This window comes from Alligator mississippiensis, chromosome 3, assembly GCF_030867095.1.
Source record: "Alligator mississippiensis isolate rAllMis1 chromosome 3, rAllMis1, whole genome shotgun sequence".
NCBI lineage: Eukaryota > Metazoa > Chordata > Crocodylia > Alligatoridae > Alligator > Alligator mississippiensis.
The window spans coordinates 271889408-272177765 of NC_081826.1; the positions used below are offsets into that span (position 1 = coordinate 271889408).

At 43.4% G+C, this 288358-nt stretch overlaps 1 protein-coding gene across 3 annotated transcripts; it reads right to left on the minus strand.

Annotated features, from left to right (window-relative positions):
• Positions 1 to 19666: 19666 nt before the first annotated feature.
• On the minus strand, positions 19667 to 218987 carry PARP8 (poly(ADP-ribose) polymerase family member 8). 3 transcript variants are annotated; one of them, XM_059725191.1, is made up of 27 exons: positions 218469 to 218987; positions 217914 to 217968; positions 135073 to 135246; positions 111228 to 111265; positions 103024 to 103113; positions 101785 to 101855; positions 99090 to 99167; positions 93042 to 93136; positions 85106 to 85166; positions 82599 to 82689; positions 76774 to 76840; positions 73609 to 73734; positions 72600 to 73164; positions 68840 to 68893; positions 68642 to 68737; positions 45770 to 45862; positions 40491 to 40616; positions 38400 to 38465; positions 36185 to 36252; positions 35335 to 35383; positions 34346 to 34458; positions 34132 to 34204; positions 32658 to 32727; positions 31706 to 31782; positions 30430 to 30499; positions 28728 to 28812; positions 19667 to 27065 (listed from the first exon to the last, which is right to left on the minus strand). In XM_059725191.1, the coding sequence occupies exons 1-27, from the start codon at positions 218557 to 218559 to the stop codon at positions 26963 to 26965; spliced, it is 2745 nt and encodes a 914-aa protein (XP_059581174.1). In that variant the 5' UTR covers positions 218560 to 218987; the 3' UTR covers positions 19667 to 26962. The 3 variants fall into 3 exon arrangements, with proteins under 3 accessions (XP_059581174.1, XP_006264493.1, XP_019351662.1); XM_006264431.4 differs by lacking the exon at positions 135073 to 135246 and having other exon boundaries at positions 218469 to 218985; XM_019496117.2 differs by lacking the exons at positions 111228 to 111265; positions 135073 to 135246; positions 218469 to 218987 and having other exon boundaries at positions 217914 to 218406.
• Between the last annotated feature and the right edge of the window lie 69371 nt (positions 218988 to 288358).

Consider the following 288358-nt stretch of genomic DNA (forward strand, 5'->3'; position numbering starts at 1 on the left):
CCAGAAGCTGGGAGACAGGTGGTGGGTTGGTGACCCCTGCCATTTCCTCCTCCACCACTGAATCATATCATTCTGAATATATCAAGCTGTAAGATCCACAACAGCAGAAGGGTAGCATGTTGCCACTGGTGCAGAACAAAAAGGTCATCTCTGCCCTAAAAAAGCTTCTTTCTTTCCTTTGTTAACAGCACCCTGCTGTTTCTTCCTAGTCACACCTGAAGTACTCTAACAAAGACTATTAGTATCACAATAGGTTCTGCAGGAACTTACCAAAACTTCCTTTAATTCATTTAAAAAATGACCATATAAAATATTTCTATTCCTTCTGAGACAATGCTGAATCTTTCTTAATAGATTAATAAAGGCTGTTCCACATCTACTCTGAAAGGACTTTCTTTTATTTTACATTGATGTTGCTGGTACATCACTTTTTTTCTCTTTTTCATAGATCATGTCTTATGTAAATCAAGGATCACAGATTTAAAAATTCCCAGTGAATCTTTGCAGGTTTAGAATCATGGACACGGACAATTAACAATGACTTGTATCTTTATTCTTAAGCAGAGCTGTTTCTGATATATTAATTTCTTTTAATAAGGTTTAAAATTCTAATTTACTTCCCTGATAGTATTTCTCGGTTTTCAAACTTCTTTTCCTGAAAATACACAGCTGGAATATAAACTCAACCTCTGTCAGTATAACTGTGACAGACTCTGGATAATTCATGTTTGATTAGAGTCTTTGCATTTCCCTGACACCTCTCATGATCTCTATGACCTTTTTGTTACAGCTTTTAAATGTGTATTACCACTGCATCCCTACCTGATTGAGTCATACTTCATTTGAGTTTAAGAGAATGAATATTTCATTTTGAGCTTGAGAGAAGAGAGGGATATAGGAAAAGGGAAAGGAGGATGCATGAAGACATCGAAGTGTCCTAGGAATGAACTGGAATTTGCTTTCCATTGTCAAAATTAGAGCCAGAAGGTGAATGAACAGGCGAGAACTGGAAATTAATTGTTTATTTGTCAAATGATTATCAAAAGACTGTATCAAGGAGTCAGGGTCCAAAGGATGTCACATGACTGCTATGTGACACCACATTTTGAGGGTTACTCTCTCTAGAAATAAAACAAGCTTAATACAATCCATTCATTTGAAAGTGGAGGCACAGATCATTTTTTAAAAGAAAATAGCGTAAGCCAGCATGCCCATTATAGCCAGATCAGCTGTTACACGGCTGCTTGTAGCATTGTTAGATTCCTGTTTTTGCACTCCACCCAAAAGCTTCTTAATGGTTAAAGCATGTATGTATGTACTAGCTACAGCACTGCAACAATTACTGAAATTTATTTTCCTTTTTACATTCAACAAAAATGGTTCAGGAAAGGGTGTTTATGATATCTTTTGAAGAGCATTTAGGTCCAAAAGCTTCTCTAACATCTCTCCCAACTATGCAGTTGGTCCAATAAAACGACTGCAAACCCCCTCCCCACTAAACCCCCACAAAAACGAACAACAACACTTTTTTCTTTTACAGTTTATGGATCATCACAGCCACAACACTGATCCAATTCTTATAAAAATCATTGAATAATTTCTACTGCCACTTCTCAATTTAGAAAGTAAAATATTTTTGAAGGCTTGTGACATCTGAAAGTGGTTAGGTAAATATGACACTTCAGAGCCAATTTATCACAGAGAGAAAGGAATGTATTGTCAAAAATCTAAAATTTCAAATGAAAAAAACCAATTATATACAACCAAAGCCCTAAAGAGATGCTGAGCACTAAGCATGATGGGAGTTTCACTGATTTCAATAATTTCATTCTCAAACTTGTTCTTAACCTCAGACTGACCTGGGATCTAAATTAAGTTCCAAGGACCTGACTTGCAGATCCTTGTGCATGGCAGAAGTCTTCATCTAGCTTATGTACTGAATCCACCTGGAATGCTTGTGTGAATGGAGTTCTGAACTCTGAACCTTACCATGCATGTAATTAGCTTAAAATTACAATTACAGAACACCACATTGATTCAGCAATTTCAAAGCCAGAATAAACCAGTATTATAATCTAACCTGGCTTCATGTATAACATACACCAGGCACCCTTTCACAGTAAATTCTACATCAAGCCCCTAATTTCTGTTTCCGTTTTGGTGTTTCATTAAGAAGATGCCCAGACTTCACTGAAAGATTGTAACTGTGAGAGAATTCACTGCATCTCTAATAGTACTCACTGTTCAGACACTCAAATTTATCTCTGGCCTGAGTTTGCATACCTTCAGCCAAAGGTCATGTTATGCCTTTTCCTGCTAGATGTAAAAAGCTGCCAAGTATCAGAAATCTCTGTCCTAAAAACTATCCACAATACAGAAGAGAGTCTGTGAAATAAGCACTGTTAAGTCTATTACAACCAAGCTTGATTTGTTTTCCCCTGGAAGGATTACTTGTCCAATTACTACATGTAAACCCTTGCAGCTGACATTGTGGTTCCTTAAGGAGCTAACAACAATATAAATTACAACAACTTTCAGAAATTAGCATTGATTTAGAAATGAAGCTATACAGGAAATCCTGGTAAGTATATTAGCCCAGAGTAGAGAGAGAGCAGGAGACAAGAGCCCAGATTCCCAAAGATATTTAACTGCCTGAATATATATTAGTTCCTGATGGGGTTTACAAAAGCATCTAAATAAGCTAATTGCACACATCCTATTGAAAGTCAGTAAATTAGGTTCATAACTCACTCACAAGCTTCTGTAATCTTACTGGCATCTATCTGCATTTTCAGACACCCAAAAACTTACACAATTTTTTCCCAAGAATGATAGGGAATAATTTTGAAATAAAAGGAAGTTATTTATGCTACCATCTGAATTTTATCTGGTTGATGCTAAACACAGAACAAGAATGCTAAGTGAGGTGGAATGGTTACAAAACAGAAAGCAGGAAGCAGAAGGGGAAGTCACAGAGACTGGTAGAAATTTCTATATCCCAAAGCAGTCAGTGCTCAGAGACCTTTGCTTTTTTGAATATGTAGAAATAACCTAGATAGAGAAAACAGCTGTAAACTCAATTTTTGTAAATGGAGAGACAAATAAAAGGAGTAATAAACAAGACTTTCAGTGGTAGGAAGGGAAGTGTATTCCATGCAACCTGAAAAAAATGAACCACAAAATGAATAGGAAGTATAGTAGAATGATCAGTATTGTATTATTTCATTATTTATATCATTGTACTTTTCAGGTATGAAAAGAAAGGAGACAGAATGTTCTGTAAAAATGTGGCAAAATGGATCCCCAATGTGTTGCCTGAAGTAGAGGAAAATAAGTAACACTTTGTATAAATAATCTGGAAAAATTGAATCTGGGAGCCCAGGTTCCATGTCTGTCAGCCCCATTGTGACTCCCAGGCTGCATTTACATGAGCAGTGGACTGTGCAGTTGTTATTGCATAGTCATTCAGTACTTGCATAACCACATACTAAATAACTGTGCAGTAATTGGTGCTACTGTGCAGTAGCGTCCCCACATGTGTTTTTTCTGATGCTACTGCGCAGTAGCAACAAGCTACTGTGTAGTACCTCATTACTTCTGCTCAGTGGTGTCACGTCACAGTTAGTGCCTCCCAATGCTACTGCACAGTGGCATCTTGTGTAGGACACAGCCCCAAAGGAATAGCTGGGCACTGAGTGCCCTGGTTAGCAGCCACACAGAGCAGCATTAGTGACAATGCTGCAGCAGCATAGTTGTGACTTGTTTGGCAATGCAGGTGTTACCATTTGTGTCCCCCCCCTCAGGATCAGCAACTGGGAATGGTGTCCTAGTCACCACTGTCCCACCTTTGTTATGCTACTGGTGACTCCAATGGAGTCATGGTAGAGTTGGGAGTCTCGGGGCTTGAAAGCCAGGACTCTTATTCTCATTTCTCTACAAAGAAACCCTGAGAGCCTTGATTAGAACTGGGGTTTCCAGGGTACAGGCTCTCAGCTCCATGGTTGAGCGGCCTAAAATCTGGTTGGACTGCCAACATGGCTTTTGAAAATGGAACTGACCATTCTGACTCAGTTACTTTCAAAATGTTACCTTTCATCTATAAAATCCTTATTTCTGAGAAAGTCAGAGGTGGAATAAAACCAGAAATTATCAAACACCTTCCTGAGTTTTCTGGGCTTGTAGCAGGAGAATAATTTTGTGATTTATAAACTGAACTCACTTGATATGCAAGCTGCACAGAATAGAATATATCTGGCTTGAAAATAAAAGGACTCCAAAATGTTCTCTTGTTGAATTTGCAGAGCTTCCATTAAAATGTCCTGTTTCATTTTACCATATTTTCTAAACTAACAAAATCTTTGTTTGAAGCATTTCCCACCATCTGGACATATATAAAAATCATTTTTTGCTCCAGTGAGTTCTAGAATAATTCTGGAGTTAATGTTCCCAGGGATGAAGTCATATGGCATTCTTTTATTTTCTTGGTTGGCAGAACCCAACTTCGTGTTGCTCAGAAGGATCAGCAGAAGTCAAATTGACTCCGTTTCTTAGACACACAAGCAGGAGAGGCCATGCGGTATGCGATGCCACAAACACATCTGTGGCACCACATACCACACATTTAGATGTTCTCTGTGCTGCATGGGGTGTGTTGCCTGTGCCTGTGTAGAGTAATAGCCAGCACTGGTGTTATTTGTTTCTCTTCTTCATCAGAACCATAAAAAAAGGCAGCAATGGGCACATCTACATGAAACGCTAACCGCACAGCAGTACGGACACTGAGGACAGTACTAATACACTACTGCGCCGTATTATTAGGCTACTATGCAGTAGCATCATTTGCCAGTGCTACTGTGCAGTAACTCCAGTTACTGTGCATTTATTTAGTACTTGCAAATACAAAGTAAATGTGCAGTGACAGCTGTACAGAAGTGTCTTGTGTAGGAACTTCAGGTACTAACTAACCTGGGACCTGAAAACTTAAATTATTCAAACTTTTATGCTATAGGTTTTCTGTGTGATATAGACATGGATCTGCCAAGATACCAATGTCCCAAGCTCTCCAGTTTAGAGCCTCAAAATCCTCCTCAGCTGCTACTTAGTGTTATGCCTCTGAATTCCACTGGGACTAAATTCACAAAAGGATTTAACCCCTAAGAGTCACCTTTGGCATTATCATTAGATAAATGCTATCATTGTTTGGCTCTCTACCAAGTAGACTGGTTTTTGCAATTCCCACTCTTAGACACCTAACTTTCCTCATAAATTGTATAGGAAGCCTAGGAGTATCAAGGCCACACACTACCATAATTATCTTGTCTAGATTAACATAGGTGTGCTCAGCACACATTTGGAAGTAGAAAGAGGAAACAAATGTAATTGTATCGAGCGTTGCAGCTCCCTTAGCCTATGGTTGTCAGACACTGGCTTCAGTTCCTGGCACAAGCTGGAACAGCACAGGGGCTCTTCTATATTAAGCTAGTTGCCAATAGTCACATGAGCTGTCCCACACCTGAGATCACTGGAGGGTGGTGTAGACACTATTATGCCTGCTCTGCTGTACTTGGAGATACCTCAGTCCTGGGAGAATTCTCTGTTGACTTTTTAAGATAGATTTAGGATGTTTTATATATTGGAATAAGAGTTGTAGTTCCTTTTGTTTTTGTGGTCTACTCATGTCACAGCAACAGCACAAAATCACAAAACCAGTGTGAAGTTACATGTTACATTTAGGGTGCTTGTACACATGATGGGAATTTAGTCCCCTAAATTTAAATGGTGGGTTTTTAATTGTGCTGATTAAAAACCCTCCATTTCAGTTTAGGGGCTTCCATCACCGTTACGCGAGAGGCCCAATTCTTTTTATTTTTTTTCTCATGGAGCCCGCCCATGTCTCCCATAGCAGGGGGGTGAGCTGCCAGTGGGCCAAGTGGCCCGAGCTGCAGGGGGTCGGTCCCCTGTGGTAGTGGCACCCCCAGAGTTGCCTGAGTGGCTGGATGCTGCCCCAGATTGGGCTTGGGGAAGAGTTGGATCAAGCTGGTTGCTGCCTCTTAACTAGGGGAGCACCCGCCCAGCTAGCCACCCACCCAGGTGGCCCTGGGGGTGCCACCACCATGGAGGGAAGGACCATAAATTTACAAAGAAACTATTATGATTTATATAGAATAACACTGCACATAAGTCATTCTGTTTGCATTTCTTCAGTGCCTAGAAGCTAACTACAACAGAATCTGGCTGTTCACTCATCCAGCAGTGCTTCCTGCAGATAGTGCATTACACATGCGTCTGAGGCTGAATAAACCTATTCTGGTTCCCTGCTGCCTCAGGGTTTTACTGCAGCTTTCGTTCTATAAATCCTTATGTGGTTTGGGTCTTGCATAACTAACTTGCCTCTCTCCTGGAAGAACTCTCTTCTTCCACATGCTGACAAGAATGAAATGCAGAAAACTTACTTAATAAATTAGAATAACTTTTTGTGTATGCTGAGTGCCTCCTTTTCCTTCTTCTGTTTGTTTTTATTTCCTTCTTTGTATATGTTACAGTTAAATAGAGTTGTCTTAATTTTCTTCTTTTAGTGTTGTCCATTCATGTGCTGTGGCTTTGCACGTTACAGGTTGAGAACAACTGCCATAGAGCACGTGGAGGTTAATGAAAACAGAGCTCTTGGAATAGAAGGAACACAAATCATGTAACTTGATTTTCAATAGAAGCAAAATTACTACTGTTAGCTCCTTAATCTTTGACACATGCTTGCATGTTATTTAGCAAGAAGTTCCTATCCTTTGCTATCCATAGAGTCTTTCTAATACTCCCTCCATTGTCTGTGTGCGTGCAGGTGTGTAAAAAGCCTGATTTGTTGATGCAGACTATCATTCTTTCTGAAAATTACCACATATGCACACCGATAGGATACTCTATATTTAGTTTAATGTTTGTAATATATTATTTCCTGAGGCTGCAGGGAACAGGAATAGGTTTATTTCACATACCTTTGATGAAGAGCATGTACAAACCTGGTTATGTTGAGATGATTGGTAGAAAAATTTTATTTGAAGGCTTAGGTTTTGACTTTCATTTTTGCCAGCATGATATCAATACTGTATCATAGAAATATGACATGCTACTCTGATAAGTACAGGACATGGCTTATACATTCCTCATTTTTTTTTATATTTATGCCAGCATTTTAGCTGTGAAGGTCATATCTGTAGCCCAGACAAAAGATTCGTCCTCCACACGCAAGGCTGGTTTATATATAACAACTGGCCAGATTCATGGGTAGACTAACAGTTGCCTTGACATTTTCTGATAATATAGCAAAACCAAGCAGCTAAATTACATACCTGCCATAACACTGGGCTAGAACATGACATTACAATTCACACACGGTGTCACCTTTGCACATAAATGTCTCCAGGATACAACAATGTCTAGGGATCCATGCAGAAGAACATATGGGGAGCTACCACCAGGCCGGAAAAAGCCCCACTGAGATTACATGGAAAAAACAATGCAGCAGTGTTTGACCATTGTTCATTAAAAGTGCCCCCCTATAAGGCAGAATATTCCCTAAGGAACACTGAAGTCAATGAAACTTAGGCAAATGCTTAAAATCTAAGCATATGCTTAAGTACTTTCCTGAACATAGCTGGACGTTATGTATGTATTTACATTTTTAGTTGACATACCTGTGGGAAAAGTGCGGGAGCTATAGCAGGGGAAAGCCCCTGTTGGTTCGCTTTCATTGAGGCTGTGCTGCCAGGAGCAGAAGGTGAGTGTGGAGAAGGAGGTGGAAGATACTAAAGCTCCAAGGTTGAAGGGAGAGACAGGGCATCCATGCGGATACCCATGGCCTTATACATATCCTCTGGAGCCTGCTTGGTTTGCAGGCTGGCAGTGCACTGCTTTTGGCTGGAGACAAATTCTCCCTGCTAAAAAAATGAACAAGAAGGCACCTTGTGAGGGGATCATCTTATAGATTTCCTCAGCCTTTAACTCCCAGCAGCCAGAGATACTGCCACGTAGCTACTCGCATGATTAAATATGTCTTGAATTGATAACCCATTTTTCCAACATGGACAAACAAACCTTGTGGTGAGCTGAATCCATCAGAGACAGGAACAAATATAGCTCACTACAGAAGGGGGTCAATGAAACAGAAAAACAAAAACTCCTTCAAAATGTCTATGTAGTGCAGCATGACTTTCATCAAGTGATCACATTAGTTTGATTAATAACTGCAGGAAATGACTACCTCAATTCAGGTTTTATGTGGACCAGCAAGAGGGTTCAAGGAAGTCTGTGTTGCATATTGCTACTATACCTTTCAAGTTTTTATAGACCTCAGGAGAAATGAGGCATTCATAATGTGGGGGGAAAATAAAAATCATAGAAGGTATCATAAATCTAGGGGACTAAGTTGTGGAAATCACATCTTTAAACTGACACAGCTGTGATTAACCAGCAATGGCTTTTACAGTTAGAAAAGTTTTTGGTCAAAGTTATTTGCCAAGTGAAAGTTTCTGGTAAGTGGAGTATTTAATCAAATCCGTGTTTGGGGGATAGTGGGATGCAGCATGTAAAACCACAAGCTCTACACCTCTGGAAGCTTGGATTTGAATCACACATGCAGAAGTCTCAAGTGGATGATGGCTTAGATCTTAAACCACCCACAGGATTTGGTCTCTGTGAGAGGACTGAAATAAATCGAAGTATCCTGGTCCAGCTATGTTTGAAAACTTAGTGTGTGCTCCAGTAATATGAGTATTTCTGTTTTATGTTATAATATGCAATATAAGTGAGGAAATACAGCTGGGTCAAGTGAGCATAGCCTTTGGCATGGGCCAGAGGTCATCTTGGCAATCCTCTGTTTCAAGGATGATATCTACCTCAGCTCATTGATAGGTTTTGGGGAGTTCTAGCACAAAAGTGTTCTTCTACCATGTCCCTATTTATCTCTTACATGGAATGGATTTGGTACGAGTACCTGGCCACTTGGGTTGGAGAATCAAGTGATCAGATGTGATACTGGCCACGTTACTCCCTTGTGTGTTACTGTCTATAGAAACCAACACACTGTATATTCTCACATAAATATGCCCCTGAATAAGATACTCACATTTTTTTGAAGGGCAGAATAACAAAAAAAGAATCATTCCTTGCTTTTCCAGCAGAAACCTCTGAATGAGAGGCACTATAGTTTTACTTTCTGATCTCATATGCCATGAAATCAGAATATAGTTTTACTGGCTGATCTAGTGTGGTGTGCTTTAAACTAGCTTTGACAGTGGATGGGGCCACAGGAGGACACAAGGACACCTCCCAGCCAAGACAGGTGATGAGCACAGAAGTACCCAGGTAAGTGATAAGGGTCCGGACAGTCCTAGGAATCGGGGGGGGGGGGGGGTGCATGCACTGATAAGAGGCCTTAAATGCCATTAATGCTCAAAGTATGGGGAATAAGCAGGAGGAACTCACCCTCTGGATAGCTAGTACAAACCCAGACATAGTAGGGCTCACTGAAACCTGGTGGGATTCAACCCATGATTGGGCAGTAAACATTATGGGGCTACAGACTATACAGGCAGGACAGAACGTTGAGGAAACATGGGGGTGTGGAGCTTTACGTCAAAGGGCAATACACATCCTCAGCTAACAGGATGGGGTCAGAAGAGGGGCAGGCTGAAGAGCTCTGGGTCAGAATACAAGGGGTCACGGGGAAAGGGACTTAATGGTGGGGTTCTACTACAGACCACCCAACCAGAGGGAAGAGCTGGACTTCCCAGAGGGAATTCTTGGGTCAGCTCACGGAGACAGTTAAGTCCAGGGATGTGGTCGTCATGGGTGATCTAAACTACCCAGACATTTGCCAGGTCTGACCACTCATGTAGGTTCCTTGCTGAGATACAAGACCTCCACCTAACCCAGGAGGTGCACAGTCCCATCAGGGGGAATGCCCTGCTGGACCTGGTCCTGGCCACAGGCAATGACCTGGTGAGGGGACTCCAGGTTCTTGACCACTTGGGCGATAGTGATCATCGCCTACTGGAATTCACCGTCCAGCGCAGGGTGTCAAGGGCCTGCAGCAAGGCAGTAGCCCTTGACTTCAGGAGGGACAACTTCAATGAGTTGAGATTGGTAGGAGAGGCATTGTGGCCCTGGAGAGTAGGGGAACTAGGTGTTAAAGATGAGTGGTTGTTCCTTAAGGAGACGATTCTCCGATTCCAAGGGGTGACAGTCCCAATGCGAGTCAAAGCGGGCCAGAGTGCTCAAAATCCCCCTTGGCTCACCAAAGGCACTCAGGAACATCTGAAAGCCAAAAAGGAGGTGTACATCCAGTGGAAGGTGGGGGCGGGGCTATCACCAAAGAGGATTATATCTCCATAGCGCGAGTCTGTAGGGAAGCTGTTAGGAAGGCAGAGACAGAACTAGGGCTAGCAACAAGGACAACAAGGATCAAGGACAACAAAAAGACCTTTTTTAAATACATTGGGAGTAAAAAGAAGGCACCAGGCAACATGGGGCCCCTGCAGGATATGCTTGGCAATCTGGTGGTTGCACCAGATGAAAAAACAGACCCTTTTAACAAATTCTTTGCCTCCATTTATCTGAGCTGGGACCAGGACATCTCCCCCACTGGGATTCAGGACGGACTCAGGAGTGACTCCGCCAGGCCTAAGGTCAGGAAGGACTGAGTTAGGGAACTTCTGGAGGGGCTGGACATGTTCAAATTAGCAGGTCCAGATGCTTTCCACCCTAGGGTGCTGAGGGATTTGGCAGGGGTCATCATGGGGCCCCGGCACAGCTTTACGAGCGCTCATGGTGCTCTGGTCAGGCGCCAAAAGACTGGAAGAAGGCCAATGTGGTCCCCATTTTCAAAAAATGGAGGACCCAGGCAACTATAGGCCCATTAGTCTTACTTCGGTCCTGGGGAAGCTCTTTGAGAAAATTATCCAGGTGCACATTTGTGAGAGACCAGCAAGGGGGAAGATGCTCAAGGGCAATCAGCATGGGTTCATTAAGGGCAGGCCCCGTCAGACCAACCTGATAGCCTTCTATGATCAGGTCACAAAATCATTGGATGCCGGTGTCACAGTGGATTTAGTCTTTCTGGACTTCAGGAAGGCCTTTGACACTGTCTCCCACCCCATTCTCATTAAAAAGCTAAGTGACTGTGGCATTGACACCTACACAGTCAGATGGGTTGCAAATTGGCTAGGGGGCCACACCCAGAGAGTGGTGGAGGATGGGTCATATTCGACCTGGAGGGAGGTAGGCAGTGGAGTCCTCCAGGGCTTGGTCCTAGGGCCCATACGATTCAATTTCTTTATTATCGACTTGGATGAGGGGGTGAAAAGCACCCTGTTCAAATTCGCTGATGACACCAAGATTTGGGGTGAGGTGGGCACGCTAGAAGGGAAGGGAAGGATACAACTGAACCTGGACAGGTTACAGGGGTGGGCGAATGTGAATAGGATGCGATTCAATACTGACAAGTGACGGGTGCTGCAGTTGGGCAGAAAGAACCAGCAGCATACCTATAAGCTGGGGAACTCCCTTCTCAAAAGCACAGTGGCAGAAAGAGATCTTGGAGTCATCATCGATTCTAAAATGAACATGGGTTGCCAATGTGAGGATGTGGTCAGCAAGGCTAACTGCACCTTGTCATGCATGCATTCACAGATGCATCTCAAGCAGGTCCAAGGAGGTGATCCTCCCCCTCTATGTGACACTGGTCAGGCCACAGTTGGAGTACTGTGTCCAGTTCTGGGCGCCACACTTCAGGAGGGATGTGGCCAGCATCAAGAGGATCCAGAGGAGGGCCACTCGCATGGTCAGGGGGCAGCAGGGTAGCCCTATGAAGAGAGACTACAGGACCTGAAACTGTTCACCCTTCACAAGAGAAGGCTGAGAGGGGATCTACTGGCCGTCTATAAACTTATTAGTGGGTACCAGAGAGGAATGGGTGAGACCCTGTTCCCCCGAGCACCTCCCCGAGTAACTAGAAATAACGGCCACAAGTTGATTGAGAGTAGCTTCAGCCTAGACATCAGGAGGCACTACGTCAGAGTCAGGGCGGCCAGGATCTGGAATCAGCTTCCAAGCGAAGTGGTGCTGGCTCTTACCTTGGGGGTCTGTAAAAGGAGGCTTGCTAACTACCTAGCTGGGGTCATATGAGCTTCAACTTACCAGGGGTCATATGAGCCCAGTATTTATTCCTGCCCAGGGCAGGGGGTCAGACTTGATGATCTGCTCAGGTCCCCTTCAGCCCTACATTTATGAACTTATGAACTTTCACTTTCCTCTTGCTCCCCTCTCACCTGAAGGGATAGAAACTGCTATTACCATATTTCTTCATTTACAATGCATACACCAATTTCCAGTAGCTGAATTTTAAGCCAGGGGGGAAGCAACAACATGTGTATTGTATGTGAGAAAATACAGTACTTTAACAAGGTTTGCCCTATGGGCAGCTAGCCTTGGCAGAAACTTTGACCTTGATATATGGAACCAAAATCTTTAATCCATTATTAAAGCAGACTTAAAAAGAGATTCCAGATTTTATTAATGTATTTGCTGTAGGACATTTTTTCAATTAATTTGCTGTAGGAAAACAAGTGGCATGTACAAGCTCATTAATTAAAAAACAAATTCTGACCAACAATTTATGGAAATTATTAAAAAATGTTTTATTACATTAAAGTACAACCCTGACAATACTCCTAAGGGAAGCTCATGGAAATTGGTAAGTAAATGCCAGTAATACAAGATAAAACTTCTTTAAAGACATGGCTGCTATTAAATGTAGAGAGAATTCTAAGTATTTACCTCCAATTTTGTCTAGATTAAAGGAAACTACTATACAAGGCAGTATATAAACAATCATTTGGCATTACCCTTTTCTTCCTGCTGTTTTTGGACACACATCCTTGTTTATCAAGCACAACACATGACAATTTTGCTAAGTTATGCACCAAATATAATTGGCACATGCAATCTGAGATACAAAAATGCCATTGTTAAAGAAAAAATACTTAGAGAGATGCATTATAATTAGGTAGTTGTGAATGTCTCTAATGGATAACAATGTATATGTACTGAATATATAATCATGTAGGATCATGATCAATTTTATAATTTATTTGCCACAGAATACTCTTGGGGTGACAATTTGTATATTTTATGTACAAGTAAATTAAAAGGAGTTGTCATGGTAAAATGCTGTGACTTAATGCCCCTTTCTTTCCAGCATGCTAAAATAATTTCCTGTTGTGTTGTGCAGTAGTCTTCTTTGAGTAGAGGTGTCTGGATGTTGTTCAAGACACGAACACAAATATAAGAAGACTGCATAGAAAGATCTTTTAAACTCAGCAACCTTTTATATTTAAATGAAAAAATAGTAACTTTCCAAATACACAGCTTTTGTGTACATGCTCTATTTGTTACAGGAATAGCATTTATAGTGCTATTTTTATTCATAACTGTATGCTCTCTCCAATGCAAAGATCATCAGTGTTTGTATTTCAGTGACAATGTGAAGGATAGCTGTGGGAGTGAGTGAGGCTTGGAAACATCTATCATATCAGTTTGGGTTACCTCCATGAAATCTGATGGAATCCCACTGAAAAAAAAAAAGTTTTCCAAAATCTGCCCTTAATAATTCTTCATTTTCAGAGCAGTGAAAAGAACACTCAGAGAAACGGATGATGAAAGTGAAAATAGGGAAAGTGAACCAAAGCTATTGCCCACAGAAGGTTCAAATATGTTTCCTTACAAGCAATACACATAAATTGGAATGTTTCAAATTGAAGGAGACAGGAGCTGCTCAAAAATGGTGGGGACGTCAGCTTTCTAATACTAATGATTTGTAAGTCAGCATGCCATGCATAGCATCTGAGTGTTCAGAGGATAATGAAGAGGAAAAATACTGGAACAATACTATTTCATGCAGATGGAATATTGCAGAATGACATGTCAGCTAAGTGGTCACACATACAGAACAGTGTACTGCCAGCATCTCGGTATTACCATAACCAATTTTTTAAAGCCTTACACACAATATGTAGCTGCACAAAAGATAGAAAACTAAGTCTTAGGCTATCAGAACAAGAAATGAAAGGAAATTGCCTTTGTTAGAGGTGTGTTAGAAATACTCAAAACAAGATCCTTAACTAGTATATATTGTAATGGCTCAAACAGAGCCATTGATTGAAGTCAAACAGAGCTATGATGATCTACAGTAGCTGAGGATTTGCCCTCCTGCTATTTTCTTCTCCTTACAGATATTATTGAATTAATTTTGGTGGACAGTCTGACTCAAAAAAAGGAAGGGGCCAAGAGAGGAGAATCATCAAAATGACTTATTCAACAGCTATAATGATAAAATATCCAAAAGCAATAAGGCGGTGAAGTCTTCCTCTCCTATGGCTTTCTACACAAATGTTTTCCTAATTGTGAGCCACTGAGAAAATATGTAAGACAAAAAGGTACGACATGCAATAATTTTATTTGTGAATTTAAAAAAAAATTCTGATTTTACTCTATATGTATTGGAAGGAAGACATTAATCTTCTTTATGTAGTTGCAGAAATAGTGCTTGAATCAAAACTGAATTGCCTGAAGTGAGTTATCATTGTATAGTGATCCAGGGCAGCTGTTTTAATACAATTAACCACATTTTTGTTCTCATTTCTCCAAAACAATGAAAAACTTTCACTTTAATAGTTACACATTGGAAGTGCTTTGCTGATGATAAGCCCTGGCTTTTGTTGGAACAGAGCTTAAGCCAGGAGTTCCTGTATGTTTTCCAGACATGATCTCTTGAGACTCCTGCTTCTCTTGCTTCTGCAGCAGTTACTATTCCTGCTGCTAGTGCTATTCCCATTGCTTCGCTTTTACAAAATGCCAATTTTCTCATATGGGCTTGTATCCAATACCCAATATGTTTGCTCTAGTGCACATACAGTCTTGCTACTAAAAGTGTTTTATACTGTGATTGGGGGATTCAATTTTCTTTTGCTGAATCACAGTTCATGTCCTCTTATGGTAATGAAAATGTTTGCAATGTTTAAGATATGATAAGAACATCAAATTTTCAAAGCTGTGTACTTGGGACCAGTACAAGTGAGTGCTGATTTAGAAATTCAGATGAATATTTCTTTGCACATGGAACTGCTTTTATTCCTATTTGATGCAAGGCTTTTGCAAGCCTGAGTCCTAACACATTTTACCATTTTTCTGAGTATATTTTTTGCAGTAAGAGTAGGAAGTGCAGTAAATACTCCCTTTGCCCACTTTTGATCTAGGCAATTATGCAGCATCCGTATCATGAGACTTAAGCATTAATACCTTCCCATAGCATCTGATGAAATGTGCTTCTGCTCACAAAAGCTTATGGGCTAAGTACAGACAGTCAAAAAGCCCAAAGCTGAACCAATTCAATCTTTGCAGGTTAGTTTAAACTGTGTAGATTGAAGAGATAAGCAAGTAAACAGACATTCACTTTTGATTCTGGAAATGCAGCCACATTCCTGCAGTGGCCCAGGCCACAAGCCCGGGGGGTGGGGCATGCTAGAGCACACCTCCCTGCTGCGCTGCAGCAGACAGTTTGGGCCCAGGCTAGCCCGCCCACCCTGCTGAGGTGGGGTTTGAGGGGGAGGTGCAAAGCATCCTGGGAGGCTGTAAGTTAACTGGAATCTGGAGGGGATCTGGGATGGAAGTTCAATAAACCGATTTAACTTAAGTCAGTTAAGTCTGAGGGTGCAGACAGAAGTGACAATTTTTGCTGGATCTGGCCACAGAAAATGGTCTATAGCTGTGAACAAACACAAGTGCATGGATGCAGACACTACCCTCACTGCATGAGGGTTCAGATGAAGACATTTCAAAGCAATAGCACCTTCTGTAACTTGTGCTTGCCTGTCTCAGCCTCTAACCTGTTTTCAGGATAGGAAGGGGAAAGGGAGTGGAGGGAGTTCAGTCTCGGGTTTATTTTGTCCCTGATGGGGGTGGAGATGGTTGCGGGGGGTGAGCTCCAATTCACCCACCTCACCCTCCAATGCTGGCTGGGGAATCCCTAGAATGAGCTCCCTTTCCCCCCGCCCACTCTGAAAACAGTTCAGGCTGGCAGGGAGGAGGAGCCGTTGCTAGGGGAAACTGGCTGCAGCCTTGCAGCTAGATTCCAGCCCCCTGGAACCAACAGTGAACTTCTGTTTGGCCTGGGGGATCGTTTCAACTCAGAATGTTTCCTGTAAAGTATTCTCAGTTACAGTGGGGAGCTGTACTTCTATGTGAGCCCTGATACTGCATCCATCCAGTTTTATCTCAAACCTGTTTCGGTCATTTTGAAAAAAGATTTATTTACACCATTATTATTACCACCCGAGGGTACTGAAGGCACTGGCTGACATCATTGCACAGCCACTGACAGGAATATTTGAACGCTCGTGGCACACGGGCCAGGTCCCGGAGGACTGGAAAAGGGCCAATGTGGTCCCCATTTTCAAGAAGGGGAGGAAGGAGGACCCAGGCAACTATAGGCCAGTCAGTCTCATCTCCATCAAAGTCTTTGAAAAAATTATCAAGGCTCACTTTTGCGAGAGGCCGGCAGGAAAAATTATGCTGAGGGGAAACCAGCACGGGTTCGTAGCAGGTAGATCATGCCTGACTAATCTAGTCTCTTTCTATGACCAGGTTACAAAACACCTGGACGGAGGAGTAGGGGTTGATGTCGTTTACTTAGACTTCAGGAAGGCCTTCGATACGGTATGGGGTGATACGGTATCTCACCCCATACTGGTGAACAAGTTAAGAGGCTGTGACTTAGATGACTACACAGTCCGGTAGGTGGCAAATTGGCTAAAGGGTCGTACCCAGAGAGTCGTAGTGGATGGGTCGGTATCGACCTGGAAGGGTGTGGGCAGTGGGGTCCCGCAGGACTCGGTCCTTGGACCAATACTCTTCAATGTCTTCATCAGTGACTTGGACGAGGGAGTGAAGTGTACTCTGTCCAAGTCTGCAGATGACACAAAACTGTGCGGAGAAGTGGACACACCAGAAGGCAGGGAACAACTACAAGCAGACCTGGACAGGTTGGACATATGGGCGGAAAACAACAGAATGCAATTCAACAAGGAGAAATGCAAAGTGCTGCACCTAGGGAGGAAAAATGTCCAGCATACCTACTGCCTAGGAAATGACCTGCTTGGAGGAACGGAAGCGGAAAGGGATCTTAGAGTCCTAGCGGACTCCAAGTTGAACATGAGTCGTGAGTGTGATGAAGCTATCAGAAAAGCTAATGGCACTTTATCATGCATCAGCAGATGCATGACAAACAGAACCAAGGAGGTGATAATTCCCCTCTATCGGGCACTGGTCAGACCGCAGTTGGAATACTGCATGTAATTTTGGGCCCCGCATTTCAAGAGGGATGTGGATAACCTGGAGAGGGTCCAGAGAAGGGCCACTCGTATGGTTAAGGGCTTGCAGGTCAAGCCCTATGAGAAGAGACTAGGGCACCTGGACCTCTTCAAGCTCTGCAAGAGAAGGCTGAGAGGCGACCTTGTGGCTGCCTATAAGTTCATCATGGGGGCACAGAAGGGAATTGCTGAGGCTTTACTCACCAAGGTGCCCCTGGGGGTTACAAGAAATAATGGCCACATGCTAGCAGAGAGCAGATTTAGACTGGACATTAGGAAGAACTTCTTCACAGTTCGAGTGGCCAAGGTCTGGAATGGGCTCCCAAGGGAGGTGGTGCTCTCCTCTACCCTGGGGGTCTTCAAGAGGAGGTTAGATAGGCATTTAGCTGGGGTCATCTAAACCCAGCACTCTTTCCTGCCTATGCAGGGGGTCTGACTCGATGATCTATTGATGTCCCTTCCAACCCTAACGTCTATGAATCTATGAATCTATACATGAACTTCTGTTGTGTTACAGATTTGAACTGATTTCTGATCACTTATACCAGTTTATGTGTAATTTCTGTGGCTAGCCATGAAGTTCTGATTCATTTGGTCTGCAAAGTACATCTCTACCCTGCCTTCTTCTAATACTTATTTGCACTATTTCTACTTCAAGGGTGCATTCCTGCTGGGGGCTGACTTCTCAGAGCACTTAGAGATCAAGATGTTAGGCACTTTAACAATATCATTGATAGATAAACATCTTAAGAGGCGTTGAGTACCTTACCTTGCAGATTAGGCCCTAAATTGGCTCATTTGTATAAAAGAAATCTGCTGCAATTTGTATCACATAGTAAAAGTCAAGAAAAGAAAGCCAGTCAGGTGTAGAAATATATTTTAACAAACAAGACACTTCTTTTCTTCAAAAATGATCGCCTTCCCTCTTCTGTTAAGTGGCAATATATGTATTTAAAGATGCTTCACCGTGGTTTAATACTTTTGTTTTTTTTACTTTAATACTGTTGTCAATCAATGCCTAAATTAAATCTTTTTGTGTCTTTCTTATGGCCCAAAATAAAACTGTTGAATATGCAAATGTAGCAAGTAATAACCTTCAGTAATGAGAATCAACTTATTTACCACCCTGCTAAACAAATGTGAGGATTTCACAAATGGGAGACTGCTGTAAAAATCTTTGTGCACATTGACAGGCAGTGATATTCAGTGACGTTGGTACTGGAATTGGTAAAATCTCGTCTCTGTTTAAAGTCGATAGCAAACCTAATTGATTTCATGGGGTCAGGGACCCTGCTGTAAATGACATGTTCTGTAATTTGTGGTAAGTCAGAGCCCTCCATACATCTATTTCACCCTCCTACTTTTATCTGCCCTGTCTATGAAGACTTTAAACTCCTACAATAGGGGCTGTTTCTGAAAACATGTTTGCACATTGCAAAGTAAGATCCAGTTTCACCAGGGACTTCTAGATAGGACCATAATTCAAATAACTTAACTTTTTAACATAGTCTTGCCCAAGTAGAATATTTATGGCTTCTGGAATTAAAAATAACTGTACTATTTGCATACTGTGCATCCCAAATCTGTAACATGATGTAATAATATAACTATTTTAGCAAAACAGATTCTGAACTGTTTAAAAGATCCAAGTTCATACCAATCCCTGTAAATCAATATAGCTGAATAAGTTCAGCTTTGTAGGTATTGAAAAAAAATAGTACATTAACGGAATTAATAACCATTCCCACAAATGTCTGTGAATTTTATGAGTTTCAGATGTCCATTTATACTTAAAAAATATCCCACATTATATATGACATAGTTCCTATATACTTTCTTGGTATGTTTAGGACAAAAACTCTTCCAGAAAATGCAGGGGTTTGGATCTTAAAAATACCATAAAATGCACCTTGTGAACTTCTTATACATTAAACATGATACTTTACATTCTAAATATGCAAATTCTTTCCTTGTATCCAATATATATATATTAACCACTAGTATAATAGAGCACAGATCAGCATTTAGTTATAGGTAATATTAAAATATTTTTTTTATAGTTTATTTCTGGTGTTTTTTAAAAAGGCTGCAGTGGAGAAATTTTCTTCCTCATCAATATAAAAAACATGGCCTAACTTCAGGTGTTGCTGAGAACATTAAAAATCCAGAAACAGCACTAGACTTCAATAAGTAGGAGAATGTTCAACCGATAATAAGAGTTCTCAAAATAGTGCCCAGATGCACAGTACTTGTTGAACAAATTCAGATTTATTGAAAGTAAACATTTACATTGGCTACAATGTTATAACTGTTACAAAGCTGGATAAAAGAGGCTTAAATAGCAATAGAAAGCAAGTGCAGTAAAAAGTGAATAGAGAAAATATTTGGCCTTAGTGATCTTTTGGCAGTATTTACATTATGTACATATTGTTAAATATTTGTAATAACTCTAAGGCACCATAGGCTAAATAGCAGGCTGCAATACTATTTTGTGCACAAAATTCAAGAAATTTATTGGAGAAAATGCTGTATATTTAACAAGAAGAAATATAGGCATATTTTAATGTTTACATAAAGGAGTGGCTGCATTTTTTAAACTCAAAGGTACAGTAAGTGTTGGGTAAATTTAAAAAATCCTTTTAGAACAGTAAATTAAGCTGAATGTGTATAAGGACTCTATTTTTTACTGACTTGCTGGTATATGTTTAATGTAATCTATTCTTCAACATTTTTCACACGCTAGATGTTTTGTCTAAAAACTACTTGACATTTTTTTTGTCCTACAAAAAATTTATACTTAATATATCATACTGTATACAAAATCCCAATGCAAAGTTTAACGGGTAGTAATATACATCAGTGCTGCCCACAGGCAGACTAAAATTTTGCAGGAACAAGGTGTCAAAAGATTTCTGTATTACCTTTGCCTCACTAAAACATCAGCTCTACACATTATATTGTTTGGTCTTCTCAGTGGCTGTTACTCCAGATAATGAACATTGAGTTAAAGAACAGGTATCCAGCATAGGACAAAATGAGCCAAACAACTTCAAATCTAAAGTCTGCAAAGTCAAACTGCAAAATTCAACCAGTCAAACAAAACCTTCATATGTAAAACTCTACATTATTTTTATCATCACTATCTGAAGCACAAGTTTCCACTATGATCAATGACACTACAAAGGACAAAGTGAATTCTAGTTATAGACATGGCAGACAAAACTGGAGATTTTCTTTAGTCCTACATGTTATATTTAACTGCTCTTGAAATAGGAGAGCTTATTTCGTTTAATCAACAGGTTTGCCTTTCATCTTGAGGTAGTGTTTGTGACAAAGAAATTCAGCAGGGCATCAAATCAACACCTCAATTCTGCAAATAAAGTGCCCGTAGGATTCTAAATGCCCAAAGAGACAACCTGAAACCTAGTTTGTTCCAGTCAGTGCTCCCATCACTGATGTATGCCATACCCATAGCTATGGTAGCTGATTGAAGCATATGTATTCTTCAGTCAGGAGAAGGCAGTTCTAATGGGTCAACACTTCAGGGCATGACAAAGTCTTAAATAACAGAAAGATGCCCAGGTATTTTAACAGTGATCTTGACTGTATACCTCACTCATTTATCTTCTTAACAACCAAAACCGCTGCTTGCTTCACAGTATCACTGAATAATAAAACAAAAATTCAGTCCTGCTAAAATCCACCCAAATATTTTGATTAAAATATACATAGAATTCTACAAGATGGTCTCATTTGCAATGGGCCTTTGCTTCAGAATCTCTCTTAAAACTTACCATGACAGCAAAGAATAACTAGTACATAAAACAACACACATTTTTTTTCAAGGGCCTACTCCTAAGAGGCACTGAATGGGGTATTCAGCACATCATAGGACTGGATCCAAAATCCACTTGTTTGAAAATGCTAAGATTATCAAAGAACTTTTACTTGTGTATATTTATTTTCTTGTCAAACCTGCATTACAAATGTTCTTTTCTGAATTGGAATTACTTTTTTTAGAGCTAAGAAAACTTCCATTCAAATGTATATACTACTTAACTAATAACATATTTGTTGTTGTTTTGAATAGAGAACCATATTTAAATATCTATCTTCCCATTATTTTGTACTCAGTTATGGCCCTGAAAACTAGCTAATTATTTCAGCAGCTAAAAAGTGTGTTTTTACAAATATATTACATTTCATCCAAGCATAAGACCTTCTTTAGGAAACTGCCACATCTTTGTAACAATTAAAGAAAGCATAATCTTAGCATTGTTCATTGGATTCACTTTTAGTACCCACAGCTCTAACATTAAAATTATACAGCATCAGTAAACAGTTCTTTTTAAGAAAAAAAGTACAAATATAAAAATTCTGGCATCATTGACTATGTTCCCATAAAACATTCAGAAGCAGAGTATTATACAAACTGGCCAGTAGGATAAGAGATGCTGAGCCAGAATCCTGTATGATGTAAAATAGCATAGGTTTATTGAAGAAAGTGGAACTATATTAGTTTAAACTTGAAGGAATGGCTCACATTGCTTAATCTCTTGAAGGCTAAATATCTGACTGAATTTAGGAAAGGCTTCAAAAGATTTTTTTTTCCTTTTTGAGTGTTAACACTTGATACAGACAACTGGAGCCAGTGGTGGACAGATTACTATTGTTGTGCAACATGTTTCTTTTCTTTCCTTTGGTTTTTTTTTTCATTGAAAACAGTTATATTTTTGGGTTTCTAACCTGGGGATGCATCACATAGAAGGTGGATAGCAGTTTCCTATCCCAATTCTGACACTTCTCCATAGGACTGAAATCTACCCAAGCATGGGTGCACTGGATGGGTAGGTCCGTGTGGTGTGGCATCACCTGGTATTATGGAGATTTGCGAGGAAAGGTGATAGAGCTTGGAGCTATATTCCCCTTCCTCTGGAATGCAACCTATGCCAGGCATACTTCTTTAAGGGGAGTTCAAAGGGAGAGGTGTGACCAATAAGTGTGCTAGTAGCAGAGCTGTGATGCCATGGAGCAAGAAGTATTGGGAATTCAGGGACAACATAGGAGATTTTCACACAAAGCCTTTGGTTTTTTTTTAGTGACCACAGGTATCTGCAGGGTTTGAGGCTGGGAAACCTCTTCCCTCTAATATAAAACAATCAGGGAGAAATCTCACAGAAAGGCCCCAGAGACGTGGCCTTTCCACTGGCTTCTCTCCCTCAGGCGTTACCCTGATAAGAGACATTCTGCTCTATGCCATCTCTGTGCCAGTCTGGAAACTGGCTTTACAATATCTCAGCTATTTACTTCTGGTACATGGCCTCCAAAAGAAATCTCCTTGCCATTTTAAAACTAAAAGCACCAGCGTTCTCTTTACAGAAAGTAACAGCAGTTTCTTGTTCATGTGTAGATACCGTAACACTCAAAAATATTTTTCTGGCAGTAATTTGGTGGAGAAAAATAAATGCATTGTATTTCAAAATGAGCTGCAGCGTAATTCTCCCACTGTTAATAACACAGAGGATTTCCCTCATGGTGTCTGCAAGATTTTGAATGCCCTGAACTCCCACTAATTTCAGGAGGAATTCAGCTGAGCTCTTTGCAGGCTTTGGTCATATGACCTTCAGAAGTCACCGACTTTCCCAGAGGTAATTAACTACATTTTCTTCAGAAATCGGTGTATTGAAGACAGAAGGGAAGGAAGGAAGAGAAATAGCATGCCGCCAGGGCTTGATTCTGAGGTGTGCTCACAGCACTCAACCTCATTCACAACTTTGCAGGATCAGGCCCTCTGGTTTTTCCCAGTTTGTTTGGATGCCCAAGTGGCTTTTAAAACCCTAATACTGGTATAAACAGGTTCAACCACAGCAAACTACTTCACATTGAAGTAATTTTGAAAAAGAGAACATTAAAAGGCAAAAACCACAAGGGTTAGGACTGATAATCCATGACCACATACTGTCTGTGAGGCTTTTATACTTCCTTGCTGAGCAACAGCACTGAAGTGGGAAAAAAAGAAACAGAAAAGCTCCACGGTTCCTTTAGACCGGCAGTGGGCACACTCTCGCCCACATCTTCTGGGTCTCTGGGATGGACAGAGGGCAGAAGAGGGAGAGAAAGTGGAAAGCTGCCATTCTATGTGAACCCTGGTCTCCACCTCTCTTAGGAGTGCACCGTGTTTCTGGGAGAGACTCCTAGAGGCACAGCGAAGAACAGGGGGAAGAGGGAAACAGGAGAGTTGCTTGGAACCAAAAATTGGGGGATATAAGGAGCTGGGTCCAGATTTGATCTTGGATCTTTTCAGCACCATGTTCTAAATCGGTATTCTAAAACTTTCTCTGTGTTGGTATGTACGGCACTGTCTGTATACAGTCTAAGAATTATTTTTATTGGACCAGCTACATAATTGGGATACAGTTAGACAAGCAGTTGAATTCAAGACATTCTTCTTCAGATTCTCCAAATGACTTAAAGAAGAATGTCTTGCATTCAAAAGCTTGTCTAACTCTATCCCAACTATGCAGTTGGTCCACTAAAAGATATCACCCTAAAGAATCCTTGCCTCTCGTATATGTAGGGCTCAGCACTCCTTCTCTACACTGTTCCCAGCTCTCTGTCCCCTATGCACTGTGCTGCTTGGTACCAAAACACTCTGTCTTCCCCCACATTATAAGTCTTGTGCCTGCAGGTTTCTGTCTCCTCTGTACACCATGTCTTCTTATGTCAATGAGTGAACACAAGTTAAACATCCTATGCTTTATTTCATGCCCTTTGTGTATTTTGCCCCCCTTCCCTGTGGTTTTTTACGTTCTGTTCACCAGTGTGCTCCATCTCCCCTCAACTCCCTGACTAAATTTCCATAGCATAAATTCCCCCACTGTTTTGATGAGCAGGCCAGCAGTGTTCTCTAGCGTCTGGTGTGTGTACACCCAACATACTCTGTCCTTGCACATCACAATGGTTTTCCCCAGTGTCTGTGTCCCACCCAGTATCCTTTGTCCCTTTATCACTTGGGGTTCAGTCTTCCCCCTACTAAGTGGCTGTTTCCTTCTCTGTCATCATGACAGATTGGCCATGGGAACTGTGCCTCTTCCCATGTGCTTCTGACTTGTGGGAAGGGCACACTTTCTCCCCTTTTCTATGAATGGAGGCTGCAGTTGAGAAACAGGAGCTTTCTTTTGGCTACCTGCTTTGGCTAAATCTGGCATTGCCTCTGCCATTCACTTGGAATCCACTCATGAGGTTAACCTTTGTTAAGCGGTCTCAAAAGGGAAAAGGAGTGAAGCTGTAAGCTTCCTGCAGCTGGTATGTACAGCAGCCCTTTTGAGAAGGAAACATCTTCATCTTTCCTCTGTCCCAGAGTTAAACTTGGATGGGAGAGTCCAAGAATCAGGAATAAAAATTCTTGTTCCACCCTTCCAGAAACATGGGGAAGAACTGTTCCTTCTCTCAACAGAGTGGTTGCACCTATGGAGATGCTCTTAGATATCCAGCAGAGCAGCAACAGTATGAAAAAAAACTTTGGCTCAATGCCATAGTTACTCTGGGCATCCATAAAGCAGGCATCTCTAGGATTTAGGCTTTTCCCCAGCTACAGCTGGGGAAGGAAGAATGCCACATCCTGTTTTTGGCCCATTATTCCACCTAGCCTCTGAAGCCACTATGGACTTGATACCTGCCCTAGGAATCAATTCCCCTCAGGATTTAAGTATTTCATTACATCTACTATGATAACATCACACAATTGTTCAGCCAAACGTACATATGTAAATGTATAAACCATTTTGTGTGTATGTATACACATGGGCAAACTAAGTAGGGATGGTCAGGCAAGATTTCCAGCTCTCAGTTCTAAGTTTGCTTGATTTTATTTAGTCACACAACCCACACTACCTAACTGCTTCATGTAGATTAATTGCAGAAATCATCTTTGATGCAAGACGTGGAACCATACTGCAATTCTACAACATCACCACAGATGGCCCTATGCCACAGAAACCACTTTTATTCTAGAGAACTTCAACTTTATTCTGGGTGAGGTTTCTTTTGTGTTGAATGAAACAGGACTAGGTTTAGCTTGGAATACAGAAAGTGTAAATGTTCTTCAGGAAGGAATTTCTCAATCCTAAAATCTCTGTACAGTATAATGCAAGGCTTAGGCCTCTTTAAAGAAATACAAAACCAAACACAAACAAAACACTATGTTGTTGTTACTAGGGTCTTTCAGATCATGATCATACCAGTGGCAATATTGGCCACTGTTGGTCTCAGACTACCATCTTCCATAGTGAGTTTTTGTTTCTATAACTTTCCCTTTCCCTTTCTAATTTTGGCAGAAAGTGGAGGTGTACAGTTAGAAAATGCTGGCAACAAGTAAGGGCATGATTCTGAGAGATGACTTCAGTAAGAACTGAGGGCAATCAGCACCTCCCAAGAAATGCTTGGCACCTTGCAGGATTGGTCCCTAGGCTTGCTACCATCATGCTCACAATGTGGTAGCCATGTTATTTTAAATAGCTATAATATCTAATTTTAAACAATGGTGATTTATTTGATGAATTAACAATACTTCCATCAAAAAACTCATCAGTAATTCTGACAGTTTGTAATATTTGTTATTTCTTACTAATCTGGCAAACATATAACCCCACTTCAGTAAGGGACTTTAGAGTCACTCACTTTAACCACAAGAACAGTCCAGTTAAAATCAAGAATAAAACACAAGTGCATTGCTGAATAGGGCTCATAGGTAATTGTAAAATCTGGGATGCCAACATCCTAACAACAAATTATCAACCCCTGAAATTCTGCTCAGTTTGCTTGGCTTGTATCTTTAAAAAAAAAAAAAAATGTAACCCAACTGTTTACTAGATGGTGTAGTTTGTATCGAGAGAATAAAGCCAACAAGTTATATGCCATCAAATAATTATTTTTCTCTTGGTAATAACTTGAATACAGCATAAATGTTTTCTTCTTTTAACTTTTTTACTCTAAATCCTAGTTGCATTTGTATACAGTAAAATGAATCAAAGATATTTTAGGTAACCACCTTTCTTGACATGTTCCAGACAACCATTTTTATTGTGTGTTAAAATATGTGACTATTTTACTTATTGCAAAGTATCCTGTATAATGCAGGTTCTCCACTATAAAATCTTCTTCCTTTCTTTTAATTCAGTCATTTTAAATGTAAATTACCAGTATACAGTACTAAAATGGTCCAATTCAAGAGTTTAATATAAAAATATCAGCACAAAACTCCTTTTTAAATTCTGTTTATTGTGAGCAACCCAAATGTCTGTTTAATTGCTATTAGTTGTAGTATATTAATAGACTTTGCACCCCTACAGTTGCTAACTTGTACCATTTTAGGTATTTCATTGAGATAAGAAATACTAAGTAAGAAAACAGCAAGTATTCAAAGGGTTAATTTGTTTAGAATATGAATAATAAATTAGTTTTCATGTCTTCTTCTTCAGTTCAAAATCCAGCTTTGAGACTGAGGAAGGCTTCCAAATCACATCAATTTAATAAAAGTGATCCTTTTAACCAGTTGCAGTTTGATTACCAATGACTCGAAGGATCTCTTTATGAATGCTTGGCTCTTGCGTATTTATACTTGTATCACCCACTTGACCATCTTCATAACTAAAAAGCACAAAAACAAAACGAGCATTTACTAATCCACCTGAAAGTGTTCATAGTTTTATTCAATAAAAGATAATAATGATTATATGATTTTATAACATGCCTCTTACTGAAACACTCAGCAAAGGTTTATGTGAACAGGGTGAACTTTGATGTGTGGATTTTGCTTGGTGACAGGATTTGCCCTGTAAAGAAAAGTCCTATAGTTCCCATCAATACTACAGTACACAAAGACGTGACAAGGGCTCTGATACTACTGCTTGTCCCCTGGGCTCTGTGTAGCCTGCTGACAGCTCATCCCCGCAGTACGAGGACAGTATCCTTTGGTACTGCCAGCTGTACCTGAAATCCCTCTGGAATGCAGTGTTATCAAAACATATACAAGGTCCTGGAGTTTTCATCTTCACTAACTGAACACTAACTGTCTAAACTGAAGATTTGTCCTCTTCCAGGCATCAGTAGTCAGCCATTTAATGTAGTTGTACTTGTGCAAAACCTTCTGTGTTGATGAGATAAACTGGTGCAGCTTTCTCCTGCTTAGAATCAGAGTGAAAGATCCTGGTTCAAAATATGATTGACCTTGTCTGCTCCAGTAGCTAACAGTGGTGAAGTTGGCTGAGTTTAAAACCCTGAATGCTCTATGCAGAGAATGGCAAGAGACAGGCAGCTCCAAAAGCTGATTCAGAAAGTGTGGCGTCACCTACATGAAAACACAAGGGGGTGTCTGAATTCCTGCCCACTTTCCAGAGCATATGTTAAACACTCTGCAACTCTGTTCAGTCCACTTGATGTCTGACTGGTGGTAGGAAATTCATCTTTTTTCCCAACTGCCTAGTGGATAGGGTATTTGCTTAAAAATGGGAAGCCTAAGCTCTAGGCCCTCCTTATCTTGATGGATATGAACTCATGTCTTTCATTTCCCAGGAGTGTGTGCTAATTATTAGGTTTTTGCCTGGACTTGGGTGGAAAGAGTTTTGGATCCCAGTCCTTGCCACTAGTGACTGGATTGCGTTTTGTTTTAGACAGCTGGTCTAGCCGGTTGTGTTTTTCTGAGGAATTATGCACCTTCCCAAGACCAAACTGGATTGCAAAGGGGTTTAACTTGGCCTAGAAAACAAAAAAAAAGTGCCTGGGGATCACTAAGATCTAAACAGTAAGCACTGTGTAAGGCAGGTGTGTTTAGGATGATTTCTGATTAGTGGGACCAGGTCAAAGTGGATTGCTTTTGCTGCCTTTGGTGCTTAAAATCCATTTAGGTGACTAGAGTCCTATTCAGCCACCTCGAAGATCAAACTGGATTGTACCTTATGTCAATATAGAGTGCACTGTTATAGAATAAGAAATGATAAAGGGAAACATCTGTGTGATAGAATGGATTTGTTTTGCATGGAAACTTTTACTTCCCTTGGCTTTTCTAAAATATGTTCTGGTAGCACTGCATTTTCATTTTTCTAAGTTATCAGTACAGGCCTATAATAGTGTGACCTATTGCCATGGAGTGGGAACAGTGAATAGCTCTTCATTCACTGTATTTTTTGTAACAAATGGTTCATTTAGCATACACACAAGCCAATCTTTTAAAGGTAGTTAGGAGAACACCTGCAAAAATTCTAGTCAACATACAAGTAGAATTTTAAAGCTAAAGAGATGCTTTATACTTACACAAAGAAAAACCTTGTACACACATGATCAGTATTGGGAACTACCCATATCTCCCCATGTTTGTGCAGATCAGGTGAGGTTATCACTGTAAGGAGAAAATTTGTGGAGTGAAGAAAATATGCATAGGAACTAGCACTAAATTTATTTGCTTTTTGACATATTTTGAATAGCATTGTGGGAATGTCCAGTTTTTCACTACATATCTGCTGCACCGTGTAGACACTGATTAGTTAGCTAATCATAGGATTTTTTCAATTTTCCGTATTGCCAGCAAAATAGAACTATTTTCATTTTAGATCTGACATTTTTTTTTAATATTATTTTTCAGTTTATCCAATGAACCTAAAAATCAATTATTTGTACAACTCAAATTTGTCATGAGCATTTATTTGCCTTCCAAAAACATGTATTTTGTGAGGTATTTCAGAATGACTAAATATTTTTTTAAATACAGTAAGTATACAGACCAGGCAAACGGAGTGGGTTTTAATGCATGAAGAAAACAAACAGGAGCTAGTGGGTACTGTTTACTAGGGCTGTGTGAAGCTTCAGTCCCTGATTTGATTTGGCGGAGATTTGGCCCGACTCGGTGGCCAAATCTCTGAATCCGAATTGAATCACAGGACCCTTTATTGGGCTCTTAATCTCTCCAAATTAAACTGGAACCCTCCAAATCAATTTGGAGAGATTCGGAAAGATTCAGAGACTGCCACAGCTTTAAATGTTTTTTCTACATACCGCTAGGTACCAGGCAGCTGGTGAATGCTGTGATGCCGGGGCGCATGGAACATCCCACAGGAGCATGGGGCAGGTCCCCAGTGCCCCCGGCAGCAGACCGGGAAGCGGCCCAGAAGCACTTCCGATCCACTTCCAGGTCCGCTGGGGAGCATGCAGGGGGGCCCCGGCTTGGCAACTTGTGCCTCCTGGATCCGAGGTCCCCCCATGCCTGATTGCTGGGAAGTACTTCCGGTCCCCTTCCGGGTTTGCCACCGAGCACATGGAGGCCCCCACACTCCCTGCACTCCTGTGGGACACTCCATCTGCCCCAGCATTGCAGCATTCACTAGGCATGTTGGTACCTTGAGGTATGTAGAAAAAACATTTAAAGCTGTGTCTATGTCCGAATCGCTGATTCTCTGAATCAGCATCGAATCTTCAGATTCGGATTCGGCTGAATTGAATCACGGACAGTGATCCAAATCAATGAGTCAAATCACTGTCCCTGATTCAGGCCAAATCCAAATCCGAATCGAATAGGGCCCGCTTCACACACCTCTACTATTTACCAGAAAAAGTGTTCATTTATCCAAGTAGTGAGAGGTAGGTTGGGAATTCCAACTAGATAGTTCTCAGTTCTGATTGTTTGATGTTTAACGCTTTTTCACAGATTTGTAGGCTGCCTCTGTGGTAAAGGAAAGCACGCTACCAAGACAGCTAATTTGTTAGAAATTAGGAGACTGACAGGAGGATAACCAATCATAGCGTTCACAGTGCCTGCTCTGGGAACCAATATTTTTGGGTGAGTGGTCACCAAATGCACTGAGACTTAAAGGCTAGAAATTAAGTAGGTATTTGCATGCCTGATAACATACTCTTATTAAAAAAACACTTCAATTTAAGCTTGTATTAATTTGCATTTTAACTCATTCAAATAGATACAGTGCCCAGAAAAAAAATGTATTTGAAAAGATTTTCACCTTACCTTCACATAAGGCTATGCATTTTAAGTTACGGCTTTGCAAAAATTGAGATTGCTGTCCTTTCTTCTGTGACTGAGATGTAAAAACATTTAAAAAATTAGTAAGAGCAGTTAGGCAAAACAAACAAACGTAACAAAAAGCAATGTTCCCTTCAACAGTTAATTTAGTCACTGACACAGCCTCACTAAAAACATTTATTTTAGGAACTTAAAATGTTAAGTAGTGATTTAAGCATCTTGTCCAATGAGAATGGTTCCAATTCATTAGCAATTTAAAGATTGCATAGTGTTTTTAGGAGGATCACTTTATTACTGATAAAAAGACTAATAAATAGAGTAAAATGGGCAAATGCTCCACTGCTCAAATTCCTAACATATGGAATGTTCACCTGTGGCTGACAGAAGAATACAGGGGCACGGGCCCTATTATTTAATTCATGGGCTTTAAGAGTATCTGAGCCTTCTGTATAACTGCTCTCCTCAAGTGGTATGGGTAGGGATAGATTTTTTTTGCTACCATACAGGATATAGTACAAAAGTACTGTAGCATGTGAGATAACAGAATGCTCTACAAAGAGGGCTTTACTAGTAGATGAATGCAGTTATGGACTTTTTGGTGCACACCTGCTACTGCTACTTTACTGCCCATCTCATTCTCTCTGCTTGTGACAGAAGAGAGAGGAATACAGAAGATGTGTAACCTACAGGGGATACAAAATCCTTTTGAATCAGCTGCACAAAGTACTGTGGAAAGGCTCTGTACACATTTGCATATGGGCAGCTATAGAATTTCCTCCTATAGATTTCATTATCTCTCAGTCCAGTGTAGCTGTATAATTACTTGAAATGATCTTGCCTTCGATTTAGCAAGTTTACTGGCTGAATATTTAGAAACTATTTAACATAAAGAAAATCAGTGATGGAATACTATAGATATCAATTCATTTTACAGCATCATCCATTCTAAAGCCCTGATGGCCATTAGTTTAGTAAGGAGTTCACAGGTTTGGTAGAGGTGATGTTAAATTTAACAGTCAATCTTCCTTTCTTTCCCATTTTAATTCCACATAGTTCTGTCTGGAATGTACTGGCACAGAGTGTAATCAGTAAAGTTGTCCCTGAAAGCAGTTGAGTTATATTTGATTGTAACAGGATCTCTAGTACTGCTGATATAGAAGAGGACTATGGGCTTCCAACAAGGAATATTAATTCCTTCACAGATGTTGAGCACTTGATCATAAAACCGTATGTCTTCAAGATATATGATATGCTACTGTACCTGTGATGCATTACTGCCTTTACTGCTTGAAGCAGGTTCATCTTTAGCTGACACTTTCTGCTGCTTCTTGTTCATCCCTAAGGACATCAAAATTACTTCAGATACAATGGGGTGTGTAAAGCTTCATCAGTGTACATTATATATGGAGAGTACAAACAGGTTTTGGTGTGGAATACTTGTCTGCCTATACACATGCGGTTCATGCTCCAGTTAGAAAGTGTCAGAGCAGACTCGTTTAATCGAGTCTGCTCCACGTTCTAATTACAACACTCCAGCATGGCCTCACCATCATGTGTATAAGTCCCCACATACTTTATAATGGCTTGACATGGGGCCTGGTAAAAAGGCTTTGGACTGAACTGCTTAATTCATTTGTGGATTTGCCACTTGGAAGTCATGCCATTTTTGCAACCTTATGGAATTCATATTTTCTACAATGTAGTGTCTTATATTCCCTATATGACCCTGATGCAGCAGGGAACTTTACAATATACTTAAAAGTAAGTATTCTATTGAGCTCATAGATGAAATGGAAACACACACTTAAAGTACTCTGCGAGATCAGGTTCTGTATGCCTACACATAGCAGTGCACAAATGCAAGCAGTGTACTTTTATCATAAAGTTTTATTTACACACTTTTAAAAAACAAGAATGTCAAATTGGGCTTCCAAGTCTATGTACTTTCAAAATATTGAACACCCAGCAACTACCATTGATTTCAGTGAAATTTTCTGACCATTTGACATGTTTGAAAATCAGGATATAATTTTTAAGATCACAAAGGGCAATTTAGGAGTCTATTTTTAAGCACCATTTTTTAAAAATCTTGACCTATGGAGCTTAGGGGACAAAGTTATTATAATGATTAAAAAACGAAGCAGGTAGAAGAAGCAGCAAATTAAAATATCCCCCTCAATCTCTCCAGCTCTAGAGTGATTTATAAATATCACCTGAGTAACCAAATGATATGCTTGACAATGGACTAAGGTAGATCCCGATTCCAAACATTGCACCATGGAGCTGAAAAAGAAGGCAAGAATTGTTTAATGTTATTTTCTAAAGTTTTATAAAAGAAAACTGCAAGGACAATTTTCCAATACCATCCGATCCCACTATATGAGCCTGACTCTGCCCAGATACTGTGTAAAAAGCCTACAAATCTAACTTAGAGTTTTGGATTCATTCAATAACGTAAAAAAATATTCATAAAATTAGATCACCTGTTAGATTTAGCACTCTCAGGCATCTAACTCAGGGACATGGATTCTGCTACAGAGACCTTCTGTAGGGATATCTATGTTCTGCATTGTGGCACTTAAGTCCAGTGTGGATCTGGGCCTTCAGTAAGGCTCACTGAACATTACTGAACAATAGGGGTGTGCGAAACAGGCTGTATTCAATTCAGATTCAACCGGAATTGGGGACAGTGATTCAATTAATTGATTCAGATCACTGTCCCGATTTGATTCAGCCAAATCTGAATCTGAAGATTTAATGTTGATTCAGAGAACCAGGGATTCGGCATAGACAAGCTTTAAATGTTTTTTCTACATATCTTGAAGTACCAGGTGCGGCTCATGAAAGCTGTAACGGTGGGGCAGATGGAGTGTTCCACAGGAGCACAGGGGGACCCCCCATGTGCTCAGCAGCAAACCGGGAAGTGGTCCAGAAGTACTTCTGGTCCACTTCTGGGTCCGCTGCTGAGCGTGTGGGGGCCCCCCATGCCCTCCTGGCTCGGGAATCAGCCATGGGGGGACTCTGGGTGCCCCCTGGGTGGACTGGAAGGACTTCTGGTCCACTGTCAAGCATGCTGGAGACTCCCCACGCTCCTGCGGGACACTCCATCTGCCCCAGCATCTCAGCATTCACGAGCCGCCTGGTACCTTGAGGTATGTAGAAAAAACATATAAAGCTGTATCTATCTCTGAATCATCAAATCTTTCCAAATCTCTCAGAATTGATTCAGAGGGTTCCAATTTGATTTGGAGAGATTAAAGGGTTTCCTGGTTCCATTTGGATTTGGAGATTTGGCTGCCAAATTGGGCCAAATTGAATCAGCAACTGAGGCTTTGCAGAGCCTTACTGAACAACACCTCTTGAGGGAAAGGGCAGCCCTGTGTCTGGCTCTTCTTCATCACTATGGGTTCTTCTGTGTACAACATAAGGGTGAAATCATGGCTATGTTGAAGTCAATGGCAGGTTAGATGCAAAGTTTCATGTTGCCATGTTTTCACATTAATGGTCTCTAAAGGACCAGCAGAACCTTTGTATCAGGGATGGAGGAAGGAAGGAGCTAATTGCTCCACGTAGGTCTCCATCACAACTCCACTGCTGTCTGAAATGCTCACTTGCACATTTGCCCTGCATTCAATATGCAACATGACATATTCAAGTTAAATAAGAATGCTTCCATCTGCTATTTACCTGCAGTCTTGTATTGGAAGCAACAACTAAGCCGTTCCTCAGGATGGAGTGCCAGTTTTCAATGTGTGAACCACTTAAAAATAAAATGGAAAGCATGAGAAGTAATAGTTTTAAGTATCCTGAATTAAATAAACAATTTTTGTAGTACAATGTATTTAATTGGCAGATGACAGCTAAATATTATCATTATTTTGTTTGGTTTTTTCATACTCACTGAAATGCAAAAGTACTTCCATACAGATTTTTAGCAGCTCTGAAATTGGATTCTTTGGCTGGTGGACTGCTGAGAAGGAGGAACTGATGGGGAGTGTGCATAAATTTCAGTTGCTGTAAAATACAACAGCACACAGAGGATGTGAAGAGATACAACAGGTATTGTACTTCCAGAAAGAAACCTTCCTAAGATACTGTGCTAGTTCACATAATATATATTGTTGCACTTCAGTTCAGTAACTCAAGGGCAGTCTTACTATCACAGCTTTTATTTCAAATCAAGCTCTAAAAATTCTTAGTTTAAGAAGCATATGTAAGTTTGTGATATAATCTACAACCCAATATGACGCTACTAGAATAATTACACTGAGCAGAAGTGGCTTTCAATTAAGACTGAGGCTTGACAGCTACTGATTTACTTGGAATAAAAACCCAGACACAGATATACTTTTTCAAGAAAGAACAAACATATGGCTGGCAGAACCATTCCATATGGCCTGCTGGTAGTCCAGCAGGCTACTGGAAGCTGGGAGGTATGGCCTGCTCCAGAATTTGGGGTCTCTGGATCCTGATGGACACAGAATCAATTACACTCATTTCATCTACGCACAGCCATAGAGAAGTAAAACTAAAAGGGACCTCCAGAGGTCATCTAGTCTAGCCCCCTGCCCAAGGCAGGATCATCCCTATCCAAACCATTATAAGCAATCCATAATGTAAACTCTTCGTAACACTCCTGTCAACTCTGACACAACAGACATAACCTGCCACAGGTAAAGAAATTATACCAGGTATAGAAAAGGTTGTGGTGCTTGTCTAAACAAGACACACACAAATACCATGGACCATTCAGCACTGCCCTAAATTTGCTCTCCCTAAAGTCTCTAGTAAAAGTCCCATTGGCTTAAATGGGAACAGAATTATACAAAGTTGAACACTTTTAGAAACCTCCCATAATGGTACAGAAACACATAAAAACCTCAAACTTACCCTGTTCACAGGAAGTTTCACAATATGTGACCTATTACTAGAAATAACCCTGAAATTAAAAAAGTACATGTATAAGATATGATAAACCAGGGCTGTCCAACTTCTGGGTGGTTGGGGGCCACATGCTACACGGACCACGGACCAGGGGGTCAATGGCTGGCTCAAGGGCCTCTGATGTACAGTTGGCCCTCCCTCCCACCCCATCCCTGACTGCTTGTGTAGCACAGACAGCCATCTTCCTTCCCCCTCAAGATGCATGCGGCCTCACCATGCTGCCAGCTGGGCGTGCCATGCTAGCAGCTCCTCCCTCTGCTGCCAACTCCTTCCTTGCTGTGCAAACAGCACAGACACACCACCTTTTCTGCTGCACATGGTGTGCAGGCTGCTCCTTTCTCTGTTGCTGTACATAGCATGGGTACCCTGACCCCATCCCACTGATATGCCCCCTCCCCCAGCAAAGAGTGGGGTTGGGACAAGAAGCCCGGGGGAGGGGGAAAGAGCTTCGAGAACCTGGATGCTGCTGCATTAGAAGCACTGAGGGGACTGGGGGCTAGGCAGGAGCCTGTGGGCCACATGTTAGCTCCTAGCAGGTCTCATGTGGTCCATAGGCTTCCAGTTGGACAACCCTATGATAAATAAGGATTTTTTTTCTTAGGTGTATTGACTAATGATCGCTGGGGAAGGCCAGCTTCAGGGCTTATGAACCACATAAATTCTCCTTGATTAAGAGCCCACAGAGACTTGATTAAAAGGCTTGCTTTGAAATAAGCTCAAGTTAGTGGGAATAATATGATTATTCTTTTAACTTGATTTTCAAGTGATTATCAACCAACAGCAGCCAGGTCTATACCACTGCAGAAGAGGATGAGCAAGTGGGTCCTGTTTATCCATCTGCTTCTTTATTTCCAAGTAAGGTGCCTAGAAAACAGTAATTGTGCTATTTATTATTGGTTAAAATCCAAAGTTTATATTTTAGATATTGCATTACACTACCTCATATGAAAAAAAATGTATACATTGGATTCATCATTAAACCTACGCCCCAGCTTTGCTGACACCTAGCCTTGTACAGTTTTAAATGTGTTTTGACAACAACAAGAATTAATATAGCAATTATTTTCCCTGTAGCAAAATTATAGGCATATAATTAGCATCAAAATGAGTATATTATAGCTAACATTGCTGATTACAGCAAGAACAGTAAAGAACATTTAGTGATGTTTGGCACCTACACTAGGAAATTGATTGGAACTCCAGAAAACAGTCTTCTAGGGTAATTTACCCAAAGTTATTTTAATTGCTTCATGGTATTAGATAGGTAAAATTCCTGCTGGACCAGATCATGTTCCCACTAAAAACTCTCACTGATTTTCTTAGATAATACAGCGGCCCTTAAAGTGGACTTAAAAACTACTTAGGCCAGCACTAATTACACTTCATCCTAATGTTAAACTGTCCACTGTTTCAGAGTATTTTTTAAAACATTCAGTCTAGATTACTACATGTGTACCTGGGACTGCAGCACATTGAGCCAGGGCAATGCAGCCCAAGCTGGCAGAGTGCCCGGGGTCAGCCTGCCAGCATGGAGCTGCTCTGCCCCAGCTCAACATACTGTGGAAGAGCTGGCTGGGGCATGAGGGTGCGATTGCAGGGGGGGGAGGAGGCGGGCACGGGCAGCTATCTGGCAGGCATCCCCACACACTGTAGCACCCGTGTGCCCCAGCCAGCACCAGTCACCATCTACACATGCATTGCGGTAGAGTTAATAACTCTGCTGTAGGATAGTACAGTAAAAGCTGCCTTAACCGACACCTTACAAGCCGGCATACTCCATTAACCAGCATGCTGGCTTCTAAGGTAAAAGCGAAACCGGACGTGCCCACTGTGGCATTTCTGGTTTTTGCCAAGCACCCACAGCCTGGGGCAAAGCAGCCTGTGCTGCTGAGTCCCCACAGTCCGGGGCATAGCAGGCTGCACAGCGCCTGCCTCCCTGTCCCTCAGGAACCGTGGGAGGGGCAGTGATGTCCCGGATGCGGTGGGAGAAGTGGCGGCCTGAAAAGGTAAAGATTCTTGTTTGGGCCTCTCAATTAACTGGCATATTTTGTTATCTGGCACACCCCAATCCCCATGGGTGCCGGATAACAAAGCTTTTGCTGTACTTGTGTCAGGCAGTACTAACTTACAGAGGAGGTAATAATTAGCTTACTCCAGCCCAATAATAGCTCTCCACACATAGATGGTGATGCTTTACTGCGGAGCTAATTAGGCAACTACAGTAAGTGTCTCATGTAGATGCCCCATATGTAACATATATACACACACACACACATATACATATATATACTTGTGTGCGTATGTATGTATGTATATATATTTATTTATTTATTTAATACTAATATGATAATAATGATTTGTACTTCTAGAAGCTAAAAGCACTTTACAAACATGGATTAACTTTACAAAACTCTGGTGAAGTTTCACTTATTTAACAGCCTGGCAAAGTAAAGCAGTAAGATGCCTATTCTTATAGCACTGAATAGCATTTTGCTCCATGAGTAGTTATCAGTTAACGTTAGTGGGACTACGTGTGAAGTATAGTGCTATTCAACAATAGTAAGGATATCATAATCTGTCCTACAGTGAGTATTCAGACATCCCATGGCATAAATCCCAAGAGCCCTAACTCTCAATACCTGCCAACTGTTCTTAAATGAACAAGTTTCTAGTTATAATAGAAATAAAGCCATTGTCCTAGCACATTGTCACAAAATCAATTTCTTTTTCTTTGAAAATAAGAGACTTGGCTTGGCTTTGATATTTCCAGAAATGCAGCAGTTGGCTATTATTCTGTTACAATGTTCTTTTCCACTGATATTATTTCTTATTTAAGCCTCAAAAACCTGAACTGTATTTCATCAGTTCTGTTTTTTGGCTACTGCGTGTTCTTGCTGTTGCATAGCAAAAATAAAGGAGCAGTACCTTCTTTCCACCCCCAAGCACCAACAAATAAAATATCTACGTTTTGCTATAAATTATAGTCAAGATATTGAAAGACTTATATTTACCTGTGTCATCTCTCTAATAGAAGTAATACTATCCAGTGCTTTCATGACTCGGTCATAATTCTTCTTCTGATGTAATATAAAGTAAACAAATGTATTTAAAATATTTTACCTCTTTTTTCTGTGCAAAAAACTGGTTCTGAGCTCCTGTACATTCTGCATCAAACAGTAACTAAGCCCACAGCACAACAACTCAAACTTTCTCAAATATCTATATGCAATTATATCCTTCCATCTCACTCATCAACTCATCCATAGCCCAGGAAAAGTCTGGGACTAAAATTAGGTTTGTGGCTTTTCTTTTAGTTTCATTAGAATTCACCACAAGCAATTAGTATATTAGATCTCTCTCTCTCTCTCTTTTTTTTTTTTTTTTTTTTTACAAACAATTGTAACCATATATGGATCTGGCAACTATTTAACTAAATCACACACATTTAGTCTCATAATTGCTTTCAAATATTCAACATACTACTAACTATGCTAGGCCCATCAGTACATCTAATTAATCAACAGCACATGGTACCCATTCAGCAGACTAAAGGGCTATCAGTGAATCAGTGAAATTCTAGAACATTCTAGTATTCCATTATCTGGCCTCTGCTCAGAAAAAGGTGAAATTTATCTTGATGCAGAGAGTCAAGAAAGCTCACGTGACCCTTTAACACAGGGCTAACACGGGATTCAAAGAGTTTTCTGATTATATTAGTCTTATTCAAACTAATTATAAATAGGATGGAGGTAGATTCTTCTGTGGCAATAGGTGACAGGACTAGGAGCAATGGTCAAATTAGAGCAATGGAAATTTAGGATGAAGATTACAAAGAACTTTCTCAGTTTGAGGGTGATTAAGCAATGAAACAGGCTACCCAGAGAAATTGCGAAATCTCTATCCTTGAACATTTTCAAGAGTAGGTTAGACAGGCACTTTACTGGGATGGTTTAGTCAGGGATGCCATAAGCAGGGGGATGAACTAAATGACAGCCTGAAATCCCTTCTGTTATTACTTTACTATGAAAAATTCTATGAAAAATTCAGGGTTCCTGGAGCAAATTTCAATCAGATAGAATAGTAAGTAATTCCATAATCATGTTATAGCCAATACACTTTATTAATTACTGCTTATGGCAGTATTATGTATTAAGCACTATAGGACACTAAACTGACATTTTGGAGGCAATTATTTTATTAATAGCAACGTGACTATAGTGATAGACAATTCTTTTAAATGTAAACTAACATATATTGTTTTTTAGTGCCACATGATTTAAATGGACCACAAGTTGCCTCCCCTTTTGAGAGGATAATATATACCCAGAAAAGACAACACACATTTTGCATTTACAATATGTACCCACAAACAACAACGTTCAGCCTTAGCCCTGGATGAAAATTTATTTCTAATTACCTTCAAAACAACAATGATTGTTTGCAATACTTTAGGACTAAGTATAGACCATCAAAAAGCCCAAGGCTGAATCGATTCAATCGTCACAGGTTAGTTTAAGCTGCACAGATTTAACTGATAAGCAAATGAACAGACATTCACTTTTGATTCCAGAAATGCAGCCACATGCCTGAAGTGGTGCAGGGGAGTACCGTGGGCACTAGAGCACGCCTCCCTGGTAAGCTGAAACAGACAGCTCAGGCCAAGGCTAGCCAGCCCACCTGTAAAGGTTGGACTTGGGGAGGTGCAAAGCATCCTGGGATGCTGGGGAACTGTGAGTTAACTTGAATATAGAGGGGATCTGGGACAGAACTTCAATAAAATCTATTTAACCTAATCAGTTAAGTCTGATACTGCTTCCATCCAGGTTCATCTTACCAGTTTTGGCAATTTTGGAAACGGTTTATGTGCACTGAACTTCCGTTGTGTTACAGATGTGAACCGGTTTCCAGTCACTTATAGTGGTTTATGTATAATTTCTGTCCCTAGCCATACGGTTCAGTGGCACAATTTTTGAGCATATACCATATTTTAAATAGACATTTGTGATAGTAAAGGCACATGGTCTGTGAAGCAAGATCTGGGTTTTGCATTTAAAATATGACCAAAAAAATTCCTGCTATATTTTGAAGAGATAACTACTTACCCTTGGATTAAAGGCCAGCATCTGAGGATCATTAGGATCAACTACAGAAGGATATGGCTCAAAAATGACAACTTTTCTAGGCGATTCTAATGCAGATCGACACATGGATACTAATAAATCTACCACCTAGAAATAAAGAAAAACCAAGATAAAGAATGGCTCTTACTCAGTAAACTATTTCTTTTGAGCTTTCAATAATTTATTCTTCTATCTAGAATTATCTTTTTTCATCTTGTAGTATAGAATTTGTTTCTTTAGGAGCATTAAGCCTTTTATTATTACACCAACAACTGCTTTGTCCACAATGTATGTATGAGAACTAAATTCTAATCTGTCATTTGTATATTCTGTTAATAATTGTAAATTACACCAGTTGTAAACCTGAATGTTGTGATAACTGTGTCCTGTGAGTGAGCTGATATTCTTTTCTGACGGCATCTTTTGAAATTCCACATAACCCAGTTTTGAAAATCTTTGCATAGCAGGGTGCCTCAGATTAACTGGTGTTATTTACTAACTGATTTGTAAACCTATCCATTGGGACTGGGCATATACAATAACATCTAATTTTTATAAGGCATGTAGTAGTTACAATTGCAAACTAAGGTAAGAATTTCAATTTCAAATAATAAGATTTATTTTCTTCAGAAGTAAAATGTTTTTAGCCATGCTAAATAAACTGTATGGAACTTCCTGTCCACATCTCTTGAGACTTAATTTATTAAGAAAAAAATACACATTTTACTAAGTGTATGAGGATCTTCTAAAGAGCAAAATTTATCCTACACTGTTTCTGAGGAAGTAAAATTGAAAGATCAAGTAAGCACTGTACATTGCAGCACTTTTGCCTGAGATGACACTTGGGTTTACTTGATAAATGATGCAATGCTATGAGGGAATAAGTGGTTTGTCTAGAATATCGACCAACCACTTTGTCTGTTCACAGAAACCCATCTGTTGTATACCATGGACTTATATCATACACAAGCAGGACACAGTGTTTTATTTAAAAAACGTCATGTTACTGAAGTAGAGAACACAGCCATAAGTAAAACTGTAACAGCCTGGTTCATATCCGACTGAAGTCTATCCATCAGCTTTAACAGGTTCTGTATCAGGCCACAACAGACAACTCCTGTAAAAGACTTCCAATGAATAAAGTGGGACCAAGATTTGCCCCAAAATTTATTGCAAGGTAGAGTATATTAATTTATAATATAAGGCAAATCTGGCTGTCTTAGACGTGTGAGGTGATCTCTGGGCGTAACAGAATTGGGAGCAGGTATGCAATCTCTGGCTTGTGTTGAAGATTCTAATAAATAATGGGAGTAGAGTAAGACTGGGATTAGTTCATATGAAGAACACAACTGCCCATTGTCCTGAAGAATGGAGTTGCAGATATCCTAGTGAATACTGAATCCTCTAGAGCTGCAATAGTGGATTTAACAGCCACTTCAAGCCCAGATTGAGGATTTCTTCCTTGTTTTGCAGAGAATTAGCATAGCCTGGCATGTCTGTACTGTGTGATGATATTGTATGTGTTTGGGGGAGGGGTTAAATAAAGCTTAAAGTTAAATCAGCACATGCATAAGTAAAAATGAGCCTGGAAAAAAAGGAATTACCAAATAGGAAGACAACAATTTGTTAGGAGGCAGGAATTGGTATTACTAGTAGAGTAATCCAAAACTGTGAAACCATATATATTTAACAACATGTGCATAATGGTTAATGCTTTTGATAGGGGCTCTTCTGGCCTTCCTGACAATGTTTCTTCTATAAAAATGGTCTATTCAGTGCAAGATTTCAAGGGCTAAGGTAAGTTTTGTTTTATAGGTATCTCTGATTCCTCTCACTGTTCCAGATAAACTAGATTCTGATTCATAGTGCAAACTGTTCTAAAAGTTACCAGATTTGATCACTTGAAGGAAATAAAAATGAGGGTCCTTTAGGGAATCAGCATGAAAATGAGAATCATAAGGAAAGGGAGAGGGAATTATTCTGCAGTGAGTCATACTGTTTTCCATTCTCCTCCTGTGCTCCCTTAGCATGAATGGAACTCTTTTTTTCTGATTAAAAGTAAAAGTATTCTGGTACTTGAAATTACTAGATATCTCATACATATTGAACAATAAAATTGCTTAAGTAATTCCCTCCCTTAAGTATCTTAATGGAAAGTTGAAAATCACATTACATTTCAGGATATTCTATTTTCTTTTTAGTGTACAACCCTTACAGACAAAGAGAATGTTTCAAAATTAAGCATCTGGGATGGGATATGCAAAGGAGCCCAGGAGAATAATGTGTTTAACTCCCCATTCCCCCCGCATCATGCCCCCTTCCCCCAGAGTGCCAAGGAAAAGGTTGAGTACTTGGAGTACTGGAGTACTTGGACTACTGTCCTAGTACTTGGAAGCCCTGCTTCTCTCTACTTTCTTCATTAAGTTGAAGTTCATAAGAGATTATTCAACATAACATTTAAAAAAGGGGATATTTGGAAAATCCAAACTCTGAAACACAGTAGCTTAAATTCTTCTGTGTTGTACTGTTTTAATTCACACTACTGGTGAGGGAATTTAATTCTTCCTCTCTTCACACTGTTGCTGGTCTATTAGCATCACATGGAGAGAAGGGCATAGACTGATCTTACATATACTCCATTAATGCCCTGTGGGACTGATGGCAACTGATGTAACTTACTGAACCTTGAAGTCTACTTTAAATTCAGCTGAGCTGGCCCCTCCTCTCCCAGTCTATCTCTATTTCAGAATGGGAGCAGAGGGAGCTCATTCTAGGGGTTCCCCAGGCAGCTTTGGAGGGTGGCAGGGGCCTCAAATATACCTGCCACACCCTCCAGCAGGGGCTGAAACCCCCCCAGACCAAGCTCCTTTCACTCCCTTTCCCCACTCTCATTCTGAAAACAGTGACAAGCTGGAAAGCAGTGCCAACAGAAGATACCGACGATGCTGTTTTGAATCGTCTTCATCTAGCCCCTCATGCAAGGAGGGTTCAGATTTTTGCCCAACCAGACATTTTTGAAACAGTCTGCAACCATGTACTTGTGTTTGGTCATGGCTATATAGACCACTTTCTGTGGCCAGATTGGGCAAAAAATGTCACTTCTGTCTGCACCCTTTCAGGGGGTGCAGTGGTGCAGCTACGCTCACCTTTGATTCTTGGACCACCTAAGCGTTAAAACCAACTGCCTCAGAGGGGCAGTGGTATCACTATTTAGGTTGTGCTGAGATTCCTGCTAATCTCTCTGCACTCCAAAGACATTAACAACTCTCTCTCCACTTTTCAAACTATATTTTCTTCTACAATTTTGCTGTCTGTTAGCCATTCCTGGTAAAGTCTCTCTTTGGTTACACAGCCCTGAAACTCACATGTGGTGATATTAACTCAGGTGTAGAAATGACTGGCAGCGAAGTATTGGGGGCACTGTCGAGATGCTCAAGAAGGCTAGATTTTGATTTCTGAATCTGAATAAGAGATATACATTGAACTATAATGACTACAAGACTAATGGCATAATTGACTATTTTTGCCTAGTTCGTTGTTTAAAAAAAAAAAAAACTTTATATCATCATGGCATCCATTCATCAGTGACTCATGGTTGGTATTGCAGCTATATAAAAGCTTTAGCTACACACACACACACACACATGCTAGTACATTAGTGTATATTCCAATTGTTGTACTTGTTTTTTCTGTGATTTTAAATTGAATAATATAGTGCTAGCCCCCTAGCATGTAGACAAAGTTTCTAGTTTTCTTTAACTGGAGGAAAACATGAGTTGTGTTACATATGGTGATCTGCCACACCATCTGCAGCACCCTTTTCATGGGGACATCTAAATTTGAGATACCTCGGTCCAGATCTACAAAGGGAGCTCACTGGCTGAAGTGAGACTTAAGAGAAATTTAGGCCCCTGACTCCAAGAGTGAGATCCACAAACCCCAAAGCCTCTGGGCCACACATCCTCTTGCTTGTTCTTTTCCTCCTGTACTTACACATCTCCCTCTTGGGTGGCCAGAGTATCACCTTGAAAAAGAGGGCTAGAGAGAACTGTACTAGGATGACAAAGAGATACAGGTTCAAATCCCCTTTCAGCAAAGGAAGCTTAGAAGCTGAGTCTTTTGTTTCTTCAGTACATGCCCCTATTATACAGCTAATGGAGTTAAAACAAAAAAGAAGTTTGACTGTGAGTCATTTTCATTTTGACTGAGTCATTTTCAAATGCACATTCACTTTTTCTTTCAGCATGGTTGTGAATATGTAGCTATGTTTCTGCCTACCCAGTGAGTAGCCTACTAAACATGCTCAGTCTATGTACTCATGCTTACATGTCCACAGTGCCAAGACCACCACTTATATGGCCAGAAAACTGCTATTTAGGTGCACAAAAAACTCAGCATTCTGCCATAGGTGTGGGTGTGAGGGGGCCTGTTTTGACAGGAAGAACACCTAACACATATGATATTGCTCTTCACAAATTACACCAACATTAAAAACCATGGCTGGAAGAGGGGATGGTGGTCATGCAAATTCTTATATAATACCATACACGTTATAGTCAATCACCAAATAATTTTGGAGATTGAACGTATTTAGTTTCCTCAACCTGAATGGGTAGGGATTACTCTAACTGCCTCCCCACAAGCTACAGGCAAAGCTAGTTTGGGGAGGTATTCCCCCAAATAGATCTTCCTGTTGAAGCTATGCTACTGTATAGAAAGAAATGCATATTTCAATAGGTGAGGGGGAGTAAGTGCGCACAAAAAGATAATGACTGTAAGCTTATAATGAGAGTGCTCATCTGGGAGGGGAATACCTAGGTTTTGATCCCAGTGCCCAGGTCTGTTTATGCATTGTATATTTAATAGTTATTAGATAAAAGAAATAAATAACATTTATAAAATGAACACTATCATCTAAAAATTGTCTCCAAAAAGACAAATGGAAGAGACTGTCTGATTCATTTCAGCAATCCAGGTTTCCAAATTGTACTTATCAGGAGTTCAGCCTAACTGCACTGGCAGAGGTTGTTAAAAATATCTAGCATTGGCCTAGTACTGCTTCATTTCCTATAATAGAAGCAGAATAAGGAGACCACCTTTTGAAATACCATCTATAAAGTATGTGCATCTCTATGACTCACTGCATACAATGCTTAAACATTAAAGACCAGATATCAGTGGAAAGTTACAAAAAATGAATTAACAAGAGTGACTGAACACTGTATATAATGAAAGGCAGTTTTAACATTAAATAGCTGTACCTGAGCCCCAGTTGCAATTTCATCTGCAGCTTCATTCATCACACCTAGAGTTTGAAAAGCAAATACACAGAGTTCCCGTTCACACACAGTGGGCTAGGAAAGAGAAAAAAAGTGTGTTTTTATTCCATTTTTTACTATTATTTTTGTCATGAAGCACCTCAAATATCAACTATATATATTAATGCCTTTTGAAACAATTTTTATTCTCATACACAAATTAAAGTGAAGACAAGGTTGTGAACACACATCAATAGTTTACAGTATGACATATTATATGCAGAGCTATTGTAATTAATTAAAAGCCAAGAATTTTAAACTTGGGAAACTCAAAGTTCAAGTTTAATCCAGAAATCCGAACATGTTATGGTATAGAAATTTATATCTGTAATATCAAGTAACCTTAAATCTACCTTAACAGTTCTCATGTAGCTTAAGTTCACAGCAGTCTTCTGTACAGATTACACTATTTTTTTTCAATATTTTTTTCCTGGACAAACAACAGCACCTCTTTAAAACTGAAAGTGTCTCCACTGCAATTTATTATGTTGTTACTGAAATTACATGCAAAAAATAGGATTGAAATTTCATTCCAAATTTCTTAAAGCCTTCATTTTTTAGGGAATTTAAATGTAATTTCATTGTAAATTCACAAAAAAAAATCATTCTATGGTATTTTCATAGAATACAGTCTATATTCATGTTTTCATGACGTCTATATTCATTTTTGGGGAAAATATACAGTATCTTCTTGTACGTAAGAGATTGTTTTTAACTGCAGAACTCACATAAGCCTGCACTATAGATCATGGGACTGTTGTTTCCTTTTTATTAATGATTAATTCATTATGCTGTCACAGACATTTACCAAACAGAAACAAACTTATCAACAATAAGTTAGCACAAAATAAGAATAGTAACAAAAAAAAGAAGATAATTAAGTTTTCAGTAAAATGAATAGGTAAGCCTTCTGCAGAATTTTTAATAGAATACAATTTATTAGAAAACCATGGCTCAATGCTGAAAGACAGTTAGTAGAATTACATATTTAAGGCCTACTTTATGAACCATACATTTTAAATGTTCAAGATTAGTGAACAGTCATTTAGGACAAATAAACATGTGGAAATAGGATAAAACCCTTCTTGGAATTTATTATAATAAATGAGAAAATTCAACTTTAGTAACTTCTCATTTATCACTTGGTCAGCCTATGAAATTAAACAACTACTTATGAAACAAAATTATGTTAAGTACCATTGAAGTTTTACCACTGAACCAGTGTGAATTTCAATGCCATGATAACCACAGAGGTATCAAGTCCATGACTATGTATGCAGAAAGCACTCAGAAAAAATGAAAAATATATCAAATGCTATAAGAAAAACAAAATCTGCCTAAATTCTGTTTCAGGAAATTGCTGCACTAGTAATAAGCATTTGCTATAGTTCTGCTCACTTGTTTCTTAGCCCTTAAATTATGTGTTGCTTGGGTTTCAAAGATTTTAGACTTCAATAACCACCTAAAGCCTATAGCACTGAAATATTCTCATAGCAATTGCTTTAGAAGACCTATCATCTTTCAAGTCTAATAGTGTGTCACGCATTTGATTTATTTTATCTGCTATGTTACATTGCATTAGGTAGCAGACGAAGCCTAGCATGATCCAATTCGCTGTACCACTGCACACTAGACAAAAAAGTATGCATTATTGCCATTATTCCTATGCTTAAACATTCAGAGGATAACTTAGCCGTTCACTTAAGTAGCTGAGCAACTGTGCAGGCATTCCCACATTGATTGTTTTTGTTTAATCAAAAGTGCATTCAGATACAGTGTGTTTAGACTGACCGACATACAAAGCAAAGGCATTAAAGTTACTGAAGACACTTGTCTGCAGCAACAACAAAGCAAAACATTATTACTGGTAACATTTCCCAGGGAATGTTTTCCAGATAATATATTCAGATGATACCCCCCATAACAGCAACTACTCTTAGGAGCAACGTAGCAGTAAGCCATGTGTTGCTGCTAACATGTGTTGACAATACTTTCATGTGTGTATTTGGGGAAGGACAATATTATGCATTAAATGCATTAAAAATGTATTTTCAGTCCATGTTTGAAGGCTGTATATTTTGTTTGTTTTTGTTCATACCTTTTTAACTTCAATGACAAATAAACTTTCTTTGAATGAAGTTTGTATCAAAGGACATACGCTTCAATAATAAGCCTTTAATATGTAAGATCCTATCTTTTTACTTTTCCAAGTGCCTCCAACACAGAAAAGAGGACCAGACTTAGCCCTAAACTGAAAATAAAGAAGAGCTAGGAAAAAGTCTTTCTTGTAACCCATAAATAAAATCTGCCATGTCTTTATAGATAAGGAGGTAAAAAGAAACAACACATCCACTTTTTCAAAATCCTTTGCTTGCCACTGTTTAATCATGCAGTGGTCCTGAGAAAAATACAGGAAACTGATCATTAAATGTACTGCATAGTCAAGTAATGTAACAGACTGTTTAGAGACCACATCTCTTTTGTGAGTAAAAAGTGATTAATTTTTATGCTTATCAATATGCCATTATACATACTTAATCTCTGACAAACTGCTAATGATCTGGCCTTGAGACTATGTCACAAAAATAAAGAAAAGGAAGACAACTAACACACTTTTACATTACCAGTTTTTCAGGGACCTGAGCCTGGTGGAACAGGATTGCACTTAGATATCCAGATACAACTTGTATCAACAGCAAATCTTGTTTTAAAGACTTCAAGAGATAGAGGATTCACTGCATCCCTAGATATATTGCTCCAAAAGTTAGCTGCCCCTATTATTAAAAGTTCTGCCTTATTTCTGGTTTGAACTTGTCTAGCTTTAGCTTTCAATCATTAGTTCATGTTAGATTTTTTAAATCACAAATTAAACAGCTAATTTAAGCAATCTCTTCTCCAGGAAGATACTTTCAGACTAAACGTCTGCATAGGTATCTCACTGTCCTCCTGAAAGTCTCTTTTTAAAATTCTCTTCTGCTCCAACTGTTAGTCAGCTCCAAGCATTCAGAAGTTGTAAATTAGTATTGTAAAAATCATTAAGTTAGTTTGAAACATCCATGAAATTTTAAAAAGTAATGCATTTGGGGTTCTTTTGATTTGCCTCCTGCTCCTGAACTGTAGGCCTTTGCTGCTGTTTTAGTTAGAAGCTTACTTAAAAATTAAATTTTGGGCATTTTTGTGTAATAAATCATGTCCAGGAGCTAGGACTTTTAGAAAGCCACAAGGCGTGTGAAAAAATGGTAAGAGTTGGCAACACTGTATGAAGTATACAAAAATCTTTTGAAAATGGTTAGGTAGCTGTTGTGACGTGACTACTGCTTTTCGTGCTGACTTGTGTTCAACATGCCTTTTTGTGGTATCTTCTTCTTTCCTTTCAGACACTCTTTCCTTGAATTATTAACTTCTTATGGTAGAACTGTCTTTTGTTCCATGTTTGTACAGAATTACAAGGATTGGCGTGCTTAGCCACCATACAAATAAATAAATATGATGATTAACATCATTACTTCTACTAGTAGATCTGTTAATATAAAATCAATACTAATTCTATCTATCTATCTATCTATCTATCTATCTATCTATCTATCTATCTATCTATCTTGTAAATTGGTTTCTAACAACTTTGTTGTGTGACAAGACCTGAGAGATGTGGTATCTTAGTTAAGATTTGTGATATACAGGCTATTACAGATTTAGATCATCAGCTTGAATTGTACCCTGAAATGAATTGGAAGGAATCCAGAGCAGTTTATGGAGTACGTATGCTAAAATTCACCACTAAGTATATGTGCAACTGCATTCTGTATTCTGAAGAGCAATACTGTCATTCTCCTGAGATAAAGCAAGCCAATGACAAATAATCAGCCATCTGAAATATATTTTATTTTTAACCAGGATGCAGAAAATAAATGTAAAGCCACTTACATTACTTCCCTAAACCTGTTATCTGAGTGAGAACCATCAGTGCTGAAAGGCCATTCAGAGGGATAATTATTCCAGTGAGGAAAAGCTAGGGGAGAGTAAGAGCTTAGGCTGCTAACAGGCTGAGATTGCAGGGGCTAAGAAATAGAAGGCACAAATGGTATCATTTTAGAGTCCTGTAGGGATATCTGAGGGGTTTTTTTTCAGACATTCCCATTCTACATTCTAAATCACCCTCCTGGGAGTGCCACAGCTGTTCTGAACAAAAAAGACCAATTGCAGAGTTTTCTGTGTGATACAAGGTAAGTGGCTCTATTGCAAATGGTGGCCATAAAAGGCTGATGGGCAAATGTTACACCTACAAACAGATATTTCTACGTGTGGGATCAAGTGAGTGTCTAATATAGTTTCTAGATAATTTTTCAATTAAAAAAAGAAACTCTTATAGTTCATGTTGATTTATCTTGTTATGTACAAAAGCTTTATGCAGCTGTGATTAGAAGAGAAATGTGTCATCCTCTCAAGTAATCTAAGGGATGCCGGAGAGACACTAATGAGCCAGGAACATGACTGGCACACCTAACTACTATTGATCTAAAAAAAAAAGTACAGGGAAGGCTTCTTTACAGCAGATGTCATAAATGGTAAAGGTGAAACCTTTAACAAGCTTCTCACTTTTTCCAGTGAAGGAGTTGGTACTGAAGATGAGGCTTATTTTCAGATACAAGTTCACTCTACCTCTCTCTTTTAACCATGTAATTGTTAGGCTTTTCCTTAGGAAGAAATTGTCTCTGGTTTTATTTTGATTCCATGTTATGAATGTCAATATGATGGTGCAAACCCTAGTATTCAGAATATACTGAAAGAAACATGAAGAAAATGTATGTGTTTGTAGAATTTGCTGCAAGTGAGCCTGGAGCTTTGAATGTATACTTCATGATTGGTTTGATGTACAGATGAATTCTTAGACTGACTAGTGAGAATGGTTCAGTAGTCTCCAGTTATGAATCCAGCCCACCTAAAGACCAATTATATTCTAAACAACTGACATGCTAGGTGCCTGTCCACAAGCATGGAGGGTGCTCCGACGTGATGTAATGGCAGAGCATGGCAATTCATTAATTGAAACGGAATCTAGAATATTGATTCCCCACCTGTGTTGCCTATGGAAGTACGAGGATACAGTGCAGTACAGATCCATTTACAATGACATTCCTCATAGCCACAACAAACTGAAAAGTCATAAATGACATTGACAGTGGGAACAAAGTATACTGCTTTCCACAGTGCATTGCTGATCAGTACTGTTGTCCATGGGCCTATTATAGTACACTGATCAAGGCTTAACAGGGTTTTCCTTTGGCTCTCAGGCCAGACCACTATGAAAAATAGTATCCAAGTTGAAACTTAAGTGCCAACTTTTCAAATGTCTGTATTGAGACTTCTTATATATATGTGCATCCAAGGTGTTTCCATAAATCCTACAATCTTGGCTGCATCTACACATGAGCATTACTGCAGAGTAGACTAATTAGCTATGAAGTAAACCCTCACCGTCTATACGTGTATTGGTATTAGGGTGCAGTAAACTAATGAACTCCACCATAAGATAGTACTCTCAGGGATAGTATTGTCTTACAGTGAAGTAATTTACTAAGCTGAAACATACATGTAGCCGCTGACAGCAGGAACAATTTACAGCCAGTCAGCCCAGGCAGCATGGGGCCAGAATCCTGCCTGCTGCCTAGCCACATGGCTCTGCGATTGCAGCAACCTCATGATCCAGCCAGCCCTGATGCTACCCGACACAGCCACCTAGAGCCTGGGACTGACCTTCCATGCTCGTTGCTGGCCCAGGGTTGCTCCAGCCGAGCTCAAATTGCTGCTATCTTGGGTGCACATGTAGATGCTGTACCCAGGAGCAGTTTACTCTGGCTTGAACTGCTCCAGAGTTTACTGCTTCATATTAATTGCATGTGTAGATGCACCTTCTGACTGCATAACTACCAGTTGGGAAACAGGTATTAATTGCTCTTTGTACACATTTTGTATGGACAATTTGCACGTCCTGCTTAAATATTTAGGAACATATTCTGCTCCAAAAAATCAATCCTCATTAATTACAATAGGAGTAGGAAGAAGCATCATTTGTGGTTATAGGTCTGAACAGTGTCTTCTCCTCCCTCTGTCAGAACACATGGAGACATTCAATTAAATTAATGAGGGAAAATTAAAACTCCCCTGTCTTTACACATAGCATAATGAGATTGTGGAACTCATTGCCACAGAAATCTCAAAGGTAAAGAACTTTACATGTATATGGTTACTGAGAGTATGAAGGGCTACAATTGACAACAACAACTTCTGTAGAAGGATAGTAAATTTTGCACTTCTGGATTCAAGCCACTTTATCAGAGCTCAAAAGGAAACCTACTGTGGGAGGCAGACTACCTCCCACCTGCTTGTTAAAGGGTTCTTATACTTATGGAATACTTATTACTAGCCTGGAATGGATAAAAACCCACTTTATTTTAATTTGAGAAAATCAGATTTTTTAATGTCAGATTTTAAAATATAAATTAAGCACACATTTCTAAAAATAATTCTATGTAAAATTAAAGTTTAAATTATGACAACTTGTATTAAGGCCTGAACTTATTTTGTTAAAATCATTTATATTAAATAACCTGGAAACAAAGTATTTCTTAAATCACTAAATAAGCTCTTGAAAGTAAGAGCCCCTTCTGCAGGGATTGAGAGAATATGTTTTTGATTTCAGTTTATTTAAATAATTCAGTTCAAAGTTAAGACATTTTGGAGTTTAAAAAGTAGGAAAGTTTGACTTCCTACTCCAATCTATGAATAAAAAGCATGTTGTGAGAGGTTGAGCACTACTGATTTGAAAATCTTGAAGGACATGGTGAACATGAATAATTAGTTCAAGTTCTCAACTACAGATTGTTGTTTATTGAGTCAGTTGGTTTTAAACATAACATGTTTAATGACTTTTTGAGCCTATCCAGCACATATATGGTAGTTTTATTTAATAATAAACAATTTAAAATGCTGTTTTGTGCAGTTTACTTGAATGCCATTTTTCATCCAAATGCACCTTGAGACAATGAAACAAAAAATAAATATGATTTTGTAAATGATGCAAGATCCTTTTATTATTTCTACAATAAAAAGAGTAAATAGATATAGATATCTAATTGCTTAAATCAATGGTGTTCAAACTTTTTCACCAGCAGGCTGGATGGGCAGTGCCCAGGCCATCTGCAGGCCAGATCCTGCTGATGGTCCCAATCTGGCATGATGTGGTCATGGCAGAGCCCCATATAGCCATGTGGAGGGGGTGTGGTTCAGCCCCAACTTGGCCCTGTGGAGGGCAGGGGGGCGTGGCCCAACCCCGCGGGGCGGGAGAAGAGGAGTGGCTCAGGGGCATGGCCCAGCCCTGTGGGGGAAAGGGGACATGGCTCAGCCCTAACCCAACCTTACAGAAGGAATGGGGTTTGACACAAACCCACTGGGGTGGGAAGGAAGGGACCATGAGCCAGCCCCAACTGGGTCCCCCAGGGGAAGGGGGCATGGCCCATGCAGCCTCGGGGAAGGGATGTGGCCCCACCTCATCCAGCCATGGGGGTAGGGGGAGGCGGCGTGACTCAGCCCCAACCTGCTGTGGGTGCTTGGGGTTTGGGAATTTGGCAGCCAGGGAGGGTGGACATATTTAGTGCCACCAGTCCCCTTCTGCAAAATTTCCCAGTATGTGGGGAGCCCTGCAGGCCAGGTACCTATGGCTTTGTGGGCTGAATTTGGCCCATGAGCTGGAAGTTGAACACCCCTGGCTTGAATAAATGGCTCTGTAGTACATCCTCTCCATTGGAAAATAATCCAAATTTAATGGAAAGATTGCATCTATTTGTGAAGCCACATGTATTAATGAACACCAACCAATAAGAATCTACCTACCTTTACACTAGGGTCAGACATTCAAAAAGCCTAAGCCTGAATTGATTCAATGTCTGCAGGTTAATTTAACCTGGCTAGGTTAAACCGATTTGTAACTGCACAGATATATCAGACATGCAGACAAATGCCTGCAGTGGCTCAGGCTAGAACCTGGGGGTCACTAGAGCACCCCTCCCTTCACTTGCACAGTGCTGAGCTGAGGGGGGTGTAGCCAGGCCCTAGCAGGACACTCTGATTATTCCCCAACCCACCAGGCAGCCCAGCAGGGAATGTTTATCACTCCAACTCAGTGCTTATCAACCCACTGAGAAAACAAAGCCTCTCTCCATTAACTAATGGAGCTCTTCTTAAACAGCTCTTCCAAAGAAGGACATGAAGCTACCCGTTGATTAGCTCCAAAAAGCCTTTCTGCCTGTCATCTCCCACAGCATGGACCATAGCCAGCATGTGGTCTACTAGCTAATGCTGAGGTGTCTGATTAAGGCAGAGGGGAGTGGGGAATAATCCCTGCTTAGCAGGGAGAAGCCAGGCAGACACTCTGTGCCTGCAAGTCTCTGCCAGAGCTCTGGCCAGGGAGCAGAGGGGAGAGGCCAGCTCTGCTGTGGAGCAGAGAGCCCCACCCAGCCCAGAGAGCATACCAGGATGCTGTGGGTATCTGGTTTATCTTAAACCAGGAAGGGGTCTGGGACAGATATTGCATAAACCAGTTTGACCCAAATCAGTTAAGCCTGGTACTACACTCAATCAGGTTTATCTCAAAACAGTTTCAGCTATTTTCATACAGTTTTATGTGCACTGAACATCTGTTCTGTTACAGGTTTAAACCAGTTTCTGATCACTTAAACCAGTTTATGTATAACATCTGCCCCTAGCCTTAAGGAAATAACTAATAGCTTGAATCTATTTCACCTTCACAAGCATAAGTGGCATTTATATAGCCACATAACTTCAGTTTTCAGCATTTACTGTATGTACTCAAATCTAAGAGGACCCTGAATTTAAGATACCACCCCCATCATTAGATTCAATACATAGAAAACTTATACATTTGTTATACTTTTCCATGTATAGAATATAATTATTGAGAGTTCAAGCAGTTTGCCCCATGGTTTGGCCTGTTCTCTTGCCAGACTAAGGTCCCCCTTCCTTCCCGAGCCTCTGTTCCCCACTACCCTCGAGGTCTCTGCTTCTCAGCTCCCTGCCAGCCTCTGCTCCATGTTTAAAAACCCTTCCTTGGGTTTAAAAAGATTGAAAGCCACTAGTTTAATCCTTTATGAATTCAATGGAACTCCTGTATAAAAAGATTCCTGAAAAACTGGAAGTTAAGTGATTCGAGAGTGCAAATTTCATGTGTATACTACTTTGTACTTCTATTGACCTTTCCGTCACAGGACCCATGCAAGTGTGCATTTGCAAACAAATTCAAATGGGAGCCTCACTAGTGCAAAATCTGGCTGCCAGAGACACAAATGAAAGCAATCAGGGAGAAGTCAATACCAAGGTGATGACAATAACAAAAAAGTTCAAGTGTCATTATCCTCAACTTTGATCTCTCCAACTCTGCTATGAGAACAAGGTATTACTTCTGAAAAAGTATTTATTTGGAGATCACGGTGTGCTAAAGAGGCTAGTGAGAAAATACCCATAGCAGCAGCAGCAGAATGATCAGTCCAGCAGCACTAGAAGTTGCTACTTTGGTTAGGAATATGAGTAACTTTTTTTCTTACTTCATGAAAAAGAAAGAAAAGACTTCATGTGCACATTCAACTGGTCTAAGCAGCAGGGCATGAGACAACTCTATGATGTCAGGGAGGCCTGTTCTTTTTTACGGAGGAGCAAGTTATCTGGGCCTGGTTATACAGAAACTGACACACTTTACCTGATTTGATCTCTATTATTTTTCCTCTATCTGTATCTGCCATGTCGCTGGAGCACATTCAGCAAGTAGTGCTACTGACAGGAACAACTGGCTTTGTGCAGTGATGAACAACATTGCCTCTTTTTTTTTAAGACTTAGTCTTCTGAAATATGAAAATTAATATTTAACACACTAGATTAAACTTCAGTAGACAATATTGGCCAAAGAGAAAGAGTGAGGAGGGGGTAATAATAGACCCTCTTCCCAAAGGTGTGAGCAACCTTTCTGGAAAATTTCACTGGACTATTGTAAATACATGAGGGACACTGCTGTACCACAGTGGCTAGCAAGGTATAAGAATCTAGACTAATGTATGGCCAGGAAAATAACCTTGCCTTGTTTTCCCTTTGTTTCACAATCTCCATTTCTTCTTTCTCTGTGCTTTCAGAGTTTTATTTTGGGCATATGAATTTATTCATTTCAACTTACAAGGGTTTTAAAGTAAATATTTAATAAATAAACAGATGACAAAGGTTCAGGCAATGATCTCAAACTGAGAAGGGTTGGACCCAGTCAGTACTTGGCTCTCGCATAAACCTGCTATAGTGATGCTGAGGGGCATCTTCCCTCTGAGTAAACAAGTTTGCGCTCAAGTACCAGGGGATAGGATACTGCTAGAGGTGCCTTTTTTAAAGAAAAGAAGTAAAAACAAAGTGTTGAGTACCTGTAGTCATGAAGGCTCCTGGGGCCTTTTGGCAAGAAATTCAGTGCCAGTTCTAAGATCCTTGCTGAACTCCCCATTTAGCATATCTACACTACCCTTTGTAGTTAAATGATCTACTATTACACCTTCCTCCCCTCCCTCACTGTATACTGTTTCTGGCACACTGGTAGCTGCCTCTCAATGGCCTGTTAAAATACACGTATACCAGGGGAATGCAATACTGCCACCATGGAAGTCAACAGGAGTTCTGCCATTTACTTCAACGGGATTTCAGCACAGTGAAAAAACATCATGGATACTAAGCATTCAAAAACTGTAAGGATACCTCTATTATTACAAAATAATCAGCAAATTCTTCAAATACTATATTGCAACATATTTTACGATTTGCATCCTGTTGCTGAACAGTTAAGAAGTTCAAAGGTGCTATATGTCAAAAGAAAGGACATTTGTTTTGCTCCGCTTTTGCTGTATTTCACTGCTGATTTCAATGCCTGCTTTTTTTTAGAGAGAATTTAATCTGAGATTTCAACACAAGATGGCACTCTAAAGGAGAGTTCTAAATTCAGAATTGGTAACCCACATGTTTATATCATTATGCTGAATATTAGGCCTGTGCAAATAGGGAAGTATTTGATTCTGATTCGGCCGATTCAGAGGACAGCGATGAACTTTGGAGATTCGGATCACTGTCCCAAATCAATTTGGCCAAATCGGCTTTGCAAGATTCGGTACTGATTCAGAGAGATTTGGATAGGCTGGGGAAAGCCATGAGAGAAGCCCCCAAGGCTGCCCTGCCTGGCCCCACTCCCTGCCTGGCCCCAGCCTAGTCCCAGTATTTAAAAAAAAAAAAAGCCCCATACTCATTGGTTGCAGCAGCAGCAATTGGGGCCTCTGGACACTCATGGCAGAACCCCCCCCCCCCATCCAGCGTGGGGCACCGAGGGGCAGTGGGGATCGTCCCCTTCCCCACTTAGCACCCATGTGGCAACTGCCTCATGGCGTGGGTGCAGCATGGCTTGGCAGGGCGCCACACGCTGTCCAGGAGCGGGGGCCGCTGGGGCTTAGCAGTGCTGGGCTCCAGCTGACAGATGGAGCTGCCCCAGCTCCCCAGACAGAACACAGAGCCCTGCTGAGCAGTGCTGCACCCATGCCATGGGGCAGCTACCGCATGGGTGCCTAGTGGGGGGGGCAATCCCTGCTGCCCCCCACTACCCTGCACTGCACAGGGGGGCTCTGCCATGACCCCTCAGAGGTCCCAATCCCTGCTGCCAGAGCCAGTGAGTAAGGGGCTTTTTTTTTTAAGTGCTTGGAGGCTGGGCCAGGCAGGGGATGGGGCTGGGCAGGGCAGCCATGGGGGCTTCTCCCATGGCTCCTCTACCTGGGATGTGGGCGTAGCAGTGCTGGGAGCAGGGGCTAACCCCTGCTGCTGCTTTCCCCAATCTGCCTGGAGCGAGCCACACCTGAATCCCTCCCCCACCGCCCCAGCTGGGCAAGCAGCAGTAGGGCAGACCCCCCCCCCCCCCCGCGCTCTCAGTGCTGCTGCGCCCACATCCTGCATGCCCCCCTCCCCTCCCCGAGTAATGCATTCCCACACCCTGGCTGGGCAGCTTGTCCTAGCCCCAGCCACAATCCCTCCCTCCCCCACAGCCCTTCCTTCCCCCCCTCCCCTAGCGCCAACAGATTTACCAGCTGGAGGCAGCTGTGTCAGGTGCCTGTTTAGTCTATGGCCAAATCGCTGAAGCAGCCAAATCTTTTCTGAAGCTTTTCCAAATTGATTCAGATGCTTCGAATTGTTTTAGAGCTTTTAACTGGTCTCCTGATTCAATTCAGATTCAGAGATTTGGTCCCCGAATTGGACCAAATCTCCTCCGAATCTAATCAGCTACCAAAGCTTCATACAGCCATACTGAATATCATCTGGTAGGTTCTTGCTCTGTGTAACTGCCATTTGAAGTGAAATCTATTTACATGAAGCTGTTTTTTTTCCAATGGCATTGGCTATTGATGAAGAAGGTCTTTAGCAGAGTTTGTGGACAGTATAAAAGATAATATATTCTATTTTAATTTGGTGTTATATAAAGGCAGAGTATAATAATATATCTTTATTCTACTCGGTTATTATATTTCTGTGTTCTTATTTATTTTATTTCTGTGTTTTGGTTTGTAAAATGCATCTTTTCTAAGGTGTAGATATAAAATAATTTTATCTGCCCCTGTGGCTGAAGAAGATGAAAATCCTCAACACCTGAAGTGTGTGGGTGGCCCAGAAGACAGGAATGTTGCTCCTGGAGGCATTATTCTGACTTCTTCCAATTAGGCTGAATAGTCATTCTGGCTATGGCCTCGCTCTCCATCAATCATTCTGGTATTGTAAACATTAACTTATTCAGGTTCTCCCCCTCCAGTTTCCAGTTCTCACAAGGAACTCTCATATATAAAATCCAGAGACATAACCAGGTAGTTCTGCTCTATGGATACTGGCAGCACATGTGGCAGCATCTGAAATGGGGCTCATGGTGACAGCAGCCTCGTAGCTCAGTGGCTGCTGTTTTTCTGGTGCCTGGTCACTCCCTCACCCCTAGTTATGTAATTGATAAGTTCATGAAGGGAAGTGTTTCTTCTACTTCTTAATTTTTTTTAAATCATTTTGATTACAAATGCCACGCACAGCATCAGGTATCTGTCCACTGATTAGATGCAGAAAATGAATTACCAGGTGATTTTTCTTATTTTTCACAAAGACCCAGCCCTGTACCTTTTCCTTTTAAATCCACACCCTTTTTGTCTCATTTTACTTATGTCCTGGGGTTAGTTTGAAAATCTGTCAACAGTTTTATGCATTGTGTCTTTGAGTCATGTCTTTTTTGTGGTATAAGAATGATGTTCTTTGCCTCAGTGTTCCTAAGCGAGGGGCAAGAAAAGTCTCTCACTGGGATTGTAGAGAGGCAGCAGCAGGGCGCCAGACTACCAAGTGTAGACCCTGAGATGGTGTAGAGGCACTTGGAGGAACTGGATGCCTTGAAGTCGGCAGGCCCAGATGAGCTCCTTCCGAGGGTACTGAAGGCACTGGCTGACGTCACTGCACAGCCACTGGCGGGAATATTTGAACACTCGTGGCGCATGGCCCAGGTCCCGGAGGACTGGAAAAGGGCCAGCATGGTCTCCATTTTCAATAAGGAGATGAAGGAGGACCCAGGCAACTATAGGCCAGTCAGTCTCATCTCCATCCTAGGCAAAGTCTTTGAAAAAATTATCAAGGCTCACATTTGCGAGAGCCCGGCAGGACAAATTATGCTGAGGGGAAACCAGCACGGGTTCGTAGCAGGTAGATCATGCCTGACTAATCTAGTCTCTTTTTATGACCAGGTTACAAAACACCTGGATGCAGGAGTAGAGGTTGATGTTGTTTACTTAGACTCCAGGAAGGCCTTCAATACGGTATCCCACACCATACTGGTGAACAAGTTGAGAGGCTGTGACTTGGATGACTACACAGTCCAGTGGGTGGCAAACTGGCTAGAGGGTCATACCCAGAGAGTCGTAGTGGATGGGTCGGTATTGACCTGGAAGAGTGTGGGCAGTGGGGTCCTGCACGGCTCGGTTCTAGGACCGATACTCTTCAATGTCTTCATCAGCAACTTGGACGAGGGAGTGAAGTGTACTCTGTCCAAGTCTGCGGATGACACAAAACTGTGGGGAGAAGTGGACACACTGGAGGGCAGGGAACAACTACAAGCAGACCTGGACAGGTTGGACATACGGGCGGAAAACAACAGAATACAATTCAACAAAGAGAAATGCGAAGTGCTGCACCTAGGGAGGAAAAATGTCCAGCATACCTACTGCCTAGGAAATGACCTGCATGGAGGCATGGAAGCAGAAAGGGATCTTGGAGTCCTAGCGGACTCCAAGATGAACATGAGTCGTCAGTGTGACGAACTAATCAGAAAAGCTAATGGCACATTATTGTGCATCAGCAGATGCATGACGAACAGAACCAAGGAGGTGATACTTCCCCTCTATCGGGCGCTGGTCAGACCACAGTTGGAATACTGCGTGCAGTTTTGGGCGCCACACTTCAAGAAGGATGCGGGTAACCTGGAGAGGGTCCAGAGAAGGGCTACTCGTATGGTTAAGGGCTTGCAGGCCAAGCCTTATGAGGAGAGACTGGGGCACCTGGACCTCTTCAGCCTCTGCAAGAGAAGGTTGAGAGGCAACCTTGTGGCTGCCTATAAGTTCATCATGGGGGCACAGAAGGGAATTGGTGAGGCTTTACTCACCAAGATGCCCCTGGGGGTTACAAGAAATAATGGCCATAAGCTAGCAGAGAGCAGATTTAGACTAGACATTAGGAAGAACTCCTTCACAGTTAGAGTGGCCAAGGTCTGGAACGGGCTCCCAAGGGAGGTGGTGCTCTCCCCTACCCTGGGGGTCTTCAAGAGGAGGTTAGATAGGCATCTAGCTGGGGTCATCTAGACCCAGCACTCTTTCCTGCCTATGCAGGGGGTCGGACTCGATGATCTATTGAGGTCCCTTCTGACCCTAACATCTATGAATCTATGAATCTATGTTGTAGCCGTATTGGTCTAGAAATTATGTAAAAGGCAAAGATTTCTTAGGGTGATCATCTTTTATTGGCTGAAGTATATATTTGGGATAGAGTTAGAAAAATTTGTATTTCCAGCTTGTTTAACTCTATTCTAACTATATATATTCGGGGGGGGGGGGAAATATGGCCCGCGGGGTGGATCCGGCCCATGAGGCCATTCTATCTGGCCTGCAGGGCCCCTACATTTAGAAAATTAATATTTCTCTGTCCTTTGTTCCTGTCAAAACTCCCCCCACCGCCCACTCCAGCCGGAAGCCCCAGCCAGGTTCCCCAGGTAAGGGGGGAAGGGCAGGGAAGGAGCCCAGGAAAAAGCTGAGCACAGGGTGGGGGGGAAGCAGCCCTTGCCCTGCCTTGTGACTGGCGCCCTGCACTGCAGCCACTTGCAGCCTGCCTGGGGCTGCCTGTGTCTGCTCCGGACAGCCCCATGTGGGCTGCGAGCAGCTGCAGCAGGGAGTACCGGCCATGGGGCAGGGGAGGGGCCGCTTCCCCCTCCCCCCCGTGCTCAGCTTTTCCCTGGGCTCCTTCCCTGTGCGGAGGAGAGCAGCCCTTTCCTGCCCCGTGGCCAGTGCTCCCTGCTGCAGCTGCTCACACCCCATGCAGGGCCATCTGAAATAGGCACAGGTAGCCCCAGGGGGGCTATGAGTGGCTGCAGCGCGGGGTGTCAGCCACACAGCCGGACAGGGGCTGCTCCCCACCCCACCCTGCACTCAGCATCACCTTATAACCCAACCCCACTACCAGCCTGGGCCCCACGCAGCTCCAGGCTCGCCTGTTGGGGCTGTGCATGGTGACAGCAGCTGCGGCCCGCTTGCTTGCCGTGCCGGGCAGTGTTTACCACTGTCGCCTCTGTGCTGCCCAGTGCATGAGCTCTGGGCAGGCAGCAGCAGCCAATATTGCCCAGTGCGGCATGCGGGGGGGCCACAGCTGCTGCCACCTTGCGCAGCCCCGACAGGTGAGCCTGGAGCTGGCATGGTGCTCAGACTGGCTGCAGGGACGGGTTACAAGCTGGTGCTGAGCGCAGGGGAAGTGGCACCTCACTCACCCCGTGGCCGGCACCCTGCACTGTATCTGCTTGCAGCTCATGTGGGGCTGCCTGTGCCTGCTCAGGAAAGCCCCACATGGGCTGCACATGGCTGCAGTAGGGAGTGCTGGCCATGGGTTGGGTGAGGGGCTGCTTTTCCCCACGCTCAGCACCAGCTTCTTCCCTGCTGGTGAGCAGGGGTCAGGGCTGTGCACTACCTCCCACCTGTACTACGGGGCTGGGAGGTACTGGGAGTGAGTGGGCAGGGAGCCAGCAGGAGCATGGGACCCGCACCGGTGTTCCAGGGCCAGTGCCGGCAGGGCCCAGAGCAGGGTGGCAGGAGCACGGGTTTCTGGCCAGCAGGGGCTCTATGGAACCGGGTCAGCTGCCCCTCTACCTACTGGTGCAGCCCAGCCCAGCTTCACAGACCTCTGTCAGCCTGTGCCTCGCTTTGGGCCCCACCAGTGCTGGCCCTGGGACATGGGACCAATGTCTTGGGACCAAAGACATTGGGACATTAGTCCCAAGATGGTGACCTGGGGGCCGGTCACCTGTCAAAGGGCGGGGCTACCCATGCAGCCCTTGACAGCCTGCCAAAACTGGGTAAGTGGCCCTCCGCCCGAAATAATTGCCCACCCCTGATATATTTGTGTGTCAGGTCAAATTAGTTTAGAATTTCATCCACTGAGCAGAGCCCAGTCATTAAATCCATGTGGTGTTACCATCTTTCCTTCCAGACTCATCAGCCTAGGATTTCAGATACTCCCAAATCCATGGCAAGTATCCTATGTGCAAGCCCCAAGCCCAGAGGTTTTGGGGTTCAGGTGCCCCCAACTCTTGCTTGCCCTTAGCCAACAGGCCAAAGAAGCAAGCCAGGGACAAATTCCGCATCTCCATAAAATAGGCATGTAGCCAAGATCTCTCTAGTCAGGTGAGAGGGTAAGGAACTTTACTTGCTTTTTTATTCCATCTTCAAAATTAAGGCCAGTTTTTCTTGTACAATTCTTTTCTCCTATATAATAACTCTTTTTGTTGGTTTTGTCTCCTTACTGATTGCCTGTGCTAAAGAGTAATCTCAGGATTAGTGATATTCTAGGCCAACTCATTCTACAGAAAAAGGGATCTAAAATTATTTCACAAAGCAAGGAGAATCTACCTGAAACTGGCAGAGATTATCCTGCTGCAGCTCTGAGGTCTAGTATAAGAGCAGTAGACCTGAGACTTACAAGGATAAGGAGTTACCCCGGGGCAAATCTTGTTCTGTTCTTTGGGGCAGGCAGTGGGATATCAGAGAGTAACCTGGGGCTCAGTGGTTACCCTGTGGATGGATCTATAACAGTCTCCAGCTTATTATTAACAGGGCTGTCTCCTAGTTTTTAAACTTTTTATGATGGATTTCATTTCTAGGGCTTATACCAAGTTATTGGGCCACTAAGATAGATCAACTGCACCCAGGGTTTTTGTAGATAAAAAGAGCTTTCAGTCATTAATGAACTATAGGACATGTTTGCACAGCTGGAGTGGTAAAAAGCAGCCTTGCTGTTCTGGAAAATCACACCCTGCCACTGTAATATAAAAGTACAGGAGCCTAATTAAAGCAGCAACTCTGAAACAGGTATCTTCCATATTCCAGGAAGTCTGACATGCAGATAAATTGATTAAACTACACAAAAATAAGTTACTTGATGCTGGTATCTTAGGAAAGGAGCTAAGATTTTAGGGAAAACAAAGGAAAATGACCAGGCCAAAAACATTTAGGAAAGAAAACCATGCTGAACTAAGGAAAAAGTTTGTATTGGGAGAGAGAGGTTGACTGAAAGGCACTGTGCAACTAAAATGAAAATGCTGTCTAAAGAGTAAAAGCATATGAAGTCAAAGCTTTATTTAACCAGGCTTGCTCGATGTCTTCAACTGCCCTAAGAATGAGACAACGGACTTATGTAAGTCATTAACAGCCAGCACAAGAAATTATGAAGTATGGGAGTTTCAACTGTCACAAAATTATTAAAAGAATGTAATTATTGCATGATGGCAAATGTTACATTTTTTTTACGTAACATTGCAAGTGAATTAATTCAGTGCTTGTGAAAGTTGTCAGTCTGACAGTATGACAGTACTGAAGCCAACAAAGCCAAATTCTTTGCTGATGTAACTGGTCTAGCTCTACTGATTTCAGTAGAATTTCACCCATTTTACTGCTGCACACTGTTAGGCTGACAATATTTGGATCTTGGGGACCACTGGATTTGCTGCTGAATAAAGGCTTTAATCTGTGGCTTCAGCAAAGCTGCTGATCACACGGCAGAGTGAGATATTAAAAATAACATTGAAAGATGCTTAGGCAAGCATTTTCCTAACGATATCGTAGAGTTGTAAGACATACATAATTCATTGTGTAAGGAGAACAGGATGCGGCTCACCAGCTATTGTTAGGAGATAAAACAGAAGCAAGACCTTGGAGATGAAGGAGTCAGCAAGAAACGGAAAGTGACCAGAGGAAGCGGGTTCACAGTCTTATGCATGCATGCGCTCATAGCAAAAAGACATGTAAATGAATGAAATGCATAGGTAATTCCATGCTAATGAAGTAAAGAGTAAACAGAGGCACAGCTTGAGATAGGAGGGAATATGGGTGGAACAAAGGAGGGGCAAAGTTGGAGTAAATGTTAAGTATGAACCAAGGTATATAAATGTGGAAAGAACTAATGTTCACTGCGGCTCCCTGGTTTTTTGGGAGCTAGTCTGAAGCTGTCTCCATTTTGAATAAAGCTGCTGCAAGCAATGTGTTCTGGTGTTTGCTCCCTGCTTGCTTCCTGAGCAACTGGATCCATGGGCAATTGGATTGTCATCTCCCTAGTCATTGGGCGCCGCATGGAGTCAGGATCTAACACACACAATTTCACTTAAGTTTTTATCTCCCAGACAAAATATGTTATGCTTGTATTAAGCTTACTTAAATGTAAAAAGCATTTAAAAAATGTTCTTGTTGCCATATACATGTATCCATTTCATATAATAAAATCATAGAGAAGTAGGGCTAGAAGGGACCTCCAGAGGTAATTTAATCCAACCCCCTGCCTCAGGCAGGATCATCCTTATCCAAACCATCCTATACAATCCATAATTTAAACTCATTACATGAGACTTCTATTAATGCTGACAAAACACAGACCCAACACCCTAACTTACCACAAGTAAAGCAGAGGAACCACAGCAGCCAATGTCCTGTTTCTATGAAATACTCTCAACATATGCTCAAGAGATCTCAGGTAGAGGGCTTTACCCCCCACTACAATCAGTCTGACCCTGAGCAGAGGGGCAAGACCTTGTAGCCAGGAACCTCCAGTTTTGGTCCCATTAATATATTCAATAATTAATATATTCCATTAATATATTCAATAGGAGGCCAGCAGCTTAATTAGGGGACCTGGAAATGAGTATGTTCCATGTTTTAAAGCATGGAAGCCCGCTGTGAAGGCACCCCAACATCCTGAATTCCAAGCAGATATTCCAAATTTGGAATGTAAAGTTCCATCGTGAACCAAAACCTACCAAGAAGTGGATGCTAGCTCTTCTTTAAAGTCAGCATTCTTAATACACAAGTGATATGACACAATCAGAAACACCTCTGAAGGGTTTTGTCACACCCTACTGTAGAATGTGTTGCCAGCAGATAGGGGGAAATGATTATTCCCCTCTATTTAGCACTGGTGAGGTCACATCTGGTGTCTAATTTTGGGCCCCCCACTATAGAAAGGATCTAGACAAACTGAAGAGTCTGGCAGAGAGCAACACAAATGGTTAGGCGCCTGGAGCATTTTACTTCTGAGGAGAGGCTGAGGGAACTTGGCTTGTTTAGTCTGGAGAAGAGAAGATTGTTGGGGGGGACAGCACAGCACAGCCCAGGGCTGGAAAGCATGCTGGGGGATTGTAATTTAACTTGAACCAGGAAGTGGTCTGGCTTTTTTTGGCCAGTGTATCCAATAATGTATCAATAAATATAATGTGCCTTTTGGCTGGGGCCCCTAGACACTGCATGCATGTGCACAGCTGCAGCATGCACTCACCCAGGGGTGCAGCTGAGCACTGTGGAGAACAGCACCCTGCAGGTAAGACTGCAGAGGGGAAAGGGTATGGGGGAGGGAAGGGGTATGGCTTGCATGGTGGCCACAGATCGAGGCCCTCACGGTGAGGGAAGGAGTGGGACAGGGGTGGGGGCTGGGGCAGGGCAGTGAATGGGACCCCAGGACCGGGGTAGGGACTGCGAATGAAGATGTGGGTGGCCTGTCCCGGGGATCTGCATCCCAGCACGAGTTGTGCTTTCCACTGCCGGGTGAGCAGGGGACATGGCGCAGTCAGTGCATGGCTCCTGGGACAAAGGTAGCAGGGCAGAGAGAGCCAGGCGGGCAGCCTGCATCTGTCCTTGCCCCACTCAGCCCCGCTCCTAAAAGCATCTTGGCACTTAAAATGGCGGTGGCAGCACTTGAACTAAAGCTCATTCTTTGAGCTTTAGTTCAAAAGCCCCTCCTGCCATTTTTAAGTGCTGGGACTGATCTCTTAGACAAGCCACCTTGAGCTTTGTCCCACTCCCCATCCCAGTCCCAAGGTCCTATTCATTGCCCTGCCCCCACCCCATTCCTTCCCTGACTGTGGGAGCCCCAATCTGCGCCTCCCGCACCATATCCCTTCCCCTCCACAGACTTACCTGCAGGGCACTGCTCTCCATGCTGCCTGGCTGCATCCCTGTAAATCAGTTATTGAATCGGTGTCGGCTGATATGGCTGGTGAATAATCAGCTATCGGTATCGGCCAAGAAAATCATGATCAGTGCACCCCTACTGTTCTTGGTAGTGGCAGATGACAGAACAAGAAGCAATGATCTCAAGTTGTAGGAAGAGAAGTTTAGATTAGATATAAGGACCACCTTTCTCACTAGGAGGGTAGTAAACCACTGGAATAGGTTACCCAGAGAGGTTGTGGAATCTCTGTTCTTGGAGGTTTTAAGACCTGGCTAGAAAAAGCTTTGGCTGGGATGATTTAGTTTGGGATGTTCCTACTTTGAGCAGGGGGTTGGACTAGATGACCTCCTGAGGTCCCATCCACCCCTAACTGTCTATGATGATTCTATGATTTTGCTGGTGTGTATCTATTCTATTTTGGAGAGTCCATTTTTTGAAAAAAAGAAGGATTACGCCATTTCAGTGTCCAGTCAATGCATCACTTCACTGGTAAGAACCTGACCAAGGGTGCCAAATTCAGGTGGAGGCTCTGTGATATGAACATTCATCCAGAAAGAATTGGAATATGACTATGTAATCAAAGACACAAAAAAATTAGCAAGCTCTGATCACCACCAAAAACCTAAGTCAAACTAGGTTATCACATTATTAACCCACAGAGCCAACCTGAATAGTAGGATATATAAATGGAAGATGGATGGATTCCTTTGAATCTTACTTTAAGTGAAAACCTTCTTTTACTCTGCCTAACAAGCTACTATATTTCCCAAGTGCTGCAACAACTTCAAACACAAAGTGCTCTTTCAGTTAGGCCACTCCTTTTATTCTCCAGTATGTAAATAAATGTAAAGATCTGAATGAAAAAAGTTTGAAGTTTTTACATAGTAACAAACTTCAACTTACACAGCCTTCACCAAAGGTCTCATATTTTTCTTTAAAATGTTGTAAATTAATACTCAGTACAAGTTGAGATTCTTCCCTTCTAACTTTCTGCAGAACTGTGAAGTCATTAATGTCTCTGTATTGCTTATTGAGCCACTCAAGCATAGCTAGAACATGATAGATTTCTTCATGGCCATTTCCTTCCATCTGGGGTGATATAAGGACAACTGTTTTATTTTTGCAACACTTGCTAGGCTATACCAGTTGTAAAGTGATTACAGAGGATGTGTACTGTGGCCAGCATGCTTTTCCCTCACTCTTACTTCCTATAAATTCACTGAGATGCTGACCATCTCTCAAACTAAGGAATGAATAATTGTGGTATGTGTTAAGGATGGCCCACCAAAAAGAGGATCTGGGGAATTTTGGAGTTAATTTCTCTTCTTGACTCTATTCTTCAGGGAAAAACAAATGGATATTACTAAACTTTGCACCAAAGCATATAAAGATAAGCTTAAACAATTAGTAAATGGAACTTCAGACCTACAACATGTCTGAATACCAATAGGCTTGCAATGAAAATCCAGCTAGTTATATGGGCAAACCCTATTGCTTTATCACTGCATGTCTAAACTACTGAAAACACTGTGGTGACACCTTACACATGATTTGCCATGGCTGTCTGTCTTGGAATTCGAAAGGAATAAAATAAGAGTGCTAGGAAATCATCAGGTACTTATCCACAGGATCTGTATACTGTAGACATTATTAAGACATTTTTAGGAAGGCAGGTTATTATTTTTAGAAATAGGGGTAGAAAGCAAAGCTCAAAAACTTCCATGAATTCACTAAAATCAAATATCTAGGTGCATCTTAAATTTAAGGGCACCTTCTTTTAGAAGAAATACAAAACTGATTGAAACATATACCAAATAAATTAATATTGCAAGTAAATGTGCATTACAAATTATTCAAATAGAATATTGTGATGTAGTTTATCCAAAATAACTTGAGTATAACAGGTTTCTATGGTCCATGGCTATTTAAGACAATCAAATGCATCCCTTAATCTATCAACATTCAACTTACCCTCAGCATGGGGCCATTCTGAAACACATGTGGTTCATCACAAACTACACAGTATTCGTTCAATACGGGTATCCGCTGCTCAGCAAATTCAATAGTCTGAGAACAATGAAAATGAGAACGACATCATCTGCTTAAAAATAATTAACAGACAGCTCATGCTCCAAAGTATTTCTAAAATGGATAGATATCATATCTTACCTGCACAAGAAAGCCATGGTCTCGTACTGGAATGCATTTTGCACCATAATTTGGCTGTAAGGAAAAAAGTGAGGCACTTCAGTGCATGGAGGCTAATTCGATTTTTAGATTTTTTTTTTTGTGGAGATGCTAAAATTGTATTTTTTTTCTTTGTAAATCTGTCAAATAATATTTGCATCTGGAGAGATCTGCAGCTTACACAAATCATCCAAAATAAATTCATCTGTCTTTCTGATATTGCCTATGCAGCTTTTGCTTTATCTGTCCACTGGCAGCTTGTGTATCTGGACCGAACCATTCCAAAAACTAATCTCAACAAAAAGCACAACTGCTGAACTCCATGCTGGTGTACAAACATTAAGCAATTGTTTTCAAGTAGAGCTGAATGCTAGTTTTTAAATTTAATTTTGTGCATTCTCTCTCCCCGCATATACATACATATCAACTATATATTTAGACTCACATTTCTAAATTTCCTTTAAAACAAAAACAGAATTGAACTTCCCTTTCTCTCATGCTTTACTGATACCCCTTCCTTGAGTATCATCCTAGTTCAGGGGTGGCTGACCCATGGCACACAAGCCTTAAGTGGCCTAGGCAGTTGCTGTGTGTGGCACTCAAGCCCTGGGAAGTCAGAAAAAAGCAGCCAGAATGGAAGCAAGAGAGCACAGAGCCTCCAGCCAGGTACAGCAGAATAGAGGCAGTATGCTGCTGCAAGAGAAGATGTCAAGTTTACTGTCAAAAGCTGGATGAACCCTCCCCTTGCCCTGCAGCTGCTGCCAATTTTAAGGCTCACTATATAAAACTGAAGCAGTTGCAGTGCCAGGGAAGCATTAATCCAAAGGCATTGAGCCCTCCTACCCCCATTCTGGCAGTCCAGGACACAAACTCTATCAGGCATGGCTTTCAGGGGCACAGATCAGGGCAGCATTTGAGAAGGGTCACAGCTTAACATGTGGCATGCCTAAAAACTAAGGTTGGCTACCACTGTACCTAGCATCGTTGTTGCTTTTTTTCAATTTACAGTGACATATTAGGTTATAAGGTGGCCAAAGAGTATGGAACACTCCCACCTACCATCTGTCTCAGTCCATCATTTTACCTTCAATGAGACTTACATCAGGCTATTATGCAGCTTTTGTTTACAGGCCTGCTTTCCATCTCATGACTTTATTTGCAGAACTTTCCCGACTCCATGTAGGAAATGGCTCTACAACTTATTTTTCTATATGTCATGCCAAAAAATTTTGGCAAGATAGCAGAAAGGTTTTAATACATGTATTGCCCATGTTAGTCTTGATGGCACTCACTCAAGCCAACAGAATTGCATCTCATTGTATATAAGCTTGGTTTCTTTCAAAAGTAATATATCATAATAATAAAAAATATTATGAAGAATAGTTTTTATTATTATAGTCTGTATCTCTTCTTGCAGTATCACTGATGCCAATATCACTAATGACAGCACCCAGAACCTGAACAAATCCTCATTATCTCGCCAAAGTTAATGTTAGAGTTTTTACTGATATCAAGTAGAAGCCTGTTCAGGCCTCCAAAGCAGGGGCATCATCAAAGTTCAAAAGGAAAAATGAATTCCAAACATGCGGTATGGTTGAAAATTTTTTTTCCATTTTATCTTTAGTTAATGTTGGGTGTATAAGCTAAAGAACAATCAAGTAGCATACACATAAACAATTCTCTTGAATCATACCGTATCAGTGCCTTTAGATACAGTGAATACTGCCCATAAACAACTTACTAAACTAATTTACCATGAAATGAAACACACTCAGTATAATTTAATTAGAAGAATACAATATTTTGCTCTTATACACAACCTTTCAACCAAGGATCTCAGAGACTTCTCAAGATAGGAAGCTCAAAGCAGTGTGAAGCTGTGGACTAGACCTAAAATACTTAAGTACCTGAAGTAAAACTTAAGCAGAATTTAGGCACCTGAACCCCTGCTTGACATCCAGCAAACCTCTTACTTGCCTGATAGTCTATAGGTATCTGAGATTTCTGTCAAAAACGTACTTAGGCATCTGAACTCCTGCTATTGCAAATGCCCAGGGGTACCTCCATCTGGTTGAGCTGAACATCTCAGCACATATCTGCTGCCTGAAGCCATTTGGAATTCACAAAAAATGCATTTCCAAGCCCTGAGGGGCTCAAATCAGTAAATATATCCAGCACATCTCTAATGCATCCTGAGTTCAGCACAGAGCATCACAACCACAGTGATTTTTCATTTGAAAACACAGCTGGTAGTAGTGCCTCTGCCTGCCTTTTTGTATAACAGGGTAGTATACTTGCTCAGGAAGTAGGAGACCTGGGAAGCAAGTTGATTCAAATCCTCATCAGCCATTTCCCAAGCGAGGACCTGGACCACCATATTATGAATTAGTTTGGGATGGCGGCATTATCCCTCCTATGCATATTCTTCAGTGGTTGCTTTGTGCCAAAACATGTAAGTAGCTCCTAGGGGAGGAACTAGGATGCAGGACTCCCTATATCCCAAGGTGAGTGTCCTCATCACAAAGATAGAGTCATGCTCTCTCTCCTTTTGGGCCCATGAATCTGAAATTCCCGGCAGCTTGCTGCACAGCTTCCCAGGAGGGGTAGAGTGGGCCACCATTCCAGCCCATCCTGTAGCCTGCCAATTATGGCATTTCAAACTGTTTGAAACTCCTCAAGGTGAAGAAAACCTTTGAACCCAGGTCTCCCATTTCCTAGGCAGCACCACAACCACTCATGCTTTTAAAGAAAACAGTAAACTAGTCTTCCATACCTAATGGGACCAGTTAGGTGCCTAAGTGCAGGAAGGGGTTAGGTCTCTGAATCCCAGTTTCACATACCTAAACCCAGGGGAGCGGTAGAGAAAGCAAGCACCAGTTCTGCATTTCTTAATGGGTAGCTTAGGCTCCTTCTGGTCCAGGTTGTGCCTGTTTGGGTGAATTCCACTTTGAGAAACCTCACTTTCCCTTTTCACTGCCTAGAAATCTTGGGCATCTAATTCAGGTTGGTACACTCCAGTCCCAGAGCTCAAATACTGTACATCATCACATCTAACTGCTTCTGTGGATTGAGCCTAGGTGCTCATTAAGGGTTATGGATAGAACCCAAGTCTCTTAATGCCTTTTCCCACATCTGACACTTGAGACAGTTCAATACCTTGAAACAGGAAAAAAAGGTCAGATCTTACTCTAATATTACAGAATCTCTCCCAGGTTTTGATATTCAGTTATAGAAAGGACTACGTTTAAAAATCATTTATGTGCACTGAACTTCTGTTGTGTTACAGATTTGAACTGGTTTCCAGTCATTTATATTGGTTTATGTGTAATGTCTGTCCCTAGCCCTTGTGAATACGTGTATGCAGATTGCTGTAGATTTGGCACCAGTCACACTACTCCTTGCAACTTGTTGACCTGAGCACTTGAGCCAGTGTTATGGCTTAACTAACCTGTTACTGAAATAGGCCAGTAGCAAATTACTTTGTCTACAGAACAACAGGGGAACCAAGAAAAGAACTGCATGCCATCCCTTATTCAGACAGATGTAAAATCTCTCTCTTAAACTAAGTGATTTTTGTTAGTACAGTGTTGTAGCTGTTTACCTATATAGACCTGTATTAGAGTTAGTTTAACACCAAAGCTTCCTTCCTACACCAATGATTTCATTTAGGTATATTCTGCATACAAGTGAATTTTAAAAACAAATGGAAGGGATAACAAACAGGATAATGATTATTACGCACAGCAGCTTGCAAAGGTGATGATGACGATGGTGTTAAGATACCAATAAGCCCTGAGGTAAGAGAGAGCCGCCTGCCCTCTGCAATGGTCGGTTCCTTGAAAAGCTCCATTTTGGATGACTTTGGGGCACTGGAGTAAGACTTGCTGAGTAACTTATGATTCTTCAGTCCATCCAATTCTTCCATTCTAAGATTACTGGAATAAGACCTGCTTAAAAGTTTGTGGGGCTTCAAGGTGCTGTTGTGCTCACATCGAGGATCCCCAGAACATGATCTACTTAGTAGTTTATGGGGCTTTAGAGTGATGCACTCTTCTTGTTTTACAGCTGTAGAGCAGGAACGGTTCAACAGTTTGTGCGATTTAATAGCCATTGTCTGCTCAGCCCTAGGATCACTAGACAGCGAGCGGCCAAACGTTCTGTGAGATTTTGTGGTGCAAACATCGTCAGCCTTAACTGTGCTAGAACAAGTCCTTCTCAGCAACTTGTGAGTTTTGGAGATGCCATCTTGTTCTGATTTCAGTTTTGATTTGTTTTTACCACAGCCAGGTGGAGGATAACTTGGCGACCTTCAAAATAAAGAAGAGAAGAAATTAGCTGAGCAACAATCAAAGTCTCTACAAGATGAACAAGTAACTACATGCAACAAAGGGCCAAATCTATTCCACCTATTAGGCACATAACTAGACTTAGGCATCTAAGTGTGATTTTATTCTACCTGGTTGAGCCCCAGAAAAACACTGCAAAAGGTGGGTAGGTCCTCCTTTTCCTTGCTGAATATGTGTGACTTAGCCTTAAGGGTAAGAGGACAGCGTATTACAAAATTTAAATGGATTAATGCAGTTTTCAGGATGTGAACAGGCTGGAATAGAATCAGTTTAGGATCAGAAGACCCAAGAGGTAACATATAAATAGAAAGCTTCTTTTTGGAGGAAAGCCGACACCTCCCCTTGTTAAGTATGGTGCTGAATGAAGAGGATGTGACAATAACAGTTCATTTTTCTTGTTATTACCTGCGCAAGGTAGAAAAGATGTGCAGAGGGGATTTCACTTTTTTCTCCGACAATTTCTTGTTGTGCGTACAATTTGATTTTTCTTTACTATTTTTCCACTGTTGTGTAACAAATGTCTGCATGATTCTGTGAATTAAAAAAATATTTTTTTCTCACATTTTTCAGAGTCAATATTAAGGGCTGTTCATTCATCTCCTATAAGTTCATCACAGGGGCACAGAAGGGAATTGGTGAGGTTTTATTCACCAAGGCGCTCCCAGGGGTTACAAGAAATAATGGCCACAAGCTAGCAGAGAGCAGATTTAGACTAGACATTAGGAAGAACTTCTTCACAGTTCGAGTGGCCAAGGTCTGGAATGGGCTCCCAAGGGAGGTGGTGCTCTCCCCTACCCTGGGGGTCTTCAAGAGGAGGTTAGATAAGCATCTAGCTGGGGTCATCTGAACCCAGCACTCTTTCCTGCCTATGCAGGGAGTCGGACTCGATGATCTATTGAGGTCCTTTCTGACCCTAGCATCTATGAATCTATGAATCTCCTTATGCCACATAGGACCCTCATTTTATTAACCACATTTGACAGCTACATAGGAGGACATAGGACAATATTTGTGTTTAACAGTAACTATTTTATTGTGGGAAACTAATGCACACAGGGTGGAATTTTACTTTCCCTCTTGTGTCAAAACAACATCTTTCTAGCTGGGTAGGTGGCATTTTTAGCACTTACACACAGGCTGTATGAATGAGTAATAATACACACATAGACTAAGCATATACAGTAGGAAGTAGTGGCCATGCCTGGCCATGTATGCATGCCCGTTCTGGACACATACCTGTATCTAAGTCAAAAGAATGCAGCTGACCCGAAACTCATAACTAGCAGGTGTTAGACTTGAGAGAAGGAGGAGCTCCCCTGACAGCCAGAAGATGATGTGAGACCAAAAAGAAGAGAGCAAGCTAGAGGATGTTCAGGTCACTGAGATAATTGTTGCCCCAGAAGGGAGCTGACCTTCAGGTCTTGCCCAAATTCTTATTCCCATTTGAGCAGAAATTTCTCCAGTACACTGCTTTCTGTCCACCTCACCCAATGACTATTAAGTGCAAGGGGCAGTGGCTCAGCCTCAAAAGGAACATGAGGGAAGGGCTTGGATCATGCCTGAGTTGTAGTGTGGTAGTTATAGAACTGTGCTAGGAAGCTAGAAAGATACCAGTTCAAGCCTCCTCTTGGCAAGGGGGGCTGGGAGCCCATGTCTCTGGTTTTCTAGGCAAGTATCATAACCGCTTAGCTACTAGAGATTAAACAGAGGGGCACGGAAAGAAGCACTTTAGTGGGGGAGAAAAAAAGTTAAGTTATTCCAGGACTTACACTCAGGTTACAGTGCACATACCACATAGCTGGCTGGTGTGCAGTCCTATTGTATATGTTCAGTCTACACTCACGTGCTTACACATCTACAGCATAAAGCCAAGGCAAAAACGGTCAGGGAGTTGGCTAGAAAACTGCCATTTAGACACACAAAGGAAAATAGAATTCCACCCATAATGTCCAAATCATGGATACATCCTGCATAAGAGAAAGTTGGAAGATATTTGAAAGTGTATTTTTACAGGACTGACAGAATGCAAGGGTGTTTACAAACAGGGATACATGTCTGGTAAGGTTACAGTGGATGATAGTATAGGCCTAACTGGAAATTTAATTGTTTTTCAAAAATTCTTGTCCACAGGAATGAAGGCCTATGAGACATGACTATTCAAAATGTTCTGCTAAATTAGTATGCACACACAAAATTACATTTGCTTGACAAAATACACTACAAAAGAATGAATTGTGTATACCTCTTGTAAAAGCACCTAATATGTGATTCAAGATTACTGGAATTAGTGAAATCCAGTGTTAGGTGCTTTCAATGATTTTTGTGTGCGTCATATTATCCTAGTAATGTTGATGTGACTGATTTACTTGTAAGGTTATTAAAACATTAAACAGTTAGCTCTAAGGTGCCACCCTGACCTGCTTTCTGCCTGATTTCAGACTAACATGGTTATACCACATCTCCCAATTTTGTATTGATAATTTCTTTAAACACCAAGCAGCAAAGATCTTTTTTCAGGGAACAAACTGACACTTTTAAAAGATTGAGACATTTAAACATATCTTCCTGTAACTTAGCATTATTGACTCAACAGCATTGTAATTAACTGAATTATATCATGAAAGGTGCTATATAACATGGCTAAATCTTCTCAGCTATCCAATGTGGTTGTTAGTATTACTGAAGCAGAACCTAGAGGTCTCTCAACAGTCATCACAGCCCTGTTGTGCTAGGCACTGTACACAAGATTCCCTGTGTTAGAACGCTTGTAGTTTAAGTCAGGGATGTATGTCCAACTTGTGAGCAACTATAGGCTGCATGAATACTCCAACTGCATCACCCTGCCCAGGTTCTCTGGTTGTAGGCTGCCTTAGGCCCACACACTGCCCCACCCCATCCCATCCTGTCCACAGAGGCAAGGGCAGGGAACAGAAGCTGGAAGGTGGAGCGGGAGCCAGGACTCTGGCTGCTCTACAGTAGGGAGTAGTGGCTGGGTGAGAGTCTGCAGGTCACAAAACCTCTCATGAACCTGATGCAGTTCAGAGGCTATGAGATGGACAGCCCTGCTCTAAGTAGGAATAAAACATTGATGAGAAATGCATATTGGCTTCTATTTCACTTTGTAGAGCACACACACACCAGCAGACTTCTCCCTATGCCTGAAGAAGGATGTTTTTGTCCAAAAACTTTCAAAGAACAATTTTTCCAACTATTTATTTGGTCTAATAAAAGGAAGCACATTTACCCAAAGAACTTTGTCTGTCAATAAGAAATAGAACATTTTTAGATGCGAACTCTTTGAGTAACTCTCACTTTATATATACTACTTGAAGTGCAACACAAATGGTAGCAGACATATTTATATGGATCAAGATTGAAGATATTTTTCAGTATTATTACAACAGCATCTGAAAATGGGAGACATGTTTTTTATACGTAACGTTGGGAGCTATTTATCTGAATCAGATCTACAACCCATCTGTTAACTGTGGTTTACTTGATACAATGCAAGAGCTAACACAGCATAACCACAATGTTGCTACAAGGCTTTAGATTCTTCCCAGAACTTACTTTTTCAGTTGATGTCCCAACCCAAATCTTTCCTTAGTAGAGATCTGAAATACATCCACAGTGGGTACTAGAGGAAAAAAAAAGATGTCGGTGATGCATGTGTATCTATAGAAATTTGTGTATTAGTACAGGTTAACACAGAGAACTGATTATTGCATTATTAGTCATTTGGTATTTACGGGCCACAATTCATGCTGACATCTAACTATAGCAATGTCAATGAAGCAGTGATGAAAACAGTAGTATTACCCAAGTCTCTGTAGAATATGTTCTTTTTTGTAGTATCAGGTGGCAATGCATTTTATGTTACATTTAAAATGCATTCACTCCCTCTATTAATTGTAATTTGTTTTCGTTTTGTTTATAAAATCTTTACTTATGTTAGGGAAAGGTTAGACAGAAGCAACAGCTTAACTTTCTCTTTGTTAATTATATCTCTGACACATCTTAAGCTTCTCTTGTCCAAGAAAATAGCTCCAATTCAAGATTCCCCAAGAGAATCTTTTGAATCTCTTCTTGTACTAGAGGTTGGTCTTTGCTACCTTGAAAAAACTTACCTTTTTACTTAATCATTTTATCTCTACTTTGTGGGAATGCAAAGTTTTGTCCTTTGTTCCGTACCCTTTTGTTCGTTATTTACTAGTTTTTAACAGGTCTCAGAAAATATGGACGAAATGCTACTCAAAGGCCACATTTACGTGAGACACCAGCTGCACGGTAGCCCTATACTACTCCGCAGTAGGGGTATACAAAACAGGCCATATTCAATTTGGATTCAGACCCGAAAAGGAGACATTTCGAAAAGGATTCGATTCATTGATGTGGAGCACTGTCCCGATTCAACTTGGCCAAATCCGAATCTGAAGATTCAATACTGATTTGGAGAATCAGCAATTCGGCCATAGACACAGCTTTAAATGTTTTTTCTACATACCTCAAAGTACCAGGCATGGCTCATGAATGCTGCGAAGGTGAGGCGGATAAAGCATCTCACAGGAGTGTGGTGGGGGGGGGTGCGCATGCTCGGTGGCAGTACTTCTGGTCCACTTCTGGGTCCGCCGCCAAGTGCACGGGGGACGCCCCATGTCCCTGTGGCTCGTAGATCGGCCACAGGGGGACCCTGGGTGCCCCCCAGACCCAGGAGGCACAAATCATTGAGCTGGGGGAGGGTCCTCTGTGTGCTTCGTGGCAGACCCGGAAGTAGACCAGAAATGCTTCTGGTCCACTTCTGGGTCTGCTGCCAAGTGCTCTGGGGACCCAGAGAGCTGCCATGGGATGCTCCATCTGCCCCAGCATCACAGCATTCACAAGCCATCTGGTACCTTGAGGTATGTAGAAAAAACATTTAAAGCTGTGTCCATATCTGAATCATTAAATCTCTCTGATTTGATTCGGAGAGATTAAAGGGTCTCTTGATTCTACTCAGATTCGGAGATTTGGCCACCGAATTGGGCTGACTCTCCACCAAATCAAATCAGCAACTGAAGCTGTCCACAGCCCTACTAAGCAGTAGCATCGTGTGGCAAAAACTGTGATGCTATGCTACTGCATGGTAGTATTAGGCTACTGCACAGTAGCATCACAAAAAAACATTCGTTGGCGCTACTGCACAGTTACTCGAGTTACTGAACATTCATTTAGCACTTGTTTATACAAGTAATAAATAAATGTGCGGTAACAACTGCACAGTAGCATCTTATGTAGATGCGGCCAGAGTTACATCAATACAGATGTAACTTCAAATCAACAAAGTTTCTCTGCTTTTACTCCAGCATAATCAAGCTCCTCCAGCAGCTAAAGAAGGCTTAACATAGAATCAAGCTCCTCCAGCAGCTAAAGAAGGCTTAAGGTAACTCCCTAGGGACCATACCATATCTGCTGTAGCAAGGTATTGGAGTCTCAGGACATGGATGAAAAATCAAAATACAGCAAGTTAACAGAGGACAGGATCTTACCACTGAATGGATGATGCTTGGTAAACATGTGTGTGCCCACAACTATCCCGTACTAAGTAAAAGCTAACTCGGGGCACCTTAACCTTGGTTTAATTTAGGGATAAGCTGTACCTGTTACTGCAAAGGATTTGTGGGTTACCCTGCATGAAATTGCAGCAAATTAACAGAAGACTGGGGTGCATCAGTGTTTCTGTTAATTTTATGTAATTTGATTGGTTCCCTGTTACCTCATAGTATGAGAGGTATTCTTATCCCCCTCTTATCTTATCATTTCAGAACTTTCTAAAGGTGTAGGAGGTCTTAAGAATTATTGTTTGGAAAGGTAATTCCAGATGGAAACAAACAGTGTGCTATGTGAAAATAGCATATTCATCCAAGTTTTCCTGAAACATTATAGACAATAAAATCGTGGTTTTCTTTCAGCCTATGGATCCAAACTGCAGTCAACCATCTTGTCTTCTTCCTACTCTCTGAATGTGAAGAAAACCAACAGTTTCAACTGCATTCATTTATTTGCAAGGTTTGTTTTCTAACAACATTTCAATACAAGCTCCACAATGCTTGTCATTAGTGTGCATCCTGTATGAAGCTCAATAGCCAATGATTGTTCTGAACCCCCAAAGAAGCTTAAATGTTGCCATAAGATATAGACTCCTTCATACCTTCCCACTCTCAGAACGTCCATGTTTAACTACTCAGAAGACTGCAAACATAAGGATGAATACAAACTTCTAGCTCTGAGATTACCAAAATCCTTTAAAAATATTTATTAGAGAGAAGTGAGAAGATGGCATCCAGCACTGGCTGAGAAAAACTCAGTTCAGGTAGGAAAATAGATATCATAAATAACAAAACTTTGATGAACATCAAAGTAGCATACTTTTTATTATACTAGAATTTCATTCAGTTTGGCACTGTAGTTAACTTTCACCAGAATAAAATTATTTTAAGCATCTATTATTCTGAAACTTTAAAACTAACTAACTAACTAAAGCTACCAGGTCCTATTAGATATACTTAGCAAGTACTCTTTTGAAAGATGGGCTCATCTGAGGAAAGAAGAAAGGAAGGAAACAAACATGCCTTCAGTACCCCCACATTTCCTGTTTCAATAAATCCATCCATACATTATTTTTTTAGCACTGATAAAACTAGTACTACTATTCAAATGATGCATGTGCTTGGATTTTCAGAAAGAATGGATAGTCTGATTAGTAGTAGTTTTAGATTTACAAGTTCACATATTTCAGTACATAAGATGATTGCCTGCAGGGTTTAAGAACCTTTTTCTCACACTGCAATCTGATATGCTATAGTTCTCAATAGACGAGGAACACTATCACCTATTTTTTTAATTTCCTCAAAAAAACATTAAGCAATGGCTACTTCCAGAATCAGGATATCAGACCAGATGTACTATATAATCTATTATAGTAAATGCTAAGTTCTTAGTATTGTATCTAGTATTCAGCATGGTATAGATAACTGAAAAATACCTAATTCTTTGCACAGCCTATACCTTACTGAACCAATTTTGATTTGCATTTTAGATATCATATATCTAAATGTATATATCTGTGTACATATGTATATGTAAATACATATACGTAAAAATCTACAATACATACATAATTTGTGAGACTATCGTGTATGTTTACAAACAACTGAAAATACGAAGTGTTGAGGACTTCCTCATAATGGAAAGTGTTTGGCAGCTTTCACAATAGGTGATGCTAACAAACATTTTTAAACAGGAAACCAGAGATATGTATCAGCATACAAAAATCCTTCCTACTCTTATGCATGGGAAAGGGCATGCTGATAGTAGTCTGGTTAAGTAATAAACTACAACAGAACTTTCAAAACTCCTGTACTGAAATAATATCTGAAAAAGCAGCCAAACACATTTTATTTCCCCTTACGCACATGGCAGATCTGTTTCTCCCAGCAGCAAATGGAGGACAAAAGGGGGATGTCTACACTGCACATCTGGCACTCCCAGAAGTATTACTGTCCATCCTGGTCCATTTACCTGCTCCCACCTGCACATTCCAAACCTGGAAATAACAGAGTGAAGCCACTTCAGACACACCTGCTGCCGCTTCCAAGGATGCTGGAGACAAGAGAGCACAAGAGCAGCAGCAGGAGATAACCTACCACATTTCTGATTTGGGTTGAGTGTAGACAGGACTACTGGGTACAGCATGCTCGAGAGCAGCCCTCACCAGGAGCACCAGGGACACAGTGTAGACAGACTCAAAAAAGAAAGGTAAATATACCATAAGATCATAAGAACTTCTTACTCAACAAAATGTTTCCAGAGAAGAGAGTGGGGGGTAGGGTTCCTTTGTAAATTAATAAAGAAATGATAGCTCTCTTGGCCCTTTTTTGGGAAAAATTATTTAACTGAAACTGCAACACCGCTAAGCTCGTAAGACCAGTAACTGAAAATCACCTGTCTCTGCCCTTGATCCTGCTTTGACTACGCACAACCTACTGGTTTAGCTTCATGAGGTATTTACACATGTACTCTGGGAGTGTATGTGTAGGGGGGTGCTTTAATTAGAGTGGCTCTGAGAGCTGCTTTAATTAAAGTGCCTGGAGCCTCTCACGTATCAGCGTCCTTGCGCTTAAAAATAGTGGCAGCATTGCTTTAACTAAAGCTTGTTCAACAAGCTTTAGTTAAAGCACCCCACCACCATTTTAAAGCGCGGGGACACTGATACACGAGACACTGGAGTCTGCTGGATGGAGTGCAGTAATTATCACACTCCATCAAACTCGAGTAATTAACGCTGCTTTGACACACTGTAATTATAGAGCATTGGAGCTGTCCCGCTGCTCATGTACAGAGACTGCAGGAACCTTACTGGCATTTAGGATCTGGCTGAGGCATATCCAGTCAAACAAGGATCTGCATTATTCATCCCCCATTATTGTGCATATTGGAGTAACAATTTAATAGTGCAGCTTGCTATCGTAATTATGAAAGTTATTCATTTATTATAAATAGCTATTTTAAATGAATATATGTTCACAAGTACTTTAAAATAGTAAGATACCGTGAAACAAGACACAACTCCATGCCAGAAATACAATGGTAATATAAATAATGCTTATCTATAGGAGCAGAACACAAGCTTACCGTTAGCAGCTGCAGACACAGCACTCTCTAAAAAATGGCATGTCGTAATATTTTTCTCCAGGCACATTATGACTGGAAACATATCTTTATTGTTCAGGGACAGAATTCTCCCTCAGATGTAAGCCTGAACTCACAACCTGGATTTGGCAATATTTGTATTCAGTTTACAAGTTCTCAGTTCTGACTCCTCTCTCTATATATATGCCTGAATTTGAATCCTATACATGAACACATCTGAACCTAGAATCTGGATTAGTTCTTTATGATTCAGTCCCATCTCTGCTTTTCAAGAATATTTACTAACTATAACACACTGCAGAATGAGTTAACAGTGTACTATTTAAAATCTCAAACTCAAATTAAAGCTAGATCAGATACTAACACAGAAATCACATATCAACATCAGCTTTTAGGTAACGCGGTGAAGCTTCAAAAGTACATGCACATACCGTGCACACATTTGATACCAGTGCAATCAAAGATGCTTGCATATGTAGGTTGGAAGGCTGGGTCTGGCATGAGGAACATGATTTCTAAAACCCACAAGAATTTATCACAAGTCACAGATCCTTATTTCTTAAGCCATAGGCCCTTCTCAGTACCAAAGATGTAAATCTATATAATAATTTGCAAAACCGAGGCCTTAGTAAGGAGCATATGTATATGTCACCCAGTACATTGTTTACAACTGAGGATACCACAGGAAAATTACAAATGTGACTAACCTGGACCATTTAAGTACTGTGTAAGTGAACAGTGCAATCGCACTATTATAGGCTCTGTGCGAATTACATCCCAAGCCACAGCAATCTCTTCCTAATTCAAGATAAAAAGAAAAGAAAAGAAAACAACAAAATAAAACCCATTAGCTATCATTAGGAACTGTCCATACTTTGTCAATCAATCCTAGTACTGCTGAAAGTGTTGTGTGTGTAAATTCAGATGAGCTATTGTTTTAACCTCTGCCCACTGATAGGATGGATTTTCCTTAGCATTTAACAAGATAGCTTTAAACAAGATAAGCAGAGTAAATTAGGCCGTGCTGATCTCCATGACACAGCAGCTAGACTGCTTCTGATATCCAAACTAATTCTTTTTAAAGCTACCTCTACAAAGGAATGCTGATTGCCATGTAGGCATACACATTGACTATGATCCAATACAGTGGTTCAACAGGGAGCAAAGGGAGTAAACACAATTAGAAAAAAAACAGATATCAAGAAAAAAACATGTGGTACATCTCCTTGTGTTGGTACCTTGTTACATAGTAAGCTTAGGTGGCTTCTGGAGCTCTTAACCTCCAGATCTGCTGCACATTAACACCTTTTAGCTGGCATAGAACACTTGTTAGTCGTTATGCCACTCCAGGACAGGATTGTCTCCAATCTGCCTAATTTTGTTCCAGTTCCCTTACTATGTGGCCACTTCCCACAGCTGTTCTGCCCAAGCTGAAGTCCTCCAGTATCCCAGAATACTGTGAGTTCTGAGGGGCCTGATCCTTTCTTCTTTGGAATTCAGGCATCGCCTGCTGCCCCACACTCAACCAGCTGAGCTGCCAGCTAGCCAGATGTCGCCTAGGATCCCAGGTGCCTGATCTTTTTTTCCCCAGAACACCCAGTGGCCACGGTGCCTCCTGCTTCCACTTGGACTGGCTCAGCTCCCACTAGCGAGTGAAGGTGCTGCCTGAGCCTTGGAGAAAAACAGATCATGATCCTCAGAGCTCAAAGTGAGTGAGCTCCAGGGCTGCAGAAGCTCTCTGGTCTCATTGAAACTGACAGAGCAGCTTTGTGCTGAGAGCAGAGCTGTCAGGGCTTAAGCCTGGTGGCCTCGCCCTCAGTATGGAACTGCTGTGTCAGTTTTAATGAGACCTGAGAACCCCAGGTAAGTTGTTTTCCTGGGTTTCTCTGGTCTTGCTGGAACTGACACAGCAGCTCCACAGTGAGAGCCGGACTGCCAGGCTTAAGCCACGCACTCGGCGTAGAACCACTGTGTCAGTTTCAGCAAGACGGGAGAACCCCTGGAAAGCTGCTTCCCTGGGTCTCGCTGAAACCGACACGGTGGTGGGCCCACTCTGCCCACTGGGAGCAGCAAGCAGGTCCTGCTCCTTGTCCTTCACCTGCTCACCAAGCTTCTAGCGGCAAGTCAGAGCTGTGCAGGTGAAGAACAGTCAAAGTAGGTTTTTCACCTTACCGTGCGACTGCTCCACTAAGCTGAATAACACTAAGCCAATTAACATTTGATCAGCTTACAGTGTAAGATCTAACAAGGTCCTTTAGTAATTCATTCACAGCGGAGGCTGTGGACAGATTGTTAATCCTTCTAAAGGGGAGAAGGAAACTTGCCATTTGGAAGAATAGATGCATTCTTCCAGCTAAACTGTTACCTGTGGCTACTCCCATTCCTGAATGAAACAGGTTTAAAGTTAAAACATTTTAGTTTCTCTTTTTCTGGCAGACAATAATTTCAGAACATCTTAAGATGATGTGATTTAACAGCTGTAAAATATAATTATGTCATTAACAGTAATTTCAGAACATCTTATGTTGATATAATTTAACACCAGTATAACTGTTATGTCTGTTCACACTACATGTTAAGTCTTCATGAGGCTCCAGGGCAAAGCCAAAGAGTAATCATCCTATATGCAATGTTTACATTGGAAAATGATATATCTGTGCAGAAAATAATGCTGTACCACCCTAAAGGAGCTTATTACAGAAGTATGGTGTGGAAGCAAGAAGCTAAAGAAATGATGCCTCCAGGGAGAAAGGGAAGCTAAGCAGTACTGTTCTCTGATTCCTTTGTCATTCAAATCTCTCCTTGGAAGACAGCATTTGTTGAAAGTTAAACTAGGTGATCCTCATTCATGGCCCTTTTCCTTCCAGGAACATACAGTATGGCTCAGTATAGGGAAGACTCTGTTGCAGCAAAAAGCAATGCACTGCATTTGCGTCAGTTAAAACTTTTGCCATTTGCAAGGCACATTAAAAAGTAAATATAAAAATAAAAATGTAGCAAAGAAACAGCTACAAAATATCTTAGTAATGAGTTTCCTTTTAGAAAATAAAATGTCTCTACTGGGAACTGAAGAACAATCAATAACGTGACAAGAATTTGTGAAGATCAAGCATCCAAAAAGGGGAATCTCAGTGGGTGACTACAGAATCTGATATGTGACAGAATTAAATGGGTATTAATGTTCATTATATAATTGTAGGATTAGATTACTTACATCAAGAAAGCTAACATCAATATGCAGATCAATATCTACATCATCAATGGCTCCATATTCCCTGAAAGGAAAAAAAATGTATTACAGTAGAACTATCTAAGATACTGTCAGTATAAGAGCATATATAATAGGAGAGATCTTATTAAGGAAGAAAGTTATAAAATGCTATACAACCAGTACAAAATGGATATTTTATACTGAGTTAGGACATTTCCACAGTGGGTAACCTTTTGCTGGACAGCAAGGTAGGTCAGTTGCTCCAACATATTCTGCCTGAGCAGACCAATGCTTTCATACTGATGTCTCTCAATTTTCTGCTACCATTACTATTCCACATATCATGTACACTTCACCATGGACCAGAAAAAAATGAAAACCCAGGACAATATAGGTTGTGTGTTGCACTGTTAGTGGCAACATCAAACTCCTTTTGACTTAAGGAGCTTGAATAAATTCAGGTGCTTACCTTAACTTTCACAGGTCTAAATAGAGCATTGAGAGAGGGGTAGTTATAGACAATTTTTACAGTATTTTCCCATTTTTATTTTTCCATGGTTTGTTAACATTTTGTCATGACCCACAGGGTAATTTCTTACCTACCTCAAATGAAGTGTCTAATATATTCAAACATACCTAAAATTTTGTCTGACTGTCAAACTTCAGCTGTAACAGTTTTGGACAGAATAGGTGAGATGCAAATTATTAATTTAATCCCCAAAAAAGATTATGGATTATAGTTGGGGTTTTTATTTGCTATAATAAAAAAAACCCCCAATCTCTAAAGAATCAAAACAATGCTAAGAGTTTGTATACCTTTCTAATGGATAAAGGTACCTAATATCCTTTGAAAATATCAGAAGTCAGAGTTCCTATGTGCTCTTAATGTCAAGAACAGAGATTTGGTGTTAGTCAAAGAAAAGCTTTATGAATATCTGTTATTTTGGAGAAACTGCTGCAGAATAAGTGAACCTCCAAGACTCCTTTTCTTCTTCATTTTGGCTTCTTCCCTTAGTATTGCTAAAGACTCATGAAAAACGTTAGCTGGAATGCTCCTTTTCACATACACTAGACCAGCAGTTCTGAACTGGGGGTACATGTACCCCCGGGGGTACGTGAAACCTCATCAGGGGGTACGTGAGATATATTTCATACATTGTCTGACACAGGTCGAAGGGCCTAAAATATTAATTTCCCATTGAAAGCGGGGTACGTGAAGTCTCACTCTGAGACCAAGGGGTACGTCGACTGAAAAAGGTTCCGAACTGCTGCAGTAGACAGTATACTTTTCTTATGTTCCCTTTACATCTAAATTACTTAAGCATGTAAATATCAAGAGCAGAAATATCTGTGATATCAGAAATTCTCTCTTCAGTCTATAACTATCCACAGCTCCTTGTCACACATTAATGAGGCAGAATTCTTTGAGTCCCTACTTCTTCCCTTTTCATTGCTTATTTATCCCTAACTGGACATAAGAAAAACCTCCTAGCCTTTATGTTTCCCCTGACACACACATTCTGACAACCAGGTTTGAACTAACTGTGATACATTCATTTTAAAATATGAAAATATTTTGTTGCTATTCTGTCTAACTACATCAGCCAATTTGCCTGGCAAGCCAATGAAAAGGACCAGTCTTAGCGCAAATATCCACTTCATAGCACTTTAGTTCAAGTCTGTATTGACAAAAGCCCTGACCTTTCAATGAGTCTTTTAAAGGTAGGATCAGAATCCACATGAGGCCCTACTGACTTCCTAGACTTCAGTGTTGAATAGGGGTTTAAATTCAAGATATAGCAATATTCTATGCGTCACGTGGCTAAACTCACTAACATGCATTGAACTGCAATCCATACAAAGGTCTCTATTTTTTTTGGCTGAATTCTTAGAACCAATGCCCAAACTCTACAATCCTGAGTAAGGTTTACTCGTGCAAGCAATGGGCATGCCAGTTTTACTTAAATTAGTGAGTGTTGAAGGATCATGCCTTAAAGTAAAGCAGAACCAAAGAACATGAAAAAGATTAGCAAACAAAAAGGAAAATGTACAACTGAAGGAAATTAAAGCTTACTAAAGCTGCAACCAATTCAGAAAGGATTTTAGGAATGTAAAAACTACCCATGCTCTAACTTCTCAGAGCAGCGGTAGCTAGGAATCACCCCTCCCTGCCATAGCCTATTGTGGCTACCATAACACCAATGTGGCAGGAAACCGTCTGTGAATTTTACTAACCTGAAGAGCTGTGAAAATCATTCAATGAGCATGCTGAGACTGAGGTAGAGTCACAGAATCATTTGGCTGGAAGAGACATAAAGGGTCACCTATTCCAACCCAATGCAGAAAGGCAAGATGCACTATTCCTAACATATCCTTGTTAAAAGTTTATCCAGGTTCATCCTGAAACCGTCCAGTGAAGGAGTCTGGTTCATAAGGACGTTAATAAGATACAAGGGTTTGCCTATCTTTAATGCCAATTCAATGAAGAATGGCGTAGTGTTTATAAATAGTACTGACAGAACCCTTTTTTCATCCTTAAATTTCTATGACCGATGGACAGTTACAGACAGAAAGGGAAGAGGAAGAGTCCATCTTCTTAGAACTATGCTCATTCAGTGGGTGCAGCAATGTCGTCATTAATTAGACTTGGTGGTGCCAGGGAAGTAGTGCTCCAGAAGAGGATAAAACCAAATGCTGAATGCTGTATTTTGTGGTAACTAAGGCTTTATAAGTATTCCCAACACAGGAGGCATGAAAGTTTTCCACATGCCAGAAGCAGCCACTGATGCCAATTCCTAATGAATTGAGCCTTAGGAGATCATACAGTCTACAATGAAGCAAATTACTCAATAAATTAAAGCAAATTAAAGTTTTTAAAAGGTTACATTTATTGTTGTAATTTTAAGAGCCTGTGGGAATATATTATCAAGGTGTACATAGCTTCACAAGAGAGTAGCAGTCATCATGCTGGCACCTAACTGATTATATCATTCATTTCCCATGTCATGTAAACCTGCTCGACTTTTAATTCCCAGTGTCCTCTAGACCTAATGAATTTCCACTTAAGAAGGATTATAATGAAGATATTTTTTCATTTAGAAATACTGTCCAAGGAATTAAATTTATGCCATTAAAATGTACTCTCATTAAATTCTCACATAGCTTAGCAGATTAGTACAATTTAGTTTTAAACAATATCTCTTTTCCTAGCCTAAAATAGTAAAAGTTATCCTAGAAAGGTTAATTGAAATAGTTACAAGGAACACACAAGATTTTTATGTTGTGTATTTTTTTTTATTTTTAGCGCTATTATATGGCAATTGCAACCTTTTCTTTATCATTCTGTAGCCTAAGTCCTGTCTACTAGTCATAAAGTCATGTTATTCTTACTTAATTATTTTCTTATGGAAAAACAGAATCACTGAGTCAGAGGGATGTAGGGAGAAGTCATTTGGTCCAACCTTGGTCCAACCATAATTGACTCCAAGATGAACATGAGCCACCAGTGTAATGAGGCCATCAACAAGGCCAATCGCACCTTGTCGTGCATTAGCAGGTGCATGACTAATAGAACAAAGGAGTTGATGCTCCCCCTCTATGCGGCACTGGTCAGGCCACAGTTGGAGTACTGTGTCCAGTTTTGGGTGCCGTACTTCAAGAGGGACGCAGGGAATCTCGAGAGGGTCCAGAGGAGGGCCACTCGCATGATTAGTGGCCTTCGTGACAGACCCTATGGGGGGAGGTTGAGAGACCTGAATCTCTTCAGCCTTCACAAGAGATGGCTGAGGGGAGATCTTGTGGCCGCCTATAAATTTATTAGGGGAGGCCAACGGGGAATAGGGGAAGTGCTGTTTACTAAGGAGCCCCAGGGAGTGACTAGAATAACGGGTGTAAACTAGTTGAGAGTGGATTTAGGTTAGATATCAGGAAGACATTTTTCACAGTAAGGCTGGACAGGATCTGGAATGGGCTTCCAAGAGAGGTGGTGCTATCGCCTAGCTTGGAGGTCTTCAAAAGGAGGCTAGATAGTCACCTGGCTGGGGTCATTTGACCTCAGTCCTCTTTCCTGCCAGGGGCAGGGGGTCGGACACGATGATCCATTGCGGTCCCTTCCAACTCTACCATCTAGGAATCTAGGAATCTATGAAACCTGTCTACTAAAGAAAGTTCAAGGATACCTAAGGCCATCCCCAAGAGAGATTTGTCTATTTTGTTCTTACAAACATCCCATGCAGGAGACTGCGCAACATCTTGAGGTAGACTGCATTACTGTTTCACTCCCTTAACGTTAGACAGGTTTTTTTTCATAATATCCAACCTAAGTCTTCTTTGTCACAAATTAAACTTATTTCTTCTTGTCTTTCCACCACTGTTGGCCATGGAGACCAATTAATTAATGTCCTCCTTCTGACAGCCATTTCCATTATCATGTCCACCTAAGCATTTTATTTTCAAAACTAAACAAACCCAGTTCCTACAACCATTCCTAATAGGTCATGTTTTCTAACATGCTTCATGTACTCTAGAACAGACTATGACAGAATAAACACATATTTTGAATTACCATATTTATTCAATTCTAAGACAAGTTTTCCTTCCTCATTTAAAACCCCTCATCTTAGAATCGCATATGAGGGTGCTGGGTGGGAGCGGGGCATGCAGTTTCTGTGGCTTGGACTCCATCTCAGGGATGTAGCGGCAGCCACAGCTCCTGCCTGCCCTTATGCTGCCTCTACACCCCCGCCATTTCCCTCCCCCCCAGGCATCCCCTGGTCCACCACCTGCTCCTCTCCCTCCCTCCGTGCCCTCCCCCCCTTACACTTGTTCCACACTGACAGGCCCCATCCATGCTGCAGCCTGGTGCACTAAGCAGAGACCCAACTTGGCCTCTAGCAGTGGCACACAGCCTGCATGGCTGCTATGGGGAGCTGGGCTAGGGCCATGTCTAGGGCCTAGGCTGCAGCATGGATGGAGCCTGCTGGCATGGAGCAAAGGGAAGGAGAAGGGGGAGCACAGGCTATGGGGGAGGGGGTGAGCAGAGGCTGGGGGCAGGGGAAAGCAGAGGCTGAGGGGGAAGGGAGGGCCCGAGGCTGCGGGTGGGGGAAATTAAAACAAATTTATATTTTCTATGTATAGAATCTAATTATTGGGGGATTGTCTTAAATTCAGGGTCACATTAAATACAGTAAGTTGCTACTGAACAATAACTGTAAACAAAATACAACAGTCCAACCCTCCAATGAAGTCCACTGGTCCTGACTTTACTGTTGGGAAGGCTGGGGTTGCTCCGTGGAGACCACTGCTGCTGCTGCTGCTGCCTTCCACCACCCTTCCAGATGAAGACACAGCTAGAGCCATGCTTTGCAGCCTGGCTCATCCCTTCTACTCCCCCTATGCTCCTCGGACTGGCAGGAGGGCCTATGGGGGTGATCACTGACATGTGATACGCTGCAGGAACAGCCTGAGCAGCAGTTCTTGCCCCCTGAGGTAAAGACCAGGGATCACGAGGGGGGACAAAGAGTAGAAAGAACAGACCACAGTAGGGTAAGGTCCTGCCCCGGCAGCCCTTAAGTGGCACCAGCTAGAACAGGGGCAGGCAATTATTTTGGCTGGAGGGTCACCTAATGAATTCTGGTGAGCTGTTGAGGGCCACATGGGTAGCCCCACTCCCTGATTGCCATATTGGGATAGAAGTCCCACCCCCTAGCCCCTGACCTTTGCCACCTTAAGTCCCTCCCCTTGCCACACACCCCTCCCCCAGGAACTACTAAAGAAAGTTCAAGGATACCTAAGGCCATCCCCAAGAGAGATTTGTCTATTTTGTTCTTATAAACATCCCATGCAGGAGATTACGCAACACCTTGAGGTAGACGGTATTACTGTTTCATCCCCTTAACGTTAGACAGGGTTTTTTTTCATAATATCCAACCTAAGTCTTCTTTGTCACAAATTAAACTTATTTTTTCTTGTCTTTCCACTGTTGGCCATGGAGACCAATTAATCAACGTTCTCCTTCTGACAGCCATTTCCATTATCATGTCCACCTAAGCCAGGGGAGGGTTGCCATCTTGGAACCAGAAAAAAACCAAATCATACACTAAAAGTCAAACGTGTACTATAACATATTTTAATTTTATTAAAAAATATATTTGTCATGATCTGTGTTTGCATACTGTATATAGAGGAGATTGCATAATAACGCAAAAATTAAGTCTTACTCTTGTATATAGTGTGTAGGGAGTGTGGGGTGTGGTTCGGATGGGGGTGTGTATATGATAGGGTGTGGGGCGGTGTGTTTGTGGTGGGGTGTGGGGGGTTTATGAGGGGATGGGACACTGCTGTCAGCCCCAGCCCCACGCTTCCTGCCTCCACCCAGCTGAAGCTCCCCTCCGCCCTGCCTTGCCCCCATCCCCGCCGCCTCCCTACCTGCCTGGAGCAAGCAGGATGCCAGGGAAGTCAAGCAGGTCCCCCCGGGGCAGCTGCAGCAGTGGCGGCAGGGGCCCCACCCGGAAGGTGCTGCTGGCTGGGCTAGGCCCTTCCACCCATGAGGGTGGGAGTGAGATGCAATAGGGTATGTTGGGGGGTGTATCAGGGGGCCTGCTTGGGGCCGATCTCCGTGGCCCGCCTTCTCGCCCGCCATGCCTTGATGTGAACTGATTAATTGATATCAATTAAGTGGGAGGCTACCCATTTTGCTGCCCCGATGCCAGGGGGTGCTCTCTGCGGCTCCTTTCCTCCCCTATACCGCAGCCCAAGCCTCGCAGATGGCATCTAGAGGTTCTCGTTATCACTGGACCCCACATTGAGCCCTCAGAATCCTCCTAACAGAACCCCTTCACAATCCCTCCATTCAGGCGGCCTACCCTGCTTTCATTCAGGCTACCTAGCTCCCTGAAACTCTGTTCCCCTCTCAGGTGTGGTCCCCCTGGAACCTTTGGCTACCAGCCCTGGCCCACCTCCAGGCCAGTGGGGACCCCACTTGGGCATCCCTGGCCGTGGGCCCCTGGCCCTTTTAACCATTCTGGTCCTGGCCCCAGCATGGGCCAGTTGAGGGTACTCTCTCGATCAGGTTGAGTCTTTAGCCCTTCTCTCTCTCCTGGGGTCTGCCCTCTGGGCCCTTCACACAAACGGGGTTACCCACCCAGTGGTGGGGGCTAGGGGTTAAGGCGCCCCGATCCGCCTTTCACCAGGGTGGTAACTGGCGTGGCATTTCCTGGGGGCTCCCACGCCACTGAGAGCCCCACCAGGCCACCCACTCCTGGCAGGGTGCAGTTTTAGGTCAGGACCAGGACCAGGAGCCTCCTTACCATCCCCTATAGCTCCTCTCTTACCTCCAGATGATTTCAGCAGCCTTCTGGCCAGGCAATGTTGTTGCCTGGCCTCCAGCAGCCAAACTGCCCTGTTTATATAGACAGCCCCTGACTCCAAAATGGCTGCCCCCACCAGGCACCTGGTGGCTGCCAGCAGCAGGCCCTTAAAGTGGTAGACACGCACAGTGCCCTGCCACAGGGGGTATATACTCGGGCACCCACAGGCCAGATGAAAGTGCCTGGTGAGCCGGATCTGGCCACAGGGCCATATTTTGCCTGCCCCTGAGCAAATCAATGATTTTTCACTTCTTTAGCCACATGGCTTCCCTCCATATCTCTTTTTGAATTTAGATCCATCTCAGTGATTCTCCACTGGGGTGCTGTGAAATTCAGAAAATGTGCCACCAATTTTAATCAGAAGAAAAGTGTTCCTCAGATATAAAAAGTTTGGGAATCACTGGTATAAAAGGTGATGTAAAGTGTGCAGAAAAACCTATCTGCAACATATTAAAGATGCTGGAAAATGGCAAACTAGTTTCTACTCTCCAAGTTCATGCTGCTAGTTACCGATTTTTACTTTTCTCCAAGACACAGAATTGGTCAGAATTTGACCCAGTAAAATGATGTACCTGAGAGATACTGCACTAGGTCCATAGATCTCTCTCACAGCTGTCAAATCAGCTTCCAGTTGTGGATGCTTGTGAAGCTCTCCATCATAGCTAACCTGTAGAAAGAAAATATGGCTGAATAATTTTACATTCACCGATAGCAAAATAGCTGTAATATGGCCAAATGCAAGCACTGTTTTACTCAAGTTGGAGCAGAGGCCAGAATCTAAGATTCCCTGCTTTCAACAAGGACAATGCTCACTTTTGTGGACTACAGTTAGGCTCCTCCTGCTTGCCCTCCTTCAGATCCTATGACTCACATTCTTTTCCATACAGTGGCCTAGAGCATGGGTTTTCAACCTTTTTGGGATAGTGTACCCCTGGCAGCCAGTCGACAAGCAGGGGGGGAGTTCCAGTGGTAGCGAAAGTGTCAGTGGCGGAAGTGCTGGTGATGGAAGTGCCAGCAGTGCAGTGGTGGTGGAAATGGCTGCAGCACACATTGCCAAGTACCCCCTAAGGCCTTCCCAAGTACTCCCAGGGGTATGCATACCCCCAGCTGAAAACCCCTGGCCTAGAGAGATGGAAGATGTTCCCAGCTTTGCCTACCCCATAGCCTAGTAGTTACACTGCTCTGTTGAGAATTAGATGTAGATTGAAATGCTCTCACAGTGAGGAAGGTCCTTGAACCAGATCTCCCATTTTCTGAACAAGCATCTTAATCATGAGGCTACTGGGCAAAAGGTTTGGTACTCCCATACTCGACACAATGTTGTTGTTAAACAGTAGTTATCTTTGTTTAAGATTCATGGGCATATGAAGAGGTGATGTATTTTCTAGAATGGGAACTGAGCACTGGTATAATTAGAGCACTGTTATAGCAACTGAGCACTGTTATATTTAGATGTCTATTAGCTGTTCTGGATCACATATGAACATGTGTAATAGCTCATGTCTATCTGCCTAGGGACCTTTACAGGCCAAAATAGATGTATATAGGGAGTATAGACATCTCAGAGGCTTTATGGCTGTTCACAGGATGGATCTAGATGTAGGCATAGAGTCATTTAGATGCCTAAACATTATAAAGTATCACATTAACATTTAGAAGTATAATAGGGTTGGGTATCTATGACATCTACATAGGGAAGGGGAACAATGAAGCAATTTTGTGGATGTTTACATTGCCGTTGGTATGTTAGGTGTAGTTTGTGACCATCTAATATATCTAGTTTCTCTAAGGCAATGAGGCACTTAAGTCCCTAGTATGAATTGCAACAGGAGCATAAAAACAAAACTTGAACACATTACATATAAAAATGAGACAAAGGAGGCATAAGATGCATGAACTAGAAAAGTGGGCAAGAACTAGAAAATATCTGATACCAGATTCACCATGTTTAAACATACCTAAAGGCTGGATACAAGTCAGTAAATAGGGCCTTAAATGGGACCTTGCCAAAACGTAGAAAAAAATTAGAAAAAAAAATTAACCTTGCTCCAGTAGCTGTAAAAATGCATCCAAAGCCTCCATTCTGGCTAACACACCTACACTTAGGTTTATGAGCATGCTCCGAAATGATCCATAATGAGCAGCTAGAGGACTGGTTTTACAGGGGATGATGACCAAAACTGTTCAGCAATGGAGCATGCAGTCTAGAGGGGAAAAGACTCAAAGAAGCAACTTAACTCTAGGAAAAGGCCATAGAGCTACAGGCCCACTAGTGGCAGAAAAAGGAAATGAGGAGGTGAAAATGCAAAATACATTCCATGGAGAAATACAAATGCAGTAAGTATGGCTAATAAACAAGATAAACTGGAAACTGAAGCCTGTGAAAAGAACTACAATCTAATTAGCATCACTGAGACCTGGTGCGACAGCTATAGGATTGGAATGTGAACATCCAAGGTTGCACTCTGTTTTGCAAGTACAGAGTTCTATATGCACTAGGACCCTACTTCTGAGAAACAGCAGTCTCTATCAAGTTTGACATTTTCAATTTAATTAAATAGTAGTTATCTGATTCCCCTTTACAAATGAAAATTAGCCAAGGATAAATTTGATTACATTTAGAATTCATAAAAAAAAATATGGAGCACCAATTCAGCTGTGTAACAGTAGCACAGGGTTCCCAGAGGTACTACCACATTTATGAAAGTGAGGGACATAAACTAAGGAATCAGAGTTATTTTAAAAAAATGGATGATGATGCTCTTGAAGGAGTTCTGATCTTGCCCCCGTACTGAAGAAACTAGGTCCCACTCCAGGGAAGTGAGAAAAATTGCTTTTCCTGGGTGGTGGGCATTTTGCTGTGTCATACAGAAGCAGTTGTCACGGAGAAAATGAGTAAGCTACGGGTTTCAGGACTCTTACCCACAAATCCTTCTTCTTCAAGAAGAAGAAATGAGGATCTCTTCCAAACTCACCCTGAGGGCTTATCTACATGGGAATGGTAATTCAGATTATGAATGGATGTGAATTTAAAAGATAACGGCTATGGACAGGAATTAATTTCTGAAACTCTTACCAGTAGAAAAACAGCTTGGGAGCTGGAGTGTGCATAGTTTCCAGTCTCTGGGCTGGTAAGCTACACAGAGCTGTTCCCTGTGCCATTGTCACTTTTAGGAGAACCTATTAATTGACTGCCTGCTCTCTCTCCTGCAAGGGTGTCAACTGGCAGTTGGTAGGGGCTGAAAAGCAACAGTTGCCAGACATCCCAGAGAGGGCCCCAGCCCCAGGAGAACATTCTCCTCCTTGCATTGGGATGGGGGCTGCATTATTCCATGGTGGGAACCCTCCTGATTTCACTCTTTGCATGCCTCTGGTCCAACCAGGAGGAGTGCAGGGGTGGTAGTGTGGGGGGTGAGGGAGCATTCTGTTGCATGGCATGACAACATGACTCAAACTGCTGCAGGCTGACCCAGAGTAGCCTTGGAGAGAGGGAGGGAGGAAGAGCAAAGGATTATGGGATATCAAGTGTCCTCCACAGCCAAGAAGAGAGTACTTTGGAGTTAGATGGGTAGGAGGGAGATCTTCCTGTTAAGTATCCAATGTAACGTCTTGCAGAAGAGCCCATTCTTATTCTGAAAGAGCTTAATCTACTTTGTGAGTTGACTCATTCAGAGACAGTTAATCAGAAATAGTTACCCCAGAGTGTCGCTCTGGAATAACTCAAAAACCCTTACTTTAGATTTAATTTCCATTTCACATGAGAAGACTAACTTTTTTTAAAGAAAAAAATGTGACACCACACTTTCACTCCAGGGTCGTTTAACCAACATAAATCCTGAAGCGATGTACTGATAATTATGGACTCCAGTTTTATGCAGAAGGAAAACTGAATCAGAACTTTCTTTTGCTGCAAACTCCCCTATCCACCCCCAAGATGGTAATTCAGGGTCAAGCTATTGTATCAATAATAAGTAAAATCCAACTAGAATAATCAGGATGTTTGGCCGCTCAATATAATTGCATTTTCTAACAGTGGGTAGGTAAGGACTGGAGAGGGTAGATCATGTTATGTTCCCTGCATGTTGGCAAAGAAGAACACTGTACTAGACACACATCTACAGGGTGTTTCCATCCTTGTAATAGAACCCCAGCCACATTTACGAATATGCAGAAGTGACTAGAAGTTTTGTACATGAGCATCTGCAGGTGTACTCTGTATTAGGACAAGTAAGAACACAATTCCTGATCTGCAATTAGCAAAAATACAGAAATTCAAAGGAAGACCTAACAAAGACTCTCCAAGAGAGGGAGTAGTAAAGCTAAAAGATATGAAAACTCTGCCATATCTACAAAGCTTCTAGAAAGTCTCAAACTTAAATCTGAAGCACAATACATATTTTTTTGTCTACATAAAGATACTAGGTAGCATTTTAACAAGAGATTAAGTGGTTTACATGCCTAAACCCCACTGAAAATCCATAGAATTTAGGTTACAAAATTACTACACTTCTATAAAATATTTACCCAATACATCCTTTGAAGGAATTATGTACATAGGACTGGGAAGGAGATAAAATATTTTCACTTAGTAACAAAATATTGTGTCTCTCCTTCACCATCCCTCCCAAACCCTTTCTTATTTTCCACTGTCACCCTTTCACTTCTCATTATTCCCACATAAAAATGTCAGGGCTACCGCTGAATGGTGATTTTATTTCCATCTGTATTTCCCATCTTGCTAAAATGGCATTTATCATCGCCTAAATGTATCTACATTTTCCTTGCTTTTGATAATGAAAAAGTTCTGGTTCAAATACTCAGAATGTCATACCTTTACTTCTAAAATGCTATATAGGCTTATCTTCCAAAACCCCACTTAAGGCACTTAAATCACTGATTTCAAACCATGCAGCCTGTTATCTATACCCTGCATATCTATTCAACTATTTAATCTGCCTTCATTCCATTGTCTTCCTCTCCATCTCTGCAGTTACTTCAAAATTAACCCACTTTCATTTAAAAGACTTAAAACTCTTAAGGGGCTTCTTGTATTACCAGCCATCCTATATGCTCCCTTTATTCCTCTCACAGTTTTTCCATTGCTTTACTTCTTCATGCCTTTTCTTATTGTAGGCACGGAGACAGAACTCTTTAAAATTCACTTTGTCTTTCTGGTCACGCTGTTTTAAACCTTATCTCAAAATCTATTTCTCTTCTTCCTATTAATGATATTTCTAACAATCTCTTACAGTCTTTCCTCTTTTCACTCATGATGTTTGGTTGCTCATTGTTTTATTTTTGCGAGTGATTGTTGAGTTTTATTGCTGACTTTCTCTTATATTCTTTGCTTGACGGTTTTTACAGCCAGTGGCACACAGGGGAACAATATGACTAGCACAATGTCTGCCTGCCTTTGACTCTAAAGCCTCAGTGAGCAGGTCTCAGTTACAGCTAGCCTGAATTCATGCCTCTGGACTGGTAGAAAGGCATATTAACCATGTTGCCACCACTTCTTGGTACATTAAAAATATACAGTGTAACATAATGTAAGGTTACTTGCTCAAAAAATAATCCAAGAAAAAACATTAGCGTTTAACAGCTATTCTGTACCTTATAGAATGATCTGGTGTCCTCATCCTCTAAATCCCATGCATATCGCTAACATTTATTGGCACCCTAACCGACCATTTTCTGACATCAAAACTAAACCATAACTTTGCTCACAGAACAGTTCTGTGTAACCCTATGCTTACACATGTGCGTAAAACACATAGTACATTGTTGGTTCTCTAAATAAGTGTGCCAGCTACTTTGCAAAACTAGAGTGCTAGAGAGTGTCCTGTTCATCTGCAAGCAGTGTACTACAGACTGGACATTGCAGGGGAAGGTACCACCGGTGCTGCTTGACCTCTGCATATTCAGTGTCAGAGCTGTTGAGGTAACTACTTTCATGAGCACCTACAGGGATTTACTTCCATTTTCTTATAAACAAGTTATTTTACCAACACAAAAGACAAGCTATTCCTTTTAGACAATACTTGCAAGGCAAAGTTCCAAAAGCTGAGTAAATAAAGTAGTCTGCTTAAATGCTCATACTGATGTCTCAAAAAGAATAGGTATGAAGAGAACAATTTCATTTTGATTACATAACGGGATGCGATAATAATGAATTCTGCTGAGGGAACATGATGAAAAGACACTAAGCATTACAATTAATTTTTAAAAAAATAATCAGCATTTTTCAAGGTGAATTATGCTGTAGAGCCCTAGATCATAATAACTGTGCAACAACTATTTTTACCATTGAAATGCAATGTTGTTGATTTTACTTTACAGCAACAGAAAACAAATTAGGGCTCATTCTTGCTTCCATTTATATCAATAGGAGATCTGTTTTAGAGAGCAAATACTTTATTTTCTGGGAATGGTAAGACAGATTCTGTTTTTGAGCACCTCCAAGTTACAGCTAGTTGCCCTGTTCTTTACATTGTCCAGTTCTGAACATCAATACAAAATGCAAATTACATGGTCTTAGATCACATCCTACATCCCAAATGTCATGAAGCACAGAAGTCTGCAAGATATTTAGCTTTAAACTTGTTGGAAATGTTCATCCTTACCTGTCCACCATAATAGAACTCTTCAGAGTCATTATCTCCTTCAGAATCTTCTTCAACTGCACTATTGTGTCTTGACTCCTTATTTAAAAAAACAAACAGAAAATAATAGCAGAATGACTTTCTTTTTTTTCTTTCTTTCTCAAACACCTCACACAGTTCTTTGAAAGAGATTTCCAACAACATTTTTAGAGATGGTATTATAGGTTTGATTTGACAGCCACCAAATCAATAGCAAAATTCCCACTAATTGAGCATGGAAAATAGTTGTGTATCTTTGCTAGATGCTATCCTGTGGAGTTCTGGGTGGATATTACATTAAGACTGCTTAGGTTAAATAAAATAGATTGATCTTCACAAACCAAGCTGTAACACTCAGGGAAACAGGAATCTGGCTGCTGAATAAAGCTATCGGAATCAAGTTCTGTATGATCAGACTGATTTTAAATTGTTTTGTTCATTCACAACAAAGGTTCTGCAATTAATTAATTTTAAATCTCGGCTAATGGTCTTACAGGACACAAACTTACTGTATTCTGGAAAATCAATTATAAGAGCCTCTATTTATGCATCGGTAGCAACAAACAACATTAAAAGCCTTATATGGTAGTCTCAAGACCAGGGAAGTCTTGAGTTCCTAGCTCAGATCATTTTTCATACAGGACTCCCTGTCACATCTGCTAATAACCTCCATTCTGATAAAAGTGGTTAGACTTCACCAGAAAAGACCAAACATAATTTTCTCAGTAGGTCTAGGCATCTTCTAGTTAGGTATAGATACTAGATTCTGACCCTAAGTAATTCACTTAGTAGCTTATTTTATTATTAGAAACTATATTTAAGTCAATAGGACTAATCATGGAGGAACACGCTAATTAGGGCTATGAGAAGCTTCGGTCCCTGATTCAATTCAGTGGCAATTTGGCCCAATTCGGTGGCCAAATCTCTGAATCCAAACTGAATCAGAGGACCCTCTAATCTCTCTGAATCGAATCAGAACCCTCCAAATCGATTCAGAAAGATTCAGCAATTTGAATATAGACACAACTTTAAATGTTTTTTTCTATATACCTCAAGGTGCCAGGATGCTTGTGAATGCTGAGATGGTGGGGCAGATGGAGTGTCCCACAGGAGCACGTGGGGGTCCCCAGCATGCTTGGTAGCAGACCCAGAAGTGGACCACAAGCATTTCCGGTCCACTTCCGGGTCCACCAGGGAGCGTGCCGGCCCCCCCACCTCCGTTGCCCAAATCTGAATTGAGTATGGCCCATTTCACATACCCCTAATGCTAATCAGTTGAAACAAGATATCGCAATCTAGTCCTAAAAATTGAGTGTTTTCTTAATATCATACAATTGTTTAAAGAAAGACTTCATACTTGTTTTCCCATAATCCACTTGTGATTCATTGCCTCAATGTTACCAAGAAACTACCATAAATTAGTATATGATAAAGCCATAAAAACACATTTGTCTTGTTTAATAGATAATTTTGTTTTATATTATGTACTATATATACATATCATGTACAGAATTTTCTTACTGGAACAGAAATCATCTGTATGAATCAATAAGGAGAATATTCCTCTCAACCTCACAGATTCATAAAAAATCAGATATTCTTTCAGTTCCTTATGGCATGAGATTTTAATCCTGTTTCTTGCCTTACTTTGGCTTCTGTATTCATGCAGTATATTGTGCATGTGTAAACAGAATGAAAATCATATTTTCAGTCATTTTCACAACATTTTTTATGATGACATAAAAATCATTTTTTGCTGTTACTTTATTGAAAAAAATACTTCAGTGTACTTTATTTAATAACAACCCAGCTCAAGGAAAAACATGCTGCAAAACAGAAACCAAATGAAGATGGAAACATCCCAGTGCAAAAAAACCCCTAAATCTTTAAAAGAGTGCAAACCATCCTATAAGATATAATCACATGATAAAATAAAATGTATGATTTTCTGACAAACAGAAATGGTCCATCTTAAAGATTTTTATTAAAAGAAGTCTTTTCCCTGGGGCCCACTTTATCTAGAAGAGTTTAGAGTCTGCACCATGAAAATTCAAACATACTGGGTGCACCTACATGAGATGCTTTACTGTAGTTGACTAATTAGCTCCACAGTAAAGTGTCACCATCTACATGTGCACCCCTGTTAGTCTGGGGTAAACTAATGAATTCTTCCATAGGATAGTACTGCCTGACACAAGTACTATCCTATGGTGGAGTTATTTACTCTGTCACAATGCACATATAGATGGTGAGCAAGGCTGGCAGTAGCTCTGCTGGGAAGCTGTGCACTGGCTGAGGCCGAGACCGTCTAGTGGGCATGGGTGGGAGCGGGGTGAGGGCTGCCACAGGTGGGAGCAAGTGGGGCTCACCTCTGCCCCCATGCGGAGTGCTGCAGGGGCAGCCACAGGTCAGACCAAATCAATTGGCGAATATCTGCCCACAGGCTGAATCTAATCAGTTAGTGGGCCTGATCCAGCCCACAGGCCGTATTTTTCGCACCCCTGATATAAGTTCTGGAGGTAGTCCAATGGTGTTTACTAGCTGGATAAAAACACTTCCCCAGGTTTAATAGCCTCTATGCAAAACTACAGGAATGATTTTGATGTCCACAGCAAACTGCAAATTTAGTTATGCTCTGTAGTCTGTTAATCTCCCCATTGAGGAAGATATTGCTCACCTCTCCATTCTCCCTCTGTAATTTTGATTTTATAGATAAGCAGCAATTGACATCACTGGTTTTCTTTAATTCTAAAAAAAGAAATTAAATGAAAGAGAAAAATAGTTAATAACTGTGAAAAATCTAAAAGCATGTTGTAAATGTAATTTAAAAAGCAGAACTGAATTATCTACACTGAGGAGTAGGAGGAGACTAGAAATGCAGCATCACCTACAAGTCCTGACTAAGGATTAGGACTCCATTATTCTAGGCACTTCAGAAACACAAGACAAAAAGAGAGGCTAAGCAGCTTTTGAAAAGTGACAAAAGGTTTGCAATCTAGTATTACAAAAATAAGAAATGAACACACCTCAGGTTCTAGAATACAAAATAAGTTCAATTTGTCCAACAGCTAGTTTGTCAGAGCCTTGTTTTTCTTACATTTTCTTAATCTGTAAACTAGAGTTAGGGTAACACATCAAATTTCTAAATCAGAATGTTTCAAGGCATCTCTCTGAAATAGGCAAGAATAAAGCTTGCCCGGCAGACTATTTCTGGTATCTTTAGGAAGCCTAGTTACTAAAAAATCTAAGACATCTCTACCAAGCAGTTACAAACTGATTTTTCAAAAGCTTGTAAACCTGGGAAAATCTGTCCACATTTTTATGGGGATAGCAAGACACATTGTTGAAACATAAACCACCCTCTCCCCCACTGCCTAAAATGTAAAATATTGTTCTAAAGCAAGAAAAAAAAGCTTATAAATGAAAAGGGAACCAGAATTTTTGCCACTGTCATAACTTTTTTCCCTCTATTCTGACCCTCAGAAACCACTGAATCATTTTGGTTCATATTTTCCATTAAAAAAACTTCTGAGGTAGAGATCTTGCACGAAGAATGTCAACTTTAATGATTAAATTTTAGCAAAGTTGTAAGCAACTGAATATGAATTCTTACAATTCTGAACACCTTAATAATAAACAAGTGCGTAGCACAGTATTCAAAAAGAATAGCTTCAGCACATATTGCAAACCATTCAGAGAATGAGAACACATTCTAAAGACATGATTGCATTGATCACCAAAAGAAATATTTTAATTGCTTCTATTCTGAAATGCATAAGAATACCCAACAATACATTTGTGAGAAAATAACTATGCAGCTATGTGTATTGACCTATCACATTTTATGTATGGGTCACATCTTGCATTCCTGCACAAAACATTAACTTGACAAAGCACTCATGACTCTTAACGTTACCTGTTGCAATTCTCTGGAAAATTACTGGGATTGGCTCTGTGGTAACTAACACATCTTCATCGTTGTCTGAACTGGACACATATGTGTTATCTACAAAAGGAAAATATAGTTCTGAAGACCAACCTCATTAACACCATCCAAGTATGCTTCCAAACCACACACCTAGCATGCTTTCATCGTAACAGAGGAACCACTCCATAGGCAAGAAAAAAAATCACAGTCCATAACTTTTCAATACATAATTCCTCTGCTAAGACCGTTTACCAGGAAGCCAATTATAGAAGGCCTGAAGAGCCACTGTTCACACCCAGTTTCACAAAATCATGATCTAAATATCGTATGTCCTGAACGAGTTAAACAAAAAACACTGAAGCAGAACACTCCTATCAATCTCAGGTGGATCTGATTCTGACCTTTTCTATGCTGTCGACCTGGCCACGGATTGTGTTTTAGGCCCGACTAGCAGTCAGACCTGGCTTTGTGTTCAGATTGAAGGCTGATTCAGAACTGGCCTTGAACTTATAAAAATCATATAAGAAGTTCTCATGTGACACTGGCTGATCATATATACACAAAAACAACAATTCTAGAAAAATGTTTGTCTGATTCAGATTACAGAAAGCCTTTCTCATCTTAAAACCTGTAGGTTTGAGTTTTAATCAGAGATTCTAAATCCACTCTCTCCAAAAACAAGAAGTACGAGGAAGTGGTTGAACTGTAGGTCCCTTGAGCCCATCTGTAGCGATGAGTAACAAGGTGCAGAGTATTCTTTGTGAGAAGGATCTCTGCTGGAAATAATTTCCACTGAAACATTAAACAGCCACTGATTGGTAACACGTTTTGTTTTCTATTGAATGAGTTGGTTGTATGGGTTGAAAATAATACATTTGGTTAAAAAAAACAGTCAAAACAAGGACTCAGTAATGCTGACCATCCTGGTCCCAATCCAGAAAAGCACTTAAACCAGTACTTGTGCTCATTGAACCCCTTTGACTTTAGTGTGACCATCGAAGTGCTTCTAGTTGAAGGATAAGACTATATACATTTTATTATTACTACTATTAATATGATTTAAAATCTATATTGCAGCAGGACCCAGAGCCCCGAACAAAGATCAAGACCCAATGGTGCTTAAGCTCTTTACAGATATACTGTGACATGGACCCCACCCTAATGAGCTTACTGTCAAAGATCAAACCATGAACTCATATGGCAGTTACCATATATCCCTCTCCTGCAGCTACATCAGCTGATCTTTAGCTACAATGCCCCCCACCTCCTTTGTGGATAAGAAGCGACATTGCCATGTGTGTATGAAAATGATGCGACTTCCTAGTTCACGAAAGGAAGTCACGTAGATGTTCATTCTCATTCATATAGTGACCAACAGAGCCATATACTACCCTACACCATCACCTCCTACTTCTGTTACATTGTCCTCACCAAGGCCTTGCTTGGATAACATGCACATAGGTCAATAAAGGTCGGCATCAAATTAATGTCTGCAAACTAATGTACCTCACTCTTGAATAGCATACCCCAGACAATACACAGCATGCACAGGAATTGTTTCAGCTGTTCAGCCAGTTCAGTTTGTGGTGGGTACAGCTTCCCATGTATTGGCACCCTGTGTTGTATGCTCTGCCTAAGAAAACAGATTTGAATCACTGTGCCCCTTTGACAGGGAGCTGTGCATCTATTTGCGTGTTGCACCTGCCTTTCTCATTGATATGACATGAAACATTCACAGTGTTGGGTGTACATCTGCATGATTATTTCTGGGTATGTAACACATGCAAGCTTCCTTCCGATATGTGAGTACACAGCTTCTCCACTATGTACTCTAACAAGTTTGCATAAGTCACAATTTGGGTCTAAATATGCCAAGTATGTAAGGATGGGAGAAAGCAAATCTATGTACTCGTACTTAAAATAGTAGTGTAGGAGACGGCAGGAAATATAAGCATCTGTACTGCATAGCATGCTAAACTACCTACAGCATATAAAATGACTAACATCTACATATACCAAAGTAAAAGGATACTCCATTACATCTTTTATAGATTTTTAATTATAATCTCTTTCACTGCACACTGTCGTTCTCTTTTGGAAACCTGAAAATACAGTTTGCACTGCCAATTTTTTCCCCTAATGGCAGCTCGTGATTTTTTTTCTACTAGTAAACCTAATGGAACTTGAAACTTAAATCTCTCTCTCTCTCTCTCTGGTTTACTTTCTTGGCCCTGATCCTGCAATGAGACCTGTGCAGGATATTCAATATGATGCCTGGACACAGAGACCCGTTCACTGCAACATCAGGATCCTCAAGCCTCAGGACATTATTATAGCTGGTAATGATACCAACTGATTTTTTAGAACAGAAAGATGTTTTCATTAACACAATATGTGAGAAATCCACACATCATTGGCACAACAGACAACAATGGCTCTTCAGAAAACATCAACCAGCGTGCATCACTACAGACATTTATTCATGAGAAAAATACTCACTAAATGGTAATGTCTCTCACAAGGCTCAGGAAGCTAGACTATATTGATTCCTATTAATGGAAGTTTTGCTTACTCATTGATGTTATACACCATAACAGCTCCTTTGGAACATAATTCTTTTTATAATGTGTCGATATGATGAAGAAATCATTTCAAAGAGATTTATTGGAGTCATTATTGCATTTTCTAAAAATATCAGTGACACTTTCATAATTTCAGCAATGTGTAAACAACACTGAGGCATTATTCTCTCAACACCATTGCTATTTATGTTCCTCAGGGTGGTATAAGAACAGTTTTTGCTTTCGCTTTGTATCTGAAATTTTCCAATAGTTTCCATTATTAAAAATTCTTGCATCTCATTCTGTTTTTAGTATAAATGATTAACAATCAAATTTTTAAAAATCTCTCAGAAGTTTGTGAAACAGTTCATTCATATTAAGGTGATATCAACACTAATACCAATGGCATATTGGTGATGAGATACACATAAAGTAATGCATAAAGCTAATATCTCCATGATACCTCAAATGTTTTTGTGTGCACGTAATATAGGCAGAGAGAGACAGTTGCATATTTTAGTCTGAAGTCAGGAAAAAGGCAAGAGAGATTTTCACTTTTACAGACTAACTAAATCAGAGTTGTATAGCATAAGCTTTCACAGGCAAAGGGCTTACTTCATCAGATGCTGAGAAGGGGCTCCAGGAATCAGAGCTGCTAAATACAAAGGGTAGGGAAGGGAAGAGGAAAAATGAGATGAAATGCTAAAACAGGCAAGGCGGGTAGGGGAGAGGAAAACAAAGAAGTTAACCCAGTGAGGGACACAGGGTTTATGAAAAGTAATCCAGGTAACAGGGTAAGAATCTGAAGCAGACTTCAAGGTCTGTCATAAATATAATGGCATATTGAGAAATTCTGTGCCAGCAGCTCTCAATTCACCTACATCTCTACCAACATCATATATACTATCACTTGCTTACAATGCCTCTTTGATGACTACTCTGGACAAACAGGGCAACTCCCATGTGTAAGAATGAATGAACACTGATCTGACCTCAGTTCCACACAAGCCCGTGGTAGTGTTTTAACCTCTGTGGACAGTCCACTGCTGACCTCACAGTACCTGATTTTGGACAACAAAACTTAAAAATGAACTTGACCAGGAAAACGGGTAACAAGAAATCATCCATGGACTGGATTGCATTAATTCAGTCTAAACCAGGGGTGTCAAGCTTATCTAGCTTAGGGGGCAGTCTGTGGGCTGTATCGAGCCCACAGACCAGCCTGCATACTGAACCAAGTGTGTAGGGTTGATCCAGCACTGATGATGCACATAGTGCATGCCCTCAACCAGCCCCATGGGCTGCATGCAATGTGAATACCAGCTCCTGTCCCATGCACCCCATGCTGCACACGTCATCCCCAGTCCTGGCCCCATATACAGAGCATGGCACACTTTGCCAGTCCAGGGTACATGCTGCATAAGGCACCTGGACTAGTTAGGGCATACACTGCATGTGACACCTGCACTAGACCAGCCAAAGAGAACTTGGTCCAGTGTGCAGGCCTGACTGTGTACTTGACCCAGACCAGCCCCACATCCAGTGTGCAGAGCTGGTCTGGCATGGACACAAAGTGAAGCACACACCCTGGACCAGCCCCTCACACTGCATACAGTATGCTTTGGCTCCAGGTTCATGAAACTTGAGTCATGTGGGGTCAGTCCGGGGCACATGCTATAAGTGGCACATGTGCCAGTCCAGTCCTGCATGCTGGATCCAGCACATGGGGACTGTCTATGGGTCTGATCCAGAGTAGCCCTAGATCCAATGTGCAGGGCTGATCTGGCATGCCAATCCAGCCCCTGTGCCATGTGCACCCCACATCAGATCAGCTTCACAGGTTGCATGCAGCATGTGGGGCTGGGGCTGCCGCATGCACTGTGCAGGGCCAATCTGAGACCTACAGACTGAATAATAGGCCTCTGTAGGCCAGATCTTTAACACCCCTGGTCTAAACCAGGATGGTGGATTCTTACTCTATTACTAGATTACCTTTCATAAACTCTTTGTCCTTCAGTAAATTAACTGCTTTGTTTTTTTTCTCTTCTATTCACCTTGCCTTTCCAGCAGTGTCTCTCCTTCCCTTCCCTACCTGACCCTTTGTATTAGCAGGTCTGCTTCTGCAATCCCTTCACAGCATCTGATGAAGTAAGCCCTTTGCCTATGAAAGCTTGTTACACATTTCAGATTTAGTTAGTCTATAAAGGTGCCTTCTGCATAACATGTGTCATATACGTGACACATGACATGAGTGCTTTAGAGAAATTTACCCTGGATTTTACTCTGTAGTAAATTTATGCTGTAGGAAGGAGCAGACGCACAAAAATAGCTGTCTCAAACTGACTGCTTGAAGCAGTTGCTAATACAGTGCCTCATCACTAGGTGGCAGAGAGCCAGTTTGTATTGAGCAAAAATCTACCCACAGGATTAACTGACAAGGGGATGATCATCTGATCTGTATACTGGCTTAATTTAAAATGTCACATTCTTAAGGATGTGGAGTGTTTTTTTACCAGTTTATGGCCATTTGTCACTGCTTTTCCTATAAAGCAAAGTCAATTTACTCTGTAGCAAATGTGTCTTGTTTGTGTCCTATATTTACAAATTTACCTGAAGTTTTCTCTTCAGTCAAGTTAACAACCAAAATCCTAGAGTAACTTGAACTGTTCAGCATTCATGGCCTATTAAATATAAGAGCAGTTTGCACGATGACTATATTTTTCTGATATTCCTCTTACGTATTTCCAAAAAAAATATGCATAACCACTTTTTAGTCTCTATTCACCTCCTCCATGCCTGGACCATAGAATATGGAAGTGTGATACACCTGCCAGCTAATTAATGTAAACCCTGATTTTCAAGGACTTATTCACCTGAGTAATTGTATGCTGTCCTTAAGGGATCACTTGGTCTGGTAGCAGTACCCAAAAGATCATTTTCCAGCTAGAGATAGCCAGAGCACTCTATTATTGCGTTCAATGTCCAACACAACTCAATATGACCATGACCCTCACCCCCTCTCCAACATACACCACCCCCTTTCTGATAGGTAGTGCAGGGGCTGAACAAAGAAAGCAATACAATCTAGTCAGGTAATCTACAACTAGGGAGTAGCAAACACTCCTCTCTTCCCAATTAGACCAGAAAACGAGGTCCAATAAATGCACATGCCATCCCCAGCCCTGGCCTCAAATACAGCGCATGGCACACCATGCCAGTCCAGGGTATATGCTGCATAAGGCACCTGGACCAGTTAGGGCATACACTGCATGTGAAACCTGCACTAGACCAGCCAAAGAGAACTTGGTCCAGTGTGCAGGCCTGACTGTGTACTTGACTTGGCTGGTCCAATAAATTTTTTTTTTTTTTTTTTTTTTAGGGATAAGAGCTATAGAGTAGTAGCAAGAATATAATGAGATTTCCGTGAACTGTGAGAGAAGTCATTACCAATGGGGAAAAAAAAAATCTTGACTGATGCAATTCATAACATACTAAGTATACCTATTGCAAAAGATTGGATCAGGACTGAAACCAGCTTGTTTCCAAGATGTATGGTATGGACAGGCATGAACAATTAGATTTGAATCAGTAAATAGTCACAGATTTTATTCCTCAATTCCAAATTAGTAATATTATACAATGTTAATAACCTAACTGGATTTAAAATTGGGAGGGAAAGGAAAGGGTTTATGATAAAGAATAAATATTGAGTTTTATATCTTAGTTTGTTAATCTATAAAAGTGCATATCTACCCTGATTCTGACTGATTCCAGACTAGCACAACTAACTAACTCTCTCTGCTAAAGAATATTTAATCAGCTTTAGAACCAACCTGGTTCGAAATCACCCAGAGCTATAGTCCTTCAAGACATGCTGCAAACTGCATCTATTACTTGGGTTTCTGCTAAAGAAGGAACAGGGACTGACACTAAGGGGGAGGAAGGGAGATGAGGAATTTATCAGGAAGTGAAATTTATCATTTAAAGTAGGATTAACTGCTAGTCTTTAGCTTGTAATTTAGTTTTAGGAGGAACTTCAACATTTAAATACTTGCCTTTATGAAACTGTAACAATGAAATACACTATCACTATTTACTGCAAGGAAAAGTTATCAATAACTTACATATATAATTTAGTCTACTAGTACAACAATTCACAGTTGGTTCTATTTAGCAATCAATCAATATTATGAAATATAACTGTGGCGGAGCACAGGGTGCTCCTGACACTTTAAGGGCCTGGAGCTGGCAGCCTCCAGGTGCCTGATTGTGGCAGCCATTTTGAGGCTTATATAAACCAGGCAGTTTGGCTGTAGGAGGTTAGGCAGTAACATTGCCTGGCTGTAGGGCTGCTGTGGTTGATCTGGAGGTAAGGGGGAGTTGCAAGGGGTTGGCAGGAGGTTCCTGGTCCTGGGTATGACCTGAAACTGCACCGTGCTGGGAGTGGGTGGTCTGGTGGGGCTCTCAGTGGCGTGGGAGCCCCCAGGAAATGCCAGGCCAGTTATCACCCCGGTGAAAGGTGGGTCAGGGTGCCTTAACCCCTAGCTCCCACCACCACTGGGTGGGTGACCACTGAGTGTGATGAGGGCCAGTGTTATGGGGGCCTAGAGGGCCAGTGTTTGTGAGGGGCCCAGAGAGGGCAGATCCCAAGAGAGGCAGTGATGTGGGCGAGGTGCTGTGGTGGCTCCTAGGAGGAAGGGAGTAGTGGCATGGTGAGGCCCAGTGTTAGTGAGTGGCCGCCTGAGTAGAGAAGATCATAGGGGGGTCTTGCATAGAAAATTCTGGGGCCCAGTGTGGGGGCCGGTGAGGAAGAACACCATGATGCCATCTGCAAGGCTTGGGCTGCGGTATTAGGGGAGGTCGGAGCTGCAGAGCGCCCCTTGGCATTGAGGCAGTACGAAGAGCAGCTTCCCACTTAATTAACAACTTAATTGAACTAGTTATCATCAAAGGCGTGGCGGGTGAGATAGGCGGGCAGTTGCCCAGAGACAGGGGGTGGGCCGTGGAGATCGGCCCGAGAAGGCCCCCCGTCACAATAACTACTAAGCATTGTGCTTTTCATTTCTGAATATCTTATGAATCTCAATTTCTGCAGTCATTACATATGAAATAAGTTTCCCTTTAATTTCTTGCTGATTCAAAAAACTAGGGTGTTACAGATATTGAGCACTCTGTCAAATAACCCTTGTAATACTGAAAAGTGAAGCTCTGATAAAGTAAAAGCATCTAAGCACATGCTTCATTTCAAGACTACAGAGTAGTTTCCCTGCATTCTAGCACATAGTTGCTGGATTAGAGCCAGGATGTTCAGCATCTTGTAGGATCAAGCCCTATGTTCATACCAAACGAGAGTGAAGTTCTTAGATTCCCTTCACTGACAGCTCACAGCATGCTAAGTGTCACAACCCCCTTCTCAGAAAACTCATGAGCCAGGTTTCTCTCACCCTGACCCTGCTGACAAATGAAGGCTGAAAAGGAGAAATAGCTGTGAAAACAATCTAACTAATGGAAAGTGATTAGCATAAAGAAGCTCCTAGAACACACAAATGCATTTTCAAATATCTTCATTTCAACCTTTGAAAAATGCTGTAACACTGATTTTGCTTCAAGAATAAGACTGTTTCACTATACCTGGATAATCCTCAGAGACATGTACTGAATAGGACACACTGTAAAAAGACAAAAAGGAAAATAAACAAGGGAGTTAATAACAATAGCACTAACAGTTAGTAGAAGGTTTTTTTTTTTTTTCTATTTCTGCATTTTCTATATTTATTTATAGATTTCTGACAGCTTCTGAGACAGGAGGTAACAGCTACTTTGACAGCTTTTGAAGTACATAGCTCAGAAAATGTAATGCCCCACTTCCAAGGCTCACTTCTGCTAGACTGGCATAGCTCTACATCACACCATTTAAAAAAAAAAAAAAATTAGGATTGCATTATACAGTGAATATAGCTCAATCAACTACACCAAGGGTGGCCAACCTGCAGCATATGTGCCACAAGTGGCACAGGCAGCCTCTGTGTGTGGCATGCAGGAGACTGGGGAGGGGACAGATATCACAGCAGGAGATATACCAGGATGCAGAAAACAGCAACAGGTTGGGCAGGGAGCAGAAAGCAGAGTAGCGGATTGGGCAGAGGAAGGGGACTGGAGTGGCACTTGTGGAGAGTATGGGGCTCATTTGTGGCATGCCTGCCAAAAAGCTTCCCCCCGCCCCTATGGACTAGATTTAATTTTTAAAGCAAAATTACAACAAGGTCAGAACTGTACAGTTCGTTTTATGTGGGCATAACTTCCCCTTTAGTAGAGTATTAACATTCATTACCCATGTCAGTGGGGCTGCATACGTGAGGGGGTCTTTCCTAAGACAATGTATAGGTTCAAACCTATGGATTTGTTTTATAAGATCAATGTGCATAAAGCTAGCTAATTTTTCCAGCTAGCTGAAAATGTCTATTGTATAACTTTCTTTTTAGTTCAAAATTCATGTAACACATTTAAATAATATATGGTCCTATGCATAGGTCTACAGTGCATTAAGACAGGTAGACAAGCTTGATAGTGTGGCACAAAGGTTTTATTATTATTCATCTTTGCTACAATCTCTGTAGTTCAATCATGAATAAGGTAGCCATTCTTAACTATGCTGGTAAAATGTCTACATATGCCAATATATAAATGTAGTCTTTCTCTCTCATGGGTAGATGAGTAAAATTACTTTTACCTTAATTTAATTATGAATTAATTATGAATTCATGGGGTAGAGATAGATGACAAAATGCTGAGAAGATGATTTGTTCAAACAAAATAACCATTATATTGTATCAGGTTTTGGTTTTGTTTTGATTATTCTAGAATATTCTAATTTATACACATTTCTTTCTTCATCATCTGCATGTGTTCACATAAACAAATGCAAACTGGTTAAGACTGTCAAAACCCTCCAAGAGGCACTCAATTCGCAATAGCTCCTATGGGAATTATGTGACTAAATTCCTTACTCAGCTCTGAAAGTATCAAACAATTTTTATTTTTCCTCATCATTGACAGTTTTTTTTAAATGTTTTGGAACATACTATAAAAATGCTTCAGAATTTATCTTTCTGATACTGTTTCTAGAAAAGCAGCATGTTAAAGTAGGTTTCAATCTAACTAATCTACCAGATTGTAAAAAGGATCTCTTTCAAAGTTTGGAATTTACTCATGAAGGGAAATGTCTACAAAATCATTCTGTATGTTGTTTGCTGCACTTTGCACTGTTGTACTTTTGAGTGGTACAAAAACAGCAAGAAACTACCTAGAGGTCAGGTCATGCCAAAACTTCCGCTGAAGTTGAGTTGACAACTGTAAATGCACTTCCATCTACTATGTTTGATAAATGTAGGTACTGACTCTACATTTTCAGAATGTGTGTCTGCATCAACATCTTGGTTGCTGTGGGTTTGGCTGCACATGAAGATATTCTGAAATAGCAATTACAGAATAAGAGTCCAGAGTAAGAGTATTCATGTATGGAGTTATCAAGGAGTTTGCAATTAAACTTTAAATTAACACTGTCTTAATCCAAATTAACTTTCAAATACTGTACTGACAAGTCTCACATACTGTTTATCTACTTCTTTCTTCCTTCATCATGTGTGCAAATATACCTTCCTCTTCCCTGCTCCCCAACAGATTCTATAATTGTTATTTTTCCTCTACCTTCTTGTGTTTTGCACACTAGTGCCTCTCATTTTAATGTCACTCCCTGTTCCTTCTCCTTTTATTCCGTCTCTCTCGATCACTTTGATCATTGTTATGCTATTTGCATAGTACAGCAGTAGCAGTGACAGCTACTCTAACCACATGGAGGTGGAATTAATGAGAAATACTATATGATGGAGCCTCCATAGATGTAACTCCCAATCTTGAAGCATGAAGACACAACTCCTTATAGGTAGATAGAGAGGACTTTTAGGATCAACCAATTCAATTAAAATTATCTATACATTTGGTTTGTGAAATATAATCAAAGCACACTGAAGTACATGGGCACTCTAATCCTGGTAGCAAGACTATTAGAGAAAGGGAAAGAGGAAGGAAGACAAATGAACCAGGAGAAAGAAGGAAAATGTAGACATTTGGAAACCATGCATCTAATAAAAAAGAATTAAAGACAGAAAGTTAAAATAGTTTTTTGCTGTCACTAATAGCTGGCAGAGGGAGAGAGGTGTTGAGAATAGGGGAATCAAACCTATAGATAAAATCTTCACCGTGAAAATCTGACAACTCTTCCATCCAAGAGAACAGAAGAAGAAAATCTAATTGCCAAACAAAAATAAAGTAGTATCTCCTTGGGTGGGAGATGGAAGAATCTGATAGGTCTGGGCTGTCACTCTAGAAGAAGCTGAGACTGAGGCAGTGTAAATTAAATGTTTGAAAAAGGTATCTTTATTTTAAGTTTAAAAAACAAAACAAAACACTACCTCTTATTAGAAATACTAGCAACTGTGTTTTAAATCCAAAATACTGTAGGGTTTTTTATGTTTTCCTTTTTTGGTTATATTTAGGGGTGCACTGAGAGAGATTTTGGGGGCTGACACTGATAGCCAATTTTTAAGGAGGCATATAAGGATACCGATCTGATTTCTGATACGCAGCTCTTTGGTTTGAAGAGTCACCCCCAGGTGGAAGGGGAAAAAAGGGGTGTGTGTGGGTGGGGGCAGATGAAGGCCCCTGAGGTGAGGGAGGGAATGGGACTGGAGCAGGGGCAGGTTCTGACCAGCCAGGGCAGGGAGGGGTGTGGGACACAGCTGCAGGCAACTCATCCAGGGGGCGGGAGGGGGCGTGTGCCCCCTGGATCCCCATGGCCTGGGGCAGGCTGCAGCTACAGTCTGGGACCAGGGCTGGGGTGGGACAGAGGCACAGCTCATCAGGGAAGGGGGGCACAGGAAGGGTGGGGGAGGCAGCTCTCGTCACTGCACATGATTTGTTTGGTGCTCATCTGGCAGCTCCCACTGCTGTTCAGGCCACTTGTCTGGGAGGATATGGGGAGGGCATGTGACCCCAGATCTTCCCAGCCAGGAAGAACCCAGCTCCAGCCTGCCCAGATCCGGGGGCACATGCCTCCCCATGTCCTCCTAGACAAGCAGCGAAAGCAGCAGTGGGAGCTGCCAGACGAGCACTGGACAAGCCACACGCAACTGCAGGAGCCCCCCCAGCCGGATGAGCCACACCTCCATCCCGTGCCTGCCCTGGCCCCAAGTGGGCAGCCCCTGCCCCAACCCCATACCCTCCCTCACTACGAGAGCCTTCAGCTACAGCCCCCTTCCTCCACCCCTTCCCCTTTCACCACACCAGACTTACCAGCTGCATGCAGCACTCCATGCTGCCAGCTCTGCTCCTCACTGCCTACGAGCTGTGCTGTGCTGCGGCTGTGTGTCTGCACAGGCATTTATAGGACAAATTATCGGACACATTGGGCTGATTTCTGATACATCCATCTGATATTAGATCAGCACCAATATAAAGAAGATTTTCTGTATCAGTACACCTCTAGTTATAATATTGCAAAATTCTTCATGAGTTTTGAAAACTAAATCCACTAATAGCAATGTAGTCCCTTCCTCATTAAACACTGTTGAACCTTGTAGGATATTTATACTGTCTCCATTGAAAAGATAACAGGAGTGCAAATACACTTTTAGACACACTGGACCACAAATAGCTCCCCCTATGGCATATCCCTTTCTCATCTCCCTTTACTGAGATGTTCTATCATGCTAAACTGAGCCAACAGTTGTATAGAACAAGCTGTTTATCTTGACCCCCCCATGTAGTTATGGACCCCCATTTGGTTATGCCTCATAATAATGCATTAGTTACATTCAACTTCAGGAACAAAACATTTTTTAAAAATTGAACAGAATTTTCTTTTTCTGTATAAAAATATTTTAGGAACCTGTGATGAGTTACTATTGATTATAAACCTGCTATATCATACCTGAAGAGCACTTAAGTTCCAAAGGGCACATCACAAAACTAGCAAAGAATTGGGGGCTCAAGGTCTGAGTGTCATCTCTTACCAGTAAATTCAAGGCATTTTTACACATGCTCTGTGGGTGGGAAGAGGGCCTCTGAGAGCCACTCTAGTTAAAGTACCTGGAGCATGTCATGTATCATCATCCCTGCACTTCAAAATGGTGAGGGGGGTGCTTTATCTGAATGTCATTGAAGGAACTTTAGCTAAAGTGCCCCTGCCACCATTTTGAAGTGTAGGGACACTGATACAAGAGATGCGGAGGCTGCTTGGAGCACGGCAATGGTCTGCTCCAATGTGCTGCAATTACATCATGTCCCAGCTTGTGTACAGGCACCCTCAATTTGTGTTATAGCTGTTCATGGTCCTGGGTATGACCGTAAATTGCATCCAACTGGAGGTACTGGTAGCACCATAGTGGGGCTACTCATGATGGGGTAGCTTCTATAAAATAGCACAATGCTGTAACCTCCAGACTAAGGCAAGTATAAGGTCCCTCAAAACCCTAGCCCTCACTGACTTGTGGGTACTACTTGGTTGGAGAAAGGCTAAGGGATATCACCCTGACGGAAATGCACCCTCACTGAGATATTAGGCAGTCAGCAGCAGTTCTTACCTGTTATTCTCTGGCAGAAGCTACAACTATTGAGGCTTGGTCTGGCCTTTGAATTCTGTCTCAATGGTCTAAAGTGGGGTTTAAAGGTCTCAGACAGGCTTCACTCCTCCATACTCTTGGCTAGGCATTCATGTCAAAGGTCTTGATGTGATGGGTACAAGCAGATTCATCAGGCCTCTGACTAGACCTCTTACGTGTACACCATGATCCAGAGGATCAACAGCTGCATGCTACTAATAGCTGTTCAGCACCTCCGGCTCCTGTACTGAAATAGCTTTGTTTTGTTAGTGTTCAGGCAACCAGTTTTAACTTAGCCCTGATGTATATGAAGCAATGCATCTAATTCAGTCAGAGGTGTGCTCTTTCTTTTGAACAGCATAAAAATATCAGTCTAACCCAGTGAATCTCAATTTAAGGCACCCCTTAGAATATCCAGCTCTTAGCTTTAATTCACTTCCTGAGTATGTAAAAATAACAGAGCAATTATTTTGTTGTAAAGAACTCAGAAAGACCACAACAAGTCAGAATGGTTTGGATACTATGCATTCTTTTTTGAAATCTCTGGGTTTATCTTGTGAATCATCTGTAGGCATTTACATGCCTAACCGTGCTAGTATTACACATCACCTTTAAAAAGATCGCACAGAACCCCAGCGTGCTGAGTAACCTAGGTTGAGAATCACTCTAACCCCTAATACAAAATTATGCTGGAATCAAGATGCCTTATACCAAGGGGTTTCAACTTTTTAAAGCTGGTTACTCCTTCTGGGGGGTACCCCTTCCAGATGGCCAGATGTGGAGCTCGCAGTATGGGGAGCTCTCACGTGGCAGCCGCCCCCACCACCATCTATGTACTCAGTGTTGCCTCACACCGGGGGGGGGAGGGGGGAAGGGACTGCTGATGGCTGGCCGGACACAAAGCTGGTGGTGCGGAGAAGAGGGAATACTTGGGCTAGTGGGAAAGTGGCACCCGGTGGCAACACGGAATGACAGATTCCGTGCTACCACTTCCCAGGTACCCCTGCTTCTCTGCACTGCTGGCTTTGTGTCTGGCCGGCTGCAATCACCCCCATACGCCCGGCCTGACACGAAGCCAGCAACGTGGAGAAGTGAGGGTAGTTGGGCACAGGGAAACAGTGCCTGGCAGCAATGTGGAGCGATGGATGGCAGTGACAGTCCTGTTCCCCATGCCACTGCTTCCCAAGTACCCCTGCTTTTCTGCACCACTGCTGTGTACCCCCTAGGGCCTTCCCAAGTACCCCCAGGGGTATACATACCCCTGGCTGACAACCCCTGACTTATACTAATGTAACTTATTCCCTTCCCCAGACAGGAGTAAGCACATTTACACTGGTACAATGTCATCCACACTAGCTGGGTTGCGGAGCTTTAATTATGGTTATGGATCTACAAACAATTTACCACACACAGTACAACAGGGTGCAGGCTCTGTGGTATCTGCATATATGCATGATCATGCCCTACAATATGTGGAAGATAAACTAAGGAATGTTAGCCCTTGATGGAAAAGGAGAAACGAAACCATGCAAGTCATTTAAAAACATACTCACAAAGTATTGTGGAATAGCAGATATGTGATAAAGGCCCACTCCATTTTTTCCCAAAATAAGTTGCCCCATACCCTATAGTGGCATATTTTAGTGGTACAACTTTGTGCATAGACGAGCATTAGTGGCAATGCAGCTTTCAGTCTATTTAATTGATGGAAAGGCAGCTACTCTGTAAAAGGTACCCAAAAGTAAAGAATTTACCTTGATCTTCAAACTCAGAACAACCTTTGTAATAGAAATGCCGTTACAAAACATTTGTTATTTTAAAGACAACATTAAGAGAGTATCTGAGAAGCCAGAGAAATGTCATGTTTCACTACTTATGATATTTTAATGTAAACTTCTTATTGATTAAAATAATATTCACATATACAGCTGCAGCCTTAGCTTAATGATAATTTTATTCATGGTGTTTCTTATAAATGATTTTTCTGAAGTGGGTAAGATACTAGGTTCTTTCTCTACAGAGACTATCCTGCAAATCCCTATCTGTACTTGAACAAGAATTCATACCTTTGGATACAGTTATTTTACTGAGGATTGTTAATAACTTCTATTTTTGTGATGAATCTTACATTTAGATATTGAGTAAGCAGTCTCAAATGTGAATTTACATTACTGTGGGTTTTAAGATGTTTAGAAGATTGACTAAGTCTTCTGGGCTAAGTATTGAATTTGTTTATTATATAATATATATGTAGAACTGAATTTCAGAGAGAAACTATATTCACATTATTTAAAAGGTAAGGAAGAAAAATGCTCCCATATTGTGTTAGCCCCCCGAAAGTCCATCTCTCAGGAGTTAAGGCCCAACTCAGTGTTCACTTAAGTCAATCAGTGGGTACCACTGATCTCAATGGATGATGGATAAGGCTGCTAGCATATGTTCAAACTATTTTAATGGCAATTTATAAAAAGAAAAAGAAGATATATTTATACTAAACTGTGCAAGTACTCAGTACTAGAACACCAGTCCCTAGTAGGAACCTGATCCACCAAGAGCTATGCCTAGTTGTAATACTACTCTTATGAGGTATCCAGTTTACTTCATAGTGTCAGGGTTTACAACAGTAAACAATTTTAAATTATACTGTCTCTAAAAAGACACTGTTAATGAAGATAATGCTTAAGTAACAAAACAAAAGTTACTGAGGTAAAACAGCTCAATAATATGAAAAATCATCATTTTGTTCTGTCAATTTAGGATAACAGGGTTTTTCATTGATTAAAAACAAATGCAAAGGAAATTAAAACATGGGAATGTACTTAAAGAATGTTAAGTGCCTCACTCACAACTCTAAAAGCCAATTAAAACAATATATCAATCCTGAATGTTCCATTCTATGCCTACAGTTGCAGACTCTGTGCCACGGTATATAAAACTGCATGATTGTAGGCTCATCTTGGAGTCACCAAACTAGTAGTACCACATTACTCACCATTGTGGCATGGGTTTGACTGCCTGATATAAGTCTCTGCTCTATCCATACACTGTTCAATAATTCTCTCAATTGTGTCAAGAAAAGTGCCTCAATAATAAATATGCTGAAGAAAGAAAACCAAAGTTTCTTGTAACAGCTCAAAATGGACCCCTAACAAAGAGTAGTGGAAAGCAAGAATATAAAGAACAAAGTGAAAATTTCTCTTTTAACTTAAATTGAGCACTTCTAGACATGCTAATATCTAGTAATATGAAGTCTCAAGAGTCTGATGGATAAATATTATAGATTATAAAACCTATTAGGTCATCTAACCAAAACCTGAAACTATGTAGTTTCCAGGTTTCAGGAGTAGTTTTTTCTCTCATCTGGCATAAAATGCAGAAACAAAAATGAGAGTGGTAGTTAGCTATGTAAGCCAGAAGCCAGGCAAAAGACAACATGGAAAAGGGTGCTGTACAACTAGTCTAAATTTCTCCCAACCTTGCAGTTGGTCCAATAAAAAATTATCACCCACGATGTTCTTCTTTATGTGATATGGTTTAAGCTTAAGACCTTCACTGAGAGGAACTAAAAACAAGTTAAAAAAAAAGTTGCTAAAATATTCTATAGATAGAAGTCTTCAATTTCATGTCGTCGTCTTAATTTGTATGGAAAGTGATACTGGTGGACACGTATGTCACGCAAATGAGAGCAGGTTAGACTTTACAACCGTCTAAGAGTCCCTTAAATGATCAATCTCTTCTACTGCCAACAGAACTTTCCTATCAAGCAAACCCTATCAAAATGCCAACTTGTTAGCAAATGTTTTGTCTAATTACGAGAACAGTATAGATGATAGAACAAAGACAGTACATAAAATTGAACTTCTTGAATCCCTAAACAGCTTGAACCTTTCTCTACTTCATGCAAGTGTTTTAGTGTTGAAAACTCTCATGACTGTACCCCAAAATGAATGCTAAATATTCTTATTCATGAATATGTTGAAGAACAAGCTAGCAATACATAAAATAGCTTATACCTTACTATCTAGAGCCATATTTTTTTTCTATTAGCCCTGTACTAACTTCTTACATTATTGTATGAAAGGGACTCTACCCTCAGATCCAGGAGGGCTGTTATTCCTGCTGTGGATCTCTTTGACTAAAGTACCTCATTTTTTGGAGATTTGCTAAAGACTGTACTACAACCCATTTTTTAGGCCTTTATAAATACAGAATGAGAACAGCACACTAGAATTTTTATGAAGTAAATGCTTTATCAAATATTACCAGTGTTTGTTTTACAGAATTTCTAGCCAAACCATACTGGAGAGTTAGTAAATCTTTAATGTACTGAAAATCATATTAATATGGAAGCAAACAGTACTTCAGTGCACCAAATAAAAAGATCAGCAAATACTGGTAGTCAGTCATTCAAAGCATCTTTACAGTAAAGCCACAAAAGAATATTATGTGGTAAAAGTATTTATAGAATTAAGATCAGTTTCAGTTATGTAAAATGTATACCAGAAAAGTAAAAATACATACAAAAGATACCATTCAGAAAATCTCAAGAAGAGCAGATCATAAGACATGACTTATTCCTTAAAATAAAAGTTTGCATTAAGTCTTTTTCAAAGAATAGCAAAATATATTGATTTTTTTTTTTAATGGTCAATCTTGCACACATTAAAAATAATTGCTAAAGCAGCAGGTTTTACTCCTTTGCAGAAGAATGAAAAGCAAATATGATTTTAAAGTAACTTTTTTTTGTCAAAAAGATTAACTTTTATTTGTAGTGAAAATTGAAAGACTTGAAACAAAATAAATGTTAACAAAATATAAATTTCCAAATATATATAAAAAATCTTTACAGCATTTCTCATTATTGAGAATCTTAGTGAAGATGCACATGAAGAGTATTTTAGCTGACCACAGAAAGAATTATATGTTTTTAAGACATTTTATTTTTATTCTACTGAATTCAGGATTCTCAGCCTAGTGAAATCACCACGTATGTTTAGTGCTTGACCAAAGATTACAGAATAATGAGAGAGAGGCAGCTAAGCATATTGGACCTTTTCTGCTCCAACTATTTCTGTATTTGTTCTGTGAATGAATGACTGCATGAATGAATAAATGAATACTCTCTCTGCTAAAACTTATAAGAATTATTTGATGCAGAGCAAATTTTAAACAGTGGTCTTCTTGACAAACACAGCTACTCCACAGAATTTGACTGAGACCATCCAATTATTTTATATGGCTGCCAAACATCCATATTATCTTCCAGATCCATCATCAAAACAAAGATCATCATGACTTAGCAGATTTTTTCAGCATTGAATTACTTTTTAATGTCTCTGCAACATTTGTTTTTAGACATATAATCTTATATCATGTTTTGAAATGTGCTTGTTCAGAAAAAATTAATAGTTTTTGTGATCCAGTATTTGATGATCCAGCTTCAATCATGGTTATCTTTGCACACTAAATTAGCTAGTTATCCCAAGAGCAACTTGAAAAAATCTGTATGCAACCTAAGTCTCCCTAAGGCTCATCTGCCAATGAAACCTAAAGAATCACAAGAGGCTGTAAATAATCTTTTCCTCTAATACGACAGATGTTGGTAAATGTACATGGGGTGATATTTAACATGTCCCAAACCAATATCTCATTTGTTTCTTATGATAAATTAAAATAATTAAAAAAGATAGAAGCAATATCACTCATGAAAAAATGGTATTCCTTTCACTTTCTGTAGTAAGTCAAAGGGAACAGAGGTGCTGAGTCAAACCTATTGTATGTTTGCATTTGTCACTAAGAATAATTATACTACTGCTCCCTTCACACAGCCCAACTACAACTGTATTCATACAGCAATGCTTGATTTAGCTTGTTATTCAGATAAAGGGGATACAAACTATTGCAGATCAACCTCAGTACTTTTTCCTGCCATGGCAGGGAGTCGGACTTGATGATCTGCTCAGGTCCCTTCCGACCCTACCAGCTATGAACTATGAAACCATTTCCCTTAAGCAAAGTTTCCACTGAAAAAAACATGACAAGTCAACTTCTAGTAAATGTACACTACTCAAGAGGACTCATTGTTCCTAATCATCTGTTCAACGAGTGTTGGGTAAGGGTACTTCTAAACATCAAAATAATAAAATTAATGAAATAAAACTACATCTGAGGGAACTGAAAGAAAACTGAGCATAGCTTTGATGTGAATTACATAATTGTACATTATTAAGGTTGCAAAGTCAAGTACTCAATTGCAGTGCCAGAATTAAGTAACCATATTTAAATCTCCTTCTGCATATTTATTATGATACAGTGTTTAATTACATGACAGCTTTTTTCCTCAGGACCCCAGTCCCAGCTAGTGATTGGAATGGATAGTATTAACCCCTCAGTAGGATAAATTAGCCCAGCAGGACCACTAGCTTAGCTAGAGTGGTTTTAGTACGCAAGCTAGTAGGGTTAGCATGCCCTTGATGAGCACCAATTCATATTGTTTTATCTCATTATTCAACATGTAGTTCAAGGCCCTATTTTCTCTACATTATTCAAACCCAGTGACATAGATGGAATTATTAATTTGCTTGTGGCTTTTTCCACTTCTCCAGTATGCAAGTGCTTCATAAGTATGGATTAATAGATACAGTAACCACACATCTGCAAGATATCAGGATATTATTAACCCTATTACACTCCAAACTTCAGCTTTAACTGGTTCAGTGAGTCCATACTCTTTTGGTCTTCTACAAGCTCAACCCTTTCCACTTTGCTCCCTCCAACCTGTTTTTCTCCAACTCCTTTCTATCTCTTTCCCACTCCTTGATCTTTATCACAAGTCCCAGGTCTCCCTATTTCAGCTCTTCATCCAGTCTCTCTCTCCCCCACCTTAGCTTCACTGAACCCTTCCAGAGCTGCAAGTGCAAGGCAAGCTCTCCTCTTCTCAGTCCCAGGATGGATCATGGCTCAGTAGATTCAATTAAGAGAATTTAGCTACGAATATATAAAGGTCCTTATAGAATATGTGTAAACTGTAAGCAATGTTCCCTCTAAGGTGTAGCGATCTGTGAGCATGCCGCTTCAGTCCGTTCCCATTAATAGCGTAACAAACATATGACCACTTGAATAGTTAATTGAGTTCTGCTTTTCTATTCTTATGTATTGTTTGGATAAGCCTGGTGGGGCTCTGCAATGTGTTTCAAAGACAGCAGCAAGGTATTGTGTTTATGGGGTATTATACATTCATGAACAGATTAAAGACTTAAAATTGTCAGTTGTCACAAACAGCTGGAGGGTTAGGGTCTGATTCCCCTCACACAAAATCAGATACCAGCATAATCTCAGTACTTGAGTGTGTATTGATGAAGAAACTCCTATAAGGTACTCACATATTAAATTAAATAGATTTACCCAAACATTGTGCCAAAGAAAAGTAAAATAAAGAAAGCAGTAAGAGAGTTCTGTGTACCACTAGAAGTCATGTGAACTGCTTACATGCAATGGTTTCATTCTAGGGTGTTTATAGGCCCATATTTTCTTTTCATCTATGCCTTTGCAAATCAGCAGTGACTTAATTGAAAAATAGAAACTTACAGTGGTGTAAAACTTGTATGAGAGGGAAATCACATGCAGGGCTGGCCAACAATCTTTGGGGACCCCCTGCAGGATGTTCTGGGGCCACCTGATCCCTCCCCGGAGCTGGGAACTCCTCCCCGGCTCGGCTGGTAACTGAATGTCCCAGCACACTGGGTGCAGCGGACGAGGTGGCGGATTCCGGCCACAACAAGGTATAAAAAACAAACAAACAGCCAGAGCAGGTCCCCGGCACCACGAGGAGGCACTCTCCCCCAGCCCCTGTCCCTGTCCTCACCCCCGCCTCTGCCTTGCCTCACCTCGCCTCAGGGAGGAGCCGCTGCCTGAGAAGTGAGGAGCTTACCTTTGGTAAATGTCGCGTGCCAGCCCCAATGCCTCCACCCGCGCTCCACCCCAGCTCCTCTCCGGGCAGGTGCATGCCATTAAAAAGTTGGTGCGTGGCAAGATTTTAAATCGTGCGTGGCCATGCACACTGGCACTTTGGAGGGAACCTTGACTGTAAGTTTTGAAAAGCTTATAACTTGACCTACTTGAGTCAAATTTTCATAGGGATAACAAAAAGCACCCACCTGACACAAAAGTCACCAGCTGCAAAATACCAGTAGTAAGTCCCTTCCCCAAAGCTGAAGGTCACAAGAGGATTTTAAAGGGAGACTTACTAGTTAAAGAAGAATATTTTCCACAATACTTTTATGCAGAAATAGCCTTTTTCAGTTTTTACAAGCAGTTTTGATATTTTCCAATAACAAAAATAGAAAACACAGATGACACCTGGCATGGAAAATCTCAAGTCAAATGGTTAAAGTTTGGTACTTATGCAGTTCTATATAAAAATGCCTTGTAATGGGACATGCTGGGCAATCCCAGTAAGATAGTGCTACCAGACCTCCCTTTATTATTGTTTTAAAGCAAATAAATAGAGCTCTAAGAAACTAGGAAGAATATGTACTGTACTATCCTGTTGTGCCATAAATCAAGGAAAATGCACCTTTCCCTTACATAGCAGATCACTTAGGTAAAGAGACAGATTCTAGATGTCCTTTTAAGATCACTCTAGACATTCATTAATTAGTCGTCATTTTGCTTACTTGTCAAATGAGGTATGTGACAGATTCTGCTGGTGTGTGTGTAGAAAAAAAATAACAAACTGAAATGCTGCTACATACTTCCCATCCTCTGGGATATTTAACAGTGTCAATATAATGGGAGCAGTAATTTTTATGTTTCCCATAAATCTGGTCCGTAATGCTTCCAGATATGACAGACCTTTGGTCCAGAGGCTAATATTTTCCACTGCTTCTATGTGGATGACTCCCATTAATTTCAATAGGAACTGAATTCACACATTCAATTTCATAGACTTCATAGACATTAGGGCTGGAAGGGACCTCGGAAGATCATCGAGGCTAGCCCCCTGCCCCAGGGACAGGAAGTCAGTTGGGGTCATATGATCCCAGCAAGAAAAACATCCAGGTTTCTCTTGAAGGCATTCAATGTATGTGCTTGAACCACCTCTGATGGCAGGCTACTCCAGACCTTGGGGGCTTGGACAGTAAAGAAGTTCTTCCTTATCTCCAGCCTGAAACGGTCTTGCAGGAGTTTATAACCATTTGACCTTGTCATCCCTTGGGGTGCTCAGGTGAACAAACGTTCCCCCAGATCCTGGTGAAGAGCAGGGATATAGGTCATAGCTGTGCTGGTCTAAGGACATAGGTAGACAAGGTTCTTTGGGTAAATCTGATATCGTGTATTAGACCAACTTAAATAGTTGGAAGAATTTTTCCAACTATTTGAGTTGGATCTAATACAAAATATCAGATTTACACAAAGAACCTTGTCTACCACAATCAAGAGCAGAATTTGGCCTTCAAACTGCAAATGTTAATGTAAATTCCAAACCGAGAAAGGAATATTATTTTGCCCCTGCTTTTGCTCAGTGTGTATCAGACAGAAAACATGTACAGTAAAAGCTCCATTATCCAGCACCTTATAAACCGGCATGTTCTATTAACCAGCATGCCGGCTTGTAAGGTAAAGTGAAATCGGAAGTGCCCACTGTGGCACTTCTGGTTTCTCCAAGCCCCCACTGCCTGGGGAAAAGCAGCCTGCGCTGCGAAGCACCCTTGGCCCGGGCATAGCACGCTGTGCGGGGCCTGCCTCCCTGTCCCACGGGACCCGCAGGGCCAGTGGGAGGGGCATGATGCTGCAGGAGGGGCAGCAATGCCACAGGAAAGGCAGTGATGCCCTGGACGCAGTGGGAGAAACAGCAGCCCAAACACACAAGGATGCCTGTTTGGGCCACTCAATTAACCAGCATATTTTGTTATCAGGCATTCCCCATTCCTGGGGGATGCTGGATAACAGAGCTTTTGCTGTATCTCCAACTGTACAGCTGCATACATATTTTTACTCATACCCATTTTATTTCATAGTTTCATAGTTGGTAGGGTCGGAAGGGACCTGAGCAGATCATCAAGTCCAACTCCCTGCCATGGCAGGAAAAAGTACTGGGGTCAAACGATCCCAGCGAGGTGTTCGTCTAACCTCCTCTTAAAGACCCCCAGGGTAGGAGCCAGCACCACTTCTCTTGGAAGTTGGTTCCAGGTCCTAGCCACTCTGACTGTGAAGTAGCGCCTCCTGATGTCTAGTCTGAATCTACCCTCTGCCAGCTTGTGACCGTTATTTCTAGTCACTCCTGGTAGTGCTCAGGGACACCCCCAATGCCTGCTGGTCCCTCTGACTAGTTTGTAACAGGCCACTAGATCCCCCCTCAGCCTTCTCTTGTGGAGGCTGAACAGGTTCAGGTCCCTCAGCCTCTCCTCGTAGGGCCTGCCCTGCTGCCCCTTGATCATGCGGGTTGCCCTCCTCTGTGCTGTCCACATCCCTCCTGAACTGCAGCACCCAGAACTGGACACATTACTCCAACTGCGGCCTGACCAGTGCTGCATAGAGGGGGAGCATCACCTCCTTGGACCTGCTTGAGATGCATCTGTGGATACATGACAAGGTGTGGCTGGCCTTCCTGACCGCGTCCCCACACTGTCAGCCCATGATCATTTTGGCATCAATAATGACTCCAAGATCCTTTTCTGCCTCTGCACTGACAAGAAGGGAGTTCCCCAACCTGTAGGTATGCTGCTGGTTCTTCCTCCCCAGGTGCAGCACCTTGCACTTGTCAGTGTTGAAACCCATCCTGTTCTCATCTGCCCAACCCTGTAACCTGGCTAGGTCCAATTGCAGCCTATTCCTCCCTTCTAGCATACCCACTTCCCCCCACATCTTAGTGTTGTCAGCAAATTTGAACAGGGTGCTTTTTACCCCCTCGTCCAAGTCACTGACGAAGATGTTGAACAGCGCGGGTCCGAGGACTGAGCCCTGGGGGACCCCACTGCCCACACCCCTCCAGGTCGAAAATGACCCATCCACCACCACTCTCTGGGTGCGGCCCTCCAGCCAGTTAGCGACCCATTTGACTGTGTAGGTGTCGACACCACAGTCCCCTAGTTTTTTAATGAGAATGGGGTGAGAGACAGTGTCGAAGGCCTTCCTGAAGTCCAGAAAGACTATGTCCACTGCTACCCCTGCATCTAAGGCTTTTGTGACCTCGTCATAGAAGGCCACCAGGTTGGTATGACAGGACCTGCCTCTAATGAACCCTAGCGTGTCTTGCAGAGGCCCCACGTTACCTGGTACCTTCTTTTTGCCCCCTATGTATTTAAAAAAGGACTTCTTGTTGTCCTTGATTTGGGTAGCTAGTCCCAGTTCCATCTCCACCTTGGCCTTCCTGACCGCCCCCCTGCAGCCTCAAGCAACTGAGGTCTAGTCCTCCCTGGTGATGGCTCCTCCCTTCCATTGGGTATACGCCTCCCTTTTAGCTAGGAGACGTTCCCATATGCTTTTGGTGAGCCATGGGGCTTTTGCGCCCTCTTGTCCCCTTTGATCCTTGTTAGGATTACCTCCCTTTGGGCTTGGAGGATCATCTCCTTAATGAACGACCACTCTTCTTGGACACCCGACTCCCCTCCTCTCCGGGACCTCAGTACTTCCCTAACTATTCTTCTTACCTCATTGAAATCTGTCCTCCTGATGTCCAGGGCTGCTGCCTTGCTGCAGGCTTTTGCCACCTTGCGTTGGATGGTGAATTCCAGCAGGCGATGATCGCTGTCGCCCAGGTGGCCGAGCACCCGCAGCCCCCTCGTGAGGTCGTCGCCTGTGGCCAGCACCAGATTCAACAAGGTGTCTCCCTGGTGGGGCTATGCACCTCCTGAGTTAGATGGAGGTCCTGTATCTTGGCTAGGAACCTACGCGAGCGGTCAGACCTGGCTGACTGCTCTTCCCAGCAGATGTCTGGAAAGTTCAGGTCCCCCATGATGACCATGTCTTTTGACCTAACTACCTCTGTGAGCTGACTTAAGAATTCCCGGTCTAGCTCTTCCCCTTGGTTGGGAGGTCTGTAGTAGACCCCCACCATTAAGTCCCTTTCCCCTTGACTCCCTTGTATTCTAACCCAGAGCACTTCAGTGTGCCCCTCATCTGATCTTGTGCTACTAGATGAGGAACTATTTGTACGAACACATTTTGTGTACACAGTTCAGATACCCGCGTACATGTAGCCACCTATCCACCTAAATGCTCATGTGCACACACAATACCTGGCCACGTAAAAACATTAACACCCAAAACTTAGACGTGTGCAACTGCATATATTTAATTTTCAAAACTTGATCTGTGGTATTTATCTGTGGTCATATGAAGTCATAGTACTACAAACAATACTTTCAAATAATCTAAGGACAAATATTTTCTCAAAGTTCATACAAGCATACATTTCTTGTTTGATTTTTTTTTTTTTTTTTTTTTTTTTTTTTTTTTTTTTACATTTCATTGTGGCCACTGGGAGGAAAATTTAAAGATCTTTTAACATCTGAATTTTCTCATAGCTTTTTGAAAGCTGCAGGATCAGAGGATCCCTTTCTGTATGCTTTTTATTTCCTGGTAATGCTCTTTCTGAATTTCAGTGAATAAAGCTGAAAGGACTACTTGCAATAGGGGTCAGCAAATTAGACAGAAGGCTACCAAAGGATATGATGAAAAAAGCCAATACAATTTTTACAATGGTGTGAAAAGCCCAGTCTTAGGGCACAAGTGATATATCACCATCTAGAATATAGAACTCCTGGTTGCTGGGTTTTTGGTTGTAGCTGTGCTGGTCTAAGGACATAGGCAGGCAAGGTTCTTTGAGTAAATGTGATATCTTTTATTAGAACAACTGAGTAGATGGAAAAAAGTTCTTGGCAAGTTTTCGGGGACAGTGACCCTTGCAACCCTGGTTGAGGATTTCAGTGTTAGAAACAGGTTGGCAAACCAAAAAAAATTCAGACATCATCATCACAAATGACTGTCAATCTGAAATAAATGATTAAAGAAGATGGAAGGAAAGAAAATAATAGATTCAAAAAACTATTTATCAATAGCTTTGACAATCAATGAGCAATGTGAATGGAAATAGGATGCTTGACCAGAAATATTTACAGGGTGAAGATGAAAAGAAGATATTTATAGGATGGACCAAGGGAGAGATAACAAGCCACAGTCAGAGAAAATTAGGGAAAAATATAACTAGGCTGAAAATCTGGAATATTTTACAGTCTCAGATCCCTGTGTAGCCCTGCTGTTCCCTGCAGCACAGGGTCGCACCTTCTGGGCTGCAGAGGCCCCGGGGGAGGGCAACAGGGTGAGAGCCCGAGCCTGCAGCGGGCAGCCTGCCCCTGCCCCGCACACAGACCTGGGTGGCACAGGTCCACCCAGGAGCACATACAGTGGCAGGGAGCCAGCCCCACCCCCTGGATGAGTCACCCACAGCTTCATCTTGCTCCCTGCTGGGGCCCTGCAACCTCACACTGTGGCCCCAGGCCCCAAGCCCCACACACCATATGGCTGGGAAGCAGCCCCAGCCCTGCCCAACTCTCTCCCTCTCTATGGGGGCCTCAATCTCCGCCCCCACACTTACCTGCAGGAGCTGGTCTCCAGGCTGCCTGGCAGCCATGTGCATATATATGTACATGATGACCCCTGCCTCACCACGCTCCTCTCACTCCCTCCCAGCCCCTTGCATGCTGGAACTCTGCCAGCCGTCAGAGAGCTCTTTGCAAAACTATAAAATGCACAGGTTTCTCCGTTAAAATGAGAAATATGCATTTTCCTGCACATTTTTCTCCTTTTCCCCATGGTTATAACCCACTGATTGCTTGGTTGTGACACAATACAATATAACACATATTGTCGATTAGTTCTCTGCACTCAAATATGGACGTGACAACACTGCATGCAAAGATGAATGCACAAGCTTTTTAGCTACGTTTTGGACAGAGGACCATCTGTCAAATGCTTCATCATTCAGAAAATATACCCAGAAACCCAAGCCCAAATAAAGTGTGACAGACATTTCTTTAAGTCTAGGCAAGGTGTACAACAGAAGGTCAAGTCTAATATTAACAATAAGAATATTTAAATGAAAACATATAGCTTTATTTGGAGTTATCTAAGAATAGATGAGTTCTAAATTAGATTGGTGCAGAGCTGAAAACTGCTTAACAAGTCAGCTGTATCCCACTGACTTGGTATATGCCTTGAGGCTAACATGTAAGCCGACACACTCAAAAGTATACGCTAATTAGGGGGTCTTCTATAGGTGCTGAATTGCATTTTGCATTAAAGAGACTTTGGATTAAATGTATCAACAGCGTTGTGATTAGGTACTGAAAACCAAGACTCCTCTTGCCCAGGACCGTGCCCTCCCTGCCAGGCTCCCAAGCTAGATGCATGCCCTCTTATTTTCTCTCCTTTTGGCTCCATAACATTTGCATTCCTAGCTGTACCATGACACATTTTAACAGAAACAGTATAAAATGCTCCTACACAAACAGCCTATACCAGCAGTGGGCAAGTTATAGCCTGTGGGCCAGATTTGGCCCAACAACTGATTGGATCCGGCCCACAAGCAGACACCTGCCAAAGACTGGATCCCGCCTGGCTGTCTGCGTGGTGCCCCATGGGGTTGAACCCCACCCGCTTCTGCCTGGGGCAGCTCATGCTGCTCTCCCACCCATGCCTGCTCAAAGCCCCAGCCCTAACCCCAGTCAGCATGGGTCCCAGTAGCACTGCTCCCAGTGCAGCTGCAGCTGCCTGGGTACTGCTCAGCTTCATAGAACCATAGAAAATTAGGATTGGAAGGGACCTCAGGAGGTCATCTAGTCCAACCTCCTGCTCAAAGCAGGACCATCCTCAGCAAGATCATTCCAGGCAGGGCTTTGTTAAGCCAGGCCTTAAAAACATCCAAGGATGGAGTTTCCACCACCTCTCTAGAAAACCTGTCCCAGTGCTTCATCACCTTCCGAGCGATAAAGTTTTGCCTGATATCGAACTTAAATTTCCCTTGCTACAACTTGAGATCCTTGCTCCTTGTTCTGTCATCTGCCACCACTAAGAACAGTAGAGCTCCATCCTCTTTGGAACTCCCCTTCAGGTAGTTAAAGGCTACTATCAAATCCCCACTCAGTCTTTTCTTCTGCAGAATAAATCAATCCAGTTCCCTCAGCCTGTCCTCATAAGTCATGTTCCCCAGCCACCAAACCATTTTCATTGCTCTTGCTGGTCTCTCTCCTGCTTGTCCACAATCTTTCTATAGCGGGGGAGGAGGCAGCCAAAACTGAGCACAGTACTCCAGATGTGACCTCACCAATGCTGAACAGAGGGGAATAATTAATTCCCTTGATCAGCTGGCAACGCTTCTACTAATGCTTCCCAGTATGCTGTTAGACTTTTATCTACTACATCCCTCAGCTTAATGTCATCCACAAATTTGCTGAGAGTGCACTCCATCCCATCTTCCAAATCACTAATGAAGATATTGAATAAAACCAGCCCCAGGACTGACCCCTGGGGAACTCCACTTGATGCTGGCTGCCAGCTTGACACTAAGCCAATGATTACTACCCATTGAGCCTAACAATCCAGCCATCTTTCTATCCACCTTACAGTCCATTCATCCAACCCAGCTTGCTTGTAAGGATGCTGTGGGAGCCAGTATCAAAAGCCTTGCTTAAGTCAAAGTCACTGCTTTTCTCAAATCCATAAAGCCAGACGTCTCATCATAGAAGGCAATCAGGTTGGTCAGGCATGACTTGCCCTTGGTGAATCCATGCTCACTGTTTCTAATCACCTTCTTGTCCTCCAAGTGCTTAGAAATGGATTCCTTAAGGATTGGCTCCATGACTTTTCCAGGGACTGAGGTGAAGCTGACCAATCTGTAGTTCCCTGGAACCTCCTTCTTCCCTGTCTTAAACATGGACACTATATATGTCTTTTTTTCAATCATCCAGGACTTACCCTAATCACTATGAGTTTTCAAGGATAATGGCCAGCAGCTCCACAATCACATCAACCAACTCCCTCCACATCCTCAGATGTATTGCATCCAGCGCCATGGACCTGTACACATCCAGCTTTTCTAAACAGTCCCTAATGTTCCCTTTCACCACTGAGGGATGCTCACCTTTTCCCCAAACTGTGCTGCCCGGTTCGGAGTCTGGGAGCTGACCTTGCCTGTGACGACTGAGGTAAAATAGACCTTTCCTCATCATCTGTCACTAGGTTGCCTCCCCCATTCGTAAGGAACCCACAGGTTCCCTGACCTTCATCTTGTTGCTAACATAACTGTAGAAACCCTTGTTACCCTTCACATCCCTTGCTAGCTGCAACTCCAATTGCACTTTAGCCTTCCTGACTTCATCCCTGCACGCCTTAGCAATATTTTTATACTCCTCCCAAGTTGCTTGTCCAAGCTTTCACTTCTTGTAAGCTTCCTTTTTTTGTTTAACCTCACCGAAGAATTCTCTGCTAAGCTAAGCTGGTCACTTGCCACATTTGCTATTCTTCCTACACATCAGGATGTTTTTTTTTTCCTGTGCCCTCAATAAGGTTTCTTTAAAATACAACCAGCAATCCTGGATTCCTTTCCCCCTCAGACTGGCCTCCCAGGGGATCCTGCCCATCAGTTCCCTGAGGGAGTCAAATTCTGCTTTTCTGAAGTCCAGGGTCCAAACTCTGCTGCTCTCCTTGCTTTCTTTTGTCAGGATCCTGAATTCGATCATCTCGTGTTCACTGCTGCCCAGCTTGCCATCCACTTCTACATTCCCCACCAATTCTTCCCTGTTTGTGAGCAGCAGGTCAATAAGGGCAGTGCCCCTAGTTGGTCTCTCCAACACTTGCAGCAGAAAGTTGTCTCCAACACTCTCCAAAAACTCCCTGGATTGCCTGTGCACTGCCGTATTGCCCTCCCAGCTGATGTCGGAGTGATTGAAGTCCCTCATGAAAGCCAGGGCCTGTAATCTGGAAACTTCTGCTAGTTGTCTGTCATATACGTTCTGGTCTGGTCGTCTATGGCAGACCCCCACCATGACATCACCCTTGTTGCACTCCCCTGTAACCTTAACCCAGAGACTTTCAATACACCTATATCCATTTTCATAGTGGAGCTCTGAGCAATCATACGGCTCTTTTACATACAGAGCCACTTCCCCCATCTCTTCTCCCCTGCCTGTCCCTTCCTGAACAGTTTGTACCCATCCATGACAGTACTCCAGTCATGCGAGATATCCCACCAAATTTCTGTTATTCTAATCACATTATAGTCCTTTGACCTGCTTTTTTCCCAGGCTCCATGTATTTGTGTACCTGAGATGATTAGCCAATTGCCCTACTTTCTCAAGAAGAATGAGGCCTTCCTTACTGCCCTCTTCTGCTTCCTCCAGGTCCCCCACTTCCCTCAGGGCTTTTTCTCCATCCCATGGTGAACCTAGTTCAAAGCCCTCCTCACTAGGTCAGTAAACCTGTCAGCAAAGATGCTCTTCACTCTCTACATTGGTGGATTCTGCCTCTTCCTTGCAATCATTCTTGTAACAACATCCCATGGTTGAAGAAGCCAAATTCCTGTGGGCAAGACCACCTAGGCACAGCCATGCACTGATCTGCAGGATGTATCCACTCCTGCAGGACCCTTCTCCTTGACCAGAAGGATTGAGGAGAACACCACCTGTTCCCCCATCCCCTCCACCCTTGCACCTAGAACCCTGTCATCTCTCACTCTTGGCAGTATCATTGGTGCCCACATGGATGAGCAGCATGGGGTAGTAGTCAGAGGGTCAGATGAGTCTCAGTAATCCTTCTGTGACATCTTGGATTCAGGCTCCAGGCAAGCAGCAGATCTCCCAGGACAACAGGTCAGGCCAGCAGATGGATCCCTTCATCCCTCACAGAAGGGAGTCTCCAACCACCACCACCTGTTGCATCCCCTTTGTGGCAGTGGTCTCAATCCTCCCCACCTTAGGGATTCCTGGCCTGGCCTCTTCCACCAATGGAGTGTGCTCCTCCTCCTCTGTTGCCAGCGCTCCATATCTGTTTGCCAGGCAAAGCACTGCACGTAGGGATGACGACTTCTTCTTGCTGCCGGAAGATACAACCTTCCGGCTAAGACTTTTGTGGGTGTCAATGCCCTCTTCCTTTTCTAGCACTACCTCTGGCAGCCCTTCCTCCACAGTTCGAGAGGTTTCCTTCAGCATGGAATCAATGGAGTCCTCATGGCAAAGAATGCTTCAGAGCCTTACTGTCTCCTCCTGCAGCTCTCTTTCCTTCTCCCTGAGGGACACCACCAGAAGTCACTACTCACACTGCAGGCACTCCCCAACCTGGCTGACAGAAGAATGAATCTGCAAGCCACAGTCTGCACAACACCAAGCCAGAACCTGAGTGGAAGTCTCAATGGTGTGTGGTCCTGCCTGGACAGACACCTCACAGGTGGAAGCAGAGGAATAGCTGGAAGTGGCAGTAGTTCTGGGATTGTGACATACTCCAGCCATGTCTCTGGGTCTTCTAATCTGCTACCTCTCACTTCGTGCCTCTCTTTCCAGGCAGACCTTCCCTAGCAAACTCCTCTGTAGCTGGCCTGTTTGCTGTTTCTTGATCTCAAGGATACCCCTTTCCCTGCAACTTCTTTCCTCTCAGCAAGCTTACAGTGAAGGGATGTGAGAGCATTTCCAAAGAAACTCCCCATTGCTCTGGACTCTAGTTAAACAAAAGGCTTAAGTCTTGGTCTAGCTGCTGAGTTATAGATGCTAAAATAAAACTGTGTGGTCAGTCAATCCTAATTACATATAAAAAAAACAGAATCTTACCTTTCAGGCTTCCCCACCTCCAGCAGCTTCTCCTCTTCCTCTTGCCCCTGCTGCACCGTTCCAGGCAGAAGGTAGCAAGGGGAAGATGTGGAGACTTTGCCCGCCCAGCATGATAAGCAGCCAGCTGCGGGCAGCCAAGAGGGTGGAAGATGGCTGGGAGCTGAAGCTGGAGCCCTGTGAAGAGGCAGGAGCCACTCAGATGCAGTTTCCTCACCACCTGGCTGAATATATGGTGCCTGGCACATATCCCACAGCTTCCCCATGCTACTTGCTGTCCAGAGCAGAGCAGCACAGACAAAAGAAGGTGGAGCTACTGGAGGAATGGAAAGCTGAGCAGTACCTGGGCAGCTAAGGCAGCAGCCTCTCTGGGAAGTTGTGCACGCTGGATAGGGCTGGGGCAGTGCTGTCTGGCAGATGCAGGGTGGGAGTGTGGTGTGAGCTGCCCTAGGCAGAAGTGAGTGGGGCTTAGCCCCATGTAGAGTGCTATGTGGGTAGCCGCGGGCCAGATGGGGTGTGTGGGGGCTGACCACACCTGGACTGCAAAAGTGGGCAAGCTCTCCATTATAAGCCCTGAACTTCCACCTCCCTCCCTGCACCCCCAGCCAACTCCTAGTATTTAGCACACAGGCAGCCCCCCATACCCATCATACCCACACCCCACACACACACCTCCCATACCCCCCACAAACATCAACCCTCCTACATCCCCAACACACAATACCCCAAATACTTTATTTTGAGCTATTATACAATAACCTCTATATACAATAACTCAAAAAACATATATCAGAACAAAAATATTTTTAAATAAAATTAAAATGTTATAATAGACATTTTTCATTTTTAGTATGTTTTTTTATCTATAATTTGTTAAAATGATATCTTCTGAAAGATTTTGTGTGGAGCCCTCGATGGTTCACCAAAACTTGTTAAATGGCCCTCCAGCCGAAATAACTGCCTACCCCTAGTCTTTAGGGTGGTTTTTAGGGTACTCTCCTGGGAGGCCAAAGGCATGAGTATTAGGTCTGTGTGAACAGGGAAGTATTTGATTTGGATTTGGCCAATTCAGAAGACAGTGATTCTATTCAGAGATTCAGATAACTGTCCCGAATTGATTTGGCCAAACTGGCTTCAGAAGATTCAGCACGGATCCGGAGAGATTCGTCCATAGACTATAATGGGGAATCACTGAAATACCTATAAGTTTGTCGTGTTTGGGCTGATGTGGATGAAAATTCCAGGGATGGTAGCCTCCTCTAAGGCCATGAAGCCTGCCAAGTTTTAAGGAGATAGATGCAGGGGTTTCTGGGAAACTGCACCTCAAACTGCTGAAAGTTAAACTCATGTTGTGTGTGTTAAGGCAGATTTGGATGAAAACAGCAGGAATGGTAGCCCCTTCTGAGGCCATGAGGTCTGCCAAGTTTCAAGGAGATAGGTGCAGGGGTTTCACTGCCAGGGTAAACACAGTTTTCTTTTTAAAAAGTGTGGGGAGAAAAAAACCAAGAACAAATATAAATTGAAAGAACTGGATTGGATAGGGATAAGGAGATGGATTCAAGTTAGTAAACTATAGTAAATCCTTGCCAAGAACAGAAAGTAGCAAGAGACTGACTAGTTAGGAAGCCAAGCCAGTCCAGTACCTTTCAGATGCTGTTGCTCAGGCAGAAACAGCTCACAAAAGGCACAGAAAGCCTGCAGACAGAGGCTTATATACTGTTCCTACATCCCTCCCCAATAGCACTATGATTGGAAGGGGACTCAAAGAAAGCTCACAATCCCTCTCCCTCCTCTCAGTTTCTGTCCCCCTGAAAGAGTACCTTCCGAATCCCTAAATCTTTTCTGAATCGATTTGGAGGCTCCAAATTGATTCAGCGGGGGTTTTTTCTTCTGCCGAGTCAATTCAGATTTGGTGATTCGCCCCCCAAATCGCACCAAATCTTCTCTGATTTGAATCACTCCTAATGAGTATGTACCCATTGAGACTGAGGAGGGTCTAGAATTTGAACCTTCTACTTCCTACAGTGGAAATTTAGCCATCATAAAAAGAATTAGATGCCTGGCGCCCTTGATGAATCTAGCCCTTAAAGAAACCCTTGAAAATTTGGCTCTAGGTATCTCAAATTGAAATCTCAAAAGTTGGGGCATCCAGAAGTGGCACATGCGTTTAAAAACACAAAATGAAATGGTAATGGCAAAACTTCCACTGGCTTCATCAAGGCCAGAGTTCAACTTGGTGTCAGTTTCTTCATTAGGAATTTGGTGAGAATAATGCTATAGACGAGGTGCAAGTCTTCTCCCATTTCCTTAACCTCTCACTTCTCCCTAGCTCTTTTCTAGTTTGTCCACTATCTATGACACTTAGGTCACAGTAGGTGCATCTACATGTGCACTTTACTGCAGAGTTGACTAATTCACTCCACAGTAAAGTGCCGCTGTCTACATATATATTAGGGTGCAGTAAATTAATTAACTCTGCCATAATTTAGTACTATTGGGGATAATACTATCTTACTGCAGAGCAATTAAGCATAACAAAATGCACATGTACATGGTGATAGGGGCTGGTTAGAGTATAAAGGAGCTAAAATGTGGGGGTACCACACTTAACCACTCTTGCATCCCAGCCAGCCCCAACACTGCCCGATGCCACCACTTGGAGCCCAGGGCTGATCCCCCAAACCTGCTGCCTGCCCAGAGCTGCTCTACCCTGTCTCAAACTGCTGCTGTCTCAGGCACACATCTAAACACTGCACTAAGGAACAGCTGACTGTAGCTCAAACTGCTCCAGAGTTTATTGCATCACGTTAATTGTATATGTAGATGTATCCAATAAGAACAATAACAGTGTTGATGATAATTATGCAATGTTTTAAAGATGGAAGGGTGCATATGAATGCTAAGACTAAAATTAGAAAAGTCTACTATTGAGAAAGTGAAAGCCAAGACAAAATAACTGTAAGCTGTTCTCATACATTCAGATTAAAATAAAAATAACAGTTAAAAATTCATTTGAAGTCATGGGCATTAAAAAAGTCATGATTTCCCATAACTATGAAGTTAATGGTAATGACTATTTTGTGCTGAGACAGAATATTTTGCCTCAAGATCTCAAAGCACGCTGACAAAGGAGAGAGGAAAATGAATGATGTCTCAGCCAGGTCTGATGGAAGCAATGAGATAATATTACGGAGGAAAAAAATCAATCTATAAAATGAAATTAACAGAAAAGAGAAAAATCAAGTAACAAAACAATTCCTCTTCAGGCAGTATAAACTCTGTGTATGCGTGTGTGTGCCTGTGAGTGTACATGCATGGCTGTGTATGTGTGTACCTGTGTGAGCAAAGCAAAGAGATGGATGGAACCAACAAACAGCTGCAAGTGCTCCACACATCTGAAATTCAGAAACCTAAATACAGAAGTGTAGATGCTTGATGTTAGACATTTGGGCCATATTTTATCAGAGATTTAAACTATTTTATGCCCCAACTAGAGTGGAAAAGCAGAGTGATAAGCACCAGTAACTGGTGTAATTGCTTGGAACAAATTAAAACCAGATAAAATGTTAAAACAAAGCAAACGTGAATTGTTTGGTTTATTTGCAAGTGCAGAGAAGTTCAGGAGCAAGATGAATATGCATAGCTGTATAAAGCTTTTTAGAAAGATCACCTACAAATCCTATCAAAATTGAAAATAAATACAAAATCTTATCCTGAATACAAAAATTACTTCTGCTCAAAAACTTCAGTAATGTGGGCCATAGAAGTATTTGGATCACTAGATAAACAGATTTCCTGTGCACCCCAGCTGGGTGACACAAGGCTACTAAGGCTGTTTCTTCAAAACTGAAAACTAGCACCACCACAGTAGTGTGATTGTAGTTCATTCTATTTCAAAAGGTCAGTCACTTTCCATCATCTGATAGTGTGATTAAGCCCAGAAGAAGTGGGGATAACTGTTCAAAATTACTGCCCGTGGGTGAAATGGAAAGGTAAAGTGGTACTACTTATCCTTACCAGGGAAATTAAGGAAAAAAAAAAGTTTCCTTTCACATAAGGCACTATACAGCAAAAGGCTTGGAAAATACAGCAATATATTACAGCTTAATACATACTTACAATGCTATATTAAAGCACGAAAATTATTACAGTAGAATGGCAAAGAATTAAAAAAATGTGTAATAAATTTTAATATTTTTCTAACAGTATGTCTAACAATTATTCTACAGTGAATAAACCTTGTGGGTGCATCCACACATTCAAGCACGTGCCCTTGCAGCAGCTCAAATAGGAGCAGTGCAAATCTGAGCCAGGGCTTTTTGCCTCAGCACACATACTCAGACATGCACTTTGTTGTAGAGCAAATTTTGCCATTTGCGGCAAAATAACCCTGCCTGGCTCCTCCCAGATCTGCAGGGGGAGCTAGAGCCCGGGGCCAGCACCTGTGCTGTTCCCAGCAGTATAAAAAGCTGTCCTGTCCTGTCCCCATCAGAGCAGCCCTGAGAGTTGCCTGCACCCTCTACCCATTGCAGCAGTCTGGCAGTGGGGGCTGCTGCCTGGCCTGCTGCGCACCTGCCAGACCGGGATGAGGCATCTGCCCCTCTGGGTCAGCTGCCAGTGGGCTGTGGCTGCAGAGTTGGCCTCTGCGTGGCACTACTACCATGTGTGCCTCCTGCCTGGCCATCTGGGCAGCTATCACCCAGAACATGTTCCAGGTGTGGTTGCCTGCCTTGAACTGTCAAAGCATGTTCTCCTGGCCCCACTTATCCAGGAGGTCAGGCACAGCCAGCTGGGTCCAAGGTGCCAGCTCTGCGCAGGCAGGGTCCTGCCACTGGCCTCTCTAGCAGGAATTCTGGTGTTCCCTGTTTGAAAACTGAAAAAACCCTGATAAAAAAATCCCAAAGTTACTCTGTAAAATACCCCAAAATCCATGTTCCTCCACACTTAAAACAAAAGACCACTATAGACAGAGTAAGACAGAGAGACAGAGATCAGTTGGACATTGTTTTACTGATATATCTACAGTGTAAAAGCAGTTTGGAAGACTAACAGTGTCTCTATCATAATAATAAAGTGGGGCCGGGTGGGGAAGGGGCTCAGGGGGCAGGCAGGGGATGAGGCTGTGCAGGAAAGGGGTCGGAGGGGCTCAGGGGGTTGGGATCATGTGCAGAAGGAATTGGGGTGGCCTCAGGAGGTTGGGGGGTGGACATGGGCGAGGAAGAGATCGGGGGGTTCCAGGGGGCAGGCAGGGAATGGGGCCAGGCAGGGCAGGGATCAGGGGGGCTGTGGGAGAGGGCAGAGCTGGTAGGGGTCCCCACCATGATCCCCTCCCCCCTCCTCCAGCCCCCCGACCCCTTACTGGCAGTGGAGCCTGTGTCCAGATCCCTACTGCTGGCACACTGCCTGCCCTGCACCAGCAGGCAGCATGCTTCAGCACCAGTGTGAGGGATAACCATAGAGATGCTCCGGCAGCCAGAGCATCTCTGTGGAGGACCCAGCCTCCAGTTGCCTCAGAGCATGGTTTGGGACCATGCCCTGCCCTGTTTTGGGGGGGGGTTTGATCCCTGGATAGGGGTCTAATCTTGCCCCCGTGCTGCAAATTAACAGATTTGCACAACAGGGAACATTTTCTCGTTCCTGCACATGCCTCTTGCAGCATCTCAAAGGGGTTTGAGACGCTACCAGAGGCATGTGTGGGCTCGTCTGGATGCACCCTGTGTGGGCTTTGGCACCTCTTGGAGATACTGAGCTCTCTCAGGTCCTGTTGACATTAATAAAAATTGATGAAGCTTAGCAGGCTGTAGGACTACCCCTGAACACATTAATGAAATCACAGTCTGGATGCTGCATTCAGATAAACCAGCATTAATAACAGCATTTATCAAATAGGTTGCCACCAAACTGAAAACAACTTATAGATGGAGATTCTCAAAAGCACTCACTACTGGCATCATACTACTCTTAAGTTAGTCCATGACAAATCTTCCATTCATTTCAAACGGACAGAGTTAAGCAGATGTTAAGCAGTTTCAGAAAAAAGATTTTTTTTCTTATAACTGCTTAACGGCCTATGGGCACGCACATAAAATATCTCACAAACATTAACAAAGCCCTTATGATACTCATCTATTCAGTGTTAGATAACAGTTAGAAAGACCTTTAGGAAAAATGTGGAGGCTTTAAAGATGTGTTTTTATTTTAAAAATCATAAACTACACTACTACAATAAATTTAGTGGTAAAATATTGCTGCCTTTTGTCAAATTTCTGTAAAGCAACTAGCAATCATTATCCCCATTTCATGGATAGGAATGAGAGCTCAGAAGTGGAGTGACCTGCCTTTGTTCATAGCTTTGAATCCCCATCTAATGAATACTGGATACAAGCCATAAACTATTTAGCCAAGCAGTGCTGGAGGACTGTAGCTGGATATGTTTAACTATTTCAACCAGGAAGTTAATATCCAAGATGAGTAAAATAACATATTGCCATCAGATATAGGAAACCGCATATGCTACTGAAAACAGTGGTTTAATTTGAAGTGTAGTACTGCATAATAGAATCATGCCTAATATGTATGAAACATTTATTTTGCCCTGCAAACCACAAAGCTCTAGCACTGTTGCTTCCAAGATGACAAAGTTGGTTTTGATGAAGATATATATGGGCATTTTTACACGTGCTCCAGGGTGGAGGAGGGGGCACTTTAATTAGAATGGCTCCAAGAGATGCTCTAATTAAAGCACCCACAGCGTCATGTGTATTCAGCATCCCGTGCTTCAAAATGGTAGTGGGGGCGTGTCGCAGGGCACCTTGGTGCCTGCTCCTAGAGAGGAGAAACTGCCAGGGAGAGAGAGCCCTGGCAGAGCCAATTGAGCGCAGCTGCGGGTTGCCGGAGCAACTAAGGGGAGCCAGCTGCCTGTAGGGGGCAGGGCCTGGCCCTTATAAAGCCCAGGGCTGAGGCCAGGCTGGCAGTTCTCTGCCAGCAGCTGGAGAGGCAGGAGCTCCCTTAGCCAAGATATGGGAAGAAGCCCAAGTTGCAAGTATAGCTCATGATAGCCCTGGAGGCTAGAGCCACGATACTAAGCTATGGCCATGCGGCTTGTAGTTATGTTATAGCCTAGAGGCTTGTACTTTGAGTTTATGTTTGGCTCTGTTTATTACCCCGGAGGTTTGGGTGAGGCTGTAGGGGTTGGAGGAGGCCTCATTGGGGACTCACAAGGGAGTGTGAGGCCCCGGCGCCGGTGAGGGCGCGCTAGGCCCTGAGAGTTACAGGGCAGAGTCGTGAGGTCAGTTAGCTCAGAGAGGAGCGGCTGAGCCTCATAGGGACCCCATAGGGGTGGGGTGCCCTAGCGCCAAGAGGGCGCAGTGTCCTCATAAAGGGCCCCACGGGAATGTGGGGGCCCCAGCGCCCGAGGAGGGTGCAGTATCCTCATAGGGACCCCAGAGAGTGTGGGGTGCCCTAGCGCCAGTGAGGGTGCGGGCTAGCGCCAGGAGGGCACATCACTCTTACAGCACCAGTGAAGGTGCAGTTTACGCGCCAGTGCAGGAGCAACTGGCGGCAAGGAGCGCAACCAGTGGGCTGCGGGCGCAACCAGCGGGTTGTGTGCGGGGTACGTAGACCCCAGCCCTGGAGAGGGGCGGCTTTGTGAGGCTCCAGAGTGGGCATGATGAGCCCCAGAAAGGGGCACTGCTAGGAAGCCCTAGCATAGACGTGGCGAGCCTGAGGAAGGGGGAGCGCACTTTAGGGGAGCCCAGCGTGGGCCCAACGAGTCCCCGAGAAAGGGGGGGGGACTATTGAGAAGCCCAAGGTGGGCACGGCGAGCCCCGAAGAGGGGGGAGCGCCATATTGAGAAGCCCGAGACGGACGTTGCGAGCCCAGCCATAGGCTAGTGCGGCAACACCCCTCAGACAGAGGCAAGGTGCTGCGGTTGTCCCTGCGGAGAGGGGATAGCAGTGCGACGAGCCTGGATCAGAGAGGGTACCCGTGCGGTTGGCCTGAAGGACCGGAGGCCCGCTAGAGGGTCCGTGAGTGGGACTACACTTTCAGAGAAGGCCCAGAGTGGGCTTGATGAGAGTCCCAGTGAGAGGCTGGGTACTAGAGAGAGCCCAGAGTGGGCTAGACTATAGAGGAGGCCCGGGAAGCGGGCGTGCAGACATACCAACATCTATTACATCTGCGAGGCTTGGGGCGTGGTATCAAGGGAGGTAGGAGCCACGCATAGCCCATAAGGCTGGGGTGCCTAGGAAGCACCCATTGTATCGGGAGACCCCCAGGGGGTCCGGGAGAACCACAGGGACAGAGGTCCCGAGTAGCCGTGCCCAGGGAGTCATAGGCAGCCTCCCAACCTTATATTTACCAACAAGACGTGGCAGGCGAGAATAAGAGGGTGCCTTGGGCTGGCCTGACACGGAGCGAGGGACCTCGAGGAGATCACGGCCCTCCTGAAGGACCCCGCAGTGACAAGGCGTTTTAACTAAAGCTCGTTCAACAAGCTTTAGTTAAAGTGTCCCCACCACCACTTTGAAGTATGGGGATGCTGAATACATGTGATGCGGACGCTGCCAATTAGCACACACCTGCAGACTCAATTAATTCAGTCTGCCCCAACACATGTCAATTAGCATGTGTCCAAGCAGACATCCAGTATGTATATAGGTGCCCTATGTTTTCAACATAAAGATTTCTGTTTTTATCCTTGAAACATCCACTACATATTTATGATTGAAACTTGCATCTATTTTATTTCAGCAGGAACTCCTAAAAGCCTATGACTGATTGTCATAGGTTCTCATATCGAGAGAACTGTGCTTCAGTAAATTCATACTGGCTAAAATGAGTATACACAGAATTAGAGGACTAGTAATATGTTTCATTTTTACAGGCCACTTTCCTGTTCTTCTAACATGCTCTTAATCTTCTATCACAAATTACAGTCTCATTTTATTATCATTATAGAGAGGCATTATTAGGACACTGCACTCAGAAAGGAGTTTACTAAGTGTGAACATCCTGGTATAGTCTTATTCTCACTACATAAGGGATTATTACATGGAAAAGGTTTTTAATGATGGCAAAACATAGATTTTCTAGATATAGCTAGACCAGAAGAGAAAAAACAGAACTGGAGAAAAGTTCCATATGAATTTAAAGGGCTTCCTTAGTGTCAATCGAATTCTGTGTGGGCAAATCTACATATGAAATTTATTCAGTGCAATAAAGTCCAGCACAGTTCACACCAGAGTTTATTGCTCCCAGGTGCATTTACATGTGCACCCAGGACTGCAGCATGTTGAACTGGGGCAGAGCAGCCCTGGCTGGCATGCCGGCGCTGCTCCACACCGGCTCAACGTGCTATGGAGGGGCTGGCTGGGGCACGTAGCTGGTAGGCAGCCCCTGCACTGTAGCAGCCTCATGCACCAGCCAGCCCTATCACCATCTACACATGCATTTTGCCACACATAACTACTCTGCTGTAAGACAGTACTTGTGTTGGGCAGTACTTTCCTACAACAGACTTAATTAGTTTACTGGAGCCTAATAGCACCACTCATGTAGACAGTGATGCTTTACTGCAGAGCTAATTGGGCAATTCTGCAGTGTCTCGTGTAGATGGTGTGTGTGTAAAATTTCTGTAATGGATCTTTGCAATATGAATCAGCTATTAGGGACTGAAATCTATTTTTTCAGAATATATTCTGTATAAAAAATGAGTCTTAATTCTAATGGGACTTTGATATAATTCACATTCATTTTCTTAGCTAAATCAATTATTGTCATCATGTACCACAAGTGAACGATGACACTCAAACTCAATGAACATCTATATAAATGCAGCGTGTGCATAACTCCTCTTTATAATATCTACAGCATTTGACTCTAAATAATGGTGATAATATGAGGATAAAGTGGTGCCTAGAGCAAAACAACAATTCTTATTTTTTGCTGAACATCCCCTACTGTCTCTGTCCCTGCTGTCCCCCAATTCTGCATCACATTTGATCAATAACCAAAGCATCCCTTTGCTAAGAAAATGTAAACCTGAATTTGATTAGTTGTTGTGTATTTTCAGGGTGAAAATTCATCTACTGTAAATTTAGCAATTTACTGTAAATGTGCCTAATGAGGTAGGCAAATATGGGCAGTCAACAATTTACACACGCAATATATTTTCAGTGAGCTATATTTGCTGGCATTAAAGTATTTGTGTAAGCAGAAATTATGCAATCTGAATTTAGGATAAAGGGGCATAAACTGTAGGCAAATAAAGCTTTAGGAATCTAAACAATCCAATTTAGAATTCAATTCTCCTTTATATGCTCTCACAAAATCTCCATTTGACTGTAACAGATCTTACACATGGACACTATACTGATAAAAAATAGACTTTTAAAAGATTTTTGGCATCTTCTTTAATTGTTTCTCTTTTGACACCTACACACAGAAATGGAATCTTGTTTTCAGAAACAGCTGGCAACAAAGAATCCCAGTTTTAAGAAACAATACTTTAAAATAAAAAAAATAATGAAAGAAATGTGTTTTATGTCTGTATATGTTCCATGGCCTGGAAGTGGCACAGAATCTCTTAGGATATATATGTATAGCTGAGGTGGCTGTGGACCTGATGAAATACAGAGGTGGACAGGAGTTATATATACTTTATAGTTCTAAGAGAGAAAACTTAAGGATCTTAACCCCTGCCAATGAAAATAATAAGAGCTTTGACACTGACTTCAGTGGGGAATGGGTACTTCTTTCAGTGTGTCACTAAGAAAACACAAGAAAATGTATTCTAGTATCCTCTAGTATCCGTAAATGCTCTTTTTTTAATGACCAATGCATTGAGGCAAACAAAAGATATTCCACAATGTTCCGAAGAATCAGGCAAATACAAGGTTTAACAGCTTGCTGCAGAGGAAGGAATGAAAGTCAATTATCTCTTTGCTTTATGGTCCATTGGGAGGTTTTCTGTACAGACAAAATCAAAGATTATTTGCCCAAATTCATTTGTCTTCTAATCACAGTGCATTTAAAAAATGCACACAATAAGGTTCAAGGAGTTCATCTCTGCCTAGTTGGAACTGAAACTGATGAAGCTGTAGCCCGGGTACACTCAGGGGTGTGCCCTGTCCACCAGTGGAAGGGATGGTGGTCAGGCAGGGTGCTGAGAGAGGGGCCTGCCACCTGGGAGCAGTTCCCTCTCCTCTCTACAGAGCCAGGCTGAGACCAAGTGCTTAATTATATACAAATTTATTGCTACAATAAATAAATATAAATAAGAACATTAAATATTTACAGTAAAATTAGTATGTGACATCACTTACAATAACCTAAAAATCAACATAGCGTACCACTTTGAGGGACTACAAAAGCATAAAACAGATGATTCACAGCATATAAAACAATTAACCCCCCTGCACAAAATAAGCATTAACACTTTAGAACAGGTAAGTAAACGTATCAACACAATAAACACATATGAGCATCAACTTGGATAACCCAAGTGAGTTGAGGTAGCAAAACCATAGACATACACAGGCAACAATACAGGTATGCTCTGATAATAGGCAATAAACAGATATAGGCAATGAAGACAGATAAACCCCCTCACTGTCCCTCGTTGCATCTCTTTCTCCCCCCAGTATGCTGAGCACGCTCTCCTCTTATACACTCCACCCCCGAAGTTCTCCAGACCTGGCGCAGTGCAGTCTCAAACCAGGTCCATACTGTGCCTTGCCCCCCTCCCTTCAGGGAAAGGGCATGGCCTTGCTTTCCCTGGCTTGCTTCTGGTTGGTGGATGGGCTCCACCAATCGGAATTGCAGAATCTTGAGCCCAGGACTCATCCAGGGCTCAAGAGGTAAGTCTGCTACAAAGGCACCATTGATAGTTATACAAAGTTGCTAAGATACAGCTCAGTAAGAAGAGATTCAGGACATGTGGGGACATCCAAGACCCTTATGAATTAAAAATGACTGTTACAGTCAGGGTACATGCCAGGCCCCAGGCAGAAGACAACCTTGGGTTTGGGCCTAAGCAACTTGAACTCCTACTTAAGCCACTGAAAACAGAGGGCATTCGGCATCCACTGAAATTCTCAGGGCTTTGTAGGACTGATCCTTCAGCAAAGAAAAAAGTACAAATTATCCATTTGTTTTCCAAATACAAATAGTTCCTATGCATCCAACAAATTAAGATTAAGATAATTCTAATTGTCATTAGCACTCTTTAGAAGCCTCCACAACGCAACATCACTAAATAATCCAACAAAATCTTCTAAAAGTCACATATCTGAGCCTAAATTGTGAATAATAATAATAAAAAAGATCTATACTTCTACAGGAAAAGACAGCTCAAAGAACATTTGACTCAACATTTGCCTAAATACTGATTTAGTGCTATATTTAGGAGTTTTTTTTATGTACATAAAAATAACAAGAAGCTAACCCAGCAACCTCTTTGCATGCAGGAATCACATGAAAGTGTCATTCAGTTGAAAAAAACCCATCAGAATAAGGAGTCTGAGTTCTCTGTTTAGCCCTACAACAGACAGGATGCTTAACAATCCTGTGCCACAGTTTTCACCTCTAGAAAATGTTTAGGTATGTTTAGAGGAAGAGTGTTTACTGCTATTATTACTATAATAAAAACTATAATCAATTTAAATAAAGAATTCTTAAAGTAATGTAGAGACCAGATTCTCAGCTGGCTTTACATCAACGTAGAACTTCAGTGATTTTAACAGAACTAGGCTGCTTTACCCTGGTTTTGCTGTCTGACTCCCAGGAGCCAAAGATTCTCCCTCAGAATTGTAAAAATGCAGTTTTTAAATCTGTATTTATCATTAACAGAAGGCAGATTTTTATTTTCTGCCAAGTTATTATCTGTAACAGTCTCTATCCACTATAAAAATCTCCCAGTAATTTCAATTAAAATTCTGTGTAGGTAAGGAAATGCAAGCAGGATCAGGCCTTTTGACTGGTAAATCAATTGACATAGTAATAGTTTGTCTGAGGCCATTCTAAACTTGTTTAATATCTGTTGTGATGTAAAAATATCTCTTCTGGATGACTCACACAGAATAAAGAAGTGCATCTGTGGGTGGAAGAAAAGAGCTGAAGTGCTCTGATTACTTTTTTTCTTGCAGTAATTCTAGATCCCAGGATAAAGTAGATGAGAACCCTCCTGCATGTTGTTTTTTGATCCTTTCTGTGATCTAATATTTTAGGATTGCAGTCAGAACAGTCAAACATTGCTTTACTCGTTGCTTAGAACCTTAAAACTCAGAAACAATGGTGTCTTGACTTCCTACATCTATGGGAATGGGCTATTTTATTTTATGTCATTTGTTAGTGATATATTAAGTAAGATCCTGCCCCCATTTAACTCTATGCACTTCAGCTGGGGGTGGTCTGTGGATTCAGACAAATCAAGTTCCACAATGCAGATGGAAGCTAAAGTGGAAAACCCTGTCACAACAGTAGTTTCCTATCTTCCCCTCTTCAAAAAGCTAGGTCATTGAAAGTCAGTCAAAGGGGGCAAAGGACATCCCAATGAGGCCCCAAGAACCTCATCCATTGGAATTTTTGTCCCCTCCTTCCCTAAAGTCTTCTATGGTTTCTCATGGCCGCTCTGTGCAAGCTACTCCCGTCACACAGGAGAATTCTACTCTGTTGAGCAGTTAGAAGGATAGAAAATGGAGTGAGATAGGAAAAGGGCTGCTGGGGGTGAATAGAGATTTGCATCCCGAATTGTACTTGTGTACAGGGTTTCCAAGGTGGTGTGGCTGGGACAGTTTTAGCCCTCCTCCAAATACAGTTAATTAAGACTGAGTTAAGGGAGCAGCAATTACAATGGCATTCTCCAAAATGGCTTGCCAGGATAAGTAGAAGAAAAAAAATCTAATTTCAAGAGAAGGAAGACTTAGTATCTGAGCCTTCCAACTGTGCAAGAGTTACTCCTGTAAAATGAATTCATGGGGGTCCTTGGGATCCCACCTAAAAGCTTCCTGTCTCCCACCATCCCATTCTCATGTACTTCAAGGAATCCCTCAACCTGCTCACCCTGCTTTCAAGCTGGAGACCATCTGTCTTCCCCTCCCTTCCCCAGTTCCATCCAAACCAGGGTCCCCGTGTTAAATTAGTTTCTTGTTTTTTTCTGTCTAGGAGAAAAGCTACTTAAATTGTCAACTTCAGTGGACAGAAAGGCACAGCTGATTCCACGGCAGGTAGAATCTATTATGCTACTTGATGTTCAGTACCACATTCCTGTTATTTCATGTGCCTGCCATTTTCTCCAGTCAATTTACTGATTCTCACAAAAATTTACAGTTCTACCCTTTGATGCCTAAAAGAGTCTCTAAAATCTGAAAAGGACTTGACACTGTACTCAAAAGTAATTGTATTAAAACCCAACAGAGAAATAATATTCAAGCCAGTTGATCAAAAAATTATTGAGTAATATGGCCCTTGAACTCAGAAACACTTGGAGAGGGTGGAGCTTTGAGACCACTTCAGAAAGCTGGTGGAGCTTCTGCCACTTCAGAAGAGTATTATCCTCGAGCCATACTACACAGCTCATGTTAGGTTAACATTAAGCAGCTCTACTAGCATAAAATGACCAATTTTGCAGTCCTCCAGTGTCTCAGGAGGCACCACGCTCAGAAGGACTAGCTACCCTCCCAGACTCCCATGCCCCACCCCCAGTGACAGCCCAGATAATGGAGCAGCTGCTGGTAGGTAAGGAGGGGGAAGCAGGAGAGGTGGGTGGTGAGCAGCCGGGTGTCACAGGGGTTCCAGCAGGGATGCACAGGCCAGATCCAGGGGCAGAGAACAGCATCAGTTGCTGCTGCTTGTGCCTCTCCCCCTCCTCTCTCCACATTGCCTACAGGAGCACAGGTGGGGTTTGGGAGTGACAGCAGCAACAGGGGAGATGCCCCCTCTCCCCCGACTACTTGGGGGCATTGGTGGCAGGAGTCAAAGGCAAGTTTGGGGTGGGTGTGGGGATGTGCTGCCAGAAAGTCTAGGGGTGGGGTCTTGCTGCAAAAGAGCTAGCAAGCAGGACCTCTAGCACCAGATCAGAGCTGTGCAAGTCACAGAAGAGGGTATTGACCTCAAACGTGCAACTGCTCACAGAACATGCTAACTTTAACACCAACTAACATTCCTTAAAGTTAGCAAGTGCTAGCTGTAACACGTAGCTACATCCATAGTTGACACTGAACTGTTGCCACTTTAATTGCAGCAGCAGAGCTATGGCAGCAGAACCCGCTGGCAATGCTCTATGATATGAGCAGAAGGAATTTTCCTGTTACGAGTTACATCCATTCCCTCAAACAACAGAAGCCCTGAACCCATCTTCTGCTGGCAGAGCTACCTCCACACTGGAGGTTTAGCTGGCAGTGCAATGCCGACTACTGGGTGTGATCTTCTCACCCCTTTTGCCAACAAAGCTATTCCAATACAACTGCATGATGTGGACAAGGTTTTAGTGACAGAACAGGTTGGGGTTTGAAAGGCAAACCACATACAGGCCCAAGGACTTCTGCATTGCTGTGAAATGTAAATGTAAAAATGAAAAATGAGAATATTCTTTTCCTGGAACACAGAAAGGAAGCCTTCCAACAGAGCTTGCTATGAAACATAAGATTAGATGCATCTAAACAAACTTATTGTTTCTTTGTTGCTTTGGAATTACTTTTTTCTAAAGTTTTCTCTCATTTGTCTAAAAGGCTGCAAATGATATGGAGAGGACTAGAATGAATGATATAGGCACTTATTTGTTTCAAGAAGGCTATTTATCACTGTGTAGCACTGGAACACGCTCCTGAAAGGAGAAAAACACACCTGCCCTGTTAGACCTGTGCAGTAATAACTTCAGAGATCCCAGATTGCTACCTAAGAATGGGAAAAACTACAATATTCCACCCTTGAGCAATTAAGCCATGAAGTTGAACAAATGTGGGAGGTGCACTAATAGACACCAGACAACATGGTGTAGGTAGACACAGCCCAATAACCATTACGGGCATGATAACCAGAGCCACAGTCAAGAGGAGAGACAACAAAAAAGCTTTAAGTGCAAACTCCTTGACCCATTCAGTTGCTCCTAATCCTAGAACAGCTTCAGAGACACTCAGTAAGGTGCTTCCCACCATCCTGACCTGACCTGCCCTGCAATCATTCAAGACAGTGCCGGCCACATATATAGACCCATTAAAGGGTAAAACTACCTTCGCCACATGTCAAAGATTTGACCTTAAGTGCAATTTTCCTCTGATATCAGATTTAGAGATGTGTAACATAAATATATTACCTAATGGATGTACAGTACTTCAAATATGACAAAATGGCTAGGTAGCATCAAAATATGGAGCAAGAAGTGTTTTAAAAGATATCGGGAATTTCTTCACAGACTGTACTTTCAACTCTTGCACTATGTATTTTAGCTAAGCTGTTTAAATCCTGAAGATTCAATCACAAAGATGTTATCTGTCATACATATTGCCTGCTAACACTTCCTGTGCACCTCAAATGACACTTACTTCTAAGTGATTTTTGAGTGCATAAGGAAATAGCCTACAGAAATCTAGCAGTACTAAATCTATTCTGTATTAACTCCCATGAAACAAGAAACCTATCTTAAACAGACCTTCTAGAATGAGGGTCAGAACAAACCAAAAATATGTAAATACTGACTAAGCACCAGAAGCTCTAATCCAAAAAAAAAGGCTAGTAATTACACCAATGCACCCTGTGACAGAGTGCTGGGTGTGCACAGGTGAAGATGCTCGAGGGGCAGCTTGGCATTTATTAGGGATGAACCTGAGCCAGTCAGGCAGCCTAGCCCTGAGAGACATGAAGACAGGAGCTCCAGGCCACAAAGCAGCAGGGCTCCCAAATTAATAGTGGAACTGGGTTAGCCACTCTACAAGCCTAGGAAAAAGGGAAAGCTGCCTGGGGCAGAGGGAGGCTCCTTGCATGTTAAACCCAGAGAGCATCTGGGGTACCTGCCAGAGGCCTTAGGTCAGGGATAAGCAGCCTCCAGCACACATGCCAATTAATGGCACACACAGACATTTTCCTCAGCACGCCAGGAGGCGTGCGAGGAAATTGTTTAGAAACAAACATTTTTTTCATGCTGTGCCAGATGTGCAGGGAGGCCGAAAGAGAAGAGAGAAAGAAAAAAGGAGAGAAGAGAGAGAAAAAAGGATTTGTCTGATGGAAAAGATTAGAAGATACTAATCTTACCTCTTTTAAACCCATCCATGAGCTAGACCATAAAATAAGCTAGGTTCCTGTAACATCATGAAATTTTATTTATCTCTCCCTCAATTTCAAATTGATCTAGATGTCATTCTTGTACTTCAACTGAAAGGCTGTCACATCCTTGGAAAAAGAGATAAACTATATCCTCAACACCTCATTATGCTATATATAGGTTGGACACTTGACAGATTTCTTTGCTGACCTGTATGCAATTATGATTAATGCAAGAGATAGGAAAGAAATTAATGGAAAACAACTAGTAAAAAGGGACAAATAAATCATTGATATTCAGGAATACTACTTTTAGGGTTACACCAAATGAAACTTCACCTCAAGCAATCTTTACCATTCACCACCACCATAAACCTTTTAATTTAGATTCAATCCAACACTTGACCTTTAAAAAAACCTCTCCCCCAAGCTGAACCTAAGGAGTTCTGGAGTTTATGATAGTAAAGAAAGTAGAGATGAGTATCATTTCCAATCCACTTGTGTCATATCCAGTCCTAAACTAAGCCAGGAACAATATACTGAAGATTCAACTGATGCTACATGTCAACTCCAGATCTGTTACTTTAAAAATGAACTAAGCACTTCTGATTTCAGGTCTGATTTTAAATTAAAATATTTACACTGTAATAAAACTCTGCTATGGAAAAAACCTGGTATTGAATTATTTTGGCTATTTCTGAAAACTAGATATAACATATTAAATAAAACCTGGGAAATATTATCCTTTCTGTACTTAGAAGCTCACAGGGTTCTAGTTTCTGGGAAATAAAGGCTTATGCTGAATAAAAAACACTTTATGCTTACAATTTTAAAGGGCATATTTATGGAAAACTACATTAGAAAACTTCTCACTAAAGATCACTATATATTTAAGATATATTACCTTAGAGTTACCAAACTGGTAATTGTTGTTCCTCCTTCCTGTGCTCATGAATCATTTACAGACAATCATTTATTGGTTCTGACATGATACTGTACTAGTAGTCAAAATCTCAATGCTTTCTCTTATCTAATAAGACTCTCCCTCTGATTTCTCTCGTCTACCATCTTCTTTCTCAAAATATTTTGTCTTGTATTTGTATTCTCTTTGTTTCAGTTTCTTTTCCTGTTTTTTCCAGTTTTCTTCTGAGATTGCATTATTTAAGTTCCCTCCACCTGCAGTGCATGCAGCATGGGACTTAAATGAGGCGGGTGGGAAATGTTCTATTTAAACTTTGTTTTCAATGAAAATTTGGGTTTTCTGCTAACCCTGTCTGTTTTCCACTGATGATTATTCATGAAACATCCCAAAACTGAAATATTTTGATTTGGCTTTAATGAAACATTGATACTGCAGTTCAGTTTTTTTAATGTCGTCTAGACCGTGGGTACTCAAACTCCAGTTCATGGAGCCATCACATCTGGCCCATGGGGCTCCCTACAGGTTGGGAAATTTGGTGGCAAGGGAGCAGTGACCATTAATACGGGCATCTGCACCCCTGCCAAATTCCCAAACCCCAAGCCCCACACAGGAACTCAGAGCCAGACTGGGCTGCAACCCCTTTCCCTGCGGGACTAAGCCATGCCCCCATTCCTCCGTGGCCCCAGATTGGTGCTGGGCTACACTCCCTCCCCTTGTTCCTCCTCCTGCGTGGCTGAGTCAAGCCTCCTTCTCCTGCAGGGCCAAGTTGCCCCCCATCCTCCACTGCACAGCTGGATGGTGCCCGCTGTGCCTGCCCCAGGCATCTAATTAGGACCACCAGCTAAATTCAGCCTATGGACTGACTGGGCACTACCCTTCTGTGTTCTGCACCCAGGGATAAATGATGGTATCACTGGTCTAGACCAGTGGTGCCCAACCTTTTCATCCCATGGGCTGGATGAGCAGTACCAGATTGGTGCACAGTACCCAATCTGGTGCATGCTGATGGCCCAACCAGGGCCTGATGCACCTGCACAAAGCCTGGGACCATAGTAGCTACACAAAGCTTGAAAATGTGCCAGCAAGGGTGTGGTGGCAGTATTAATTGCCAGTGTTCCCCCACTGTCTAGTTTTCACACCTGTAGGGAAATCCATGGGCTGGATTACATGGTTTTACAGACCAGAACTGACCCCTGGGCAGGGGGGTTGAGTACCCCTGGTCTAGACTATATCTTCCACATTACACATAAAACCAGAAGCACTGAACTCTTATCCTAGCATATAACCAACAAATCACAGAAAGAAAGCAAATGTGTAGAATACAATGAGTCATGCTCATGGGGTTATATCAGGGATAAATCTAGTCCAGTGTGCTTCTGGCTGCTATAAACAAAAAGAGCACAAGGATTCATAAGGAACAAGATTTTGTTTTCCTTCCAACTTCTTTACCAATAGGAGTATAAGGAAGGCTGAAGGAAGAGCTGACGATGGTATTATCTAAAATATATTATCAACTGTCCCCTGTTAGATATCAGGTGTCAAGTTTATAATGAAAAATGTTATTATTCATTATTTGCTATGCCTTATATGTTCCAGCTGAGGTCATGCCTCCAGCTGAGGTCATGCCCCATTGTGCTAGCCACTGCACAGAAGTGCAGTAAAGAAGTGTATGTCCCAACAAATACACAATGTTAGCCTAAAGTCATGGGGCTGCAAAAGTAAGAGATCTGACAAGTAGGGATGGGTTAATCTGAAGTCAAGCTGGAGGTAGGGCTGGATGGCACCTCAGACACTAACTGGTTCAGAGACGCATGAGCTTTCATATGCAACAAACTATTTCATCAGGTGGAAGGCCTAGGGCTCTCTCCTGGGAGATTGGGCACATGATTTTGACCCTAGGCCTAACATCTGACAAAGCAGGCTGTTACCTACAAAAGCCCATGTGTCTCAAAACCAGTTAGTCTCTAAGATGGCACCCTACTCTACTTTCTTGTAGCACATGAAAATAGCACAACACAAAGAACAGATACTGAGACTAACTGATGATGGGATGCCCTGTATATATGCAGTTGGCTGGCCTATTCTACTCAGTTATTTTATGTTACCAGCTCTCGCAGCCATAAAATGGAGTGGTATAACCTTGTCAAGAAAGAGATTTTATTTCTTGTATCCACCCAATGGTAGAGGGACTAAGAACCAGATCCTTAGAAGGACATGGTGAGACTTTATGCCTAACTTCAAAATTGTGATAACCTCCTCCCCACCCTGCTCAGCAGCTGCTTAACCCTAGATACCATGGAACAGGCATCTCCATTGTTACCCACATAAACTCTAGATATTTGCAGTTGTTTTCTGGCATGGTCATAACTGCCTGAGTTTCCTCAGTCTGAGCAGAGACATGACTAGCTCCCTCCTAAGCCACCTGAAGACCCAGAAACTATGTACAGTGTTGGCTAAGTCCCAATAAAGGCCCAATACAGCAAACATTCTCAGAGTGCATCTAATTCACACCTACAGCATGTAGTTCACATAGAGCCATTTCGTTCAAAGACATACCTGGAGGAGAAGATAGTGGTGCTAGCCATGCTGCCTGCCTTTAGAAAATTCACTCCAGAAGCAGGCAATATAGATCATATGACCTTTTCACTCTGATAGGGAACAAATTCACATTTCCCATCTCTTAGAAGACTGCTCTAACCACTAAGCCACGGGTGAGGCAGGGTAGTTAACCACTCCTTCTGTTGAAGCTAAGCCACAGTACGGAGGAAATGAAAGAGTCGTGAGACCAGAAGCAAGAGGGAGTCTGATTCCAGGGCCTAGCGATGACTTCACAACCAGAATTAGGTGTAGGAAAGTCTTAGTTTGAGTCCTTCTCTCAGGAATATTTCTATTCATTGTCTAATGACTTTTTAATGTAAAATGAATAATCTCAGGAGTAGGGACTAGAAACAAGACTTCATCCCACCCAGCTAAATTCCCTAACCACCAAGTTATAGGGAAGGCTCTTTTCTGCATGCTCTGCTTACGATTCAATGCATCTATCATTTGTTTCTGTCCAGTGGCTCAGCTTCAATGGGAAGGATAGAGGATGCCTCCACCCTCAAGAGTTTTTGTGATTGCAGGTGCAACCCAGCAGCATTTGGAGGACAGAGGTCAAGCCTCCTCCCCACACTCCCCTGGCCCCTCTAGGATTTCTGCCATGAGAGGCACAGGTCCTTGCCTAGCAGCAGGTGTAGAGGAGGGTGCAAACAAGGGACCAGGGGCAGCCCCCCGAGGAGCCCATACCATATTGGGCTGCTCCGCCTATACGTATTGGGAGCAAGGCTGTCCAGCTTCTGTGGCTGGTTTGCACCTGCCACAACACAGAAGACAGGATGCAATTCTGGTGCCTCCTGTAAGTCGGTGTCTTGGGCAGGTGGCCCACTCACCTCCTCCTCCTAGTTACACTATTGCCGCTCAGCTGAGAAGGAAACTGAAACAAACTCTTTCATTTCCCAGGCTGCTTCTCTAACCACTATACTGTAATAAACAAGCATTGCTACCATCTTTTCCACCAGTGTCTTTGTTTTAAAAAGAGTGAGTCCTGCTCACATATTTTAAGAATAGCGGTAGCTACCTACCCTCAGCAATGTGTCACAAATAAACAGAACTAGACCTTACTTAGCCAGCCACCTAAACTCTTATGAGGGACAGACTATCAGAGACACCGCTGTCTTCAGCATTTCTCATTGGTGAACTCCAGGCAGTCCCAATGCAGTGACCAGGTTTCCTAGATTCCCCATCTGAGACATCTAATGTGCTGAGACACTCCCTTTCCTCATGTGCTTCAGAGAGGGCCTAAACCCCTATTTCTGGGCTTCAGATTCTATCCCAAGGGCCAGGCACCTAGAACTTCGATTTTGTAATGCCCAGTGGAGAACCACTGATAAATGTCTACCAAGACAAGTTACCACTGATAAATGCCTACCAAGACAAGTTAAGCCATAAGAGGCTAGCAGTGCATTAAGGACAATAGCTTCCAGTAAATATCTTTTTACATCATAAAGCCACTATGCAGTTCAGCAGAGTTCATTCTAACTGACAGTTTCTGTTCAGGAGAGGCTAGGGACTGACATAACAAGGTATATTACAAAGCAGACTTGACATACATTGGCAGGGAAGCTAGTATTGCACTCAGCCTGGCTTCAGTCAATTTAATCATTCTATAACTTATCCCAGTCCAAAATGCATCAAAATAAAACCTAACCTTCTGCTGAAAACCAAAGTCCACTGTGGCAGTGTCCTGGCTGTGTCTCTTAGTAGCAAAGAATAGTGTCTGCTTGAAAGAAATTCTTGCTGAAGCATCCTGTGACAGCTAAACTGGCTTTCTGAGGGTTAAATCAAGATTTCTGCTGCTTATCTATGCATTGCAAAATGTATTACAGCCAGAAAGTAACGTGTAAAAGGAAACTGTTTGCAGTTAAGTGCTTGCTAGGGCTCTGTGATGTTCATACTTAAGGCCAGCTTCGTTAGCAATGGTGCAACTAAAATTAATCATATAAGGAAAGTTTGTAGCATAAAACCTGTAATTGGCTGTAAGCCGACAGCATCGTTCAAAAGTTATAAATTTGCTAGTACATCTGGAAATCAACAGAAGGGACATGCAGTGTGGTAAAGAAGGCTATTACTGTAAGGAAGAGCTGTTGACCTGGATTCTGCCGGCCACTGGATTTTAAGGAGCCAAAAAACTGAATACCAGGGTCCTTCCTGGTACCACCTTGGACAGCGTAGATTGGGGACGCCTGACTTCACTGGATCTTGAGAGGCTTGTCGTATACAGGGACTGCCAATAAGTTGTCGACTTGAAATTTTACTGTCTGTCTTCACTGTATTGTTAAGCTTTGTGTAGTTGCGTGTTTGTTAGATCAATAAACCTTTTTACCTTTTACTCCCGACCACTCTCTCAATCCCGAACTCTCCGCAGGCGGCTGGGACAGTTCACAATTAAACTTCTCCCTCAAGTTGTGCTCCCCAACTATTATACTGTATAAAGCAAAAACCCTGATTGGGGTAAGATTCTCAGGCCTAAATAAAGTGCAGACCTCTGAATTAAATTAGTCTTTTCCCTCTCTTTTATACATAGTACCTCATGACAATTATAATTCATCCATCATAACTAGCAATGTTAACAATAATACTGGTGTCATCAGAACAAACATGTGCATCTTGCAGGTATGCTTAAGCCCACCAAGAACTTCCATGTAGGTTATTTTGGTCATCTAAGGAAATAAAACACAACAGGCAAGTCCACTGTCTTATAATCATTATTATATTTGGTTGCAAAGCTATTAGCTTAATATGATCCTCCTTGGTTACATTCAAGCAGTTAACATTTTGATAAATACTTCAAAATTTAGTTCAATTATTCTTTTTGGTTATTTTGAAATCTGTTCATTAGCAAAATCTTTGCCTTTCCCCTTGCAGGCTTTTTTAAATGAGTCTTACTGGATCAGGAAGTATATTATTGACATAGGTCAAATACAAACTATGTCAACAACACCTAGTTATTGTTTCTCCTCGTAAAGAGCACAGAACAAGCATAATTCTGCAGTATCTAATTCTGCACACAGCACTAAAAGGTCATCTACTTCACTAACTAATCAATGTACTGCATAAGACTCAGTAATTTAAAAGAAAAGAGCTTATTTTATACAGCTTAATGTGAAGGTTTTACATGATAAGGGTGACTTAGATCTCTACATCCCCGTGACCTGCACAAAAGAGAGAAAAACAGACATAAAAAAAGTGATGAGGGGCAGTGCAAAGGGAAAAGCAGTTATGTAGGTCATTCTTCCTCTGCACAGCTACCTGTTTTCTACAAAACGGCCACATGACTTGAGCCCACTGATAAAATTATGTAGGTCCAAAGAGTTGGGTAGAAGAAAGAGAAAAGCACGGCATTAAATAACACTATTGTAATTAAATAAATCTGCCCCAAAACATACAGTCTCAAGAGAGCTGGAGCTGCAGCCCTTGCCATCAGAAGGAAATTCCAAATGAAACAGCCTAAGGCCACTTTTTCCTCAAGTTAAAACCAATGCATGTCCACTAAAATTAGTGGAGCTAAAACAATTTACAACACAGGTTGTTTTGCCCCTTAATATGCAAAGCAGAGCTGATATACTGAAAATGTAAAACCAAGCACATATTTGTAATGCACAGAGTATCATGTGCTAGCATGAAATAAAACAGTAGAGAAAAAATAGTGATTCTGGTACTATTAAAGCAGATACTTATTAATTACAGGAACAACAAGTTATAGAATTCCACCAGTATCTCAGAGAGATTATCATAAATACAGCCACCAAAGAAAGATACATTTTTGAAAACTCCAATAAGTCATAGGCCATGTGTAGACGAAATGAAGGGCATGTATGCATGACACTTTAAAGAAGGTTAAATGCTTCTGCACCACTTTAGTGGTACTGGTGTTTGCACACGTCACCAGCGTATTGTGCAGTAATTCCAGCTGCTGTAGCAAATTCGGCAGTGCAATGCGCCTTAAATGACTTGGGGCGCAGCAAACTAAAATTCCTTGGAGGAGTTTTAGTTTGCTGCCCTACAGGCGCAGAGTGAAGCACCAGGGTCCATGCAGCTCAGGGGCTCTGCAGGAAGCCTGTACAGGCAGCCTGGCAGCAGCCCAAGATGGAAGGCTCTGCCCAAGATCTCCCCCCCCCCCCCCTGCCCCCTGGAGCCTGCCTGAGCTGTGCAGGGGCCTGGTGCTTCCCTCCACAGCTGCAGTGCCCCCCAGGACTGCCTGGGTCAAGTGCCTCTCTATTTGTATCCTTCAAGTATCATGCCGTCTAAGGTCCACCTAGCTAACTAATAGCCCTTACTGTGTGGGGCCAATGGGTGAATGATACAACAGAATTCTTGGGACAACAAAGGCAAAAAACAGGATAGTAGTGTCGTGTGGGTCAAAGGGTCAAAACGTGAAAATAAGTGCTTCTGAGGGGGACACTGAGCAGAGCCCCCTGGGTTGCACCCACCAGTCCTCAAAGGCATCCAAGGAGCTGGTGGACACCGCCCACTGGTGCTCTGATCAGAGATGTCCATGGACAAGTGAGAAGAAAGCAGCCCCACAGTCTCCAGGCACCTTCCTGGCCAGAGCCCCCTTCCTGGTCAAATACAGGGCCCACTTGGCCAGGGCCAGGAGGAGGTTGACCAGGAAGTCCCGGGACTTGGGGGGGCCACAGATGGGGTGACCAAAAACAAAAAGGTGGGGGGGTGAAATTCAACCAGAACCTCAAGAGGAGGCTCTGGAGGTGGAGGGGCTGCAGCCTGGCGCACTCGAGGATCATGTGCACCAGCGAGTCAGGTGCCTGAGGGTGAGTGCTGCCTGGGGGAAGACTGCTGCTGCCATGAAGGGAAGCACCAGCCTACCCCACCTCCCCATTGCAGCCAAGGCACCACTCCGCCTGCCAGGAGCTTTAGTTTGCTGCGCCCCTCCCCTCCCCACCCCTGGAGGGACAGGTAAGCTCAGGTGTGTGCACGGCACAGGGGTTTAAAGGACCCTAATTTGAAGTGGTGTTTTTAAAAATCCACCACTTCAATTCAGGACCCCCATTTCATCTACACATGCCCTTAATTACAAATGATTCTACCATAACTACAAATGATATAAACTGCCCTCATCTGAACTTCACATCTACAGAGGATACTAGCTTTCTTTATACAATCATCAGACAAAAATTACAAGGAAAGCTTTGTTGTAATAGCTATCACCATTCATCAAGTGACAAGGTACGTTGGACATGAAGAACAAGCAAGTCTAATGAACTTTCACTCTCCTCAAAGTGAATCTTTTTTCTCTGTATAACTCAGTAAAAAATATCTGACTGTAGCCCTCCTATTATGCTATGCTTTTTTTTTTTCAAATTATGATCAAAACAATGCCAGAAGACACACAGTTCCTTAATCTGTACCAGTGCCTAATAAGAAAAACAGATGGTTCAAAATACAACATAAATGTGCTCAATTATAACACATTAGGCTAATGACTGATACTTGTCCAAGACCAAAAGGGTTGAAATCATTGCCAGCTAAGGCATGAATGTGACTGGCTTTTCTTCCAAAGTTGATGCTTTAAGGTGTAAATCTCAAAATTAGAAGTCTCCAACTCTTAAACACAAAAACTTTTAAAATAAACCTGTGACTAAGAAGGTGGCATTGGTTTAATAAGCCATGTCAGCAGCTCAGGAATAATACAGGAGCTGGAAGTCAGAGCAAGAGCAGCAAGGTGCAGAAGAACAAGAGGAACCCACACACTCCTTTGCCTGAGTCAGAGGGTAGCACATAATCAAGTCAGACTGCAGCAGCAGACAGTGAGAATGGATCTTGAGTTGGAAAATACTTAATCTTGTTTCATAAATTACTAGTAGGTGTCACAACCCAAAGTTGTGATTTATTGTTTGTGTGTGTGCTTCGGCACCGCTAAATTATTTCCCACCAATTTGTCGCTTTCTTTGCACAGTAGAGTTCTCTGCTGCTAGAGAGAACTCTGGTGCAACGGGGGATTTCCCGCCGGATTGCAGCTTCTTTGCAGTGTGCGTCTCTTTCTTGCATCGTAGTGATACAAGTTGTAAAGAAGTTCCCGCCATTTGTATTAGGATCCGCGCCATGTTATTGGCCGATTCCTAATTTAGGCACACGTGGCGGCTAGCGATTGGCTTGCTAGCCGTACAAAAGGCTTGTGTGGTTTCCGCCCAAGTTGGAGGACTCCACGAACACCGGAGGAGGGAGGACGAGAGAGATTCTGTGTGAAGATCTCCAAGCACTGCGGACCCTCGCGGACCTGAAGCGCCTCCGCTAAGCAGGCAATAGAGGCAATAGAACCGAGCCTACGGAGCTTTTCGCTTCTCGCCTCTCCCCGTCGCCGAGCACAATCCCAGACGTATCCCTTTCCTGTAACTTCGGACCCGCGGAGCCTAAGTAACTCCGGGGAAATTTTTCGAACCCAACTTAACTGGACCCGCGGAGCCTAGCAAACTCTGTGGGAGCAATCGATTTGTTAGAGTCCTCCAACGAGGGTTCAAGCGGGAGCTGTGCCTGGAAACCTGTCCAGCCTACACCAATACCATCTTTGGGTGTAAGTAAATAATCTTTTCAATCAACCATTACGCCTCCGTAACTAATTCTAACTCGCGTGCGCTAAACCGCCCCGCGGTTCTCTCCGGCCCCGCGTGCCCGGGCTGCTGGCCACAGCCCGTGTGCACCGAAGACGGGTCCGGTACGACCCCAGTTCGCTCCCGGCTCGCCCATGGTGGCCAGAATGGGATCGGAATCACCGCTGCACATGGCGACGAGGGCGGGATCGGGGCCCGGCCCGCACAGTAGGCATTCCTGCACTCGATTGTCAAGTGAAGCAATCTTACAAGAGGAATCAAAAAGAGATTTTTATGTTTAGCCTAGCCAAATAACAATGCTGAGAAGGCATATGACTGCTTTCTATAAACATATATGGGGGGAGGAGGCAGGATGACAAACATGAGGGAAAGAGAAAAGCTATTTAAGCTAAAGGCCAATGTTAACACAAAAACAGATAGGTATAAACTGGTTACCAATACTTCTAGTCAGGAAATTAACTGAAGGTTGGGAGCCAGAGGGGAGAAGCTCTAGCACTGGGCCAAGACTTTACTTTGAACTGTATAATTTCTAAATGGGATATATATTAAGCATGGTTGCCTGCAACAGCAGGGGATTAGACTCAGTGACTCAGTGAGGTCCCATCCAGTCCTGTATGCAAAGACATCTGGGTTTCCCTTCCCAGAAAACATCATTTCTCCAGTGAGCTAGTTTCTTCCTTACACAGTTCATCATGTATTCTCTTTTTTCCCTGATGCTTTCGTAAACCCATTCTCTTCCCAGCCTACATCTTCAAGGCTTAGGGGGTGGTTGCTCTCCACATACATCTGCTATAGCAGAAGCTAGAAATAATCCTGTCACTTCAGTGAATCACTAAAACACACCAAGGCTGAATATATTTTCTAATAGTTGGCTGATTTGGGATTATCTATTACTAGAATCTAGTGCAGGTATAACTGCATCTGAACCGGCCTTCATATAGGAACATCCCCTGAGGCCACTTCTGAATCTGGAAGAGATTATGTCCCCAAAATTTGAAGGTGCAAATGAGAAAACAAGCACCCCATAATTTGAACAGGAGAGAGGAGTAGGCCAGAAAGTCATTTTCTGAGGAGCTAGGGGGAGAGGGAAGAGAATCATAACCAATAAGGATTTTAAGAAAGAAAAAGGCCATACAAATTATGCTTAATGGACAAAAACCAGACACTACTCCCACAGGAAAAAGAAAGAGAACTGTGGCTCTATTTGGTAGAATGGGTTAGATACTCAGAGATTATTGTGATGAGTAATTTACAAATGCAGAGATGTGATGAACTACAATAAGCAAAAATTAAGATAGTTTGGGAGATAACGCTGTTTCTGTATTGAGTGAAATGAGTCGTGGAAGAAACAAGGTAGATTCTGACAGCACTCTGAGGATTCAAGTGATGTCAAAGCCCCCAAGGATTGTGAGTGGCACGGCAACAATCATGAACTGTAAATTCGCTTGAAAATTGTAAGGAAAAGCAAAGGACTTGTAACAGAGTTAGATTCGGCTCTCTGACAGCCTGGTCTCTGTCTGATTGGGCTTATGCTTCAACCTGTTGTAACAAGGAAAGTTTGGTGTGATTGTTTCATAGTTGGTAGGGTCGAAAGGGACCTGAGCAGATCATCTAGTCCCACTCCCTGCCATGGCAGGAAAGAGTACTGGGGTCAAACAACCCTGGCTAGGTGATTGTCTCCTTTTGAAGACCACCAGGGTAGGGGTAAGCACCACTTCCCTTCGAAGATGGTTCCAGCTCCTAGCTGCCCTGACTGTGAAGTAGTGCCTCCTGATATCTAGTCTGAACCTACTCTCAGTCAGCTTATGGCCGCTGTTCCTTGTGACCCCCCGGTAGTGTTCAGGGGAACATGGACTCTCCCAATGCCTGCTGGTCCCCCTTGGCAAATTTATAGGCAGCCACCAGATCCCCTCTCAGCCTTCTTCTGTGGAGGCTGAACAGGTTCAGGTCCCGTAGCCTCTCCTCGTAGGGCCTGCCCTGCTGCCCCCTGATCATGCGGGTGGCTCTCCTCTGGACCCTCTCAATGCTGTCCACATCCCATGTTCATCTTGGAATCAATAATGAATCCAAGATCCTTCTCTGCCTCTGTGCTGACGAGAAGGGAGTTCCCCAGCCTGTAGGTATGCTGCTGGTTCTTCCTCCCCAGGTGCAACACCTTGCAGTTGTCTGTATTGAAACCCATCCTATTCTCATCCACCCACCTCTGTAACCTGTTGAGATCTAGTTGTAGCCTGTCTCTCTCTTCTAGCGTGCCCACTTCTCCCCACATCTTAGTGTCATCTGCGAACTTGAACAAGGTACTTTTCAGCCCCTCATCCAAATTGCCCATGAAGATATTGAACAGTTCGGGCCTGAGGACCAAGCCCTGGGGAACCCCACTGCTCACATCTCTCCAGGTCAAAAATGACCCGTCCACCACAACTCTCTGGGTGCGGCCCTCCAGCCAATTTGCGACCCATCTGACTGTGTAGTCATCAACACCACAGTCACCTAATTTTTTAAATGAGGATGAGGTGAGAGTCAGTGTTGAAGGCCTTCCTAAAGTCCAGGAAGACTACGTCCACCGCGACACCTGCATCCAAGGCTTTTGTGACCTGGTCATAGAAGGCCACCAGGTTGGTCTGACAGGACCTGCCTCTAATGAACCTGTGTTGATTGCTCCTAAGCATAAACTCCCCTGCTGGCCCCTCGCACATGTGCTCCTGGATAATTTTCTTAAAGAGCTTCTGCGGGGCTGAAGTAAGACTAATGGGCCTATAGTTTCCTGGGTCCTCTTTCCTTCCTTTTTTGAAAATGGGGACCACACTGGCCCTTTTCCAGTCATCAGGAACCTCACCAGAGGACCATGAGCACTCGTAAAGCTGTGCCAGGGGTCCCGCAATGACCTCTGCTAGTTCCCTCAGCACTGTGGGGTGGAGGTTGTCAGGACTTGCTGATTTGAACACATCTAGGCCCTCCAGAAGTTCCCTGACTAGGTCCTCACTGACCCTGGCCCTGGCCAGGTCAGTGAGAACCTATTGGACTATTCAAACCAAACTTCTGTTTGGACTACCCATGATTCACGGATGTAGCTTAAGGTGACCGGAGAATTCACTCCCAACTCTGGACTGAATGAGTTGCTATCCAGGGGCATGGACCCCTGGGAGGATAAAAGAAGGCACGTGCTGCAGCCAGGGGGAAGAGAAGCACATGGGCATTGAAGATCTTTGGCAAGCTGACCCAGTGGGCCGGTCAAATGAGCCCCAGAAGAGCCTGCAATCAGTGGGACAAGGCTGAAATGAGAGTGGGACGGCAGAGACCGAGGCACTGCTCTGAGGGCCAGCAGGTTTCAGGAGACAAAGAAAGACAATGCCTTCTAGGCCTGCAAGACGATGCCTGTCAAGTCTGGACAGGGCTGTCAGCGTATCTTTTGTTTGTTGTAGGGGAGGGAATTGTAGTCCCAGAGAAGCTTTCCCCAGGTGCTCGCAGCCTGCACGTGATGGGGAGGTGGGGAGCAGACCTGTCCCAAGCAGAGGAAAGTGCCCTGTTGAATTCTGAGTGCTAGAGAAAGATATTGGAGGCGGGGATCACAAAACCACGGGTTTTCACTGAGCAGTGGAATGAAACATAAACCCCTCCCGGGGTGCAGGAGCCCAGTAGTAAGCTGCACAGTGCTGGCCAGAGCCCCTGCTGAGAGGGAGGAGCCAGGTTGTGACTGAAGGAGGTTGGCTCCACCTACCCTGCAGGAGTCGTGACTGGTACAAGACTCATCCAGGGAGGATCTATGACTGCTACACTGTAGAGTATAAGACCTTGAAGGGGCTTACACCTGTCAGTGAGTCAGAACTTTGCTGTGTCTCCCGTGGGGGTGGGGAGTGAGTGTAAAAGACTGGGTTGTTACTTACGTCCAGGACCAGTGTGACATGCATCCTGGGGAGTTGTACAACGTCACTACGAGCAACATAAGGCAACATAAGGCAAAACTCATCTAAGAACTGACCTGAGGGTTGAGTGTAAGGGGTTCTCTCCAGCCCACGACTGCTCCCAAATTTCCGAAAAAAAAGAAACTATTTGGGGTTTCATGCTGCAGTAGCGTATGTATAATAGTTATTAGTATATAATAATTATTAGTATCTTTGTTGGTGTATATATTGATCCTTATGGTCTTTTCTACCTGTCCTTTTTCTCCCTATGTAAATAAATTGTATATAGTTACGTATTGAGTATTGTCTGATGGAAGGTTTCAAGGCTCCAGGTGTCCTCCTGTAGGGAGACTCCCCACACTTTACGAAGGGGAGCTCCAAGGCAGAGACCCCAGGGATCCATAATTGGCTGCAGTTGGCAGGTAGTTCCACCGCCCAGGCTACACACTGAAATGGCAAGTATTAAATCCTCTAACCATAAAGAGATATAGCACTGCTTGTACAGTGAGAGTAAATTAAAAAAATGAAGGTGTTTCTGTGTTGGGAAGGTTCACAGAAGAAAACCAGGTAGCTTGCTCTGCAGATCCACAGAAGTTTAGGGCTGGAAGGGAACTTGTGAGATCATTGGATGCAGCCCCCCTGCTATGGGTAGGAAAGACTGCTGGGGTCAAATCACCCCAGCAAGGCGTGTCCAGTCTCCTTTCGAAGATCTCTAGGGTAAGTGCCTGCACCACCCCCTCTGGGAGTATATTCCAGAGTCTGGTCACGTGAACTGTGAAGAAGTTTTTCCTTATATCCAGTCTTCTGGATATAACCTTCTGGTTACAACCTAGATAAAACCAGGATATACAACCAGGTTGTAACCTGGATATAACCTTCTTCTAGGAGTTTATGACCGTTACTTCCGGTTTTCCCTTTGGGCACCTCAATGAATAGTTGTTCACCTAATCCCTGATGCTCTCCCCTGATATATTTGTAAACTGCCACCAGATCCCCCTCAAAGTCTTCTCTTTTCTAGGGTGAACAGTCCCACATCTGTCAGCCTTTCCTTGTATGGCTTGCTCTTCAGGACTCTAAGCATACGAGTGGCTCTTCTCTGGACTCTCCCAAGCTTCTCCACATCCTTCTGGAAGTGTGGCACCCAGAACATGACGCAGTGCACCAGCTGCAGCCTCACAAATGCCAAGCAGAGCAGGAGAATAACTTCCTTAGTTTTGCTTGAGTTGCATCAGTTGATGCATGCCAGCATATTGTTTGCTCCACTAACTGTAGCATCACATTGGTGGCTCATATTCATTTTATGATCAATTATGACCCCCACATCCCCTTCAGATGTGGTGCTAGCTAGTGTAGCACCACTGAGTCTGTAAGTTTTTTGCAGATTTTCCCTCCCCAGATGGAGCACTTTACACTTCTCAGTGTTGAACTACATGTGGTTCTGGTCTGTCCATCTAACTAATCTGTCTAGGTCTGCCTGGATCGTCAGCCTACCCTGATGCGTGGCCTTTTTCCCACAGCTTAGTGTCATCGGTGAACTTTGCTGGCGTGCTTTTCACGCCCATAAATGGACTGTACTATCATTTTCAATTCAGTTATGGTACAAAGTTAAAACTATGGGGAACAGAGATAAACTAATGTCGAAGCAACTAATGGTCTTGAGCTTAAATTTATGATATACTAAAAGTAATGAGGTTCATACTAATAAAATAATAAGTCTTGTTAGTGCTGTTCTTAAAAGCAGCAAGGTAGTATGAACTCATTCGTCTCGCAACATTTGTGAAGCCAAATAAAATTATTTCTATTTTACAAAGGTAAAACTGAGCTACATAGAGATTTTTTGTTTTAAAAAAAATACTGTTTCTGGCTTCCAGGTTTTTGCTCAGACCACTGGTCACAGTATTCTCTAATCACATAATAATAAGCTGTGTGATAAACAGGTTTACATACTAGCCCATGATAGGACAAAGGGTTGTGGATGTGGTACAAGCAAATGAAGGACAACGTGACTTTTTTCAATTTTTTGCTACTGGGCACTATAAACAGAAATGTGGGAACTGTTTAAATTTTAAACACAATAATACATCTGGCACTCTTATACATACGGTTTTTGTTTAAAAATCAGATACCAGGAGACTGTTTACTGAGCAGTGTAAGAAAAGCACTGTCTACCTTTACAACTTTCTCTGCCACCATGTTCTGCTTGCCAAATTCATTCACAAGTAAATGATTATCTTACTCTCACAGTAATCGTACCCATGAAAAACACAGGATGGTGAAATGACTGGTTTTTCTTCCTCAAAGTTGTATTCAGCACACAGAACAAGTTAGAGTGTCTTCTTCTGCTCTGTGATGCTGTGAAAGATTTGCTCTAAACAATGTTGGGAAAAGTGAAGCTTTCTATCTGAATGACATGAATTCTCCTAATGTTGCAAAGTACTGGGTACCCTCTTTTCAAAGTTTTTAAACAAGAAAATAAACTAAATGACACGAAACAAAAATCTGAGAGACAGTGAGAGTTGGAAACAAAGGTCTGAAAGATTCAGAAAAACAGGAAGTCTCCATGAGCTGACTGTACACTGATTAAAAAGGTATTTAACCACTGAAACTATGATAGATGAGGAAGTGGTTCCAGCTATCACAAAGCTTAGTAAACTTGAGTAAACCAATGAAATATGGGAGTAAAGGAACAACTACAATTAAAATTTGTGACATTCTGGGGGACTCTCTATACAACAACCTATGAATTCCAGTTTGAACTACTTTTATGAACTACTGTGTACTGCCCCATGCTGCTTGAGCTAAGGAACAGAGAAGTAGCAGCTACATATCTATTCTTGAACAAGACAGTCATTATGGGGTATTAACTAGACAAGCTTGACTCAGACAGATCAATGAAGGGGCTGAAGTCTGAGGGAAACCAGTTTTCTCCAATTTGTCTGCAGAGGTTTAGAGTTGGAAAAGTGGAATTTTCCTAACAACAGAACAAAGAAACCAGGCATTGATGATAGGACTTACAAACTCTAAGGCAGTCATTCTCAACTGGGTTGCCATGGCTCCCTGGGGTGGCTTTCAAGGGTGCTATAGCATGCTATGTAATGTTCTAACTGTTGGGTATGCAAATACGATTCAGAGATTTCAAATAGGAATTCATGGTGATAAAAACTTTCTGACCTGTCGTGGCCTTTCTGAGTTTGCTACAACAGAAGAATTGTTCTATTACTTTCCTGTGGTAAAAAAAAAGAGTAAAATCTAAGCTGGCATTTTCCAAGGGCTCCTCTGAATCTAACAAGGGGTGCCTTGAGTCTAAAAAAGCTGAGAACCACTACTCTAAGGGAACGAAAGGAAGGGCATACACTTAGTGTGAAAGGAAACGTTGAGCAAAAGAGAGGGATACACTTGTAGAGCAGTGGGGAGAAGAAACCTTGAACTGTGGATCAGTCAAGGTTAAGGAAGATGATCTGCAGAAGAAAAATCCTAGAAGGAATGGGGTATTCTGACCCAAGCAAAGTTCAAAAGTAGTGAAAAATTGAAGAAGAAAAGTGAGTGTTGTTTTTCTCTGGATATCTTTTGAGTAACTGGATCAGAAAACTTTGCAAAGCCTATTTCTGTCTGTTGCGTCACCTAGCACACGTCTCCAAAGACTTACATCGTAATCCCAGAGCACTAGAAGGAATAACTGGACAAGGGCGCATTTAAGTCACTCAGGAGCGTGGGATGCCAAAGTTTATCGGTCCTGGTGACTAGTGCCACTGGACCACATGGGACCATTCCACAAAGGGCAGACAGGGAGCATAATCCCAGCAACTGTGCTAGAGGACCTAAGCAAAAAGTTAGTGGTAGAATCTACTGAACTCAAGGGAAACTTAAGAGCACACAAGTCGTCTGTATTAGAGACTTTTCTGTATTAGGTACTCAAACACAGCAACTTGCTGATGGTGCTGAAAAGGAGGCTCTAATGGGACTAAAACACTATCCACAGCCTGATAACAGTTTTTTCTCTGTCGAGATAGAGGCAAAGTCCTGCCCATAAATGATGGATTTACCATTACAAATAAAAGTACAAAATAAGAAAAACATTAGATCAGGTATGGCTACAAAATCACACCTATGTAATACCAGTTGTGCTCCGCTGAATAAGCAGATTACAAAGGCCAAAATGAAGTTGTCAGAATTGCAGGTATAGCAGGCTTACCTTTTCGGAGCTTGGGTTGAGTCCCAGGATCAAGGGTCTGCTGTTTGATCGGTGCAGCCCACCCACCAATCCAGAGGCAGCAAAAGAGAAGCAATGCCCTGCCCTTTTCCAAAGGGAGGGGGCAAAGAGCAGCTGGACCTGAATCAGAACTGCACCAGCCAGGTCTGGAGAACTTCGGGGGTGGAGCCCCTGAAGAGTATAAAAGAGAAGTGTGCTCAGCACGCTGGGGGAGATGATAAGAGACAGCAAGGAGAGAGGAGCTCCAAAGACGGCCATCCTCAGGACCCTGCTTGAGCTTCAGTGCTGCGCGAATCGGCTCATGGGAATCAGGCTCTAGCAGCCGCTTGAGGAGGCTTGAGCCTGCAAACCCAGCAAGCAGCTGGGCAGTCGGGGTGCAGATCAGCACACAGAGAGCTGGCCCTGGGAGCAGCTTGCTACTGCTCATGTCCCACCCAGTGCGCAGGTCAGCGCATGGAGAACTGCCATGGAAGCAGCTTGTGGCTGCTCACTTTAGTCCCAACCCTCGGCTGAGTGACTGAAGCTTTGCAGTGCGGCTCCACTTTTAACTAAAAGAGCCCCAGTGCCCAGAGCAGGACCCAGGAAAGGGGAGAACCCCCGATGTGAGACCAGGGAGTCAGAGCCTGCAAGGGCTTGGCTCCCGTGAGAGAGAGAAATCCCTGGGTGCCCAGTGCAGGGCACCAGGCCATCGAGGAGAGCCAAAGACACCGCTGGGGAGAGGCTCCTGTGGGATTGGCCACTAGGGGACAAGCCTTGACTTCTCCAGAGAGAAAGCGTGAGTTACTGGGGAAGCAGGTCCCACAGGGGAGGCTGACATGGGTGAAGAGGGTCTGCTGCCTCCACCCTCCATTGCAGGAGGGGTGTGTCCATGTCCCAGGGCCCTAAAGGGGAGGGGCTTCAAGGAAACCCCTCAGGGAGGTGCAGCGTGCACTCCCTATTTTGAGGTTGTTGTGTTAAGGGCTATATATGTAGGGGTATTCTTTAAGGGGGTTTATATGGTTTATGTGTTTTAATGTCTCAGTGTGTATATTGGTATTGTTATTTATGAAGGTTTAAAGAAATATCATGGTTAAGTTACCTGGGTTATATAGGTTAATATCCCTATGTGTTAATTGTGTTGTATAGGTTGTAAATTATTTGGTTCATATTTGGTATTATATGTGAAATGTGGAATGCTGTATATTGTATTATATGTTAAGCCCTGTAAATATTCTGTTTTATATTAAACGTCTGTATTTATTCTTGTAATAAATTGTACATAGTTAAGTATTTGGTTTTGGCCTAGCTCTATAGAGAGGGGAGGAAGCCACTCTAGTAGCTGACCCCTTCCTCAGCACCCTGCCTGACCACCACCACTGTCATTGGAGGACAGGGCACACCCCCCGGGTATACCCGGGCTACACAGGCAACGGATTCTCAATTGCATCTGATGGTAAAAACTTCTGGAGACTAGCTGAATTCAAAGTCTGACCATCTTTGGGAAAACTGCAAGTCCTTCCTAGCTGATAGAGCTTCCCCACAGTAACCAACATGATATTCATAACACCAAGCAACTATGATATCCAAAGGCAAGGCAGCTTCACTGCAAACAACTATTTTCTGTGGAAAGAAGACAGCTGGATTTCATAGTTAGAGGTGGCAGTACAAACCCTTCAGTGAAAGAAAGCAACCATTTCCGTCTAAGGCTGAATCCAAAAGTGCAAGCACATTAAGTTTATGGCACTGCAAACCTCTCTGTGACACCATAAACCACAGGCCCGGCATGTTAAAACATAACCCAGGCTGTAAATTTGCAATGCAGGGGCAAAATTTGCTACCAAGAAATCCTGGTAGCAAAAAAACAATGCTGCGGAAAAAAGCAACATGGTACACATGAGAGGAGCATACATCAGCAGACATGGAGGCTCAGTCCACTGGGAGATGGTCTAGCTGCTGGCCAAAGCATCTCCTCTCCTCTAGTTCCACCCCAGCTCCTCCAGCATGCCCAGAGCTTGGAGCTGAAAACCAGCAGTTTCCCCAAAGTGGGGCATTTTGCCCTACACCAAAACACATATGCAGGGGTGTGCACAGCAGCAAAAAACCAGCGACACAAATTTGTGCTACTACATTTGCTACTGCAAGTGCACGCCCCTGCATATGGGAATGCACCCTAATTGGTTTTTATGGAGTACAAAGACCTGAAGAGAAAAATCTTGTCCCTTTCACCAGGCAGCATGTTCATCTAGCACAGGATTAGCCAACCTCTGGCATCCCACAAGTGGCATGGGCAGCCTTTGTATGTAGCATGTGACAGACTGAGGAGGGGCCAGGTACTACACTGGCAAGTAGGGCAGGAGACAGAAGACAGACCAGTAGACTGGGCAGGGAGCACAGGGCAGAGGGCAAAAAGAAGAGAATGGAGAGTACCTAAATGACCCAACTTAACCTATAGCATACATAACTTTAAGAGACTAACAAAGATAGTGTCCATATGCTTTATATGCAAAGTGCAACAAAACAACTGTCAATTTTTACTTTTAAGTCACTTAAAATAGTTGACTAAAGAAAGGAAAAGTGTTAATGATGCCATCTGTCTTTCTTTCAGGTGCATGAAATCACCAATGAGTTCTGATATTTACCAGAAGTTTTTAATCAAAAAGGTCATCTGAATTAGATTAGATACTTTTCTAGATTCTCCTGCAGCCACTTTTGTTCCTCTCATCTACATTACACCAAAATGCTTTAAGTAATATTTAATATTCACGGTAGATCAGTATCAGAGACAAAATGGCTTCTGATCATGTAAGCTAAATTGTCTGCAAATGCAAGGTACTACTATGAACTAAGATAAACTCTTTGTAGTTAGAACAATACCTCTTGTGTCTATTACTTTACTGAATAAAATTTCTTTCATTTAAGATTAGTCATTATAGCTATAAGAAATATCAGGTCCAAGAAGTAAAGCAAGCTGAACAGCACAGAAGTATATTTGTTTGGTTTAACATGTTTCAAATATTCTTGAGAGAATTTTCTTGAAAAGCTCTATTTGAAACACTTATATTGATTTATGCAAATCCATGCAAATAAGAATTGCTATATTTTAGGATCAAAGTGGGTTTCAGTCTGAGGTCTGGGAAAGAAACTATTGAAAAGCATGCACAAATTCTTGTTCACAATGTTAACAATAGCCAAGAGTAAAAATATATCTGAAAGAGCACACAGAGTCTGATTCTTTTCCCATTGCTTGGGTAGATACAAATGCAACTTGATTGATTCCAGTGGAATTTGCTACTGATTTACAATTATATCAGTGCAAAAACAATGAAGCACAATAAATTCAGAAATAATTAGAAGGTAGTTCCCTTTTCCTATCAAGATGGGGAAAAAAACCTATATTAAATCAATGTTACTGCAAATTAAAATGAAAACAATCTCAGAAAACTGATCTCACATTCTTTCCATCTGCATTAAAAATAATTCTTAAGCTTTAGGTATGAAAGGAAAATGTAAACTTAGGAGGCGGGACATGTTCACGTCTACAGTCTATGTGATTACATTGTATTTCCTGGAAAATTAGAGCTGGCCTCAAATCTAAACACTCTTGAAATCTTTTGGTCCAGACCTATCATCCTAATTTCAGATCACACAGAGTGAAACCCAAAGTGAACATGAAATGAAAGTTCATGAGAACAGGTTCATGAGTCCTGAAGTTATCCCACTTCTAAACCAGTCCCTAACTTTCAAAAGTGAGATTCTTCTCTCATTTCTTCATCTTTCATTTAAACCAGTCCAAACTCCCCAAACACCCTTTTTTTACTTGACTTCAACAGTTTTCACAACAGGAAGCCAATTTTTCAACAATTCTGCGTGTTTCAGGAAGCCACATAATGAAACAATCAGCTCTGAGAAAGCTCCTAGTTCAAGTCCTAACCCAATTTTAGAGACAGTGATGATTCAAAGAGAGATACTGGGGTTTTTTTGTTTAAAAATCCCAAATTCTCTGATAAACCTCCCAAAATCCACGTTTTCCATAATTAAAATGAAACACCACTAATATATATATATGTATGTATGTATGTATGTATCAGTTGAACACAATGTTTTATTGATATTTTTACTATTTTAAAGTAATTTGGAAGCCTACCAGTGCTTCAATAATTAATATTAAAAGTAAGTCTCTGGCATCAAAAGTGGATTGGCCAAGTTCGCTGACGAGACCAAACTTTGGGGAAGAGTATCCACACTTCAGGATAGGCTGGTGATCCAGGCCAACCTTGATAGGCTTGCAAGCTGGGAGGACTAAAACCTGGTGGCATTCAATATGGAGAAATGCAAGGTGCGCCACCTCAGGGGGAAAAAACCCCACATCACACTTATAGGCTCAGAAATGCTACACTTGCTAGCACCACAATCGAAAGAGACTTGGGGGTCATGACTGAACACAAGATGAACATGAGCCACTAATGTGACACCACAGCCGGCAAAGCAAACAAAACTGGCTTGCATCTACTGATGCATCTAAAGCAAGATCCAGCATGTCATCCTCCCGCTGTACTTGGGCTTGGTGAGGCTGCAGCTGGAGTACTGCATCCAATTCTGGACTCCACAATTCAGGAAGGACATGGAGAAGCTTGAAAGAATCCAGAGGAGAGCCACACGCATGATCGGAGGGGCAAGAGAACAGGCCTTATGAAGAGAGGCTGCAAGCCATGGGACTCTTCAGCCTGGAGAAGCACAGGCTCAGGGGTGACTTGATGGAACCCTATAAGTACATCAGGGGTGTGCACCGGGATCTGGGAGAATGCCTGTTCACCGGGACACCCCAAGGAATGACAGGGTCCAATGGTCACAAACTCCTACAAGACCATTTTAGGCTGGACATAAGGAAAAACTTCTTTACTGTCCAAGCCCCCAGATGTTGTACAAGCACCTATTCTGGAAACTTTTAAAGAAACATTTGGATGCTTATTTTGATGGGATCTTCTGACCCTAGCTAACTTCCTGCTCTTTGGGCAGGGGGCTAGACTCGATGATCTTACAATGTCTCTTCCAACCCTAATGTCTATGAAATCTATTAAAATAAAATAAATTCTAAATACCTACACATTTTGGTATTTGATTTTTTTATCATGGAAAATCAGAACTCCCCCAGCCCCCTTCACTCACCAGGACATGGGTCCAGCTGTCTCCCCCCACCCCACTTTGTGGTGCTGAACATGCCTGATATGCTAGTACCTTGCCCCTTCCCATGCCATTGCCCCTCACTCCCAAAACAGCCCCTGGCCCTGCCAGTGCCCTTCACTCCCAGCCCACTGGCCCTCCTCACTCTTGACCCACAGCCTTCTGGCCCTGCTGGTGCCCCATACTCCCAGCCCACAGCCCCCTGACTCTGCCACTACCGCTCACTCCTGACCTGCTGATCCCCACCCTCAGGTTTCCAGTGCATGAGGAAGTGGGTGGGTATGTGAACACAGGTGATGCCTGAGGAGTGGTGGGGCACAGGTGATGTATCAGAGGGCACATGTGCCCCCAGATTTCTGCACCCACAGTGGGGCATGGGGCGTGGGGCTACAGCTGGGCTGGACCAGCTCCGGGCAGGAGTCACCTCCACGGCACAGCAGGTGGGACCCAGCATGGGAGGGATCGCTGTGTCCCCATGGATGCCAAGGTGAGGCATGGCAGCAGCACCGTGAAGTTGTTAAGGGCAGGCACAGGGTGCCTCACCTTGGCAGCCATGGTGGCATGGCACACCCTCCCATACCAGGTCCTGCCATTGAAGGAGCTCCTGCCTGGAGCTGGTCCAGCCCAGCTGTAGCCCCAAGCCCTGCTGTGGACACAGATCTGGGGGGGTCATGTGCCACCCTGCCACATCACCTGAGCCTCCTCCAACCCCCCCAGATGCATTGCCTGTACCCCGCTCCCACACACATTACCTGTGCCTACCCCGCTATAGACTTACCTGGAGGGAGCTGCCAGACCTGGTCTCTACTACCCTGCCTGGGTGTCACATGCATGTCATTTTTCTCCCTTAAAGGAGAAAATCCACGTTTTTCCGCAGCAAACAGACAACCCGGATCCCTGGTCATGAAGTACTGATAACACCAAGGGTAGCACAGCAGCCTCTGTTACCAACTGTTTTACAAATCCCAGTAGTCTTGATAGTCTTAGTCTAGAATTCAGATTTTTATCTGAAACACACTAAGGCCAGATCTGAACATTTCCAACTTCATTTAATCTTTGCTTTATATCACAAGGGTCCCACTTACTTCATTTGGAGCAGAACTGATTTCCATACTTAAGCCCAACAAAACTAGAAACATGTTGCCAACCTCTCTCATCTCTATACTTGTAGGTACGTATTCAGTTTTCACATACCAGCCGAGAAGTAAAGCACCATAATATGCAGACTGAGTCAGTAATGGCCAAAATCATTTCCTTAATTAATTCAGTTTTAATTTGTTTACCTGAAATGAAAATGTTAGTTCAGCCAGGAATTAGACTCAGTGGTTACTGTTATAATTTCCAATCAACCACAAAAGGTACAAACAAAAAGCTTATAGCCAAATTTGAAGCTATCAATAATTATTCCCACTTTCAGATATTGTTTTCAGGTTATTCTAACTCTGTCAATTTTTTTTGTTTGAGCTACATTTTTCCCTGCTATGCATCTGCCTCCTCCTGAGCATGCCTGAGACTCTCACACATACTATTTGCCCCATTCTCACACAGTGATGGGGCATGCTCCAGCTCAGGGTATCTGTGAGACTTCCCTTTAACAGATGCTCCTAGACGCTGTAAGAGAAGAGGGGCAGGGGACAGTTCAATCTGGATGGGCCCCACATACATAATCTTTCCCTTCTTCTGTCACTGTAGCTGCTGGGAAAGAACTGAAATCAGGGAGCCTGTCTCTCCCCTACTCAATGATTCCCTTACTGACATGCAGCAGATGGAAGAAGCTATCTGATTCAAAAGTAGACAGAACAAAAGCTGGACTAGGGGTTGCAGGAAAAAAAACTGGAAATGGCTAGCAAGGAGCATGGTGGCAGAGATGAGGTAGGAAAATGGGAACAAATTAGGAATAACAGACTAGCCAGCAGTCCAAAAAGGAAGACAATGACTAGCTGGGCAGCACACTGGAACTGGGAAAGAAGTCTGATGAGTGAAGAGTAAACTTGGATAAGCAGGGACAGTAACATTAGTTCATGACCCCGAATTAGAAACGAGAACAGACTTGGACAGACTCCTTTGGAATGCTTTGGGCAGAAGAGGTCAGACAAATAAATGCCCCAAGAGCATAATCCCTTCCTGGACCTGGAATATCCCATGGCTCCGCACTCCTTCTCTATCAACAAGTACCAGTTCATATGCCTCATCCTCCTGTACGTCCATCCATATACAAGATATCAATCTACTTTTGTAATCAGTGACAAATTTAGCATAAATAACAGAAGCACTCTAGTAAATCTAAAGGGTTTCAGACTGGCTATGCTTATGGGGACATAAACATGATGCTACATGATGGAATGTTTCACTAGCTTGCTTTTTAAAAAGGTCAAGGAATTTAACATATAAAATTCATAGTAAAAAAGATACAAAGGCAAAGGCAAGGACTCAAAAGTTAAGAAATGACAGAATTCAAGTTCCCTGTCCAAGTGTAAATCTTCCCCCTGTTATGTATGCATTTTCACATTACTTTTAACTATATGACTAGAGGTGCACCAATACATGGGTCCAATATCAGATCGGTATCAATATGAAGAAAATTGTCTAAATCAGATATTGGCCTTTTGGGGCTGATAATTTGGCTGATAAATGCCCGTGCTGCACAGAGCAGAACCAGCAGTGTGGAGAGCTGCCTCCAGCAGGTAAGTCAGAAAGGGAGAGGGAAGGAAAAGGGCATGGGGATCAACGCCCCCCTTGGTTAGGGAGGGAGCAGGGGCAAGCATTGTCCAGCTGGGGCTGGGGGCGTGTGGGACCATGCTGAGGCTCGTGGGGTAGGGGTGGCTCCTGCCACTGGTTGCACCCCAAGGGGCAGAGGGCGTGTGCCCCCGGATCTGCATAGCGTGGAGCAGGCGGCAGCTGCAGGGTGGAGCTGGAGCCAGTGCCACATGGCGCTTCTCACCAGAGGCTGGGCTCAGAGCAGTCTCCAGCAGTGCAGGGAGGAGGCTGCAGCCACCTCAGATTTTGCCGCAGCTCCGCTCCCAGCCCCGTGCCACTACCCGCCACCTGGCACAGCTCCGGCTTTTCCTGGCGCTTAGGTGGAGGCAGGGCATTCAGCCGGGGCTGTGCTGAGCGGCAGTCCAGGGCTGGGAGCGGAGCTGCAGTGAAATTTGGGGTGGCTGCAGCCTCCTCCCAGCGCCGCCAGAGCCTGCTCCGGGCCCAGCCATCGGCAAGAAGAGCTGTGTAGCACCAGCTCCACCACGCAACTGCCGCCCACCCCGCACCACGCAGATCTAGGGGCACATGCCCTCCCAGGGTGCAAGCAGCACCAGGAGCTACCCCCACCCCACAAGCTGTGGCTCTGTCCCATACCCTCCCCCCTGCCCCAGCTGGGCAGTGCCTACCCCTGCCCCCTCCCTCACAGAGGAGGGTGTTGATCTGCCCCCCACACTCCTTCCCTCCCCTCTCCCATTCCACCACACTGGACTTACCACCTGGAGGCAGCTGTATCCGATCAGTATCAGCTGATATGCCTCCTTAAATATTGGCTATTGGTATTGGCCCCCAAAATCTCTATCAGTGCACTCTTATATATGACCACATTTTTTTTTCCCCAGAGGACTTAATCTAAAGACAAATCCAGGATATTAATAAAAGTGACTATTAACTATAGCAGGGGTGGGCAAAGTGGCAGATCCAGCCATTAGCCAGACTCCATTTCCTAGCAGGCCCTGTCCATGCTGTCTGACCACAGAACCAGGGCCACACAACTGAATCTTGGGGCCCCTCTGGACATGCAGGTAAAGATGCATGACAGGAGGTGTGACTATGGGATCACACATCAGATACCATATCATCTTACTGCTGGTACAGGGGGATCCCAGCATCACAGTCTGAGCAAGTAGCAATCTCCAGCAGCTGGAAGCCCCATCAGCTGCAGGCTCCCAGGCTCGGGGGGCATATGGTGTTCCCACCTCCCCTAGCTGGAAGCCCCAGTCAACTAATTGGATTCTCAGCTGTAGGGATGCCCCAGGCCACACATTCAGTTGATGGTGTGATAGGAAACAGCCACAAAGGTATTACATATTTTTTGTGGAATAACTTTGTGGCGTATTCCTCCTTATATCATGCCATTCATTGACTGAACATGTGCCTGGGTCACAACTTAAGACATAATTAACTGGTTAATCACATCTTCAGTATAATGTGTGGCAGGAACCTACATGACTAACTGGTTCAGAAAGGTATAAGATTTCATAGGCATTTGATAAAGTAGACTGTTGCCTATGAAAGCTCATGCCTCTGAACCAGTTAGTCTCTGAGGTACCCTGTCTTACCTTCTGCCATAGTGATGAGTGCCACAAAAAAGTCCATGAGGAAAATAACAACTCTGCCCTCAGAGCAGGGTTTGAAGAGTGTACCATATCTTGAACAATGAAGACAAAATAAAATATGGAATGGCTTGTCACTAATGGACTATCGGTTATCCCATACACTGAATCATGCAGGAAGGAGCCCATGGGGAAAAATAATTCTCTGACCATATGGTTAATGATAATGCATGAGAACAAGGGGGCTCAAGTACAGCAGCGACAGGTTAATTTACTTTAGCCATTTCCTAACTTGCTTGACTTGGAAGCATTAATAATAATCTTCCAAGTTACTTTGTAAGCATGTGTTCATGCACGTGCATGTGTGTGTTGTATAGAAGACATTTTTAGAAAGTCTCCCTCCCTCATTTTCTATATCTGTACATCCTACCTATTCATCAGAGGTTACACCAATGATATCCAAAGGGTGTGGCATGGCACATAGGAGTGCCACAGGAATGATGGAAGCATGCCATGAGTTCCTCCTGGGTGAGGAGGTAAATGCTCTTCCATCTGGCACCAACTACTCCAGTCTCACCTACTCCAGTGGCCTCTGCAGCTATTCTTCTGGGGACTACTGCTAAAACTGCTGCCTTCCCCCATCTTTCCCTGCCCCTAGGAAGCTACTGTGCTGCCCCTCGCCATACTCCTAGCAGTAGCTCTGCTGTGACCAGGCAGGAAGATGCACAACTGGAGCCATGCTTTGCAGCCCAGTTCATCTGCTTCACTCCTCGCATGCTCCTAGGGCTGGCAGAAGCGGATGCAGAGCTGTTTGCCTGTATGTGAGACCCTGCAGGTCCAGACTCAACAGCAGGAGCTGCCCTTGCTTCCTGAGGTACAGATCAGGGTTTGGGAGGGGGCAGATAGTGGAAAGAGTAGGGCACAGCACAGCAGGGTGAGAGACCACCTAGATCAGCCTCAAGGCCTGCCTAGCCTCAAGACCTACCACCACACCTTTTCTATCTCAAGTGATTTTCAACTGGGATGCCACAAAATTCAGAAAGGTTAGGGCGGGGTGCCTTGAGTCAAAAAGTTTGAGAATCACTGGTATAGAGATGAATCCTTTAAAGAAAGATGTGTTTGGTGTAACTTTTAAACAGTACATCTCAACACTGGTATGATTTCCCCTGGCAAGGGATGGAATGTTTTATGTTCTGAAAACACCCACACACCATTCGAGGTGTACGAGTGAAGTGTATTGTCAATTTTAATCCAGAAGAAAAGTGTGCCCCACGTATCAAAAGTTTGGGAAACCCTGGGTGCATCTACATGAGACATTTATTGCAATTAATTAGCTCTGCAGTAAAGTCTCAACACCTACACATGCAGCCCTATGAGGCCGATGGAAAAACTCCATCACAGGCTAGTACTTATAAACACACGTACTAGCCTAGGGCAGAGTTATTTACTGAGCAGCAGTGCACACACAGACGCTGACAGAGCTGGTTGGGTCATGAGGGTGCCTCAGTGCAGAGGCTGCCTGCTGGTCAGCCCTGTACCGGAGCATCCTTGTGCCCCAGCCAGTCCCTTAACAGCATGTTGAGCCAGGTTGGAGCAGCCCCAGGCTGGCAGGCTGACCCCGCAGACCCTCTGCCAGTTGGGGCTGCTCCAACCCAGCTCAACATGCTGTGGTCCTGGGTGCATGTGAAGATGTGGTGCCTGGGAAAAATAAACTCTAGCACAATATGCGCCGGAGTTTATTCATTCGCACTGATCTGACATGTAGACATGCCCCCTGCATTGCACTGAGTGGGTTTTTTCTTCCTGCATTCCTTTTCTTGGACTCCATTTTTTCCTATCTATACACTCACTTGCTGAATTTTCCCTAACGTTTATGCAGTCTATACTTCATCATTCTGGTTCTCTATACATTTCCCTTAAAAAAAAAAAAAAAAAAAAAAAAAAAAAAAAAGCTAAAGTCTAGAAACTTCCTCTCTCCAAGATATATTTTCTTTTTCAGATTTGACCGTTCTCTTGCATCTTGTAAGCTGTTCTGCATTCTCTCTGGCTCAGCTCTGTTCTGCCCCCTCCTTCTAATATTCTTAGTCTTTCACGTCCCCCTCCTCCCTATCACCTCACTCTCTCCCCCTTCTCAATTTTATCTTTCTCCAATCCTCCTCTTCTCTCCAGGATCCTCAAGTTCTCTCACTCTTATTCTTTTCCTCTTTTTAGGGACCCCTTTACTCCAGTTGTGCCTGGTTAGCACAACTAGAGATTATGTTCAAGGATCAAGGATCATCTATGTTCTAGTCTGCTCTTTGATCTTGCTTTAGCTATTGAGAGGCACAAAGCCTCTCGAACAGTAAGCATTATAGCTCTCTATAAGAGCATTATAGCAACAATTCCCAAAAGACTTCCAATGATGCCAATGATATCCAATGTTTCCAACAATGTCACTAAACCTTTGAGTCTTTATGCCACATAATGAAATGTGACAACAGAATACATTCAGTTGTGAAACATACAGCAAAGCTGTGGTAGTTAGGGCAGTATTTGCATAATCAAATTGCTTTAAGGTTCTGCTTTAAAATTGACCTAACAATCCTCCTCATTGTTGAAAACCACAGATGTCCATGATGATACAACAATATGTCACTATAGTCTACACTATAAATAATACCGTCAAGATAATTCAGATATCTAAATGCAAATATCTGTGTTCATATCATATAGTTTCTGGGGTCCATAAACTCACGATTGAATTACACTGCTTTATCAATGCAGTACTCCATCTGTGTAAGGTAGTCTAGATCTCATATCCTCCATTCTCTATAACTTGTTTATGAGCACTGTTGGGAAACAGATCAGAAAGGAAATTGCTTATAAACAGTGATGCAATAAGGCTGCTTCAAGTAAACTGTATGGTTAAGCTTTATTTATTGTGGAGCTGAATACACACAGGATCCGAAAAGAATCAATCATCATTCTTTCCCAGTAAAATTCACCCAAATGCAAAGGGATTGGTATATCCCCCTCACCATGCAGTGTCCCAGAAACTCTCACAATTGGTACATATGGGATGTGACTTCTATCTTATCCAATGACAATGGAAGAAGAAAACCTTGTACCCTAGTCTGGTACTGAAAAATGGATTTTATCTGCCCCACTACTTCACATTTTACCAACATAGGCCTAAATTCTGCGAACAAGTCAGTCAATCAAGCTATGCTCATTGACACTAGCTAAAGATCTGGCCAATAGAGAATACAGTCTTTTATACAAGAGTACTAAATTGCATCCCCTAACAATGACTCAGTACTTGGGACACTCATCATAAATGATAGGTTCAATACACAAAAGGACCTAACTATCAGACATCCAGTTCCAAAATGTGGATCTTCAAGCTCCACTCAGCTGCTGGTAAACCCTGGAAATGGGTAATACCCTTAAGCACCTTAAGTTTGTACCAGTAAAGTTCCTTAGGCAACTCAATGCTCTTGTGCATGTTATGATTCACACTTTAGGACCTAGGATAAACTTGGACAGGATGTAAGTCAACAGAGTCCAAATCTAGATACTCACAGTTCCCAATCATCTGCCACCTAATCCTAGGGCATCTAAAAGCACCTTAGTTGTTGATATTAAGTTCTGCTTTCTGGTTATGTATAGACATGCTTCATTGTTGGTGATACTAGCCAGCTAAGCAAGTAGCATATGTCTAAGCTTTATGAGAATCCACAAATTAGAGGTTTTTCAATCCATCATACCTGAAGGGTTCAAGTTGGTAGGTATTCTCACATTACACCTAAACTGTTGAATGAAAAGAGACTGTTAATATCTGCTCCTCCTCCAATTGCATGCTGGTTTTTGTGGATCCCATTCTTAAACACCCAACTCTCCCCATGCAGTTTATAAGGAACCTGAGTACATAATTCAGCATGGATTCCATCACGCATTAAAACTAGAAATTTAGTGAATCAGATATGATAAAAAGTAAACAGCACACTGATATTAAAATATTTTTGAAAGGTAGAAAGAGGCCAATAATTTTGCGTGGACTGTAAAATCTTCAGACTAAACAAGTCTCTCCATGTAGTATTTCTTATTTACTAATAGCTCCAGCAGTTTGTTTTCTTTTTTTAAGAAATGTGTTCATTTTTACTTTTTACAATAAATGCAATCTTTTAGATTTCACTCTTAAAGAACATCATTGTGTCAGTCATCAAATGCTACTTTCTCAGAAAATCTCTGGAGTATCATTAACTACTTTACTACTGTATCAGTGAATAATATATGCTTGGCAGTACTACACTTGCTAGCACCATGACCAAGACTTGGGGGTCATGACTGAACACGAGATGGATATGAGCCCCCAGTGTGATACCACAGCTGGCAATGGAAACAAAACTCTGGCATCTACAGATGCCTCTCAAGCAAGACCCAGGAAGTCATCCTCCCACTGTACTTGGCCTTGGAGAGGCTGCAGCTGGAGTACTGTGTCCAGTTCTGGGCTCCACAGTTCAGAAAGGATGTGGAAAAGCTTGAGAGAGACCAGAGAGCCACACGCATGATCAGAGAGGCAAGAGAGCAGGCCTTATGAGGAAAAGCTGAGAGCCATGGGGCTCTTTAGCCTGGAGAAGTGCAGGTTCAGGGGTGACCTGGTGGCACCCTATAAGTACATAAGGGGTGTGCATCAGGAACTGGGGGAATGCCTGTTCACCAGAGTACCCCAAAGGAAGACAAGGTCCAACAAACTCCTGGAAAACCGTTTTAGGCTGGACACAAGGAAAAACTTCTTTACCGTCTGTGTTCCCAGGGCCTGGAATAGACTTCCCCCAGAGGTGGCGAAAGCACCTACTGTGGACCCTTTCAAGAAACATTTGGATGCCTATCTTTGGATGCTGGGATCCTTTGACCCTAACTGACCTCCTGCCCCTTGGGCAGCGGGCTAGACTCAATGATCTTCCGAGGTCCCTTCCTGCCCTTATGTCTATGAAATCTATAAACACTGGTTATTATTTAAATAAAGTTGATATTCCAGGATGTGTCTACACATGATATTAATGTAAAACAATAAACTCCAGTGCAGTTTGCACCGGGGTTTTCTGCTCCTGGGTGAAGCATTTACATGTGCCCCAAACCGCACCACATTAAGCTGAGGTGGCACAGCATGGAGCTCCACCACCCCGGCTCAAGATGCTGTGGAGGGGCTGGCTGGGGCATGAGGGTCCTACAGTGCAGGGCTAGCCAACAGGCAGCATGCCTGCTCCTCCCCCACCCTGACATAAATGAAGGCACGGGGTTCAGTGGGGTGACAAGCACGCCAAACATCCACCAGGAAGTAGTCCATCAGGATCTCCCCGAGGACACCCATGGTGGCCTGGTTCCACTCCCTGCCTGACTGGTCTCGCATATCTACGTTGACGTTAAAGTCCCCGCCAAGGACCAGGCACTCGCGAGGGTTGAGGGTGCCGATGTATGTGGCCGCCTGGCAGAAGAAATCCACCTACTCTGGGTCCTTTGCAGGGACGTACATTATCAGAAGGTTCAGGACCAGCCCCCGCACCTGGACCCAGAGGTGCAGCAGGTGGCCTGGCACCACCTCAGCATCCTGGAGAACCTCCAGCTGCAGGCTTGGGGAGAATAGGGTGGCCACCCCAGATGAGGTGGCTGAGAGGTGACTAAAAAAGACCCTGCCTCCCCACTCTAGCTGCCAACTTGGTTCATCGGCTGGAGTCATCAGGTGTCCTGCAAGAATACCATGCGGTACCCCGCCTCCTGAAGGACGAGAGCACCTGGCACCTCCGGAGACCCTTCCTGCAGCTGTGGACGTTGAAGGTTACAATCTTAAACGACCTCATGGCTGGGGAGGTGGAGTAGACTCTTCAGCAGGGGCCTCACGCATGTCAACGCCAGGTGTGGGGCCCGTCAGTTTGTGTAGTGCCCTCCCATTTGCATAGAGGGCATCTATGAAACTGTGGGCCTGCCTATAGATCCAGGCATTGCAGCTTTTGGGCCCCTTGCCTTGCCCCGCCAGTGCCCTCGCAGTGGCAAGGATGCTGTCAAAACATCCCCAGCGGTCCAAGGCTAGCTGTCTGTACCTTGCTTGCAGACAGGTGGGTGTAGTCATGGTGAAGAAATGCAAGTAGCTCATCCCTGAGGACTGCTGGGACTGAGAGGTCAGGAGGTTCCATGGAGCCTGCTGGTTCTCAGGCATCCTCCTCCTGGTCCTGGAGCTCAGAGGGCTCTTCCAGCACCATCTGAACCACCCAGTCCACTAAGACCCAGGACTCTGGTTAGGATTGGGAGAGCTCTGGAGCCCCCTGAGACAGGGGTGGAGGTGGGGCTCCTTCACAAAATGGTGGGGTCTGTGCAGGGTCCCCAATGAGATCAGCCTGTTGATTAGGGGACCCTACCATGACCCCCTCTGGTACGAGACTATGGGGCAGGCTACAGGTAAGGTTTTTCCTGGGAGGAGGAAGAAAGAGACCCACCAGGCACTGGGGTGCCTCTGGCATCTGCCTTGGGGTCCTGGGAAAGGGAACCTCCTCCTCAGAACTCACCAGGGCGAGCCCCAGGGCCTCTGTATCCCCTAGATCAGAGGAAGGAGGATCTGCCGCCAGGCCTTCCTTTGGGCAGGCCTCAGCCTCGGTGCCTGTGGTTTCAGCGGGTTGGCCTTGGTCAGCAGAATGAAGGGCTTCCCCCATGGGCTCCTGTTTGGGACTATCTAGCAGCCTTGAAACCTCCTCCATGGGGATCACCCGTTTGATCTTTCCCAGGGTTGGGGTGTCAGGCACAGCTGGGGAGGCCCCTGGAGGCTGGGCCACTCCTCCCCCGCCCATGTGGTGGTCTTAGAAGAGGGAGAGGAGTCCTCCACGTCAGAGGACTCCAGGTGTGCCTGGGCCTTCCTCTTGCCTTTACATCCTGAGGGGACCTACACCCACTCAGCCATGGGGTGGTCCTCCAGGTGGACAGCCTCCAGCAGGAGGAGGTGAGAGTTTGGGGGGTGGGGCAGCCACAATGGGGGTATGACTAGGGGCAGGGGGGCCCTGCTCCCTCTCTCCCCCCAGTTGCTGGTGCCCTCCCCTGGACTCCACTAGACTTGGTTGGGGGGGAGCGGGGTCCCTTGAGCTCACGGGTGGGGTCGTAGTTGTGGCTGAGGTGCCAGGGGGGCCTGAGGGGGTGTGGCACTAGTGGTAGGGGCTCCCCTTTTTCCAGTGGGACCCGCAGATGCCCTCCCCACCTAGCCCATGGGGCACTCATGATACGAGTGCCCTGGGGAACGGCACCGGAAACACCACAGTGTATAGAAAATCCTCACCAGGGCCCCCTTATAAGGAATTACCAGGCACCCCTGAGCCTCCAGACGTGCCCCCACCACCAGCTGTATCACGACCTGGTGATGAAAAGAGCGCGTGTAGCGGAGGCCAGGGTCTCAGCACCCCAGTGAGAGGGCCACCACTGGGGAGATAACTCTCCCCAGGGTTTGGAGCTGGGGGAGCAAGGCCTAACTGGGGATATAGGGAGGGATAGAGCTGAGGACCACCCTGGTCCCCAGCTCTTCTAGAGGCTCAAGGGGGATGTACTTACCCTCCACCATGAGCCCCCTCTCCACCGCCTTTCATGCAGCGGCCTCCAAGGCAAGGAAAAAGACGCCCTTGCCATAAAAGCGATAGGCCGCCATGATCTTGGGGGCCCCCACTACCCAAGCCAGGGCCTGCACCCAGGTCTCAAAGTGCAGGTTCTCCAGCTTGGGCAGTTGGCACTTCACCCCATGCCTGCAGGTGAGTGCCGGAAAGGGGGCCCCGCTGCCCGAGCTGATAGGACCAGCGGTGGAGGGTCCAGGCCCCCCGGCTTCAGTAGGAAAGGGCCTGGCCATCTTCTCCCCAGAAGCTCCTGAGACCAAGCTTACAGCAACCAGCCACAGCAGCAGCAGCCTGGGACAGGAAGGGGCATGAGGCTCCTCCCCCAGAGGCTTCTGAGAGTGAGTAGCCCTGAGCTGCTTGACAGGACAGCTTTTTGTACACATGGGGCCAGGACAGGACAGCTATTTATACTGCTGGGGACAACACAGGTGCTGGCCCTAGGCTCTAGCTCCCCCTGGCTGCAGATCCAGGAAGAGCCAGGCAGATTTATTTTGCCCCAAGTGGCACAATTTGCTCCACAACAAAGTGCATGTCTGAGCACATGTGCTGAGGCAAAAATCCCCGTCTCAAATTTGCATTGCTTCTAGTTGGGCTGCTACAAGTGCACGTGCTTGCATGTATGGATGCACCCATAGAGTTTATGGAGAATCCTGAATGTATGAGCAAAGGTTATAGCAATTTTGGTCAGAGTTCTCCTGTAATTAATGAAGACTTAGCCAACATTGATTCTTCTGGCAATGCTATTCATTCTTTGAGATGGTCAATGCTAATGAATATATAATAGCAAAGAATCCATCAAGTAGGATCTGAAAACCTGAGGCAGACATATAAGTGTAAATATAATTATTGTATGTAGTTAGTCCAATTTTACTGATGAATACAAAGTGATCTGATACTACAAGATGCTTATAAACTTAAAATGCAACTATCTACATGCTTAATTATTTTGCCAGGTCAGCACTTCATCAAATGCATTATTTCCTTTCTTACTCCCATGACATCTGAGATCAGCAAGGTGACACAGGTATAGCTGATCACAGAATTTGGCTATGCTAGGAAAGAAGTGCATTCAGTTCTTCCCTGGCTTATACTCATGCAACATTATTACTTTCTATAGTGTTGAGGTCATTTGGGGGAAGAGATATCGGATATGGGAAAATTTTACCCTACTTCCATTAAAATAGACTAACATACTACCAATGTTTAGGTTATATTCAAATCTGACAAAACCTAAACTGATCCACCATTTAGGCTAAAACTTCACCCTTATCAAATAAAACAATAACACAAAACAGTCCAATGTTAATACAGTTGACACTTCTGACCATCTAACCTCAAAACATAAATAATTTGAATAGGATAATTGTAACACTGTGGGTCAATCAGTATTCACCCGGCAGTTCAAAATGGCACTCATGATGGAACTGTATCTGATTAATCACAGGCATACTGAGATCACTAAAAACTGAAATCAGGGAAAGTTTGCTAGTTGTAATGGATTCGTGCTATGGCAAGACCTGATCCCAGCCAACTCGACTGTAATTCTAAAACCCCATATAACTAACCTAATAAAAAACTTTGAAATACTAAAGACAGAAGAGCTTGCTTTTTGCACCTGTTTGGTCCTTTAATGCATTTCAACTGGCTATAGAAATGAATGGCTTTATTTAAAAATATTAAGATAAGTTGTACCATTAATGTTCTTCCTCAAAATGAAATAGAATAAAATTTGGCAACACACTACCTGATATAATGAATGCCAAATGAAATCCTGTAACCGTAACAATGTAACTTATACCTGGCTCCAATGTGATGCAGAAATTATTAAAATTAAAATTTATGTATTTGTATTACAAGTAGTGCCTAGAGGCCCCAACTGAGATACAATTATATTAGGCATTGTATATAAGAACAGTAAGAAGCAGTCCATGCCCCAGAGACTGCAGCAATCTAAACAAGCAAGAAAGGAAAACGTGCAGGAGAAAAGAAACATTATTATTCCGATTTTGGAAACAGGAAAGAAAGTCTTACAGACCCTGAAATGTAGGTGCTGCTTAGGCCTAAAGATTAAATGCTAGATGAACAAAATTATTTAGAACTACATCCACAAACAGACCTTGGCATCTATAGCAGGACTTAAACAGATTTTAAGTCCAAAATTTAGATTCACAAAATCCTGGTACAGCTGACCCCACACTGTGGCAGTGCACAATGTGCAGAGACATTCAAGTTTTCAACCTTAACATTAACTAAGCACCTAACCTTCTATTTTCTGGACATGCCCAGAAGTGCCTTTGTCTAGATAATGACAAACAAGTTTGGCTCTATGGCTAGAATACTCACACAGGCTCTGGGAAGCCTGGGATTAATGCCCACTCATCTCCTGGGAATAAGAACCTCTATTTTCTCCCCATCTAGATAAATGTTCTATTCATGGTGCTGTATCACAAGCTTCTTCAGTTGAAGCTGTTCCACTCATAAACAGTCATTCAACCAGAAAGAATAAGCATGATGCAAAAGACTGTCAAACTGACTGGGAAACATGACCTGTAGCCCCTGGTCCCATGCTTACCAAGAAATATTTATAGGGTCATTGTAGCAGGGGCCAAAATCAAAGTTTTTTCCCTCACCCAGAGAAGTTCCTTAAGCATTAGACCAGGGGTGGCCAATTATTTCAGGCAGAGGGCCGCTTACCGAGTTTTGGCAAACTGTTGAGGGCCACACGGGTAGCCTCACCCCTTGACAGGTGCCCTGCCCCCTAGTTGCCATCTTGTGACTGGAAGTTCTGTCCCCTAACCCCCGACCTTTCCCACCAGAAGTCCCTCCTCTTGTCCCCAGAAATACGCCTTTCAGCAAGTGGTTTTACCATCTCAGAACCAGAAAAATACCAAATTATATTCTAAAATGTGAGCATCTAAAACATTCATTAATTTGATTTCAAAAAATATTTTTGTCCTGGTTTACATGCGTTTGTGTAGGGTACATAGATGTGATTGTATATAATAGCTTAAAATGAAGTCCTATTCTTGTATATTATGGGGGGGGGGAGGTTTCAAGGCACGGGGAATGGGTATAGGTTTGTGGGGAGCTGTGGGCATGTGAGTATGTAGGGTGGGGGAGGGTTTGGGTGTGTCTGTGGGGGTGGATAGGTGTGGGTGAGGGAGCATATGGGGGATGTGAGGATGTGGTGGGTGTGGGTGGGTGGTTGGGTATGTGGGTGAGGGAGCATGTGGGGCTGTGTGCAGGAGGGAGGGTGGCTGAGGTGTGTGAGGGGGCGCGGGTGTCTGTGTGTTTGGCAGTACAAGGAGGGGTGTGGGTACATGTGTGTGGTGGGATGTGTGCATAGGACTCACCCTACGAACACACACACACACACACGCATCCCTCCCTACATACACACAGGGTACCAGTGCGGGCTCCATGCTTCCACGGTCAGGCAATGCAGCCAGGAGCCACGTGGTGCTGGAGCAAAGCATGGGCAGGAAAGCAGAAAAATGGCTAGGGGTGGGGTGGTGCTAAGCTTCTACATCCTGCTGATGGCTTCACTTGGGTCCTATTGCCCCTGGCTCCTGTCCTCTTTGACAGGCCACCAGGAGTACATAAATATTTTAGGGGGCCGGAGGGAATAGCTTGGCAGGCTGGATGCAGCCTGCGGGCCATATTCCCCCCCGCCCCGCATTGGACTATACAGCCTTGCATCTCTCTCTGTCCCAACATATAGCTGGGTTGCATTAATCCATGCAAAGTATAACAGCTTTAACAAGGAAAACTGAGTGATGCCCAGAGTGAAATACCCTCTGGTAGGATAGTTATACTAAAAGAGGAGTGTCAAACACACATCCTGTAGGCCACATCTGGCCCATAGAACGACCCTCTCCAGCCCACTAGACTACTAGTGTGGCTGAGGAAAGTGGTCTGCCACAGAATCCAGGGCCCTCGGGCCCCAGTGGACATGGCAATTGGCGGCAGGAAGACAAGTGAAGGCTGACACAGCCCAGGTCATTCTCTGGCCACTTTGCCCACCCACACTGCCACAAGTCTACCATCCCAGCTGTGGGCCATATGCTAGAGCTACTGTCATGGCATGGGGCACAAGGTGGAGGCAGGTCCAGCGTAGGCATGGCAGCTGGTGTTGTATGCCCAGGGTTAGAGCTAGTCAGAACTGCTGCTACATGCTCCAAGTCAGAGCCAGAGCTGCCATTGCTGCCACGTGTTCCAGGTTGGAGCCAGAGTTGACGCCACCAGGTACGCCAGGTCAGAGGTGGGGCTCCTGCTACCACCATAGCTTTCTCAGGCCCTAGGCTAGATCCAGTCTGCAAGGAGCCCTGGAATCTAGATCTGACCTGCAAGGAACTCCACAGTCTGGATCTTGCCCAAGGCATAAGGTAAGTTCGAAGCCCCTTGACTGCAGTATTCAACTGGTAGGTTTCGATTCACATCCTGTAAGACAGAAAAAGAACTTAAACCCCACTCTCCCACATTCCAGGTTCGCTCTAACCAAAACTACCTAATTGGGTCTTGCAGGCAACATAAGAGGACCACTTTGTCTGTTGATCCCAGCAGGGTTCAGACATGAGCTAAGTGTTTCTCTTTCTCTCAACTAATGAACCTTGAATACTCTTCCTGCACAGCTTCAGCATGAGGGGTGGAGAGTGCCCTCCAGCACACCCCCTAAATAACTTACAGCCTGGTGATTAAGGCACTCAGAGAAGAAGATAGAGGCTCTGAATCCCCTGAAGCAAGAGGAAGGCTGAACCTAAAACACATTTCCAGCAGAGTGCTCTAACTCATGGAAGGCAAAATACCGCCCATGGGCTGCATCTCGGCCCATCAGGCCATTTTATCCAGCCCACAGGGCCCCACCAAAAGACAATTATCTCCTACCCATGGCTGACCTCTGAAAGCTGGCACTGGCAACAGCAGCAGCTCTGGCTTTAGTTGCTATGCGACCACCCCCCAACCCATCCTGGCCTGACCTGCCTCACCCCCAGCCCCAAGGTAGGGGGTGCTGGAGACAGAAAGTTTCTGCCTAGTAAAGGCTTCTGCCCAATGACCCTGCAGCTGTTTCCCCTCAGCCCTCCACCACATAAGAATGGAAGTTCAGGGAAGAGCTCCATGGACTGTGGACCCTGTTATTCTCCCTATTGGGAGAAAGCTGGGGAAAAGGGAGCCAGGAGCCATAGGAGATTGCCCCACTCTGTGCCACTACATGTGGCTTCTGTGCTCCCTGGTCTCTGGCTAAGACTCTGGCTGGGAACCACAGGGAGGCACTAGCAATGGGGTCGGGCTGGCCTAGCCCCACTCTCTGCTGCTGCATGCGGTTCTCAGGACTCCGGAAGGTGCCATGGGGAACCACCAGTGATGGGATTGGGCTGGCCCAGCCCCACTCTCTGCTGCCACATCTGGCTCCCAGGACTCCAGTCAGGAGCCACGGGTAACCTGCTCTGTGCCGCCATGTGCAGCTGCCTCCCAGCTGCGGACTGTGGTCAGGAGCTGTACCTGGCCCCACTGTGTGCAGCTGGCACAATAACCCAACCATGCCCCTGAGACTTGTGGCTGGGAGCTGCAGGTAATGCAGGCTGGGCCAGGCCCTGACAGGGACATGGGCACAGGGATGACCAAAGGTGAAAGTGGAAAAGTCAGGTGACCCACTGGCATTATGTGAGGCCCCAACTATGGACACAGAAGCAGAGTAGCGGCAAGAGTCCAAATGGAAAGGAACTCCCTGCAGAGATGGCAACTGGCTTGAATGAAATCAGTGGAAGAGTGACCCGGAGAGATACCCAAGGTGGAGAGACTGGCAGTGTTACACTAAGGAAACAGATAATTTCCAAGACTTTTTGGTTTCATTTTCAGTTGGGACTTGAAACAGGCTGTGCAGGGTGAAGTAAACCCACAGCAGAGTATTTTTGTTTAATACCCAGGATGGCAGGTGAGCCATGACCCAATGGGCTATGATGAAGCAGAGTGTGAAACCAGAGACAGAAAGAGGGAGAACATAAATTGAGAGGGACTGTGAATCTGGCTGGGAGTAGTTACCTAAGACTGGGACAAGACCAAGGGATTGACTTTGAGCTTGGTAGAGAGGAGGCAGCTAAGACAGGAAGGCATTGGTGCAACTCATCTTGGCAGTTACAAGCCAATGCCATGCTATGCTGCTCCCGAAGCCTGTGGTCCTGAATAATGAGCTCAGAGATAATAGGTGCAGCTAGAGCAAAAGTGGACAGGGATGGAGGGGACCCCATTCAGACACGGGTTGTGTAACCAAGAGCCTGTCCCTTCAATGTGACAGTGCCTTGTCAGCTTATTCCATCAAGTTGTGGCAGGTGAGACCACTGGTAGGGACCAGCCGGGAGGAATGGGGCGACCAACTAAAAAAAGTTTGAGAGGTCTAGTACACTGCATCTACACTTCAGGCGGTGTACAGCATTCAAGAGTAAGACTATTTTGAGCTATTATGCAATTGATTCTATATACACTATTAGAAAAAACAACATAAATCAGGACAAAAATTAGTTTTTGAAGTAAAATTAAAATCTTTTAAAGTAGATGTTTGATTTTTAGCATATTTTTTTTGATCTATATATTGTTAAAATGACTTCTGAAAGATTTTGTGTGACCCTCAATTTGATTAGTTTGGCGCTGTTCTTGGGGAGGTCCGATGCCCCTGAGACTCCCACCGCTTGGATGAGGGTGATGGAGCAGGATGTTAGAAGGGTCACAACCCCTTGCCACCAGATAGGTCATTCTTGTGCCTCATGGCCTAGAGGACAGAACTTCTGAGGCCTCAGGGGCAGGCCATGCACCGTGAGGGAGGGCCCTGTGGAGGGGCATTGTTTCCCAGTAAAGGGGTAAACTTTCTGATGTCAGGAATCATGTGATTTGGGTAGGGGATTCTGGGACCAATGACAGCGAGCAGGGCAAGTTTTGGTGTTGGGTTGGTGCTCCTTCTTGTCATGGACCATATGACAGGGCATGACTTCTGGTTCCAAGGCTGCAACCCCCCACCCCCCAAACAAGTACTTCTGGGGCAAGGGCAGGGACTTCTGGTGGCAAAGGTCAGGGGCTAGGGAGGGGGACTCCTGGTCCCAAGATGGTAGCCAGGGGGTGGGGCACCTATCAAGGGGCATGGCTCAGCAGTTTGACAAGGGGTGTACCCTTGTGGCCTTCAACAGCTCACAAAACTCCACAGTTGAAGTAATTGCCCAACCTTTCTCTAACCCCTAGCCAATTATATAAAAGGCGGATGACAAGGCTACCTCCTTTTAAAAAAAACAGCAGCCACTACTGCATTTTGTGAACAGTCTAACATTGGTGTGCATTAGATTTTTTCTAGCTTCTTGAACAGAGAAATGCCTAGTTTCCTGATTTTGAGCAGGTTTAGGGCAAACTTGCTAAGCTTCTCAGCTCTACCAAGAACAAGGCATTTAAGGGTCTGCACAGAAGCAAGATTGTAGGTACCTAAAATACTTTTAGACACACGCGCGCGCGCGCACACACACACACACACACACAGAGGCATCTATGGACTTGAAGCACCTCCAGGGCTGGCAGCACCTGTGCAGAATTTTGATTTTGGTGCTTAAATTCCGCTTTAACATTGCTATCAGCACCTATGTCCTTTGTTGAATCCAGAGACTTGCCCAAACTATACAGAGAATCACTGACAAAATCAGGAATTCAAATTTTAAGTGCAGAATTGCATTCTAGACTCTTATAAATTAAACCATCATTCCTCTGTAACCTCTATTTTAAACTTTCTGGACAGGATGACAGGAAAATAGGGCTGGAAAGGACCTCACAAGGTCATCTAGTCCAGTTGTTCTCAACCTTTTTGTACCAGGACTGATTTGTAAACATTGATGGCCAGTCCCAACCCAGTAAATATTTTAAGTAGAAAACAGCCCCCTGGCCCAGTCAGTGCCCTTCACTCCTGACTCCTGGGCGCGCGCACGCATGCGTGCATGCATGCGTGCGTGTGTGTGTAGGTATAGGAGGCCCCAAGCAGCCCCTTGCAGTCTGGAACTGTACTAGTCTGCAAATTAAAACCCAGTTTCCCATGCTTTTCTCCTTTAAAAGAGAATCAATTTTTAAAGTATGTTTGTGACCCTTGCACATATTACTATGACCCATTTTGGGTCGCAACCCAGAGGTTGAGAAATGCCAATCTAGTCCATCCTCCTCCTCAAGGCAGGAACATACCTGACTAAATCATCCCAGCCAAGTCTTGATCTAATGTGTTCTTGAAAATTTCCAAAAATGGAGAGTCCACAGCTTCACTAGGCAACTTACTCCAATACATGACTACCCTTGAGGCCAGTGCTCCTAGTCCTGTGGCCTACAACCACAGAGAATAGTCTATCTCCATAATCTCTATAATCGCCACTCAGGTATTTGAAGACTGTTATCAAATCCCCCATCAGCCTTTTCTTCTCCAGACTAAATAACCCTAGCTCTTTTAGACTTTGTTCATAAGCCTTGCTTCTCAGGCTTCTAATCATTTTTATTGATCTCTGCTGGACTTTTTCTCACCACATCCTTGCTGAAGTATGGGGCCCAAAAGCAGACACATAAGATGTGCCCTTACCATTGCTGAATATAGTGCAAGAATTGCTTCCATTGTTTGCAAATGACATTCCTATTAATGTACCCTGCATATGCTGTTGGCTTGTTTTGCAACAAGAAAGCACTGTCAGCTCATATTCAGTTTATGGTCCACTGTAACCCCAAGGTCCTTTTCTGCAGCCTAACCAGTCATTCCCCAGTTTGTATTTATGCCTGCATGACTTTACACTTGTCCTTTTTGACTTTCATCTAATGGGCTGAGACTATTTTTTCAATCTGTCCAGGTCATTCTGAATCTTTGCCTTATCTTTCCAAATGTCTGCAACTCCACCCAACTTGGTATCATTCACAAAGATGCTAAGCATGCTCTCAATCTGTGTCCAAATCATTAAGTTGTTAAACAACAGTGGACCCAGGACAGATCCCAGGATTACACACTTCCCCATTCCCAGCTAAACATTGAGCCACAACTTCTTGTTGAGCATGCTGAGCATAGTTGTACATCCACCATGCAGTACTTTTGTCTAGTGTGTATTTCCATCTTAATAAAAATGTCATGGGAGACAGCGTAAAAAGACGTGCTAAAGCCAAGATATAACACATCCACTGTTCTCCCCTAAGCCACAGAGGCTATCGATTTATCATAAAAGGTAAGGCATCACTTGCTCTTGGTAAATCCATGCTATTGTTCCTGATCATCTTGTTCTCCTCTACCTGCTTCAAAATAGATTCCTTGAAACCTGTTCCATGATCTTTCCAGGTATTGAAATTGGGCTGACACATCTAAAATTACCCAGTTCCTCTTTCTTCCCTTTCTTAAAGATGGGCATTGCATTTGCCCTTTACCAATCATCCCAGGCTTCACCTGACCTCCACAAGTTCTCAAAGAAGACAGTCAAGACTCCAAACTTCCCTCCGCCAATTCCTTCAGGGCCATAGGGCACATCCTATCTGGTCCTCATGGCTTGACAACATCTAGTGTCTCTAAGTCAATGGTTTTCAACCCATGGTCATGGAACATATCTAGTAAGTCCATGAAAGAAACAGAGAGAGCACATACCAGTTTGGCTGGAATTTCCATTGGGAAAATTGGCAGTGTCTTGAGACACTTATGGAAAGCTTTATTTGGAACAGTAAGAACTGTACATATTTTTAGTAAAAGGTTAGGTCCTATAAAACTGACGGGAGGCTACCAGCAAAAGTCTGGTGGGGTATAGGCATCCCTACTAGCTCAATCTGTACTCTGACTTTTCATCTACACAGCACATCTAATGCATGTGAATTTGTGAGGGTCTGACATGGCAATTTGGGAGAATCCTTGGGTGAATGGTTGCCTGTGTATGCACAGGACTACCTGATGGCTTTCAAAGAGGAGCTTCAGCTCTGGATTTCTCGAGTAAGAGAAAACAACTCTGACATATTCAAAACGCTTGACAGCTTTTTGGCTGAAAATGACTTGATGCTAGGCAATGATGTGAAAAGTGAAATTGAGGGACGCTTGTTGGAGCTCAATTCTTAGTTTCACCAGTACTGTTCTGAAATGAGCAATGAGAATGAGTGGATACATAGCCCCATAGGTGGTGGAAGGCTGGGGCTAATGGGATGCCATTCACCACCGTGTACTTACGTGAAAGTAGGTTTCCAGCCTTAATATCAATAAAAATGAAATACTGAAACAAATTGGATGTTGAAGGACATCTAAGACTGAAACTGTCACCTCTCCTACCAAACTCCTACGTGCTTTCTGCCAAGAAGCAAGCTCAACCATCTCATTAAAACCGATGACAAAATGGTGAGTTCACAAAACTGTATTATTGTAATTGTTGATGTCATTTTTATTTTTAACACAACGGTATGCCAGTAATTGTCTACTTATGTTTGTTATACACAGAATAGATTTCCAAAATGATCTGCACCAGTAGCAATGCATACGGGGTGCATGTGCACCCCCCGACTGGCCGCGCTCCCTGCTTAGGCGATGGGTGGGAGGGGGAGGCAGGAGCACCGGTGCCCCGCCTGAGAGTGCTGGCCAGGGAGTGGGAGCACCGGATGTTGCGCTACAGCCACCTCCGGAAGTGCTGTGGCCACTTCTGGGAGTGCCGCAGCCACTTCGCAGTTGATGAGTTTTGCTCCACGCCCCCCCCGAGTTGGCGAGATTGGCTGTGCACCCCCCCCCCCGACAAATGTGGCACTGTTATCCATGGTCTGCACATCCGTTCAAAATTTTTAAGGGGTCCATGAATTTAAACAAAGTTTGAAAACCACTACTCCTTCATCTTCACTTCCAGGTACACTCATCATCTGGTACCTAACCCTATTTGTGAAGACTGAAGTAAAAAAAAAAACATTAAATACTTTAGCCTTCTCTGCATCACCCATAACTAAATTGCCTTCCATACTGCATAAGGAACCTATGGTTTCTCTGATCTTCCACTTACTTCTGATACACTTGTAGAATACTTTTTTTTTTCCTTCGCTTTTTGAATCCCTTGCCCGTTGCATCCCAAATCATGTTTTGGCCTTTCTAATTTTCTCCCTGATCACCTGTGTGATTCTGATACACTTCCCTACTACTATGACCAAGGTATCAGTTTTTGTAAGATTCCTTTGTGATGTTCAATTAATTGAACGGACTGTTGTCTAGCCAGGCTGCTTTCCTGTTGCACTTCTTCAGCTGCATCAGGTTAGCTTACTCCTGTGCCTTTAATATGACCTCTTAACTCCTCATGAACTCTACCATTTTGCAGTCACTGTCACCTAAGTTGCCTTCCACCTTCCCATTCTTAGCCTATTCCTCCCTATGCGTAAGTCAAAAAAAGCTTCCCCCTACTTGGCCTCCCTACCATCTGTATCAAAAAGTTATCCCCAACATACTTCAAGAAGTTGCTGGACTGCTTGTGTAGTGCTGTGTTTCCTCCCAGCAGAGTTAACAGTAATTGAAGTCTCCAATAAGAACGAGGTCCTGCAATTTGGAAATTTCTGTCAGTTGTTTAAAGGTTTCATCCACTTCTTCCTCCTAGTTTGGTGGTCTGTAGCAAACCATGACATCCCTTCTGCTGTTCTCTCCTTTAACCTTTACACCCCAAGGTTTTCAACAGGCATATTTTTTTGCTTCATGCTGGACTGCAGAACAGATGTACATCTTCATAGAGAAGATGAATTCTGGGGACATGTCAGCTCTGGTAAGAATTTACTGAGGTCTACAGTCAAGAGACTCTCTCCTCACACAAGAAACTTGAATAAAGTTTTCTGGTAGTTCAAGTGTAGTTAACAGATTTCTTCATATTGTTTTTGATGTTTGGATGCTCTCCTAACAAGTACTATGCTCAGATGGAGGTTATGCATGGGGCTGTGTTCCCATTCAAATACTGTAGACCACTGTTTCTCAACCCATGGATTGCAACCCAAAAGTGGGTCGACAATAATATTTGAAAGGGTCGTGAGCAAGTCCCAGAAAAGCATGGGAAACAGTGGGTTTCCCTTTGCAGGCTGGCAGCATCCCAGACTTCAAGGAGCTGTTTGAGGTGATTGGAGGCACCAGGCATGCATACGTCTGTGTGCATACATGGACATGGCCAGCATGCAGCCAGGAAGGGTAATGGGAGCAGCCCCAGCAGCTGGATGCAAGTAAGTGTATGGGGGGAGGAGGTCTAGGGCTTGGGGACTATCTGGGTATGTGTACGGGTGTGTGTACAGGATGGGTGTGTGCCTGGGGGGCGGGGTGCCTGCCAGCACTGGGAGAAGCTGGCTGGGCACCAAGGCTGCATCAAGGCAGGGGCTAGAGGGAGGTGCCTGCCCCTCCAGTGGGGTAAGGGAATGGGGGTGTCCTTCGAGGGTAGCGGGGAGCTGCATGGCTGGGCCAGTGCCCATACTCACAGGAGCAGGGTGGCAAAAGATGCTGCTCAAGGGGTGGGAGGGGCCGTGAACAGGCTACCTGACATGGTACAGGAGTTCCAGCCCAAGGTGGGGGGGCAGGGGGGGTGCCAAAGGCCTCCTCTCCTCCCCCCTCCATCCTGTACTGGGGCTGGACTCACTCCGCTACTGCCCACAAGCTGGAGCCGCTACAGCCACCACACTCCAGCCAGAGCAATGCGAGGGCAACTGGGGACCCCCTCTGGTAGAGCTGGAGGGACAGGGGGTTGCAGGTTGGGAGCAAGGCACAGTAGCATAGCCAGGAGGGTCAGGGGACTGTGGGTCAGGAGTGAGGGCACCAGCCAGGCCAGAGGGCCATGGGTCAGGAGTGAGGGCACTGGAGGGCCAGGAGGCTGTGGGCTGCGAGTGGCCATTAATGTTTACAAAAGGGGCCTGATACAAAAAAGGTTGAGAACACTTCTGTAGACATAGATCTTGGAATTCCCTATATGCCTCCTTTGGTCCCTAGATTTCAAATTTTTTTCCAATTACTACAAATACACATATGCACACTTTTTAATTTAGGGTACTTGGTTTTTAATTGAAGCTGAATGCATGTGACCGTGTGATTCAGCAGGGTTTTCCCATCTGTCAGTCAAGCTCAATAAATGTCTTATCTGTTGGCTCCATCAGTTAGGATTATGATTTGTTCTGACACAAAGGGAAAAAAACGATTCAAATGATGCCCATCTCACAGCCACAGGATGTCAGTCCCTAACCCTTGTACCCAGTGCCTGAAGCATGTGGAAGAGTGGCAACTATCAGGGGAATGAACTCTTCATACTGACTTCACTCTTCCTGCCAAGAAAGACTCTATGTCTCAGATCAAAGTCTTCCTGATAAAAGATAGTACCCTGAGGTAGATTTAACGAGCCTGATTCTTCTCTTTCATCTGCTTTTTCACCAGTAAAAAAATCAGTTTACCAGTTTACAGCATGGCTTTTCAGTGGAAATAAAACCATATCTATTATACAAATTGGAATAAAACAGGGACAGTTCCACATTTGACTGGACTTAGGTTGAGAATATACTGTTTTTGCTATATGGTAAAAACTTTAAGGGGTTATTGTGATTATGCCCAAAAAAGCATTACAAGCTTAGGACATTCAGAGTTAGGGTTATACTACCATACAACTGCTTATTTACAGTTCATGTTGATTTTGATGTTACACTCTTACATTTTCTATGCTTAATATAGTGATTAAAATATGGTAACCAATGAGTTGTTAGTAGTGTCAGTGATTTTTAAGGATGTAGTGGATAATGGTAGGGCTGTTCAACTGGCACATAAGCAGAGGTATAGGTGACTGCATAAAGAAACATTTTTATTATTGCTTTGTGGCTTTATTTAAGAAATGTTCAGAGATGAGTTACTTCATCCAACTCTTTTATTTCAAGATCCAAAAATAATCTTAAAGCATTGCTAGGATTTGGAACAAAAACATTAAAAACTGGAAATTATTTTTAAACCTTTCCCATGATTCATTCTTAGGCACAACTGAAATCTTAATCAGATTTTTTTTATCATTTCCTGAATCACAATGGTGCCCAGGTTCCAACTGCAATTATTTCAACAATGTTACAAAGAGAGAGATTTTCTTCCAGCCACCCACATACTAGACGCATCAGAAACAGAATGACGTGCAACACCAAACATGTGATCTAAATGCTTAAGTACATTCAGACTCTGAATTATACTGGTAAAACTTCTCAGGCACTGAAAGCAGGATTTCTGGATGTAAATGTAATCTAGAGATAGCTTATAAAAATTTGATCTATAGCTATCATGTGTTTTTAAACAAGCTCAGTTCAATTATTTAATAGAGTACTTCATGCATCTCCAGTTCTTCACCAATGGGTACATACCAGACTAAATTCAACTAAGGTACATATCAACTTTTTGCAGCGTAGAACTATATGCTAAGCACCTATGGAACGCAACCTGGCAGAAAAAGAAGCTGTGTTGGTAGAAAGTAACTGCAACCTAGACATCACTGGTGGGGAATACTAGGGAGGAAAATGTTTGTAATACTGGATGTAAAAGTGGCATGACCAGGTCAGCCACAAGATGCACTGAGTGAATAGTGTCCTCAGTAGCCTATGCTAACTGAACTCTGGGTGCAACCTCTAGCTGGTCCCAGGTGGCAAACCCTAGGGGAGGTTGGAAAAAGGAAAATTACCCTGAGAGTAAAAACTTCACTACAGCCAGAATGATTCAGAGGGTGCAATTTATATGTCCTTTCTCCAGCTTAAGTGAATCCATCCCCATCTCTAACCTGATTGTAAAATACATAAATGTGCTAATTTAACTGTAACTATTTTCATTTTTACATTTCACATGATATATAAACATGAACTTAAGCACAAAAGTTAGTTTATTTAGTGCAATTTAAAACATGTATAGCATTTTTAGCAGGCTCTTGCTTTAAATAGACTATATAAAATTATGGGCCAGACCCTCAGTTGCTGTCTGTACTTGTGGCAGGGAAAAGTAAGTTACTACCACAGTGGGTGTAAGTAGGCATGATAATCATGAACTACTCCTGATTTTTGTAATCTATTATAATAATTTGCTTAACTAACGGCAATGCTCCTGTTATGTGAATGTTCTAAGCTCAGCCTGGGAACACAGCAGACACTATAGAATCGGGCATGTCAGACCCATAACATGTCTAGCAGTGGCTTTATTTGGTGTTTTACTTGAGAATTTAAACAACCCAAAGTGCCCTTGGCTGGTTCTGCAATGATTTGGTGGCCAGCTAGGAAGAAATTTCTTCCTAACTCTAGATGATGATCAGCTTATGTCCTACAGCATAAAGATTAATAGCCTTTGTAATTTTTATTCTGACTCATGTAGCTGCGACTCCTACTCTCTTCATATAAAGCAAGTGCCTAATCCTTATTAGCCTGCTATGATTCTGGGGCTTTCCAATCATTCATTACTGCCTTGAAGCCAGACGGTGCCAGTTGCCAAGAAGTATTTACACTTGATACCTCTGTGTGTTTGCTGTCCTTGACAAAGGCCAGGTTTTGGCTGAACTGTTAGATCAATTTATGTTCCTTCATGCCTGAATAAATGGTAACACTTTCCTCAGTGTTAATTCTTAAAATATCTATTTATTGATGTTTAATACATGGACAGCTTAATGCAGCAATTATGCAGAACAAGAGGGATAATCTGAAACAAACAAGATCCTAATTGGAAGATTTAAATTTAGGTACAACATAGCCTGTAACAGATTTTTTCCCTTTGTATATTGGGGTTTATAAAAGGGAAATGCAAAGTTGTAAGTGGAGCGTACGAATTTATTTTAATTCACCACACCCAATTTAGGAAGTTATACAGAGGAACTGTCATTGTGAAAATGAAGAGATAAACCAACTGAAAACAAGAGCAATGTGATTGGATAACAGTATGCAATTATAAGTTCCTATTTGGTTTACAGGATTTAGCAAAGTGCACCACATTAAAGAACCAAATTTTGGTTTCATTCTATGAAATCTTAATAAGGTTAATAAAGTTGTGCAGGTGTAACTCAGACCACGGTTTGGCCCTGAAATTCTCTTAGCAGACATACTCTGTAAAGTGGCACATATAAAAAGCTAGGATAATGTACCAAATGTTACACTGCTTTCAGCCCAGGAAGATAACTGTGAAATATATGAATATATGAAACCGTGATAAATATGAAACATGAATTTAGCTTGTACATATGTTTCTAATGTGCACATATGAGGCCAAACACTAAACATGTCTGAAATACTTGTTGGCATCAATTAAGACCTTTGTTTGTTGAACAAAATCAGTGTATAACATCTATAGGAACTTGTTCTCAGTTGTTTCTCCTGTATTGCTTTCAACTCCTCCAAACTGCGTTTTCTCCTCATTCATGTCACATGTTGGATCTATAAATGATCACCTTTGGACATGTCAAAATTACAGCATACCCAAATATAAGTGATCCTTCTAAGTATAGAATTCTGAAGGACAGTTAAAAAACTCTAGTAAAAATGCACTTCTCTCCTACGGTTTATCTATTTTTATATAATAATATTCCTGATCTTTATCTGGCAACTTCAAGAGAGCTATACCAACATAAACAAGTGCTGGATCTGACCTCACATCTATAGAACCCCCTTATATCAATAAAAACTTATATTTTTTCAATAAAAGAAGGGTCATTCTAAGAATGTTAGCTGATTGCCCGTGAAGCCTATACTATTGTAGTATTCATGTTTATGGTAGTACTGATGTGTTTTTCTGTTTCATGTGCTTTTTATGCCTTAGAAAGCTATTTATGCCTCTGAGATAATGTGAAACCTCCTATTTGTACCCTCTGGAACTAACATACAGTAAGATGACTAAAACTCTCATTGTTATTTTCCAGTAAAGTTAACATGGACTCTTTCAAGCATGTTCACAAGTTACTCTATTTTAGGAATGGCCATTTTTATTTTCAATTAATGGTTATATCTACAAAATGTTTTCAGGCTATTTTAGTCTTCAGTTTGAATCAGCATTAGATGTTAATGTGAATGACAGATGAAAGATTTTTCATATGGCCTAACAAATTATGTTCTTAAAAAAGAATTCAGTGACGTCCTGATGCTCAGACACTAAGGCTGAAAAGATGTAAAAAAAAGGCATAGTTTTGACAACTGGCCTTCTGTCACTGCCCTCTGCAGTGACAGGAACTTGATAAGAATGCATGAAAAGAAGCTTTCTTTGATAAATTGCAGGTCTCCCATCATCTAGGAAAGTACTCAAGAAAGAGAACGGTTCAACAACGATGGCAATAATAAAATAAGAACCTGTACTTCACAGCTCCCCCAGTGTGAAAAAATCAAGTGCATTTTGATTTACTGGAACATGCAGGGCCAAATAAAACTCTCAGCAATACTGCTGTAAATGCAGGGATAGTTCTGCTCACATCAATGTAGTTATTTTGGATTTATAGCAATGTAACTGAAATCAGGAGCTGGCCCCCACTACAGATTTTTATGTTATCAGAATCCGCCTCTGTTTTCAAGTGCACCTTCCTGTTTTTAATCTTACACAAAAGTATTAGCAATTTGTTTCACATCTTCACTGAACATGGATGACTGAGAGCTCTGATCAAAGGTGATTTTGTCAATATTAAAGAAGAAAAAAGAAGGAGCACAAGGAGGGGCAAGAACAAGAAATAAAATGTTCCCTTCCAGCCCTATGATTCAATGATTCCATGTTTTGCAGGAAAGTCAATGATCCAGAATGCCATCTCTAGCCTGTAGGCTATCTTCTCTATGTAAGAGCAAGCATTCTCCTCCATAAATGCTATATTGGGTGGGGAAAAAAATCAGTTGGATAGTGCAAATTGTTACAAACTGGGAAAACATACCAAGTGGGGTTATCTCAAGATCTATCCTGAGTACTACTCAATGTCTTTGTTAATGATTTGGGGGATGAAAATGCATATAAACTCTGGAAGTCTGAGGCCAATACCAAGCTAAGTGAGGCTACAAGAACATTAGAGGACAAGACTGGGATTCAAAAAACTCTCTCACTAAATTGGACAATTGTCTGAATTAAGACAAATTAAATTCAATATAAAAAGTACTACAATAATGAAAAAACATTCAAATACATAGATACAAAACGGGAAACAGCCAGACAGGATGCATTCATGCAGAAAGGGATCTCAAGGTTTTAGTAGTTTACCAACCCAATTTGAGTCAACATTGTAAAATGGTTGGGGAAAAAAGGCCAGCGACCTACTGGGTGTGTCATTCACAAATCACAGGAAGTGATTCTTCCACTTCATTCAGTGCTGGTGTGGCCCTGGAGTACTGTGTCCAGTGTTTAGTACCCCACTTCAAGAAAGATGTGGACAAATTGGAGAAAGTCCAGAAGAGAGTAACAAAAATCTCTAGACAGTGGGATATATGAGGAAAGTCTGGAAAAATAGGATTTTTATTTACTCTAGAGAAGAGAGGACTGAGCGCATTTTTACACGTGTTCCAGGGAGAGGGGACACTTTAATTAGAGCAACTCCAAAGCCATTCTAATTAAAGTGCCCAGAACGTCTCACGTATCAGCGTCTCCACACTTCAAAATGGCAGCGGGGGTGCTTTATCTCAAGCTAGTTGAATGAGCTTTAGTTAAAGCACCCCCACTGCCATTTTGAAATGCAGGGATGCTGAAACATGAGACATTGATGCTGGCTGGAACCCAGTTATTACTATACTCCAGCAGACTCAAAGAGGGAAGGACAAGAAGTAATAGGTTGGAATTGCAATAAGGGAGATTTAAGTAAGATATTAGGAAGAACTTTCTAATCATAAAAGTGATTAAGCACTGGATCAAATTACCTAGAGAGGCTGTAGAGACTGACACCAGCAACTTTTAAGTGCAAGTTAGATAAATGTTTATCTTTGATGGTTGTGATGGGGAGGATCCTGTCTTAAGCAGAGGTTTGGACTACATGATCAATGAGATTCTTGTAAGAGTACTGCAGGGTGTTGCTCAACAGTACCACTCTTGTGCGTGCAAACGTCTACACATGAGTCACAAGATACCCAGATATTTCAAACAGGAATCCATAATATCAAAACCATTCTGGAACCTGTTGCGGTCTTTCTGAGATCTCTGCAACACAAGAACTGAACTTACTACTTTTCCATAGTCAAAAAATAAGTGAAAAACAAATGGCTAGCATTCTCCAAGAGGTGACTTGAGTCTAACAAGGTTGAGAACCACTGGCTTAGACTGTCACCCTGACAAAAATGGAACTTTTTCGTTAATTATAAACCACCTGAACATCTTCCTGATACATTTAGTTACATGAGTCATTCCTGTGGAACCTTTTACATCTGAACAATTCTTCAACCTCTTGAGGGTGAAATCCAGAGGACTTGCTAGAGATTGGTATTGTTCCTCCAGTTCTTCACCTAAGGCAAATCCCCACTGAGCACAGTAGAAACCTGTCTCAGTAAGGATTAAGCAGAAATTGTGTAAGAGACTAAGCATTTGGAATTCAGTACCGATGATCCACGCTCCACTCTGTGGCCCAGGCAGGCACCATGCTTCCAGGAGCCATATAAGAGGGTGGTCACTCCACAAACACTCTCCACGTGATAGCTATTTTCTTTTAGCTGGCTTGAGTAGGGGTTTGCAAGACCACTGCTCACTCCTACTATGATCTATCACAGCTAAAGCAGAAATGGTATTTACAGTTCCTCCTTTTGCTAAAGAGGCATGATGACAGATCCAGAGCTCATCGAAGTTAATGTGCATAATTTCAATGAAAAGCAGGTTAGAAAGATCCTAGCTGTTCCCTTCTTCTATATAAGGGTGCTGTATAATGTGCCCAGGGTTGTTGGTTGTAGCCATGTTTGTCTAAGGACATAGGCAGGTAAGGTTCTTTGGGTAGATTTACCCAAAGAACCATATCCTGTATAATGTGCCTTTAATTCCTTCTGCTTATTACCCTGCCAAAGGGCTGGATGCAATCTGACAGTTATTTGATTACATCTGAATCTCCACAAGTTTAGCAGTATGGGCTCCATGTACTCTTAGAGACAGTGGACATGTCCACATGTTCATTAATGCACAGTAGTTACTGTGCATTTAGTTTAGTACTTGCTTAATGAAGTATTAAGTAAATGTGTAGTAACTACAGTTACTGCGCAGTAGTGCCAGTGCACAATTTTTTGTGCTACTTACTTCACAGTAGCCTAATAACACTGTGCAGTAGTGTATTAGCAGAGTTTCTGACTGGCATGCTACTGCACAGTGTTATTAGGCTACTGCACTGTAAGTGTCTCATGTAGAAACACCTACAGGCAACAAGACCTTTACCTGCTGCTGCTAAGAGGCTCTGACCTTGTCTATGGCTGTGGACAGATTTAAAGAGGTTTTGTGTTACAAGTGGGATGGCTGGAACTTACTGCATGGAAGTGCGTGTCAGTACATTGGATTCAGCTGTTTCATCTGTCCACTTCTATCCTGCAGCAAAAGAGAAACTAAACTACAAAAGTTTACCCTGAAATGAGACAGGGGGTAAATCACTGCAGTTTGGTTTCAAATTACCATAGGATATAGTGAACAGATGAAACAGTTGCAGAAGATCAGCTGTAATACAGTATAGATTTAAAGCAATTCAGCTATTTGTTACATCCTTTATATGTCAATTTCACATGGCGTCTCCACTTCAAGAAGTCATGAGCCTTCACAGAGGTCTCCGTGCATCACGAGCTCCTTCCCTTTAAAGCAGAGGCTGGCACAGTGGAGTCCAATGCAACCTACTATAAAGTTCTACATTTAGAATCAAATAATTATCACATTCTTGCTGAGATTATAGATACATTAATTCTTCATAGGTACATACACTTCACTGTGACGTATTTATGCTAAAGCAAAAAATATTTACTGGAAGTTTATAAGACTTATATTACATACTGTATTTAGGCAAGTACTACATACACCTAGCCCTGCAAAAAAATCAGCCCTTCAATGCAGGCATGCATATCTTCACCCGAGAAGCTGGTTTTTCTTTGATGGAACAGAACAGTGATTCTCAGCCCAGATGTCATGGCACCCTGTGGTGCCTTGAGGCCTTTTCAAGAGTATTTCAGGGTGCCACAATGTTAACACTGTTTGCCACAGTAGAATTGCTCTGCAATCAAAAAACAAGTGAAGGTAAGAGCTGCCATTTTCCAAGCGGTGCCTTGAGTGGAACAAGGGGTACCTTGAGCCACTAAAGGATGCTTTAAGTCTAAAAAGTTGAGAACCACTGGAATAGAAGCAGAGTGGAATACAGCAATCAGACTCTGTGACTTAGTGATGCCAATGGCTGCCACTTCTCCCTAGGACTGCAAACAACAGGGGCAGAGTCCTATGTTAACCCACTCGCTGCTGCAGCACCCTAATCTTGTTGCTGTCCTGCCACTCCAGGAGGTTTCTGCTGCTTCATCCAGACTGTGTCCTGGGATGCCACACTAGAGAACACTCCACATTTCCAGGAGGACTTACTCTGTCATGACTCTGGACAAATCTTTTTTTTTTTTATACATTCTGCCTTCCTAAAACAAGATGTGTTTTTTTTACCTGGAGGCATAAGGTATACAGGAAAATATGGAACATATTATTTACAGTTGTGAGAAAGCTGAATTCTGTAGTTTAAGATGTGAGTTGCTTTTAGCGATTGTAATTCATTAAAGGAAGTTATTTGATTTTAAAGTATTAGATTTTCACACAAATTAGAATAACTTAACTCTAAACTTCTTTACATTCTGTATAGTGTCCAATCCAGCAGGAAAAAAATGCCAACTGAGGACTATCTTGAAGTCCTTATGCACGAACACTAAAAAATAATTGACATTAGTGTCGTCTAATGGGAAAAATCAGAAATGGCATTGCTTCCTATACAGACAAAAGTGATCTAAATGGATTTTGTCACGGTGCACTCAGCTTTTAAATGTTTGTCTTATCATATTAATACTTTAACAATGACAGTCTAGAGGTCTATTTTTAGGCACTTATTGTGTTAAAATATCTGATGAAAGCAGAAAGAAGCTGTTGAAAATGTGTTATATATGCATTTCAAACATTTTTCCAACTTACATGTTTAAGTTAGAACAGTTGTGCTCAGCTTTTTGGCCCTATGTGCCAAATGAGTGGCACAGGGGTGGTCCTCAGGCCATATGGAGCCTCATTCACCAGGACAGGGCCCAGTATCATTCCCTTTCCACCCCATGTGCCAGGATTTAGCCCCAGGGGCCTAGTGCCATCCCCATGCATGGGGATTGGGACCCAGGGACTTAGAACCACCCGCTCCTGCCACTGCATGACAGAATGGAGACCTGGAGTCTGGTGCTATAGACAGTGCCACCCTTGCCAGACCCTGTATGCTGGGATCCAGCACCCATTCCAGTGCTCAGGGCTGAGGGCTCTCCATAGGTCTGGACATTTGGCAGTAGGGGATCAGTTCCACCACTCTCCTGCCAACCAGTTTCCAAACCCATAAGAAGCCCCAGGGGCCAGATGACACAGCACTGTGGGTGAGCACCTTGGAGCCAGAAATGTTCAAACCATGATACCAAAATTTATGCATCCGTGTCCATTGTTTAGAACCAAAATAAATAGTTGGATTTTCAGAACAACCACACAGTAACTCTGGCTTTAGTGAGGACTGCAGATGTCTAGCATTACTAAAAATCAGGCTACATATTTAGCTGTTTACATACAGCTTCAGGTGCCAAAATGTAGACACTCAAAATCTATATATTCTGTCTTTGGCACTTTGCAAGAAGAGTACAGCATATCAAAATATCAAACCAGGCACTGATATACATAAATTAAAATAGATTATTGCTTTACTATTTTTAAAGATTATAACTGACAGGGATTCACTTTACTTCAGACATTAATAGGTTTCTAATAGCAAAGCAAGAAAGATCTCCAAAAGAACTAGGGACTATGAAAAAGATGAACAGACCATTAAAAAGTGAAAGTGAACAAAGTTCAATTCTTATCTTCCCTAATCCTTTAACATTTGCAGTTGTTCTTTGCAGTGTTTTATTTGTTTTTAGAATTAATCACTTAGGTTAAAATGCAACTATTCTAAAAGCACCTATCATCTAGGTATTATTTAGAACAAAGCTATCCAACAGGGGTTTACCAATAGAGATTTTTGGGGCCAATACCAATAGACGATATTTAAGGAGGCATATCGGCTGATATCGATCCGATTTCCGATACAGCTGCCTCCAGCTGGTAACTCTGGTGTGGGGGGAAGGGGAGGGGGAAGGGAAGGGGCATGGGGGGGCCATATAAATGCCCCCACGGTGAGGGAGGGGGCAAGGGCAAGTTCTGCCCAAGTGGGGCAGGCGGGAGGGGGATAATGCCACAGTTCATGGGGGAGGTTCCTGCCACTGCTTGCACCCTAGAGGGGCACGGGGGAGGGGGGGGTGCCCCCCAGATCTGTGCAGAGTGGGCAGGCTGCAGCCAGGGCTGCGTGGGGCTCTTCTCAGCAGGGACTGGGCTTGTAGCATGCACCGGTGGCATTGGGAGGATGCTGCAGCCACCCCAAATTTGCTGCCACTCCACTCCCAGTGCCACTGCCATCAGCTGCTTAGTGCAGCCCCGGCTCAATGCCCCACCTCCACCCACACACCATAAAGAGCCAGGGCTGCGCCGCTGCAGAGGTGGCACTGGGAGTCGAGTGGCAGTGAAATATCTGGGGTGGATGCAGTATCCTCCCAGCACTGCCAGTGCCCAATCCAAGCCTAGCCCTCACCAAGAAGAGCCCCACACAGCCCCAGCTGCAGCCTGCCCACCCCACTCCACACAGATCCCACGCGTACATGCCCCACCCCCGTGCCCTCCTGGGGTGCAAGCCGAAGCAGGAGCCACAGCTCCGACCCCTCCCCCCCCAACCTGGGCAGCACCTGCCCCTGCCCCCTCCCTCACTGCAGGGGATGTTGATCTACGCCTCCCACACCCCTTCCCTCTCCTGTCCCCTTCCACCACCTGACTTACCAGCTGGGGGCAGCACTCCACACAGCCAGCTCTGCTCCTTGCTGCTAGACTGCTGCGCTGCACTATAAAATCACAACCCCACTCCCATGACTATTCACCACACCTATAGTACAGGCAACCCCTGCCAAGGCTATACAGCACACCCCTCGCACCCTTGCACCATACACTTGTGACACCATCCACCCAAGCTTCTCTATTCCACATCGTACTACATGCCCCAGGACCACCCTCAACTCCCTGTGCTACCACACTGTCCCATACCCACTGGGGTGGAAGCAGGAAGTGTCAGCCAAAGGAGGGAAGGGGAGCCCAGAGACTCCAGCTGCTGTTAGAGCTGGAGCAATGGAGAAGAGGTAGCCAGCAGGAGCCCGAGGGCCACAGTTTAACCCCCTGTGGGCCACAAGCCACCAGTTAGACAGCCCTAATCTAAAAATTGGTTGCATTAAAAATATTCAATAGACACAACAATTAATACTAAGTAGTAGGGATGAATAATACCATTGGGCATTTACCAGGTGGAAAATACATGGTTTTAAAGAAAAATTTAAAACTGAAATAAAATCTTGTTTAAACCTGACACAAAACTGTTTTTAAATATCTACTGTTATGGGGCTATATTCTTCCACTGCATGTGTAGAATCCCTAATGAAATTCTTGAGACTTATGCGTGAAAATAAAAGGCAGTAGCAAGCTATGGCCTAAATGTGTTAAATCCAAACAGCTGCTTCAGACTGCAGGTTTATCTTCAGCATTCCAGGGATGTGCTCTCCCACCAAAAATGTCAATCTGTGATACACTGGGAAAACGAAAACAATAGCTGACCTATAATTTATTTGGTATTGTTTTAAATAAAAAATGACTACAGGGTACAAGGCTGTGAATTTACTTTCTAACCTTTGCTGCTATAGTATGGATTGGTATGGGTGAAACAAATACATCCTCTGAGTACTGAACCTATGACCCACGAGGCAATGGGCAGGAACCATCTACTAGGGAAGAAGAGAGTGCTCTAAGTAGCAATAAAATGTCAATCACTCACCTAATAATTTTCTCTTATTAATTCATAAGCAAAAGCAGGGCATTCACAACAATAGGCTTCAACTGCCAGTGACTTTCTCTTCTTAGCTAGCTTAGGTAAGCACTGCCACTGACATTTGCCTTCTACCTTCAGATATTAATCTTTTGATCACCCATGTGAGAAGCAGAGGCCTGAGCTATCATCTCTGATGCACTGAGGATTATTTAGCACCTCCTCTCTTGTCTCAAGACTTATTCAATATTGTACAACTTTGTTATAGCTCTCACCACAAATAAGACATTTAGTTCATTCATGTAACTAAATGTACAATAGAAGTAATGTTCAGTTCTCATTGCAACTTTGAATGAAGCCAAGTTTCAAAAGCTCAAAATACTTAGTGAAACAAAACTTCTCTTCTGGGCACAGCTCTAGTAAATTAATTTAAGCAGGCTTTGGGATAGGCCTAAAAATCAGGTAAAAACAAAAACTGTTATTAAATCAATTTGACTCAGACAATAAGTCTTCTACCCCACTGAACTGGGACTTTCGGTACCTAGGTTCTGTGCTTGGATCACTATTTCTGTTATATGTGACAGATCTCAGGAGAAGTGAGCCATGGTCTTGCAAGCCCCCCACATTAGGCAGCTAGAAGAAAGCAGACATCAAATAAAATGGTTGTGGAGCAACTCAACATTTTCTGTGTGACCTGGGTAAGTCACTTATCCTTTCTGAAACAAAGTTCCTCATAGCAAAATATTTCTCTCTCTCACAGACAAGGGGAATTAATTCAGTTTACATGGTGTTCTTTGATACTACACTAATAAGCATCATGGATAAGCCTATAAATAAAAGTCTGAATTCAAATGTTCAAAATCAAAAGTGTTTACATTTTGCCACAGTTTTAAGAAAAAGCATGGACAAAATCTACTCTTAGGGCTGTATGATTTTTTCAGATCAATTCCAGACAGATGTTCAGCTTTCTCTGCATGCATGGAGCTGCCACTGTTATCATTCCACTCATGTAGGAAAAACACCACATCCGAGTCAGACGCTGTTGTGCAGCCTGAAGAAGAAATTTTTACCAACAAAATTAATCTGTGTTTACTTCTCATAGGCCTTCCCTAGTTCCTTTTTTAAAAAGTCCCATGAAACAATTAAGGATTATTAAAAGATGTATTCCTCATTGTCACTGACAAAGGGAGCTTCATGTGATATCTCACTGTTGACATTATCTCCTTATTTATCATTTAAAAAGGAACATCTTTTAGGTCAAAAAATATTTCTTTGTAAAAACCATGTCAAATTATAAAGTAAAAACAAATTCAGAACACCGTGCAGTTCCTGTACAAGAGTGACAGATCAGCATTTGTGTTCATTCTGAAAGTACTGGCTTTTTGAAGACCCAGCGTGCCACAAAGGGGGTCAGTTAGTAGGATAGGAGAAATAATAAGGAGTTCGAAAAAAGAGATTCTTGATACGTTAGCATTAGAATATCCTTTTAGTTCCTGCAGTAAAAAAACATAAAAAATGAAGCAGTTTCTAAAATTCTGCCAGGAGCAGTTAAGTGAGAGTAAATCTTGCACAGTCACAGCACCTGAATGAACACCTCACTTTATGAGAAACTTCTCTCAACTTGCCTACTGCTTTTTGAAAATGAAATTAAAAATTATTATAAACTGTTAGATGGTGTGCTTCATATTTAGTACTCACATTATACAAAGATGTGTTTCACTAATCTATCCCTATTATAGCATTGCTAAACCGGCAAGTACCTCAGCACTGTCAAACAACTCTTAATATTTTAGAAGTGTGAACACATCTTATTTTAGAAAAAATTGCCCAAACAAGGCCTAAATGATTACTTGTGCCTCATACAGAAAAAAATATTTATAAGAATCCATGAAGTACAAATGTTTGTTTTTACAAAGATTTTTCCCTCCTACTTTAAAAAAAAAACCCAAAAAACCCTCAAATGCTGGCTCTTTTTTAAGCATATTTATACCTTGGCTAAATCTTTCTCATACTATTTATATAATATAACTACTCCATAGGGACATATGCTGGAACTATTCCACACACAAGAAAACATTCTTCTGTTGAGTTCAATGGGTATTTGGTATATGCAATAATAGCTAAGTCATGCCCTTAGGATGAATCTGTACACACCATAATGTAAGGCAAAATAACTCAGTTGAAGCACAGCATATCTGCACAAGTGAGCTCAGGATCAGACCTTTACAATCTGTTTATCAGGAAGTGATTATGTGTTATCTTTTTGATAACTCAGTGAGAACTATTAGCATGAGACAGATCAGTGCAGTTCCAAGAGGAAGCTGTAAAAATGCATAGGAAAGGGGAGAATATGTGCAGAGAAATACTCATAAGTACAAACTTTTGAACAATTAAAAGAAGTCATGTGCTCAGGTCCAAGTGAAACAGCATTCTTCTACTGCTATCCATTGAGCTCCACTGATTCACAGCAGCTAAGAAGCTGGCTATGAGTGCGCTAGTTAAGACCACCATTAATAGACTACAGTGGACAATGGGTACCTAACAGTATGCTGAGAAAATCCCCAGATCTGTTTAAGTTGCTGGCATAATAGGCCAATCTTTATATGAGGGTGAGTAGAAACATGGCAGCAGTCAACCTGGCAAAAAAATAATCTTCTTAAACATCAGCCATTAAACATGTCTTGTTTCAGCTATTTTACTCTTGTACATAGCCATTATGAACAAAGTAAAACCCACCTATTCACTGACATTTCAGCGTCCTGATCTCCCTTACAACACATCTAAGGAAAGCAAAGCAATGAAGGATATGTTTCTAAATGTGAGTACAGAATGCTATAGAACTGATAGCATCTTGTAATCTTCTCTACAGACCATTCCAGCTTAGTCATTAAAATCTATTTCTCGGTATAAAGATCCAGTGTATATCCCATTTCCCATTACTAGACAGCATGTTGTGTTGCCAGCACAGAAGCTATGAAGCTATCAGACTGAGAGCAACTCAGGTAATGGTATAAGTAGTATCAGCTGATATTTACTCTGCTAGGTCTGGTGCAACCTTAATAAAGGTTTTAGATCATAAGGGCAATTTCTGCCTGCAATGGTCAAAGCATAATGCCCCTGGGTTGCAGGAAATCAATAACTGCAACAACGTAGCAGGAATGAGGTCAGTGGCCAGGCTTACAAAAAATATGGCCATAAAGTCCACATAGATCTTGGGAGGAAATCTATCCCCGAAAAGCACGTGGCAAACCACTATTATAATCTTCTATGGAGTCTGCCATTATGGCCGCCTAGCTGTTTTAAGCCCTGGTTTCCGGGTTAGATCATTACAGAACTACATTCTTGCAACTATGCACAGTTCCCTTCAGCAAAGCCCACTTGCTCATGCCAGCTTGACGTATGAGAATTTTACCCTTTCTGTCTTAGTAAACATTTAGACTCCAATAAACCATGATGCCTATGCATCTCAGTGTGCAATGGAAATTATAATTTTTTTTTTAAATCTGAGTAAAGATAAGAAGTCAATGTGAAGCCTTTATTTTAAGCAACTGATTATTTTTAAGTGTCCCTAAAATGTCAAAAGGAAGGTAACATTTGAGTATGCACCATGTAACCTACTTTCATCAATTTCTCTAGGAACAGCATTAGGCTTTGAGTTCTATATGAATTTTCCACATCTTGCAACTACTTTCAGGGCAGCAGTTTGCCAAGCAATTGCAGAGCCTGCTAAAACCATGTATTATAACTTCCAGATGCCGGGGTGCAAATGTAAGAACATCCTAAAACTTTCATTACTGTAAGTGGAAGCATTTCTATAAATCTAGTTTACTTTCCATTCCTTGCACAATGTCACTGTTTTTACTTCATTCAGCTTGAACAATGGAACTATAGTCAGTCAGTTTCACTTCCTGATTTGACACTGCAATGTTTAGGCTACAAGCACTGCACAGGCTTGTTTACCTCCAAATTAAGGTTGCCATAACAACAATTCTTCTAGTATAAACTAGTCTTACTGAAACTTGTTTTAGAACAAAATTAAACACAACAAATTTTAAAATTAAACTCCTTAATTTGGGGTTTAAGCAACCTGCTAATACTTTACTTCTACTTTCACTCCTGGCCTGTTTGCAATGAAGGCAACTGGAGTTTTTCTACTTCCTTCAGTGGGAATGCATACAAGCCATGATTGTGATAAATAAGCATTCCTAAGCGATTTACAAACTTGTGTACAACTACCACCTTGGCTCTGTAAGTGTACTGCCTGAGCCTATGCAGAACCTCAGATGGTGTCAAGGGAGCTCTGCTTGGGGGGTGCAGGGGTTCACCTGCAAAGATCAGAGTACAGAATAAGGCATTTCAAGCCAATGTGTCCAGGGAAATGAAATTCCGAGCTGTTAAACAGACCCAAGCCAAAAGACCTCTCTGTATATATGGTAAGATTAGAGTAGGTGATAAAAGGTAAATGACAAAAGGATAACCTAACAAATACATGCAGAATAAACTCAAGAAACAAACAAAACATTTCCCAATGGTTGGTTATTTAAAATATGTTTTCCTTTAAAAACAGAGTTGCATGGAACCCAACCTAATGAACTGCAGCTGGAGAACCAATACAACTATAACCCCCTATGTGAACAATAATAATTAATATTCATACATATTCAACTCAATTTGTGAATAAACTAAAGAGTGCTTAGCAGCAATATTCAATTGTATGTTCAGTGTTTTAAAGATGGTTATTAGCATCATAAACTTTAGTGACATTTACATGTCATTTCTCTACACTTTTATTTGATGTACTGCAAAAGATCTTGCATCTATCACTGGACAAAATGCTGTGATATGAACTTCATATGAATTTGTGCTGATGTAATACAGTAGAATGTGGCCTATTTTCCTTTGTTGGCCGCCATGATCATTGTAAAGCATGCTAACACCTTGCATTTGAGGTTCTGCTTCTTTCTCTTTCTCATTGAGTTTGCTCCTTGTGATAACTCTACACATGGACAGAAATAAAAAATGAAGACAGGGACTGAACAAAGCAGCACTCAGAGGAATGATGCTCTGATGACTAGCCTCACCCCACTGATCACCTGTTCAGACGCAAGTCTTTTTCTCACGGGTTACTATTTATTCCTTAAGTGCATGTTAATAATTCGCTCAATATTTTGCTATTGCAAAAGAAGAGGGTGGGAGAGAGAGAAAAGGATGTTATGGAGACACAATGCAGAGAACCGGATATGAAGAGAATCCTTATTAGAGAAAAGTACCTTTTGGAGCCTCCGATGTAGGTGAAGGTAAAGGTGGAGTCTGAGTACCTGAAATCTGAAATACAGAAGTTGCATTATTTTCAGTTGTCCTTCCCCCCCATCTGCTCTTCACACGGGTTAACAGGCATCGGAGGAAGCTGCAGAGGGAACACCCCCCCACCCCCACCCCTCGCAACAAGTGCCCCGGTGCTATGGCAACGACAGGAATTTCCATTGTCAGTGACGGCAACAGGCAGCAACAAGCCGGGGCGCTGAAGGCGAAGCAAGCGGCAGCCACCAGCAGACGCCGAGGCAGGGGCAGGGACAGGGGCAGGCTGGGGCGTGCGGCGTGCCCGCGGACCCGAGCGCAGCAGCCCAGCTCCCTCTGCGCCCCCACGAGCTCCTGGGGGCAAAGCCCAAGCCCTGCCCAGGCATGGAAAGTCCCGCACGGATGCACATCCTGCTCCCCCCCACCGCCTGGATCTGCCTCCTCCAGCCCGGGCGGCGGGGGAACTGTTGCACCCCCCCGCTCGCAGAGGCGGCCGCGGGAGCAGGCGGAGCCCGGGCAGCCCTCACCTGCAAACAGGCAGTCCTTGTCCGCCTTGCACTTTTGGATCACGACGTCGATATCCTTCTGAATCCGCTCTTGCCTTGAACACATCCCCATGCAATGAGGCCCCAGGGGAAAAAATAAAAAAAAAAATAAATAATAATAATAAAAAATAGAGGGCTCCGCTGTGCGGTGCGGTCTGGTCCGGTCCGGTCCCCCCTCCTCTTCTCCTCCTCCTCCTCCGCTCGGCGGCGATTAGGGGGATGGAGCCGCGGGAGCCCGCCCGCCGCCGAGGGGAGCCGGCCGGCTGCAGGAAGGCGGCGGCGGCCGATGTTGCATGCCCAGGTGTGAGCGCCCCGGTGCCGCCGCCGGGGGTTGCAGCCGGAGCTCGCCCGCCCCGCACAATAGATCCCGCTGCGGAGGCTGGCGGCGCCCGGAGCCGGCAGAACAGCAGCACCAGCACCAGCACCAGCGCTGAGCACGGGCAGGCAGCGGGCGCGGGCGCTCCCGGAGAGGCCGCCGCTGCTGCAGCGCCGCCGATCCGCAGACCCTCCCCTCGCCGCCGCTCCCAGCCCAGACACTCCGCCCGCCCGCCGCACGCACACGCGCCGCCGCTCCGCCGCCGCCGCCGGGGGGGACCCGCGGGCACCGGGCAGCGCCGTCTGCGGGGACCCCCCGCCCCGAGGCAGAGGCGCCACCGCAGATGCTGAGCGAGACCAGCAGCGCCCGGCCGGGCCAGCCCCGAGGCACCGGGCTGGGGGCACTAGGCGCCCCCTGGCCCTGGGATCCAGTGTCCCCTTAGCCCTACCCCGGGGCAAGGAGCTCACTCAGTCCCCCCCCCCCCCGCCCGCCGGCTCTGCTCAGGCTGGATGGGAGGGCCTGCCCCCCTTGCCAGGGGCCTGGGAACTGCCCCCCATCAGCAAAGACACCCCTTGGCCTGCCTGTGGCGGGGAGAGGGAAGCCCAGCAAGGCCCCTTCTTTCCATCCTTGCTGCCCTTTCTAGGTTTGGAGCACCTGCGGGGGCATTCATCACCTGTACCACAGCCCCGGGGGACTGCCTGCCCTAAGGAGCAGAAAGCAGTCCTGCTGCCAGGCTCGACTTCCTCAGGATTTGACCCCAGGTTATTTTTCTTTCCTCCCTGCAGGTTCCCCTGCCACCTTCCCTCCTCCAGAATCCTCTGTTCCTATGAACTCACCCCCTTGTCTTTCACCTCACAGCCTGTCCCCTAATTCAAACCAGCCGTGACAAACTAAGGGTAGGTTTGTCACCCATCCCGCATCCTGCTAGCTGTATATCACATCCCTTCAGCGCCGTTGGTTGACAGTCGTGTCTGGGAACTGGGAAAGCTTCAGTAAAAAGGATTCTGTGTTTGCACAGTGCTTTGCAAAATGGATTCCTGATCCAGACTGGAGCCTCTGGGCACTGCTACAATGCAAGTAATAAATAATCATTGTAATGTAATTCAAATGGAATAGTTAAGCCTAACCCCATGGCTGCAAAACCAATTACCTTCCATCAGCCTAAGCTCTAGGTGAATAATTCATAACAAATAAATGGGTGTGAACATAATAGAAGCAGATTTGTTTAAAAATTCAAGAATATTCACAGATATTTTTTTCCAGTCTTCACTGAGCTCTAATCAACTCCTATAGATTATTCATTATGGAGCACAATTGCCTTAGTGCTTTTCCAGCGGATACGTCTGTATGAATCATCTAGTGTTGATTTCATAGGCAGGAGAATAAATGTGATCCTTATTTTGTTATGTGTTTTAATTATACATGATGCATCATGATATTTTTCTGATATAAATTACATACAAATACATCATGAAGGATGCCATGTTACGCTTGCTCCGATTTGTGAATTAGGCAAGGGAAAAAATTGAGAATCTGTTGTTTGAAAAAAGCAAAGTATTTATGGCTCAAAAAGAAATACATGTTCCTGCAAACATAAAGTACCAGGCAGCGGTGACCTCAAATATACTGCCCTGCTTCACACAGCTCCTGAACTGGAAGCAGTATAGCTATATGTGCATGGTTAAAGAGCTAATTAGCTCATGCATCTCTACTGCTTCCAGATCAGGAGATAACCTTAGGTAGCATGAGTGTATGTCAGGGCACCACTGCTTGGCACGGTAAGCTTGTAGTGTAGAAATAATCACATACTAGTTCTGGGCCTCCGAAAATAACATGCTGCAGTTCTTCACTGGTAAACAAAGAGGAATTGTTCTAGAACTTTATATTGAGAAGAGACTTCAGAATGACACTTACGGATGGCTTAAAGTGATGTTTGGTTATCTAGTAGAGTCTAGCCTTTCTAGCAAAATTTTAAAATGGCTAAACACCAGTGGAAGCCAAAATGTCCATTGGTAGACAATTTAATTCATTGAGACTTTATTGGTCTGACAAGCTATACAAGTTTTGTCAAACTAAGAGTGAGATCCTTCCAACATCGGTCAGATTTTAGAGTTACACCCAGCATTTGTGATTTTTATCCCTAAAGTCTATTTGTCACTACTGTCCATTCCTAATCTGGTGGTCAGCTGCCAGGCAGCACACTGTGGCTGCTTTCAGATGTGGGGGAAAAATAAAAGTGGTGCTTTACTTAAAACTTGGCGTGCCTGCATGCCGAGCCCAGCACATACCCAGAAGAGGCAGCGCCTGAGCTGCACCCAGCTTTCCCAACATCTGTATAGACTGGGTGCTTTAGTCAGGCTTTTTGATTCAATCAGCTATTAGATAAAAGCACCAAAAAGCCTCACTGAAGTGCCCGATCTATACAGATGCGCCGAGCCAGGTTGAACTAACGTGCTGCTGTTTCTGGTAAAGCACATTATTTTTTCCACATCTATCATTACCCTATATGCCATGTCAGGCTGACAGCGCTGTACACAGTTGTTCTGGTCTGCATTCACCACCACCATATTACCAGAATCTTGTCAATTAAAAACAAATATTGACAGTGTTGTTCAGCCGTAGACAAAAGTTAAATCAGCCAAACAGTAGTGAATGAAAATCATCCATTCAGCAACACAAATGGCCTCAGTGAAGCCAATACAGGATGAAGTCTGCTCATGGTTTCACAGCACTATTAAATGAAGTAGAAAGTGTAGTACAAATATCTGTTTTAGAATATTTTAGTTATTTGTGATGAAGCAAGTTCAGTTCCCTAGTGTACATTTCTAGATAATGATCCAGTTTGATCTCTGGCATACCTCTGCTGATTTTAGTGCAGTTAAACCACAGATGATTTTAAACAATGTGCAAAACTGGGATTTATATTACCTCAATTACATAAAAATGAACTGAAGATGTAACCTGTTTTTAAAAAGTTAAGAAAGTTAACAAGAGAACAGTACAAAGAAGCTCTGAAAACATGTGGGAACTCTGGACATACTTAGTATCCTGTCTTTTGTAATAAGAATTCCCTATTTGTGTGACAAGGTAGGTATGTCTTCAAAGCACAATGTAGTACTATGTACTAATACTAGTACTAAAGCTAGCCTGGGTTAATAGTAGCTGGCCCCCTCCCCTCCACCAGGGCTGGCTGGGCTGCTCTTTGGCAGCCCCAAGCTGCAGGGTATAAAATCCTGTAGCCACTGTGTGCCTTGGGGCACACTGCAGAGGAGCTTGGGGGAGTGCAAGCCCTGTGTGCCCCCTGGCAGGACCCAGGCTGCTGCTGCTCATCCAGTCCACTAGCCAGAGCTACTTCTTGGACACAGGTGAGTCTTGTAAAGGGCTGTAGCCTGCTGCTCTCCCTGCCCATTCCTCAGACCTCCCCAGGGCTCCTGCCTGGCCTGGCTGCCTGTGGTAGGAGGGCAGTACAGCTCCCTGTTCCTGCGCACCCCCAGCACTCTCCTTTCTTTGCAGCTATATGTATGTGCTGTGGCACACTTGCCTCTGCCATGCAGCTTCCAGGCCCTGGCCCTAACCCACGGCAGAGTGATCCTGGGTGTTGTCCAGTACCAGCCACACAGGGGCAGCTGCATAGGGGTCCAGAGACCCAGCACAGGAGGCACTACCACCATGTCCTCCCCATCCCTCCCCAGCGAGGCCCAGGCCCACCCGCATGCACATTCCCAAGCCGAGCACCTGGGGCCCCAACTGGACGCAGGAGGAGGTGTGTGACTTCATGGCCCTCTTCAGGGGGGATGTGGAGGCACAGAGGCAGTTTGCCTCATGTTTATGAGGCCCTGTCGGGTGGGATGCACAAGAGAGGCCACTTCTGGTTAGTGCACCAATGCTGCATAGAAGTCAGGCACAATTGTTGGTCCAGTCATGTCCACAAGACTATGCCCTTTATGTGGGAACTGATCAACATTTTGGTGCCCTGGGACCCAGGCTGCAAACCTGCGGTTTTCACCAGCAGGGGCAGCCTAGCAGAGCCACGGCCCCACCCTGACCCTTCTGGATGTGACACCTCCCTGGAGGAGGAGCCCTCAGGTGTTTAGCACCCTGCCCAACCCACCTCCCCAGCTGCAGCACCCACTAGCAGCTTGGAAAGCCCTGGCCAGCAGCTGCCTCACCAGCTCTGCACCCTTCTGCTCTGCCACCAGTGGACAGCAATAATATTGCCAGCCACCAGCAGCACCAGCTCCTCTCCAGGGGGTGCCCCTGGCCAGGAACCAGCCTCCCTGACCACTACAGGCTGCAGACACCAGGCACAGCCACTTGCCCATGCCATTGTGGAATCCCTTGCAGAGTCACTGGCCTCACCAACCCCTGACACATGGTAAATCCCACATAGCAGGGTGGGCATTCTCAGTCCCTGCTCTGGCCTCTGCCCAGCCCACCTGGAGTCCTCTGGCCCTGGGGCTCCACCCCAGTATGCAGAGAAATGGGACACAGTTCAAAACTTTAGTGGGCAATGTGTGTCCCCACAGCTGGGTGGGCATAGACCTCTCACACCTCAAAGAAGGTGTCGATGCCAATGGCAATCACGGCCCCTGGTGAAGAGCATCTTATCTCTGAACTGTTGCAGTCTCACAAAAGGCTTCTGTCTCTTGCCTCTGTGGGGCCAACATCTGGATGCGGGGGAGAGGCCACCAACCCCAGTTGGGATACAGGGTCCAGGTTACCACTACCCATTGCTGGAGCCACGTGGATGAGTTGGCACTGGCAGCAGTTCACCCAGGACTGGACTGACCTCCTCCAGTGGCTGGTGATGGTGGCTGAGGAGCAGGAGACATGGGAGTAGGCATGGGACCAGGTGTAGCAAGAGTGGAAGCTGGCAAGGTGGGTAGAGGATGTTGCCCAGGAGGAGGCATTCCAGCAGGTGAAGCAGGACCACTGGAGCTAGATGGAGGCTCTGGAGGAGTACCTCATTGTGCTCCTTGAGCAGTAGGCCAAGAGCCAGGACCAGGTAGCGGTGGCCACAGATGCTAACCACCAGTCCCTGCATGCCCTTCTGGGCTTGGCAGGTGCACCTATGCCTCCTGGCACTTGGCCCCACAGGGCCCCTCACTCCCACCCGCCCGCCACCTCACTACAGCCCCCTCTCCAGTGCCTCCCAACCACAGAAGCCCCTGTCCCAGCCCCTGCCCTGGCCCTGCTGCCTCCTGCCAAGGCCCGGCCTCACCACTCACCCTGGCTCCACACAGCCAAGGAGCTGGGAGTTCCAGGCATAGCCCCACCAGGAGACGCTGACCCTCCTAGGCCTGACCTTGGGTGGCTGGGAGGGGCACCTCCCGACCAGCAGGAGCACTGGCCTCCTGCACTGCAGCAAGAGCCTGCCGCCTTCCACAGCTACCACAGCCCCTGAACCTGTGGGGGGACTGTTCAGGGCAGAGGTGCTGGCCACCTGCCATGGCTCTGCACCCTAAGCAGCCCACCCCTCAGCATCCCATGCCAGGAATCAGGGACCGGGTCTTATAGTTAAATGTAGTTTTCAATTTGGGACATGTGTTTTTTACTATGGGTGGGTGGGGAGGGGGGGTTCTGTTCGTTGAGGGGGGGGAGGGAGAAGAAATGGTGAAAGAGGCTGTTTGGGAAATAAAGCTGTTTTATGTCACCCATGCGCGTGCCCTGGAGTGGTGTTGGGGGTCATCAGGGGGTTGGGGGTAAGTAGGCAGTAGGCCAGGAGGGCTGGAGCAGGGAGTGCAGGAGGAGGGGGTTGGCCAGAGCCTCCTGCAGCTGGTGCTCTGGGTCTGGCTGGCAGGTGCACAGCTGTCCTGGAGCCTGGGCAGGGGGAGCCTGCTGCGGCCAGCAAGGCCAGCACCATGGCTAGCAGTAGTGTGGGGCACTGGTTGTTGCTGATAGGGGCAGATGCATGGGTAGGGGCAGCTGTGGTGCAGGGAGCTGCCAAGGAGGGAGCTGCCCCGTGCTGGACACGCTGCTCCCAGATAGGGAAGGTGCTGGCCAGGGATCAGAGGGTGGGGGCAAGCTTCTAAAGGTGGCTGCCAAGTGCTGGCAGCTGCCTGTGGCCTCAGCATGGCCACCAAGTGCTGGCAGCCATGTGACCGGAGGCTGGAGCTCCCCCCACCAGTGGCCACAGGGGCCCACAGTAGGCTGCTCTGACCTGGGACTAACATTAGTCCTAGGTTGCCTGCACATGTAGATGTCTGCCTGTTCCCATTTACTGTGCAGTAAATTTAAGATGGAGTAAATGCATGTGTAGACATGCCCACAGTGAAGAATATGACAACAAGCATGTGACTTCTGTACAGATGGGGTCTGAGAGACAGAATGCCTCCCCACTCCCTGGGGAACCTCCTTGGGGCAACTCTGTTTATAAGTTGTACCGAAATGAGAAATTCCAGACTCTATATTGTGAGGTTTGTAGCAATAATGTTCATCTCATTCTACAATGAGTGCATTGTTAAAATACCTTTGAAAGAACAATACTTGGCCCAGGACATTCAAATAGTTTTTTACCGACAGTCTGCTAAGAGCAGTTATATGCTGCAGAAAGATAATACTCATTACTGTGGGATAAATATACCTGGACTGTTACATTCCTTTACACACATCCCAGTTTAAGTGAACTTGAAACCAGCTATCTGCTATGCACTTGTTTTCAGCCATCCAAAGCAAAAGTAGAGGCTCTTTGACACACTTCAGTGGTCTCTGCTCAGTCTTTGCCTCTGAATAAAACAGTTCAGGGAAGAATATAAATCTGTGTAAATTCATAATTTTAATAATCAGCAAACCCACCCATCACTAGACTAGTATCTGCTAGTCACTGCTCATAAGGGATTTGTCCTTACTAGGATTAAAGGAATGTTAATATGTTCCAATTAAGAGAGTCTGAAAAACCATACGAGAAGGCAATGTACGCAGATTTTCACAATGCATTAGATAGAATATGTTAGGATTTGTAGGCACTCATAAAAAGCAGGCCTTTTGTTTGTTTCCCTTCCCTAATCCATCATCCCTTTCCCCTCTCCATCTGTTTTTAGGCTAAATGACAGTCCAGCCTAAAACTACTGGTATAGACAAGCAAGCTTGGAATCTAAACATGTTAGTTACTTGGAGTAAATTTAAGTAGTAGCCTTATCTCTAATATGGCCAACTAACAATTATGGTACCATCTACAGAAAGATTATAAAAAACATGTTTTCAAACATTTGTTTTTATCTTAGTGACTAGAGGCCCTTAACTAACATATTCAAACACAAGGTTATCCAACTGGCAGTCTTCAAGGGGCCAGTATGCAACCTGCGAGATGCCTGGTGGCAGGAGAGACTCTGGGGAGGAAGGGAAAGTTACCAACACTGCCCACATGGAGGGAAGAGAGAGGTGGGGTTCTTGGGAGGCTTGGCCATGCAGCATATGGCTGGCACTGTGTGCAGGTGCAGCCCATGGCCACAAGGAAATTGGATAGCCCTGTTCTAACACAACATATTTTATCCTTGCAAAGATCAACGTAAAATGGGTTAATGGCACAGTGCAAGCAGGGAAACAAAGTAAAAGACTGAAGCTTTAAAAGGAGGAGGAAATGGAAGTATGTGTGATGTTCAATGGACAACAAAAAAGGGAAGATGGACATGAGAATGGTTCAGAGCAGTGACAGCCAACCTTTTTGGTATGGATGCCACATATTAGCCCTGCACCATCTCTGATTGTCATTCTGATCTCTTTCCCCTGACTGATCTGCTGCTCTTCTTACTGTTCCCTGACCTGTACTCTCTCCCCTATGTGCGTCTCTGCTTTCTGCTACTGTGCTGCCTGTCTCCTCCCTGATTTGCCATGTGCCACATACACAAAGGGTGTGTCTGCCACCTGTGGTACACATATCACGGGTGGGCCCTCTTGATTTTGAGCAAATCCTGAAAAAGAAGTTCTTCATTAATGAAATGTATGACAAGCTTCTTGTGATAAACTCAACCAAGACTATAATCTCCTTTAGTCAGATATTATATTTATACAACAGATAGAGTAATTTGTTCTGTGACTGGGACCCCCAGATCAGGCATGGGTAAAATGCCGCCCGTGGGCCAGATGCGGCCTACCAGGCCATTCTATCTGACCCATGGGGCCCCTTAAAATTTAGAAAATTAATATTTATCTGCCCCTGGCTGCCTGTCATGCGGCCCTCAATGACTTGCCAAAATTCAGTAAGCAGCCCTCCGCCCAAAATAATTGCCTAACCCTGCCCTAGATGATGTTGTACTACATAAATAAAAATAAATTCATAGGAAACAGAAATGAAAAGATCTCTGATTACAAACAGAAATTAGAAGTTAACTAAATTAATTACAAAATATAAAATGAAGCAAAAACCTTGGAGTTGTGCACACAAGAAGAGACAATGCAATTCGGATAATCTGTCACTTCAAGAGTATTGCTAATTATTAGTTATCTATGAATGACTAATTATTAGTACTTAGCCATTTTCCACTTTTTATGACATGTATTTTGTATACCATAACAAGACATTCCATATACAACAGGGGTGTCAAACATATGGCCCATGGGCTGCAAGCCTCTCTAACTGTCCACCAGCTATCTGAGGACACCAAAAGTTGGGACCTCTGGCCCCATTGGGCATGGCCATTGGTGGTGAGCTTAGTCCACCACCATGGACCCCACAATCCTGCCTCTCCTGCCCAGGCCAGAACCTGCCTTTTGGCCACTGCTGGATTCTGTACTGCCCCCTCCAGACCCTTCACTACTCTCACTGAACCCTGCAATGCTCCTGCCACCAGGCTTGCCCCCACTCCTTCCCTCACCAGATCCTCTATCCCTGCTGCTGTGGGGCCCCAGGTCACCACTCCTGCCACCACAATGGCCACTGCAGCAGCTGTCATGCCTCTGGTTGGATCCATCTACAAGGAACCCTGTGGTCTGGATCAAACCTGGGGCCCTTGATGAATTTTACAATCCTGTTTTATAATGAAGGAAAGGCATATACATAGGTGTATATTATATATATTATATGTGACGGGCTAGCTGGCAGTGACCATAGCCCAGGGGCTTTGAAGGGGTAAAAGATGATTGGAAGACTTGGGATTCCCTTTCCTTACCGATCAGGCCCCAGAGATTCACCTTCCATGTGCACTGATTGGCCCTTGGGTCACCTGGAGGGGGATAAAAGGGGCAGAGAGGCTGACTCAGGAGAAAGACCAGTGAGGGACCACAAGGAAGGAGCTTCAAAGAGCTGAGCCAGTGCGGTGGGAGCAGTTGCCCCAGAAGAGCCTGAAGGAGTGGGACCTGCAGGCAGCAGTTGGACCCTCAGCAGCACAGCGTGTGGCCGACAGGAGAGGCTTCCTGCTGGGCTCCAGGATCCCCTACGAGAGGCTGTGGCCAGCAGGAGGACCTGAGCATTGACCTGAGGGGTTCCCAGCTTGGCTTCCAACTCCTCTGATCAGAGACCAGGCAGCTCGACATGAGGCTGGGGCTCCAAGAAGGTCAAGCCCCCTAGCAGCATAAAGCAAAACCAGCACTGGTGGCTGTGTGGCAGTGTTCCTGCCTACCACGTGGGAGAGCTGAGTTTAAGTCCGAGCTGCGGTGAGTGAGCTAACAAGGAGAAGTTCCTCTTGCAGTAGAAAGGAGCCATTGTGTTTTCCCCCCTTTCTCCCCCTCCAGGTACCTAGGCCCTATATTTCTTTGTCCTTTGACATTTTGTATTTTGTGCCTTTGTATATTTCCCCAACCAGTATTGTTTGCTCTGCTGTTTTTTGTATTTTGTTAACCCTGTCTTTTGCCAATGATTGTAAGTGTCTAACCTTTGGTGAATCCTGCCCCCTTGGGGCATTGTAGTGTCCACTATACCCCCTGATTATGTCTGTTATGTTCCCAGTATTGTTTCCTCATTAAAAGGTATATGGTTAAGTCCCCAGTGGTGGTCTGGCTGTGCTCTATAGGGGGAAGAGAGTCCCTACACCTCCCACAGCGCTTGTGCACCTGCTTTGGTCCCTTCGATTGGAGAGGGGGTAACTTTTGGAGTATTGCCTGGGTTACATATATGTATTACCAATCGTATGCATCCCTGTCTGCTGCATAAGAATTATATGATGATATAGAGACAAGATTAAATGTACAGTTTCTTAGAACATTTAGAATGTTACTTTTAAGAATTACATAGTTATGGTGGAGTAAAATAATCAGGAAAAGTTTTTTGCTTTGCAGTCTTCAAAGTACTCATTGCCAAAATAGATAATTCCTGGAAAATTTAAGAGTTGATTATCTATGATTGTTTAGCTAAAAATATCTGAGGAGTATTCAGTGTTTTGTGAGCGTCAATTAGCTTGACTGTTACTGTAGAAGCATATATAAGTACCTTTTAGTCTGACTAATTATCAGGAGCAAATTCCATTGTCATTTAGTATGTCTCCATTGATGATAACTAAGTATAATTTAACAGATGCATTAGCCACAGCATTTCACATATCAAGTAATGGGATTCTGGTAGCAATTTAGTCCACCAACTAATAAAACCATTGTGACAAGTTTCACAGTTACTAATTACCAGCTTCCACTGCATATGATTCTAGAGTTATGTGAATCAGTAACCCGGGTGCAACCAAACAAGAAAACTCCACCTGGCAATTTGATCATTTCTGGCACATCTGGCAAGAAATGTAATGTGATTTCAGAGGAAAATATAATTAGCGGACTCTTCAGACCAAGCTTAATAATTGAAAAACTTTAAAAGACTTTGTATAGCAATATGACTCAGAAAGAGGCGGAGTCCAGCACTTCTTTTAATTATATCAAGTCGCCAGAAACCCCCCCCCCCCCCAAAAAAAAAGTAGCAAAGTGCTAAAATGGTGTGTGAGGAAACAAAGATTTATTTTAATTCAATTGCTGAAACATACAAAAATAATTTTGTTTTTCTAATCATCCTATTTAGCAACAGCAAGGACTTCACACATAAACAGAGCAATAGAAGCACACGTGGATAGGTTGCCGATGACAGTGTGTCCCTCTAACTTTTAGCCAAAAGCCAATTTTCATTTTATGGACACCACCAAGGGCACAGTAACAGGCATGGCTTTCTTAATCATCTCCCTGGCTAATGCTGCAATAGATGCTCTAAATAACAGTCAATAAATCATGGCAACACACTCCAGAATGCCACTGTAATTTATTGTAGCACTTAACATTAAACTTCCTAATGATTGTTTCCATTGTTCTAGTTATCCCTTCTATTTCTTCACTGACCTGTTATTCATCCAGGTCAGTCTCTCTGTATTACCTTTATTTCTCCTACCCTTCTAGAACCCTCTTCTCCCAGCCAAGGACTTAATACCTTCTAACCTTATCTTAATATCTTAATCCTTCTTCTAACAAGTCTTAATCACACTCCTCTTTCTCTCCACCTCCATCCCATCCATCTCTCTAGTTCAGTGTCTCTGTCCTTCCCTACCCATTCAATCTCCTTCCTTGCTAATGTTGCCCATATTTCATCTTCTCTGACTCTGCTCTGGAAAAAGCAGGGGCTTCCCAGGGGAGCACTGGAAGCAAGCCACCCTCCTTTTGTTACCTGACCTGACAGGAATCCTGAAAAGGCCAATACGTGCTTCTAATTTACAGTATTTTAGAAATTTAAGACAATTGAGGTAGAGGAGAAATTTGCTACCACTTTTAATAGGAGTTGAAGGTAGTGGTCAACAAAGTAATAGTCAGCTTCTTGCAGGATTGGGCTCTTACTGGCCCTGCAGAGCCACCTCCTATTAGATCTATTAGGCACCTAAATGCATTTAGGCATTTAAGTGTGATCCTCCTACTGCATGCTGTAGGGATCCATGAAATACAAGTAATACAAAAAGTGGGCTAGTCCTTCTGCATATTGTCTCTTCGTCTTAAGGCTAAGATGATGGCATATTACCAAACTAGGTACATTCATGTTTTTGCAGGGCAGAACAGGATTACATTTATGTAGACTCAGGTGCCTAATAGGTGGAACAGGATCTGGCCCTCAATATTTAATGAATGATTCTACTGTGCACAAACTATTTCCAAAATCCATTACAGGAAGTGTTTCATTTATAGCAGCTGTAACGTACCTGTCAAATTTCTCAATTGCTGAGTAAATGTGTTGTAAAAAGTCCTGGTAATAAATCTTAATGGACTGCTCTTTTACCTCTGGACTATTGTCTATATGCAGACAAGGTGTGACAGAAACTACACAAAGATTACACATACTTCGCTAAAAATATTCCAAATTGTTAATTTTTGGCAACGTTAAATATGATTCATCGTGTCCCAATTTGTCATGAAGTACTGATCCTCCCCCCAAAACATCATTTCCAATTGCAGCCAAACTAGAACTGATTTAAATTAGTGAGTTTTGACCCAATGTTGCACAAAGATGCTGAATACTATTAACTCCTGCTGAAATCCATGAAGTCTTCATGTTCCAGAATAGGGCCCAGAGAACCAAGAACTATAGTTCCAACAGAGGATGCAAGAGAAACAGCAGTGCTTTATGCTGCTGCTGCTAGAACAGGTGAAACCCAGCATGAAAGGGGCTGAGGCACCCCAGACCCCAACAGATGCAAGAGTAAGCTTACAAAAATGAGGCTGGATGATGAACCCCCTGGCTTTTCTAGACACATCTGAGCAAATGGCCAAGGCATATCAGTGGCCTTGTGATGTCTGGGCCATTAAGTAGCACCCTACTTAACTGGGGAGGCCCAGCCTGCCTATTGGGCCCTGGGAACCAATGCTTCATGAACCTATCGCTATAAGATTGGGCTTTGTTCAGTGAGAGAGTCCTTGTGCAATTTGAAAACCATGCAAAAATAGATACTAAGGGTAGAAACATCCTGAAGTTGGCCTTTTTTGGATGGTGTGTAACTCGCAGAAGAGGCCTACAGGCAGTAATTCTGAGCAGAGCCGTTTGACCCCAACTCTTGGCCTCACGGAGTGGTGCACCGCCTTAAGGATTTGTGCAACTGGTGGTTAAAATAGCAGACTAATTCTGCTGACAAAATGGTGGAAGTGGTGACATTATAATAATTAAGCCAAATTCTGTGAATAGGGTCCTGGGAATGGTCTGTAGCCACTAGACAGGAGGCAATATGCCTTGTTGAGGATATTTTTAAAGGAGGAACTCGAATGTGGGAAGACTAGCTGGGCCGAAGGGGCAGGCCCACCAAACTATAAACCTAAAACAGGGAAAGATTGGGGTGGCACATGAGCCCTGGAAGGGAAGCCAGACGCCTGGCCCTGGATAATGCCCCTATTCCCCAAGATGACAGGGGTGAGCTCAGCAAGCTCAAGCCATAGAATTAGAGGCAGGGGAGGGTCATCACTGGGAGATGGTAATAGATCATAAGCCAAGGAAACCTTTGGCTTGTTTCCCATGTGGCCAGCTCGGGCACTGGCACTGAGACTGGATGCAACTAGAGTTGATGAAGGGGTAATCTGGGGTCTCTGAAGTCCCAAGGGAACTTCTAAGATAGATAACATATGTACTTCCAGTCTGGGTAGGAGATGTCCAAGTTCTGGGCCTTGTGGATTCAGGCTCAGCCCAAATCTTTGTGTAGGAGCAGCTGGTGGACTTTACCTAACGTTCAGTTCCAGAATGCATATATGACCTGCATACATGAGGATACCTGGACCTGTCCTATCACCAAATCTATTCCTATGGAATCCAGCGATAAGAGATCCACCACTGCAGATACAGTTAAGTATTGTACATATTTCTTCTAAATGTCACAGGAATTTTACATTTGAAACTCAGTATCATTTTCTAAAGCTGTACAGAACAATCATCATAAAGTGTAGTGACTTACAATGAGATCTCTGTCTTCCCCGGTGACACTGTTTCTCTCAAAGTTTGTGTAGTAATGTGAAATTTAAACTTCAGTTAGACATTATAGTAGCATACAGTTTATTGATTTGTCAGTTGTGCTACTGTTTCTAGGCTTTCTAGCTCAGTGTTTTCAAAAACACACACACAAAAAAAAAATCATACTTCTTCACTCAAGGGAATTTTCTCTTAAGTAATAAAAAGATATTTACAAGCCTAGCTCAAACCAAAACATTTTTTGCCTGGCAATTTACCTACTTTTATCATTACAAGATTGAGGCTTGTTCAGTGAGAGTACTTGTGCAATTTGCAAACGATGCAAAAATAGACATTAAGGGTAGAAACAGAGGTCACCAAACCAAAGTGAATTAGCTCTGGTGGGACAACTCTTATCAGAGCTTTATTGGGTAACAGATGCTTGATTCCTTTTGTCCCGTATTGGCCCATGTGACAGGTCGCCTTCCCCAGCGCCATCTTCTGGGTCACCAGTGCCTTACATGGGGCGCCCTTGGAGTCTCTTGGACCTCAGCTATCCCGCTCTAATCTCTTCTGCCATGTCTTGATGGAATTAGTATACGAGCGGGAGACTGCCGATTATATTGGGTATGTTGGGGTCTCTTCTATAAGGTTCTGAACCCTTTTTTCTCTAGCTAGACCTCTCCATCCAAACCCACCAAACAGGGTTAGACTCCTAGGCTCTAGCTCTTCCTTCCAGTGCCTGGAGGCTCTTGGCCTCTTTTCTGGCTCCCTTCTGAGGCATGACACCCCCTGGCCCAGAGGCACATGTGCTGGCCCCACAATTAAAGGGGTCACAAGTTCAAAACTGGGCATGACTCCACCTGTCAAAACAACAGAAAAAACATACACCTGCACCCCCACAGGTGCTCCAGGCCTCCCTGGCCAGGGTCCAGGCCCCCAAAAACTGCGCCCTCACTGGCACTGGGGATCCCACTCCAGAGTGGGTCCCTACAATGAGGCCACCTCCAACCCGTAATAGCCTCACCCAAACCACTGGTCTTAAATGACAACACAAACGCAAGCCCCTTGGCTATAACATAAAAGCTTAAGCCACCCTGCTCAAGCCTACCGGGCTTACGCCATCCCGCATCAGTGTTAGACACTGCTTCTCTCTTCCATGAGAGAGCTCCTTCCTCCTTAGCTGCTGGCAGGGAACTGCCCCCTTGGCCTCAGTTCTGGTGTTTAAATGGGAGCCAGGCCCTCCCCTTCCGGTCAGCTGACCGCTAGCAGGTGGGGGACTCTGGCTCCCTCTGGTCGTCCTGGCACCTGAGCAGCTATTCCGGCTCTCCCAGTAGCAGGCACCTTAGTGCCCTGCTACAGGCCCCCTTCCCAATGCAGGACAAGGAATGATGTGTTCCCCTTGCCTAGGGATGCCCCATGTCTGTTGCTGCCCCACACTGGGTCCTGTGGAGGCACAAGCCAGCACAGGTCCTGGTGCAGGAGCTGGAGAATCCCCAGCACCCCGTGCCTGCGTGCAGGGGCCCATACTAGGCTCTACACCTTTGCCTAAGGCATGGGTCCATGCAAGTCTCAGTAAGGAGGTACAAAGAAGTGTAGGAGCTAGGGAATCCACTGCACCCCATGCCTCCATGCGGGACCTACACTGATCAGTGCTTCCACATGAAACACAGGTCTGTGCACGTCCCAGCTTGGAGGCCTGGCATCATGATACCCTAGGTCCCTTGTTTTCATTTCAGGGCCTGTGTGGCTTTTCCATGGTTGTGGGGACACGCCTCTGGAGATCCCAAGGTAGGTCTTTGTAAATGGGAAACCCTGACTTTTCCTGCTTGCAGAGATGTGCCCTGGGCATCTCTGTAAGTGGGGAAAGCTAGGCAGATGCTCTGGAGCTTGAGAAGCCTGCAGACTAAAAGGGGAGCATATAAAAAGTGGAAACAGGGAGAGATTACCAAAGAGGAGTATATCTCCTCTGTTCGCACTTGTAGGGAGGCAGTTAGACAGGCCAAAGCTACCATGGAGCTGAGGATGGCATCCCAAGTAAAGGATAACAAAAATTTGTTTTTTAGATATATTGGGAGTAAAAGGAAGGCCCAGGGAGGAATAGGACCCCTACTAAATGGGCAGAAGCAATTGGTGACAGACAGGGGGGACAAGGCTGAACTCCTCAACGAGTTCTTTGCCTCAGTGTTCCTAAGCGAGGGGCAAGACAAGTCTCTCACTGGGGTTGTAGAGAGGCAGCAGCAAGGCACCAGACTGCCATGCATAGACCCTGAGATGGTGCAGGGTCACTTGGAGGAACTGGATGCCTTGAAGTCGGCAGGCCCGGGTGAGCTCCATCCGAGGGTACTGAAGGCACTGACTGACATCATTGCACAGCCACTGGCGGTAATATTTGAACACTTGTGGCGCACGGGCCAGGTCCTGGAGGACTGGAAAAGGGCCAATGTATTCCCCATTTTCAAGAAGGGGAGGAAGGAGGACCCAGGCAACTATAGGCCAGTCAGTCTCACCTCCATCCTTGGCAAAGTCTTTGAAAAAATTATCAAGCTTCACATTTGCGAGAGCCCGGCAGGACAAATTATGCTGAGGGGAAACCAGCACGGGTTCGTAACAGGTAGATCATGCCTGACTAATCTAGTCTCTTTTTATGACCGGGTTACAAAACACCTGGACACAAGAGTAGGGGTTGATGTCGTATACCTAGACTTCAGGAAGGCCTTTGATACGGTATCCCACACCATACTGGTGAACAAGTTAAGAGGCTGTGACTTGGATGACTACACAGTCCGGTGGGTGGTGAATTGGATAGAGGGTCGTGCCCAGAGAGTTGTAGCGGATGGGTCGGTATCGACCTGGAAGGGTGTGGGCAGTGGGGTCCCGCAGGGCTCGGTCCTTGGACCAATACTCTTCAATATCTTCATCAGCAACTTGGACGAGGGAGTGAAGTGTACTCTGTCCAAGTTTTCGGATGACACAAAACTGTGGGGAGAAGTGGACACGCTGGAGGGCAGGGAACAACTACAAGCAAACCTGGATAGGTTGGACAAGTAGGCAGAAAACAACAGAATGCAATTCAACAAGGAGAAATGCAAAGTGCTGCACCTAGGGAGGAAAAATGTCCAGCATACCTACTGCCTAGGAAATGACCTGCTTGGTGGAACGGAAGCGGAAAGGCATCTTGGAGTCCTAGTGGACTCCAAGATGAACATGAGTTGGCATTGTGATGAAGCCATCAGAAAAGCTAATGGCACTTTATCGTGCATCAGCAGATGCATGATGAACAGAGCCAAGGAGGTGATATTTCCCCTCTATCGGGCACTGGTCAGACCGCAGTTGGATTACTGCGTGCAGTTTTGGGCTCCATACTTCAAGAGGGATGTGGATAACCTGGAGAGGGTCCAGAGAAGGGCCACTCGTATGGTTAAGGGCTTGCAGGCCAAGGCCTATGAGGAGAGACTAGGGCACCTGGACCTCTTCAGCCTCCGCAAGAGAACGTTGAGAGGTGACCTTGTGGCTGCCTATAAGTTCATCACAGGGGCACAGAAGGGAATTGGTGAGGTTTTATTCACCAAGGTGCCCCCGGGGGTTACAAGAAATAATGGCCACAAGCTAGCAGAGAGCAGATTTAGACTAGACATTAGGAAGAACTTCTTCACAGTTAGAGTGGCCAAGGTCTGGAATGGGCTCCCAAGGGAGGTGGTGCTCTCCCCTACCCTGGGGGGTCTTCAAGAGGAGGTTAGATAAGCATCTAGCTGGGGTCATCTGAACCCAGCACTCTTTCCTGCCTATGCAGGGGGTCGGACTCGATGATCTGTTGAGGTCCCTTCCGACCCTAGCATCTATGGATCTATGAATCTATGAAAGCCCAGTCTTACTTTGGGTGGGCAAGATAAGGAAAATGGTGCCCTCGGTAAACTTGCATTTTGGCATACCCTCCCTCCCCCAAGTCAGTGATGCTTCTGCAGGCAGAGGCAGACAGGGAGGTGGAGGGGGAGGGCAGAGGCAGCACAGCTGCCTGAGCAGGTGGTCCTATCCCTAGATTGGCCCTGTCCCAAGATGCCATGCTGCAGCCACCTGGGAGTTCTCAGTCTGGCCCGCCAGTGCCCAAGTGTCCACATGGAGCTGCTGCTGAGGCTGGGAGTAATTGCAACACCCCCAGCACAGCTGCATGTTCAGCCCTGGCCAGGTAGGGTATGGGAAGGGAAGGGCAGGGGGAATGCAGCTGCCTGGGCAGTTGGCCCTGTCCCTGGCTTGGTCCCCAGTGCTGGTCCCCATCTCCCCAGTCCCATCATGGAGGGCAGTGAATGTGCTTCTGCTGCCACCCACACTGCCTGGCCCAGCTCCTCTTAAACAGTGGCTGGGAGGAGAAGGAGGAGGAGGAGGCGGAGGAGGAGGAGGGATTGCCCAAGGCAGGGCAGGGTTGGGAGACAGCACCTGACCACTGCAGCCTGGGTGGTTGCCCACCCATAAGACCAGCTCTGATTGGGCCACTCAAGCCCCTGAAGCACCAGCCCAGGGTAGCAGGAGAGTACAGGAAGCTCAGAGCTGCTTGCACTCTACTACCAGAGCAAATAGACATTGCCCACAGTAAAACAGCATAACTTAGTAGTACTTCTTGTTGTGCTACTGCTGTGGTGGGGCAAAGGAGGGACATCTATTTGCTTGGCATTTGTGCCACCATTAAAATCATATGGTGGCACAGATGTGATATCAGGCAACATCTGTTTCTAATCTACTATTCCTCAGTATTACCCTGACCATCTTAGAGAATATGTCAGCAGATCACATTAAAAGGAAGTTACATATGAAATATATACTGTAATTTGTTGGTGAACAGACTAAAGATTCATAGATTGGTCTCCTTCCCCCCTTGCCCTTTGCTATATGTGGTTCTTCAATCTCCTGTTTCCTCAGACTGTCCATTTGTAGGTTTGTCCCAGTTCCAGGGGTTGCTATAAATGTAAGCTACTTTCTGGCCTTGAAGTACAACCTTTCCAGTGCAATATTCTACTAATTTAACTTTCCTAGGGCTACTTGGGAAAATGTAAGGGGATGGGGAAAAATTCCACAATTTCCTCACTCTTAAGTTATGTCTATACTACAGACAGCAGTGTAGTATAGAGATATCCAAGCTAGCTCCAGTACTGGAGCAGCACGGAGCTTCATGCAGGCCAACAAGCTCGATGTTACCATGCCTAGACCACTTCTGCCATCAAAGCTTATTTACCTGATGTCTGTATTCTACAGTAGAGAGAGAACCTCAGGGCCTTATTATATGGTAATTTTGGACATCTCCTGAATCTCTTAAATCAGGGGTTGTCAACTGGGGGTATGCATACCCCTGGGGGTACTTGGACTGTCCTGGGGGTACATGCAGGCGAGTGGGGATGGAGCTCCACCACCCCCCAGGAGCAGGGCCAGGGTGGAGCAGTGGCCACCACCACCACACACCAGTCCTGTGAGCTTCCCTGCCCCAGCCCTGCTCCTGGGAGGTGGCAGAGCTCCGTTCCCACCTGCCCATGTGCCATCCCTGCCTCCCCACTCAGCGTCCAGCTGCACACCACCCTGCTCCCCCCCTCGGCATCCGGCCATGCGCTACACCCCCTCCACTCCACGTCTGGCCACTGGGGGTACTTAGACTAAAAAGGGTTGAAAACCCATGTCTTAAACGTTTCATTGCCCACACGTTGACACCTTCAAATGATTTTAAAGACTTGTCATGCAGCTCAAAGTTACACCACTCCAGGGCAGGATTATTTCTCTCTGATCCACACTACCCAGCTCCTGTTCTGTTTAGGTGTAGCCACTCCCCACAGATGTGCCGCCCAAGTTGAATTCTTTCAGTATCCCAGGATCTCTCACACCCCCGGCTATCCTGGCTCACCAGTCCTTTAGTGACAACTCATAGCTACATCGCCTAGTCCTGTCTCTGTTCACTCTTGTGGCAAATCATAGCTGTGCAGGTAGGGGTCGGTCAGAAAAGGTTTCTAGACTAAGGGTGTGACTGCTCCAAACCCAAGCTAGCACTAACACCAATCAGTATTTGCGCAGCTTACAGTATAAGGTGTAATAAGGCCCATAAGCACAGCCTTGAAGAACAGTGTGTGCCAACCACTTTCATTCTTCCAGTCTGACTGGGTTCAGGTGTCTGCAGCTGCCACTGGGAAAGCTGTGACAGTGGTTAACACATTGATCAGACAAGATTTTTAATGCAAAGGATTGTTTAATTTTACCAGTAAGAATAAAAACAAATGAAGATAAAAAGGGCATAAAAATAATAAGTGATCTTCATGAACTTGTGTTTAACAGATGTCTAACTTCTGCTACCCTTCAGGTAGGTGTTTAACTAGGAAAGAGACTCATGAAGGCACACTGCCCTCACCTCTGGACATAGTTTTCAACTGTTTATAGTTCCTTTGATTTGGTGGTTGCCATTTTGGCAAAAGAGCTTTCTGTATTTTGCCTGGAATCAATGCATTTGATTCTTCATCTATTCACTCAGATATTGTTTCTTAAAAGTTTGTTATTTTTTTCTTTTATCAGGGAATATTTTTATCTGTAGTTATTGGGGGGGTTTCTACTTATTTTGTAGACCCTTACTATTAAACTAAACCAAACACAAGGATATTGTAATCATCCCAATAACCTTGTACAGCTATAGAGTAGCTATCACTGTAATGATACTGCAGGCAGTGCTCATAAAAAAAATATTACAGATCATTCACATGCTTTCCCAGAATGCCTGTCTGTGAGTTCTCACCCCTCATAGACATATACATAAGTGCCATAAGTTAATAAGCTCTGTGGAACCAGTTAGGTATAGTACATAGAAAGCACCTTAGGCTAGTCCAGGACATCAGGGTTTGCCTAAGAAACCAAAACAAAGTTAAATTTCCTGTGCCACACAATTATGGATTATGACAAGAAAAAAAAGAAGAATGTTTGGAGAAGTGAATTCATTTCAATTTTCAAACTTTCAAACTTGTATTGTTCTGGTTAGAAGTCCCAGAGGAACCAAAGTAATTGCACTCAACTTATATGTAAGGTCAACCTGTAAATCATGCCCCCTACAATCTTGGCCTTTGTACTGGCAGTATTTTTGTGTATGTAATACAAATACCAAAGTCAGAATTATTTTTCAAAGCAGGTATTATTTTAACAGTTTAATGAAATTAACCCTTTAGGTTCTTTCCTTGATTATTTGATTTTCCCATGGGATTTTGTAAGGACAATAGCAGTTTTCAATTTCTATTCATGGGAATGCTCAGTCAGAACGATTTGGCTCAGTCAGAACAATGCACTATCTTCCTAAAACTCTGGATGACTTGTCCCAAGCAGATGATAAGATTTCTGACATTTCAGATGGATGGATTTAGTTTCATGAAGTTAGGAGTGATTTACATTTATATTTATACTAGAAGGTCATCTTCAGACTTCCATCCATCAGGTAAGGCAGTGAGCTGGGAGGGGAGGAGTTAGGAAAAAAAACATCAAATGCTTCTCAGTGGCACAAAGTTAATACAAAGGAAAATGAAAAATAAAAAGAAAACACTCTTTTTCTCTAAAATGGAAATCTAACCTGTCCCCTCTGCCAAAATGAAGAAAAGAAGTTTATTGTACTGGTGGGGAGTTGGTGGTGAAGAAGTTAATGTAAAGAAAGCAAAATACCTCAATTCTTAATGTTCATGTGGGCTTTTTGGTTTGTGAGATTATACAAATTGTGTGCTATTTTCCCACTGGACAGATCTTGAAAACCCTCATGGCCATCATAGCACTAAAATTAGGAAAGATTTATTTAGGTTCTCAATTTTTGAGGTGTTCAGAACTTAATCACACAGTCTACTTTCTTCACCCAAAGCTTTTAGTAAACCTCATCATTTTCCATGTGATGCTTTACACAGCGATATATAGTGTGTGTCAGGTAGCTCTATATCCCCAGATATGGACAATTCTATTTTAAAAATGTATTTGTTTAGCCTTGGTTTGGATTAACTTACTGATGAGTGCAAAGATGTTATTTGAGCATTGCTATAAATGAAAAGAGATGAATTATATAACAATACGTGTAAAAGTTAAGCAGCTTCTGCCAAATATTTTCAAGTAATAGTCACTTGAGTTTTTAAAGAAATTCAGTTTGGCCTGCTTGCATGTAAATTCAGTTTGGCCTGTATTCACTTTGAACAAGAGGCACAAACAAGGACACAAAGCTAAATTTTACAAATGAGTACATGAATACCATATTTACTCCAATCTAAGATAAGTTTTTTCCCCCCCCATTCAACATGGCGGGAGAAAGAAGGGAAACAGTCCCTTGTCGTAGATCCAGATACAAGCAGGGAGGCTGCCAGCTGCTGTAGCTCTGACTCAGGGTTGCTCCCCATACCTGCCTCAACACTACTTCTGCCCCCACTGCCTGTCCCCCAGCTTCCCCCTACCACTACTTACTTCTGCCATTATGGCTGTAGCCCCAGCCCCAATCCAGCACACAGTTGCTCTGGCCCCCACCAAGCCATGCAGTAGCAGTGGCAATGGTGGCAGCTACAGCCCTAGCTCCAGCTCAGCCAGGACCAGGGCCATGGCTGGGGCCAGAGCTGCCTCTACTATTGCAAATGCTGCTGTGTGGCTGATCATGGGATGCAGTGACCATGTTCTCTATGTCCCAGACTATGGCTGGAGCCAGAGCTGCAGTGGAGGATTCAAAGGAGGTGTTAATGGGGGCAGACACCTGAGGGCACAGACATAGTGAGACTGGTGGGAGAGGGGCAATGTGTATATGGGAAGGGTGGGGGCACAGGCTACAAGAAGTGAGGTTTAGGCCACTTGCCTTCCTGCCACCTGCCTCCCTACTGGCTCCCTACCCTGCTAATGTCTGCCCCACTGCAGTGGCAGGGGAGGGGGAAAATGAATTTAAGACAACCCTCTAATAATTAAATTCTGTACCTGGAAAATTATAACATTTATAAATGTTCCATGTATAGAGTCTAATTATTTGGGTGGTCATCTTAAATTCAAAGTCATCTTGGAATTGGATAAATACAGTATTATGCAAGCATGAGATTTTCCATCAGAGAACATGAACAAATCTCATAAGACTATTGACTCATTAAAAGTAACCAAAATGCTTGAATAAGAAATATTAAAGAGAGTTAAAAATATTTTTAAAACCCATTATTGAATAATACCGAAAGTGAAGAATGTAAAAGCATAAAGGTTTCATTATGGATTAATCTACTTAGCCATAGTTAGTACATTATGTTTCAAGCTCAGAGAGACTTATTTTGAAGTAAGATTTTTAGCAGAACTAAGACCCAGACTCCTCGTTTGGGAATAAATAATGAACTCCATTTCAGACTCCTCTAAAACATTTGCTATGCATGTTCATGACTCTCATTCATTCTGCTGCAAGCAGTAGCAATTGAACTACCTGATTTTTGGCCATTAGTTGTGGCAAAATAAGGAAAAGGACAAGGTGAACCTTATCCCTTGGAAATACCTTTTGCAATAAAACCCCCTTTAGAAAATGAGAAGCCATACACAAATTGTAACAGAAACTAAGTAAGGCCCATGCTTAGTAACAACTCCAAAATCCAAATCCTACTTCACTGAGGGCATTTAAATGGTTCTTACACATATAATTGTAGATGTGCAAGAGGTGTTTTTGCCACTTACACAGGGTATGTGTAGTGTTCTGCATTTTTAGTTTTTATTTTCAAAAAAAATTCTGGGAATTTTTCAGGGTTTATCTTCCAAACATAAAAAACGGGTTGAAATCAGGATAAAAGGAAGAAAAAAAAATCAGTTTTAATCAGGGAAAATAATAATATGTTCCCAGGGCAGTGAGGGAGGGAAGGACTGACTGGACTAAGGCTGGGACTAGTGAAGGGGCGAGGGGAGGGGCATAGCACAGCCCATTGGCTGCTCCGAGGGCTGCAGCAGGGAGCAAAGCAGGGGGAGTTGTCAGTAGGTGTGTGGCACAGGGTGGGGCAGGGCATGGAGGGCTGGGCTCTTGCTGCTATGTGCCCCCCAGGAGGGCTGCAGAGCTGCACTGGACTCTTCCTGGAGGGAGGGGGGGGCACATGCCCCTGTATCTGCACATGGGACAATAGGAGGCAGCCACCCACCCCAACTGCTGGGAAGAGCCCGGTGCTGCCTCCAGTCCCAGCCAGCAGCGGCAGTCTGCTCTCGTTCTGCGCACAGATCCGGGGGCATGTGCCCCCTGGGAAGAGCCCGGATCAGCCCCCCAGCCTGCAGCCCTCCCAGGGTACGCATAGCAGCAAGAGCAGCGCCCCACCCCCCACTCCCACTGACAGTTCCCCCCACTTTGCAGCCCTGGGAATGACCGATGGGCTGCTCCGTGTCCCTCTCTCCTACTGCAGCTGCCCGCTGCTGGGTTGTCTTGGTGCTTGGGAGAAAGAGGGAGTGGCACACAGCCAGACATGGAGGGTGGGACACAACCCTGACCCCAGCACCGGCACCGGCACCAGCCCCTCCCACCCAGGGTCACAGCCAGGAGCCCTGTGCTCCTAGGCAGTGGCTCCAGGCCTGTGGGCCTGCGTGGCACAGCTGGGTGCAGCACCTGCCATAGGGAGCAGGGCCAGGCTCTCCTGCCTGCCCCCTCAGCGGGGCTTTCAGCTTCAGTGCCCAGGGCAGGGCTGTAGCCAGGGCCACCAGGTACAGCTAGGACCTGCTCACCCTGGGAGTGATTTCTTTGATCCCTCCCACCCCACCTGGGGTCAGAACCGGGAGCCCCATGCCCCCAGGCAGCAGCTTCAGCCACCCTCCCCCAGCTTCTGCACGGCCACCATTACTCCCTTCACCCCGCCCCGCCCTTCTGCATGCAGCTGCCACCACAGCCCTTACCCCTAAATTGGTTTTTACTAATTTACAATGAAAAATGGATGTACATCAGTAAAAACTGAATAACTTCAATAAAAAAATCCAGTAATTTATCAGTGAAATTCAGTAAAAACTGAAAATGAGGAACACTAGGTATGTGCAGTTGTTACACTTAGGTCAACTTAAGTAGGGTTAGTTTGATCTAAGTGCCAGTCCATACATACATTTAGGGAGGCTAGCTCAGGACAAAAATGGCCAGCCTGATTTAACTTAGTACACCTGAGAACAGCGTTCCCTCTAATCTGTGTGCAGGCACTCTCATGCCCTGCTGCAAGGTGCACCTGCACAGCCGTGCATGCCACTCAGCTTAGAGGGAACGCTGCCTGAGAAGTGTACAAAGTTAGATTAAGCCTGGGTTGGCCTGATTTACTGAACATGTGTACATGTTCAGAGTGTAGCCCTTGGGTTTGGAAAAGCCCAGCTGCTCTCCCCAGTCCCAGGGCTACCCTTTTCCTAGATTCATAGATGTTAGGGTCGAAAGGGACCTCAACAGATCATCGAGTCTGACCCCCTGCATAGGGAGGAAAGAGTGCTGTGTCTAGATGACCCCAGCTAGATGGTTATCTAACCTCCTCTTGAAGACCCCCAGGGTAGGGGAGAGCACCACCTCCCTTGGGAGCCCGAGCCCTTCCTAACCTACCCCTTTCTCTGACCATCTTTAGCTGTCCAACCACCACAACTTCCAGGTGGGCATCTCCTCCTGTAGACCCACCCCCTGGACCTGCCATCCCTCCCAGTCCTGCCAGCCCCTCTTATCCCACCAAATACACCCCAGGCCCACCAACCCACTAGCCTTCTCAATCCTGCCCACCCCTTTCCCTATCCTATTTACTTAGATCATGTTCCTGGTGCAGCTTCCAGCACCAGCAAACATGTGCACAAGCGGGACCTAATCTACAATCATGGTGCTTAAAGGCTTGGGTCCAGAAGTGTCTGCATGTGGCCATAGATTTTTGGCCATAGATTTTTGATCCAATATCTGCCTGGATGGCTAGTTTTTTCCTTCAGAGCAAGCTTCAAGAAATCCACTGTGGCTGTGTATATTCTTTGAAAATCCCATTGCATTTTGGTAGATGCATAAGTCTGCAAAAATATGGTCAGAGTGGAAAAAAATTAAAAAACCCTGCTGTTTGGATAGGAAGGAGGATCTTCCTACCCTTTAGTGTCACCATTCAAGTGCCTGACTATGAAATAAGACTCAGGGGGCACATCAAAACATGCTCACCATGGCACAATTGTTACTGCACTGTGTTTTAGTACTTGCTTTAGGAAGTACTAAATGACAGCGCAGTAACAACCATTACTACACGGTCCTGGCAGCACCCAATTATTTTTAGCAGCTACATGGCTGTAGCGATCCACTATAGCGAGGTAGCTTGTTGCTACGGTGACACAATTTTGGAGTCATGGTCTGTGCCCGCCGACACTATGTCACCATAGCACACTGCTACAGCGATGCAGTGTCACACGTAGATACACGCAGTTTCTACCCAGGCTCTCTCCTCTTACTCCATAAAGGTCTGAACCCACATCTCCTGCATTTTAATAATTAATGCACCTCAACCGGTCTGTTATGAGCTAGGCAGAACTAAGCATGCTCCCTACCAAAAGGAATGCAGAAGATGGCCCAAGTGGGCAGATGAAAGAAAAAAAGACATGTAGATTTATCCCTGTGGCTCAAGGGTGGTCATTTCCCTGAGAGGAGGAGGGGCCCAGGTTCTGGCTGTCTATCCATCTTATGCAATAACTATTACATGAAAAATGCAGAGACATCATTGGAGGAAGGGAGCCAGGCCAGGACCAGAACTGGTTTGGTTTTTTTTTTCCCCTCCAACTACATTTTAGGGACTTGCAAGTAGAACAGCATCACCACAAAGCACACACAGCCATGTTAAATCCTTTCTGAGCATGCTTGGAAAACAGAGGTCTAGCTATATAGGTATAGAGAAAATATAAAATCTGTGTAAGTAGCAAAAATATATCTTACATTGTTACATTTAGATGTATAAGGAGCTTGGGCCCAAATCCAATTTCACCTAAAGGCATCTATAGGGCTTGTCACATGAGACATGTAGCACATGTTTTATCTGAGATTGTAGCAAGCATTACTGTTCTGAGCAGTCACAGTAATGCTTACTACAATTTCAGCCCACTCCAGGTGGGGCTGGAGTTGGCTGTGCCCTCCCATGCTGGACCACTGACCCTAGCACCAGGCATCACAGTTTACACATCCATCCATGAGGATGTGTAACCCCTATATCCAGAGCCCATGCTGACCACATGCCCAGCACTTCCCAGCCTAAGAACACCTGCTGGGGTAAGCCAGGTCTCTGCTGCTGGTGGCAGGCAGAGGGAAGGATGGGGTGTTGAGACTGGGAGAGGGTGCCACTCTTGTGACTAGAGCTATTCCTGCCACTGGATCCCATTGGTGTCAAGAGTACCACCAACTGGTTGTATTATCTCTGTGGAACAGTCCAACAATAGCTGAATACGTGCTACTTAATATAATATGGAGATGTTCCTTCCATGACAAGTTGTAACTTTGCTATGATACAACCATGCTTAGCATATGTTTTATTGTTTGAACACACAGATGCTCTTGTTTTAAGTGTAGTTAACATGTCCTAAATGTACTGCATGACATGACCCTATCTCGGCTCCATTGATGTTAATGAATTTATGTCCTGTATTTGTGTCCAAGCAATGGACAATTCAGTTTTTCTTACCCTTGGGAAGTTAGCTACTTTATTTTGATTTTTTCCAACATTTTTCTTCCTTAAAAAGTAAAGGATTGTCTTAGTGTTCTGGCCAATTTGGAAAAAAAAATTGTGGGTAATGATGCTAAAGGATTTTTGCAAGTTATTGTTGAGTTGAGTCAAAGATCAATGGCTGCACTAAGGAAACTGCAAATTGAATCAGTCCTCATTTCTGCTAAGTTCCTAATCTTGTGTTCAATCTGAGTAGTCTCATTGAAGTCAGTCAATGAGACCACTCATGTGCTTCAAATAGGTCATTAAGAATTTTTTTGAACTGGGGCTTCAGCTAGCATAGATGTAGGCAAAACTTTAAAACATTTTAAAGTCTACTTTTTTTCCAAAAGTACCATTTAATTTCTTGTTTTGTGCACCATCCTTACAAGCAGTGTAAACAGGTGAACAGAAAGCTATTAAATAGCAGTTTCAATAATGGAGATGAGGCTTTAGTCATTATTTTTAAAAGACTTAAGTGATACAAGTCTCTCTAGGGACAGACATTACACATAAATTGGTTTAAGTGATCAGAAACTGGTTTACACCTGTAACAGAACAGACATTCTGTGTAACAGTGCACATAAACCAGTTTCAAAATGGGTTTGAGATAAACCGGTTGAATGTCCGGCGCCTCTCTCCTCAGGTCTGACACCCTTTTTCCTTCCACTCCAGGAGTCTTCCAGCCAGTCAGAGCTGGGGCTCTTGTCCCACCTATGGCTTGTGCTCCCTGAGAGAGGACCTACTGGCGGTAAGTTGGGGGTAGGACTCTCTCTCTCAGGGCCACAGGGTTCCCCGGACCTTGACACCCAAGTGGTGCCACTTCCTCCTCTGGACAGAGTTTCTCTCCCTGGCAGCTGGGGGTTTCCTGTCTGGGCTTCCAGGTCACTGCATGCCAGCAGCAAGTCCTGCAGTGTCGTGTCAGGTGCTCCAGCCTCACTACCCAGGGCTGGCAGGGGCCTTCATCAGCACAGTAAGGGACAGGGGGCGAGTGGGGAATTCTCTCTCCAGAGACCAGTCACCTTCATAGATGTCATAGATTTCTAGGGTCGGCAGGGATCATCGAGTCCGACCCCCTGCTCTGGGCGGGAAAGAGCACTGGGGTCAAGTAACCCCAGCCAGGTGCTTGTCTAATCTCCTTTTGAACACCTCCACGGTAGGGGAAAGCATTACCTCCCTTGGAAGCCCATTCCATATTTTGGCAACCCTCACCATAAAGAATTGCTTCCTGATTTTCAGTCTAAATCTACTCTCCTTCAGTTTATGGCCATTCTTTTTAGTAACCCCAAGGGGCACCCTGGTAAACAGAATATCCCCTCTTCCCTGCTGACCTCCCCAATTAGTCTATAGACAGTCATGAGATAACCTCTCAGCCTTCTCTTGTGGAGGCTGAAGAGATTCAGGTCCCTCAGTCTGTCTTCATAGGATCTTACCTGCAGGCCCTTAACAATACAAGCAGCCCTCCTCTGAACCCTTTCTAGGTTATCTATGTCCCAAAACTGGACGTAGTACTCCAGCAGCAGCCTCACCAATGCTGCATAGAGGGGAAGTATCACCTCCCTAGACTTGCTCGTGATGCACCTACTAATGCAGGAAAGAGTGCGGTTAACCTTACCTATTTCCTCATCACTTCGGCAACTTGTTCATTTTTGTGTCGACTATGACTCCGAGATCCCTGTCTGCTGCTGTGCTGCTTAGAATGGTACTTCCCAGTCTATAGATGTATAGGTGCATTGGCCTTGCTATAGCCTACTATTCTGTATCCCATTCCTTAGTCCTAACCAGTTATCTTTCTGTCTACTAGTTGCAGAATATGAGGTTATAATATCAAAGGGTTCTAGAATGCTGTAAAACCAAACTAATACTGGAAAAAATTGTATAATTGTTAGAACTCTATAAAAAGTTATAAGCTTATATGTTATTATTTTCCTCTCTTATATCATATATCTATCTGATTCAATATGATTTGCAGGTCTTTCACATAGCTCTCCTCTTCTTCCCTTTTTCAGTGTTTCTCTTACTAGGAGCAGCTCTTGTTTCATCTGAAATGAAACCCAAGTGGTCACTACCTGAATAAGCCGTTCTGAAATTCTCAACTATTTTGTTTGAATCTTGTATGGCTTTTATTGTCATACCAGGCACCCATGAATACAACTATTTGAAATTAATAATTCATTGCTGTAATGGTCTGTAAATCATGAGGTGGTTTTACATAAATTTCAGTCTATTTCATGCTGTGATTCATGTAAGAGAAAAAACTAGAAATTGCTCTATTCAGAGCCTAAGAATATTCATAATAATAGTCACAGACTAGCACTAGTAAAAGATAGGAAAATTTGGCATGGGATATTAAAAAAATAGCTGCTACTGAAACTAGGGCAATATAATAGGATTATTTGATTTCAATATCAATTATATTTTAGCAGTGTTTTAGATTTAATGTATTGTATCTCCAAAATTACAATAATTTTATGCTCAGTACCTAAATTTTGGAAATGTTAAAGTTGAAAAGTGATTTCTAGTCAAAGGAACTTTAGTTTTTTCAACAAACTTTTCTTTATGCATCTGCAGTTCTTCTATATCAATTATTAATATGTCACTTATAGTTAAACTATTTTGGTTTATAGAGATGTTCTATATTATAGTTTAGGTTTTGTGTGCAGAGCAGTGATAAAATGTTACATAAGAAAATATATCCTAGTCATTATGCCTTGGTAATTTTTTTCTCTATGATACGAGACACAATTCTGTATTTTTTATATATATATATAGATAGATAGATAGATAGATAGATAGATAGATAGATAGATAGATCTATATCTATATCACCTTATTTTTTTCTTAAATTAATTTCCCATTCTCCTACAGTAATGCTCAGCCTTTCTGGCATGTGGGCTGGATGATTGGGGTGTAACCAGTCTGTGGGCTGGATCAGGCACAATGGACTGACCCCATGTGCTAGGTCTGGGGCCATGCACAGGATCTGGGGCCCTAGACCATATCCACATGTTACATCTGGGGCTGCACACCTGGTCTGAAGTCTTGCACCAGATCCCATTCTATGTGCTGGGCCTGGCTGCATGCTTAGACTGCGGCTACAAAACTGATACCATGCACTGGGTCTGGGACTGCATGCCAGGTCTGGTCACAGACCAACCCCACGTGCCAGTCGGATGCAGTGTATGGGGCCATGTCACCCGGCTTGTGGATTCCCCCAGAGAGGGAAGCAAGTACTGTGTTAATTGACATAGGATTCCCAGAGCTGGCAGCACAGCTATTTTGGACCTGTGGGGAGCTCCAGGGGCCAAATAACTCAGCTCTGCAGGATGTATCTGGCCCATGGACCATTATTTGAATACCACTGTCATACATAGTTATCTAACTTCTCAGAACTATACAAATAGAGCCAAGAGTAATATCCTGTATACTGACAAGCAAATTCAGAATCATGCAACCGAGTAGACTTAAAATAGTCAGAACTGATTTATGCATTTGGATGAGCTCAGTTACAAAACAAGACCTGGTTAAATAGTGGGGGGAAATATATTCATGTATAGACTTGCAAATTCTTTCCATTTTGTCTGTTTCCTCACCCGTTTTACATACTTAAGCACAAGCATGTTGGGGAACAGCTATTTTTTGCACGATAATACCCGATTGCAAGCAGCAAGTACTTGTATTTATATTTAAGCTGGAAATGCTTGTCCCCTGCTTATATAATCAGAGAACAAACATAACATGTGATATAGCTGACCAATGACACATCATGAATTATAACAAATAGTAAAAAATACAGCTGAGATGAATAGGTTGCCAGCAACTCTTCATGTCTCTTCAAGAATTTTTAAATGTCTTGACAACATGGCACAAACATTAATTTAAAAAAGAGTAAGATACTCTAACATACTACTACTTCTTCAATAGACTGCAATAATAACCCTTTTTGATGGAGCAGCAAAAATAAAATAGAGAAAAATGTAGTTTGGATTGAAGTGGATTAAAGCTTAAAAAAATGTTTCTCATCAAAAGCAGGAAAAATACTTTAATTCTTTACACATCTGCAGGTCTTCTAAATCAGTTATTAATATGTCACTTGCTGTAGTAAAATATTTGGATTTTATATAGATGCTGTATATCAGTGCTTCCCATACTTTTCCTCAGCATGACCCCTGACTCCCAACCCGCAGCCCCTCACAACCCCAGGTGCCCTTCACTCCCCACCCACAGCCCCCCTCCTCCCCCAAGTGCCCTAGGACCAGGGCCTAGAGCTCCCATCCCCCCCAGCAACACCCAAGCCCTGGCTGCCACCCTCAGGAGGCAGCTGCTGCTGTGGATGGAGCAGAGTACAGAGCCCAGCTTCCCCCCCAGCCCCAGCCCCTCCCATGCAGGCAGCACTGCCAGAGCAAAACCCATGGGAGGAGGGTGAGGATGCAGGCTGCCCGCTGCAGGTTTAGGACTTCCTGCCCTGCTGCCTCCCCCCAGGGGCTCCGAGATCCAGTGAACAGGACTCAGTATGGGAGGGAGGGAGTGCCACACTGTGCCATGCCATCATGGCTGCCAAGCTGAGGCACCCCCTGCTCAACCAGCAGCAGTGTGGCCAAAACTTTGTGGCACTGCTGCTGCTGTGCCTCACCTTGGTGGCCATAGTGGTGCACCGCTCCTTCCCACAAAGGGTCTGCTGGCCTGCAGATGCGGCTCCTGCCTGGAGCTGGTCCAGCCTGGCTGCACCCCTGCACTCAGCTGTGGGTGCAGAAATCTCAGGGGGCATGTTTATCGTGACCCCATCTGCTGATGTTGCGACCCCATTTGGGGTCGCAGCCCACAGTTTGGGAACTGCTGTGCTATATTATAGTTTAGTTTTTGGTGTGCAGAGCAAAGGTGACATAGCAAGTAACACCTGGCTGATAATGCCGTACAGTTTCTCTAAATTATGCCAGAGATCAGACCAGCGAAAAGCCAGGCCCAGAATTAAGGAGGGGAGATCTGCTGATCTGCTGCAATTGTTTAATGTGTCTGCCCAAACCCATATGTAGAATCTAAACAGATTCTTAACCAGGGTGCTGGCACCCAAGGCTTCCACAAGATCCTTTTAAGGGTGTCACAGGGTGCTGTACAATAGTAACACTGTTAGGTATGCAAAACCCTACACATGATTTACAAGAGAAACCCAGAAATTTCAAATAAGAATAAAAAAAAATATTCTGCCCTGTAGTGGTCTTTCCAAATTCTTTGCAACGCAATTACTCCATTATTTTTCTATAGTCAAGAACTAAGTGAAAACGAAGAGCTGAAAGTTTCTGAGGGGTACTTTGAGTCTAACAAGGGGTGCCTCTAAAGAGGTTGAAAGTCACTGAGCTAAATAAAGAAGCAAGGATTTTTGTAGGTGATACCTTTTATTGTACAAACTGCATGGTTGGGATAAAGCTAGACAAGCTTTAGAATGTAAGGCGTTCTTCGTCAGGTCACAAAAGCAATACCCCCTGAACAGAACTGCTCAATTATTGTAGTTTTGCTTCCACTTACCATGGAATACAGCAGAAACTTGACACAGTTTCTGTGTATCAGGTGATATGCAATAAATCTTCCTCCTCTTTAATTCAGTATAATTTATTAATCTGTGCACACCTTAAGACACTAGTTATCTCCTCTATGTCCTCCTTACTCTGCTGAAGCCAGTGCTTTTTGAATGAAGCTGAGAATTTGGCCTAAAGATTCTTCTAGAATAATCTGGGAATTGTCATGACCCAAAGGTCTGATTTTTTTTGTGTGTGTGCTTCGGCACTAAGAATTATCCCCGTGGGTTTACAGCTTCATTGCACGGAGGAGTTCTGCTGCACAGAGAACCCGCGTGCAAAGGAGAGTGTTCCCGCCACTTGGCAGCTGTCTTTGCAAGGTGCATTTTCTTTGCAGCACAGAAATGCATGGTGCAAAGAGTTCCCGCTCATTGTATGCAAATTCGTGCCCCGCAATTGGCTACTGCTAAATTATTCACACGTGGCGGCTAGCGATTGGCCTGCTAGCCGTATAAGAGGCTTGAGCAGTTTCCGCCCAAGCCGAAGAGGACTCCGCATCCATCTCGTGGGGACTCTGGGTGTGCGCGGCAGGGTAATAGAAACCCTGTGTGTTGCTCAGAGGGGTTTGGAGGCCTGATCCACTGCCCACCTCTTCCCGTCTTCGAACGGAGCCTATTATAAGACGTAACGACGAGTTTTATGCGCGCTTGTCCTGGACATCCGGAGTTCTGTCTGCGTGGAGCCTAGCAACCTCCACGTGATTGTTCGTGTTTTCTGTTTGTAACCGCAACTCAAGCAAGTCTCCAGCCTGCACCGCGACCATCTCGGTGTAAGTAAACAATCTTAAAATCAACCGTTACGTGTCTGTGCCTAATTCTAGCTCGGCGCCCGCCCTCTCCGACCCGGCCTGCCCGGGCTGCCGGCCACAGCCCGCATGCAGAGTGATGAAAAGGCCCGAGGCCTGACCCGGCCCGCACAGGAATGTGGAGGGAGTTACATACATTTTCACTTCTAGTCCTACCCAGAACACGACGAGGACTTAATCAGCAAATGGTTGCTTTCTCTTTTTGAATGCAGATATAGTTTTTGGCTATTCTGAAAACTGCTCAACATCCTAGCCCCTGTTTGCTCTCACATACATTAATTAGAGCAAAGTTACTCTGGATTTACATTGTTGCAGGGGTGAATAGAAACCTTGTAATCAAAATAAATTAAGCAAGAAGCCAGCACATCATGACTCTTCCAGGTTCTCAGTGATGTCACTAGAGCTATGCTGCTGAAGACATCACAGCTATCAAAATAAATTTATTTATACAAGAGAGTATCCCACAACCTCTACTCTACTCGTGTAGCTAAATCATCATCATGCAAAAATTGCTTTTACTTTAGTGGTAAAATGGTGCAGAAAGTTAACACTTAAACCCTTCATAAGAATTCTGGTTTTAGCCAGATGAATAGCTATGCAGATATCCTGATAAATAGCTTCCTGGCTGACTGTGGAAAGCCAATCTGAAAGCTAGTTTGGAAGTAAACCTAGATCAGATTTGTACCCTCTTGTTTATGCAGCTGCAATAGATACAATAGCAATGAGGAAGTAGCTGGTATGGCAAGCAGTCCCTTTCCTACAGTCTATAGGCCCCAATCCCTCGGGTTCAAAGTAACTTGCAGCCAGTGTAATCAAGGAATATTTGCACAGATACGGACATGTTAGACAGCTGCAGCCCTTCTGCTTCTAAGATCTGATTTAAACAAATCTCTCTTCTGTACAGCGTTGTGTCCCCTATGTGGGTACACCCACTTTTACTGACTGGCTACAGCAGGGATGGGCAAAATGTGGCTGACGGGCCACATGCGGCCTGCCAGGCCATTCTATCTGGCCCATGGGGCCCCTAAAAAGTTTAGAAAATTAATATTTATCTGCCCCTGGCTGCCTGTCATGTGGCCCTTAATGGCTTCCCAAAACTCAGTAAGCAGCCCTCCACCCAAAATATTTGCCCGTCCCTGGGCTACAGTATCTTTGAGGTAAATGAAATGTCCTCCTCTCTCTTTGAGGTTAAAGATCTCTCTAGGGTAGAAATCACTTCCCTATCTATATCTGTCTTCACATCTCTCAGCTTTTTGTTACATACTCCCTGCCAAGGCAAAGTTCAAACAGAAAACTGTTGTGCAAACTGAAGTTTGTTGTACGCATGACTAAAACAGTGCAGTGTGAATAGGTTTTCTTAACTACTTAATTTCTGATGGAAATCTTAACATAAAAGATACACTGAGATGTATGTCAGTGCTGAACTCTATCTTTACATGCTACAAAACTGGTCTTTTGAGTGTACACTTGTTTGACTAAGCAATTTGACCTACATGATTAAATGATGACAGATCAGGCCCCTGTAAGAAGAGCAGCTTGTGCCCAAGATTACCTTTTATGGAAGCAGTCCTACATACTCTTATTCACACAGATAATTTCATTAGTCTTAAATGGATTCTGTGCAGAAGAAAAAGGAAGGACTACATCAGTAAAGAACCTATCCATTATTACCCACAGCACAGCAAAAAGTACCAAAGAAAGAAAAAGATCTTGACTTAAACTATTGTAAAGTTTGTAGCTGATAGCAATGATATATCAGTTGGAAGTTTCAATTTTAAGGGAGTTTCTTCATTGGCAATGCTCTTTCTTGCATAAAGACTAATAGCATTCCTTTCTTCCCTGCATAAAGGATAAGGTGTATATTCATAAATTTCATTCAGAATATATCCGTCAGTGAAGGTAAGTGATCCTTGCAGTAATTATTATTATTCCTTCGCTGTATTAATTTTGGAATGGTCCAGATCAAGCTAAGATGCTATGTATCTTGTGATTTTTTCAGTTAGTTTTAGATTATGTCCACTGAATAGTTTCCTCTAATCTGACCAGAGATAGCATCTAATTTGGGGAGAAACACAAACCACTCAGTGTTCTGTTTCCTTTTCATAAACCTACTTGTTTCATTTTGAGAAGATGAATATGGTTAAGCAAAGCTTATGGGGAAAGACGTGGGGAAGAAGGAAAGTTTTAAATTATCAACTTGTGGTTAATAAGACAAACAGTTCCTTTATCCTGTTGTACAAACAGATCACAGTAATTTATGTGATACTTTTTGATGGACAGAATAATATTTGAACTTTTAATGTAATGGTACAGTATATGCTAAGCAAAACTTACTAACATCAGTGGTACTTTTTCCTGCCAGATTAACTTATTTATAAGGTAGCACCATGATTAACTTTAGTAAATACAGTAAAAGCTTTGTTATCCGGCACCCATGGGGAATGGAGGGTGCTGGATAACAAAATATGTTGGATAACTGAGCGGCCTGAACAGGCATCTTTGCCTGTTCAGACCGCCACTTGTCCCGCTGAGTCTGGGGTGTCACCACCCCTCCCGCCGCATTGCCGCTCCTCCCATGGGCCCCGTGGGCTGCAAGGGCCAGGGAGGGGGGGGCTGCACAGCCTGCTATGCCCCGGGCTGTGGGGGCTTGGTAGTGCAGGCTGCTTTCTCCCAGATCGTGGGGGCTCTATGAAACTGGAAGTGCCATGGTGGGCACGTCCGGCTTCACTTTTCCCTTATAAGCCCTTACAAGCTGGCATGCCAGTTAACAGAGCATGCCGGCTTATAATGTGCTGGTTAACATGGCTTTTGCTATATTTAGACATACAGGTTAGGGACAGAAGTTACACATAAACCAGTTCACGTGGTTGGAAATGGGTTTAAATTAGGCGTGTGCAAAGTGGCTAGTATTCACTTTGGATTTGGCTGATTCGGGGTTCAGTGATTCAATTCGGTGATTTGAATCACTGTCCCAAATTGATTCATCTGAATCTGATTCGGAGATTCGGCTGCTGCCGAATCTCTGAATCAGCCAGGCCCATCCCCTCCAGCCCAGCAATGGCTGCCCGGTCCGCCCCAGCTCCCGGAACTTTGAAAACAAAAGCCCCGACTCAGTGGGTGCTGCTCGGTGGGGGATGACCCTGACTGCCCCCCACTGCCCCACACTGCATGGGTGGCTGTGTATGAGTCCTCCAACCCCTCCCTGCTGTCCCAGCCCCCCTCCTCCCCCTGCATGGCTATCCTGCCTGCTGCAGCTCTGGGCCTTTAAGGAAAAAAAAAAGAGAAACCCCTGGGACTCACCATTCCTACCAGCAGGGGGGGAGATCCCTGCTGCCCCCAAATGCCCCATGCCACATGGGGAGCTCTGCACGAGCCCCCCAAAGTGCTGAGGCTGTTGCAGGAGCAGGGAGTCCCAGGGCTTTTCTCATTTTTTTTTCTTAAAGGGTTAGAGTGGGGCCAGGTGGTGCAGCCATGGGGGTGGAGGGGGTCTGTGGGAGTGGGGGGGTCATGTCAGAGGGTTCATTCAGAGCCCCCCATGCAGCATGGGGCAGTGGGGGTCAGCAGGGATTGCGCCCCCCAACCCGGAAGCACCCAGTGAGCACTGGGGCTTTTCTTTAAAGGGTCGGGAGCTGGGGCGGGCAGGGCAGCCATGGGATGGCTGGGGGAGTGAGCAGGGGTCAGGGGGGTTGGGGGAGCAGGCAGGGGATGGGGCCTGGCAGGGGTCCCCCTGTGGTCCCCTTCCCCCTCCGCCAGCCTCCTCTACCCCGACCCTAGTACTTACCAGCAGAGTCTGGCCACAGTTCCCTGCTGCAGCCACCAGGGACTGCCTGAATCATCAAAGCTCTCTGAATCTTTTCCAAAGATTCGGAGAGCTGTGGATCAATTTGGACCTTTTAATTGATCCCCTGACGTGATTCGGATTCAGAGATTTGGCCACCAAATCAGGCCGAATCTCCTCCCAACTGAATCACCACCTGAAGCTTCGCAAAGCCCTAGTTTAAACCAATAACAGGACAGAAATTCAGTGCACTTCAACTGCTTTAAAAATGGCCAAACCCAGTTTAAGATGTACGTGGATGGATGTAGAGAGGAGGTCAGTTGGGGAGCGGGTAGGTCTGGGGAGAGATGGTCTGCTGGCTTTCTCCTCCAGTGTTGCCACGACGGTTGGTGTACATAACCACCCCAAGGCTCCTGGCCTGAGCCAGTGCAGGCTTCTGCCTTTCTTGGCCACCCAAACACTGAACATCAGTTCAGTTTGTTATTGGTTCAATCTACAGACCTTAGGAAAACCTGCAAAGAATGAATCAATTCTGCCTTAGATTTTTTTTTTTTTCTGTACTTAGCCACAAAGCACGGGCAAAGTGCTACATTTGCCAATTTAGCCAAATTAAAATATTAGTAAGTGTTGTGCAGGCTGCAGTAAAAGCTATCATGTGCTAGGCATTTCTCTTAACCAGAGTGTGTATGAACTAAGGAGACAAACAGTGAAGGTTAGAAGAAAAGGATGCAATAAATAAGTAAGGCTATTAGAATGATGGTTAAGAGCATGATTCTAACTGGGCCAGTTGGATTGTTTGATTTGTTATAGACACTATCTTCCCCACCACAACTAAATTACATAACCTCCCATGCAACACGTTGTTCCCTTTCCAGTATTTTATATCTCTCCCTTCAATATACTGTTAATGACTCTAACAAGTAATTTGATTAAGACACATTGTGTATAGATATAGCATTTTGTCTGTTGTAACAAGACAGCAGCTCCCTTGCTCAATTTCAGTACGTGATCCATAAATAGGTAGAAATAGCCAGGGAAATAGCCCTGAAATACCAATGAGGACCATTTAAAAAAAAAATCTTGTCTTCTGAGGACTTCAGCAGTCTTTAAACCCTTTGCCATACAGTTTCTTTCTGCCTGCCTTTCATAACTCAAATGGCAAAACTGTGTTCCTTGAGACTTACCTAAGCATATTATTGGCAATAACTAAAAGAACTGGGTCAGACTCATTGTGTCTTGGTTTTTGAAATCTTAGGATCAGCAACATTCCCTGAGCAGGTAAGGAGCTTAAAATATGAATGAGGAAAGGGATAGTTATAATTTGAGGAGTGTCAGTAACCAAGGCCCTACTGAAGGTTCATATTTTAAGTGGTCACTGAGAGTTTCATTGCCCCCTGTTCTGAGCATTCCCTTTGTTTATAAATCCTTTACTCATCCATTTTCAGCTGCTGTGAAAAACCCTTCCTCCTTGAAAAGTCTGGCAGGTCTTCCACATGAAGTGAGAACGATAATGGATAACAAGGGCAGTTTAACTTTGCAACATTGCATCCAACATTCATTATATTCACAGCAACTGAAATGCCACCTGTCTTAGTTTATAATACCTCCACCTCCGTTCCTTCCTCTGCCAGTTACCAAGGAGCACGGGGCGGCGGGGGGAGGAGGGGGGAAATTAAACACAACGCTTGAAATGCATTCTGCAACTGGAAGGGAATATTTAAGAAAGCATTGCCAAGCCCGAAAGAGACAAACTGATGACAAATTGCATGCATAAAAATATAGGCAAAGTGCTGACTATAGTACTACATAGGCAGTTTTTAGTGCAGTTTAAAAGTGGTGGGTGAGCAAATTTTTACATACAGGTGTATTTTTACTCCAAGAATTGCTAAAACATTAAAATTACAGGTAGTAGTTTTTTAAACATCGGACAATAAGGTGCTCATGTCTCAATATTTGCCTAATGCTTTAAAGAACAAAACTGTAATTAAAGGGGGAGATGAAAAATTATCATGTCTCTCCCTTACCATTTTTTTCTTCAGATAAATTAAATATTAAAGTGTTGGACTGAGATCAAATTTTTTAAATGGGCAGGAATAAAAGAGGGCATTTACAAACACAGATACATTTACAGTACTTTTGTGGAGCTGTGTTTAATAATTGAAAAGCTTGCTTTTCTTGGAAAAATGAAACATTTTGGTTTTTTTTTTTTATAAATGACTACGTTGTTTAGAGAAAATATAAGCCCTACAGGTATACAATAAAACAGCGCATCAGAATTAGAGGGAAACTGGGATAGATACAGGGAAGAACTTAAGTGGAATTCAAGCACCTATTTTGTGTACCTAAGTGCCAACTCCATTGCTGCAGCCCTGTAAACCCCACTCAGTTGTTACCTAACCCCAAACTCCATATGTGCTACTGCTTGTGACAAAGATCCCTCTGTGCTTGAGATTTCTAGTGCACATACACACACACAGCGCCTCCATTTTCACAGTAGTGAGCAGCTCAGCACATAGTTTTGATATAAACCCAACCAGAAACTAGTCTTTTCTCTTTGTAAGTCCCTGGTAGGTATGCTCAGAAAATAATGACATACCTCAACAGATCCAGGTGTATAGGGGGTGGCTGATGCCACACAGGGCCAGATTTAGCCCATGAACTGGCCCTGGATCACTCATCTGGCCCACAAGGCCAAAAGGTTGAGTGCCATTGATTTTAAGTATAGCTAGAGGAAGTGGTAATTGTTGCAATTCCTCTTTCAACTGAAAGCCAAGAATTTAGAGCACTTACCTGACTGGGAGGCATAAGAGCTATAGGGCCAACGAGAGGCAAAGTGCTGCTCGACCTGGTGCTGGCTACTGGGGAGGACCTAGTCGGCGACCTAGTGATCGATGGGAAGCTGGGTGACAGCGACCACGAGCTGGTCACCTTCACCATCCGCCGAAAAGCTGGCAAGTCGGTCAGCAACACGCAAGTCCTTGACTTCAGGAAAGCCGACTTTGACAAGCTCAGGAGGCTTGTCAGTGAGGCCCTAAGGGACTGTGACTGCAGGGAGAGGGGAGTTCAAGAAGAGTGGATGCTCCTCAAGGGAGCGATCCTCAATGCACAAACTAAGTCTATTCCATCTCGGAGGAAAGGCAGCAAGAGGGCACAGCAGCCCCCCTGGCTCTCCAGGGACCTAGCAGACCTCCTGAGGCTAAAAAGAAAGGCCTACAAAGGATGGAGGATGGGAGTCACCTCCAAGGAGGATTATTCTGCACTGGTCTGGTCCTGTAGGGAGCAGACCAGGAAAGCCAAGGCTGCAACTGAACTCCAGCTAGCTTTGAGCATCAAGGACAATAAAAAGTCCTTTTTCAGATATGTGGGGAGCCGGAGGAAAAGCAGGGGCAACGTTGGACCCCTGCTGAACCAGATGGGGCAACTGACAACTGACGCCCAGGAAAAAGCCAACCTATTAAATAGGTACTTTGCGTCGGTCTTTCATCAGCCCCATGGGACGCCTGTGCCTGCTACAGGGCCAGGAAGTCCGGGTGAGGGTGATCCCCTGCCCTCCATTAATGCTGACTTTGTGAAGGAACATCTTGAGAAGCTGGATACCTTCAAGTCAGCCGGCCCTGACAATCTTCACCCCAGGGTACTCAAGGAGCTGGCGAGCATCATAGCCCAGCCTCTAGCGCGGATCTTTGAAAACTCTTGGCGCTCTGGTGTAGTGCCCGAAGACTGGAAGAAGGCCAATGTGGTGCCTATCTTCAAGAAAGGGAGGAAAGTGGATCCGGCTAACTATAGGCCCATCAGCCTGACTTCTATCCCGGGGAAGATCTTAGAAAAGTTTATTAAGGAGGCCATCCTTAATAGACTGGCCGACGCCAACATCTTAAGGGATAGCCAGCACGGGGTTGTTGCGGGTAGGTCTTGCTTGACCAATCTCATTTCCTTCTACGACCAGGTGACCTATCACCTGGACAAGGGAGATGAGATTGATGTCATATATCTTGACTTCAAAAAAGCCTTCGATCTGGTGTCCCATGATCGTCTCTTGGAGAAACTGGCCAATTGTCGCCTTGGGTCCCCCACGATCCACTGGCTGGAAAATTGGCTCCGGGGTCGGACCCAGAGGGTAGTAATTGATGGAAGTCACTCATCGTGGTGTCCTGTGACCAGTGGGGTCCCCCAGGGCTCTGTCCTTGGACCCATACTGTTCAACATCTTCATTAACGATGTGGACACTGGAGTCAGAAGCGGACTGGCCAAGTTCGCCGATGACACCAAACTTTGGGGCAAAGCATCCACGCTAGAAGACAGGCGGGTGATCCAGGCTGACCTGGACAGGCTCAGCAAGTGGGCAGATGAGAATCTGATGGTGTTCAATGCCGATAAATGCAAGGTTCTCCACCTTGGGAAAAAAAACCCGCAGCATCCTTATAGGCTCGGCAGTGCTATGTTGGTTAGCACTATGGAAGAAAGAGACTTGGGGGTCATCATTGACCACAAGATGAACATGAGCCTGCAATGCGATGCTGCGGCTAGTAAAGCGACCAAAATGCTGGCTTGCATCCATAGATGCTTCTCAAGCAAATCCCGGGACGTCATTCTCCCCCTGTACTCGGCCTTAGTGAGGCCGCAGCTGGAGTACTGCGTCCAGTTTTGGGCTCCACAATTCAAAAAGGATGTGGAGAAGCTTGAGAGAGTCCAGAGAAGAGCCACGCGCATGATCAGGGGTCAGGGAAGCAGACCCTACGATGACAGGCTGAGAGCCCTGGGGCTCTTTAGCCTGGAAAAGCGCAGGCTCAGGGGTGATCTGATGGCCACCTACAAGTTTATCAGGGGTGATCACCAGTATCTAGGGGAACGTTTGTTCACCAGAGCGCCCCAAGGGATGACGAGGACGAATGGTCACAAACTACTACAAGATCGTTTCAGGCTGGACATAAGGAAGAATTTCTTTACTGTCCGAGCCCCCAAGGTCTGGAACAGCCTGCCACCGGAGGTTGTTCAAGCGCCTTCATTGAACACCTTCAAGATGAAACTGGATGCTTATCTTGCTGGGATCCTATGACCCCAGCTGACGTCCTGCCCTTTGGGCGGGGGGCTGGACTCGATGATCTTCCGAGGTCCCTTCCAGCCCTAATGTCTATGAAATCTATGAAATCTATGAAAATGGAATGAGCTGTCTAGGGCAGTCGTGGGATATTCTTTGTGGGAGATGATCAAGAGGTTGGGCATCCCACTGTCTAAGATGGTTTAGAAATAAGGTATGGATGCAGAAGATTAGACTACATAACCCTTAAGGCCCCTTCCAACTCTATGATTGGAAAGGATTCTCTCACCTCCCAGGAAGCCTCCTCTGGTTCATGTACTTCCATGATCTCTCCTATTGAAGCTGTTCCATTGTGAAACAAGGAACTCAAGATTCATGGAGAGAGAGAGCAGGCAGGAGAGAGAGAGAGAGAGAGCATGCATGGCTCTACAGGCGGTGGCTTGGGTGCTCACTGTTTAAAGAAAAACTTTTCTCCTAGTCCCTGGTCTCAGGCCTATTTCTGTATTTTAAAAATAAAAAATAATCATAGGATAAAAATACATAAACAGGCCTGAGAGCAGGGAGCAGAAACCTGGTGATATCTCAAATCACTTGGCTATAGTCATGCTCCCTCTTGTGGTTGGTTTCTGGCCTATTGAATCTTGAATTCTTTGAAGTTGTGCCACTGTATACCAACAGGTGGGATGGAGAACTCCTCCCCCAGTAGCCTGGTAGCTAGGGCACTCAGCTGCAAAATATGGGATTGGATTACTTCAAGCACAGGAAGGAGCTGAACCTAGGTCTCTCACTTTCTTGGTAAGTGCTTTAACCAGTAGCTACTATACAAGGATTACCATGACCAATGTTATGACATGCAATACTGATTTTTCAAATACATCATTACAGTATTTTGTTTAGTGTGATGACATACGTCTAGCTGAGTGGTGCTTCTACAGGGAATATGATGGATTTTCCTGACTGGAGAGCAATGCAAAATTTATAGCATTAAATTCACCCTTCTCTTAAGAGATCTAGGCCAAGACTCTCCTCTGCATTCAAGTATTTCATGTTGCACTGCCAGTGTTAATCTGCCCTAGCTGAGGACTGTCAGGATGTCTTTGGGCATGTGGCTGTGCCATAATATGATCAGGACTTCAAAATGTCCCAAGAATTACTTAAACACAAGCATTTGTCCTGTTTGTTCTGTTTTTTAAAATATATTTTTGGTGTTATCTTGTTTTTTTGCTGTTTTTTGAGCTGGTAGGGTGCTTTCAGGTCACAGTTTCTAGTGCTGTATGTGTAATATGTTTAGGCCCAGCTGGACCTGACCCAGCTCCAGTTGGACCTGACCCAGCTCCAGCTGGAGGTAATCAGGGCCCTAGCTAGTTATCCCCAGGGCCCTCAGGAGGAGGCCCCCAACCACACTTACTTTTATAAACTCAGATTAGAGAGCAGAGAGGCTGTCTGTGCCTCCTGGCCTGCCTGTCTGCTTGCTCTTGCCTAGATTCCACCTGAACCTTGCTAAGTCTGACCCTGTGCCTTGATCCTTGCCTAAATTCCTGCCTGTACCATTGCCTAACTTATATTTGTGCCATGCCCTTGACTCGTTCCTGTCTGCAGTTTACCTAGCCTGAATCTGTACCTCACTCCTATCTGGACCCCTACATCATGCCTGCCTGTCTGTGCTTCAGTTACTGTATCTGTCAGTCCTTGTTCTCCATTACCCCATCCCTATCCTGCACATTCCTGAGTGTTCCTGTACTGGCTTGGACCTCCCAGTACAACCAATGACATGCCTTGATCACAACTCTATTGTAAACTCCAGCTTGATATCTTGGACTAATACCTGGCCTGTCTCGGGGCTCTCCATGGAACACAGCCCCCTTGGACCGACTGCCCATGCTCTGATTCACCCTAACAGTATGCAACAATAAGGGGAACATACTTTTTAATTAATAACAGCTGAGAATCTTAACCATGTACTTTCAGGACCTGAAGCTTGAAAAGAAACATTAAGATTCATGGTAGAATCACAAGATTTGGCAACATGGCTCGCTCATGGCTCAGTCATTCCTTATTTGCTATAACAGTTATATAATGCAGTACGTATGTTGGTGCAACTGATTCTGAGGGGCTGATCCAGTGCAAAGTCCATGCAGGAAAAGTTGGTTGAAACCCACATTTGAACAGCCCTTCCATGGGTTCAAGGATCTTGGGTCTAGTTTTCCAGAACAAATGTTCATTTACTTTATAGATTCAATAAAAAAAGTACTGATGGTATTGACCTATATGAATCTATAGATCATTTGACATATTAGATGGATGGCATGCTTTGAATGGGTGGAAATCATATGTAGGGCAAACCAAACAACAACTGCGTACCAGAATGAATGCACACTGAAAATTCATTAAAGACAACAATATCCAATTACCCTTGGATTTCTCACAAGACAACCACTTCCTTTCCAATCTCTCAGTTCTAATCCTCAAAGGGAATTTACAAAGCACTTTTTGTAGATGATCCTACGAACTTCACTTCATAAATTTACTGGATACAAAAAAAATCACAGACTAAATATTGGATTTATGGCGCATTATAACCTGCCTGATATCTGATAACCCCAGGTAACCTATCTGCATTTTACCAGCTACATTGTCTCACCAGTTCAACATTGCCCCCTTTCCCCTCCTCACCTACCTCTGTCACATTTTTTGTCTCCCAGGACCTCTGATTCTCACTGCCATGCATTAGTATTTTCACAGACCTGTATTTTGTATATTGGCTTCTATTCTACCATAGAGAACACATAATACCAGCAGACTTTCCCTATGCCTGAAGAAGGGTACTTGTGCCTGAAAGCTTGTGAAGAACAGTTTTTCCAATTATTTAGTTGGTCTAATAAAAGATATCAGATTTACCCAAAGAACCTTGTCTGCCTATGTCCTTAGACCAACACGGCTACAACCATCAAACCTGAAGCTTTGCATGCTGCTCAGGTACTGAGAAGCTTGGCATTGATAAAAAACTCTCTCAGGTCTAATCAACATAGGATCCACAAACTAGATGTTCCCCATTTCAAGTTCCTTAAGGACTCAGTTTAATTATCATGCTCTGAGCACACCTCATACCCACTCCTACAACATACGTCTCCACACAAAACAGCAACCGCTGTCACTTGCATTCAACACTCCAGTGATGGTGTCACTGCTGTTCCCTCTTTTATATACTACCAGGACCACTCCAGAAGTAGGAGTCCTATGTTCAATTACTTCAAAAGTATTTCTATGAACGTGCTAGGAAGTACCCAAACCAGGAGGCTGACATGAGTATATTCAGAACACCTTCAGCGGAAACTGTTCTATTTTGAATGGCATAATTAGAAAATCTTTGGCCCAGAGACAGAAGATAGAACATGCATCAGAAGTTTTGTGTCTTAGACACTCACCTGGAAGGAATAGATTTAGTTACTAGTTCCCTACTCCAGGGTCTGTTTATATTACCAAATAAAAATGAAATATCTTGGAATAAGGAGAGGAGCCCAGGTTTTCTCCCCATATCATGTGAGCTCCCTAATCTCAATTCCTCAGAGAGAATGCTTCCTCTCTGACACAATGAATCTAAACTTGTACTCTATGAAGTGGGTTTGTCACAAGGTACTTATATTATTTTTTAAGGGGGTGGCAGATACAGGTTGAAGCCACCTCAGATAGGAGAGAGAACAGAACCTCTGACATCTTAGGCTTGTGTTTTAACCACAAGGCTACATCATAAAGAGGTACTTGTCTTCCAGCCCATCTTTCAAAAGAAACAGATGATCGCTGATCTACTTTTAAGAAAAGGCTACCTACTGTCAGAGGGTTCACAGCTCTGCATCCTGAGCAAGCTCGAAGTGCCTCCACGCATTGTACAGGGAAGAAAGAGCTGATGTAAGAGTGGGAATTCCAGCCTGGGGCGTATCTTAGTATTCCAGTGCTCTGTGTCACAGCATCTACGTCTCTTTGTGAACGTGGGCCTTAGATCTTCAGTCCACTTTCCAAATGAGCTTGTAATTTTGATTCCATTCCAAACAGTGCCTCATGCAAGTCATCTTCAGTGAGTTATTCTTTTCTTGTCAGAAAAACAAAAATCATAGGTTTGCATTCGGGTAGTTTCCTTGACAACTTGGCATGTGATCCACCTAATTTCTTTTGGTATATTCTCATTAAACCTCGTATTTAGATTTAACACAATGTTCTGTAATACAACTCAAAATATAGCAGCACTGGAATAACTCATGAGAAAAAGATAGCAAAAAGATAATCCATTTAAACTCTGTCTACAATAAGGAACTGTAGACTGATCTGCCCAATGACAGTGGGATGGGATAACTTCAACTCAGGATATTCATGCAAGTAAAAAGACTAGTATTTGTTCTTAACTCACAGTGTGGGTCAGTGACAGTCGCTGGTTCCAGGTTCCACTCTACACAAACCTGAGGTCTCAGGTTCCCTATTTTAAATCCTTATTTAGTATTCAACAAAGAGCAGGAAGGCAGATTTTGTTCCATTTTCTTCATGGTGCTGACACATATCTAAATATCTATAATGGGCCCAGGTACTAATGGAACAGAGTCTTTAAAGCATTATAGTTCCAAGAAGACCAAAAAAAAAAAGATAACCAAGCTTGTTGACATTGTTTGCTAGTGAACGGGGAAAAGCAGTAAAGGTATATTGCTACAGTGCTACAGCATTGAGTGCAAGCTTCATTCGGTGCTGATGGCTACCTTCAGTCAACACACCTGTAAATATGTACCTGATCATTTGGGCTGGGAAATCAAAGGTCACCAGGTGAGATGGTAGCCACATCGTCACCGTGTGCACTGTTGGCTATAGAAATTGGTGCCTTAACTTCACTAACCTGAAGACTTGCTAGGCTCAGACAAATTGTTGTTGTCATGACTTAGATGAGAGAGAGGGGGTTTAGAGGAAAAAAAGACAAAAGGCTCTTCAGAGCTCTAAGACAAGTGTGGAGGGGAAAAAATATTTTATTTCTCCTCAACAAATTGCAATGCCTGTAGGAGACACAAACTGATAACAGGCTACATGCATAAATATATAGGCAAATTGCTGACTGAACTACTGCATAGGCAGTTTTAAATGCAGATTAAAATGGTGGGTGAGCAGATTTTCATGTACAGAAGGTAAATTTCTTGCTCCAAGGCAAATAGACTAGACAATTTAGAAAAAATCTAGAACTGCATTTAAATGATATGAGAACAAGCTTGAAAACATTAAAAAATACATATAGATGGTGAAAAGATGAACAAAAGTCTTTACTAGAAAAAATTATACAAAGAAAATACCTCTCCCCACCAGTGGGAGAAAAAGCAGAACACACTTTAATTCATTGATAGTTGTTCATGTACACATACACACACACACATAGGCACACACGTAGGTTGGGAGGAGGGGGAAAGAACCTATTGCTATGCAGCAACCAGATTTTTAAAAGGCACCAGTATTTAGGTATTTAAAGATGCAGCTAGAAAGTCAATTAATCAATGGAAGTGAAACAGCTAGGCAAAATGGAAAATCCTACTAGCGGTTATCTGTATCTTCAGGAACCTGGATACTGAACTCTAGTCCAAAAGGTTTCTAGACAGTATCTTTAATATTTTAGAAGAGATATGAAAAAAATTGGTGCTAAATATATAAACCATTTGAAAATAATAATTGCAAATTATTCAGAGGTCAGTTCTCTCAACAGCGGATTTCACTCCCTAACCTCACTTTGCACCTTACAGGTTCAATACTGAAAGAGGGGAGGGAGTGAAAAAAAAAAAATAGTCTCTGATACTAGGTTCCTGCTGCAATCAAGGAGTTTCTTTGAGAACTCTTTACATGTACTATCTGACAGATTAACAGCCCCAAGTTGACATTGCTGCACATAAAAAATCATAAATGGCAATCCTTTTCTCCCACCCAACATTATGTTTCATGCTATGTTTTAATTTGGGGGCCGCCCCAGAACCAAGGTAGCACACCTGGGGGAGGCCACACAGCAGGGGCTCCCCTCCTGCTGCTGGACCCAAGCCAACACAGCTTGGGGAGGAAGGTTCTGCATGGCAGGGATTTCCCCACCAGCTACCTTGCTCAGCTGGTCAGTGCAGCCCCTAGCCTTGCCCCCCATCCTCCACAAGTGGTTGGCTGTCAGTGGTGGCCAAGGGGGAGGTGGGAGCAGAGCCCCCCCCCCATATGTTCCTCCCGCCCCAACTGTGCTGGCTTGGGTCTGGAGGAGCCAGGTTCATGTGGTGGGATGGGCCTCTGCTTCCTCTCTTCCCACCCCCCTGCTGCCACTGACACCTGGCTTTTTATGGGGGTGGGGGGTGGGCTGGGCAGAGAAGCAGCGCTGACCAGCAGGGCTGGCAGTGTGTGGGGGGCGAAGCCCCTGCTGTGAAGGTCCCGCTGAGCTGTGTTGGCTCAGGGCAGAGCCAGTTCCAACCAGGGTTGATCCCTGTCACCCAGCAGCCACTAACAGCTGGCACAGGCCCCATCCCTACCTCCTGCCTGTGGCTGGCTCTGAGAGTCCACTTAGCCCAGCCAAAACTAGCGCACTGCCCTGCAAGAGAGGGTTAGTGGGGACCTGCAAAGCAGCCTGGGATATTGGGAGATGGAGACCTAACTTGAGTTGCCATAGGATCTGGTACAGAAGTTAGATAGACCAGTCTAACCTGAACTGCTTAAGTCTGATACTGCATCCATTCAGATCTTAGACCAGGTTCTGCCATTTTTAAACCCATCTGTATGCCCCATGCTTCTGTACTGTTACAGGTTTAGAATGGTTTTCAGTCACTTACTGGTTTATATGTAATGTCTGTACCTGGCCACTATGGGCATGTCCCAAGGAGCGTGCATGTGTAGGGGCGTGTGTTCTCCAATCACAACCCTGCACGAGCACTGCAGCACATGGCAAATTGACCTGGGTGGGGTAAAGGAGGCTGGGACCAGTCAAATTATCAAGGGTGTGGAAGACAAGTCTTATGAGAAAATGCTAAAAGAACTTGGGTTATTTAGCCTGCAGAAGAGAAGTCTGAGGTGGGGATTTGATATCAGTCTTCAAATACCTGCAAGGTGCTTATAGATGGAAATGTGTTGTTTTTTTTTCCCTGTGGCTGTAAGTGACAAGACTAGAAGTAACGGCTTCAAGAAGCCATAGGGGGATATTAGGCTGGAGAGGAGGAGGATCTTTCTGGCTATGATAGCTGCCAGACATTGGAAGAGGCTACCTAGAGAAGTTGTGGAATCTCCATACTTGGAAACTTTCAAATGCAGGTTAGACAGACACTTGGCTGGGATGGTTTAGTGAGGGATGATCCTGCCCTGAGCAGGGGGCTAGATTAGATGACTTTGTGAGGTCCCTTCCAGCCCTACTTTCCTTTGATCCTAATAGGCTGATTATATTTCTTCCCTCATTCAATTAAACTGAAATATTCACTTTTAGATGCTCCCTAAGCAGGAAAAAAGGACTTAAATTAGAAGCAGTACAGAGAGAAGAACAAAAAGATGAACAGCCTCCTTGAAAAAAGGTCAGGGTCAATAGATTTAGAGAGAAATAATAGAATGGGTAACAGATACCTATCTAATGACAGAGTGGACCATGTTAATGCTCTACAAACATTTAAAGGGTTTGTCATAAAATGCTAATATTAATAGGAATAGAAATAAATAAAAAGTGCACTGTCAACTTGAATTTGAGTATTTAAAATAGTGTGAGGTATTGGAGCTACCTTCAAGCCTCCATGCTAAATTCTGTAAACTTACAGTCATCTTTTTCTGTGATAGATTCAGAAAGCAAGAGGAAACTAACTATAACAAAAAATAAGCCAATAGAGTGAAGCCTTTAGACTTATTTCTGAATCTTTCATTTAAAAATAATATTAAAAGTGTTACATGATGTAAACAATAAAATGTTCTGTACAATTATTTTAAAGTAAGTTGTAAAAAATGAATGTTAAATATTAGGAAAAGCTTTCTGTCTGATCTGGTATATACTCCTAAGGAAAGCAGTGGAAGTCTCCTGATGTGAGCCACATAACAGTAATGTTTACATACATGCTAGCAACACATGTATAGCTTGCCATGCCTATGTATGTCTTCACTGAATTGGAACAGACATTTAAACTAGAATACATTCAAAATAAGGGGTGGAGAGATGGGGCAGGGTGGAAGCGGGGGACAACAAACCCACGCATGTACAAGGGATTCATTAGATAACCTGATAGGTGTTCTTCCTCTATAGTTTCCCTGCATTATAAGTTCTCAGTTTATTGAGAAACAGGGAAGTATTTATTTTCTAAGATGCAACAAAAGCAGCTGAGACTACCTGTTGGTAGATCTTACAATGACACCAATGGCTGAATAACTATGATAATAAGACTGTACTCTTCCTCTACAGTTTGTGGCAATTCCTGATAGAGTAGAGGCACATTGGAAGAGCACTTTTGTGGAAGCTGGTGCTTTCTGTAGATAAAATGAAAGACTTATTTCCAGGGCTCAGCAGTACAGTTCTCAGAGATGCATACACAAAAGCAATTAGGCTTTTTCAAATCCTTCAGAAAACTGTTTTGCCCCAAACTCAAAATCATTTGCTTATTTTAACAAGTTGCCCTATGCCTCAGTGCCACAGATAAGCTATGCACCTTGCAAACTAGAGAGCAGTTCACGAAAGTCCTATCTCCTCTGTGCTAGCCAGTCTATAGTACTGCAGTGTTCCAGATCTGACAGCATTATATACATAGAATATTTCCTCTAGGACTATGCAGGAAGTTAGAGAGACAAAATGAAAAAACCCCTCTAAATGAAGAAATAAACATCTCTTTTTTCAAATACATTTGTTGAAATGGAGAGAAAGAGAGAGATAGAGAGAGAGAAACTCTAAAACAGAAATTACATGAATAAGTGAGCTGTGGCACAAACTTTACCACGGACCATATTTATTTATAAAGAACAAGAAAGAAATTAGCATGCAATTTATGAATGTTGAACCCTTTCCTACCAGAGGGGAAGTACTCATGAAGCATTTTCAGCTGAATTCTCAAAAGCCCTTTAATGGCATGTAGGCCCTTCATGAAGAACTTCTGTGAGTTTTGGTATATCTGCAAAGACATCCAGTCCTTCTGCATTACATGTTGGCCCGTGACTCTGAAAGGAAGCTGTTCTTTCTTTAGGGCTCTACTTCCTTTCAATGGATATAGGACACTAGTTTTTGAAACCAAGGATGGATGTTTACCGATAAGTGTTGTGCATTATACTGTGCAGCTTGATCAATTTTTGACAATTTTTGTACTATAAGGAGAAGAAACAACTCATGGGTTTATAGGGGTTAAATTGACTTCTACTGGACACAACAGAAAAATATAGAAGTTGTATTTAAAAAAAAAACCTCTCTCCCCCTCTCATTTGAGGGATGCAGCTTTCAGGGAAGCTGCAGGAATAATGATAAACTATCTAGCAGTGATGAATTGGGTGCACTAGAGGACCTAGGAGCTCCCTTTCTATTGAGTATATGAGTCAATTATTTTCCTTATCAAGATTAAGTAAAACAATGACTGAGGGAATCAGATGAGATGAGGGTCATATTTTCCAGTCCTTCTGTTCATGGAAATCTAGGCAGTAACTTATTTAACAATATATATATTCCTCTATTTTTCTGCTTTATTCAATTAACTTACAGAATGAAGCTCAAGGTCTCTATGCTAACTACAAACCCCATTTCAAAATTACTTATTAAAAATATAATTAATACCTGTATCTCCCCAGGTATTTTGTGTTGTAATAGCTATATGCTATCACCCTCAAGGGTGTATTACCTAGGGAGGGGGGAAAAAACCTTAAAAAAAGACTATTAATTCTAAATTACCTTGGCAACTTGGAAAGGTTTTAGATATTTTATGAGACATTTAGATCTGTATTTAGATTAAATGTGTATTAATGAGAGATTGTAACTGAAACTTAGTTTCTAAATTAGGAGATGATGGTACAGGCCAAGCTCAGCAGTAATTATAGTGGTAGTGTAAGTCACACTTCAGAAGTCAGTCATAAAGTGGGTGTCATTGATAAATTAGTGTAACTTGCACAGTAAGGACAAGACTGTGCCTGTTTACAGAATTCTGAATAGACAGCCACACAGAAGTATACATTCTCAAGCTGGCACAAAGCCCCTTCAAGGTACACAGGGAAGATATACACTGCCCTGTTCTTTAGCAGACCATTCTGAATCGCCTGCAAACCTAGGGGAAACATGACAAAGAGTTCCCAGTGGTCTACAAATGATTAAAAATATCCTACAGATGTCCTCAAGAAAAGCAACAAACTTGTTGCCGATTTGTAATTACATACACAACAAGCCCAAGAAAATAAAGCTTCAGAGATGACACAAAAGCCGACAGCACCTGAATACCTCACTTGTATGAAAACTATCAGGTTTCATACCACCTTCAATCCTAATATTTCAGCTAAAGATAAATGTCTCTAGCTTTGTCCTATCCAACTCAAAACACATTGCCTATGCAAAACTCACAACTTTCTCTCTTGTGTCAAGGAAGAGTAGTGACAAAACCAGTGAGCAGTAAAAGTTTTTTACTTCTGTTTTCAGTGTACTTCACTAGGTTATGTGACAGATATATCCTTATCTTTATTGCACTGAAGCAGAAGTTTGACACATATAAGGAACAAGAGAAAGAAAATGTTTTCTTCTTCTTCTGTGACCTGAGGCAAGTCACTTAAGGCCAGCTTTAACAAGCCACTAGTAGATTTCAGGTACTCACACCCATCAATGTAAATGCTTCTATACCACTAGGTGCCTAAGTTTTTACCAGTAAAAGTTATTTTAGCACAGGAGTGGGCAATTATTTTGGGCAGAGGGCCGCTTACTGAGTTTTAGCAATCATCAAGGACTGCATGACAGGCAGCCGGGGCAGATAAATATTAATTTTCTAAAATTTTTAGGGCCCCCGCAGGCCAGATAGAATGGCCTGGCAGACAACATCTGGCCTGTGGACCACATTTTTCCCACCCCTGCTTTAGCACCTCAAGGTCAGCTATCGTGTATGCCTACATGATCACATGCAGGTACTATCACATGCAGACACATACAGAGCAAACATTTGGAAAAATATAGCCTAAGGCTCTGGAGGGTTCACCAGCTGAAGGTCTCCTAAATGGCTTATGCCAGTAGGTGTGCTCTAAGCATGCCTAACACTTTGACAGCACTGAAATCCATACACTGTGCAGCTGGAGAAATAGGTAGTGGTGCTTGCTTCCTTGTCATCAGGCTAGTCATCAAACATCTCTGTCCGGAAGTGAAGGACCTGCTTGTAGGCCCTCTTCTCCTCCGTGTGGGTTCAAACTCATACTTCCCCTATCCCAGAGTACCCTAAGCACCAAGTTCCTATTGAAGTTCTGTCACTGTGCAAAAAGGAATTCAAAATTCCTATGGCCTGAGAAAGAACAAATAAAAGAAAGCATAACTATAAGGATGAGGCCATCTCTTGGGAGGAGGAGAACTAGGCTATGATCCCTGCTCCCAGCCTACTTACATATTTCATATTAAAGAATCATTGGATAAAATGCATAAATCATGTTGAGAGCAGGGAGTGTAACCAGGACTCCCACTAATTACTGGGCAGAAAATTAGGTTCCCTCTTGCTTGCTCCTCTCCTGGCCCCATGAATCTTGCATTATTTTGAATTCCTGGTGGCCTGGCCTCAACAGGAGAAGTAAAGTAGCCTGCCTTGACTAAAGTTGGATAGTTAGGTCACCCTCATGAGAGTAGATGTGGATCTCCTCAGCTGCCATGAATCATATGCATTTTATAATAGATGGTCATTGGTCAAAAAAAAAAAAAAAGAAATAATTCTGGCAACTCTAGATCTCAGGGTGGCAGAGGCACCAAATGTGCAGTCAGATACCTAAGCTCTAAGGAGGAGCATGAGTTCAGACATACCCCTAGGCCTGTTGGGTAGCTTTAATCACCTCTGTACTCAGTGCTTCGGTGATCCGAATCCCCCTTTGGTGATTCAGTTACACATATCCATTGACTATGCAAGCAGGGTATATGTCTAATTCAGGGATGGGCAAAGTCCAGCCCACAGGCCAGATTGGTCCCAAGATCCCAGCTCTGGCCCTGGAGCAGCTTCCTGCCCAGCCATGCACCCTGCCAGTGCTGCTGGGGTTGGTCCCCCATGCTGTCATGGCTCCACCATTGCTGGGGGCTCCGTGGAAACCAGCTGCAGCAATGTGGTCAGGGGCTGCTGGGAAATGGAGTCCAGCAGCCTGCCAGATCTACCATTTTGCTCTCCCCAGTCTAATCCCATTGATCTCCATCACTTTCCTGTGGCAAGTCAGGCAATTTTTAGGTATTGCAAGACCTAAGAAGCAGAATAGATGCAAACAGTTTGGATATAGTTCTCAGCTACTATGAAAACAGAGGATGATGTGGATACCTCAGCTCACATTTTCTTCCTACAAAAATGTTTCAAACGGGAAGTCCCTCATTGTGAACTGAGTCATCTAAATAATTGGACAAACCTGACATCCTATCATCAAAGTTTTATGTTACTCCCACAAACCTCTTACTTTCCAAGAATCTCACAATTCTTAAATCAACACTTCCTAAAATCTTACTGCAAACAGATGTGTTTTGGAATTCGTTTTTCCTTGCTTATTGCTTTTAAACATTGTCTTCAAGAGAGTTGGTAGCTTCCAAAACTAACAACCAATTGAACTGATCAAAGTGCACTTGTAATAGCTGAACAGCAAACAAAAAGTATCAAAGTTGTCTTAGCTAACATATACAAACACATAACTTATCAGCTTGTTCATCTGCTGTTACGATTTCCTTTGGCAACATCAATCAGGAGGAACCAAAAGACGTCCTTTAGCCTCTTCCTGTAACTTAAGGGATAAAAAAAAAAAAACAAAATCTGAGACTATTAGCCAGATCCTGAGCCAGTATATGTTGACTGTTCATTGAATTGCATGGAGCTGACTTACAGCAGCTGAAGGCCAGACTCCATATAAAAACTTAAGTGCTATACTGGATCAGACCAATGGTCTTTTAGCCCAGTAGTCTATCTCTGGCAGTGGCAGAAGTGAATGCTATAGAGGGAGACCATTGAACCAGGTATCATAGAGTGATTCTCCTATTCAATAACCTTCCAGGCATCTACCATTATTGGTTTCCTCTGGCATCCCTAAACTTCTCTAACCATTTTGTTCAATAGCCTTTAATAGAACTGTCATCCAAAAATTGATCCAGACGCTTATTGAACCTGGCTATGCTATCTGCCTCTACCACTTCCTGTAGCACTTAATTCCATAGGTTAATGACACACTGCATAAAAAGGCACATTATTTTCTTAGTTTACTACCTGTCACCTACTAATTTCAATGGGGATCCCCTAGTTTTAGTATTCTGGGACTAGGCAAACAAGTATAGACCACTATCATTTTCCCCGTCTGCTATCTCCTTCCCAAACTAAAGAGCCCTAGCCTTTTTTAGTCTTTCCTAGTATGGCAACTGTTTCATGTCCGTGATCATTCTGGCTCCCTTTCTCTGTAACTTTTCTAATTCTACTACATCCTTTTTTACGTATAGGGGCCAAAACACAGTTTTCAAGATGTGAGCACATTATAGATTTGTGTAATGGCATGTTGATGTTCCCTGTTTTGTTTTCAGCTCCTTTCTTAATGATTGTATTGTCTTTTTTGGTCAGTGCTACACAATTAGTTATTGTTTTTAGAGAACTATCTACAGTGAATACAATCTCTTTCCTGAGTCATAACAGCTAATTCATACACACAATGTTGGGTTATATTATATATATATATATATATTTGAGGTTATTTTTCCCCAGGTGCATTAGCTTGCACTTATTGATACTGAAATGCATCTGTCTTTTTTATTGTGGGTTGGTTTTTTTTGCCTACTGACTTAGCTTGGAAAGATCTTTTTGCAACTCTTCTCCATTAGCTTGGGACTTGACTACCTGAAACAGTACCTGACTACCTGAAACAGGTGAATATCATCTGCAAACCTGGAGATTAAACTGTGCACCCCCATTTGCAGGTCATTGATGAAAATGTTGAACAAAATAGGGCCCAGTACAGATCCCTGCAGGATCCCACTTTTGACCTCCCTCCCTACCTCGTGAAATAATATATTTGAACTGTCAAAAAGCATGTCAGCTGGATCCCCCTTTTCCATGTGCTTGTTAGCATCCTCAGAGAACTCCAGCAGTTAGGAAGGCAGGATTTCCCTTTACAAAAGCCATGCAGGCTCTTCCTCAGCAGATCGTATTTGTCCATGTGACTGCTGATTTCATTCTTTATTATAGATTCTACCAGCTTGCCAGGGATGGACATGAGAATCACTGGTTTGTAGTTCCCAGGGTCACCTCTGGAGCCATTTTTAAAGAGATGCGTGTTATGGTAGTGTTGGCTGGAATTAGAATTTAGGCAAATAAGGTCATCATTCAATTAGTAATTCAGTGAGCGCTGTCCAAGCTCCAACGTCTATCAACTAGATGCTTGGACCACTCTTTAAATGGTCCAGAGGTGATAAGATAACAAACCAGATGTAATTAGGTAAAAAAATTCACAAACACAAATTAAAACTGGAACAAACAATGACAGTTTATTAGGCACAACAACAACAACAACAACAACTGGAAAAATCTATTAAATCTATTGCACTATACAAACAATATACTTTGGTAAAACAGTTCCCTAATTCCTATTATTTATGCTAAAATACAAAGGTATTTACAAGACTGACAAACGTATAACAATGAACGGGAAGGAGGGGTTCTTTTTACCTCAGGAAACTGTGAGTTAGTGCAACTGAGGACAAGAAAGGACAATTTCAGGACTAAGCTCCAGCAGTCTCCTGGCACGGTGCATCAATGATGTAGTCTTTTAGGATGCAGTGGGGTCAACCAAGCTCCTAATAGCATCAGGTAACTTCAGGCTCACAATAAACTACCCTTGAGGCACACTCCCTTTTACTACCTCACAGGCATACACTAACACACCTAGACACACACATCATACTCTACCTCTCAGGCACACACACAAGCTGTCTTCCAGGCACACTCTCCAACACAAGCATCCACACACACACACCAAACTGAGCTTAAGGATCCTTTTATATCTTGACTGCACATGGCACTCTGGTTTTTCGCACAACTTTCTATTTACTCCACACAGCCCACTATTTTTCATTATCTGTAGGGTCACCAAAAGGTCAATACAGCCATAAGTCTACATTCCCCTCCTTGATACCAAGTCGATCTTAGAGACTTTGTATCATTTCTGTTTACCTGAGGGCTGGTGTCCCAAAGCTGTGGTCTCCCTTTCCTTTCCCATGCTAGATGAGGCCATCATGGCACCCAAGCGTTATGGTAACTCAGGAGACATAATAGGGCTGGGGAATGAAACAGTAACTATAAGGCAACTGTAAGCACAGTAAGAAAACTGTTCAATATAACTGCAGTATAAACAGAACTCTGGTATTGCTCAAACTTAAACATTATCGTAATCAGATTCTTCTTTCACCGGCTTACATTCTTCATTCATAGATGTTAGAGTCGGAAGGGACCTCAATAGATCATCGAGTCCGACCCCCTGCATAAGCAGGAAAGAGTGCTGGGTCTAGATGACCCCAGCTAGATGCTCATCTAACCTCCTCTTGAAGACCCCCAGGGTAGGGGAGAGCACCACATCCCTTGGGAGCCCGTTCCAGACCCTGGCCACTCGAACTGTGAAGAAGTTCTTCCTAATGTCCAAACTAAATCTACTCTCTGCTAGCTTGTGGCCATTATTTCTTGTAAGCCCCGGGGGTGCCTTGGTGAATAAATACTCACCAATTCCCTTCTGTGCCCCCGTGATGAACTTATAGGCAACCACAAGGTCGCCTCTCAACCTTCTCTTGCGGAGGCTGAAAAGATCCAGTTTCTCTAGTCTCTCCTCGTAGGGCTTGGTCTGTAGGCCCTTAACCATACGAGTGGCCCTTCTCTGGACCCTCTCCAGGTTATCCGCATCCCTTTTGAATTGCGGCACCCAGAATTGCACGCAGTACTCCAACTGCGGTCTGACCAGCGCCCGATAGAGGGGAAGTATCACCTCCTTGGACCTATTCGTCATGCATCTGCTGATGCATGATAAAGCGCCATTGGCTTTTTTGATGGCTTCGTCACGCTGCCGACTCATGTTCATCTTGGAGTCCACTAGGACTCCAAGATTCCTTTCCACTTCCGTGCCACCCAGCAGGTCATTCCCTAGGCTGTAGGTGTGCTGGACATTTTTCCTCCCTAGGTGCAGCACTTTGCATTTCTCCTTGTTGAACTGCATTCTGTTGTTTTCTGCCCACTTGTCCAACCTGTCCAGATCTGGTCCAACCTGTCCAGATCTGTCTATGCCTACTCACATACGCAGACTCTTCTCTTTCTTTTGGATGCACACACACTCTGCTAGAATTTACCATACGCTGCAACTTTCGCTTCATACACCACACATACACAGACAACCCTAACATACTCAGTATCAGACACACTTGGCCAGTTAACACCACTACAGTTGGGTGCAATACCAGATTCCATACTCCTGATGCTCTGGGCGACCACCCTAAAAAGGTCTCCCACCATTGAGGTGAGATGGTTGTCAACACGTTTGCAGACACTTTAATTATCTTCTTATCATTAAAGGATACCTTTACATAGAGTTTTTCCATGCTCTTCAGGTTGGCAGTTAACATCTTCTGCATACCATCATGAAGAATCATTTGTTTGATGATTGACAAATACATGCCAATGTGAATCAGTTTAATTTCACGGTAAATAGAAAAATTTGGCACCATGTACTTGTTTTTCAAGTATTATTACAGGATACACAACTTCAATTTCATCTTGAATAATAGTACAAATGATAGCTATAATTGTATCCTGTTTGAAATCATAAACACAGTGGGCCAATTTCCACCAATTACTCAGTTGTAATTCTTGTTTTGTTACTACTTCCTTTACTAACTGTCTAAATTCCAGAGGTATATGACCTGAATATCCTTGTCTTAGAATACCACTAATGATAGCTTGCAGCCAAGATTGGGTTTGGGAACATGGCTAGCCTGGTATCATTTTGGGTCTTTTCTAATGTCCATAGCACTAATAACTGTTGTAAGTGCAAAATTTGCTGCCACACTGTTAATATACTGGGAGTTTTAATAGCTTGATGTCCAATTTCTGATATAGATGTGGTGTAGGGTCTTTCTACCTTTTGAAGCTGTCAGGCAGCTGAGGACAATTTATTGGCAATTACTTTGGAATTTACAGTATTTAAGATTCCTAGACCAGTGCCAATGCCGCCTAAAACAGTACCTGCATCCTTTCTCTGTGCCGCCTGACTTGCAAGTCTTTCCCAATGCTGAGGGACAAATTGTGCCACCCAGAACTAAGTGTTTGCAAGAGTGGAGCACAATCCTCCCTTAAGGAACTACCATCTGCACGACCAAGCTTAAATCTAATATGCCTCTCCACATATATAGGTCTAGAGATCAAATCATGTGGTCTGTTGGTTTGCACATACAATAATCTGGCTTTAGTCAAAACTGGTGCACTGTTCATGGTGATCCAAAAGAACTCTGCTAAGTGCTTAAGCCACAGTACCCACCACCCACCAGTGTATGAAATATTAACTGAAATATTCCACTTAGGTAATTTGAAGAAACATCACTAGGTTACTGTAACAGGCATCGCTTCTGAGCCAAGTTGTGGCCCGCTCACCTGTTCCTGCGGCAACCGCCCGCCTTCTCACCTGCCACGTCTTGATGTTAATTAATTAATTAGCGGGAGGCTGCCCATTATAATGCCCCGATGCCGGGGGGCGCTCTGCAGCTCCAACCTCCCCTAATAATGCAGCCCAAGCCTCGCAGATGTAAGTGCTGTCATCTCTCTTCTGCCCCCTTTCAGAGACTCACTATGCTGCCCCCTTTTTGGAGCTCCCTATGCCCACACCTGGGCTCAATTGCCCCTTTCTGGGGCCGGGGTCTATGCCCCTATAAACTGCGCCCTCACTGGCGTCTGGCTGTGCCCCGCTTAGGCTTACAAAATGGCCCCCGTCCTGGGAGCTCGCCCCGCCCACGTTGGGGCTTCAGAAATGCCCCTCCCTAGGGCTGGGTCTATACACCCCGTATGCTGCGCCCTCCTGGGCGTCGGGGTCCCCGCACACTGCTGCAGGTCCCTATAAGTCCTATGCCCCCACTTGGGCTCAATCGCCCCTCTCTGGGGCTGGGGTCTATGTACCCCGCACGCAATCTGGGGTCTCGGTCCCCCGTCTGCAACCCACCGGTTGCGCCCGCGACCCACTGGCCGCGCTCCTCGCCACCAGTCGCTCACGCGCTGGCGTGCGAGCTGCGCCTTCCCTGGCGCTATTCAAATAATGAGCCCTCTTGGCGCTAGGTCACCCCACACTCTCTGGGGTCCCTGTGCTTGAGGCCTCCTCCAACCCCTACAGCCTCACCCAAGCCTCCGGGTGTAATAACAGAGCCAAACAAACACAAGCCTCCTGGCTGTAACACAAACATAAAGCCCCCTGGCTAAACCTTTAGTGCCCAATCCTCTCAGGGCTTTCATGAGCTGTACTTGCCCCTCAGACTTCTCCCCATAGCTGGGCTGAGTGAGCTCCTGCCTCTCCGGCTGCTGGCAGAGAACTGCCAGCCTGGCCTCAGCCCTGGGCTTTTATAAGGGCCAGGCCCTGCCCCCTTCTGGCCAGCTGACTCCCATTAGTTGCCCCAGCAACCCGCAGCTGTCCCCCTTATGTTCGGCCTGGGCTCTCTCCCAGGCAGTTTTCACTCCTTAGGAGCCAGGCACTGACGTGCCCTGCGACAGTTACATTTCTTATCAGAGATTAAATTAACCCATAATTTAAGATTTTCCTAATTGGCAAATGGAGTATCCTTGTTTCTTATAGTGGATTCGTGGTAATGACGCGGGTTAAGAGGATCAATGATAGCTATCTCAGATGAATTTAGAGCTCCACTAGACCAGGATTAAGCATAAATGACACATTGTTTGTTTAAATAACATTATGACTAACAAGCCATTGTAAGCATGGTTGGGTATATGATGGAGCAGCTCAAAATTGTCTAACTTTACCAGTGGATACCCAAATTAATATCACTGCCCCATTGCCGTATTTAGAACAAGGTCCCAGTCCTTGTACTATTTTCCTGAACCATATTTAGAACCTTGTGAAGTGTGGTTTGTTCTCTCAACTAATCCTGAGGCCTGGGGATGATGCAAAATGTGGAGGCATTGTTGGATGTTAAATGCTTCACAGGTCTTTTTCATAACATCCTGAATAAAACATGGACCATGGTGTGAGTTGATAAATTGAGGCATGCCCAATGTGTAAACACCTGGTTGATCAAAACACAAGCAGTGGTCAGTGCCATGCAATTTTTGGCAGGAAACACCTCCACTCACTTGGAAAAACTGTCAATTATCACCAGACAGTACTGGTTGCTATGCCGGGTATAAGGCAGTGGTCCAATAAAGTCTATCTGTATCCTGGGCCAGGGACCTACAATTCTCTGGTGTCTCAGTGGTCCCTTCTTTACTCAGCCATTTGAGTTATTTGCAGCACAGGAGAAGCAGTTTTCAACAAAATGTTTAACATTATTTTCCATTGCAGGTCACCACACCACTTGCTCGAGTCGATCAAGGGTTTTATCAACAACAAAATGTCCACAGACGTGTGCAATTTCTAAGAAGTCTGCATGAACCACTTCCAGGGCAACCCATACCAGCAATAAGTGCTTTTCTCTCTGAGACAGGATGAGACCTGAGGACTCCTGCCAGACACACCAATCTCTAAACTTGCCAGTTTGCACCCATTTTTGCCATGTTACATCTTGATTCTGGAGACCAACTAAATTGACTGAATCAGGGACTGTAGAAGGCATGACTTTCAGCACAGGAGCAACCTCTACTGTTGAGCAGCTTCCAACCAGTGCTCATAAGAGCTCCTTCCTTTGCAGACTTGTCAGCTTGGCTATTATGTACCAAGGCTGCTGTACCTCTAGAACGTGCCTTGACCTTTCCCAAGGCCACTGGAGCGTCACAATCTCTTGCCAGATTGTAAACATATAGTAGCAATGTCCTATACTTGACTGGTTTCCCATCTGAAGTATAAAACTCTCAGGACTGCCATACTGGCAACCAGTCACACAACGCTCTGCGTACCCATTCAAAGTCAGCAAACAGTGCAATGGTGCAATTTTTAGGTGTATTTTCTAGAGCAGCTATAATGCCCACAATTTCCGCAGCCTGGTTCAATGGGAAATCACAGCACCCATTCACAACTTGCACAATTCCCACATTATCAACTTATAAAGCTATGAATCTGGTATATTGCATGCCATCAATGTAAAATGTACTGCCATTGGTAAACCATACTAGATCATAAGTGGCAATGGTTTCTTCTGTAAAACCTGTACGCATTTGGAATACCAATAATTTGGGAACATTGATAATTAAAAGACACTCATGATCATTGGCATTGTCTTGACCCTCTGTCACCAAACCATACAGTAATGCCAGAAACTTTTGCACCAGTTCCAGGCTCACATTTCAATTTAATAGTGCTAGTGTCCATTGATCAATCTTTGGGCTGGACACCCCAGAGTCATTATTTTTTCCATTCATGACATATTTAACAAGAGTATGTGTTGTTTTAAGAATAATGGGCGCCATCCTTGCTAGATACTCCCACTGCTGGAGGGCCCACACTAATGCTAGAATTTCCCTCTCACATAGGCTATATTACTGGTCCATGTCTGAGAGAGCTCATAATGCATATGTCACCAATTATCTTCCTGATTCGAAGTCCTGAGAAAGGACTGCACCTAGGTTCTTGTTTGTAGTGGCTAGGTCTAAAACAAATGGTTTATTAAAGTCTTGATACAGCAGTGCCGGTGCAGTTACCACACTCTTTTTTAATTGGTTTATAGCAGCACACTCTTGCTTGCCCCAACTCCACTCAACTCTTTTTCACAGAAAACGATAAAGAGGCGATGTCTTAAGCACAAAGTCCTCCACAAAACCTTTAAGAAAGCCCACCAAACCCCAAAATGATCTGAGAGTACTGGTGTCTTGAGGCATTGGTAGCTTTTGAATTAACTCGAACGCTGACTGGACTTCTGTTTCAGCCACCAGCAGAGGGAGGGCTTGGGATTGAGAGAGTGGTCGGGGGGTAATAAAGTAAGAAAGGTTTATTGATTTATCAAACACACAACTACACAAACCTTAACAATACAACAAAGACAGACAGTAAAATTCCAAGTCAACAACTTATTGGCAGTCCCCTTTGATGCCTGGTATACGACAAGCCTTTTAAGATCTAGCGAAGTCTGGTGTCACCAATCTGCACTATCCAAAGTGGTACCGGGAAGGACCCTGGTATTCAGTTTTTTGGCTCTTTAAAATCTATTGGCCCACAGAATCCAGGTCAACAGCTTTTTCTTACAGTCAGCTTTCTTTACCACGCTGCTGCGTTTCCTTCTGTCGATTTCCAGATGCACTAGTAAATTTATAACTTTTGAGCTACACTGTCAGCTCACAGCTAATTACAGGTTTTATGCTGCAAACTTTTCTTATATGATTAACTAATAGCAGTACAAGCCTTTGCGTTTTCCTTATATGATTAATTTTAGCTGTGCCATTGCTAACAAAGCCGGCCTTAACTGGGTTTTAAACCTTAATTAAACTTTAAGCTATGGCATATATGCATTAACAAATTACAGGAAATGCCTGATCTAAACATCACAGAGTCCTAGCAAGCACTAAGCCACAAAGTTTCCTTTTACACTTTACTTTTTAGCTGTAAGAAACAGAAAGCTTGGTTTAACTCTTAGAAAACCAGTTTAGCCACCACAGGACATCTCAGCAAGCATTTCTTTCAAGCAGACACCATTCTTTGCTGCTAAGAGACACAACCAGGTCATTGCCACAGACTTCTACCACTTTGATTAAGTTGTAATTCCAAATACTTTACTGTAGGCTGAACTAACTGTGCCTTTTCAGGGTTTATTTTAAATCTGGTGATGTAAATGATGTTTAGCACCCTTTCAGTATGACACAAGCATTTCTCTCTTGAGGTAGCAGTAATTAAAATATCATCAACATATGACACCACATCCTCCTTGCTCAGACCTTTCCATATGTCTGTGACAAATCTATGACAATATACCGGTGTGTTATGGAATCCCTGTGGCAGCCTTCTAAAAGTATACTGTCACTGATCAAAAGTTAAACGTGTGGCAGGATATCAGTGAGACTGTATATAGGTAGAAATTGAAAAACAAAAGGCAAAGCAGGGACAGGAGGGGACAGGCAGGGTGTGTGGGGGAGGGGAAAAGAAGGCCAAGGAGAGTAAGGAAGACACTACAGAGGTACTAATTCAAGGTTGAATAGAGGCTCTCTGTGAAAAAGGAAATAGCTGGAGATTAGGAAGACAAAGGTCAGAAAAGTAGGGGAGGGGAAGGGAGAAAAGGTGAGGGAAAAGAAAAATGTAAAAGGTTAGATTTGGCAGGTACCTGGTGAATCAGATGTCAGGCAGGTTGTAATGTGTCATAAATCTAATGTTTATATATTGAGTCCATGTTTTTGTGTATCCAGTAGATTTATGAAGTTCTAGGCTTGTCTACAAAGGGTGTTTTGTAAATTCCCCTTGAGGATTAGAACTGAGAGACTGGAGAGGGAGTGATTGTCCTGCGAGAAGTGTGCTCCCACAGGTAGATGCGTATTCTTGTCTTTGATAGATTTTTGATGTGTGTTCATTCTTGCGCGCAGTTGTTATTTATATCACATCTACTAAAAGAACCTTGTCTGCCTATGTCCTTAGACCAACACGGCTACAACCAAAAACCTCTGCCCTGATGACTCTTTCTGAACTGACCCTCAGGTCTCACATGGTCTGAGCTATCAAATCCCGCACTGTCCTTACAAGACACTCTCGCTATTCATGGGTTTTTCTCTTTGCTAGGAACTTCTCGCCAAACCACTTCTTGCTGGAACCTCTGAACCTTAGAAGGTTCCCGCTGCAACTAAGTCTGATCAAAGCTTCTCTCTGTAACCTCCAAAACTCTCAGTTTCTTTGGCTCTTCCTTACGAGCAACAGGCTTAGCCTCTTAACCTTGGAGAGCTTCAGTGGCCACCTCCTGTACCTCATCACATGTAGAACCTTTACATGATGTACCCAGGTACATCCAAATACCTCTCAAGAATCCCTTAACCAAATCCCTAATAAAGTCTGGGGAGTCAAAATCGATCAACTGTCTGCCCCTATTGACTACAGCAAAAAGCATCTGCTTTCACTGAATATAGGACTCTGGACATTCATCGTCCACCTGATGGCACTCAAAATAAAGGACCTCTACAGGTTTCCCATGAAAGAATAAGTTAAACACCACATCAGTGAATTCATCACCATTTTGGATGCCTGGAGATTTTATCTTTAATGGCAATGTGGCAAAATCCCACGTCATCATGCACTCTTGAGCCAGATCTATAACATCTCTTAGTGAATAGTGTTCACTGTCTCCACTCAGCCCAATTTCCACAGTCCAGTCTACACAGGTCTTGCAGGTCAGTGGCCCAATGTGCTTTCCCAAAGCAAGTGAGTCATCTGGGCTAAATGAAAGCAGCATCCTCTCTTGTCCATGATCTGCCATTGTCCAAGTGTCTCCTTGCCATGGATGGGTACCATAAGTGCTGCCCTCTCCTGCTTCAGAGAGTCAGCCTTCTGGGTCTTATTGCTAGCCAAGTCACTATCACCACTATCCTGGCCGGACACAGAATCTGAATCACTATATTCCTTTCCAAGATCACAATTATCTGGCATGACACGTACATTTGTCAATAACTTACTTCCCCTGAGAACCTTTACCTGGTATTCTAATGACCTAATTTTCTTCTCACACCAAGTGTGATCTGTGGTGGGCTTTTCTGCTTCCTCTTTAAGAACAGAGGAAGCCACTCTGATGTCCTCTACTTTACCTCGCCAACTGTCACAGTTTGCAATGAGACTATCGATATCACCTTCTACTTCTTTCAAATAACTTTTAAATTTGCAGATTTTGTTAGCATCACGCCTGGAGTGCTTATTCAATTGACAAATTTGGTTCTCCAGGTTGCGAATATGCTGTTCACTTTCCTCATTACTATCCACGAGTAACTGCTTGCTTGCACATAACTCCTGATATAACCTCTGACACGTCTCTGTCAGTTTCCTTGCCACCTTTAGCAAACCCATCACTGCCATTTTCTTTGTAGCCTTGCAGCTGTGCTTGCGACCCTGCATCCACTCACCCCATTTTTCACAAAATGGTTTATAGAGTTCAATAGTAAATCCTAGTTCTCCCTTGTGCCACACTTGGCACTTGTCCAGAAGACTCATCCAAACATTTCTTAAAATAATCTCTTAGAAACCCACTCTTCAAACATCTCAATATAATCTGTGGAGGTAACTGCCATTTGACCAGAGCTCCTTCTCTTCTCAGTGAACTCAACCACTTGCAATTGCATGCCTTCAGTTGACCCTAATGTAGCTAAGTAGCGGTCAATCACCCTTAACTTCAACAAAACAATAAGCAGCAGTAGGTAAAACTACTGTAAGCAATACCCTAGGTAACCCCTAGAAACAATAGTAAGCCACAAGGAACAGTAGTGAACAATAGAAAACAATAGTATACACTATGGTGCCACCTAGCAAACAATAAGCATTCACCAAACAAAACAGCAAGCCAAGCAATAGGCTTCCAGTGTAACTAAGCTAGCTTACTACTGTCAGCAACAAGAACCTGCTTCTACTAGACTGACTGGCCTTATCCCTAATTGATTAATCCAATTACAGCTCATTAACACCTAGTCTCACCCACCCAGGGACCCCAAATCTCTTGGCTGGAATTAGAATTTAGGCAAATAAGGTCACCAGCCAACTAGTAATTTGGTGACCTAGGGCTAATGAGCACAGTCCAAGCTCCAGCATCTATCAATGTAATTCAATAACAAATTCCTCATACACAAATTAAAACTGGAACAACAATGGTGGTTTATTAGGCACAAAACTGGAAAAATCTATGAAATCTATTACACTATACAAACAACTTACTATGCTAAAACAGTTCCCTAATTCCTATTATTTACACTATGATAGAAAGGTACATACAAGTGTAGACAGTATGAATCCTGGCCTGCTCGTGACATGGTCACACATGTGAGAGGTTGGAAGTCTCTTGAACATTTAAACTTCTGACTTTGATGATGCTATGACCTACTTAGAAGGATTGAGCATGCGCAGTTTGGACCAAGTTATATAACTGCAGAGCGGGAACTTCATGTTAATAAGTTACGAGGTGATGTGAGGGGTCCATGGAAGTGATACTTTTGAGTGGCATTGATTGATTGATTGATTGAGATGTGCAAACAGTGATTGGGCCATGGAATGATTGGCAGGTGGTGTGATGTGACCACTATAAAGCCAGTGAGAGGCACCATCTCGGCACATGTGTGCATGAGTGCCTGTGGAAGGCGTGTTGTGACTGGGAGTCTGAACTGTGTGCGAGTGGATGTGTGCATGTGTCGGTGTGCATCGTGACTGGGAGTCTGAGTTTGTGTTTGATTAATGATTGTGTATTGTGGAATATGCTAGATAGAGCACTTTGAGAGTGAGATATACCTGTCTGAGAGACTGAGGGGAGCGGGAGTTGCTCGAGCATCGTGTGTGTGGGGATCAGCTCCACCTGTGTACCTATCTATACTCAGAGACTTTCCTGAACTCATCTGCCTCGTTCCGACAGGAGGGTGCTGAGCACTTGCTACACGTGAAGAAAAGGCTAGAAATCCTCCAGGTGTTAGTGGCTCTGCAGCAGGCCTTCCTGCCTGTCAACCTATGGTGACACGCCAGTGTTGATTGTTCTTTGTATATATTGTATATATAGTGCTTTGTTGACTCTTTATTGACTCTTTTGCTGTTGCTACTCTGGATTTGTTATTGTTGTATTTTGATACTGACCTTTATAATATATCCTTGGTAACTTTAACTTTGGTGTGAAGTTTTTATTGGTGTTGTGCACCTCTGAATGGGGCCAGGCTGCAGGCCAATGTTCAGGGGAAATTAACCATTTGGGTGCCTCAAATCACAGACACCTGGTAGGCCATAGAGAGGCCTAACAAACCTCTGGTCATTTAATAAGGCTTTCCCTGCCAAGCCCATCTTCACAAGACTGACAAACGTATAACAATGAAAGGGAAGGAGGGGTTCTTTTTACCTCTGGAGACTGAGTTAGTGCAACGGAGGACAAGAAATGGCAACTTTAGGACTAAGCTCCAGCAGTCTCCTGGCACAGTGCATCAATGATGTGGTCTTCTAGGATGCAGTAGGGTCAACTGAGCGCCTAACAGCATCGGGTAACTTCATAATAAACTACCCTTCAGGCACACTTCCTTTTACTACCTCACAGGCATACACCAATGCAGTCGAACACGCACATCACACACTACTTTCAGGCACACACACAAGCTGTCTTCCAGGCATGCCCTCCAACCCAAGCACCCACACACACCCCAAACTGGGCTGAAGGATCTTTTTATACTTTGACTGCACATGGCACTCTGGTTTTTCTCATGGCTCTCTATTTTCCTCACACGGCCCACTACTTTCTCCACACAGCCCACTACTTTTTCCACACCAAAGGGTCAACGCAGTCATAAGTCTATAGTAGCAACCCACCAGTCCTCTAGCACAGAGGCTGTTTGTGATGATAGGTTACATAGTATTGCGAGCAGTTCTGCAATTTTGAGTTCTTTCAGAAGTCTCAAGTGAATGCC

Coding starts and splice junctions, on each gene's coding strand:
- PARP8 (XM_059725191.1), bottom strand. CDS start 218,559: ATGGGGATGTGTTCAAGGCAAGAGCGGATTCAGAAGGATATCGACGTC. Junction 73,165..73,608: donor ATCTTTTCTACCTTGCGCAG/GTAATAACAAGA, acceptor TTTATTTTGAAG/GTCGCCAAGTTATCCTCCAC. Junction 31,783..32,657: donor CATATCATTTGGTTACTCAG/GTGATATTTATA, acceptor TGATGTCCTTAG/GGATGAACAAGAAGCAGCAG.